The sequence below is a fragment of the Xyrauchen texanus genome, chromosome 24 (assembly GCF_025860055.1).
Source record: "Xyrauchen texanus isolate HMW12.3.18 chromosome 24, RBS_HiC_50CHRs, whole genome shotgun sequence".
Lineage (NCBI taxonomy): Eukaryota > Metazoa > Chordata > Actinopteri > Cypriniformes > Catostomidae > Xyrauchen > Xyrauchen texanus.
Genome location: NC_068299.1, coordinates 16,486,228 through 16,758,275, shown reverse-complemented (window position 1 = coordinate 16,758,275; position 272,048 = coordinate 16,486,228). Strand labels below are relative to the sequence as shown.

The 272,048-nt window shown below is 39.1% G+C and overlaps 12 protein-coding genes and 1 non-coding gene across 30 annotated transcripts; 8 read left to right on the top strand and 5 right to left on the bottom strand.

Annotated features, from left to right (window-relative positions):
• Window positions 1–4,494: 4,494 nt before the first annotated feature.
• On the top strand, window positions 4,495–24,163 carry LOC127617838 (metal transporter CNNM2-like). Its single transcript, XM_052089935.1, has 8 exons — window positions 4,495–6,267; window positions 14,527–14,670; window positions 14,771–14,908; window positions 15,013–15,182; window positions 16,839–16,932; window positions 17,319–17,381; window positions 19,168–19,346; window positions 21,520–24,163. The coding sequence occupies exons 1-8, from the start codon at window positions 4,791–4,793 to the stop codon at window positions 21,730–21,732; spliced, it is 2,478 nt and encodes an 825-aa protein (XP_051945895.1). The 5' UTR covers window positions 4,495–4,790; the 3' UTR covers window positions 21,733–24,163.
• Window positions 24,164–24,776: 613 nt separating this feature from the next.
• On the bottom strand, window positions 24,777–53,586 carry nt5c2a (5'-nucleotidase, cytosolic IIa). 2 transcript variants are annotated; one of them, XM_052090091.1, is made up of 19 exons: window positions 53,556–53,583; window positions 52,144–52,261; window positions 51,094–51,132; window positions 39,514–39,587; window positions 35,508–35,625; window positions 35,318–35,413; window positions 34,893–34,984; window positions 34,719–34,776; window positions 31,177–31,270; window positions 31,006–31,059; window positions 30,777–30,860; window positions 30,572–30,613; window positions 29,939–30,046; window positions 29,730–29,796; window positions 29,471–29,641; window positions 29,279–29,330; window positions 28,914–28,974; window positions 28,385–28,561; window positions 24,777–27,110 (listed from the first exon to the last, which is right to left on the bottom strand). In XM_052090091.1, the coding sequence occupies exons 2-19, from the start codon at window positions 52,242–52,244 to the stop codon at window positions 26,877–26,879; spliced, it is 1,722 nt and encodes a 573-aa protein (XP_051946051.1). In that variant the 5' UTR covers window positions 52,245–52,261; window positions 53,556–53,583; the 3' UTR covers window positions 24,777–26,876. The 2 variants fall into 2 exon arrangements, with proteins under 2 accessions (XP_051946051.1, XP_051946052.1); XM_052090092.1 differs by lacking the exon at window positions 51,094–51,132 and having other exon boundaries at window positions 53,556–53,586.
• A 1,041-nt stretch (window positions 53,587–54,627) lies between these two features.
• Window positions 54,628–58,265, top strand: LOC127618183 (alpha-internexin-like). Its single transcript, XM_052090483.1, has 3 exons — window positions 54,628–55,689; window positions 57,132–57,256; window positions 57,448–58,265. The coding sequence occupies exons 1-3, from the start codon at window positions 54,628–54,630 to the stop codon at window positions 57,689–57,691; spliced, it is 1,431 nt and encodes a 476-aa protein (XP_051946443.1). The 3' UTR covers window positions 57,692–58,265.
• Window positions 58,266–58,648: 383 nt separating this feature from the next.
• On the bottom strand, window positions 58,649–71,575 carry LOC127618184 (polycomb group RING finger protein 6-like). The gene is made up of 10 exons (XM_052090484.1): window positions 71,321–71,575; window positions 71,023–71,122; window positions 70,825–70,921; window positions 70,433–70,488; window positions 70,257–70,316; window positions 69,983–70,094; window positions 69,095–69,122; window positions 68,723–68,821; window positions 65,206–65,292; window positions 58,649–60,113 (listed from the first exon to the last, which is right to left on the bottom strand). The coding sequence occupies exons 1-10, from the start codon at window positions 71,414–71,416 to the stop codon at window positions 60,063–60,065; spliced, it is 786 nt and encodes a 261-aa protein (XP_051946444.1). The 5' UTR covers window positions 71,417–71,575; the 3' UTR covers window positions 58,649–60,062.
• A 1,383-nt stretch (window positions 71,576–72,958) lies between these two features.
• On the top strand, window positions 72,959–78,919 carry LOC127618081 (DNA-directed RNA polymerases I and III subunit RPAC1-like). Of its 2 annotated transcripts, none has more exons than XM_052090321.1 (9): window positions 72,959–73,032; window positions 73,256–73,327; window positions 73,459–73,566; window positions 74,865–74,997; window positions 75,989–76,108; window positions 77,425–77,577; window positions 77,675–77,824; window positions 77,921–78,037; window positions 78,135–78,919. In XM_052090321.1, the coding sequence occupies exons 1-9, from the start codon at window positions 72,961–72,963 to the stop codon at window positions 78,251–78,253; spliced, it is 1,044 nt and encodes a 347-aa protein (XP_051946281.1). In that variant the 5' UTR covers window positions 72,959–72,960; the 3' UTR covers window positions 78,254–78,919. The 2 variants fall into 2 exon arrangements, with proteins under 2 accessions (XP_051946281.1, XP_051946282.1); XM_052090322.1 differs by having other exon boundaries at window positions 72,967–73,032; window positions 73,269–73,327.
• A 4,039-nt stretch (window positions 78,920–82,958) lies between these two features.
• On the top strand, window positions 82,959–115,298 carry LOC127617872 (LIM domain-binding protein 1-A-like). 16 transcript variants are annotated; one of them, XM_052089995.1, is made up of 12 exons: window positions 82,959–82,980; window positions 86,705–86,802; window positions 102,067–102,169; window positions 102,433–102,477; window positions 105,338–105,413; window positions 107,180–107,285; window positions 107,489–107,661; window positions 108,090–108,212; window positions 108,343–108,426; window positions 112,022–112,145; window positions 112,223–112,392; window positions 112,982–115,298. In XM_052089995.1, exons 2-12 carry the CDS (start codon window positions 86,775–86,777, stop codon window positions 113,210–113,212), a joined length of 1,263 nt encoding a protein of 420 aa, XP_051945955.1. In that variant the 5' UTR covers window positions 82,959–82,980; window positions 86,705–86,774; the 3' UTR covers window positions 113,213–115,298. The 16 variants fall into 16 exon arrangements, with proteins under 16 accessions (XP_051945955.1, XP_051945954.1, XP_051945952.1 ...); XM_052089994.1 differs by having other exon boundaries at window positions 82,965–82,980; window positions 86,702–86,802; XM_052089992.1 differs by having other exon boundaries at window positions 82,976–83,111.
• Window positions 115,299–116,494: 1,196 nt separating this feature from the next.
• On the top strand, window positions 116,495–131,012 carry LOC127617412 (prominin-1-A-like). Its single transcript, XM_052089371.1, has 25 exons — window positions 116,495–116,642; window positions 116,885–116,973; window positions 118,956–119,255; window positions 120,245–120,306; window positions 120,857–121,062; window positions 121,358–121,478; window positions 121,733–121,796; window positions 121,913–122,002; window positions 123,060–123,256; window positions 124,250–124,324; window positions 124,982–125,045; window positions 125,267–125,423; window positions 125,568–125,720; window positions 126,700–126,823; window positions 126,978–127,066; window positions 127,378–127,462; window positions 127,582–127,725; window positions 127,857–127,925; window positions 128,013–128,105; window positions 128,197–128,250; window positions 128,493–128,573; window positions 128,712–128,780; window positions 128,873–128,962; window positions 129,105–129,217; window positions 129,367–131,012. The coding sequence occupies exons 3-25, from the start codon at window positions 119,024–119,026 to the stop codon at window positions 129,455–129,457; spliced, it is 2,523 nt and encodes an 840-aa protein (XP_051945331.1). The 5' UTR covers window positions 116,495–116,642; window positions 116,885–116,973; window positions 118,956–119,023; the 3' UTR covers window positions 129,458–131,012.
• A 7,381-nt stretch (window positions 131,013–138,393) lies between these two features.
• LOC127617513 (BLOC-2 complex member HPS6-like) lies at window positions 138,394–140,436 on the bottom strand. Its single transcript, XM_052089479.1, is given in 4 exon segments — window positions 138,394–138,869; window positions 138,872–139,021; window positions 139,066–139,834; window positions 139,836–140,436. Coding segments are annotated over 4 exon segments (1,803 nt in total). The 5' UTR covers window positions 140,244–140,436.
• Window positions 140,437–158,251: 17,815 nt separating this feature from the next.
• LOC127618309 (uncharacterized) lies at window positions 158,252–252,866 on the top strand. The gene is made up of 24 exons (XM_052090691.1): window positions 158,252–158,388; window positions 164,388–164,501; window positions 165,947–166,015; window positions 175,998–176,230; window positions 177,748–177,858; window positions 180,800–187,864; window positions 189,314–189,445; window positions 196,007–196,279; window positions 218,785–218,909; window positions 221,307–222,762; window positions 225,038–225,098; window positions 225,239–225,497; window positions 226,114–226,163; window positions 226,276–226,385; window positions 227,133–227,271; window positions 228,155–228,289; window positions 235,986–236,078; window positions 246,288–246,425; window positions 246,848–246,924; window positions 248,527–248,570; window positions 249,939–250,099; window positions 250,666–250,772; window positions 251,257–251,377; window positions 251,956–252,866. Exons 2-24 carry the CDS (start codon window positions 164,469–164,471, stop codon window positions 252,019–252,021), a joined length of 11,058 nt encoding a protein of 3,685 aa, XP_051946651.1. The 5' UTR covers window positions 158,252–158,388; window positions 164,388–164,468; the 3' UTR covers window positions 252,022–252,866.
• trnad-guc (transfer RNA aspartic acid (anticodon GUC)) lies at window positions 163,766–163,837 on the bottom strand. Its single transcript has one exon. It is a non-coding gene; the product is annotated as a tRNA-Asp (tRNA).
• On the bottom strand, window positions 172,121–231,097 carry LOC127618313 (uncharacterized). The gene is made up of 2 exons (XM_052090696.1): window positions 230,837–231,097; window positions 172,121–172,654 (listed from the first exon to the last, which is right to left on the bottom strand). The coding sequence occupies exons 1-2, from the start codon at window positions 230,957–230,959 to the stop codon at window positions 172,127–172,129; spliced, it is 651 nt and encodes a 216-aa protein (XP_051946656.1). The 5' UTR covers window positions 230,960–231,097; the 3' UTR covers window positions 172,121–172,126.
• On the top strand, window positions 215,324–216,403 carry LOC127618314 (piggyBac transposable element-derived protein 3-like). Its single transcript, XM_052090697.1, has 2 exons — window positions 215,324–215,462; window positions 215,552–216,403. Exon 2 carries the CDS (start codon window positions 215,831–215,833, stop codon window positions 216,290–216,292), a length of 462 nt encoding a protein of 153 aa, XP_051946657.1. The 5' UTR covers window positions 215,324–215,462; window positions 215,552–215,830; the 3' UTR covers window positions 216,293–216,403.
• A 1,777-nt stretch (window positions 252,867–254,643) lies between the features above and the next one.
• On the top strand, window positions 254,644–258,699 carry LOC127618315 (prostate stem cell antigen-like). The gene is made up of 3 exons (XM_052090698.1): window positions 254,644–254,733; window positions 257,910–258,026; window positions 258,343–258,699. The coding sequence occupies exons 1-3, from the start codon at window positions 254,673–254,675 to the stop codon at window positions 258,537–258,539; spliced, it is 375 nt and encodes a 124-aa protein (XP_051946658.1). The 5' UTR covers window positions 254,644–254,672; the 3' UTR covers window positions 258,540–258,699.
• Window positions 258,700–272,048: the final 13,349 nt, after the last annotated feature.

The following is a 272,048-nucleotide window of genomic DNA, read 5'->3' as shown; positions in this document are numbered from 1 at the left end:
TACATTAAGGCAGTAATTGGTTTCTGAGGGTGTGCAGCTCAAAAATGAATTTAGCTGCAGCTGATGCATGATGGTCCTCCCCCAGTAAAACCAGCATCTGATCAGTTTCTGCCAAACTGGAAAAATGTGGCATGAGGTTTGAGAGTTTGTGGAGGTGTCTCTCTCTCAGCTCTGTCAATTCTTCACAGTGAAGGAGAAAGTGTGTCTCTGTCTCGACCTCACCCACGTCACAGTGAGCACAGACTCCTTCTTCCTTTGGAAGCCATGTTTGTCTGTGTCGGCCTTTTTCTATGGCCAGACTGTGATCACTGAATCTGTATTTGGTGAGGATCCATCTCTGTTTTGCCAGATATTCTGCCAGATCATATGTTCTGTTTAGGGCCAAATAACATTCCAGTTTGCATTGGTATTTACTTTAATTTTCCCAATGGTCCAAATATGAATTTTTGCTTTCTTTTATGATTTGGTTTATTCTGATTTGGTTTAGTTCAGCAGTGCTGGTCTGAAACTGTTGTTTGTTAGTTGTTAGTGGGTTTGTGAGTTTCAGAGCCAGCTGACAAAGGGGACTTGTTTTAGGCTTCAGCTCTTGGGTTTTAAGGGCTTCATGTTGCAGTGTGTTAGGGGAACTTGAATTTAGGTGTGTCCAAAATTTGAGGGATCGTTTTTCAATATGTATAATAAGGTGGTATCTGCCTAGTTCGGCCCGGCATGCATTAGTAGGTGTTCTTCTCTGAACTCTTAGAATGGTTCTACAGAATTCTGCATGCAGGGATTCTATGGGGTGTTTGTCCCATCTCGAGTAATCTGCCAGACAGAGTGGACCCCAAACCTCACTTCCATACAGAGCAATAGGCATTATAATACTATCAAAGATCTTACACAAGATTGTTACAGGAATGTCAACTTGGGTAAATTTGCCCTTAATAGCATAGAATGCTCTTCTAGCTTTCTCTTGTAGTGCATTCACTGCCAGACCAAAACCCCCTGAAGCACTAATTTTTAGACCGAGGTAGTCGTAGTGTCGGGTGTGTTCTATTGCAGTTTTCCCCAGAGTGAATATGTATCTGGTGAATATGTATCTGGTGGTGAAAAACTGGCTTTTTTCTGGAAAATCATAATTTTAGTTTTTTTTTTTTCAGATTGACTGTCAGGGCCCAGTTCTGATAGTAGTTCTCCAGCAGGTCCAGGTGCTGCTGTAGCCCTTGTGCAGTAGCTGACAGCAGCACCAGATCATCTGCATAGAGAAGAAATTTAACTTCAGAATGATTTAGAGTAAGACCGGGTGTTGCAGATTGTTCCAGTAGCACTGCTAACTCATTAATGTAAATGTTGAACAGAGATGGACTCAAACTGCAGCCCTGTCTCACTCCTCGCCCTTGAATGAAAAATTCTGTTCTTTTATTGCCATTTAACTGCGCACCTGTTGTCTGAATACATAGATTTGATATTGTCGTACGTTTTACCCCCAATGCCGGTTGTAGAATTTTATAATATAGACCATCATGCCAGATGGAATCGAATGCTTTTTTGAAATCAACAAAGCATGCATAAATCTTGCCTTTGCTTTTTTGATGCAGATTGCTGTGTGTAGAGTGTGAATGTGGTCGGTGGTGTGGTGGTTTGGTAGGAATCCAATCTGACTCTTACTCAAGACATTGTGCTTGGTAAGAAAGGCCTGTATCCGGGCATTCAGGATACAGCAGAAAGTCTTCCCCAGATTGCTGCTCACACAAATGCCTCGGTAGTTATTGGGGTCCATTTGGCTTCGCTCTATAAGGGGTGTATTAAGTCCATACTCCAGGTGTCAGGAAAGTAGCCAGACTGCAGAACCAGATTGGTTCTCTCTCTCTCTCTCTCTCTCTCTCTCTCTCTCTCTCTCTATATATATATATATATGTATGTATCATTGCAGTTTTGACTGTACATTGACAAATAATAATAATAATAATAAAAAAAGGATTCATCCTTCCAAACGAGACACAGCCGGAGCGCTTTGAGTGAGATGGTAACAATGTCCCTTTAGAATGAAATGTATTAGGTACATTTTAGGATAGTTATAATGATAGATTTTAGATTTATGAATAGATTTTACAGGTATACTTTTAGTCTAATACTTTATTTTAATTATATATTAATATAATAATAAATATTATATAGCCTACTCAATATACTATATAGTATACTTCAACTTGTGAATTAACATTACTTGCGTTTGAACATCATATTTACGGACAAATTGGCGTTATTCTTATAATTTTTTTTGGACATTTCCGTTGAAGCAAAGAATTGTGGGTCGTGAGATACACCTCATGCATCCTCCGAATTCCCGTGTAGAAGGCTGCATTCGAAGTGTTCTACTCGCTGTTATGAAACGAGACAGTCTCGATGACGTATGCGGCCGAGAAATGCGACCTCCGGAGGACGCAACCTTCCAAATGAGACTCAGCCCATATCGGTCCATATGTGCTATTTTTAGGGATATTGCTCCCTCTACAGGCAAAAAGTAACCAGACATTACCTGAGAGTAAATAATTGATCTGTGAAGGTGTTTACAGTCTTCCGTGACTACAGAGAGGGACCCCATTACAATAATATATTTTTAATAATTTATTTGTACTACAATATCCTATGCTTTACCACTGAGTAACTTTTGCATACTTAAACACAATAGATTTTAATATCAATGAATCAGAGCTGGAAAGAGCGAAAAAGATTCTTTCCCACTTTGAAACGTCATTGACTGATTGATTTGCTGTAAAGTCTAGTTGTTTCAGGTGAACATATCATATTTTTTTGTGGTGTTTGACTTATAAGTGTTAATCAATGCATATGTGTTACATGTTTAAGTATGAAGTAGAGAAGCACACACGTTTACAAACAAGTTGGAATTGCAGCTTATTCCTGGATTTGAGTTGATAGTTGATCAGTAAATTTATACAGTATAAAATGTAATTTAACTACACAGACTCATTCACATGGCATAAAACAGATAACCCATATAACAATATTTGATTCCCAGAACATTCCCAGAAAGTTTGTTTTAGGTTATGTTTGTTCAAGAAACATTCTGTTTTCAAAACAATTGGGCTCAAACAAAAAGCAGTGGCATAATGTTGATTATCACAAAAAAAAAAAAAAAAAAAAAAAATACAAAATCAGACTTGTCTTTCCTTTTATTAATAAAAAAGCAAACATTATGGTTACAGTGAGGCACTTACAATGGAAGTGAATGGGGCCAATTCTTGGAGGGTTTTAAAGGCAGAAATGATAAGAAAACCTTATAACTTTATAAAATGAGCACTTACATTAATTCATGTTTTATTTGAGCTGTAAAGTTGTTCCAATAGTCATTTTTACAGTCATTTTATGGTTTTAGGGTTTGTTGATATTAAATAGTCATGGCAATAAAGTGGTAAAATTGACTATAACGTTACACAGAAATGGTTAGTAAGTGACTTTATCACACTAAAACCATGTTTACACACATATTGTTTGTCTTGTGGCTATAACCTCCAAATTCAGGAACCTTTCTTCATACTGCAACATTACATCAATAGTCTACAAGCCATGTCTTGTTTTGCTATATTGTTTAGTTAATCGGTCAAATACACAACCAAGCATAATATGTAGGATTTAATAAAACATTTCAGATTTAATTTAGGCATCAATATGTAAGATTTGCTGGATCCCAATTTACCCCGAATCTTCAGCACGTTAATACAATGCATTGGCCCGTAGTTTTACTGGCAATACGTAGTTGGCCGCTATTGACCACACCTACCTTTTAGCTACGCCTCAGTCTATCCATTGATTGGTCTTTAAAAACATAGACATAATAAATACATAGACGCCCTATTGGCCGCTTTGGAACGTTGCTGCGATACGTCAACGCGTCCGCCATTTTGCGGAGGGCAAGACTGCGCTGTAATCAAATGCAAGTAAACGGGTGAGTTGCGGTTTTTCTGGATAAAAACAAAAATAACGTTTACATTTATCAACCGATTTCAGTGGTTCGTACATGGTGTAACGAGTACTTGTCATAAAAGTCGGTTTTAAGAAAATATTTAGATTTTCAGGAAATTTACTTTATAATATGAAATATAAGATAAAACTATACTATAAATCATGTCAACTCATGTCTCAACTTTCACAGCTCGCAAGCAAGTTATTTTAGACTGACTAACTCCGGTGGCCAACTAACGTTACTGTTACTAATTATATAACGACCAAATACAACCAAAAACAAATGTTCAGTCTTACTTGTGAAAAGTAATTCCCCGAGACCTGTTTTCAATAGTGCGGCGGTTTGTACAGCCCCAAGCAGCACATGAGGCAGGCATTTTTCCTCAACTCCCGTTATGAGAGAAATGGGAATGTTGCCCTCCGCAATATGGCGGCCTGTTGACGAACGCTCCAGCGGCCAATAGGGCGTCTATATTATTTATTATGTCTATGTTTAAAAACACCCACTACCGCATTTGAGGGGGTTAGGACCGCCTCTCCACCAACGTTCCGTGCAACATCATTGGATACGCTTTTCAGTAGCCCCGCCCTATTTTGCACACATTACTCGATTGGTCAAAACAAAACGTCAGTCAAAAGGCGTCCGTACAAACAGCAATTGACATAGAGCGTGCTGGTGTGTCATCGCGGTGCAGAGATGCAGCGGTACGCGGTAAGTAATGTTGACGCTTGGTGTCAGAAAGACTGTAGAGAGGATGAAGGCGGACTCTGACTCACTATGACCGTGGCGTTCTACATTCATTCACTACTGTCTGCCCACTGTTAACATGGTAGAGCAATGGACCGCAGTGCCCACTTCTAATATGGCGGCGCTGAACCGGGCTAGAACATTGACCGTTATGTTCTTAATTGTCAGCAGTTGTGTGATCAGTTGCACTAGTGGCACAGATGCACCAGAGGAGACTGTCATTATTGGTCTCAGACTAGAGGACACAGACGAGGTGTCTTTTATGGACGGAGGTTATTTGCGCGTCAGTGAGCGATCTCGTGTCAGGTTAAGAGTCTATGGGCAAAACATTAATAACGAGACGTGGTCCAAACTCGCCTTTACGGAACATGAGCGCTTGAGTGACCGCAGCAGCGCACCTGCGGAGAGCCAGAGCCCCGGAGACGTATCTGCCCTTCATCCCTGTGGCATCCGATCGTCCGATATCATCATTCTTCCCAACGTAGAGGTAAACAGAAAGACATCTGGGGTTATTGAAATAGAAGTGAAACCTCTTCGAAAAACAGAGAAGAGTAAAGCCTATTACCTGTGCATCACAACCGCTGCGCTGGCGGCCTCACCAGGCGCGCAGGACGCATGGTCCGAGAGCACCTGGATTTATCATGACGGTTATGACACCAAAGTGCTGGTGGTGGAGGAGAAAAAGTTTCTACTGCCTTTCTGGCTGCAGGTGATTTTTATTGCCATGCTGTTGTGCTTGTCTGGCATGTTCAGCGGTCTCAATCTGGGACTGATGGCGCTTGATCCCATGGAGCTCCGGATAGTCCAAAACTGTGGGACAGAGAAAGAGAAAAACTACGCAAAGAAGATCGAACCAGTCCGAAGCCAAGGAAACTACCTTCTTTGCTCTTTACTCTTAGGAAATGTTCTGGTCAATACCACCTTGACTATTCTGCTTGACGACATTGCAGGATCAGGGTTGATAGCTGTAGTGGTGTCCACTATTGGGATTGTGATCTTTGGAGAAATTGTGCCACAAGCCATATGCTCCAGGCATGGCCTGGCTGTTGGTGCAAACACTATATTCCTCACGAAATTTTTCATGATCCTCACTTTTCCCGCATCTTTTCCCGTAAGTAAACTTCTGGACCATGTTCTGGGACAGGAAATAGGCACCGTATACAACAGGGAGAAACTGCTGGAGATGCTCAGAGTGACAGATCCATATAATGATTTGGTGAAAGAGGAGTTGAACATCATACAGGGTGCTCTGGAGCTCAGGACTAAAACCGTGGAGGATGTCATGACTCCCCTGCGAGACTGCTTCATGATTGCCGGTGATGCCATCCTGGACTTCAACACCATGTCTGAGATCATGGAGAGTGGCTACACGCGCATTCCGGTGTACGAGGGTGAGAGGTGTCATATTGTGGACCTGCTGTTCGTGAAAGACTTGGCCTTTGTGGATCCAGATGACTGCACTCTGCTGAAAACTATCACAAAGTTTTACAGCCACCCTCTGCATTTTGTCTTCAATGATACAAAGCTGGATGCGATGCTCGAGGAGTTTAAAAAAGGTAAAATCGTAAACAATTACAATGTTTAAGAAAGCCTCTTTGACATTATGTACTAAGTGTTATGCACTTAATGAAAAGATACTCAATGCACAATTTGGGATTCCTCAGGTGCCACACTGGCCAAACCTTCTAGAGATCCTCCAGACTCCCTTTTAATTTATCAGAGAAATTTACTTTTAGTTCCTGATTGAACTTTAAAGAACTTTAAATATCATCAAAGCCTCCTTAAGTAAACCCATCATAACGGAAGTGCTTCAAGCCTCTTGAAATATATATTATGTACCTTGAGCACATAAGTAGGGTATCTGGGGCTCATTTAAATGTTTCCTGGTGGAACTTCAGACCGTTTCTCTGGTGTGGCAGCTGAGGAAACCCAAATGGTACCTTGGAAATCTGTAAAATGTTTACAGTGTGGAGTATTCGCTGTTAAACAGTTCAACTAGCCTATTAGCCTTACATTAGAGAAAAAAGATTGCGAAACACTTCTCTAAAGTACCTGACAACTGCTTTCTGTATGAAATGTCAATGATTAGCTTCAGTAAGTAGTATTGTTGGTTTTAATGTAAGACGAAATGTCACTTTTAAAGATTTTACCTGTTGAATAATGGGATGATCTGTTCTCTTTGATGTGTGGCACAGGCCACTAAATCAGTGGAAACGGTTCAAATGGAGTGCGTTGAACTTAATGTAAAAACTCAGCACTGGCTGTCAGTGATGCAAACCCTTCGCTTGCATTGATTACCAGAGCAGAGTTCATGAAAAGACTGTATCCACTCCTGTCTGACTGTATAGCTGCATATTCAGTAGATCCAGGTTTATTTATAATCCAAGCTTTATTTTATGATATTATGACTTCATATCAAAACATATGGCAGTGAAGCTCTTTTATTACTGCGTTTTCAAATTTATGATTTGGGAATCATTTCAACATGGGCCCTTAAGCCACAGACTTATCAGTCTGGCTGTAATTCTCACTGGCTGCTGCACTATTTAATTAGATCAAGATCTCTCTACTAGTAGCTGTGAATTACTTTTGTTTTTACTCAAACAGCAGTATCAGTTGGTCTGGAATGTTTTGTCATTATGCATTTCAATACAAATACGAATTTCAGTCTTACTTTTGCATGCCATGTACATTTATAGTTTGGCAGCTGCATTAAGTCAAAGCAACTTAAAGGGATAGTTCACCCTAAAATGAAAATTCTCTCATCGTTTAATAACCCTAATGCCATCACAGTTGTGTATGAATTTATTTCTTCTGCAGAACACAAACAAAGATTTTTAGAAGAATATCTCAGCTCATACATTGCAAGTGAATGGAAATCAGACCTTTTGTAGCTTCAAATATCACATAAAGAAAACAGAAGTAATTCATAAGACTCAAGTGTATAAATCCATATCTTCAGAAGCGATTTAATAGGAGTTGGTGAGAAACAGTTCAAAATGTAAGTCCTTTTTATACTCTAAACCTCCACTTTCACGTTTACATCTGAAAGTCACATGTGGTGACTGTCTAGTTTAACTTTCACAAATAAAAGTGGAGATTTAGAGTAAAAAAGGACTTGTATGGTTTTCTGTTTCTTGCCTAGACCTATTATATTGCTTCTGAAGATATGAATTTAAACACTAGAGACTTATGGATTACTTTTATGTTTCCTTTGTGATTTTTTTTGGAGCTACAAAGGTCTAATCACCTTTTACTTACCTTGTATGGACCTACAGAGCTGAGATATTTTTCTAAGAATCTTTGTTTGTGTTCTGCTAAAAAAAGAATGTCAGTTGAACCTTTAACCATACATTAACATGCACAGTATACACTGGAAAAAAGACTAGTAAGATTTACATAATTTTTATTTTTCGCAAGTTTTTGCTAACAGTTTTTCTAAGTAAATTTAATGGTATAAAATTTAGTAAGATCTACTTCATGACATAATATTAATAAAAGTAAGTACATTTAACCTTAACATTTGAGTTAATACAGTAACTTTTACCTCCAAATCTGATATAGATATTTTTTAAATGCTGTAAAATGTAAATACATTTTTGTTAGAACATTTCACATATTGAACTTTCTTTATAAATACTTAAACATTAAACACATGACATATATGGAAGTCTTCCACAGGGAAGTTTAATGCATGTGATGTGATCTGTTAGACAACATCACCTTGCTTTACTGGTGATAGAAACAAGATACTGAGTTGCGCACACAGACCTCAACACTTGGTGCACAAAACACAAAGATGGTAAAAATCAACAGACAATTGTTTTGATCATGAACGGGTAATTTTGAGTAGAAAATTAACTTCAGACTTCAAAAAAACAATAAGTTGCCAAATGTAACAACAAAATCAACAATAAAAATGTTGTAAATAAACTTGCAAACAGTGAAACTATGTAAGCTCATGAATTATTCAGGCCATGTGCATGCTGGGAAACACCAGCTTTGAAAAGTTTAGTAAAATTGACATTTCATTTTCCTGTGAAATTTACTCAAATGAGGTTTTCAACTTTAGGATTGATACATATTTCGAAGCTAGAGCATTTATTTTTACATGTCTGAATGGAGTACAAATGTCAAATTTACTCAACTTCCTCATCACTGCAAAAAGAGCATTTGTTGAAACCAAGCTGTCAAAATGTCTCGTTCTCCACTTCGTCCATATTGTGATGTCACAATGTGGTAGATTTGCATCTGACCGCCTCCACTACACATCAAAGCCTAATTTACCTTATTACATCTGTAGCCTACCCAGTAATGCTGAGCAGTGAGTTGGCAGGGAAAGAGCAGGTCATTCAAGAGAAGAGAGCCAATCAGAACACTAAATGTTTCCTGTCTAGTTCTAAAGGAGAAGCAGCACCAAATCGAGCGTTTTTGACTGTTTTTTTGCAAATAACTTTACAAATATTATACTGGAAGTGAACCTCAATAACATATTAAATTAGTTATGACTCATGACCCTTTGAATATCCCTTTTGAACTTATTCAATGTACAAAGTACTTAATCTTTTCTGCTATATAAACTTAATTTTTACAACAAAAAATACATTTGACTTGTCCCTCATTTAAAAAAAAAAAAATGCAAACATTTTACAATAAGGCACTCACTATGGAAGTGAATGCAGCCAAACCGTAAGCATTAAAATACTCCGTTTCAAAAGTAAAGCCACAAGATGTAAACAATATTTTTGTTAACATGATTTAACAGTGATAAAATCACTTACTAACATTTTCTTTGTAAAGTTATATCAAATTTGCCATGACAATTTAACCTGAACCCTTAAATGACCAATAAAAAATTATGATTTAAACAACTTTTGAGCTCAGATAATACAAAGGAAGCACTTGCTTCTGTTACTGCACATGTAAGTGTTTTTATAAAATTATATCACATTTCTTCCTTCAAACCCTCAAAAAAGTGGCCACATTCACATCCATTGTAAGTGCCACACTGGAATCTCGACTTTTGCTTTTAACGAAAAGGATGGACGATGTGAAATAATGTTTTGTGGTAAACAACATTATACCACAAAGGCTGTTTTATTGAACTTAATTTGTATTGAACCCGGAATATTCCTTTCACATCTACATTTCATAAGCTTCACATGAACCAGGTTACAGGTTCAATCACAGCATCAAATATTATTTTGGCAAATTCAGGCAAATAACTGATATGTTTTGATTTAAAATGGCTGAAAATAGGCTAAATCAGTTTTATTTAAGAACCGCTGTTGATAAGATTTGCTCATTTCATCTCCATTCATTTTCTCCATGAGAAGGTACATTTGTTGAAAGATTCTGTATACGACAGTGTCATTTCCAAACAGGTTGTCACCCTGTTGGGTAGGCAGACCACAGTAGCACCATGGCCCAACATTCCACAAATTGTGGCTCAACAGGAAATGGAGTTAAACAGATTTGGGCAACAATTGAGGTATGTGTTGTACAGTGTCAAGCTTGAGTCCATCAACAAAGCCTGTCTTAGATGCCCCTACATCTCCTCTGTAAAGAACTCCGTATCACCCACATAAGCCTCTCTCTCCCTTTCTTTGTTGTGACACGGCATACCTTTTCAAACCATGTTTACTGAACACAAAAGTAGTGATATGCTGTTATGGTGAAAGCATGCTGTCACCTGATGTGTCAAAGGGCAAGGGACCATTTAGCTGGACTCTTATGGTCTTTCTTTATATATTTGTCATATTATCATTCTAGTTCCCTCTCATCTATCTCTATTTTGCAATTCATTACTTTCATTTCCAGGCCATACCGTTACATTGTTTAATTTTCCATTCTGATGTGCTTCATTGATCCGTTTTGCATTGATGTTTGTTACAGTATGTAAACCGCTTTGATTATGGCTTTTTTTTAGACCTGGCTTCTGTAGTCTTTAAAACGACTCGACAGGATTGAGAGGTATTTGCATTCAAAATGTTGTGGGGTTGGAATGTGTAATCCTGTAAGCAGGGTCAAGAATTCACAGGGTTAATTGATGTTTATGTTGACAAAACAAGGCGCATTTGGCAGACTTAAATGTAAATCATGTTGTAAAGAAGCTGAACCCACCAGTTTCCAGTAAAGGGTCTTTTAAGATTTATGCATTGTTGGTACAGTAACTGAGTGGTAAACTGATATCCAAAAATGTCCTTGGAGTGACAAAGGTCTAGAGCTAAAATATGAAAACATGCTCCAATCTCTCTGCCTTTAACACACACATGCACAAATATACACTTTCTATAAACCGTACCCTGCAATATACAATATCTCCCCACCCTCTATCCACCTTTCAGACTCCTACAGTTTTCATTGATATTTTAACAAGTATTTAAAAAAATGTAGGCAGGTGCACATTTCATTTTACTGTTAAATGGTAACACTTGTATTTGTTTACATTAGTTAATGCAATAGTTAGCATGAACTATAGTGAACAATGCTTCTACTGCATTTAGTTATCTTGGTTAATGTTAATTTCTACATATACAAATACATTGTTTACATTTCAAATTTACACATGTACATTAACATTAATGCAATATGAGCTAACGTGAAGACAAACAAGATTATGAAATGCTGTAAAAAAAATCTATGATCATTGTTGGTTAATAATACCTAATGCATTAACTGATGTATGTTAATGAACAAACCCTTACTGTAAAGTGTTTTTCCTCAACTATAACTCTCTGTACCACACATGACCATAAAGTTATTGTATTATGTGTTTAAACCTACCAGTCTGAACCTAATCATTTATATGGGTAGTTACTTAATGGCATTGCTGTAGTTTTGCTTTTATTGTGTTCATCATGCAAGTTTTCAGTCTGATTCGCAGTTATTCACTTTTTTTAGTTGGACTTTTTTTTGGCCCAATAAGTTTCCTATGTATTGATGCTGTGATTTTTGGACTTTTATATTTTTCAAAAATATTTACTATTATTAAATAGCAGACAAGTTGGTGTGTGTAGTCTGTCAGGAAGCTTTATTGTATTGACATTGACAATGTACATTTCAGTGACTAGAGACCAACATAGCGATGTGTCAAAGCACTGAAATTGAGCAAGCAAATGTTTATAAGATGCATACATTTTATGACACTTTTTTTTTATCATGTGTTTGAAATCACTTTTTATGGGCAATTTTACTGCGTGAGTCATAGGTGTGTCACTGGGAGAAAAGTGAATTTATTGTGATGCGCATAGTAGTAATTTCAATTTCTGGAGTGAAATATTAAAAAGACTGAAATAAGTTTTTGCCTTTGGGACTTACTGTTATTTTACGGTTTAAAAGAGGATCAGATAAAAAAGGACCATTGCCTTGATAAGTGTCTGCAACATTTCTAAGATGTTCCAGTGAGGCATCACAGACATGCCACCCACAGTCCCACTGACTATTTATAGGGAAATTCCATTATGGAAAATATCAATGGAAAAACCTAATTCCATAAATAAGGTGGGAATGTACAAACTGTGTCTGTATGTGTTGTCTAGAAAGCATTAGTTTACTCTGAGTCATCTTGGTTCTGCTCACTTGATCCCAAATGTTTAATGTAGACCGTTCTGGAAAGCATTCCATCAATCCGTCTTTAAGACATTTTTTGGTGGGAAACTCTGAAAGAATTTTTATGATCGACATCCATGTCTCAAGTATAGAAGAGAAGTGAAGAGCCTTCTCAGACACCAGTGGTCATATTTCTTATGTCTTGGCAACTGTGGGAGAGCTATGGGCTATATGTCTCTACGTCAGATGTCTATACTTCAGTTACATCTGATTTAGGGTGAATTCAGTTTGAAAGTGAGCATTACAATGTGACCTACTCACTGTGAAGAGCAGACCACTTAAAGTTAGCTCTCTAAAATGTGCTGGGCTTTACTTTCTTATATATAGCCATTTGGAATCACCATATAAACATTCAATAGTGCCACTTTGTTAATCAGAAAGTTACTTTGATAACTTGGCAGCAAAATTAATACTTACAGTTAAGACTTGTAGGAAACTTCGGAATCTTTAATTAAAATGTATTCAACTTATGTACAGTCTGTACTTGTGCCGTTTTGTAAAAACAAATATGTAAAGGAATATGTTTGTTGATACTGTATATTGCTTGGGTGTACAAGAGCAAATAAGTGGCCGTCTACTTAAACGTATTTTTTGCACCAATTTGTGCTGTTTTTCTTATTGATTTTCTATGTAACATGGGCTAGACAGACATATTTAACTGCTGCGCTGCATCCACTGTTTGTGTATTATGCATGAGAACCGCATTTTTAAGATGCCATTTTAAGTTAAAAGAGCTTGATTTAAACGCATCTTGAGACACCTGCATTCTGTTCCAATCACTGCTCTGCATCTGGCTTTTTTAACGAAGAATAAGAACATGTTCGGAGTGTTCCTAAGGGATTTAAAATCACAGGTAAGATAAATAAATTATGAGAACATCCCATACAGGATAGCATGATTTAAAAAATTGCAAAATTACTTCCATGAATTGATTATTAGGATTACCAATCGCTAAAAGCCTTGTGGAATGGCCCTTTGTGAAGCGATTTAGTTGCTAGCTTTCATTTGGAACAACCCATTGAGTAGCGTCCCCTCGGGCAGTGTTTGGAATTCGCCCTTAGTTTCTTCCTCAGAAAAACTCGAAGGGTGACATAACATTTATGCCTTTTGTATACACTTCAAAATAAGTTCTTGAAATTAGATAGTCTTGTCTTTTTTTTATTTGCTGTTGAAGTCTGGGAGACACTGGGTATTTCTTGGAACAATAGTCCTTCTCTAGGTTCTTCAAATGTAGGACCTACATGTGTATTCTGTTCGGCTGCAGATCAAGTCATTTATTGTCTGTAGTTCATGTGTTGAGGAGTAGCTGCTTATAGATCGGTTGGTAAGAGATGTGGGCTGGCACTGAAAACCATCTCAGATAAGACAATATGCAGAAAGCTGTTAAAGTGTTTTTTTTTTATTTTTTATTTACAAAATCTTATTTTCTCACTGTTTTAGAAGTCAGACTTTGTGGTTTTAAATGGACACAAACCTATGTTTCCTCAGGCAAGTAATTTTGCATACTGAATCAGGCCTGAACATCCCTTGACAAACTACAGGATCAAGTAAGACCAGTCAGTCATTAACTCAGGTTTCACTGCTTCGAGAGAGCTGCCCAGTAGTTTTTCAAAGAAACCTTTACCTCCCTATGTTTCAGCTGGCATTTATGGAAAAGTCTCATGTGGACACCCTACATAGTGGATTGACACACTCATGCTGGTGAGAGCATCGCCCAAGTGGAATGGAAACTTCATTTCGGATCTAATATTAGCTCTGGCTCCGGAAAATTCCTTTTAAATGATCACTAGCTGAGAAACAGGAAAAGAATTTTCTTTAACATTTTGGTTGACAGTGCTGGGTAGGAATTTTTTAAGCAGCTTATCGAGGAGGTCCTGGGAAAACAGATGTGTAACCATGAGAGATTTGCTAAGAAAAAGCGATGGATTGTTGTCTGGCACACTCCAATAGCCTCTTGTTTGAACAGTTTATTTGGTCACAATTGTCAAATACTAACACTCACATAGATCCATTCTGAATGATGATTTTAGTAAGGATGCATGACATATTTCATCCATAAACCAACATAACTGCAATTCTGTGGATATTTGTGGTTTAAGAGAGTTAGAAGGACCACCATGTTAGATTAGATATGATTCTGAAGAGAGATACGTACTAACCTCATAATCGCAGTGTGTATTTTATTTATTTTTTTGCCCTGGTAGGTAAATCCCATTTGGCCATTGTCCAGAGAGTAAATAACGAAGGAGAGGGAGACCCGTTCTATGAAGTTCAGGGCATCGTCACGCTAGAAGATGTCATCGAGGAAATCATCAAATCTGAGATTTTAGATGAGACTGACTTGTACAGTGAGTGTTTATCAATTTAAACACATTTTCCATGTATTTCAATCTCACAATTCAGGTGCAAACATATAACATTTGATTTTTTTCTTCTTCCCAATGAAAGCTGACAATAAGACAAAAAAGAGGATTGTTCACAGGGAGAGGAAACAGGACTTCTCAGCTTTCAAACCCACAGATAATGAGTTGGGGGTGAAAATATCACCGCAGCTTCTCCTGGCCACACTGCGTTTCCTGGCAACGGGTACTGATTGTTCAGCATGCAACTGCATGCATTTTTAATATTTGTATTATTATTAACTGAAACGTATAAAGCATTCTTGAATTATTTTTTTTTCTTCCCTTCAGAGGTGGAGTCCTTCAGTTCAGCTCAGATGTCAGAGAAAATCCTTCTGCGTTTGCTCAAACATCCTAACGTCATCCAGGAGCTCAAGTATGATGACAAAAACAAGAAGATGTCAGAGCACTACCTCTTTCATCGCAACAAGCCTGTGGACTACTTCATCCTCATCTTGCAGGTCAGAGCATCCTCAGCTGTATTTTAATTTTATGAGCTTGATTTCTCAGGGACATACCTAGAAGACAAAATTGCTGAAATGAAATGAACACTTATTTTACACCATATTTAAAATTGCATTTTTTAATATCCGTTGACAAATGCTTATGGTAGATCTAGGAACTGTTAGAAGGTGTATGTACTATAACACCTCTGCTAATTGTCATACAAAAGTTTTTAAATAAAATTTTAATGTAAATATTTAATTAATTGTTTTATTTAGATAACAAAATAATGTTATTTCTTGATGGTGGTCATTTAAATTTTTTTTTTTTTTCGAAATTCAAAAATATGTTGGTAAAATTAACAACAGAAAATATAAATACATATAAATTGGCCTGGATCAGGGGTGCCCACACTTTTTTGTGTGATGATCTAGTTTTAAATGACCAACTCAATAAGATCAACAAACTAAAAAAAACACAGTTTCATTTAAAATAAGAAAATGCTTATTGGGACTACTGCATGTATCCCTACATGGAATTCATCTTCTAATTAATAAAAACAATATAATAATGTTCAATGTTGATATCATTCAGTTTTAAAACTAAACCCAAAACACCTACAGCACAATAGATTACAATAGCCAGGGCATTTACCTTATTCTGATGACTTGCATTGAATGGAATCAGACAGTTTTGCCTAATCCGGACAGTAGCGTCGCAATTTCGCGCTCTGTTCTCAGAAGTCCTTGGAAGGCACCTATGCGCAAACCTAGTTGTCATGGCAACTGAATAAACAAAACCTCGCCTGGTCAATATTTACTCGTCAAGTGCAAGTCAGACAGAAACTAAAAGAAGGAAAGACATTGTATTTATTTTTATTAAAATTTAACTAAAGTACATTTACATTTTGTGCGATCTACCAGCATTACCTTTGCGATCGACTGGTAGATCGCGATCGACGTATTGGGCACCCCTGGCCTGGATGATATCCCAGTCTCCATCTAGTCACATCTCTGTAGGCCTTGAGCTATCAATACAAAGTCATGGACTTCACAGTGAAATCTTGAAGCTTAACATTCAGACAAGAGCAATACAAAAAGCTTTGTTCCAAAACGTAGTGAGCTGCCTAACTAGACAGCATTTTAAAGAATTTGTAGGCACGCTCCTGATGCAAAGGTTGTTCTAAAAGGTAGACAGCAGCTTTATGCTGCCTTCTAAAATGTCTCACTTTGGCCGAATTCTAAGACAGTATCACATGTATCCTTCACGTAGAGGGCAATCTCCGAATGCATTTTGTTAAGCTCTGTGAAACATAGCGAGATTATGGACAATGTGAAAGTTGTCAACTATAAATCTAATTCCATTTAATCAGTACTGGGGAAAAAAAAAAAAAGTAATTCAGTCTAATTTAAAAAAGTATTATTTTACAGAATGTTTGTGTGTGCTATTTGAGTCTGAGTTTTGGAAGACTCATGCACTTTATATGATATTTGTCTGGCCATATACATTTCTGTCCGTGAACTAATTGTATTCCAATTGAGTCACTTTTGCGGTTCCAGTGTTAAGATGCCGACTTAGAATGCTCGCTAGGTTTTGGAACAAAGATTTGGAAGCCAGATAACAATAGTCATTAAACATTACAGTATGAAGCACCTTTACTTTTTGGCCCACAGGGAAAGGTGGAAGTAGAGGCTGGAAAAGAGGGAATGAAGTTTGAAGCTGGTGCCTTCTCCTATTATGGAGTACTGGCCCTGACCTCATCACCAGGTCTGAACAATGGGTTATCTCATTGCACACACACACACAAGCTTAGATGTTGAAAGTCATAGATCTTATAATGAATAAATAAAATATGATCTGCTCTGGTTATGAAAGGAAGTGATCATCTTCCAAAAGCAGTTTTTGTATACTCTCCTTATGTTTTATTTCTTTATTCTTTCCACCAAATTGTGCATGATGTTTGATTCTCTACAGATTTATTATTGGATTTCTTTGGGCATGTAGAATAACTAACCCTTGTAATCAATCATATTATGCAAATGATTACTTTTTTAACTTGATTGAAATTCTATTTAAATCATGTTTTCCTCCCCACAATTTCCTTCTGTCTTGCCCTCCTTCTCTTTTTCTTCTCCCTTCCTCTTGCTCTACAGTTCCACTCTCCTTGTCTCGAACCTTCGTGGTGAGCAGGGCAGAATCACTGGCAGGATCTCCAGGTACCACACTCGTTTCTCCACCCTTTCACACTTTTCTCTGAATCCTTGACACTCTTTTTTTTCTCATTAATCCTTGCATACAGATTCAGTCAAACTGAAGATCTAATTGGTGCACATGACTTTACCAGAAGTGGTTGTGTGCACTCTCTTTATCAGAGTGCAGTGTTTATCATTTTGTCACAGGTCTCAGTTCCAAAGTGTGTTATTCTCTGTCCAAGGTCCTAATCCTCTTCTACAGTAAATGATTTTGCACTGTCTGATAAGAATTGCAGATTGCGTGTGCCAATATGCAAATGACTGATAAAAAAACAAGAATCCACATCAGATGGGGTCTGTTTGCTTGTTTTGCTCTCTGCCACTTTATTTTCAGATTTCCGTAGTGTGTCCATAAGTGCACAGTATCCTTGCATGTTTTATTGAATGCTTATTTTTTTTTAGCTGTTATGAATAGAAAAGAAATGAAGAAAACCATGAAGTCCAAGTAAAAACATATGAATTATATTAATTTACAGCATTTATGTAAAATGTTAGTTTATAAAAATACAATTAAATAGTTAATAATGCATTAACTAATGTTATCTTATACAACATTTGATTTTAAACATTTGTTTGTACAGTATATGTTGAAATTACCATTGACCAATATGAATAAATGCTGTAAAAGTATTGTTCATCTTTACTATGTTGTTAAAGTTAACAAATGGAACTTTAATGTAAAGTGTTACTGTAACATTTTATAATAGTTATATAATAGTACACTTTTCAATTCATGACCCATCATTAGTTATGTATATTCAAATAGTTAAAAATGTCACATTGATTCAGATTTTTTTCTATAAAATATAAAAATACAAAGAAGTAATGTTTGTTAATGATTTATTAAACCATTTCCCAAATACATATGAAAAAATGATTTCATAAAAAAAATAAATAGACATTAGTATTTTTTCTCAAATTTCCATATAAACCAAAAATTGTTATGTAGGTCACATATTTTTTTTTATACTCCAGTCCGCTTATCTAAATTGGAATAAATCCACACGTTAACGTCTGACCTTAGGATTATATACATTCCAGTAAATGACTGTTGCACCGCTTCCCCACAGACACCCTTTGAACTCTTTCTTTATGAAGTAGAGCACTTAATCTTATTTTGATTAAAACCTCTTTACCATGCATTACGTGTAAGTTATTATGCATATGTTTCAATCTTTATTGTTATGTCACTTTCTGACATAGTTTGTGGTGTAAAAAAGGGAGGTTTTTTTACCTGGTAAATTGAGGCATGGAAGCAGGTGTCTGCTTTGAGTTTTGCTTTGAGCATTAGATTTAAATTGTGTCTCTAAAAAGTGGCTAGGGACTGATCATTGCATTGACTAAGTGGAGGTTTGTCCCTTACCATGTTTTGAATATTTGTCTAAATTTTGTTCTGGCAGGGAAGATCTAAGCTTAAAAGTTCTAAGTGCTTTATTATTGACAAATTGGAAAGTTTCTCTCTTATTATTGTTGGCTGATTATTTACTAAATAAGTGCTCTGTGGGTTTGTGGCAGAGAAGTATCTAAGTCATGTTAAACAGCTGCTACATCACACATTTGGATAGTAAATAAATGAAGCTCAAATGATGTGTCTAAATACACAACAATATTCCAGTATGCGTTTCACGAGTATAGAAAGGGTATACAAAATGAATGGAATATAAGAGAAGCATCTTTACAGCTTGTTTGCACCATAGTAGCACCAGCAGATGACCACTGACCAACATGTCACCCTTTATTTGCTATACAGAAAATAAGTCACCTCCACGACCATTCGGTCTCAACCACTCCGACTCCCTGAACAGGACTGACCGGATAGAGGTGGTCACCCCCACACTGGGCAGCAGCAACAACCAGCTCAACTCCTTCTTGCAGGTCTATGTGCCAGACTACTCCGTGAAAGCAGCCTCTGATCTGCTTTACATTAAGGTGTGGACACCACAAATTCTTCACTTCAACTCCTTTAAAAACTGATTCATTTGAAATGTTTAGAGTGGTAATGGTACATCATGCAACCTAGAATGTTTACTGAAGTTTAAGAAAGATTTTGCCTCTGAAGTTACCGTCTGATCAATCGTGTTGTTGTGAATAAAAACTTACCAAAGAAATATTTGTATTATATTTTACATATAGATACAATATATTCATTTAGCTCAGTGGTTCTTAACAAGATTTGCTTCAATATCCAGATTTTACATTGGACATCAAGTGGTGAACCAAGATTTATTTTTCTAAAGTAAACATGCATGGGCCCAACATGGATTGAATAGGAAAACAGACAATTATGTTAATGAAAAAAACGGCAGATGATTTACAAGCTAAAACAAGGAACACGCACTGGCCTTAGTATTAGTATAAGCCACATTACCAAAACTTACCAAAATACCACAGACTTTGATTGGTGTCAGCCACAAAAGTGTCGAAACTCCTCCCTTTTAAAAGAAGAGAAGTAAAGGGTGAATGTACTGTCAGTTGTTTTTTATCACAAAATAAATCCCGACAGGGTGATTTGAGGAGTCTTGTATCAACCTCAAGGGGTTTATTGGCGATAACAACTGACTGATATTATCCAGCTTATTACAAGACTACTGTGACGAGAAGAGGGCATGGCCGGGCCGTGAGAATGCAAGGCAGGCGCTGATCAGCGGGAGAGCGAGATAAAAGGAGGCGGAGACATGAGAGAGAGAGACGCACAAGGCGGCGCTGCATGTGTGTCTGTTTGTGTTATGTTGAGTTTCTTATTAAACTTTGTTTACTGTTCAGCCGGTTCCCGCATCCTCCTTGTCCATCGTTTAACTGTTACAGTGGTGCGGAAACCCAGGAGGGAGGAGGGATGTGCTGATGTGCCACCGGTCTGTTGCTGTCCGCAACAGACCGGTGGCGCCTTGGCCTGAATTGTGCGGGGATGAGGGCATGACCGGTCCCGTGAGGCTGCAGGGGAGAGCGAGATAAAGGGTAGCCAGAGATGCCAGTTTCAGATATAGATGCACACGGCCGTGTTGCATGTGTGTCTGTGTTTGTTTATGTTTGTAACTGTTATAATTACCTACTAAATTAATAAATGGACATGAAAAATGTATTTGAGTACAAATTATTTTATTAACTTACTTTTAGATCTGAGAAGTAGGAAACTCGCAATATTCGGATGACCGGTCTCATGTAAATGTATCCTCTGATGTGCGGTTTTAATTCAGACTGCTAGATGGCGCAATGGATCAGTTAGAATCAAGCATTTCAGAGACCCGCGCAATAAGCCTATTTATTTTGCTGTCTTAACTATGAGAGATAATATTATTAATATAAGTTGAATTATAATTTTTTTTTAATTTAGCATTGTTTTTCCCCGCTGTCTGTGGCTCTTATTAAAATAGACCTGCAACCCATCAGTTGAGAGCCAAATATTATTGGATGATTTTATCCAAGGCAACTGAGAAGGGAGGGGGAGGGGGGTGAGGGGGGTGGGGGTGGTATTACAAACACCATAAATTAATTAGGAGCCAACTATAGTATCAGTGCAGCAAAGTAAAATTTCCAAGTAGACAAGCATAACCTTCAAATATTTACAAGTCTGAGTCTACCTTAATAATTTGGGATTTAAAATCAAATTTAAACCTGGAAATAAAGTTTTAGGATTTAAAATAAAATGTTATGTCATAAAATAAATAAGAAAAATTTCATATTCTGATTTCTAGGTTGCTAATCTAGCAAATTTGTGATCGCGTTAACTCCTTTGTACGAAAGGTTACCGGTATATTTCCTAGCTTTCTTTTGAAGCACACAGGATGCTCTTTGGAACATTCTGAAATCATGCTGGGATAACATGGATCATCAGGTTTTGCACAAACTTATGGAGCCCAGGCCAGCTTGAGTGCATGCGGTTATTAAAGCAAAAGAAAGACATACCAAATACTGACAAATTCAGAAATTGATGTTGATTTTTCTCTTAAATTATTTTGCTGATAATATAATTTGTAATGGGAAAAAAACAACTTTAACAACAAGCAATTTTTTTTCTAGTGGACTTTTGACTTTTAAACCTCATTCTACAGAAACTGCCATTTCCTGCCTTAAAGGTCATTATTTTTTTTCCACTCTCTCTCAGGTGACCCGCCAGCAATATCAGAATGCCCTGATGGCATCCCTTATGGACAAAACGCCTCAGTCCACAGACAGTGAGTTCACCAAAATTGAGTTGACCTTCACTGAACATCAGGATGGACTGTTGGATGAGTCAGCCTCTTTTTTAATCCAACAGCATAGCTCCACCAATGCACACAAAACCAACCACACTGCTCACAATGACGGGGCTATTTAATTACCCTCAGCAGAGAGAAGGATGACAAAAAGAGGGAGAGAGTTTCTGAGGGCGTGCGCACTGCTCTATTAGCCTCTCCCTTTCCACGTAGTGAGCGAAGGCCTTCATGTACACTGGGCAGATTCATTTTGAGTCCTCTCATCGTGGTTCCATTTAAAGGGGATTGGAACGTACGCGTGGACCGTTAAAGTGAAGGACTGCATATCCCACAATGCATGCATGCACTATTGACCTTAACACCTTTTGTAGGCAGTGGTTCGGTCAGGGACCACCGATGTCATTTTGCTCACTAATCTACTGACCGAAGACATCACTCGAGATGGAGACAGCTACAGCACACTTGAAATACACACTCGGTCTCACACACTTTCACTTGGAGGTTTCCGTTTGAAGAGAGACTAATAGCAGCTACAAAGGAGCAAGAATTCAGTCACAAAAACCACCTCTGGGACTCTTGAAGAGGTCGAGAGCCACACCTCACCAGACAACAGAAGATCAAAGATGTAATGGTGCCTTTAGACAATACTGAGTTACTCTTTGTTTTGTCAACTAAGCCGATATAGAGACCCCGAGGGCCAAGATAACATGGAGCTCTCCCAAATCTTCCGTGCTGGACTCCAGAAGCTCAAGCAAATGATAGGAGATATCGGCAACCAGGAAATTTCCAACACCAGTGAACCCTCACAACATGTTCCGTACTTATAAATAACACCAAGCCCAATACACCTTTTCAAGGATAGTCAGAGCCAGAACTTAAGGATACTTCTCAGCCTATCAGAAGACCAGGACTGAGAGGCCTCATGACCAAAGACATTTGACAAGGACAAGTAACCGGCATCATATTGTGATTCACTGAGGACATAATGATATCTAAGGTCTTACAAATTTGGTAAACTCACAGCAACCCTGGACACGACATGCATAACAGTGTTTGTCTGGAATGTGCCAAATAATAACATTTTTGACAATTTCCATGTTAAGAGTTTGTGTCTCAAACGTGAGCAGATATGCTATGTACAAAGAAATCAAATGTGTTTACATATGAGGGCATTTTTCATATATATATATATATATATATATATAAAGAGAGAGAGAGAGAGAGAGAGAGAGAGAGAGAGAATTTTTTTATCCTGATTGTGCTACGGTACAGTGCCACCTATTTTAAGGTGACTAGAGTATAAATGTCTAAAGACTGTTTCCATTTTTATGTACGGCTGACCACTCTTTATTAACAAGATATTTTGATTTTCAATGGTTTAGCTGTAATCACATAACTTTTCAATTTTTATAGAAATTGTTTTTAAAGTCACACTTGAATTTAGAACCTCAAAGAAACTTCTAATGGACAAGCTTTCAGAAGACTTAGTAACTTAAATCATCTTCAAACTCCATAACCTCAAGATTTTGATTGCTCTTATTATCTTTCTTTATAGGAAACAATCTATCCCTGTAGGACTCAAGTGTCTTGTTTTGATTTACCAGTTAAAAAAATATGAAAAGAAGAAGAAAATAATTCACCATTAATGTATTTATTTTGGTTTTATCATGGCAAGATTACATTTATGCTCTTGATACAAAAGGGGAAAGACTCTTGGGCTGATGTTTTGTCTGCCGTATATGTTTGGGTTCATGACTTTAATCAGATCCTCTGGAGATACTTCTGTAAATCCGCTGGATGTCAGGACATTCACGTCTCAAGTTTTAACGTAGCAACCTCTCAGTGCAATAGTGCAACAGCTATGCAGGGACAATCATGACCATAAATAATGTGCTCACAGGTAGGACATGCAGAAAATAAAGTAGCAGAATTTAATAAAAGAGGCTTAGAGGTGATGTAGAGGTGTTTCACCTTAAAATTAAAATTCTGGCATCATTCCTCACTCTCATGTTGTTAAAAACCCATATGGATTTCTGTTCCAAGAACCACTAAAGGAAATGCAAGGAAAAATTCCACTGAAGAAAAAGTCATACAAGTTTGGAATAACATGGGAGTGAGTAAATGACAGAACTTTTTGTTTTTTGGCTGAAGAATCCTCATAACATAACATCATAGAAGAAATGTTTAGTTAAGAAGATTGAGATGTTGGAAGTGAAATATACATTGTGGAATCAACATTCCTATTCTTACATCATGTGTTTTCAACTGCTTATTTCATTATTTTTTACTCCGTAGTAAAGACAATACCCTTCAGTTAAAGCATTTGGTGATGTTCTAAACATTGGACAGCGTTTTGATGTCAGATCACATGCTTAAAAAAAAATGTGGTGCTCTAACATGCGGTTTGAGTCTATCACACTGCTGTTTTTGTTTTTTATCTTGAATGTGTATAGAAATACTGTACAGTCATAAATCAGAGAGTTCAATTGTATGCTTGCATTCTATAAACCAGACAATACTTTATCAGATTTAAATATATATATATATAATATGCAGATGGAAATTGCTATAATAAAACTATGTTTGACAACTTTATGGCTGCCTGTATGTTTGATTATTTGATTTACATTTTTTATGTTTCTGAATGCGTTGTGGACTAGTGGATGATAGTTTTAACAATGGCCAATGCAGATATCGATATCGAAAAGGCATGGTGGCTATCAATTGAAATTTAACATAATGGAATTAAAATGTACACAAAATAGCTAAAAGTACATTCATATTTTTGCATTTGCAAAAAATTATTAAAATACTTAATCCACTGACACATTTTTCCATACAATTTGGAACTGACAAAAGGGGAAACTAACCCATCTGTAAATCAACAAAGCAGGAAGAGTTATCAGCTGATACAAACAATTAAAATAATTGCCAAATATTGGCCTAACAATATATCGGTCCATGAACCTTCTTTATACGTTGTCTTTTAAAAGGCGTTATGAATGACCACCAGGGGGTGCTGCAGAACAGAGGAACTACACTTTTACTTTTATTTTCCCCACTAAATATGAAAACATGCCACACAACTGGGGATAAACTGTGTAACATTGAAAATCTGAAAATGAAAAAATATTAATAAAAGAAAATAACACCCATTTCATAAGAAAGCGTTCAAATTTATTTCTACATTAAAACTACAGTAAGACTGAGTCCTCACATTCTCTGAGATCACAGTTTTCTTTACAGTAAAGTGCAACATAAACCCTAAACACACACACACATGCAGGAAAATGTTGCTAAAACAATTTTCAATAATAATACAACAATAAATCCAACAACAAATTTAGGAAATAATAATAAAAACAGTTCACAGGCCTTGGGCACCATTGTTGTCTACTTGAACAAAATCAAACAACTTTTTCAAACAATACATTTATAACAATAATAAAAGTACAGACAAATAAAAAAAAATCAATGCATTTAACCTTAAGCGAAAGGTTGGTAATTTAAAATTAATTAAAATTTATCAGATATATCACTATCAAATAGTACAGCCAAAACTCAATAATCTTCAACAAAATCTGTGATTGACTAAAATGCTATGGATCCTGATAACTTCAAGAGAAGAGATGGTTATGGATGTCTCACTTATTTCTGTACTCTTTCAGAGATTACATTGGCAGAGATCATCTTTAGGGAACTCAAGCCTTAAAAAATACTGTTCAAATGATCCAAGAGAAATACTGCAGTTTTATATATGGGTTCTCATGGTAATTTCAAAGCAACATGGACCAAGGCAGTATTAAGTCAAGGCCATTCTCTCCTTGACTTAAAACATCTAAAATATTAGTGCTAATTTGAGTACTGTGTCAGAAAAAATTAAAATAAGCCTTAATGTAATAGTCCCCAGATGAAGGTCATGACATACTGTACAGTGTCTAAGCCCATAAAACAGAAGCTTTGGACTGTAACTAACTATACTGTAGGTTCTGCCTAAACACAATAGCTACAAATGTTAATTTAGTTCATTTCTTCCTCTTGGTCCACTGTCACCCACAAAGCTTCGTTTCCATGGCCAGTTGCCAATTAATACAACCAGACCTGCTTAAACACCCTCTCCCTTTTAATTCATTGTCTCCACCCAAATGCTGTGGTTGCACTTACATCAAACAACATTATTTCAAATGTAAATATTCATTTGAAAATACCTCGTAGAACTAACTATATATCAGTGGATATAAAAATGCTAAATCATGAATCTATGCTCTAGATTCAACATCTAATAATAACACAGTGATCATGGAGAGTGCAAAAAGGGCCGGTCAGACCGAACCAATTAAAGCAAACAAAAGCTAGACGCAGTGCAACAAATAGAACACAACACAGGTGTCTCAAGATGCATTCTATTCATTGCGCTGTTTCGAGCTTTTGTTTAACACATCAACACGTCTAACACAAACAAAGCTATTTCAGTGTTGGCTTATTCTTCCAAGCTGTTCTCAGCAGCCATTAAAAAAAGGTGAGGTTGAGTACTATCTACTCTTCAGTTCCAGCTATGCAGCATTGCCAAGTAATTTGAAACCCATGTATAAAATGGCAAGTGGCACGCGTTACATTTTTTAAACGTATATTATGCAAGCTGTTTAAATACTAACAGTTCTGACAAAAAAATGTAATAATAATAATCCTTTCAAGCATGTTACATGGCTCTTTTCCAAAAGTTTGGACACAATCTACAATACTTCATGGAGCATAGTACAAGTAAGCATGCTATTATTTCAAGCTTAACTATATCAGTGACAGACCTTGTTTTACAGTATATGTTCTCTCAAAAATAACGCAAATATTGTAACTGATTGCTAATTTTTTATGCACTTTAAACAGGGATATTTAAATCTCTCTGTTAACCAAAAAAGTGAAATCAATGAATTCTTTTCATTGTTATTACAATTTTTTCCCAACACATTTTTAAGTGAGGCCACAAACAGTTTGGTGAGTGAAGGCTTATGGTGAGATTTCCATAAACCTAATTTCAAAATAAGAAGCTGAAACTACAAAAGGCCCAGTTTTATCTTCATACTCGCAACAAACTCTAAAATATAGAACCTGGTTTGAAATATACAGTGCAAGAAATAAACATACTCTCTTATATCGCGACAAAATACAGTATATGAATGAATGTGAATGCAATGATCATCCTTGTTTAAACCGTAGACACATCCCTAAAGCACCTGAATCCAGTTTAACAGTAATGCCAAAGGTCTGGTTATTCTTCTTCCTCTTCTTCCTCATCGTCATCCTCGTCATGGCAGTGAGTGATCTCCTGTGGCGTCTGAGGGAAGAGATGGGGGGGATTGATCTCACTTACGGAGCGGGTGAGCTGGTGTCTCTTACACTCCTGTTCTCTGAAGTCAATGGAGTGGCGGTTACGTGTTGCCATGGGCGACTCAATGTCATATATGTCCACATGAGTGTGCTCCACTGTGGACTCGTGAGGCATCTAAAAGTAAACCACAGACACAAAAGCAGTTGCTTGAGTTTACTGCATGAAACTAGATCTGCTGCAAGGTTCAATAATGCTGTGGCTGATGATGCAAACCAAAATATGAGATTATTCATAACAAATGAATGCTAAGCTGAGAAAACAGCTGAGTACATTAAGTTATGTTGCACTTGAGTATTAAACAGTAAAAACAAACAGTAACACTAATATTATAAAATGGGTTGGAAGAGCAACATTAGAAGTTGTAAAATAGCCATTATACACCTGGGACCACACGTCAAGGTTTTTTTTAATTTCTTTTTTTAAATAAGTGGTGTTGCACAACTATACACAACTAAACTCTGATTCAAGTTGATCCTAAAATATCCCTGAGCCATAAAAAGATTTTTGTATCCTAGGGGATACAGACATTTAAGAGGCTGGGTCCTTGCCAATACTGAGGGACTAAAATACATGTGACTTTGTGTATAAAGTCTGGTAACATCTCACAATCTTTATCTGAAAGTAAAAAGGCAACATTATTTGAGAAGGCAGCTGCATCGAGGCAAACGCATCTATCTCTTCTGTTCTATCTGTTATTTTTATAATTTCTACAAGCTATAAAATTTTTATTAAAATAAATATTTTAAAATAAATAGCAATTAATACATTTTTAGAGATACCTTTATATGCTTGCCCTTTTTATGGTTAATAATAAGTTCTTTCTCATTTTTGGCTTGTCATTGGATAGGCTCCCGCTCTGTATTTTGGAATTACACTTTTTTGTATGACTAATGTATTCATTATTACTACAACTTGTAATTTTGTTTCATGTTTGTTGAATCAGAGATTATTTAGCAGAGATGGGCCACTTCTATTAAAATGAATGGGAGAAACTGGAACACTCAACTAAGAAGCTCACGGCCAACGGTCAACGGACATAAATATGAAGTCCTGACTTACAGTTAAAAGAGCCAATCACCTTTTAGATACAGATATCACCTGTCAATCAACTTTAGAACGCACATGAGCATTAGCTATGCAAGCCAAGAAAATTGAATTTTTTAGCTAATATGATGTAAAGAAACACAATTATTGATTCCAATATTGTCAGATTTTACTGCTGATTTGAAATATGTTCTTTGATAATAATATTGGCCAACCATTTATGAGATTATGGTTTCTACATTCAAGTAGATAGGAGCTGCACTGGCATGATTGGAAATACAGAAAGTGTTCCAAAGATGTCCGACAGTGGACTGACTTGCTAGAAAGACTTTGGTTGAACTCACCAGCACGTGGGCGGCTCTAAACAGGTAGCTGAAGGGATAGTACAGCAGATTGATGAAGGATGCAGCGTACAGGTCAGCGTAACGCATAACTTGAGATGCAAAAAGAGTCTGACGAGAACCACTGCGGAAGAGACTTCCCATCATCCCATAACACATGTCCATGTCATGTGTCACTTTCTGAGTGGATCAGATAAACAGAAGACAAGAAATTACACTGAACTTGAAGAAAAAAAGGGTCTTTCTTTTCTTCCCTTAGTATCAAGAATCAAGGACAATTTTGGTCCTCTTATTTGATTGGTCAAGGGGTGTGCCAAGAGTGCTGATATTCAGTATAACAACACGGGGATTTTTCACTCTGGATTTCAGACCAGGGTACGCGAGTGGTGCAGAGAGGACATGGAGTTGTGTAATTATGTCCATTTTCATTGGCGGATAAAAAAATAAATTAAAAAAATGACTGGCCACATTTTGTTTGAATGCATTTTACTCAATATTAACACCACTGGCTCGTGTGACATTGCTAATGTACCTTAATCCTCCTCTGAAGAGAACTGATATCGGGTCGCTCATTACTGCTGCTGTCCAAATGCCTATGGATAGAGGCAAGAATATATTAAATATAGGGAGTGAGAGAGAGACAGAGAGTACCAGGAAAAATAGAAGTGTGAGAACAGTGCCGAACGAGTTAAATGTAAGAGAAGCTGTGTGCTGTTGGTCTTTAAATAGAAAGGAACGTTTGCCCATTATCTGCACGTCAAATGGCTGCAGACAGCAGGCAGCTATATGTGCTTCTCTTGGGACCCGAGTGCATGCCTGTGAGTTTGCACACATGCCATTGGATGGAGGTGATCAAAAGCACAAACATCTGAGCCAGAGTTAGTGGATGACACCTACTTGTAGAGCTCTGCCAGGAAAATGTCCAGACTCTGTAGCTCCTCAAACAGCACTGAAAACATAAATTAAAAAAATAATAATAATAATAATAATTTGTGAACTACATGTCCTCATCTGCTTACGTGGCAGATGTCTCTCATGGAATATTACACATTTCATTCAAGTGCGTGTTTGCAGGTAAAAATGACTCACTGCTCTTGTCAGTCCACACATGCAGCTCCTGAGCCAGCTCAGGAATCACCAGAAAAGTTCTCCAGCCCTGACGCTTCTTAGACTTGAGGATGTCTCCAAATATGTGGTCACCAATGTACAAGATTTCCTTCCCCTTTGCTCCCAGTAGGTCACACACTATGTCTGAGGAACCTTAAGGAAAAATATACTCGATCTGACAATGCAGAATAGAATTGTCCTCACTCATTAAATACACAGCATGCATACAGTATTAGCTTACCACCAGAATACACAATGCCATGCTGTAAGGGACCTGTATATGTCCCAATCTTGAGCCTCCCAGTGGTCTACAAGAATAGGAGAACAGACACGTGGCTGAAACTAACAATCCAACATATTGGTAATCAATAGAGAACTCATCTGATTAAAATAAAGACTACATTGCACCTGTTAATGGCATCTGACTCATGAAAGTTTAGGAGAGCTTACCGTGTCCACCTGTCTCAGGACTGTGCCCTCCCCAAAGAACAGAGGCTTCCTGGCATCAACCAAAATGAGGTCAAAGTAGGACTGCCAGGGCCGATGAGGTGTACCTGCCTGTAATAAAGAAATTACAGATTCGGTCTGTTACTTGTCTTGGTGTATACTGTAAAAGGCAAAGCAATTACATCTTATATGGCACTTGAGACACTGTCATGTCCTTTCTTCCAATACTTAGTGATAGCAAACTATTTAATGAAAACACTTGATTAAAACTATGTACCCAACTGTGTTATACACACACATCTTAACTAGTAAATTAATCCTCAGGGTGTTCCACTACACAGAACTGTGTGCCGCTTCAAGGACAATTGAGAGAGACATTATATATGAAATCTGTATTGCCCTTTTTCACTGCGTATAATAGCCAAACAAAAAAACTAAATTCCACTTGTACACTCAAAAATTATTTAGACTATTTTTGTTAATTTATGCATTTTAATTTCCAAACAAAATTCCATATAAATAAATGTATGTTTTATTAAAAAATGTAGTTAAAGATTACTCAATTCTCAATTTTGTTATTAAATTAAAATGCGTCAATCTTATTAACAGGCTAAAAAAATTCTGAAGATTACTTACTTTTGGACCATGTGGAAAATCAAACAAGTATGTCATGATTTTCTGAAAGAGAAAAAGGAGAAGAAATTACGCCAAGAATTCCAGCTTTTCTGGAGGCATCTGTTTTTATTTAAACAAAATTCAACAGATTTTGTGTTTGCTACACACTCTTAACTTTAATTAACATTTAATTAATGTGTGTCAGATGCTTGTGCTAAAGACTCACATCTGTGTACTTGTAGTCACTATTGGTAACAAGGAACACTTTGGAAACTTCATTCATTCGGCTCAAAAGCAATGACAATTTAGCCTAGATGAAAATACAACAAAAGACATACACAGAAAAATGTTATTGTTTTAATAAAATATAAATTGTGAATAAACATAAAATCTGAAATAAGGTAGCACAAAATAGAATGTTTGCAAACAGCTGTGCTATTATTTGGCTGACTCACGTCTTTCACCACATATTTCTCCAAGTTTTCAACTGTCTTCACCTTTAGAGACCCCTGAAATGTCACAAAGAAGTTGTTGTTTTGTTTATTGTAAGACATTTATTTAGAGTTCATGAAGAGTTTTTTTTTTTTTTTTAAAGCAACATCCTGGCAACTAAAAATAGCCTTTACCTTGAAATGGACCCAATCCACGGCATCTCTGACATCCTGAAACATGCTCTTATAGGACATGAAAAGATCGCCATCTTTAAAGCCCATCTCACAACTGCCGAACACAAAATTGAAAAGTGTATAAAATTCAGTCAAGTTAATGGTACCATCACACTCCATTAAATATTACCTTATGTGTTTTTATGTAGATAAACAAAAATGTGGTTCATGTGTCCAAATAGAGTGGTTTCAGAAAGACCCTTTTAAACCTTAAATGCATACGCTGTGTCTTTAGTGACCCGGGACCTCATTCCAAGTCCTTTACCTAATCCATTTTTTGGAGTTATGCCCCCAATTCTTTAGTGTTCCTCAACCTTTCTATTATGAATCATCTAACAATAAAAATAGCTAAAATGGCCAAAAAAATAAAAAATACAAATAATAATAATAATTAAGTACAACACATTAACAGTATGATATGACTTGTCATTTGGGGCTACATCTGAAATTCTTTACTCAGTGCATCTATTTTGACAAAATAAGTGCCTCAGAAAATGCATTTGACAGCCAGTTGAGCCTAGAATGAAACATATTCTATAATTTGTTGCATCACCTCTTTGATATATGAAAAATCAAATAAAACACACACACACACACACACACACACACACAGTATATATATATATACACACACATACATACATACATACACACACATGCGTGCACACACACACACACACACAGTATATATACACTGGCGGCCAAAAGTTTGGAATAATGTACCAATTTTGCTCTTATGGAAAGAAATTGGTACTTTTATTCACCAAAGTGGCATTTAACTGATCATAATGTATAGTCAGGACATTAATAACATGACAAATTACAATTAGACATTTTTTTTTTAAGAACTCTTCAACTACTTCAACGAGTTCTCATCAAAAAATCCTCCACGTGCAGCAATGGCAGCTTTACAGATCCTTGACATTCTCGCTGTTAGTTTGTCCAGATACTCAGGTAACATTTCACCCCACGCTTCCTGTAGCACTTGCCATAGATGTGGCTGTCTTGTCGGGCATTTCTCACACACCTTACAGTTAAGCTGATCCCAAAAAAGCTCAATGGGGTTAAGATCCCACTCTTATCAGACTTATCTGTTGTCTAATGTCTGTGTTTATTTACCTTTTCTTTTTGTTTTACTGTTTCAAAAGTGGCTTTTTCTTTGCAATTCTTCCCATAAGGCCTGCACCCCTGAATCTTCTCTTTACTGTTGTACATGAAACTGGTGTTGAGCAGGTAGAATTTAATGAAGCTGTCAGCTGAAGCCATGTGAGACATCTATTTCTCAAACTAGAGACTCTGATGTACTTATCCTCTTATTTAGTTGTACATCTGGCCTATCACATCTTGTTCTGTCCTTGTTAGAGCCAGTTGTCCTTTGTCTTTGAAGACTGTAGAGTACACCTTTGTATGAAGGATTCAGTTTTTTGGCAATTTCAAGCATTGTATAGCCCTCATTCCTCAAAACAATTATTGACTGATGCCATATTTGACCTAATATTGACCTTAAGACATGCCAGTCTCTTGCATACTGTGGCAACTCAAAAGCAAACACAAAGACAATGTTATGCTTCATTTAATGAACCAAATAGATTTCAACTGTTTGATATAATGGCAAGTGATTTTCTATTACCAATTTAGAATGACTACTCAAGTATAAGATGTGTTGGGGTGATGGCTGCTGAAAATAGGGCCTGTCTAGATTTGATCAAAAATAACTTTTTTAAAATAGTGATGGTGCTGGTTTTTACATCAGTAATGTCCTGACTATACTTTGTGATCGGTTGGATGCCACTTTGGTGAATTAAAGTAACAACTTCTTAAAGATATTCTATTTTATCCTAATTCTTAAAAATGTCACACTATCTGGACATTTTGTAGATCAATTTGAGATAGATATACACTCAGTGACCACTTTCTTACAGGTACACCTCTAGAATAAAGGGTACGACCCGCTTTGCCTCCAGAACAGCCTGAAAACTTTGTGGCATAGATTCAACAAGGTGCTGGAAACATTCCTTAGAGATTCTGCTCCATGCTGACATGAGAGCATCATGCAGTTGCTGCAGATTTGTGAGCTGCACATTCATGTAGCAAATGTCCTGTTCCACCACATCCCAAATGTGCTCTATTGGATTGAAATCTGGTGGCTGTAGAGGCCATTGGAGTACACTGAACTCATTGTCATGTTCCTGGATCCAGTTTGAGATGATGTGTACTTTGTGACATGGCGCATTATCATGCTGGAAGAATCAATTAGAAGATGGGTAGACCGTGGTCATAAAGGGATGCACATGGTCAGCAACAATACTCAGATAGGCTTTGGCATTTAAACAACTCAATTGGTATTAAGGTGCCAAATGTGTGCCAAGAAAACATTCCCCACACTATTACAACACCACCTCCAGCCTGAACCATTGACACAAGGCACGATGAATCCATGGATTGTTGTTTACGCCAAATTCTGACAGTACCATCTGCATGTCGCAGTAGAAATCGAGATTCGCCGGACTAGGCAATGATTTTCCAGTTTTGGTTAGCCTGTGCAGCACTGCAGCCTCAGTTTCCTGTTCTTAGCTGACAGTAGTGGTACCTGGAGGGTCTTCTGCTGCTGTAGCCCATCCGCCTCAATGTTTGACATGTTGCATGTTCAGAAATGCTTTTCAGCACAGCACTGTTGTAACATGTGGTTATTTCGGGTTACTGTCACCTTCTTGTCAGCTTGGACCAGTCTGGCCATTCTCCTCTGACCTCTGTCATTAACAAGCTGTTTTCACCCACAGAACTGCCACTCGCTGGATGTATTTTGTTTTTCGCACCATTCTCTACACACTCTAGACTAGAGTGTGTGTATAAATCCCAGAAGATCAGCAGTTTCTGAGATACTCAAACCAGCCTGTCTGGCACCAACAATCATGCCACAGTCACTTACAGTATATCAGATATCCTACCCATTCTGATGTTTGGTCTGAACAGCAACTGAACCTCTTGACTATGTCTTTGTGATTTTATGCATTGAGTTGCTGCCAGATGATTGGCTGATTAGATATTGGCATCAATGAGGTGTACAGGTGTACCTAATAAAGTGGTCACTGAGTGTAAGGCTGCATCCGAAAATGTAGGCAGGTGACTTGCTGCCTAATCAGTTAATGTCTTAACTGACAGCTGTTTTGAATGAATGGATCACTTGTGCCGGAGGTATGTATTTATGTTTGCCGAAACACCAATGCATTTAAGGATTCAAGGGGTACACATAATTAAAACACCAAATTTATATCTTTTGAAATAAATATGTTCTATGCAAACCTACTCTAACTTTCCTAATCTTCCTCCCCAGTCCAAAAAGACAATATAAACTAAGCTGCCAAAAAATTATCTTTCTGAAATCCATGAATATATTAACACATGACCATATGCATTTACACATTAACGACATCTATTCAGTGTAGGGACACTTGTCTTACAAGGTGAGGTAATAAAATGGGTGTAAAATCAATAAAACGTACCTTGTGTATCTGACACAACTAGTGAAGAAGTCAACCAGGCAGGCAAAGAGGTATGTCTCTGATAAGGTACGAAAACAACAATATTGGATAAGGCACAGACTATATGTAGTGCTGCTAATATTAGTTGAAAAATGCAAAGTTGTATGATTCAGGAGTGAAGTGAAGACTCTTTACCTGGTAGGTTAAACAGTGTGTTGAGGATGTAGAATCGCTCTGTATCTCCACGCTGAATGAACTTGTTTGGGTACAGCTCTCTTATATCTGGACTAGAAATGTAAAAAAAATACACAACACACTATGGCTTTTTTCTCGGTGGAAGTGTAACCAAGACTTTAAGATAATTCACAGAATATTCTTTTAATGTACTAATTTAACTGGTCTCTAAAAAATATATATTTACTGTCAAAGCATTACTCAATTTAAAAAATTCTAAATAGAAGGCTTTTATTATTTGTAGAGGAATAAAAACAGACATATTAAGATAAAGGCAGTCTGTATTGTGGCTCACCTATCACTCACTGTGATAATTAAAATTCAAATAATAAGCACCATGCTTCAGTAACCAAGCCATCTTAAAATTATGAGTGCTGCTGACTCACCCACGCAGGAAGTTAAATCCATGAGCGCACACAAGAATGTTTCCATATGCATCAACTTTCAGCAGGTTTCCATACATTGTATCAAACACCAACCCTCTGCAAGATATAGAAAAAATGTGTTCATCAAATTATGGAATAGAAATACAGGATGCAAGCATTACACATTTTGGAAAAGGATATTTCAGATCACCTTGTGGGGAAAGCAGGATCATAGACAAAGTTTAGAAGCTCTTGTGGGTAACCAATGGAAACCAGTCTTTCCACAGTGAGATCAAAGCCAAGGGATTCATACTCGGGAGACTTATACACTATTAACAAAGAGAGGACACAAAGACAAAACAAATGAATTCAACTACGTGAAATATTACCAAAAAGTGTAATAATGAAACAACAGCGGAAGTGCTGTTCAGGAGAGGCGTAATTTATGCTCCTCCCACAGAGTCCTCTTTAGTTAATGGCTACACTATAGAGGGCATTTGTGGGCTCATCTCATCACAGGGCCCAGAGCAATGTTTCCAGTTGTCCCCCTGACAACACCCCTGATGAAGAGTAACATATAATTGGACTTTGGAATGAATGATATGTGGATTATATAGTAACTGTGTCTTGGTGTCTCTTGGGGTCAAAAGGAGAGCAAAGTGTACCCTTAAGGAACCAGATAAACAAGAGCTGAACTGCTGAATTGTCATCAGAAACTGCCCTTTTTTCAGTAAAGAAATATATTTTATAACTAATCTTACGAAAAAGGTTTTATTCATGAAACTACAACTAAAATCACACAGCACAATGAGGGGTCCTAAATTCTAACTGGATCACAAGACATCAGTCAAGGTTGGAGCTTTGTTGTCAAAGCTATAAACAACCAGTCAAAAGGATGAAAGTCCATGGAGCTGAGACACAACAGGGGTCATGAAATGGAAAGTTACTTAGATTACAATCCTGCTCAATTACCACTGCACCCTTGACAGGGGTACTTTTACTCACTTTGGATCAAAGTGTCCAGTATCAGTTATCATCAGTTAACTATCTTAAAATCCCATACGATTCCTCATATGAACATCATTATCTGTGATTCGCACTTTACCTCTCATCCCAACAGAAACAGGAACACACTGTATTACACGCATTACAAGTAGCAAATATATATATACACATACCATATACATCCCACCTCATTCAATAGTTCTCGTAAAAGCTGTTAACATATACAAAGCCACAGATATATATTTGTATTGCACTGTCAAGAAATGACTATTTTTATAACTGACATCTGAATTAATGTTTGAATTAATGTTTTAGGGGGCTTTCACACTAGCACTTTTGGTGCGCACTCGGGTTCGAATGAAGTCAGAGTTCAGTTCGTTTGGATGATGTGAACGCTGTCTTCCGAACTCTGGTGCGCACCCGCGAACCGTACTCGGGTCCGCTTAAAAAGGTGGTCTGGGGTACGGTTCATGTGAACTCCAGTACGGTTCGCTGCTGATATGAATGCAATCGAACCAAACCGCGGAAGTGAACCGCTATTGATGACGTATAATGTGGTCGTCAGTCTCACACGCGATTTGATAAACATTAGCTCTTTTGTGCGTGTGTGCGTGCGTGTGTATACACTTACCTTGACGAAAAGCGGGATTGACGCACACGCACTGCAAGCAGAGAGATGATTTCTGTTTGCCTTCGCAAAAACTGTCTTCGGCGGACAGCCCGCTGTCTTTTGAACGATTTCAGTATTTTTGCGGCAGACAGACGCAAGTGTGTTTCTGTATCTTGATGTTGAAAACAAAACCAAAGGTTAAAAAAAGAAGAACAAATGTGAACCGAGCAAGTCTATTCATTTTGACGCCTTTTCATTTCGCGGTTATCAAGCAACACGATTACGCACCAGCTGCAGCTTGATGACGCAAGCGTACCGCGGTTCAGATACAAATATATAATGTGAACACAGTCCATCGGGGGCAGGGGGGAGGGGGGAGCAATCGAACTCGGGTTCGGAACAGGCAATCGAACCAAGTGTGAAAGCCCCCTTAATGTATAGTGTCCCCAAAGCGTAACTATGACATAACAAAGATCATATTTCACTAAGTTTGCAAACCAGAAGTGCCCAAATGCTTTTGTCTTACTTTTTAACTGCATATCTACTCATTCAATCATTCAAAACAAAATTCCTTTTGTTTCTTGTAAAGTGTGCTTTCTTATTTTAAAATAAATGTCACATGGTTTGATTATTTGTTATCTAATGCAGTACATTTTTATAACATAATATATATATTTCTGAGTGGTGTAAGTGTTCAAATACTTTTGAGTTATAAACTGCCTGGAACATATGTTGCACGCAGGGAGAGGAGAAGGCTGTCAATGGTGCTAAAGCAGCCAGACAGTTCGGCGAGTCATGGAAACGCACATGCACCACCAGCGCCTGGCGTGACGTGGTACGTGGTGTTTCATAACTGGAGAGGTCTCATGTGTAAAAGACCTAATGATATGACGGCGGATGCTACCACCATAACGCCCAGCATTTTCTTAAAAGAGTTCAAAAGGAATACTTTCCCCAGTTTGAACTGAGACAGACACCGAAGAATGGTCCGGATGCACTCGCTCGTGAGGTGCGCACGCATGCTCATGGAGTCGAGTCAAACTCCCAAAAATCAAATTTGTTGGCTGGGAGAAAGTGTGCTTATTGCCCAGTTGACATTGACACAGTTCAAATGGTAAAGTATCAAGTTTCTGTGCTCACATAGCAGAACCTCTGATCAGACCAGTAATAGCCAATCATCAAGGTAATTCAGAAAGCACATACCGTTCATCTTCAAAGGGGTGAGTGCCAAATACACACATTTTGTGAATGTGCGCAAGGCCAGAGATAATCCAAAGGGAAGGACTTTGAATTGATATGTCATCCCCTCGAGCACCTCAAGAACAGCCTGTGATTCGATATGAAAGTACACGTCCTTTAGCTCTATTGATGCAAATCAGTCTCATGGGCAGATGTGCGATAAAATCTGTTTCGGAGTAACATTTTAATGGCCATTTTGCAAGCACGACGTTCAAGTGTCTCAGATCTAAAGTCCGCAGAACCCCGACGTCTCTCATTGGAACGACTGGTCATGTAAAAGGAATTCCCCAAAGTGTTTAACAGCAACTTTGAGTGAACTGAATTGATAGGGAACTGTATTTAAGAAATGTTAAGACTTTTTAAGTATCCCTGGAAGCCCTGCATTAGTACTAGCATGTTGCACTATTCAGGAAATCTCTTTGGACCTCAAAACAACATCAGAATGAACATTTCCCCCATGAGCAGATGGAATTCTGCTTAAAAGAGAGGAAGGAAGTGTCAACATTGCTAAAAATGAGAGGCTTGACCCCTTGATCAAGGTATACAAGGATCCTAAACTGTCTGACTTATCAATATAATAATGTGGTTCTACAGAAAGGACACATTCAGCTTAAGACTTGTACTTGTATACTAACATTACTACACTATCATTAGCGCAATACTAAGTCTAGAGACAAAAGCCCAAATGGTTGTGGCCCTCAAATGGATAAGCATCTAAGTCTGGCTAGAAGCACTTCTCTTCACTTTAGTTCTGCTGAAACATTCGCAAAGCTAAGCAAGTTTGCTGCACTGAAATTAGAAAGGAGTTACACAATGTATGTATAATGGTCTACCAGACTAAGCAGCTTCATCTGGTGTTGACATGAGGGCAGGCAAAGCCCTATTCATCTGACCATATGAAATTAAAACCCTTTCCAGTAAACACGGCTCTTGTTCATGGATAAAAGCTTATAAACAAGATGTTGACCAATCAAGAGGACCATGCCTCATATCAAGAATGACAGAGCATCCCTCCATCTTACATGTTTTAGAGCCTCCCTATTTAAATAAAGAGCAAGAAGTCAAGCACAAAACCTCATACCTGAGTCAACAGAGGATAGGGTGCTATTTAAAGAGCCATTACACCACTGCACGTATGTGGTTACAATCCTTTAAGAGACTGTTCTTCAAAAACAGATTCATGAGATCATTGTTTATTTGAAGATCCATGCTATGATCAGACCATTTCGCAACACTTTGCACTCCTTAATAGACATTTTTGAACTTACTTCATAGTGTCCATCCAATATACTGTAAATGACAATGCAAAACAGGACACTATGTAGACCCTATGTAGAGTTGAGAGACTGTTACTTATTCTTACCTGCTAGAGTGTAGTCCATATCAAAGCCAAAGCATTTTATCTTCTCCATTGCCAAACTTCTATTGACAAAAACTCTGAGGAGGTAAACAACACAAATCAATAGATGGACAATTTCATGGACATTCAATTTTCTCTTGTGTGCTAACAGTATTAAAGTCAGCAGACTCTATTATTCCATTGGCTTGAACACAACCTGTGAGCTGTTCAGGACAGTGACTCTAAGGAAGTTGATATTAGTGTTGAAAATGAGTTACACTGACATAGTCTGGCCTGTGAAAGCAATAAGTCAGAATTTTGCACATTATACTCCACAAAAAAACATGCATTAAGTTAAATGACATTAACTGCCATCAAGCCAACTGCAGCAAAATATGATATGCAAAATGGAGCAAATGGCAAGGTAACATTCCTTGATTTCTAAATGAATCAAGTTTTTAGAGCAGAAATTAGCTGATGACTGTTAAAGAAAAATAGGGTGACCCACTTTATATTAGGTGGGAATTATATTTAACTACTATGTACTTAACCATTTGATAAAATGTACATGCACTGGCAGCCAAAATTTTGGAATAATATACAGATTTAGCTGTTTCGGAAGGAAATTGGAACTTTAATTCACAAAAGTGGCAGTTAATTGATCACAAAGTATAGTGAGGACATTACTGATGTAAAAAAACAGCTCCATCGCTATTTGAAAAAAGTCATTTTTGATCAAATCGAGACAAGCCCCATTTCCAGCAGCCATCAACCCAACACTAATCATACTAAATTGCTAATCTGGTACAAGAAAATCACTTTCCATTATATAAAACACAGCTGAAAGCTATTTGGTTTGTTAAATGAAGCTTAACTTTGTCTTTGTGTTTGTTTTTGAGTTGCCACAGTATGTAATAGACTGGCATGTCTTAAGGTCAATATTAGGTAAAGAAATGGCAAAAAAGAAACAGCTTTCTCTAGAAACTCATCAAAATTTGTTTCGAGGAATGAAGGCTATACAATGCTTGAAGGACTGTCGTGACGCCATGCGAGGTTCGGATGTGTGAACAGCGAGCTCCGCACACTTTGCTAGTTTTAACACTTTTAATGATACAAACCGGTGAGATTTGATAATCTCTGTTCCATAATTGTTCTAGGTGGACAAAATGTCCTAAGAATTCAAAAACCTCAGGCCGCAAGCCTGGGACTCGATTTGGTCGGGGAAGTGCAGGAAATTCGGCAAGAAATGTTGAACTTGTCTGCAATGCTGACGAAGGGCGTTGCTGACTTGGAGGATCTTGCTGTAATATGTTGATCAATCACTGCCATGGAGATGCAATTCACTGAGGTGGTCACAAGAGTGTGGGATGTCGAGAAAGGGATCGATTATCTGGAGTCATTGGGAGGGAATTATCTGCCAATCCGCTAGCGATCAAGGTGGATTTGGAGTGCTTGGAGAATCGTAACCGGCAGAATAACGTCCAAATTGTCGGAATTCCTGAAGCCGAAGAGGGTTTAGTATATGGTGAAATGGACGGTCTTTTTCCAAATCTTCTTGACATAACAGACCATAAACTGGAAATTGAGCGAACTCTCAGAGTTCTGGCTCGGCAATCCGCTGAGGGAGACAAGTCCCAATAAATTCTGGACAAATTTCTGAGGTCCTCAAATAAAGATCTCATCTTGCGTGAGGAGAGGAGTAAAGGAAGGCTTTTTTGGAAGAGCCACAGCATTTTCTTGAGCCCAGACTTTGCCAAATCAACAAGAGAGAAATGTGATAGATTCAAGGAATGCTCTTATATCAACGGAAGGTCGCTTTTTAACTGATGTTCCCCGACAAACTGAGAATAGCTGCTAAGGATGGCCACAAAACAATTACATGCCCACAGCAAGAGGTCTCCTTCATAAAGTCAATGGAGTAAGTTATTTAGTTGTAGCCGAATGGACCAACTCACTTAACATGACTGTTCGAGGAAATGAGCACCTATTTGTTTCTTTTTGTGCTGGTTCCACCTAGTGGCTGGAGTTTGTTTTGTGGAGTAACACTCCTTCTGGACTTTTTTGTGGATGAATCTACACATTCTTTGTGCTTATGCCTCCTATTGGCGGGAGTTTGTTTTATAGATCAACAGTTGTTGTGTAACTATGTCTCACAAAATTTGTATAGAAACACTGGACATGAGTGATTGTGTCATTAGTTGCACTCATGTAGCAGGCGAATGGGCTAGCTCACTGAACATTTGTTTAACTGTCAGAGGAAACTGAGCGACCCTTTTTTTTTTTTTTTGTGCTGGTTCCGTCTAGCGGCTGGAGTTTATTTTGTGGAATAACACACCTTCAGGACAGTTATGTGGATGAATCTACATGTTCTTTGTGTTTATTCCACCTATTGGCTGGAGTTTGTTTTATAGATCAACAGTTGTTGTGTAACTATGTCTCACAAAATTTGTATAGAAACACCGGACTTGAGCAATCCACCAGCAAAGTTGTCGCTGGGGCTCTCACAGTGTTTGAGTCTAGAGGGATGGACGCCAGTTGGGGCAGTCATGCACATTTTTCTATGTTCTGTTTGTTTGGTTCTGGGGGAAGTTCGGGGTTTGATTGTTGCACTATTGTTGCAACAGATTTTGGAGAGCTCTCGGGGAGGGGCAGTGGAGAGAGAGGTATAGGTATAAATGTGTGTGATTATTATACACGTGCAACAATGTGATCTTTACAATTTTCTTTTTTTTAAACACAATCAATTTTTTTCTCATAAGTCAAAATGTCAAATGTTAATATGAGCTGACTGTCTCTATCCACTTTGAATGTGAATGGGTTGGGGCACCCCATAAAAAGAAGGATGTTTATTTCTCTTCTTAAGCATAAGAAATATGATATACTCTTTCTTCAGGAAACACATCTTTCCCCACAGGAAGCTGAAAAATTTGGGAAGATATGTTTTCTTTAGTGCTGGCTCAAGTAAGAGCAGAGGAGTCATAACATAGATAAGTAAGCATCTACAATACAAATGTCTCAAACAGATTAAAGATAAATTAGGACGAATCATTATTGTTTGGCAAGGCCTTTTTTTGGCTAATATTTATGTACCTAACATTGATGATAAGGGCTTTTTTATAGATCTGGAATTGATGATGCAAGCTGCTGGCACCCCTCATGATATAATATTGGGAGGAGACTTTAATATTTTGATGGACTCAGTCCTTGATCATAGTGAAGCAAAAGTGTGCAAGCCGCCTAGAGCAACACTAACGCTTCACAGGATGTGAAAAAATCTTGGTCTTATAGATATTTGGAAACTTTTGAACCCATCTGGTAGGGACTATAAAAAAATGTTCATCAGTCCATAAGATTTATTCTAGAATAGATAGTCCCTCATTTCATCTGTTGTTCTTTGCTCAATTGGAAACATTTTAGTCTCAGATCATGCCCTGGTGAGTTTAGAGGTGCTGCCACATATGGAAAAAAATAAATCATATAGTTGGTGCTTTAATGTATTCCTTTTGCAAAATCCTGAATTCCAACAAATGTTAAAGGCTGAAATCAATGTTTATATGGAGACCAACTGTTCCTCATTATCCTCTGTGGGCGTGGCTTGGGAGGCACTTAAGGTGGTTCTTACAGTATAACTCATTCACAAAAAAAACCAAAGCACAACAACTTGTGGAGTTAAAAGGAAATATTAAAAGTGCAGAGGCAGAGCTGAAGTGCAAAATGTCATCTGATGACCTCAGAGAATTGACCCGATTGAAATTGAGAAATAACACTATTTTATCACAGAAGGTGGAGTTTTGGCTATTCAGGGCAAGAAAGTCATACTTTGAGTTGGGGGATAAGACAGGAAAACTTCTAGCTAGATATATAAAGCAGTGACCATTTCTACCATTCCCACAGTGAAATCTCTGGTGGTGAAATATTTACCTTGGCCATTGATATTAATAATGCTTTTTAATTCTATCTTGATCTCTATAGTTTCATGTCTTCCGTCTACTGATGAAGATCTTAGAAACTTTGATTTGTTGTATGTTGTTGAAATTCTCTTGATTCGGAGATAACCTTGGAGGAGCTTGACAAGGTCATTAAGGCCTTGTCTACAGACAAGGCTCTGGTCCAGATGGCTTTGACGCTGAATTTTTTTAGATCTTATGCTACAGAATTGGCTCCACTTTTGCTAGAAGTTTATACGGAATTATAAAAAAATGGAAAGCTTCCGCCAACCATGACACAAGCCTGGATCAGTCTGATTCTTAAAAAGGACAAAGATCTAAGCGAGTATAAGAGTTACCGTCCAATTTCCAGCTAGACGTTAAAATATTGTCAAAATTTTGGATAACCAATAAAGTAAGGTTATGACATCTCTTATACATGTAGCTCAGGTGGGGTTTATTTGGGGCCTTAGCTCTTCTGATAACATTAGACGTTTCATCAATATCATGTGGTCAGTGGTGAATTATCAGACTCGGGTCGCTGCCATCTCACTTGACGCCGAAAAGGTTTTTGATATGGTAGAATTGGATTATCTTTTCCAAAATCTTAAAATGATTGGGTTTGGAAATACTTTTATTGGTTGGATTAAGTTACTTTATAGACACCCGGTAGTGGCGGTACAAACAAATGGATTAATATATTTTACTCTAGATAGGGACACCCAGCAGGGTTGCCCTCTTTCCCCATAATTGTTTTGTCTTGTCCTGGAACCATTAGAAGTTGTGATAAGAAAGGAGGATGATTTTCCAGGGGTGGTGGCAGGGGGTGTGGCACATAAGATATTTCTTTATGCAGATTATATTTTATTATTTGTCTCTGACCCTACTAGATTTATGCCTTGCCTCCACAGAATTATTAATTCATTTTCTAAATTCTCAGGATACAGAGTTAATTGGTCTAAATCCAAAGCTTTGGCTCTAACAGCGTACTGCCCGGAAACGTATTTTCAGCCAGGCATCTTCCAGTGGCCCAAAAGGGCATTAAGTATTTGGGTATTTTATTCCCTGCAGATTTGTGTAATTTAGTTCATTTAGACCCTTTAATAAAAAGGTTTTCGAGCAATGTGGGCAGGTGGGCTTCATAACATTTATCTATGATTGGGAAGGTTAAATGTTATTAAAATGAATTGTATTCCAAAATTCAACTACAGTGAGGAAAATAAGTATTTGAACACCCTGCTATTTTGCAAGTTCTCCCACTTAGAAAACATGGAGGGGTCTAAAATTGTCATCGTAGGTGCATGTCCACTGTGAGAGACATAATCTAAAAAAAAAAATCCAGAAATCACAATGTATGATTTTTTAACTATTTATTTGTATGATACAGCTGCAAATAAGTATTTGAACACCTGTCAATCAGCTAGAATTCTGACCCTCAAAGACCTGTTAGTCTGCCTTTAAAATGTCCACCTCCACTCCATTTATTATCCTAAATTAGATGCACCTATTTGAGGTCATTAGGTGCATAAAGACACCTGTCCACCCCATACAATCAGTAAGAATCCAACTACTAACATGACCAAGACCAAAGAGCTGTCCAAAGACACTAGAGACAAAATTGTACACCTCCACAAGGCTGGAAAGGGCTACGGGAAATTGCCAAGCAGCTTGGTGAAAAAAGGTCCACTGTTGGAGCAATCATTAGAAAATGGAAGAAGCTAAACATGACTGTCAATCTCCCTCGGACTGGGGCTCCATGCAAGATCTCACCTCGTGTGGTCTCAATGATCCTAAGAAAGGTGAGAAATCAGCCCAGAACTACAGGGGAGGAGCTGGTCAATGACCTGAAAAGAGCTGGGACCACCGTTTCCAAGGTTACTGTTGGTAATACACTAAGACGTCATGGTTTGAAATCATGCATGGCACGGAAGGTTCCCCTGCTTAAACCAGCACATGTCAAGGCCCGTCTTAAGTTTGCCAATGACCATTTGGATGATCCAGAGGAGTCATGGGAGAAAGTCATGTGGTCAGATGAGACCAAAATAGAACTTTTTGGTCATAATTCCACTAACCGTGTTTGGAGGAAGAAGAATGATGAGTACCATCCCAAGAACACCATCCCTACTGTGAAGCATGGGGGTGGTAGCATCATGCTTTGGGGGTGTTTTTCTGCACATGGGACAGGGCTGACTGCACTGTATTAAGGAGAGGATGACCGGGGCCATGTATTGCGAGATTTTGGGGAACAACCTCCTTCCCTCAGTTAGAGCATTGAAGATGGGTCGAGGCTGGGTCTTCCAACATGACAATGACCCGAAGCACACAGCCAGGATAACCAAGGAGTGGCTCTGTAAGAAGCATATCAAGGTTCTGGCGTGGCCTAGCCAGTCTCCAGACCTATACCCAATAGAGAATCTTTGGAGGGAGCTCAAACTCCGTGTTTCTCAGCGACAGCCCAGAAACCTGACTGATCTAGAGAAGATCTGTGTGGAGGAGTGGGCCAAAATCCCTCCTGCAGTGTGTGCAAACCTGGTGAAAAACTAAAGGAAACGTTTGACCTCTGTAATTGCAAACAAAGGCTACTGTACCAAATATTAACATTGATTTTCTCAGGTGTTCAAATACTTATTTGCAGCTGTATCATACAAATAAATAGTTAAAAAATCATACATTGTGATTTCTGGATTTTTTTTTTAGATTATGTCTCTCACAGTGGACATGCACCTACGATGACAATTTCAGACCCCTCCATGATTTCTAAGTGGGAGAACTTGCAAAATAGCAGGGTGTTCAAATACTTATTTTCCTCACTGTACCTGCTACAGTCTCTCCCTATAAATGTCCCCCTTTCTTATTTCAAGCAATTTGATAGCAAAACAAAGTCCTTCATTTGGAATGGTAAACGTCCCAGATTACATTTCAGTAAATTGCATAAGCCAATTGACAAAGGTGGGCTATGCCTACCACATTTTTTTTTTATTATTATGCATTTGGTCTAACTGGAGAAGTTAAGTTACACCCTGTTATCTCGCATTTGCACTCGGTATGGACAAAAGTGTCCAGAGTGTTTAATTCTGACATTTATTTCAATGTTGCCTTGAGCATATGGCTGAACCCAAAATTATGTATTAATAAGTCCCCTTTCCAGTTTTTGGAGGGCTCTCAGGGAGGGTAGGTGGAGAGAGAGGTATAGGTATAAATGTGTGTGATTATTATACATTTATATTTGTTTGTTTGATTTCTTTTTTGAGTGTATATACTCGTGTGGCCACAGGAATGTTTGTTGAGGGTCAGGGCGGGGTTGGGGATTGGGAGGGGTAATAGTGGGGGTTAATTGTTGATTATATGTATATATGTTTTGCTTTTATTTATTTACTGTATAAATCAATACAAAATGTTTATCTAAAAAAAAATAATAATAATAATAAAAAAAAAATTGGCCAAAAAAAAAGATTTCATACAAAGGTGTACAGTACAGTCTTCAAACACTATGGACAACTGGCTCTAACAAGGACCAAGATGTGGAAGCCCCAGACACAAATAAACAAGAGGATAAGTACATCAGAGTCTCTAGTTTGAGAAATAGATGCCCTCAGCTGTTAGCTTCATTGAATTCTACAGGCTAAACACCAGTTTCATGTACAACAGTAGAGAGAAGACTCAGTCGTACAGGCTTTATGGGGAGAATTGCAAAGAAAAAGCCACTTTTGTTAGAGTGGGCAAAGAAACACAGACATTGGACAACTGATCATTCGAAAAAAGTGTTATGGATCTTAACCCCATTTAGCTTTTGTGGGATCAGCTAGACTGTAAGGTTTTTTTCACTGCCCAACAAGCCAGCAAGTAGCTACAGGAATCATGGGGTGAAATGCCACCTGAGTATCTGGACTGACAGCTAGAATGCCAAGGATCTGTAAAGCTCTCATTGCTGCATTTTTTTGAGAACTCTTTGAAATAGTTTAAGAAGTTCTGAATTTGTTTTTCAAATTTTAATAGTAATTTATCACTTTATTGAAACATTGACCTGACTAAACATTGTGATCATTGGAATACCACTTTGGTGAATAAAAGTACCAATTTCTTTCCATAAGAGCAAAATCTGTACATTATTCCAAACTTTGGGCCAACAGTGTACATGCTGTTGCATTGAAATTACATTGAATGTACTTACATTTAATTACATTTGTAGTTACTCTGTTAACTATACCATAACCAAACCCTTACCCCAGAACCTAACTATAACTCCTAAACCTAACTCCTAAACCTACCCGTACCTCAACCTCAGTAACAGCAAATGTGGGCATTTTGCAGAACAACATGTACTTAAACAGTAAATACATAGTCTTGTATGTATTTAATGTTATTACATAGTAATTAAGGCCACCTAATATATAGTGTGACCAAATATATCAATATCAACCTAAGAAAAATAATAAAACAAATAACGCATGCAAACACTCAGTCTGCTGAACACATCTGACAGTGATAGAACCCATCTTGTAAAACTATGAACACTTTATATATATTTATATGAAATACAAGAAACAATAGCACTATATGAAAAATTATGATCTATCAAATTTGCACTTAGACACAAAGATTTAAATTTGGATACCAAAAATTTGGTAAGATTTTTCATTGTAAGAGAGAGGATTAAAAGATATAAGCAAGCAGAGTTGGCTTTTTTTAAACAAACATTTATAAAGATATTGTAGAAAAGGTATGTAAACTCAGCAAAAAAAGAAATGTCCCTTTTTCTGGTCACTGTATTTTAAAGATAATTTTCTAAAAAAAATCAAAATAACTTTACAGATCTTTATTGTAAAGGGTTTAAACAATGTTTTCCATGCTTGTTCAATGCACCATAAACAATTAATGAACATGCAACTGTAGAACGGTCATTAAGAAACTAACAGCTTACAGACGGTAGACAATTAAGGTCACAGTTATAAAAACTTAGGACACTAAAGGGACCTTTCTATTGACTCTGAGGCATGCCTTAGGCATGCTACATGGAGGCATGAAGACTGCAGATGTGGCCAGTGCAATACATTGCAATGTCCGTACTGTGAGACGCCTAAGACAATGCTACAGGAAGACATGAATTGTGAGACGTATAAGACAATGCTACAGGGAGACAGGAAGGACAGCTGATTGTCCTCACAGGGCAGACCACATGTAACAACACTAGGGCTGGGACAACGAGTCGACGTCGACGCAAAATATGCGCGTCGAATCCAAAACAAAGATGGCGGCGCCGGCGAGTAGTAACACGAGTGGCTCCTCAGACTATCAGAAGTACAAGGCGGCATGCACTCGTTCCTCTAAAGTATGGGAATTCTTTAATTTAAAAGGAAACAATTCCGTGATATGTCGACTTTGCTAAATGGAGATGGCCTTCCATTCTAGCACCACGGCAATGCACCAGCATCTGAAGAGGCGCCACCCGGGAGCAGCTGCAGATGACAGAGCACCGTAAATTTTTTTTTCAACTCCCCACTTTGCACTCGATGTTGGAGTAAGCTATAATACGTTGTCGACACCTAAAGTTTTCGCTTATAGTTATTAATAATGCGCTTATAGCTATGAATGAATGTCGTGAAAAATACATAGAGGACACTGACAACGCGCTGACAGACAGGACCAAGCAGGTAACATTTAATAAAGTCTCAACTTTCAAATTTGGTCATTCAAAGAAAATTAAACCATAAATAGGCCTACTATTTTGTGGCTCTTTAATGTGTCGTGACAGATTGCCTCAGTTAAAGCTGCTCGTGAACCGATCATCTTTTCCTTGGTTAATTTATAGCATCAAATAGGCTAAACATGAATGTAGCCTACATCAGAAGGACTGTTGTTTTATCTGCGGAAAGATGTCAGTACAGTAGCCTACAATCCATTATCCATTCAAATCCACCGACGTTAATCTTCTCTCTCCTGACTACTTTGTCGGACACAAATGGCGTATTATGATTGATTGATCAGATCGCCAGTCAATCAAACTCCCGGCAAATGGTTTTTATTTTTTTACATTTTATACACCCCCACCCCCGATGAAACCGGTATTACCGGTGTTGTCACAAGTCGATTAATCGAATCGAAATGAATTAATTGTTAGATTATTCGATGCATCGAAAAAATAAATCGCTAGATTAATCGTTTAAAAAATAATCGTTTATCCCAGCCCTAAACAACACCTGCACAGGATCGGTACATCTGAATATCACACCTGCGGGACAAGTACAAGATGGCAACAACAACTGTCCAAGTTACACCAGGAACGCACAATCCCTCCATCAGTGCTCAGACTGTCCAAAATAGGTTGAGAGGCTGGACTGAGGGCTTGTAGGCCTATTGTATGGCAGGTCCTTACCAGACATCACCAGCAACAACGTCGCCTATGGGTACAAACCCACCTTCGCTGGACCAGACAGTACTGGCAAAAAGTACTCTTCACTGATAAGTCACAGTTTTGTCTCACCAGGGGTGATGGTCAGACTCACGTTTATCGTTAAAGGAATGAGCATTACAAGAGGCCTGTACTCTGGAGCGGGATCGATTTGGAGGTGGAGGGTCCATCATGGTCTGGAGCAGTGTGTCACAGAATCATCGGACTGAGCTTGTCGTCATTGCAGGCAGTCTCAATGCTGTGCGTTACAGAGAAGACATCCTCCTCCCTCATGTGGTACCCTTCCTGCAGGCTCATCCTGACATGACCTTCCAACATGAAAATACCACCAGCCATACTGTCCGTTCTATTTGTGATTTTCTGCACGACAGGAATGTCAGTGTTCTGACATGGCCAGCAAAGAGTCCGGATCTCAATCCAATTGAGCACGTCTGGGACCTATTGGATTGGAGGATGAGGGCTAAGGCCATTCCTGACAGAAATGTCCAGGAACTTGCAAGAGCCTTTGTGGAAGAGTGGGGTAACATCTCACAGCAAGAACTGGTAAATCTGGTGCAGTTCTTGCACAATCTGAAATGCACTGCAGTACTTAATGCAACTGGTGGCCACACCAGATACTGACTGTTACTTTTGATATTGACTCCCCCTTTGTTCAGGGACACATTATTCCATTTCTGTCACATGTCTGTGAAACTTGTTCAGTTTATGTCTTAGTTGTTGAATCATTTTATGTTCATACAAACATTTGCATATGATAAGTTTGCTGAAAATAAAAGCAGTTGAAGTTGAGAGGACGTTTCTTTTTTGCAGAGTTTATTTGTTATTGTATTTCACAAGGCATAAAAATGTATAACAGTCCATTGTTTTCTAATGGCATAATTAAGAATATTAATTCCTAATATCCTTAGTTCAATTAATGGTAGTACATATTTTACAAACAACGCATTTGTAGTGGAAAATAAAAACTGAATCTGCATTTACTCTGTGGAATAAATTAACTGTTATGCTACAGAGAAATTATGTTAAAGAGCATGAAGAACAAAGATGCAGCTAGAGGAAGGGAGAATGAAGGAGTGATCTCACAGATTCAAATCCCATCACAAGTCTGCCTATGGACACCTACATAAAGTTACTGCACAGTGCAAAAGCATTGATGGTTTTATTCATCTTGTATGTTTAGTGCTGTGATGATTACATGGAAGAAAAACCATCAATTACCAACACAAATGATCAGTCAGCATTGCAGGTCAATAACAAAACTTGGCATACCTCATTGAAGGATGACAGTGGGCCAGTTCCTGTGGTAAGCTTTGTAGTAAAGGAATACATGGACTACATATTACATCAGAACATATTGGCTATTACTTCTACATGAAGAACTGTGCTGGTGCAATTGTAAATGAAAATTCAGTTCCGTTTTCTTGTCATGATTCCATTTGAATCATCTGTGGCTCCTTTTGGCTGTGTTGATGTATGTTGTGAAGAAAACATTGAAATAGAGAATGGATTTATTGTATACTTTGCATGTAACTAAAGAGTGCTCTTATGAAACAATTCTTTGGTATTGCCAAGACAAACACAGCATTTTAGGAACTTGTAAGCATTATGGTGAAAGGCCAAAATGACCAGCATGGAAAATATAAAGTCTGTTTGTTCAATAAGAAAAACAGGCCTTGTTATATTAGAGTCATATTTGAGGCACATTAGAGTCAGAATGTGCATTTAGACTGTTAAGGCAATTCCCTTTTCAATACTTTACTCAATACTTCAAACAATATATCAAAATATGTGAGCATAAAACACTGCATTCTTTTAATTGAACACAAGACAGGCAATACATGATTCTTGCCTACAACACATGCAGAGCAACATCATTTCAACAATGAAGTTGAAAGATCTTGACAGACAAACATGTGCATAAAAACAGGTACATCCACAAAGCGACATGATGGGATGGCAAAAGCAAACATACTCCTTGTCATGCCTGCATCTCTTTAAATAAAGAGGATAATTATAAGCCTGCTGCACAAACAAAATGACTTTTTAATTGAAAATGACTGTTATAGCATAGCAATTCTGTGGACTAGATAATTTAAAATGACAAGAGCATTTCTCCAACAACTGTTATGACTAGAATAATATATATTATTAGGGCTGACTTTACATAAGGTATGGCAAGAGGTGATAGATATGGCTTCTGTGTATAGAATGGAGTAATTAATAATGAAATTGGGGATATTCAGGAGTTTGCTTTCTAGAGAATAGTCTAGCCCAAATAGCACCAACAAAGCTGAAAGCAAGAATTAAATTCATTATTACCTATGATACGCCTCTCTTCTGTACTTCTTCATAGATAAACCATCAATGTTGGCTGGAAGTTCTGCATAATTCTGGAGCCGATCACTCCAAGAAGTCGTCATCTTTAACTGTTATAAGTCTGTCAAGAAAGACATACAGACTTAAAAGGGAAAGTTATTCTATAGCAGTCTCTTTAAATAAGGTTATGGCTCTTTCAATTAATAAAGTCAAGACATTTTTATTTGCATAGTGCGTTTACAATACATGTTGTTTCTAAGCAGCTTAACAGAAAATCAAGCCCTAACTACTTTATAAGCCCTAAATAAAGCCCTAAATAAACAAGCTAAAAGCAACTGGGGGGGGACTACTCCAAAAACCATAACGAAATTCAAGAAGACTGGAGGACACACTGATTCTAGACACAGCAGTGGTTTAGTATCTCAGAGGTTAAAAGTCCACCACATGTTATTGCATAATAGCTCAGCCTGCCCCCTGCAACTACTATGCAAAACCTCAACAATAAAAGAAGCAAGATCAAAAAAGTTTAACTGAATATCAACATGTTTAATACATCAATTATCATTTGAAATAAAAAGAGTGAAAAAAAGGTGCTGTTTCCTAGGTGTCAGGCTGAAAGATAAACAGCAACAAATAGGAAGAGCATACATACTACAAAAAACTAGCTGAAACACAAAGTTTAACAAAGTAAAAACTCTATGACAATTCTACTGTTACCTCTCGAGAGTTACTAAAGAACTAAATCATTCATTAGTGAATAGAAATTAGTGGGCTGCTTATTTTCCTAACTTTCACACTGTAACAGTAAGGGCAGAAGAAACTAGACATTAGATTTTCCTCTTATTTTTTCTTATTATTTCTTCTTCTAATTACCAAAATAAATATTTCCTAGCTAATATTTGTTCAATCTGTAAAAAAATATATTCATAATAATAATACTATATTTGAAAGATTACGTATAAAAATACAATATAAAAATAAAATAAACATTCCTTAAATATTTAAAAATATAGATAATATAGGCATCTCTGTCTGATACAAGAGACAATGAGTGGATCTGCTGCTCATTACATTCATCCAGCTAACGTTATACTGCAAGTAAACTCATTTTAAAAGCATAAAACGTTCAGATAATCAGTCAGACAAACTACATTTTTATTGAGGATATTTATAGGCAAATGTTAGCAGATCTTTCCACTTGCACGAGCAGTTCCGTGATAGGAAAGTTAGCACACCAGCTAACTCGCATTCCTTTAGATTTGATCATCCCGTTAAATAATGCATAAAAGAGGGGACTTTCCTTATAGATGTCGCTATAACGTTCTTATACACAATCCTCTGCAACGACTTAATGGGGCGAGTAAAGTGTATTGAAAAAGGTTTTTATTGCAGCGCAGTGCCAATAGGCTACTTACCTCGCCTCCTGCGACAGCTCTGCGCTATTTATGTTCTGCGCATGCGCACAGAACTCAGAACGCGCTAGAGCCATGATATTACTTTATTCAAAGCAATATTAAAGGCTTAATTGAAAAGCACTTGATAAATTGAATGCGATTGATATTAAATACTTAACTGGTGATAATCTGTGGAAGTGATGTCACATTAAACTTAAATTACATAATGAATCTTAAAATAGGATGCACAAAACAACAAGAATGGATAAACTTTTAGCGTGAAGTTAGAATTCCTTGAATTTTTTTATTGCATTATTGTAATGCTCAGGAAGTGTAACTCATACAGACATGTTAAAAATTAAGCATTAGAAGTGAAATATCACCATCTACTGGTTGTCAGACCATGTTGCAAGTTGTTTAACCAATGCAGTATTTTAGGCTCGTTTAATAGCTACCTTAAGTATTAGTCTGTTTATATCAGTAGATGTGGAACAGCAAAATACCGATGTAAAACAATAAGATTTAAATCAGATTACGAGTTGATGCCAAATTAATCAGATTTTATGTAGGGCCTAATCAAAAATGTTTCTAATTAAATAATTGTCGCTTATTCCATATGGAGAATCTACAATTGTTAAAAAAATCTGGTAAACGTCCTCAGAAAACTAAATAAATACATAAATATATATATATAACTCTTATACGTCTGGGTGTTTTTTGGTTGTTATACGATTAAAATGGCAAGAACAGTGAAGAACATTTCAACCAATATAAAAATCCAAACGAGATCTTATATCAACTCAATGGAATTAACTGTTGAACTTCGGGTCCAATCAGCACTGCGCAAACCCTGGACAGTTCCATCTACAGCTGTTCAAATCACGGGAGAAGATATGCTATGTGTACATTTATAGTTACATCTGTTCAAAAATACAACCAAACCAACATTGGCCTATTACATTTCTGAATAGCTATTAATCTTGATAGTCAACACCAGAGGTATAGGCCTAACATTAATGAACTGATTGGGACAGTCCGCCGGGTATATAAGGAGAAGCACACCCATTTTTATACTTCTTCAGTTGTTACGAAGATGAGCTACGGGTCAGACCAATACATGTCCTCATCCTATAGAAAGATATTCGGGGAATCCCCTCGCCTTGCCAGTTCCTCTTCTAGAATGAGCAATGCCTCTTCACGGAGTTCCATGTCTTCCAGCGGCTTCAGGTCTCTCTCTCTTACCCGTAGCAGCGCATCTCCTGCGGGCTATTACAAGAGATCGGCCCGCTCATCTTCCTTCTCACCGGTCCATTTCGACAGTGTGGATTTCTCACAAACATCTGTGTTAAACAACGAATTTAAAATCATTCGGACCAATGAAAAGGAACAACTGCAGGGTCTGAATGACCGTTTCGCTACGTTCATTGAGAAAGTGCGCAATCTGGAGCAGCAGAATAAAGTGCTGGAGACCGAACTGGTGACTCTGCGCCAGCGGCAGAACGAGCCGTCCAGACTCGCGGATCTCTACCAGCAAGAGATCAGAGATCTGCGCGCCCAGCTGGACGAGGCGAATAGTGAAAGGGCTCATGTTCTCATCGAGCGAGACGGTATCGAGGAAGACCTGCAGAAACTTCGAGGTAATTTTGAGGACGAGATCCGAGCGCGAGAAGAGGCTGAGCAGACTCTCAGAACCTACAAGAAGGACGTGGATGATGCCACGATGGTGCGCGTAGACCTGGAGAGAAGAGTCGAGTCCCTCTTGGACGAAATTAATTTTCTGAGAAAAGTACACGACGAAGAGGTGGCGGAGTTGACGAATATGATCCAGGCTGCCCAGATATCTGTGGAAGTGGAGATGTCTAAGCCTGATCTCACCTCAGCCCTCAAAGAGATCCGTGGGCAATACGAAACGCTTGCATCTAAAAATCTGCAGTCTGCTGAAGAATGGTACAAATCAAAGTTTGCCAGTCTGAATGAACAAGCCACTAAAACCAACGAGGTCATGAGAGCCACAAAAGAAGAGATCAATGATTACAGGAGACAACTACAGTCTAAAACCATCGAAATCGAAACCTTGCGAGGCACAAACGAGTCACTTGAACGGCAGATCCGTGAGATGGAAGATGCACACAATGCCGAGGTCGCAGGTTATCAGGTAGGCCTATTCACATGAGTCATTGACAAAAACTGACAAATGTCCGATTTGATAAAAATTAGAAATCTTTTTCAAATCTAGTTTTAAACACATGTGTCAAGTTCGTAAAAATGTAGGGCCTAATCTTTGTGTCCAGGTTTTATATACTAATATAACTATATATATATATATATATATAGAGAGAGAGAGAGAGAGAGAGAGAGAGAGAGAGAGAGAGAGGGGCCAATAGTATTGTCCACTAAAAATTATTTGGTGTAACCATCAAAAGGTGGCCTATTAAAATACAGTACTTTAAACCGTTTTTATTTATGTCGTATTTTTCTTTAGTGTTTATATTATTTTAGTCTCAAAAATCTTATATTTAGGCCTATATCTAAATATAGGCTAAATTTGATATCTTTGACATTGATTTGGTGGACAAAAGTTTTTATAATATTAATATTTTAAAACAAAATTGTTTACTGATTATTTAAAAAAATCTATTTGAAATAACAGCCTACCAATAAAGTTGCCATAAATAATAATATTTATAGCCCGCTAACATAAATTTTTTCAAGAATTTAACCTTTTAATGAGACTTATTTTATTTTTTAATACTGTCTCTGGACGGTTACACCACTTTTTCATGACATTTTAGACTTAGAAATTCTAATGACTACGAACACATTCATAGTGTAGAGGTGTGTATTGATTTTGCTTGAATTGCTTCATAAATTCATAGATCGGACTAAAAAAAATAACAAATTGTTGTTGTTGTCTTTTCACTTATTGGGCATGGGATTCTCTGTGATTAGTGACCCAGTCACTTTTCAATGTAATTTATAACATTTGAATTGTTGCTCATTGGTTTCCGGACTTGCTCTGTCCATGGTGCTGAACTAATCGCGCGCAGGGTGGCCTAGGTTAATTCCACTAAGAGTCTCTTCATAAAGAGGATTGTGTGAGGGAGGTTTCTACAAGGTCAAGTTCACTTGATAAAGGAATCTTGAAAGATATCCTCAGTTTCTGTTTATGCATTGATATAATAGAAATGCTCTCCAAATGTCGAACATTAACTTTCATATAAAGTGCCCAATTCCCAGTTTGACGGTTTCCCCAGACGTTATATATATCAATTTAAGAGTGAAAAAAGTGGCACTATAAATCAGATTAGCTTCACTGGACCTTGTGCTGAATGTCAAGAGATCATGGTTCACATAAGCTTTATTTCAACATTCAAGACAGTCAACTTTATGTGCAGACATTATGTACTGAGATATTTTAAATGGTGTTATTCTAGTAAGTTGATCATGAAAATTTGAAAAGTGCAACAGATAAACAAATAAGACTACTTGATATAGTGCATTCTTGATATGGCAATTCCTGTCATCTTATGATGGACAAATCACAATATGTTATGCTTAAGCGTGAGTTGATTTAATGTTTTTCATTCCCATTAATAGGAAACAATTGGGCAGCTGGACCTTGAACTTAGGAATACTAAGAGTGAAATGGCTCGTCACCTTAGAGAGTACCAGGACCTTTTGAATGTCAAGATGGCATTAGACATTGAAATTGCAGCATACAGGTAAAGCACCAGTTATTCAGTTTAACTGATTTAACACATTTAGAGAGCTGATGAAATGAAATGTAATTATTTCACAGGAAGACTGTATGTAATACATATGAGTGCGAGTGAATGATGGCAGAATCAGAATTTTCAGGTGAACTATCCCTTTAATATAAGAACTAATCAGTTTTTTGTCAATGTCCTCATAGAAAGCTGCTGGAGGGTGAAGAAACCCACTTCAGTTCTGGGGTGACTTTCTCCAGCACACCCAGCATCAGCTATGGGTATCAGAGTCGCCCCACTTTCACCTCAACCCGCAATCCCAAAAAAGAGAAAGAGGAGGAGGGGCAAACAAAATCTAAAGCAGCAGCCAAGCGGGATGAGAACATTGAGGAGACCACTGCTAAGAAGGCGGCAGAAAAGAGTGATGTTGTTGATGTTAATTCAAAATAAAATATTGAAATGTGACAAATTATGAGGATTAAAGCTATTCTAGTTAACAGTCTTATCACTCTTTAGTGCAACTGCTATTACTACACCATTGCTCGATAACAGTTTAAATGTTTGGCACAGTAAAAACTGCCACTAGGTTTTCAAGGAATTTAGCACTTTTCATATATTGTTACTGTGACACAGTGTTTTAAAATCATATCTACAGTGTGTTGGTTTAACACACCATAACTTAGGCCTCAAATAGCCTGTGTATTTCTTAAATGTTGTAGTTTCAGACATAGTATCTATAAACCTGTTAATGATTTTAGGACCAAATCCATAGACCTTATAATATGGAGGGATGACCAAGATAGAGCCACATTTGATGTTGATTCAGTGATTTTAGATACATCTGTATGTTTATCAGACAGCACTATGGCATATAAGGGACCAAACCACTGCATCTTACATCAACTCTACCACATGTATGCCTTAAACACACCAACAGCAGTAATTAAAATGTTATGTTTGTTTAGTCTGTTTTCATTCATAAATCACTCTTTGCAACATCACTGAACTCTGTCCCAAATCAATAAACATGTAACAAATTTGTGCTTGCTTTGGTCCTTTGCTTCTCTAAATGTCTTAACATCTGTTTCAAGAACTCACATACACTCAAGCAAGAAAATGGTGGTGTTGACTTTGTGATTTGGGTCTTTGTATACAGCTTAATATTGTATTACAGCTATGTAATCATTTAAAGAGCTGGCTTTTGCAGACCTCCTATTTTAAGGCTAACAGATTCTCTCTCTTCACACACAACAGATGGTGCATTTAAAGATATGATTAATTATTCCCTTCAGGCACATGGCATTTGCTCCACATTGGTCTGAAGGACAGACCTTTACTGAAATAATATGGCAGATGCCCTTTTAAGATTCATTGTCCTGATGGAAAATGGTCAGCTCTGGACAGTAAATTCCCTTGACAGTCGCCATAATGGCTTACCTATAGCTAAAATTCCAATGAATAATGTAATGCTAAAATGGAGATGACGACATAGTTCAAGGTTATATCTAGGGATACTTAAATTTGGACACATTCATGATCAAGGTACATATTGTATTCCCAATTTCAGGACATTAAAAAAGCAATTTCACTTAAACCAGAATTTAAAGCTCTTTTGAGCTTTGATCCTACACTGTGATGTTGTTACATCTAAATCAAAAGCACATTAATTCACTGTGGTTTGCAGACAGGTGAAATGTGGTGGAGGCAGTTCCCTTGGAAACCATTTTCTTCAGTCCCTATGGGTTTAGTGAGTAGTCTATCTTTCAACCCCTCTCACCGTTTCACTACACCTCTGTCTCTGCATCATATTTCGTGATAATAGCTTTAACAAGAATCTCCTACAGGTGACTAGAATTGCATATGAGGTGAACAACACATAGGCCAATGTACTAGTTTTAGTGTACATCAGACAATAAGACCGTATGCAGTTCACAAACAGTAAAGTGAGGCACAAATGACTTCTCAAAACGTAAAGGATTACTTTTCACTAAATGAAAAGGACTAAAGGAAAAGAGGTGTCATATTTGCATATCATACATCTGAGGTATGCAATGAGGTCTGTCAGGCCAAGCAGACTTTACTTGTAATGCTGTTTTATAAATGACACATACTTCACTGCAATGTTCCAAGAAACAAAAAATTAGTCTTTTTTTCCTCAAAAAGCCCTGTAACAATCACATAGAATGGCTCAGAAAGCACAAACAAATTACATCAAGGAAAAGACAACAACCAGAAAGACTTTAGCACCTCTGGAACAGTTAAAGGGTTACAATGAACCTCTTTCATTCTTTCACAGGGGTTCACAAAATGGGAAAGTTAAGAGAAACATAACTCATGTCCAGGTCCAACGGTGACACTGTGGACACATCTCTTTGTACAAAGACAATGTTAAGTGTTACCAAATTATTAATATTATTATTTTCACAAATTACAGAGTTTGCTTTTTGTCTGTTAATGACACATGCATTTTACCTCAAACTGACATGTCAAAGTAAAGCAATACAATGCATTTCATATTAAGTCCTCTGAAACCAGGAAAAAAATAAAATAAAAATGATAGCAAAAATGATAGCATCATAAGAGTGTTGTTGAAAATAATTTATCACAGTGCTCATCACAGTTTCTAGGTGCATGTGCTGAATCAATGCTGGCATCTTTTTAAAAACAAAATAAAACATATAATTAGAAGGCAACCAGGATGACAAGGAATCTTTGCTGCATAGGACATCTTTAAGATTAAGTTCAGTTTAGCCCTTGAAATGAAATCACTATGCACTGTAATTCGCTGTTTTCACAGTAGTTTGTCTTCCTGTAACTTTTCTCATTTCGAAACAGGCAGCACCAGTCCAAACTGCAGAACAAGCATGCCATTCTATAAGAGAAGAATATATGTGGGAATCAAAGAATACAAAATATTAATAGCAAAGAAATAACATTTTAATGACTGGTTAACCACAATAGACCTTTTTACATGCAGTCTAGTTTTGGTTTGCACCATTGGGCATTTGTTGGGTATAGAAACTTTCAGGATAGCCTTTATCAATAGTAGCGACCACAGGCTGGAATTATTGTTGCTTTTAATTAATGATTCATCATAAATACTTCATCTAAACAACCCTACCTCAGGTTCAAATGATTTTCCAGGAATGATAAAATAAAGAAAATGGTTTTATGTTAATCGGCTGAATGAAAGCACACATTTATGTGAAAGTGAAAATATCTGATGTGGTTCGCAAGATGGTTCTTAGGTAAAGTATTACGATACACGAAGAAACTCACATTGTTCAAGTTATTCTCAGAGGAATATAGGTAGCGAACCTGAGTCCGAAAATAAAGGTTTTAAAGCTCATTTTAATTTTAACATTGTGTTAAAATGATGGTGCATTTGCAGCATGTTTATTTCCGGTTTGTTTTCGACATTTAATGCAATTGCTGGTTTGTATGTTAAGAGCATTCAACATACAATAAAGAGAGAAGCAACTTGAAATACTATGATTTATTACTAAGGACCAAACATAACAAAGAAAACGTTTCCATATTTGTTACTTTATTTATAACAATTTAAAGTTATAAAACAAACATGAAATAGTAGTCATGACAGCAATGTGAATATTAGGCTATTATTGTTTATTCATTATGAATGTACAAATGTATTTCTTTATAAAATAAATGTAAATTTTGTGGTGTGAAATGGCCCTGCCATGTTTAATGTGAAATGCTGTTTACACTGGTATGAACAAAGTACAGTGGGTACGGAAAGTATTCAGACCCCCTTACATTTTTCACTCTTTGTTATATTGCAGCCATTTGCTAAAATCATTGAAGTTCATTTTTTTCCCTCATTATTGTACACACAGCACCCCATATTGACAGAAAAACATAGAATTGTTGACATTTTTGCACATTTATTAAAAAAGAAAAACTGAAATATCACATGGTCCTAAGTATTCAGACCCTTTGTTCAGTATTTAGTAGAAGCACCCTTTTGATCTAATACAGCCATGAGTCTTTTTGGGAAAGATGCAACAAGTTTTTCACATCTGGATTTGGGTATCCTCTGCCATTCCTCCTTGCAGATCCTCTCCAGTTCTGTCAGGTTGGATGGTAAACGTTGGTGGACAGCCATTTTCAGGTCTCTCCAGAGATGCTCAAATGGGTTTAAGTCAGGGCTCTGGCTGGGCCATTCAAGAACAGTCACAGAGTTGTTGTGAAGCCACTCCTTCGCTATTTTAGCGGTGTGCTTAGGGTCATTGTCTTGTTGGAAGGTGAACCTTCGGCCCAGTCTGAGGTCCAGAGCACTCTGGAGAAGGTTTTCATCCAGGATATCCCTGTACTTGGCCACATTCATCTTTCCCTCGATTGCAACCAGTCGTCCTGTCCCTGCAGCTGAAAAACACCCCCACAGCATGATGCTGCCACCACCATGCTTCACTGTTGAGACTGTATTGGACAGGTGATGAGCAGTGCCTGGTTTTCTCCACACATACCGCTTAGAATTAAGGCCAAAAAGTTCTATCTTGGTCTCATCAGACCAAAGTATCTTATTTATCACCATCTTGGAGTCATTCAGGTGTTTTTTTGTGTCTTGCACTGAGGAGATGCTTCCGTCGGGCCACTCTGCCATAAAGCCCCGACTGGTGGATGGCTGCAGTGATGGTTGACTTACTACAACTTTCTCCCATCTCCTGACTGCATCTCTGGAGCTCAGCCACAGTGATCTTTGGGTTCCTCTTCTCCCCCGATAGCTCAGTTTGGCCAGACGGCCAGCTCTAGGAAGGGTTCTGGTCGTCCCAAACGTCTTCCATTTAAGGATTATGGAGGCTACTGTGCTCTTATGAACCTTAAGGGCAGCAGAATTTTTTTGTAACCTTGGCCAGATCTGTGCCTTGCCACAATTCTGTCTCTGAGCTCTTCAGGCAGTTCCTTTGACCTCATGATTCTCATTTGCTCTGACATGCACTGTGAGCTGTAAGGTCTTATATAGACAGGTGTGTGGCTTTCTTAATCAAGTCCAATCAATATAATCAAACACAGCTGGACTCAATTGAAGGTGAAGAACCATCTCAAGGATGATCAGAAGAAATGGACAGCACCCGAGTTAAATATATGAGTGTCACAGCAAAGGGTCTGAATACTTAGGACCATGTGATATTTCAGTTTTTCTTTTTTAATAAATGTGCAAAAATGTCAACAATTCTGTGTTTTTCTGTCAATATGGGGTGCTGTGTGTACAATAATGAGGAAAAATAATGAACTTAAATGATTTTAGCAAATGGCTGCAATATAACAAGGAGTGAAAAATTTAAGGGGGTCTGAATACTTTCCGTACCCACTGTATTTCTTATGAATCGTTTATTAAAAGCAACAGTAATTCCACCCTGTGGTTGCTACTTATGACAAAGTCTATACCGGAAGATTCTCTACCCGACAAATGCTCAACTAGCCTGCAACTCTGCGAGAAAAAGGTCTATAGATTTACTATTACGAAAGTCTACTGGGGCATTTGAACATTGATTCATGCTGTTAATCATATCTGTGATTCTGACTGATAAACACACACGGAACAAAGAAAGGTATGAAATTGTTATGCCAATTTCCGGTGTCTCAAATACAGTGTTCTGCAAATTGACTGTCCCTCAGTGGGAAAAAGATTACTGCACATCCATAATGAATGTAGTAATAGAAATAGGCTCAAGCTAAATAGTCGGCATGAAATAAAAATAGATTCTATTTATTTTCTTAATGCATGCCACTGGTCTTGATGTGAATGATTCACCCATGCATTTTGTTTTTGTATATATTTTGGACCTGTCACAGAGATTATTCTTCTGCTTTTATTTCATGGATTAATTTATAATTAAAATCCATTCATAAAACATGATTTTAATATTGGTAACTTTATTTATTGGTAAATGTATTACATTTCTTAGCAACTTGCTTTAAGGTAGGGCTACTTTGTCATTGCATATATGCCATCTCTGTTCACTTGGGGGGATTCATCTTACATCAGTGGATCTGTCCATTGGCTTAACATTTTTTTTATAATAGATACTCTATTCAGTACTGGTGATGATTTTGATTAATCTCAGTGACTGGTATTGTTTTAATCTGTTCACCAAAAAGATTTGTTCAGATTAGTTCATCGATTCGTTCATTGACCATTTCTGCAAATTAAGTTTTTGGGACAGTAGATGGTGCCAAATGACCATCTTTTATGCTTTGAACAAGGATAAAGGAGAGTTATTAACAATCTGAAAAAGTTTAATTATCATTTATCATAATTTGCCTTTCTACAATTCTACTAAAGAGAATTCAGCAGTACAGAGTGATAAAGCATCATAATCATATCCCCACAAATGACAACAAAGCAGATCTGTCATACTGTTAACTGCGGAGCATGACTTTTCGAACTATACAAAAAAAGAAAATACTAGCCTAAAAAATTTCAATAATGTCCGTATGCCATTGTAATAATTTAATTTTAGTCATCATTTTTCTGGCCCATTTTCTCGTTGAACGAGATTGATGAATTGAACAAACAACCTTGCGACTTGTCGTTTAGCAGAACCTCGTTAATGATGACTGATTCATGCAAGTGTACCAGTACATTCAGTTCCTTCATGAATGAGACGTCTTATTTAGTTCATACTCAAACGACTGACTTCAGTGAAGAGGTGTATTCGTTCAGCATTCAAAACTATTGATACGCTCTTTAACAGCTTGTACTCGAATGCGATTGGCTCACAATATAGTCAATCTTACAGGCATGAAAAGCCATCAAATCAGTCTTGGGCTTCCAATGGGCCAGTCAAAACGTGTGATATGCATGGTTCCGTGGGCCGGTAAAATCATTTTGGAGGGCCGTATTCGGCCCAAGGGCAGTAGTTTGGGGACCCCTGTTTAACTAGTTTGTTTCTCATTTATCTGGTCCTCATGCATTGGCGTCATAATAAGGAAAGACTGCAATGTGCTGTGTGAGTTTGTGGGCTGATTATGCACTAATGTTGCCAGTTAGACCATCTTTCGGTTTTCAAGTCAGTGGAAATGCGAATTGGTATTGAGATTGAGAGTTTACCTGGTAACCGACTTTGGCATGAGCAGCACAGTGGAAAGGGTTATGTATGTGTGGCTGTAAACTATTTTTTTTAAAGGGACCTTCATTCGTCATGTCCCTACCACATTTCCTGTTTCAGTAGTCAAAACATAAAATAGAACTGTGCTCTTCAAGGTACTAAAACTGTAGAGAAAATGAGTGGAAAACAAGCACAAACCTTTTCAAACATAAGTTTTTAGTGTAAAATTCTATTTTTGGAGACAGCAACACTAATGTAATGATGTGTGAAGAGGGTGAGACAGGAAGCCAGAAGAGTTCACACTTATTATTAGCTTAAATTAGGCTGAGACACTCTGAAACATAAAAGTGCTGTTGCTTTTGACTTGAACAATCCTTGAACGATTCCCATTAGTCTATGTGCCTATTTTGTTTACAATGCATTGTGGCGATTGTTCCAGCTAATTTTTAAGGGCATAATATTCTGGTCAGACAGATCTTTGTTCATTTAAATGGCATGCCACTGTTTTTCCATTAGCTTTACACTTTTAAGACAAGTCAAGATTTCAAATTTTATAATGTGTCTCAAGTTCCCTGCAATCTGTTCCATTTCTGTCAAGCTATTTCTAAATAAAAAAAGTGTCCTGAATGTATGGCACTTATTGTAACCTTCTCTATATCTTACTTCTGGGAGCCTCTCTAAAATATACATTTAACTTAGAAGTTTACAATTTAGTGTTCTTTAGCTTAAAATAGGAGGACATAAACCTTAAGTTAACCTAAAGAAATTGTCTATCAGTGTACTGGGGTATACACACTTTTATGCAAAATGTATGAGTATATTGGAATTCAAGTATAAGATCATCATGTACATGTGGGGATTATATCCAGTAATGTTTTATCAGATACCAACCTGCAATGCATTTTTCCCCATGGTTTTACAAACTTCTCTCAAAGACTGGTATCGCTCAAGGAGATGGTCTCCACATACTACGTCAACCTGCCAAATAAGCAAATGATGAATCATATTGCCCAAAAAAGCAATCCATATATTAACATAATGTTTATGTTCATGTACACTAAATAATATCTTTGCATACCCTCACATTAACAGAAGTTCTGATTAAATCTTTTCAACAAGATCAACTAGCTTTTTCTTTTTCTTTTTTTTTTTAAACATATTTTGAAGTACATAAAAGTGGTGCTTGACACGATTTTGACCACTACATATGGCCTGGTACTCTCCTTTCACTCAAGTATATAGGACCCCCTGGATATTTATATATATATATATATATATATATATATATATATATATATATATATATATATATATATATATATATACACACACATATATCACACACACACACAGTATCTCACAAAAGTGAGTACACCCCTCATGTTTTTGTAAATATTTGATTATAACTTTTCATGTGACAACACTGAAGAAATGACACTTTGCTACAATGTAAAGTAGTGAGAGTACAGCTTGTATAACAGTGTAACTTTGCTGTCCCCTCAAAATAACTCAACACACAGCCATTAATGTCTAAACCACTGGCAACAAAAGTGAGTACACCACTAAGTGAAAATGTCCAAATTGGGCCCAATTAGCCATTTTCCCTCCCCGGTGTCATGTGACTCATTAGTGTTACAAGGTCTCAGGTGTGAAGGGGAGCAGGTGTGTTAAATTAGGTGTCATCACTCTAACACTCTCTCATACTGGTCACTGGAAGTTCAACATGGCACCTCATGGCAAAGAACTCTCTGAGGATCTGAAAAAAAATTATTGTTGCTCTACATAAAGATGGCCTAGGCTATAAGAAGATTGCCAAGACCCTGATACTGAGCTGCAGCACGGTGGCCAAGCCCATACAGCAGTTTAACAAGACAGGCCTCGCCATGGTCGACCAAAGAAGTTGAGTGCACGTGCTCAGCGTCATATCCAGAGGTTGTCTTTTGGAAATAGACATATGAGTGCTGCCAGCATTGCTAGAGGTTGAAGGGGTGGGGGCCTGTCAGTGCTCAGACCATACACCGCCCACTGCATCAAATTGGTCTGCATGGCTGTCGCCCCTGAAGGAAGCCTCTTCTAAAGATGATGCACAAGAAAGCCCACAAACAGTTTGCTGAAGACAAGCAGACTAAGGACATGGATTACTGGAACCATGTCCTGTGGTCTGATGAGACCAAGATAAACTTATTTGGTTCAGATGGTGTCAAGTGTGTGTGGCGGAAACCAGGTGAAGAGTACAAAGACAAGTGTGTCTTGCCTACAGTCAAGCATGGTGGTGGGAGTGTCATGTTCTGGGGCTGCATGAGTGCTGCCGGCACTGGGGAGCTACAGTTCATTGAGGGAACCATGGATGCCAACATGTACTGTGACATAACGAAGCAGAGCATGATCCCCTCCACTCGGAGACTGGGCCGCAGGGCAGTATTCCAAGACGACCACTGCCTTGCTAAAGAAGCTGAGAGTGAAGGTGATGGACTGGCCAAGCATGTCTCCAGACCTAAACCCTATTGAGCATCTGTGGGGCATCCTCAAACGGAAGGTGGAGCAGCACAAGGTCTCTAACATCCACCAGCTCTGTGATGTTGTCATGGAGGATTGGAAGAGGACTCCAGTGGCAACCTGTGAAGCTCTGTTGAACTCCATGACCAAGAGAGTTAAAGCAGTGCTGGAAAATAATGGTGACCACACAAAATATTGACACTGGGCCCAATTTGGACATTTTCACTTAGGGGTGTACTCACTTTTGTTGTCAGCGGTTTAGACATTAATGGCTGTGTGTTGAGTTATCTTGAGGGGACCGCAAATTTACATTGTTATACAAGCTGTAAACTCACTACTTTACATTGTAGCAAAGTGTCATTTCTTCAGTGTTGAAAAGATATAATCAAATATTTAAAAATGTGAGGGGTGTACTCACTTTTGTGAGATACTGTATATATATATATTAGTTATCTAACTTAGGATAGGAGCTTGTTCAAACAAATAGTAATAGTGATTCTCGGCTTGGCATGGGCAAATACCACCAAAAAATAAGAGCTCAAAGTAATGTTGAATCACACTGGGTACCAATGGAGTAAAACTTAAAGAGAGCAATTGCTTGCACTTTTCACAGTGATCCAAAAACATTATATTTAAATGCACTTTAAGCCTTTACATGTACATAAAATGCAGCCTCTAGTCTATTCCCAACATTAGACCATTTTTAGGGTCTAGTATGTAGAGTATGGCACAGCTTACTATCCTGGAGCAAAGGACACAAAACCCTCCTGTATATTTCTCCTTTATCCCTGCAGCTGTCCCTGGCACTATGAGGTGCTCTTTTCTGTGCTAGATCAGTCTTAGCTAATCAAGACTGCGAGACAGGCTGCCAGAAAAATACCTTAAGCCAGTAATCCAGGTACGGCTGTTTAGCCTTACAACATGCAACCTGACTTCACTACCTACTGCTGCATTTGCCCATAATATGCCAACATTCTGTGCTTGACTTCCAAAACCCACTACATTTATGACCCACATCTTGTGTATGCATAGTAAGAACAATTAACAATTCAAATGTATATGCATATACAGTTTTAAAGTAGTTTTATATTTATGTCATGTAATTTTTCTTAATTCACTTGGTAAAAAGTTACTTTTGGGCTCTGCAAATATGTCTATGCCAATAAATCCTTCATCTCAAATAATTATGAACTGTTCTATGTGGATTAGAGACAGACTCATGCGTATTCAATCAAACTGCAGGCAGCTGTCTTAGTCTGAAGTAGTTAAAACTGAATAAAATAAATATGAAAAATTCAGCTGTAGATTTTCTTCTCCAACCAATTCAGTGCTATTCACAAGTGCAGAAAGCTTTCTCTATGCTTGACTGAGCTCCGGTCCATTTCAAGGACACAAATCCTTATCCAGAATTGGGATTAGGAAAAACTAATTAAACAGCAACATGGCTGGATTGTGAAGTGTGACAGGAAGTCACTGAAGTGTTGAAAAAAAAAGGAACATCCTAATAAAATCATTTCTTTCACCATTCTTCACATGATTTTATGCTTGAAACAGCAAATGCAGTCTCTAAAGATTGACCTTATTTTGCTCAAGACATCAAGTGCATCAAACGACTCAGCATCTCTTTCCTCTGTGTGAAGAATTTTGTCTAGTTCATACTACCAGTTCTGTCAATTTGAATTATTGAGCGAATGACACAACAGTGGGGTGTCCATCTGACATATCCTCAGCCACTGTCAGTCTTCTGACAGCGCTGGCCATCTGAGCTAGGATTTATGCTCCTGGTTTAGTAAAAAACCAGAACACCAAGACCTTATCCTTTGTGCTACAGAGTGGTTTATGATTCAAAATGTGGTAGAATTGGGGCACTCAAAGATGGGTGAGAGGAAAATAATCTGTTACTCTGTTGCACCTTGTATCTTGGGCTCAGCTCCATCTTCCTCCTGATAAAAAGCTCCACATGGCGGACAGTAGCTTCCCCTGAGACACGCACATACTTCCTCTCGAGGGGCTTGGGGGTGAAATATAATTTACATTAAAACAAGAACATTCAGCAGGCCTACACCACAATTATTATCTCAATTCTACACAAAAGCAACAAACATGTCACTGTTTATATTTCATCTGCACAATAAGATTGCATTATGCTTATTTTATACATTTACAGTGCATTTATATGCTAGATACATAATACATGGGTTACATGGGTATAGAACAAATAAATGTGCCATTCTTATTCAAATAAAATATTAAAAATAATTTACTGAGAAAATTTGAACATTACCTTATAATTCTCAATGCCTTGTTCAGCTCTGTATATCAAAAAACAAAGAGGTGAAAAACTAACAGAACACATCTTAATAAATAAAAAAAACAATTACATAAATGGGCATTTGCAGTTGTATTTTCAGACAGGTAAATAGCACAGCCTCAGCACTACAGCTTTGTTTGTTAGTTTTTGATGGATTACCTCCATCTAGTGGTGACATACACTACATAAACTTCTTGAAACATAAATCAAAATCGATCCTACTTACTTTCTTGTTTTGTTTCTGGACTAGTGAACTATTCATCAGAACACATTATATCAATTAAAAAAAAATGTTGTCTTCATAATTTAATAATTTTCTCTGCCTCTAAAATAGCTTTTCCTTTCGACAGAGGACATGAATCACTCTCACTTTTTCAACCCCTCCACTCCAACCACCAGGTTCAATTCTGGTATGGAACGTCCACTTTTTACAACCCAATCAATTCCCAAGGGCTAAAATCAAATCCCACCCTACATTTTTCAATTACAATTTGCAACAAAACCCATTTTACTTCCATAGCGTGACATGCTTCAGAGTGAAACGTGATATATATAAAAAAAATATCAATAATTATACAGCAAGACTGATTGATTTCATCTATTGGGAATTGAATGGATTGCAAAAAGTGGCTGTTACATAACAGAATGGACCACTACGCCCAGCTTGCCGTTGTCTGTATATTACAAGTGATTGAAAGGAAATAAGTTGAAAAAATTAGAATGCTAGGTGATGTCAGCTGAAAGGGAAAGTAATTTCAGTGGTGAAGAGATTTCATTTAATTCAAGTTTGTAAATTGAATTTAAGCCCTAGTAACTGAATTATGTCACACTGCATGCAGAGTCGCATGAAACATTACTGACCCCACAAACTCCAACATCAGAGACACGTCTAACTCTGAGGGAATAGTGAAAACAGACTGAGGAAGCGTGTCTTTCCTTTTCGGAGGTGGCTTCACTGGGCCTATGGCTGGCACTGCAATAACAAAGAGAGAATGAACCACCCCATAAACAGATTCAAATCTCCCATTTTCCACAGCACCAATAAATAGACTATATTACAATGTACTATAGGCATACACAATAATAATACATTGAGAAACTTCAGTAAATTGTGATGAACTTCACAAGAACAAACCTGGCTTTGGAACTTCAAGCCCTCTAAGTTTATAAAATTCACATATTCGTGACCTTTCATCTTGAGAGAGAGAGAGAGAGAGAGAAACATTTTCTGTTAAATATTTCTCACAAAAAACAGAATGCTTAAGCCAAAAAAAGTGGAATGGGAAAGATTTCAAAATAAAGTCCACTTACCTTCTTCCAAATATGGAACCATCTTGAAAACAATGTCTTGCAATTGTCTGTCAGGTCTTTAAGAGAGATTAAATTTCAGACTTGGCAACCAAGCTACAACATTATCAGTAATTAAACTCTAAAGAACATAAGAATCCCTTAGGACCCTATGACAAATGCAAGACCACTCAAGGTAGCATTAATTAGACACCAGAGATGGTCCTGAACATAACAGACTGAATCTCTAGTGGCAGCCCTAAACTTGTAAGCAACATTATGTACATTGATTGTATTTTAAAGTGAAATTACAACTATACCTGCTTTTTACAAGGTTTAGCTAATTTGTGGTTTAAATGACGATACAATGCTTGTCTTTCTCACCACTGTAAAAAAGAAAGAAGACAATAAATTACCTTATATTGTACAGTGGCTGTGTCTGGTGCACTACAATAGCGCAGTTTGGACACCTGTTGCTGTAGAAAAAGTGCTTGACTATGCAGCTCTTGCAAACTGTGTGGGTGGGGGGGAGAGAACTAGTCAAACAAAAAGGTGCCATACAAAAAACTGTAGTAAATAAACCAAATCAATCGATACAGTAAAGATGTACTTACAAGTGTGAAGACACTCTGTGATGGTGGATGCTTCAATCAAAAATCCATTGCAGAGAGAACAGCGAATATAGGGATAAAATTCCCTGAGAGGCAGGGAGCGCTTTAAACAAACAGAATTATTTATGGAAAGCTTTTGTGAGTAAAACGTAATCTCGTAAATATATATGGCAATGTAAAGTACATCTAGTTAATATAGACTTTGAGGTCTCTAAATAAAAGGTTAAAAACAAGTTAAATAGTTTAAAACAAAACGATTATTACATAATACTCTCAAATGGATTTTGATTGAGTGTTGTACCTCGTCGCTGTGGTCAGTGTCACAGCTTTCGTCTCCTCCGCTGAGGGAAGCGCTTGTGGAGCCCGCCACTTCAACTCTCTCCAAAGTTCCGTCCATAATATACACGCAAAGCAAATGCAGGAGAACAAGAATGCCTTTCTGGTCTCTTTGAAGAGGTTGTACACTTTCACCCAAGCTGAGTTACGAATAGTTTACGCCAGGTTTAAGTTTCGAAACAGTTCAATCTTCTCCGTGCACCTTCACGGCGTACACGCAATAGATCAGTGACGTAATAAGAGTAGAATAAAAGTCCCCGCGCTCGTGCCTGGAGGGCATTCATTCACTAAAGTACAGGGGTTTCAGTACAGCGACGCACAAGGGGCGTGGCCATGACATAAAACAAATGCGCATTATAGTGCCTTCTTTCCGCGGGCTTTTCATAACAGCGACAGCAAACTGATGGAACAGCCATGGAGAATCTAAGACAAAATAGGGAAATCGGTAAATGTTTTTGTTGATGCACATTTTGAATTAGGAGAACGCCTACACTACCACGTCACATTTTTACGCTGTACTGAAACCCCTGGAAATAAGTGACTGCCCTCGTGGAGCACTTTAATGAGGCTTAAATAAAAAAATAAAGGTCCTTATGAACACAGAAAGGTAAAAATAAACTATAAATTAATTATTCATTTAAAAATTAAATAAGAAAAAATAGAGCAAAATTATTTTAATTCGGACATGTACTGACTTATTTAATTATTATTTAGACAGATCTCCATACTCCAGAGTTCCGATTACACATATTTTCTGTTTGTGAGACCCACAAAGCATCTTTACTTATTGAAGCTTACTTTACACCGTTTTCATTAAGCTTATTAAAGTAGCATATTATGAAAGATTTAAACAATAAATATTATCTTTATACGTAACGATGGTTTCAAGACAACAACAACAACAAAAAACAAGACATTCTTTAAAACACCTAAAGATTTCTTAAATATTATGGAGTATTATTAAAAGAAGCACCTAGTAGGCCTATCTAGGTGCTTTCCTTTGTTTGTGTATATGTTTGAGAAATGCCTGTGTTTCTCTCTCATATGTCTTTTATTTATTTGACCTTAAATCTGCCGTATGTATGACTTCCCCTTATGTAGCATTTGTTTGTTATTTTCCTGTGTTATGATGTGATAAATGCGTTTTCGTCTTTTTGTAGTTGTTTATCACACACACGTTTGGTTTCCATGTTTTATGGGGACTTTCCATAGACATAATGGTTTTTATACTGTACAAACTTTATATTCTATCCCCTAAACCTAACCCTACCCCTAAACCTAACCCTCACAGAAAACTTTCTGCATTTTTACATTTTCAAAAAACATAATTTAGTATGATTTATAAGCTGTTTTCCTCATGGGGACCGACAAAATGTCCCCACAAGGTCAAACATTTCGTGTTTTACTATCCTTTTGGGGACATTTGGTCCCCACAAAGTCATAAATACACGCTCACACATATACACACACACACACACACACACACACACACACACACACACACACACACACACACACACACACACACACACACACACACACACGCGCGTTTTTGAGTTGATGTTTTTGTGCCCCTACCGGCGAAATTGAGGAATAACAGCAAATATGGCGGCGCCTCGAAGCAACGTGGATGAAATTCGTGATAGAGTAATATTGGGTGAATTTGGCGTAAAAAATGTAAGTTATGCTCTTTGCGTGAGAATTACATATTGTTCACTGTCTGTTTATGTAAATTTCTGTGTCATGGTCAATTTAAGCAGCCATTATTCGATACTCTAGTGTTTACACTTCTTTGAAAAGAAACTGGTCATTGCTGTTCATCTGATTTATATATTCATTTATGCATTGCTTCTTAAAAGCGTATTCCTGTCAGCCACATATGTAATTCATACATACACAGGTCCATTCTACAGATTATCCTGGAAATTACCCCGGCTACGATGACACATGGGACTTTGAAAAATTCAAAAAGGTTCATTTTTAATCATCTTAATTAATAATGTATAAAGTTTTTTTTTTAACCTTAATTGGCTTTAATAACTTAAATGCTAATTCATGCGTTTTATAATCAACTGGTGCAACATCTGTATTATTCTGTTCCAGAATTTCAGAATTGATATTGTTCATTCGGATGAGAACACGTTGGAGTTTGATATGATTGGAATAGACGCTGCCATCGCCAATGCTTTTCGCCGTATATTACTTGCCGAGGTACGTTTGAAGCTGTACCTGTTCCATCATCAACTTGACATATGCCCATTAACTTCTATACTACCGGTCAAAAGTTTTGAAACACTTGACTGAATTGTTTCTCATGATCTTAACAATCTTTTGATCTGAAGGCATATGTTTAAATGTTTGAAATTAGTTTTGTAGACAAAAATATAAGTGTGCCACCATATTAATTTATTTAATTATAAAACTAACATTTAATTAAAAAAATTGATGACTTGGACCAAATAATAATAAAAGCAGCCAATAAGTGCCCAACATAGATAGGAACTCCTTCAATGCTGTAAAGAACCCCAGGGTGATACCTCAAGAAGTTGGTTGAGAAAATGTCAAGTATACATGACCGGTAAAGGGTGACTACTTTGAAGATGCTAAAACTTAACACCGTTTTTATTTATTTTGGATTTTGTTTAGTCACAACATAATTCCAATAGTTCCATTTATGTTATTCCATAGTTTAGACGACTTTAATATTCTAAAATGTGTGTGTGTGTGTATATTATTTTTTAATCAAGAAAATTCACTTTAGATCATAATTTCTTTTTTCTAGTAAGACCTTTGGTATTAGGGCAAAAATCATATTCTTGATTGTTGTATTCTTTTCCTGTCAAAATATCTAAAAATCCTTAAAACAAGATCAGTTTGATTTACATTGTTTTAGAAACAACACTGTATAAGATATTTAGGTTTGTCTGTGAATATATTTTTAACATGTCCATTTTGTCTTAGCAGAGATTTCAGAGTTTTTTTTTAGTCAAAAAAAATGTTTACCAGTGCTGAAGAAGTAATCCAAAGTATTTAGAATACATTACTAATCTTGAGTAATCTAATGAAATACACAAATGACATTTTACAGCATGTAATCTGTAGTGGAATGCATTTAAAAAGTAACCCTAGAAATATATACATATATATATATATATATTATACATACATAACATTAAGTTTGTAAAAAATGTTCTTAATTTTGAACATCTATTTGCCTTCACTTGTGCAGCTTAAATGCTCCTGTTATGACAAATTATTGTTTAACAGTATATGTGTTCCTTGCAGTCTGTCAGTTAATACAGGGTCATAAAAACTGAATGCAGAATAAGTTTTAGAATAATTTTTGCATCTTACCCCACAAGACAGCATGACATTTCAGATATACTTGTTTTATAACTTGAGCTGTACTGAAAATATAATGTGATAGTCATTATATTTCTTGACCTGGGAATGCACAATGCTTTTATAAAATCTGAGTTGTTATTTGTCTTCTTCTTTATTTAATTTAGGTCCCAACAATGGCAATTGAAAAAGTGTTCATTTACAACAACACATCCATTATTCAGGATGAGATCCTAGCCCATAGACTTGGTCTTGTGCCCATTAAAGCGGATCCTCGTCTTTTTGAGTACCGGAATGCAGGTGAATATGCTGCAAACACAAATGGCATGTTTTTGCTTCAGAACAAATCAGTTTAAAACTTAAAGGGGTTATGACATGCCTTTTTTATTATTTTAATATGTTCTTTGGTGTTCACTTATAATATTAGTTGAGTTTTTTTGTCTTTTTGAGTTTTTTCTCCCAATTTGGAATACCCAATTCCCACTACTTAATAGGCCCTTGTGGTGGCGCTGTTACTCACCTCAATCCAGGTGGTGGAGGACAAGTCTCAGTTGCCTACACTTCTGAGATAGTCAATCTGTGCATCTTATCACGTGGCTCATTGTGCATGACACCATGGAGACTCCGCATGTGGAGGCTCATGCTATTCTCCATGATCCACGCACAACTTACCACATGCATTTGGACTGTGAGCTGTTTAATTCTTCCTCTCCTCAGTCAGACGTGAACTGCCCTAATTGAGAGTGAGAATCACTAATCGCTCATTCTGACCCTCTGTCAGAAATGCTCTGTTTTGGTGCTGCTGCTTCTTTAAGACTTGACAATAAACCCACTTATGAATGGCTCTCTGTTTTGACTGACCTGCTCTCTCCTTGTCATCTCACTGCTCACCATTACTGGGTGGCCTACAGAGGTGTAATCTTAAAGAAGGCGTTGATGTGTTGTGGAGGTGGTCAGATGCAAATGTCTACCACGTTGTGGAGGAAGTGGAGATCGAGTTGTTTTGGCAGCTTTGTTTCAACAAATGCTCCTTTTGCAGTGATGAGGAAGTTTTGACTTGCAGTATGTACAGTCATGCCAAAAGATCAAGGAAAATTTGAATCCTCATGACATGACTCCTTTAAAGGTGTTCATTTCAGTTAAGTTCAGTTGCCATTACTGAATCAAGTAATTAAATGCTTGTTGATGATTCTTTTTGCATGTTGTCTGCAGTTCCAAAATAGTTGTATTCCTTTGCAGGAACACTGCATTACTGTGTGATATAAAAACTGTTTCTCTTCTTTTAATCAAGAGGATCAGGAAGGCACAGAAATTGACACAATTCAGCTTCAGCTGAAGGTAAAATGCACTAGGAATCCTAGAGCCCCAAAAGACTCTTCAGATCCGAAGGAGTTGTATCTCAATCACATGGGTGAGTAAAGTGCATTTTCTTTATGATTCCATGATGTTTCTCAAATATCTTGGCAAATCCTAACTGTTCTTTCTAAAGCCATAATGCGTCACCTGTCTATCGTTGTTTGAGTGGAAATTGAAAATTTGATTGCACACAGAGCACAGTGGTTGAACAATATGGATTTGTGGGGGATTGATAAAAGTGATATGTTATATAGGCTTATACAATTTAATTATAACAGTTTAAATGTACACCTGTATGCTAGAATTAAGTGTTTAAAATTCTGGAATTAAATTAAACACAGTTACTCTATATTTCCTCATTAACAATTTTGTTTTAAATTTATCCGTAATCTGTCAATGCTAATCACTTTAAAATGGCCAATTACCAGTTGGTTTATCTGTCAAGTCAAGTGGTTTTTATTGTCGTTTCAACCATATACAGTTAGTACAGTACACAGCAAAACGAGACAACGTTCCTCCAGGACCATGGTGCGACATAAAAACAACAAAGGACCAACACAGGACCACATGAGACAACACAATGAAATAAAATACCTATATAAAAAACCTGTATATACCTATATAAAGTGCACGTGCAAACTTGTGCAAAAAGTACGGGACAGTACAACAAATTTCTGACAATGAACAGGACAATAGACAGTGCAGCGCCGACCAGTACTCAGTAGTGCAAAAAGATGACAGTTTCTAAAAATGTAAACATAACATACTATGAGATAATATTCTATGCACATAGCAGTTATTGAGGTAGCAGACAGTTATAAAGTGACAGTAATTAAAGTGCAACTCAGGACACGTGTGTGTCAAACCAGTCTCTGAGTATTGAGGAGTCTGATTGCTTGGGGAAGAAGCTGTTACACAGTCTGGCCGTGAGGGCCCGAATGCTTCGGTACCTCTTGCCAGACGGGAGGAGGGTAAAGAGTTTGTGTGAGGGTGTGTGGGGTCGATCCACAATGCTGGTTGCTTTATGGATACAGTGTTTTTTGTAAATGTCTTTGATGGAGGGAAGAGAGACCCCAATGATCTTCTCAGCTGTCCTCACTATCCTCTGCAGGGCTTTGCGGTCCGAAACGGTGCAAGTCCCAAACCAGGCAGTGATGCAGCTGCTCCGGATGCTCTCAATAGTCCCTCTATAAAGTCAATAGTCCCTCTATTATAAAGTCCTCTATAATAGTCTATGATATCACACAACCATCAGAGTGCTGTTAGACATGCAAAAAAAATTGCTTTGCGAACAAATAATGAAGCATTCTCTGATATCACTGTAGTGTTTACAATATTTATAATGACAAAGAATTTTGTGTTTGCTTTCAGTCTACTCGGGTGACATAAAATGGGTCCCAGTTGGGAACCAGGCTGATGTGTTCGCAGATGCCAAAATTGGTCCTGTGCATGAGGATATTCTACTGGCACAGCTCCGCCCAGGGCAGGAACTTGATATAGTAATGCACTGTGTCAAAGGAATAGGTAACCTATTATAAAAGGCTTTGTTTGTTTAAGAGTTATGTGGTTAACTAGAGAACTGTTTTTAGATTGTTAAAATTTACTTATTTACACCTTACAGGTAAGGATCATGCCAAGTTTTCTCCAGTGGCCACTGCAAGTTACAGACTTCTTCCTGAAATCACATTATTACAGACCATTGAGGGAGAAAAGGCTGAGAGGTTAAAGTGCTGCTTCTCACCTGGAGTTATTGAACTGGAGAATGTCAATGGTAGTGTTCTGTATATTTATATTAATAGCATTGATATTTGGTATTTTTTATAAAGGTTGCTGTTGTATTAAAACTAATAATAATAATTAATTCCAGGAAAGCAAGTGGCGAAGGTTGTCAACGTTCGTTTGGACACATGCAGCAGAGAAGTTCTCCGGCACGATGACTTAAAGAACTTGGTGAAACTTGGCAGAGTGCGGGATCATTTCATATGTATGTTCTCAGCAAATAATATTGCATGATGATGTTGTTGTTGGTGTTGGTTTTTGAATTGCATTGTCCAATTTTCCCCACTGTCTTTTCTCTGCAGTCTCAGTTGAGTCTACGGGAATCCTGCCTTCTGAAGTCTTGGTTAGTGAGGCCATTAATGTGCTAATCGCTAAGTGCCAGAAATTTTTAGCAGCACTTGATTCAACAGAAGTGGACTAGATGGAGTGTAACTGGCCTTATTTTCTTCTGCTTACTATATGGAATGAGTGGGATCCTGTGTTGTTGGCTGCCTAAAATTGTACCTATCTTGCATTCTAAACCTTTAACTAAAAGATTCCTTTTGAAAAGTGTGAATTATACAAATTCCTTCACAACAAGAGTTAAAATGCTAAACAAAAAAATCAAGCATGGAAAAGGCATCTTGTTTATTCATATGCTCATTTCAGGGCCAAAAATGTTTAACAGTCGTTAAGATTTTTTCACGTTTATTTTCTAAACATACAGTAAACTTGTTCCCAAATGGTCCAAGCAGTTTCTTATTTTTGATTTCATCTCATGTCCAGCTGAGAGGACCTTATCAAAAAATTATGTTGTAAATATCCTATTTGACACGAAAAAGTTTTGACATTTTTAAAAGTGACAAACTTGTCTATGAATACATGTCAGTGAATTTTGCTAAAGTTGGATGCTCTGGCAAGCTTCTTTTTACATCTCTCTTACTCTTGTCTTTATTCCTAGTATACACTTGAACAATGAGTTTGTTCACATGCACTTGTGATTTCGATTTCAGTCGGATTAAAGAAATCATTCATCTTATTCAAATGTCTTGTAATTCTTTTTTATTTCTTTTTTTTTCTGCAAAAATCAAACTTACTGACCTAGATAATGTGATTGAAGCTCGGCTGCATCCAGCATGTATACACATTAATTGGACCACAATTAGTCTCGCCATTATGCGTATTCTCCAAAAACAGGTGTGCCGTGTGACGTGTATTTAACCTGGAAGACAAACGCAACACAAACTGAAAAAAACAGCAACAACTACACACAACTGCGTTAGAAACTAGATAAATTTGCCTCCGAAGTGCACTTCGAAGGGAGAGCAATGTTTTGACAGTGTTAAAGCAAAATCATTTTAAACTTCTTCATATTTGTAAGACATCATGATCAAGTTTGGAACCAACAGTGATTGTGAGCAGGCCAACATTAAACATGAATAGTTATTACTATAGTTTTGTCAATGTTTTTTTTTTTTCATCTACACATCGTCCGCCAATAGGAAACCCAGTTTTGTTTTGCCTGCCAATGCTCCTCTCTATCAATGAAATCAAATGCATGGAACTAATGCATTGGAATCTTGGAACTAATGTTGACTCAGGCAATCAATTCAGTCTTCAGAAATGTACTTAGATTAATTAGATGCATACCTCTTGACGCTGTATACACAGTTGTTCAAGTACTAAATAATGCAGTAGAACTGAGAATTAATTTCATTGTGCTAGTGTCCAAGAGTTTGTCATCTTCATGTTTGGTTATATCAGTGAGTGTTCATATACTACTTGTTTGTAAATTATTCTTAAAAAACAAAATTTTGGATGTAGTATCTTCCCTAATTCACATGTAACGGTTATTTGCAATTGGGACATATAAAGTGCACATGCTTGTGTTCCTATCCGCTCCGGTTTATATACAAACATGCTGACTGAGTTACTCAAGATAATGTCTAGCATATGCTGTTGTTGCCAGAGGCAGATGCATCTGATTAATAGCTTTACATTTGCGCTGTTGGACATTGTTTGGCACAATCAGAACTGGAGTCAGCACAATGAAAGCATTACATGAAACATCCTGTTTTTTTCTCAGAACTATACAATCACTAGAGCACCTGAAGAAGTTACATCAGGTCCTCTAGTGAGGTTGTGTTTTGTCTCTATTTTCCGAATTACCCCTGTGGCTGAAGTTGGAACTGCAAGTGCAAGACAGTAGCAAACAAGAATGAAACCGATGAATAGTCACAGTGCATCTGATTATCTGGGTACATTTGAGTAGTAACTACTTAATAATAACATTAACCCAAACCTCACACTAAAATTGTAGACCAAAACTGCATTCTTTCTCTTACATCTTTGCAAATGTGGTATCCTGCTTGCTAGAGATTAGAAGGTCTGTGATGTTAATGGTACAGATGGGGCAATATTTTGTGGGCATGAACATTTGCCATATAGTGGTGCCTGTCTTGAGATTTGCCATATTGGGTCTGAAGTGGTGGGGGTGGAAATGGAACATGAACATTTGCCACATAGTGGTGCCTGTCTGAGATTTGCCATATTGGGTCAAAATTGGTGGTGAAAAAAAAAATGTAACGCCCTGATTTTTTTACCTGATCATGTTGCATAGTTCATGCATATTTGTAAATGAAACTACATCTATGTTTCTTAATTCCGTTTTTGATTTTGTCTGTAGATCTTCCAGGTAGACCTCCAGACATGAATTATCTGCTTTCCAGGTGGATAGGTCACATTGTTATTTTGTCTTATTATTATTATAGGTGGACACAGCATTTGCACTAGATAATTTTGGGCAGCATTCTATCAAACACCCTCCCTCCCATAACACAAATAAAATACACATATAATCACACACAATGTGTACAAGAGGGCTGTTGAAATTAGGCCAGTGTCTTCAGAGACTGCGAGTTGCTGAGGGACATGGCGCAATAAGTGGGTCACCTTCCATTGTATGGCTCTCATCATTAGAACAGCCACTGCTGCGATGAGGAGGTTCTGTTTAAGAATGGAACACATGGACAGAGTCACATGGCATGCAACATTTCTGTCCATCGGCTTTGCTTTTGGCAGGAACCAGACACTACTCAAAGAATAAAAATACTGGGTTAAAAAAAATCTCATATCCTTGTTGGCCAGAGCTACTGTTTATAAAACATACTGTATTTTCTAAACAAGCAAATTACAGTGAAGGGATCGCCTAGGATGAGTTTGACACACTGTATCTCAGCCCACTGGAACACCTGACAGCTAATTAATATGAAGGCTATTATAGTTCTTGTCTGGATGTAAAAAAATTCTGCATCTATTTCACTAAGGAATGATTCTTTCACAGCAGAGACTGCTTAGCCTGAGACGGACCACTTGTATTAAAATGAATGAGAGAAATCGGAACAACCAATGTGGCGGGTGTATTAAAGGAAGTCCCGCCTTATAGGCAAACAAGCCAATCGTCTTTTAGATTCAGACATCAGCTGTTGATTAACTTGAGAATACCTATTCGCATCAGTTGGACAAGACTGAAAAATAGCATTGTTTGTGTGATTTGACCTAAAGAGCACAACCTGATGATACCATTGTTGTCAGATTGTACTGCTGATTTGAAATATGTTATTTGATCATAATCTTGAATAACTGTTTTGGAGATTTCTGTCTTCCCCATTCAAGTAGATAGGAGCTGTACCTTTATGCTGCTTATATCCATAAAAAATAGCTGCCCGTGAGAATTCCCAAGATGGCCGCGGATTGGATTGATTTTGGAAGAAAACATAATGCGCTCACTTTAAAATACAGTTGTGCCACGTGGCTTGTATTTTTATCTTGAAGTGGAATGCAACACAAAGCAGAAAAGAAAAGAAACAACACACTCTTGCATTGGAGAAAAATGTCTTTATAGTGTTAAAGGAAAATAATTTTAAACTTCACATTTGTAAGACATCATGATCAAGTTTGGAACCGACTGTGAACAAGCCAACACTAAACATCAATAATTAAGATCACAGTTTTGTATACATTCGTTTTTTTAGCCTGTAAGAATTCCCAAGATGGCCACCGATTGGACTCACCTTTGGGGGAGGGGGGTGGGGGGGTAAATGGCTTAAGCCAACCTAGATGGTTTGCTGGTCTTACCTGTTTTATGTAGTCACCCAGCCTGGCCAAGCAGATACCTCTCTAAAATAATCAAAACTGTCTATGAGCAGCTACTCATCCATGTTAGAAACACACACACAACTTTGGTCAATAACGTATAATAATGGCAGTGAACATTGAAGGTTTAATGCAAGAAGGTTGCTGCTTTTGCCATTCCGAGAGACTGCTAAAACAAAACTAATGAATCTCATTTGGCAACGCCATATTAAACCCTTGACTTTCTGCCAGTCTGACACTGATCCTTTGCTTTTTTCACATGGAGTCTGCAAGTATTCCTTTCCAAATACTGATTTGTGACCCATTTGACCTCTTCTCAAATAACCTCAAATAATCTTTGCATTAAGCTGTGTCTGTGCTTGTAGCAGGTCACAGGTGACTGGGCTCTTGGGGCCCAGAACCAGTAGAGTTAATTGAATACAAGGCGCCTACGTGCCTGCCTGAGTGGAACTGTGTATTTCCAGTGAGTGAGTGACAGAATAATGCCGTGCCTTGTGTGCCCCGGCGAGCTATCACTGCTCTGCCGTTGCCATGGTGACAGTGCCCTCGCTGGGTACAGCGGGCTGGAGAAGTTGCTCTGGCTCTGCGTCATATTTATTCCAGTGGATCTGTGTGCACTCTCCCGCCTCCTCCTTTTGCGGCTCTCTCTCTCTCTCTCTGTAACACCCCCCTCTCTGTCCATGCTTTTTAGGGCTAATTGACCCAGCTCTAAATCATCAATACACAGAGCTTTGACAGTCACAAACGGCGCAAACCCTGAAGAGGTAAAATATACTGAGGTAATTGTTACTAAACAATGTGGAACAATGTTAACTTGATTACATTAGTTTGTACGTGGTTTGATTGAACTGGAGCAGTTTTACTGTTACAAAGTCTGCTTTTTGAGACTGTATTTTTGACCTATTGTTTTCATGCAGTTAATTGGATTAGCAGTTGATTCTAGATCTTGCTTCTCTGCATTTGTTTCTCGACAGCACGCCAGCAGCAGGAACGTCACTGTGTCTGCGAGTAAAGGTGAGTGTGTGTCAGCACACTCTGGTAAACATCTAGTCCTCAACAATGGTCTCACACTACCGTTTGTCACCCTGATGGAGAGAGTGTGCTGGAGAAACAGAGGAGGGATCCTCTTTGTTTTCAACTGAACTGTGAGTCAGGAATGTGTGAACGTGTGACTGAAAAATGGAGAGCGAGGGACCTGATTGTGCAGTCTGTGGTGGAGAGCGTCTCCCGAGGCTGAGAGCTTCAAAGCCAATCTGTGGCTCTGAAAACAAAAAGCCATTTCCCTCAAAGCCTCAAGAGCATTGCGAAGAAACCTCTCAATGTGAAATTATTCTTCATGGAGTGGCTCTCTTTGTTCTTTGCTCACTGTATTTAGACCGCAGATCTTTGGCTGAGGGAGGTAAATCAAATAAGGTATTCATTAATGGCACACAAAAGTAAATGGTTAGAGAAAGCTGAGGGTTTGTTTTCTGTGTCCAAGCTTGAAAAATGTGTGCATATACTGAATTTGTATATATACTGAATTTATATGTGAATTATAATTTTTTTTACATTATTTGTTGTTATTTTATGCATAAATCTTGAAAATGTTTTGAGATTTTTGCTTAAAAAAAATGCGGTGCGGTAAGAATAATTAACTTAAGGAATGTTCTGGGTTCAATGCAAAGTTAAGCTGAATTGACAGCATTTATGGCACTTACAATGGAAATAGATGGGGCGAGATCATAACCATTAGAATACACACTTTTTCAGAAGTTTAGCCACAAGATGTAAAGATTATAAGTGTTAAATTGATTTTAGTGTGATAAAATCAGGGATTTACTGCCGTTACAGCGTGTACCAGATTACCATCGGTAAGTGGTTTTGTCACAATAAAATAATGTTAACATATATAATATTTACATCTTGTGGCTATACTTTTGAAACAATGAGTATTTAATGTTAATGGACAGGCCCCATTTACTTCCATTGTCAGTACCTGACTGTAACCGCAATTTTTGCTTTTTTAAAGAAACAAGGGGAAAAATGGGAATTATTATTATTAATTTTTTTTAAATCAACATTATGCTACCAACACTGTTGATTGAGCTTATGTAACTTGTATGGAACCAGGAACATTCCTTTAATTTAAGGTATATTAAAGAGATTTTAGTCTTAATATCTTACACTTTTGCTTCTCAAGTAAATGTAACTTGTTTTATGCTAGGTTTTTTTATTTATTTTTTGCCTGGGTGATTTTACATTTGATTGACTGATCTTTTGTGTATGTAAAGGGGAGACGTACATGGCAAATGCTGTTTCTGTGTCAGCATATTTATTTTGAGTGACAGATGACATGTAACAACAAGGATTTGCAGAAACCGGCGCTCTGTTCCGCTAGTCATTCTAGATATGTAGTCTGTGAAATCAAAAGGTTGTTCTTAACCTTAGTTAAGAGTGCTCTCTCTATGCTCTGGAGTTATCAGAAGGCTTGACAGGTGGCGTAATGCACCAGTGGTGTGTATGATTTGGTAGTTAGAAGCACAGTCCACTGGAGGGGAGTGGCTTTGAGAAGGGAGTGCTGAGGAAAGTGAGGGATGCGTCGGATCGATCGCAAGGCTGACACAGAGGGGGTGCCATGTGGACAGGGATCTCTCTATGTCCACTGGGACTAAGAGAAAGCCAATGAGTCTCTGGCTTTGAGCTGGCAAAACAAGAAGTGAGGAAGGGACGAATGTGCACTTAAAGACAAAGTACAATTTGAGATTTCTTTATATTGATAAATACACAATAAATCTATATTCAGGGTGACTTAAGGGTTTCTGTGTCCCATGTATTGCTGTACCACTTTTAAAGGCTGGTTTCTTGAAGAAATTAGACACCCCATAGCACTCTCCTTACTAAGCTGTTTCTCCAATGTCCCAGTTCTCCAGGTAGGCTTTGCATTTTTAATCTAAATTGTCTGTAACCATTAACACCACCATTTTCTTGTCAGTATTAATAAATGGAAGTTATTACACTTTAAAAAAATGTTTTACCATGTACAGTGGAAATACATTGTATTATTAGTATCTTGGAGTGCAATGTAATCCTCATGTTATGTTGGGGTCTATTTTAAAGGAATGTTCTGGGTTCAGTTAAACTCCAGCACAATTTAAAGCTTTTGTTGTTTCATGTTAATTTCAACCCTTGTTTTAAAAAAAAAAATGGTTACAGTAAGGAACGTATTACAGAGAAAGTACAGTATATGGGGTCATGCAAATTTAAATACACATTGTTTCAAAAGTATATTCACAAGACGTAATCCTTATGTGTTAAAATTATTTTAGTGTGGTAAAATTGCTTACGAACCTTATCTGTGTAAAGTCATATCCAACATGACATACCAATTATAAATCTTGTAAGCAAATTTTATTACACTAAAAATCATGTGGGACAGTTTTATCTCACTTAAATCTTTATGTGTACATTATGTGGCTATACTTTTAAAACAGTGTGTATTTTTATGTTTATGAACTGGCCCAATTCACTTCCTTTGTGATTGCCTTACTGTAAATGTATTTATTTATTTAATTGTTTTTATAAACAATACAGTAATACAACATTATTCTACAGATGCTTTCCATTGAGCCTAAATTGTACTTCCATTAATAGTTCGAAAATATACGTAACAGTATCAGACCGATACCTCATGATGTTTCCTTATCTTATGAGAACTGATTCTAAACAAAATTATAACTTTATAATACATCCTCTGTTATCATTTTTACATTACTTATGTTTGGGGTCTCAGAGACCACAGGTATAAAACATGCATTGAAATGCAATTTTACATGCTAAGATGTTCTAACTGATGCACTGATATCACATTTCTGTAAAGCACATGCCTACTTTGTAGTAAAATACAGTGATAAATCCTCCGTAATATCTGCCTACTGGATTAGGCCAGAGGAACTTATTAAAACAATTTGAAGGGAAAACAAGAGGTTCATTTCTAAATGACTATTATCATCTTAACATGTGCATTAGTGGGATACAAAACAAAACAGCAATGTCAATCTCAACAAAACATTAGGGGTAAATGCATATGCTTAATATTCAGTACTACTGCATTTCCATCGATATAAAAGAGAAAAATTAAATGTAGGACAATGGAGAGGTTTCTGAAATGAACAGAACAAGCAGAAAGCAGAAGAATGGCAGTATAAGTAGGAGAAGAGAGATCAGTCATGCAGCAGATAGAGTGCGTGTCTCATTCTGGCAGGGGTGAGCTGTGAGCAGCAGACCCCAGGGAGTGTCAGGAGGGCAAGCTGCACTGTACGTGTGTCTGTGTGTGTTTATGTAGTGTGTCGTAGCTCCACTAGGCGGTAATGACTTTATGCCTCTGGGCTAGCAGCACAAGGCAAAAATAGGCAATACATCTACAGAAGAAAAAAAGAGCAGCATCAGATGACCAGTGTGCCCTAAAATCTGCCTCACAGGTCACTTTAACAATGTTGGCTCTTGCTTCCACCCTCCCTCTGTCTGATCCAATCCTCTGTGTCACACACAGACACACACACACTCTCTCGCTCTCATATTTTCTCCCTCCCACAAGTATTGCAATTTGCATATTAATGAACCTGAGAGCAGAGTCAAACAGGAGAATAATTCCTACTTCCTGCTTTGTGCTGAGCTCTTGTTTCTACATTTTTATTTTGTTTGTGCCCTCCCTCTGCTCACTCCCCACCCCTTTCTGCCTGTTTCTATTTCTCAGTAGAAGCCCATGCGAACAGTGCGTGGACTGAACAACACCATTTCATTACGAGCAGTGCCAAAAATGTGAGAAGATGTCTGTTGGAGGCTGTGCTTGCCCAGGTAAGAGCTCTAATTTCTGCTGCATGGAGAGGTTCAGGCAGGAGTTGCGAAAGAGCATGATGTTTGTGTGGGAATGAGAAGGTTGAGCGCTACCTGGAACATTTCATATCTCTCATGCTCCACTAATCTGGAGCCACTTAGATCATATGTTGCATTGTACACTGTATCCATAGTGTGTTTATTTATTTCATCTGGAAAGGTTTGAAAGCAGAAGAAAGAGGAACCATAGCATTGCTGCATGGATATATTTGTTGAAATGTTTTAGAAGTTCATTTGTTTGTTTAATTTGGTGTGTAATGGCAGCTGTTTGTACAAGATATTTGTATGTGAACTCTTTGAGCGGTAACTTCCTGGACGTTACTGTGACCTGAATAGCCTCTCTGACTGGTTTATATAGTTGTCCCGAGCACTTTCCTTGTCATGTGACTTCTGCCCTTGGTTGCACATCTTAAAATATTTTGCATAGAGAAACAAGTAAAAGCTTTGTTTGAGCAAGACATTATGGTATGGTCTTTAAGCGATATTTTTTACCCAAAAATAAGATTTCTGTCATCATTTAGTCAACCTCATATTGTTCTAAACCGACATGACTTTCTTCTGTGGAATAATTAGTCACTATTCACTTTCATTTTATGTGAAATCAGATGCAATGAAAATAAATAGTGACTTAGATTAACATACTGCCTTACATTTCCTATTGTGTTCCACAAAAGAAAAAAGTCATACAGGTTTGGAACAACAATAGGGTTAGGAAATTATGACACAATTTTCATTTTAGTGTGAACCAGCCCTTTAAGAAAAACTTTGTTTTCCTTCCCATGCCATTTCTGAAAACAATTTTAGGTTTGGATGTTCATTTTTGCCAATGGCAGGGAATAATAAGGTTTGTTTCTGTAAAAACTTCTGCCTAACACTAATTCATGTTTTTTGCAATGTCAACATTTTTTCACATGCTGTGGGCTTTTGAAATCAAATACTATATTGTCAGGCATCCATAGACGTTTTTGGCAGCTGTTCTTAAACATTTCTTCTTACTAATATATGTCAGTGGAGTTGCGCAATCATTCACATGCATAATTCACTCTGTGCATTTGTTTTGTACCAAAAGGCTTTAGTTGTTTTATGAAAAACAATGAGTATTGGGCATCACATTTTCCTTTTTGCAGCAAGGAAAGGTGGGACGAGATATTCAATAAAAACGTGTTAGACCCCTGAAGTGTTTAAACCAAGTGATGCTCTCAAATCAGTGAATGCAATGTTGATCTTTGTGGTGTAGTCAATCAGAACAGGAAATTTCATGAGACTGTAAATTGGCCATATAACTGAAATTATATTAGCCATGTTGTGCAAAATATTTAAACGGATAGGTAACCCAGAAAATGAGAATTCTGTCATCATCACCTCCCTCATGTTGTCCAATCCAAAACCATTTGACTTTCCTTATTACTTGGAACTCAAAAGAAGATGTTCAGAAGAATCTTAGCCTTGTTAGTTACAATTCCCTTTCATTACATCTTTTTTTACATACTTTGAAAGTGAATGGTGACTGAGGCAAACATTATGCCTAACATCTCATTTTGTGTGAACCATAACTTTAATGGGTAAGTTCACCCAAAAATGAAAATTCTCACATCATTTACTCACCCTCATGCCATTCCAGGTGGATATGACTTTCTTTCACACCAAACGCAATCATATAACTTTAAAAACATAAATTTAGCCACTGTAGTTGTATGAATGATGTTTATGCTGATTGTCTGTGATTTTTGAAGCTTCAAAGATCTGATCACCATTCACTTGCAAGTTAAGGACGTACTGAGCTGAGATATGTTTCTATTTTTCTTCAAATGTGTTCTGCTGAAGAGAGAAAGTTATATACAGTACATTTGGGATGCATGAGGTTGAGTAAATGATGAGAATTTTCATTTTTGGGTGAACTATTCCTTTAAGAGTGACAGGGCACAATACAAAGCTGGTTCCTGTTATTTAGCCATTTCTATCCTTTTGGCACAATGTCCAAATTGCTAGCAAAATGAACTGTGGAGAACATGGTTTCTTAAGTCAGAAGTTTAAAATGCTGCCAGACCTGTGGGTACAATAATGAATATCCATAGCTATCTAAGGGTGGTCAAGAATGCACTGAGATGATTAAACCTCACTCCTCTGAAAGCTCTGACATAGCCCATGTTGACTTTGCTGTGGAGACCAATGTGTGCCAGCACCTAAATAGAGAGGTTGAATTTACTGTACACCGCTAGACAAGGCACCCTTGTTTCTGACCCAGTCTTTCCCTCCATCTCTCTCACAAGTTTGTCTCTGAATCACTTAAATACTTTTGTAATAGAGTCCATATGTTCAATTTCCATGAATTTCCATGTAGCCTTTACCAAACTTCATGTATGTTGTGGAAAGATAATCACAATTACAAGGCACATAATGTCTACCCTCTCCCTCATTGAGATGAAGATTAAAAACAGGATTTTATACGAAAAGAATCAAGGCAAGTTTGGACCAGGTTGGGGCTTTTTTTGGTGTCATAAACACAAGGCAAGCAGTTTCTTCAGATTTTTATCTCGGCACAAGAGCCCTCCACGAAAGCCTCTCTGGCAACCCCACCGATAAACAAGCCAAAATTTGGCACATAACATTTGTTTGAAAACATGTCGCAAGGGTGCATTTTTATGAGTGTAGTCATGGAAATTTCCACAGACATGTGTCCTATCTGATTGCTTTCCTTTTTTGTGAAGGGAGGCGGGAAAAAGGGAGTAGAGAAGAAAGAACATGAGAGAGTGAGACTGAAAGCGAGACGGGTCTTTCTTGCTGGGTTCATCTGCTTTTGTGTAGAGTCCCCCTGTGCTGTTTCATAAAAGGCAGAGGAGCTCCATAAAACCTGCTTACGATGTTCACCTCTTTCAGAAACACGACGCAACCTCCCTCCCTATCATTGCTTCCAGCGCACGCCCCTCCCCTTGACATAGGTTCCGTTTGAAGTCTGGTTTGTTTACATTCCTTTGCTCATGTGGGCTGCACGTACAGTGGGCAGCAGCGATCTTCCCTCATGGATTAATGGAAATTGCTGAGCATAGATTACTTGCTTTTAACGGCCTCTTTTATAGCTTTGTTTGAGCAAGATAACAACCCATTCTGAAGCTTTTAAATGTGAGCTATTTACATGATAATAAGTCATGGAAATTTGTGCTGGTGCTAAAAGCTCCATCCACCCACTCCTCACATCCACAGGCACTCAACATCAGCATGTGCTCTGTTGCTTCACGCAGAATGTCTCATGGCCCCTTGATCAGAAGGAAATTTCTTCTAGGAAAGCTAAAATAGCAACCTCAAAGCTAGCCTGTTTCAAGTTGCACAATGGCCACGGGAGCCCAGAGCAAGGGTAGGGTGTGTCAAGTCAAGAGTAGCTGCACAGATTTACCGTTTCTCTGCTGGATTGGCAATGCCTGTGCAGACAAAAGTGTGTTTTGCATGAGTGTGTGTGTGTGCGCGCAACATCCCCCCTCTCCACTCGTTGCTCCGGAGTCTCACAGATCTGTCTCATTACACATAGCTGGAACAAAATGGCTTCCTGTGCACAAAATCAGCTCCCCTCAACTTGTCAGCAACTAGCAGCATTTAGAAGGTAATGTTAGTGCTCATTATGTCACGTGTCGGTGATGGTGAGGAAATATTAGATGAGAGCTGGCATTTGGCAGCTGCACAACTCCGACACAGCATCAACCAATGCCATGTCTAAACTAAAAGGACACGTATGTGATTTTACTACCTGAATGAAAGTTGATTTACTGAGTGAAATTCTGTGATTGATCATGATTAAAGGAGCTTTCAAGTTGAGCTCAATCAACAGCATTTGTGGCATGATGATGATTACTACCAAAATAATTACAACTTGCCCCCCATTTTAAAAAAAGATGCAAAAATCAATGTTACAATAAGGCTAACAATGAAAGTGAATTTGGCCAGTCCATATACGTTGAAATACAAATTTTTTCAAAGGAATTAACACCATATGAAGAAATTGCTATAGAGTGATAAAATTGCTTATTAACCTTAACTGTGTAAAGTTATACTGTAAGCGATTTTATCACGTTAACATGTTTAATGTTTACGTCTCATGGCTCTATCTCATGGCTCTACTCACTATAATAGCTAAACCAGTGTGTATTTTAATGTTTATGGAATATCTCCGTTCCCTTACATTTTAAGTGTCATGCAATTAAGTTATTTTTTGTGGTTATCAACATTATGCTAAAAATGCTGTCAATTCATCTTAACTTGTACTGGGACATTCCTTTAAAGGGTAGTATTTTAATTTGACCCCTATGAATTCAATAGATTAGCAATTGCCAATAAAATAACCTATAATATTTTTTTATTGATCAGAGTTAGCTCTTATCTTAGATAAGGGGACTGTATGGAGTTCTCAATAATGTTTCATTTTAATATCAACTTTGCATCAAAATTCATTTGGAGAAAATATAAATAGTATATCGTTGACATACATTCAAAGTATAGAGCCATAAATCTAATGTGGATAGCATGGCTCAGATAATTTGATCTTGGAAGAATTTGTTGAGACATGTTTGTGTCCAAGAAGGCAGATGGGAATCAGCTGTTTGCTTCCCATTGATTTCCAACTCAGTGCCTCCTGCCCTGAGACCACAATAAACCTCCATGATCTAACCCTGCAGATGCTGTTACCAAGGAAAACAGACTTGAGTCTGATTACAGCAGACCCTACGCTTGCCTGCCCTTGTACCTAAAGTCTGTATTTTATGTAGAGAACACCTAAAGTGTCTGAGCTGATTTATACCCAATGACAGCGAATGTGTTTTTCCTCAGTGTGCTTTACTGCTTATTGATTTTTCTCTGCAGTCTAAATGAGTATTTCTCCTGCTGGTTTTTGTGGTTTGACACTTATATTTGATGGAAAAGGGTGTTGGACAACAAAGTGAACAAACACCACAGTTTAAAATCAGAGTGTAGGAAGACCTTTAAATTGTGTCAGAGTGAGTCATGCCTAAAGCCAGATGTTGGTTGGCCGAAATATAGGAGTAGAGGTCTTCATCCCTCGTCCCAAAAATGCTGTTTATTCAAATATTAGCTTTCTCACAGGACAAATTACTTTAGATTTCTGTATTGAACTATACATTCCCATACAAATGTGAACATTTCCTGCAAATCAGGTTTCAAGATTGATAGATGGTTAGTATCAGATGTATAAACCAAATAAACTGCATGTGTTGATAGAAAGCTTAAAGGAATTTTCTGGGTTATGAGTTAATACAAATTAAGCTCAATAAAGCATTTGTGACATAATGTTGATTAACACAAATAAGTAATTTCGACTCATCCTACATTTATTGACAAAAAAACATACAAAAGAAAATTGCAGTTATAGTGAACGGGGATGGTCCATAAACATTATAATTTATATTGTTTCAAAAGCAAAGCTACAAGATATAAACATCATACGTGTTAAAATAATTTTGTAATAAATCACTTAGTAACCTTATCTGTGTAAAAGTATATCCAATATTGCAACTTTGGCAACATAATGCTGTGTAAACCTGTAAGTATTTTATCATAATAAAATCATGTACTACAGAGATTTATCACAGTAAAATCATGCTAACATATATAGCATTTACTTCTTGTGGCTATACTTTTGAAATTGTGTGTATTTTAATGTTTATTAACTGATCCAATTCAACTTAATCACGATTTTTGATTCTGTAAAGACCTTATGTTGGTTTTTACAATAAAACCTACAAGCACTAACATTTTAAGGTTTAATTTTTGCAGTGTTACCACTTATTAGCTCAAGTTTTTCCTCATTAAAAAAGTTTTACTCCTAAAGTAGAGTGGTAGTGGCGTAGTGGGCTAAAGCACTGAGCTGGTAAGCAGGTTCTCGGTTCAATCCCCACAGCCACCACCATTGTGTCCTTGAGCAAGACACTTAACTCTAGGTTGCTCCGGGGGGGATTGTCCCTGTAATAAATGCACTGTAAGTCGCTTTGGATAAAAGCGGCTGCTAAATGTAAATGCAAAGTAATTAATCTAAATTTTGATACATAATTTTGAAAAATCATGAGCACTCGCATTAAATGAAGGCTCCAATCATATCAGTAACCTTATAAAACTGTTAGGATCACGTGACCAGCCAAATACTAGTACTCGCTTAATCTCTGTAACCACCATGTTATTGAACACTCATATATAGATTAAGTAATAAATAATGGCTGACTGTGAATAGTGAATTTCTGTAATGGCACTGATAAGTGATAACTGTTGAGTTTGAATGATGCTGCTTCCATGGACCTAGGTGTCAGTGTAAGTCCAAGGCAACCATTAAAGGGGACCTTTTATAGAAAATTCACTTTTACATGTTTGAACATAAATGTGTGTTGGCAGTGTGTGTACACAACCATCCTATAATGATACAGATCCACCCAGTCGTTTTTTTTTTATCCCCCTTAATCATGAGCACTGTCTCAGAACAAGCTGTTCACGGATTCTGTACAAAGTGATGTCACCTTGTACAGGCCCTGCCCACGACTGTTGACGGACACGGCCATGTTTGTTTGTGTGTGTTGTTTTGTTATAGCGCATAGCGAATGTTGTAATGGTAGTTGTGTGTGTGTATGTGTGTCTTGCTCATCCATCGTTGTAAAACTGCTGAAAAAACTATACTAAATAAATAAATTGATCAAATAACCATTTGGAAACTTCCTGGTTCATTCTCAAAGTTGTTACTTCTGATGGAGTCTCTCCCTTCTGATGGAGACTCCTGTTCACATACACATATACACAAACATATAGGGCTGAACACCACTATTTTAGCTGTCAGTCATATTGCTTATGATGTCTAGTTATCCGAAGAAGAGATGTCTAAACACCACCCTATTCTGGATACCGGGCGGGAGCACCAGCTCATTTGCATTTAAAGACACGCACACAAAAACAGCTCATTTATTTAACATATAAATTTGCATTTTTGACATGGTATAATCAATTATCTGTTGGGTATTTTGAGCTGAAACTTTACAGACACATTCTGGGGACACCAAAGGTTTAAAGAAAAGTAAAGCTAAATACAGCACAAATGTAAACGCACAGTCCTGATTAGGGTTGCAGCGGAATACCGGTTTCACGGTATACCACGGTTTGAAAATTGACGGTTATCATACAATGTACATTTGCTTATCTACGGTATTGAGAAAAAAAATGCAACCGGACGGAGAATCTCACGTGCGCGTGCGTGGTCATCTCCTTTATTCCTTGTCTGCCTGTCAGACTCATCAACTTGTGACACGCGCGCAGCGGAAAAAACGTCTGAGAGAGGCGAGGGGGTCTCACATGAGTTTGTGTGTGAGTTAAAGCAGTGTTTCTCAACTGGTCTAGTTGGACTGGGTCGCGGACAGCAGGGAAAGAACAATGCCATGGTTCTCTCATTGAAGATATTTCGGCGGCCGCCCAAGTGATAGACTATTTAGGACTGCTGACGCAGATTTAATGATAATCTCGCAAACAGCTAAAGCAGACGTGGGCAACATATAGCCCGTGGCTCATTTATTGTAAAAGCGTTTTTTATTTTTCATTGGATATTTCAATGGGACCTAACGCGTCTCCACAAGCGTTTAACATGCTCAGGGTTGCCAGATAAGAGACACAACACCCCCAGTTTGAGATTTATACTTGCGCAAATTGGAAATATTCTGCCTAATGTTATACTTATTCTGTGCAATCTGGCAACCATGCACGTCTCGCTTTCGCCTTTGATCAAACTTAGCTATCTGTAGTGCAATATTCTGCTCATGGAAAAGTGTTATAGGGCTACTCTGTCCATTCTTGAGGCTGCTTGTGATGTTTGGTGCTACTAATTTAGCAGTTAAACCTTCTTTCAGTGATTAAATTAAATATAAAAGTAGATCTCAGCATCATTGACATGCAAGCAAAGCAAGCCAGAGATGAATATGTAAATGTATTTTTTATTTGTGCAAAGTAAACTCGCCCGCTTTGCGACAAACATTAAAAGTTCTATAAAAAATTTGTTTTATTATTATTATTAAACATGAATAATAAATTAACAGGGAAGTACAGATGGCAAAATACATTTATAATATCCGCCTTTATTCCGTTTTTTAATGCCTGATAGAAAAGTATCTATCTTTGTCGAGTAATACAACACTTTAGGTAATTGCAGAATAGTCTCACTAGTCACAGATACACTTCAGAAAATTGAGTACACAACTATTTCTGGGCTTAAAAGATACAAAAACCAAATCAATGCAGAACATTGTATCTCAAAAGTAATACAATGTGGCCCCCCATGCACTACTTACAGCCCGATGTGGCCCTTTTACCACAATAGTTAAAAATATTAATAATTACGCACCATCACCTTTACAAATTAGTTTCAGGATTTTACATGAGTGAAAGAAACTGTTATATTTTGACAAAAGTTTCATTTGAAATAATCTACAGGAAGAATCTATTAGACCTCATTTTATATCAACAGTGTTAGTTTTAGTTAAAGTTTCAAGATGTGTTTCAGCTAATATTTATTTTTCATAAATACATTATTATTATTATTACTATTATTTAAGACTAGCACACTGACCTAACCATGGTAAGGAGGAGCCTTTCCTTCTATGTAATATGTGTATAAATATGTAATATTAGGTAACAAACGGGATAATAATGGGCTCATGTAAGTAAATATGCTCTTCAATTTTTAAAAGGGGGAGAGACAACTTCCTGTAGATTTTGTTGTTGACATCAACAAACATAATGTCACTTGATGCATGTCCTTGTACTGGAAAACCATGAATAAAAACTTTGCAAAATAAAAGGAATTGCAACCCAGGATACATTAAATACAGGTTACTTTTATACTATGGTGGGTCGCCACTTGATGTCTAATGTAAAATCTGTCCTGAAGCAAAAACAGTTGAGAACCACTGAGTTAAAGTTACAGACAGGAGCAGTCTGGCTGCACTGTTGCACACCTGCAGTATATGTTAACTGTTAATAATCATAGGACATTACTTTAAAAGCTCACACAACTGATGTTATTTTTCATTTAGTAGTTCATTTAACATGTAAACTAACATGCATTAGTTATATAACATGTTATAGTTACATTATATTTTTTATCATGTTTATAATTCTGTTTATTATAATTATGTTAACTTTCTTATTTTTTCTATTTATTTTATTTTAAAAAGGGAGACTTTTTTTTTACACATCAATAAAATAAATGGTTTCAATTATAATAAAGTGTTTGCTCAAAAATAAATAAATAAATAACCCTTCTGTTTTCACTAATAATAGTAATTGTGTAATACCGTATACCATGATACCGTGAAACCGTGATATTTTCTGAGACGGTTATCATACCGTGAAAATCTCATACCGTTGCAACCCTAGTCCTGATATGGTCTATGGTTTGATTAAACAGATTTCATTAAACATGTAAGTGTTGCAAGTAAATCTTGAACATTTCGCTGAGTCGGGACAGACATTAGGTATGAATTTTTCTGCAGTCAGTCCTCCACAGTAGTTTGTATGGCCCTCACATATGTTGTCTGTCGCCAGAGCATTATCGCACTCTACCAGCCGTGTAGCTGCGAGCAGCCTGGGTGAGCAAGAGGCACATTGCTCCTCCTGTGCTTGTGTTTGGGTGAGATGAGGCAGTGGCATAACAAAGAGCCCCTGGAGCACTGGGAGGCAAGCAGAGGCCTCATCAGGGAAAGAGATTTTGTCAGCCACCATGGCTGAGTGGAGGAAGAAGATTTACCCACAAAAGCAATTTGCCTTTTAAACTAGAGGACTTAAAATGACAACAGATTCACTGCTGCAGATAAAGGACATACATAATGCTCCATAAATCTTCTAAAATTGCAACAGCCTCTAGTGGAAGTTTAGCTATAATCGTTTTCTTGTTCAACATTTCTTTTGAGAGTTGTCTTTTGATTGAATAGAGTTGTGTATTAGATCCATAATAAGTCTTCAGTCTCCCAGTAAATATAGTTTTTATCACAACAACCTTGAGCTGAACACGCTCAACATTGGAGATGATAGTGGACTCCCCCCATCCTGAACAGCACTGTGGCAGCTCAGGTTCCTGGGCTCTACCATCTCTCAGGACCTGAAGTGGGACACTCACATAGACTGCATTGTGAAGAAGGCTCAGCAGAGGTTGTACATCCCTCGCCAGCTGAGGAAGTTAAACCTGCCACAGGAGCTGCTGACATAGTTATACTCGGCCACCGTGTCTGTTCTGTGTACATCTATATCTGTCTGGTTTGGTTCAGCCACCAAATCAGACAGAAGGAAACTACAACGGACAGTCAGGACTGCTGAGAGGTTATTGATGCCCCCCTTGTCCACCATCCAAGACCTGTATGTCTCCAGAGTAAGGAAACATGCAGGTAGAATCACTCTGAAACCCACACACCCTGCCCACTTCCTGTTTGAACAATTAAACCACCTCAGGACTCCCCCTTAGTGCAATAATGTAAATACATATATCATGTGCATATGTAAATTCACATATTTAATTAAATTACTGTACATTACCTGGCACATACATTACCACATGTACATATGCCATTCTGCTATATGTACTTTTATTTGTATGTCTATTTATACTCTTACCTTGTTTTATATTCTGTGTCTCACTGTAATATTCTGTGTGCCCTGGTTTCTCCTTTAACCAAAACCATTCCTTGGCATTAAAGCTCATTCTGATTCATTGACACCAGGGGGCAATACTGCTCCAATTTTCGAGAGTGTTTGTAAAGAGGCCTGACCCATCACACGGGTTTACATGTGACCCTCAGCCAGTTGAGAATGCATTATGTGCTGCTGATTTATCTCAGACACAAATTAATATAACCACAGACTCTTGAAAAGAACAATATTTCTACCATGAATTGTTATGCTTTGTCTTTCTCAGGAATAGTATGTCTACATAAAGCTAACAGATCACAGATACCAAACTTAATCGTCTTATTGAATAGATTGAACTATTATTGTGAAATGCAAAGTAAGTTTGAAATTAGCAGTCTTTGAGATGAACCTTTATATTTCAGTCTTTGTTATTTTCCATTACAGTTTTAGAATTTAATTTTGTTTACACTTATACAGGGTGAGTTTAGTTCCGAACCTAATCCACTTGCATGTAATTGTTAAGTGAACTGAAGACTTGGGGTCAATCAGCTCACTAGTTCAGTAGTCAGGGCACTGACTAGGGAGTCTGACATTTCTAGGGCTGTCTCAATCGCAAAATTGTTCCAGCGCACTGAAACGTTTGCTCCCTAATAATTCACAGAATGCATCGTAAAAACCAGGGAGCATCAATGGGCGAATATGATACCTTACAGAAAATGTTGTCATGTCTTCTGAAGTATTTTCTCTTTGAAAGAGATGTAGTTTGTAATGTCTTTCATCCATAATGACCATGAAAGGGAAAAAATCTTTTAAAAATTAGAGTTGTTAGAAGAATTTATGCTTGATGCACTCAGTATTTTTATTTTGTTTGTATCTTGGACACTGTCACCTACCTAGGGTCATGGATGCAACATCATTCAAAATCAAGTTTTCAGTTACCGATGCCATTGTAGAAATTCCCTATTAACAGTCAGCCATGATTAATGTAATCCATAAGTGAAAGTGTCATATAACAGAGATTAAGCGAGTTGTATTCAGCTGGTCATGTGATCTTAACATGGCAGCCCACATGAGGGGACTTTCACCACTAGACTATTACACCACTCATTTTGGGAGAGAAGAGTTCAGAATAAAACAAATGGCTTTATTTATTCCAGCAGATTATTAAAGGCATTTTGTTAACAAATTAATTTATACATACTGTAAATAGTACATTTAAGCAGCATAACATGACATGAGCTAGACTGTTGTTATAAATTAATACAAGCATGGCTGTGAATCAAATCGGTCATGTCTGTGTACTGGTTATCATAGGTGTTAAAACAATATGTATTATTAAAAGAATTATCCAGGTTCCATACAAGTTAAGATCAATCAACAGCATTTGTGGCACAATGCTGATAACCACAAAAATAATTTTGCCCCTCCTTTTCTTTAAGAAAATAAAATTGGTTATCAGGCACTTACAATAGAAGTGAATGGGGCCACTATTGGAGGGTTTTAATGCAGAAATGTGAAGCTTATAATTTTATAAAATAACTTGCATTAATTCTTAAAATTATAATATTTATCAAATTATAATATTATGTTTCAGCAGTAAAGTTGTTCAAATATTCATTTTTAAGGCCTTTTAGGGTTACAGCTTTTTGTCGCAAATGCAACAAAATTGTAAAATTAAATATAACTTAACACAGAAAGGTTGGTAAGCTATTTTACCACTAAATTCATGTTAACATGTAGCCTATAATATTGATGTCAGGTGGCTATACTTTTGAAACTTGTTTTGAATACTTTTGTGTATTTTAACATTTACTGATTTCCTTCCATTACTTCCAATGTAGGTGCCTTACTGTAACCCAAATTGTAACTATTTTTTCTTTCAAGAAAATGGTTGACAAATTAGTTTTTGAGGTAATCAACATTATGCCACAAATACTGTCGACTGAGGTTAACTTAAATTGAACCTGGAATACTCTTTAGAATACGTACACCAGTACTGCTCTTGTGATATTTAGAGATGATATTCCAAAGATGTCTTTAAACAGCCAAGATAATCCTGCTCTGTGCCTGCTCAAGATTCTGTGTGAAGGCACAATCATGCTTAGGCCCTAGTTTGTGCCCTATAGTATCAAAAGGCAGTTCTGATACTGCTTTGTTTCAGTGTAAATGAAATGCAGCCTTTAATTGAATTTTGTTGTTGCCACAGAGCACATATTTCATTATTTATTTTCAGATTTGAAAGTATAGTTTCATATTTTCATTCATTTAATATTTATGTACTCATTATTTTATTTAAAACACTAATCTCATAACACTTTATAATTGTATTGCTTTTTACGTGCATTTATATCTGTTCTGAGCAGCATTAAACAGTCTGTGTCAATTCAGCAAATTGCCACTTCAGATGCCCCTGTTTGTCATCTTTGCAGTGTGAGGATGGCTAAAGTCATGCATCAGCAGGATCTTCAAAACGTGTGTAGATGCTTAAAATACAGCAATATTTCTGCACTCGTCGGTAACGCATGTGTTGTTAAAGGACCAAAGTACGGTTTTTATGTAAAAAAAAAAAAAAACTGTCTGCTCTGTGGTGTCTAACTGTGTGTGGCTTTTCTCAACATTACAGCGTTTACAGAGGGTTTTCGACGTGTAAGATTCTTACTAAGTGCAAGAGGAAGAAGGCAGTTGAGTATGCCTGGGGGAGGGTTTCGTTGGAGGGGAAGGCGAGGGGTTGATTCTCCAGCAGAGCAGAGCAGGGGGAGTGTTGAGGGGGTTGCCCGTAGAGAAAGAAGGGCCTGTGCCATTGTTCATATGCAAGAACAAAGGGTCGCACGGACAATTTTCTTCTTTACCCATTGAGCCAGGTTCGAGTTTTACACAATTTACAACAACCAACCCTCCAACTGAATTTTGTACCTGCATTTTACATAGAGTGATGGTTTTGAAGGGCTAAAGCTGATGATGCAGTTCACCTCGCTTTATTAACAGCGACCGACAGTCCACAGGGATATTACCAGGAGGTCCGAGGAGAGAGCGGAGAATTCCTTCTGCAGGTGCGGCTCACGTGAGGCTCGTGCGCTCGTAGACGCTTGCAGTTCAATAAAAATTTTATAGCAATATTTCGTTCTTAGACGAAAGTTCGAGAAAATGGTATTGAATTGCGTCGCTATGGCGATGATGTTTACTCTGGGATAATCCGCGGGCCTTGCCCGTCTGTTGTTGCGAGTGAAGCCAGGGCTGGCTAAGCTAGGCTATCATGTTTGTCGCTAAAGCAGACAATCAAATATTAAAGCTGGTTCAAAGCTTCTTTGTTAAGATACACAAAAGATGTATACTTCAAATGAAGAGCGGCATGTTTTACTAGTGGCCCTAAGGCGCTGTATTATGAAGTGACTATTATTTTATGTTTGGCTACACCTCGAATGGAGCTTAGCAACAATGTGCACACCACAAACAGTCGGTGGAAGTTTGCAGGTTTACCTGAAATGAAGTGTAAAGGGTACTTTAAATATTAATTTCTGTACATTGACTAGATTCTCCTTATGAATCATTAAGTTTTGAAGCTTCAGTTATGCATTATGACCATGGGTGGGTGAACTTGTTACAAATAATCTTAATATGTATTAAAATGCAGTATTTTATTTTGTAATATCATGAGCTAATAATTACTAATGATCAACATTCGCAGTATACACAATAATAGCCTAATAATTTGTCCAGTGTAACAGTCAGTTAAACAGTTGTAACAATGTTGGGGTATTACACATTTGCCTGAATATTGGTAGTTATATCTTTGCTCATGGAAAACCCCACCCAGTTTAAAATCCCTTTGTTTTGGTATTACTGTCATGGGATGCATGGACTGTATTCTGTCCAGGTGACCCTTTGCATAAAAGCATCAGTGCAGCCTGGTGGTCAGTGTTGGATGTACATATTGCACACATCGAGGCTAATAGTGGTTAGATCACCAACAGGAACAAACTTAAGTTTTACAACTTATCAGCACACGTGTTAATCATTTCTTTAAAAATTTTGTTTTACTTCTCATTTCTATTATTTTTGTGATGGGCTAAAATTACAGAATGAACTGTTAGTCGTCTTAGCTTTTGCACTACACATTACATTGGCCCTGTGGAGTGGGAGGTTTCGAGCACTAATAATGTGCCTACACATATTATAGTCTTGGATAGACAGAACATTGATAGAGTGGTGCATCAGATTAGAAGATGGGTAGATCTGTGTATGTGGCCTTACAGCCTTGTTCCAAAAATTGCAGGAATAAATATAGGTACCCTTTTCTTCAGATGAAAGTACACTGAACCCCAGTAATTGAAAGGCTGCAACAGACAAGAACACAGTGCATCCTTGCCAATCAATGCCAGATTAATGTCTTTTTTTTAAATGGCAGTTGGCCTGAATAGATTAGGATGCTAATGGATGTGTTTGTCAGCCTGTCTGTATATTTGATGAATGGGCTATAATTAATGTAGGCCTATATAAATATATTGTCTGTATGTTGAATGGACTCTTGAGTGTTCTCTCTTTCTCTTATTGTCTTCCTGTCTTTACATATTCTAGGCTGTTCGTCCAAGTCATTCAAGCTGTACTCCCCAAAGGAGCCTCCTAACGGCAGTGCCTTCCCTCCATTTCACCCAGGCGCAATGCTGGATAGAGATGTGGGGTGAGATTTATAACTCATGTTGTTGTTGGTTCACAAAGATTTGGAGTAGTAGTTACTTGATATTTAGCTATCCCCAATCTCGTACACAGTCTGAATCGCATTGAGTTTTAGAGTACCTTGGGCATACATTAAGGTACCTTATTAATGGGCAGCCCAATCTGGACTCACTGTAGATATTTCAAATGAAAGTCAATTGTTTGAGAGTTGTTTTCTCGCCCATGATATATTATTCTTCATAATGCATAAAGCTCCTTGTATTGCAGACCGACACCAATGTATCCCCCATCTTACATGGAACCTGGAATAGGGTGAGTGCAATCTATTGAAAAATTGTGTCCTTATTTGGCAATTCATATTTTTTAGGCTTGATTATATCTTTGTCTATATGGCAGTAGACTATGTTTGCAGGGTCTAAATTCATAGTGAATGTGCTAAATCTGTAAACCTCTGCTTTTTGTCTCTTGCATGAAATAATATATATATTTTTTTTTACATGGTTTTGCAAGTCATAAACCATTATAAGTCTTCAGACTCGGCACTTCTTCTCTAAATACTAATTAAATCATAATATCTGTCCATTTTCTTGAGAAACGTATAAAGAATGAATTAATTGATTTGCACTCAGTGACCACTTGGGTACACTTGTACACCTACATATTCATACAATTATCTAATCGACCAATTGTGTGGCAGCAGTAGGGTTGTGCCGATGGACAATATCATCGTCCATCGTGATGGCTGACCAACATCACGATGTAGAGCCACCATCGTGATGCCACGCCCCCTTTTGCGAGTCTTGCTAGTGTGACTCACTAATCCTAGTCTCTTCTATAGTTAACCTAAAAACTTTGCAGGGATTGCTCTGTAAATTAAATTGAGAATATAACTAATGCATATATGCTATTTTAAATACTGTAGTATATGCCAGAGACGTGACGTGTTAGTCTGTGAAAATACCGTGTCAGGCAGGCTACACAAATATTGATCTTGACATTGTTAGCTTCTTGTCTTTTTTTACATGTCTTACACTGTACATTTAGATTAAAATATTTTATGTTGTAGGCTACAAGAAAATAGCCTTTATTAATTCATTATTAGTAGTTGTAGTGTCTCAGAACATCTTGCTCATTGTCACATAGCTCTTGTATACACTGAAGCGGCAGTTTAAGATAAACCCAGACCAGCGAACGTCAAATAACTTTTGTCTGGTTAATACTTTTAAAGAAACATTTCCTTGGCCATAAATCCATAATGTCAAATCAAATGAAAGAAACAAGGTGAATATGAATAACACACATTTATTAAAACATAGAAGAACAACAAATAAAGAACTAGAAAACGGGAACAACACTCAGACCGAAACTCGGCATTAACATTTCACTTATAATTAGCAGCACAATTAACTTCAGCACAGGCTACAAAATAAATTATGTTATTAAAATATTGTAAAGTGGTCATATGAACTACACAAATGAACGTTTAAAAAATAATATGCAAAATCGAATAGCTCCAGAACGGATGGCTGAAAAATGCGTAAAGAAGTCTAATATCTTTCACCATAGACCATGTTTAAATTTCGATGTTTCTGGCCAGAAATACCAACATATTCACTTTATCTGGTTTTAATAAGCTGCGGATTGGAGTAACTACACTACCCGCTGTGCTGAAGACCCGCTCTGATGGAGTACTGGTAGCACATATGCACAGATATTTCCGTGCTAATCTTGCCATGAACGGAAACCTTTTGTCGCTCGTTTTCACCAAGTCAGCGGGTCCTCTTCCCCATCAATGGCCATTTCCTGCAGGTACATGGTCATTTCTGCCTCCACCTTTTGCTCATCAGTGAGTAAAATAACGAAATTATAGTTTTTAAGTGGAAAATAGTATTTATGTAAAGAGATATATTAAAATAAAAAGTGCACAACTCTTCTTAAGTGAAAGCTAAAAAAAAAAAATGCTTCACGTGTCATGCAACCTACTGATAAAGCGCCGATGAGTCATTAGTTTGGTTAGTAAAATAACGAAATTATAATTTTTCATATAATTTTCGAAAATTATATGCAATTAAAGCCCCCCGCCACCGATGATATCATCGTCCATCGCGATGTTTTATTGTCAACATCGTCAACTGCCAATTTAGGGGACATCGCCCAACCCTAGGCAGCAGTGCAATGCATAAATCATGCAGATACAGATCAGGAGCTTCAGTTAATGGTCACATCAACCATCAGAAAAAAATTATCTTATTGATTTAGAACGTGGTATAATTTTTTGGTGCCAGACAGGCTGGTTTGAGTATTGCTGTGACTGCTGATCTCCCGGGATTTTCTCTAGAGTGGTGCCAAAAACAAACAAAACATCCAGTGAGTGGCAGACAGTTCTGCGGATGGAAATGCCTTGTTGATGAGAGAGGTCAACAGAGAATGGCCAGACTAGTTTGAGCTGACAGAAATGCTACAGTAACTCAGATAACCCCTCTGTACAATTGCAGCGAGCAGAATAGCATCTCAGAATGGACAATCTTGAACCTTGAGGCAAATGGGCTACAACAGCAGAAGACCACGTTGGGTTGTCAGCCAACAACAGAAAGCTAAGGCTGCATTTCCATTCGCCTCAAGGTTTATCATGTTGTGCATTCTGAGATGGTATTCTGCTCGCTTTAATTGTGCAGAGGGGTTATGTGAGTTACCATAGCCTTTCTGTCAGCTCAAACCAGTCTGGCCATTCTCCGTTGACGTCTCTCATCAACAGGGCGGTTCTGTCCGCAGAACTGACACTCACTGGATGTTTGTTGCTTTTAGCACCAATCTGAGTAAACTCTAGAGACTGTTGTGTGTGAAAATTCCAGGATATCAGCAGTTGCAGAAATACTCAAACTTGCCCGTCTGGCACCAAGAATCATGCCACGGTTAAAATCACTGAGATCATATTTTTTCCCCATTCTAATGATCGATGTGAACATTCACGGAAGCTCCAGACCCGTATCTGCATGATTTTATGCAGTGCAATGCTGCCACATGATTTGCTGATTAGAGAATTGTATGAATACGTAGGTTTTACAGGTGTGAGTCAGTGAGAGTACATGTTTGAACACAATTGCGAATGCTCTGTATTACATCATATGATATATTGTTTTTTTTTAATGTGTAAATTCATGTTCTGTTATAGGAGGCACACGCCGTATGGAAATCAAACAGACTACAGAATATTTGAGCTAAACAAAAGGCTACAGAATTGGACAGAGGTTAGGAAATTACTTTCAACAAGATTGTGCCTGTAAATGTACACCCATTTAAAGTTTGCTAGATGAAATCAGTAGTTTATTTACATGCATGCAAATCATTCAGTCAATTTGAATGTACAGTGAGGAAAATAAGTATTTGAACACCCTGCTATTTTGCAAGTTCTCCCACTTGGAAATCATGGAGGGGTCTGAAATTGTCATCGTAGGTGCATGTCCACTGTGAGAGACATAATCTAAAAAAAAAAATCCAGAAATCACAATGTATGATTTTTTAACTATTTATTTGTATGATACAGCTGCAAATAAGTATTTGAACACCTGTCTATCAGCTAGAATTCTGACCCTCAAAGACCTGTTAGTCTGCCTTTAAAATGTCCACCTCCACTCCATTTATTATCCTAAATTAGATGCACCTGTTTGAGGTCGATAGCTGCATAAAGACACCTGTCCACCCCATACAATCAGTAAGAATCCAACTACTAACATGGCCAAGACCAAAGAGCTGTCCAAAGACACTAGAGACAAAATTGTACACCTCCACAAGGCTGGAAAGGGCTACGGGAAATTGCCAAGCAGCTTGGTGAAAAAAGGTCCACTGTTGGAGCAATCATTAGAAAATGGAAGAAGCTAAACATGACTGTCAATCTCCCTCGGACTGGGGCTCCATGCAAGATCTCACCTCGTGGGGTCTCAATGATCCTAAGAAAGGTGAGAAATCAGCCCAGAACTACACGGGAGGAGCTGGTCAATGACCTGAAAAGAGCTGGGACCACCGTTTCCAAGGTGACTGTTGGTAATACACTAAGACGTCATGGTTTGAAATCATGCATGGCACGGAAGGTTCCCCTGCTTAAACCAGGCCCGTCTTAAGTTTGCCAATGACCATTTGGATGATCCAGAGGAGTCATGGGAGAAAGTCATGTGGTCAGATGAGACCAAAATAGAACTTTTTGGTCATAATTCCACTAAATGTGTTTGGAGGAAGAAGAATGATGAGTACCATCCCAAGAACACCATCCCTACTGTGAAGCATGGGGGTGGTAGCATCATGCTTTGGGGGTGTTTTTCTGCACATGGGACAGGGCGACTGCACTGTATTAAGGAGAGGATGACCGGGGACATGTATTGCGAGATTTTGGGGAACAACCTCCTTCCCTCAGTTAGAGCATTGAAGATGGGTCGAGGCTGGGTCTTCCAACATGACAATGACCCGAAGCACACAGCCAGGATAACCAAGGAGTGGCTCTGTAAGAAGCATATCAAGGTTCTGGCGTGGCCTAGCCAGTCTCCAGACCTAAACCCAATAGAGAATCTTTGGAGGGAGCTCAAACTCCGTGTTTCTCAGCGACAGCCCAGAAACCTGACTGATCTAGAGAAGATCTGTGTGGAGGAGTGGGCCAAAATCCCTCCTGTAGTGTGTGCAAACCTGGTGAAAAACTACAGGAAACGTTTGACCTCTGTAATTGCAAACAAAGGCTACTGTACCAAATATTAACATTGATTTTCTCAGGTGTTCAAATACTTATTTGCAGCTGTATCATACAAATAAATAGTTAAAAAATCATACATTGTGATTTCTGGATTTTTTTTTTTAGATTATGTCTCTCACAGTGGACATGCACCTACGATGACAATTTCAGACCCCTCCATGATTTCTAAGTGGGAGAACTTGGAAAATAGCAGGGTGTTCAAATACCTATTTTCCTCACTGTAGCAATTTTAAAAGCTATTATAAAGGTTTTGTGCTGTTTGTGTGCTTTTTTCAGCAGGACTGTGACAATCTATGGTGGGATGCGTTCACCACAGAATTTTTCGAAGACGATGCCATGCTGACTATTACATTCTGTCTGGAAGATGGACCCAAACGATATAGTAATATCCTCTCCTATAAAGTCAATTCAGTAAATGTAAACTGAAGGTTTAGTTTGATGTTGATGCCTGTGTCTTATGAACTAATTACATCCAATGTATTTAAATTTGACTTGAATGATCAAAGAAAGACCTAAACAAATGGAAACATGTTCATTGTCTGTGATTTTCCATGTAACTGAATCAGAAATACTTCCTGTTTTCAGCCATTGGTAGGACATTGATCCCCCGATACTTTAGAAGTATTTTTGAGGGTGGGGCCACTGAACTCTTCTATGTGCTAAAACATCCCAAGGAGTCTTTCCACAATAACTTTGTGTCTCTGGACTGCGACCAGTGCACCATGGTTACACAGAATGGCAAACCCATGTTCACACAGGTATCACCTTCCTCTGCTTTTATGGCTTCTTAGTTTTTAGAACTATAGTTCCATAGTACTGAGCCTCTAATATTCAGCTGACTGTATTCAGGCTTTGTATTTGAACTCTGATGCGAACGCCACAAGATCTATTGGAATGACCATAGTTATGCAATGCACATCATAGTTGCTTGTCAGTAATACATCCTAACTTTTGTGTTATTTATTGGTTAACATTTGCCTTTGTGCTGCCTGTTTATTTCCTTTTCAAATGGAATGTGGTTTCAAAATAGGTAGACACCAACTCTTGTTGTGATCTTAAATGGAAATCAAAGTACTTCCATAAAATAAACTCTACAGTCTATTGTAGACTAAGAACATCTATTAAAGGCCAGCATTTTGAAGAACTGCACTTGTAGTTTTTGAACTGAGACCATTCATATCCTCAGGTGTGTGTGGAGGGCCGGCTATACCTGGAGTTTATGTTTGATGACATGATGCGTATAAAAACGTGGCACTTCAGTATCAGACAGCACAGAGAGGTTGTGCCAAGGAGCATCCTGGCAATGCATGTGAGTTTTGGATATTTATCCTAACGGTTTACAGTGGGATAACAATGATCAGTACAATGTGTGTTATGCACCAAGCAAATCAGATGTATTCTATGATTTAAGTTGATTTATTAAACTCTTCCCCCTACAGTCCCAAGACCCTCAAATGCTTGACCAGCTATCAAAAAACATCACAAGATGTGGCTTATCTAACTCGACGCTGAACTACCTCCGAGTAAGTTCTTTTAACATCAGTATACAGAAAGAAAACAATTAGAAAACAGATCAAATAGGGGTAGGCTGGTATGACAAAAATCTTTTATTAAAGGATTAGTAATTTAATTTTACGGTAACAGTATACTGTATATTGCAAGATTGTTGCTGGAAAGTAAAAGAAAAATGGTTTATATTTTAATGGAAATAAAGTGGGCTACTTAAAATTAAGTTTAAATAAAGTACTTTATCTCTTTTTATTATTTTCTCTACTTGTTTGAAACTTAAATGCAAAACCAAATGCAAATCAGAAGATAGTTGTTCTTAAACAAATAAGTCTGGCATCAGTGCAAAAGCAGCTTTACATCAACACTTCAGTTAAAACAAAAGAATTAACATGGTAAAACTTATAATATTATACATTCGAAAGTTTCGGTTTGATGGATAGAAATTCAAAACTCTGCGTTCGTTTTTACTGGTTTGGGACTCATCCCACTCTCTATTTTTGCTTTAGGTTTTTGTCACTTTGGTTTGTAAATAACGTAAAGCAACCCTCCCCACTTTTAGCACCACATTTGTGTCGACCATGGTGTATATTGTATAGCAAAATAGTTTTTATACATTTTTATACATAAACATGGTATATACCATCATATGCCCAACCCTACAATCTGCTATTGCTGTACTTTCATCTATTCTTATATTGGCAGAATTTTTGGAGGTTTCAATTTCTCGTGACAATTATTACTCAAGTAAAGGCCAATTTATACTTTAATGAACCTATGCCGAGGCAACAGTTAGCTGCGGCGGTTACGGCGTTGCCTATACACTGTATCCTGACATGCACCTCTCCAAAATTGTATCTGCACATCGCACTGAAGCAGACAATCACAATTTTGGTTGGTCTGCTTTGTAACCAGAGACTATCTCCCAGAATGTCTAAAAGAAATCTATGGTAGTGGCACATTTTCTTGAATATTATAATAATAATTTTTTTAATTGAACAAAACACAAAAATTAACAAGATGTATCAGCTTACCGTAATTTCCGGACTATAAGCCGCAACTTTTTTCCCACGCTTTGAACCTCGCGGCTTATACAATGACGCGGCTAATATATGGATTTTTCCCGCTTTCAAATTTTATATATATATTAAAAAAAAATTTTTAAAAAAATTCTGTGACGTGCTCAGTTTTTTGGCGGCGTGAAGCTTTCATTAGACCAATTGAAATTGCCGTACGGGTTAAGGTCAAAACAACTTTTTTTGTTTACTGTTTAGATTAAATCGAGCGCGCTGAAACTTCCCATCATTCTGATTACGGTAGTAATTTTGTCACCCTCACCATGGCAAAGACACGGAGAAATGCATATGATGCAGCTTTCAAGTTGAAGGCGATTGATCTGGCTGTTGCACGGGAGCTTGGTCTTAATGAGTCGATGATAAGATGTTGGAAACAGCAGCGTGAGGAATTGACTCAGTGCAAATAGACAACTAAATCTGAGGCTATTCAACTCCGACACCGAAGGAGATGACTTCAGTGGTTTCAGTGCACAGGACGAGGAAGATAGTGACCAATGACTTTATTGGTAGGCTACTGTTTACTGCAAATGTTTTATTACAAGCCTTGTGTGGCAGCGGGGGCGTGGTCAAGCGCCCGTCCGGGAGAGAAAAGATGTTAGGGCGCTTACACCTGCGCTAAATTATGTCTAACACCGGTGTCTAATTTCAAGTGCCCTGCTTCACGTGTCCTTCTTGGGAAAACTGTCACACGGGCACCAGTGTGACAGTTTTCAGCAGGGCACTTGACGTTCCAGGTAAGGCTTTTAATGGCCACAGCAATGTTTACAATCAATTTTATAAAGTTTCTCAATTCTTCTATGCGCCAACACTAGACTGACGTGTGTCACTCTCTCAGCTCTGTGGCTGCTGCCTTTTTATGACGCTCTCCCCATGCTTACTGAAATTAGACACCGGTGTTAGACATAATTTAGCTCAGGTGTAAGCGCCCTTACCGCTTTTCTCTCCCGGACGGGCGCTTGACCACGCCCCCGCTGCCACACCGTGTTTCGTTAAAGCCTGAGTAAAGTTCCTTTGTTTCAATGTACCGGTAGGCACCTGCGGCTTATAGACAGGTGCGGCTTATTTATGTTCAAAATAATATTTTATTTAAAAATCAGTGGGTGCGGCTTATATTTAGGTGCGCTCAATAGTCCGGAAATTACGGTATACAAAGTAAGAGACCAATGACATATATTTAAGCAATATCACATGAGCAAGAGTGCGATATGGCCCTACATAAGCACTGCTGTGATTCGGCCGTAGGTAATTACAGCAGTGCTGATGTAGGGCAATATAGCACGATTGCGAGTGTGATATTGCTTATATACAACAGTTTAATGAACAAGTAAACAATGAGCGCTGTTCTATGTAAACAATGACTAACGGATTCCCTTTATGTCACCAATTGGCTCATATTACACACAAACATGATCTTTTGCCACCACCTGCTGGCTAACATATGTCATTTCAAAAATAAAATAGGGCTATATATATATATATATATATATATATATATATATATATATATATATATATTTTGAGGGGACAGCAAATTTACATTGTTATACAAGCTGTACTCTCACTACTTTACATTGCAGCAAAGTGTCATTTCTTCAGTGTTGTCACATGAAAAGATATAATCAAATATTTACAAAAATGTGAGGGGTGTACTCACTTTTGTGAGATACTGTACATACACACATATAATATTGAATATTATTTTAAAATCTATGCATACTATCCACTGATCAGTGATCGTGTCACATTGTAGTTGGACTCGTTTTGTTTTTCAGGAACATCTGCGTTTTTTATATTCTGTTTGTGCTTCATGAATTTACAAGCGAAAACATGATGAAAGACATCTGTTTACAGCCTATAAACTTTTTTCCAGGGACCTTTACTCGATATAGGTTAGGTATGTGAGTGACACAATATTTGTTTTATTCTACACAAGAACTTTCCAATCAGTTTGATATTTTGACTGTATTTTTGACAGTTAGGTGTACAGTAAATAATCATATTTGATAAGTTATGAAAACTTCTAATTTGTCTGCAAATAAAAAAATACATCTATTCAGTGTGGGTTATATTTCCTTTATGCATTGAAAAGACCAAATTTTAAGCTTTGAATTAATAATATGTACCTAAATACAGCATAAGTTGAACTTGTTTTTAATGCTACATTAATTTAATAAATACTTTTGAATGCACAAATGATGTAGCTTTTTTTAAATTTATGAAATGTACATTATGTTGGCTCTTGGAGTGGGAGGTTTCACACACTAATAATGTGCCTACGCATGTTAATCTCAGATAGACAGAACATTGATAGAATCCTGGGGGTTTGGGTCATATGTAAACTAGAAGGAAATAATTTAAATGAAATGTGATTATATGTTGCCATCTGCTTGTTGGTGGAGGGGCTTTATCATTAAATAAAAACAATGCTGAACTATAAATAAAAACCACCATGTTGGCCTCGATGCGTAGCCTATGGCATAGGTACAATGCAGAAGTATAAATTGGCCTAAACCCGTTGTTTTTATCTTTTCTACAGCTTTGTGTAATCCTGGAGCCCATGCAGGAGCTGATGTCCAGACATAAGACGTACAGTCTCAGCCCACGAGACTGCCTCAAAACTTGCCTTTTTCAGAAATGGCAGAGGATGGTGGCCCCACCAGGTGAGAAACAGGTCAATTTTTTCAGACTTGAATCAAATATCCACAAATGTCCTATGTGTTCACCTTGTGAGTTTCAGATATGATGTCTTCTGCTCCTTCTCCAGCTGAGCCTGCGAGACAGGCTCCCAACAAACGAAGGAAACGAAAAATGTCTGGTGGCAGCACCATGAGTTCAGGAGGGGGAAACAACAGCAACAGTAAAAAGAAAAGTCCAGCCAGCAGTTTCGCGCTCGCCAGCCAGGTACCTGTAAGCATCTCATTTTGATGTCCATTTTCAGCTGGGTTACGGGTGGAGGGGTGTAAGTGAGGGAGGCTTTTATTGACCTTCTAAAGATTATGAGTAATAATAGGAAGACAGACCCAACCTTGAGACAAGTGGACATGATCCAAAGCTGGGCAGTCCCTGGTCCTTTAGGGCCGCAGGTCTGTGGCTTTTTGATATGTCTGTTAAAGCCTGTTGGGGTAGGGTGTTCTGAGCTCCAGAGACGTGGCCAATACTAGAGACCCGAGGTGGAATGAACCCGTGCGACACTCAAGGATCCGGGATGCCCACCGCTGATCTTTTCACTATGGTAGAGCTGTTTATTGTGGTTCCCCAATGACTGAACTTAGCCTTTTCACATACAGCACTTCTTGAAGGTTTAAGTTCCTGTGGCTGGTGAACTGTGCTGGGCTTCACGATTTGGGTTCAATTGTCTTATAGCGGGCAGAATAGTGGAGGTCTAGTTCTTCAGTGCCTTCTGAAGTTGCGATGTGGTGTTGAAAGTTACTGCGTCCCCCACGGAGCACCCCCGGCTTGCGGGGATAATTTTTGCGCCCCTTCCTGTCCCCTGCAGGATGTGATGGTGGTGGGAGAGCCCACACTGATGGGAGGGGAGTTCGGGGATGAGGATGAGCGGCTGATCACACGGCTGGAGAACACACAGTTTGATGCGGCCAATGGCATCGACGACGAGGACAGTTTCAACAGTTCCCCAGCCCTGGGCACCAACAGCCCCTGGAACAACAAAGCTCCCTCCAGCCAGGAGAGCAAAAATGACAATCCCACCTCACAGTCATCCCAGTAGAAGTATTAGGGGCTAGCAAAGGGCTCATAACTGTCAGAGGACATTTGCACCTTTGTTTAAACCGGCATTCGCATGACAGTTCTTAAGCCGGATTTCTTGTCATAGTTTCTGGCTTGATGAGTCCTCAATTGGCCAACACCTCATCATCCTGCTCTGTCACCATCAGACATGCCGTTTTGTTGATTCTTTTGTTTGAGAGTCATTTTCATACCATCAGTTCTGTGTCTGGCCCATTTGACCTTGTAGAGCCTCGACTCTACAGGCTTAGTGAAGGCAGCCGTGTCGGGTTATTGTTCCAACCTCGGGTCTCTGTCTGTGCGCGCTGTGCTTTTAAAACGCATGGCCGTTTCTGTTGTGCTCACTTGACAGGAAAGAATCACTTTTATCTAACCATTTAGTGATATGACCATTGTGTGCACCTCAGATTCAAACCCAACGCTCTATTTTTAAAAACTAAATTATTTGTTTTGTAGGACCTGGTTGGAACAAAAACCTGTACAGTTCCGGAGCTTGAGGACCGGAGTTGAGAACCACTACGTAAAGTCCTTAAAGTAAAAGTAAATAAAGTGTAAAGCATTGAGGGTCTTGAGTTTGGTCTTGCCCAAAATGGTCATGGAGAACTTGCATGACTATTAAGCCAGACTTAAGAGAATTCTTTTTTTTTTTTTTTTTATATTATTATTATTATAACGATTTCTAAGGAGAAAATAAGCAAGCAAACAAAAACTCTAAATATCCTTTGCACTCTTGTCACTGTATTTTGGATCAATTTTTCTTATAAAATTATGATGAATTTTGTTCTTATTAAAAAACAAATTGATAATCTTTAACTGGAAAATGCTTTCAATTTCAATGAAAAATAAAAAAATTTGTATTGTTATTGGTTAACAACATTATTATAAGTAGATGCAACTTTGCTCTAAGCTTTACACCTAACTGTCTAGCTTTTTATGTTTAAATTGTCATAAAAAAATGAGATTACTGTACATGATCATGGCATGTATGTCTGGGGACCGCATGTATCAGACATTAGCTGTTGCAACTGTATTGGTCTCATTGTTTGCAGATCTAAATCTTACACTGTTAGTACAACGGCTGGTGGCACATTTTGTCCAGACCGTAGCAATGAACATTTTTGTTTTCTACAAGTTTTTTAGATTATTGAGAAGAACCAGCCCAATGGCTTTGTATAAACCCAGTCATTCACAATGATTAGTTTGCTTTAAAAGTCTAGGAAAGCATCCTTTTCTGAGAAATTGTGGTATATACTTAGCATCCCAGGATTTTTTCTCCCCTAATGCTACAGACCAAGGAGCAAGATCCTTTAACAACACATTTATATAAAGATTGTTTTTACATCATTTTATGTATTTGTGATTGTATATTTAAGATTGTAGCCAAGTTCTGTATGAGTGTAATTCTATTTACTCTTCTTTAGGAACCCCGTTCCTTTCACCCCTTGCTAAAGAATCTGTCACATGTCAAAAGTAAAGCTAAACTTCTAATTTCAAAAGTTTTTTAGATGCATTAAAGGTACAACTACCTTTCACCTAAGGTAGATTATAGTTAATGTATAAGGCTTTGCCATTGCATTATATATCAAGACAGAACATGTTACTGTGTATTTAATGTTTCCTTTGTATGTTATTTCATATTCTATGTTATGTTTGCCTAAAATGTTATATCAAATTCAGTGAATCCATAAGAATCCTTATTAAACTTTAGATAATGTAAAAACAATCCTGATTGCTAATTCCTAGAGGCTACCTTCAGGTTACAGTCTATTGGGTTTTAACACCAGAGGGCTACATTTCACTAGCAAATTGTAACATTTTCATCCTGGTTTTTTTGGCAACAACATACAAATCCTAAATTAATTTCTCTCATCGCTGTCTCATAAAATACAGTGCTGTTTTAGTTTCATTTACTAAATCATCCACAAATACAGGTGTGCTCTTTTCTGTCCTTTCGAGCTCATTTGTTAGTGGTTTTATGAATATATATTTGCTTATATTGTCTGCCATTGACAATTGATGTATGGTACCAATAAAACAAGTTTTCACATTTATTATGTGTGGTAAGTGGCTAAAACATGCACAGCAACAGTCAGAATCAGCTTTATTGCCAAGTATGCTTCCGCATACAAGGAATTTGTCTTGGTGACAGGAGCTTCCAGTGCACAAGAATACAAAAAACAATTCAAAAACAGCAGCAAGACTTAGATAATAATAAAAAAAATAATTATACATATATGTACATACACACATACATAGTGCAATGTCAAAACTTTAGGATGAGAAACCTTCTTAAAACTATCCATAATCAGTAGCTTTCATAGGATGTCTAATTAGAAATAAGTGAACGGCTTTAAGTCAGTGATCAAGGGTTGGCACAGCATATTCCAAACAAGCTTGATTCTCTGCAAATAGTTTGGGATGTGAATCACTTTTTTGTTTTGTACTTTACGGTTAATCAGTGTTTGCTTACAAGGTGGTGTATAACCTGCAAGTAAGGATCCTGGATTATGTGGACAGTTAACAGAAACAATAAGGAAACTTTTGAAAAATACGCCTTGTTAAAGAAATTTTCTCATTTGTAAGAATTCAAACAGGAACTTATGAATTAAAAATGTAAAAAAGGTCATCACTGTACATTAAGGTGAACAATATAATTCCATGCTTTGGAGTTTTCAATCCAAATTCTCTTTATTACAGAAAGAAATTGCTGAAAATGTGTCTTTATATTCTCTTACACTGTCATCAGTGTTTCTCAACCTGTTTTGTTTTAAGCACCCTCAGCCACATCAACAAGGCTCATATGCCCCCTTCATTGACACCAAACCAGAAATGTGTTCCTTTTCACTTTTAATATATACTGGATGTATTTATCATTAAAATTATTAAATTCACATATTATAAAGCCATGCAATGCACATTTTAAAATGTAGTCCTTTATTACAATAAATGTTGTAATTTTTGTTTTTACAGGGTAACCAAACAAAATCGTAATTCTTGTGCCTTTTTTTGGGAAGGTTTGTTCCTCTGCCCTTAAGGTTGTTTATTTACTGTCATCAGTAGTTTCAGGTCAAATTTATCTTTGTTCACTCAAGGTAAATTTAACAACAACAAAAAGATCTTTAAAAGAAACAAACAAAAAAGTCACCCTCCTCTCTGTCAACCCACTACCTCTGTTTGTCTTCACTTCCTTTCCAAAATGGACCATTCTTTCTAGTTCTCTATGAACCTCCCTCCCTCTCCCTCCCTCTTTTAGTCTGGGTGTCTCTCACTCTTTGATTGCTTCAGTCAGTGCAGCTTCAGGTTGACACAGGTTTCTCTGAGACAGAAAGGTCAGTCACTGGATCTCGCCACATTCGAACTGGGCAAAGGAGAACAAATAAAAAAAACCCTGGAAGAATTTCTTGTGGCTACAGGTACTGTTCTACAGGGGATTTTTTTGTGTGTGCCCTGAGCAATATGATCTCTCTCTATTTTTATGTAAACAAAAGATCAGTTTATGCTTAAGTCACGTTGATACATTTGATGTCAGCAATTCATATTTGTCTTATGACTGTCATAAAGAGCAGTTGTATAGTTAGTTCTGCTTCTGTTTTTGTTTGAAGTTGTAAAACAAAAGATTTTAAAAGTGTTTTTAAGCTATCCAACTTGCTTGCAGCTTTCAGAGGATGTGGAGTTTTCATTCTGACAGTCTGCTCTTTCCCCAACTTCATTTTTGAGCGAGAAGGATGTGTTTCAGGACATACTGTAAGTTGAGGCTGGGAGATTCTTCTGTTCCGCTTTTATAATTACAACACAATGGTCATATGCGCCTCTGGTGATTTCTGTTCTAATGCAAAACATTTTAGTTTGGGAAACAGTGATTAATTAACCTGCTTGTTCGATTGAGAAAACGTTACTGTCTTTATATTTGGGCCCCAGAGACCCCAAAGATTTATATGTAAAACAAAAGCTAGAAAAATGCAATAAAACAAACCTCAATAGACAACTGGCAGAAGTGAACTGTTATATTGTTTGGACACCAATGAGAACGTTATGTTATAATTAAAATATTTTCATCATGTATATCTAGGGTAATGTAACGAAGTTACAATTTTGTGTAACATTTTACAATAAGATTGTATTCATTAACTTTATGCATTGGGTATAATGAGCTAACTAAGAGCAATCATTTTTACAGCATTTTTTAATCTTGGTTTTGGTTATAAATATAAAAATTTTCTTTGTTAGATCATGCACTGAAAATCGAATATATTGACTGATCTCAATTGATTGAGTACATTTTCCCTCAATTGAATTTGCGTAATTAAGTTCACTTAACTTGGTGTTCATATATTGTAGAATAATCTTTACTATTTTAGTAAAGTTAGCTAGGTGCAAGTAGATCTCAGATTTAGTAAGTAAACTGAATCCTCCACTGAACTGCATATAAACCTGTGCTCTTTCTGCACATGCTTAGGACAAAGTGAACGAGTGTTAACAGGGTTTAACTTGACCAAAAGACACACAGATCACCCTCATTTTGTCATCATATGAAACAATTATTTGCAACAAAACACCATACTGCGAAAGAGCTAAAACCTTAAGAAATTCTTATTGAAATGCCCGATAAATTCCCTTTGATCAAGGAAATAATTCAAGTGCAAGGGATTATGCATGTTCCCCATGTCTTCAATTTTGTTCTCAATCGTTTGAGTTATTAACACTTAAAATCTTAAGCCTAAAGATTTTTAAGATAAATAAGTTCAATGAACAGATATTTGAGTTATGATCCCACATGTTTAATTAAGACATCTTAAAGGTGCACTCAGAAATGTTCTACCCCATTTAAAAAGTTTTACTCTTAAAGAAATGATTTGTAATTTTGAAACATGTGGATAAAATCAAAACCTCTCACATGAGATGAGGACTGTAGTCATTTGAGTAACCTTATAAAAGCTGTTTTATTCTACATGGGGAAGGGGCGCCCTCATTGGAGCTGCCCTTTTTGAATCACACGACCAGCTGAATACTACTCACTTAATCTCAGTAACTGTTTTGTTATTGAACACTTTTACTGTTGGATTAAATTAATTATGGCTGATTGTGAATAGTTAATTTCTATAATGGCATCTGTAACTGAAAACTATTGATTTTGCGTGATGCTGCATCTAGGTGTCCAAGTCCAAGATGGCACAAACAAAAAATTACGGAGTGCACCTTTCATTTTTCAATTAATGACAATATTACAGTTTACTGTGTAATGCAATACCTAATGTTAATGTATACAACTATAAATTAAAAACATGTACACTGTAAATAGTGGTAACTTCCAATTGTTACCTTAAGGAGCTATTTCTACCTGATCTTACACATAAAATTTGTTTTGTTTGTTTACTCGAATGTAGTAAAGTTGATTCAGTAATGTTAAATAATATAGATATTTTTTTTTAAAGCTGAAAAAGTATTGTTCTTTGCAAATGTTTACCAATGGGTTATGTTAGTGTTAGCATATGAAACCTTTGTGTAAAGTGTTACACAATTTTGTTAATAATCAGTTCACATAAAAAGTCATGAAATATTAACCTGTTCAATGTTAAGAATGTTTTTTGAGATGTAAAATAGACCTTGGAGTCTCTCAGACCCCAAACAGAACATGAGAGTCAAACAATATAAACTATAGTTGTTGTTTTGTTTTGTGAATGTCATACATGTATTTTGTGATTGTGACATTCATTATGGTCTCATAGGTGAACTTTAACAGCCACAGGAATAGAGGCATGAGCTGGAAGCCCATTGCCATTGACTAGTAATCAAGATGGGATCTAGAATGAAAGGGCTGGAGTTTGGGGCTGTCATTTGGAGCTGCTTTTTGCTGCTGCTTCCTTTGCCATGTGGAAGTGTGCAGCCCTCATGTCCAGTAGAAACAGTGAGAACAGAGCTACAGATTCCAACTTTAACAGCTTCCCAACTGACCTTCAATAGCGCCTTTATGTCTCCGTTTGTAAATTCTTTCCTGAGCTCTGTCCAACCCAATCCTTTTCCTAAAGGTGAGTTAACCATTAATTTGTTAGTAGATGTAGTCTCGGGCTACACGTTCGACAAAAAAGTATTCAATACGAATGACAAATGCTAGTTGGAAATTATGTTTACATGCAGTGTAGTCTGTCATGAATGGGATTTGTTACATGAGCTCATCTACACATGTTTACATTAGGCTCATTAGTGGAGGGTAATAGGCTAGATTTCTTATCTAAATGGTGTTCATTTAAATGGAATAAAAGCACTTAGTTAATTGTCAGAAGCAAATCCACTGTGCAAATACCATTGAAATGTCCATGAGATTTGAATGGCCTCACCTTGCCTTCCAAAGTCATTTGTTTACCACTAAATATGCTATTGTTGTGCACTTCATAAGTATAATCTAGATGGATTTCAAATGAACAGGCTAACATTTAAGTTAATCATTCTTTCCTGACAAGGAAATAACTTGTAAGATGAGAGAAGCTTATTCATACTGTAGACTTCATCAAGTTTAAAGCCGTTCCCAAAATGTAAGCAATTTCTTTTTGATCTACGTATCGTCATGCCACCCTCCCCACTAGATAGATAGATTTATAGAACAGAGAATCATTTATTTTTCAAAGATCAATGCCTACATGTGTCCACCCAACTTTTCTAATTGCTTTAACAATAGAATGTAATATTACTCCATAGAAACAAGTCAATGCTGTTCCAGTGATGATGTACTTCTATTCATCTGCTGTTCTACTTTGCTTCAGTAAAGTCTTTTATTACAATGCCTTCTAGCCTCACATCAGCAATTATTTAGAACAATTTAAGAGATTAGGCATGAAGAACAAATAACAAATGATATCACTTTATGTTGTACAGAAAAGGGCTTTGGGCATATCATCATTCCTTAACTCAGAGACCCCAAGGGCAAAATCAAAATGCTTGAACACTGTTTACTTTATGTTAGGTAAATGAATATGAAAAAGAAATGCACACGATTGAATGGCTTTTTTGTTCCCTGTAGATCTGGTGGTTAGAATGATACGAGACAAAAGTGTAATCACACAAGGAGACACCGTTAAAGAGGTATGTAATATATTATATTATAGTACCATAGTTGGACTGACGATTAGTTATTTTGGGGAATGATTTTCTTAATCAATTGTAGCAGGCAATGAACAAGAGAGTGGAAACCCCTAAGGAATATAACTTAAATGTGTAACTTTGTTTTTGTGAAAACGTGTTAACATATCACGAATAGCTTCAGGATTATTAAAGAAAGGGGAGTTCTGTTAAATACTCAGAATAATGCTATGTCATGGTGGTAAGAAACTGTATATATACAATATACAGTACGTGTCTGTACTAGGACCAATTGCTCAGGAAATGATTACTATAGGCAGATGATGGCAACACAGGTATAATGTGTTGTGTCAACACTGACTATTTGTCTGTCAAATTCGATGGCTTCTTTGATCACAAACCATCAGTATGGGTACACATTAAAACAAAGCACATGAACATGCATTTATGTGTCATTAAGACTTATCCTTATAACTTAATATGCATTTAATCTAAAATTCAATATGGCGAGTCAGTTCACCCTCTATTAATAACCTCTTTCACTAATGGCCAGGTGTTGCAATATGAGATAGGTTTCTTGGTCTGCGTAGCCATTGGGATCCTCTACATCGTCCTCATGCCTATAACTGGCCTAATCTTTGCCTGCTGCCGTTGCTGTGGTAACTGCGGGGGTCGCATGTACCAGGAACAGAAAGCGAGAATCCATTGCAAGCGGAAAAGCTTTTATTGGTCCACATTTTTCATCACTGCACTAATTATGTAAGCACCAGTTTGACTTGATTCATGCCAAAAGCTTACTGTGCTATTTTAGTATTTTTGATGGCTAACACGTTACTTACAGATTCTAAACTTTTGACAAATACTAATTCTGCTCTGTTGCTGATGACCACCCTTCTGTCTGATCAATAAATAATGATTTGACTGTCAACTGTTTATTATATAATAATAATCTATTTTCATTTATCAGTATGGTATATATTTTAATTATATTAATTGTTATTTGTATTATTAATTACTATATAATTGTATATTATTCACATGAATTACTGTGCAGGGCTGGAAATGTTTGCATGTTCCTTGGCAGTACAAACACTTCAGAGACTGTGATGCACAGCTCCAGTGAAGTCAACAACATATTGGAAAATCTCAAAGGCTATCTTGCCTCTGTTCCTAAGGTATTATATTTTGTATGATAAATTTATGTTACACATCATGTTTTTATATTGTGGACTTCTTGAAACCTTTTGTTCCTATAATAAACTTTGTGCAAGGGCATTTTATCTTAACAACTAAAATGATATTCATATCAAATTGTAAAAAACGTGCTAAATATGACTGAATATTAAATATATGTAAATTACATACTTAAAACTTAAAGTAATTAAAACTTAGTAGTAAAGTAAGACTTAAACTTTCTGTTTCACAACAGCAAGTCCAACAAGTGATGAATGAGAGCTCTAAGACCATGGATGAGGTCAAATATAACTTAAATGGTACGACGCATACCCCTCAAGACCCATTTGTTTTTCTTTTCATACCCTGAATGCTATGAAGCTATGTTTATTTTATACTGATCTCAAACTGAATAAATGTAATTTTTGTCTAATAGAAATTGGGCCTTTGCTTGGCAAATTGATCCAGAATGGTCTTGAAGGTCCCCTGAGCCCAGCACTGAACTCCATAACGGAAATAGCTCAAGGTACATATGTGCAGAGACATTAAAAATTACAGCTGTCCACCCAGCACAACCCCTCTCTTTGATGAGCTTTAATTCCACCAGTAATTATGCTTGTAATCTGCAAAATTAGCAGAGCAATTTTCCTATAGATATTCTCGGTGTGAGGCATAATGTGGCTGCGAATTAGGCTATTACGACTGTTTACAGCTCTTCAATAGAAATTTTAGGAGGGATTGTACCTGCACTAGTGACAGTATATGCATGCATGGCAGTGCCATTGATGAACCCTTTTTAATTATTTGCCCTTCATTTATTTCAAGTCAATTAATTAAATCAGTTGACATACATTTCAGTCTGAACAATTATGGCTGTTATGTATACAATCAAATCAACATCAAATAGAAAAGGTAGCTCTAATTAATGCAGAAGATATTTTAACACTATAAACTGCAGCTCTACACGATACTGTCAAAGTGGATTTTGATATTATTGCTGTTGCAGGTTTTGGAGTTGTTTTACTTCATGTTTCCTTTGCGATCAGTGTTTTCCTAGTTGATTTTAAATTGGTTAACCACTTCATATTACCTAAGAAATCTACAACACACATCTTATCTGAGTGAATACAGAGATATCTGACAGCAACAGGTTGTTATAGTGTCTGCAGAGGTGCTTAATCCATTATTACTATATGGTAACCTGTTATTGTTACCTCAAAGATCTATTTCTATTTGATCTAATCCATACAAATGACTTTTCTTTGTGCAACCTAATTTGTCAGATTGTTTAAATTAGATTAAGTAGCATTTTTTAGATAAAACCAGTCAATTTAGATATCACCACATGACGCAATTTTTTCACACTGCACTCAGTATATCAAATGTTAAATAACAAAAAACCTGTATTCACAGCAAGGCCGTACATTTTTAATACCTGGGGAAATTTTGTCAGATTTGGTGCCCTTTTTGCCTGTAACCTTATTTGGAACCTGACCCTGATGCATGGTTAAACCTGTGTCCCTATTCATTAATCAGTTCTTTTTTTTTTTTATAAATGTTCTTTATGTATGTCTTTTTTACAGTGATAAACAGCACCAGTGTTGGACTGCTGCAGTTTAATAAGACTATGGAGCAGTTGAAACCAAAGGTGGATGAGCTAGCTGTTAATTTATCTGCATTGTCGCAGCGAATTAATACCACTCTACACAAGCCAGATTGTGTAAACTGCACTTCCCTTCAGCCAGAACTGGACAAACTATCTGTGGATGCAAATCTTGATGTAAGCTAAACCAGAACTGTCATCATGGGCACAAACCAGTAAAAAGCTCATATGGGAATTGTGTAATGCCACTCAGTGAGGCATGCCATCCTTATTATTCTGATTCCACTTCAGTCTTCCTGATAGTTTCAGGTTGAACATTAAGAGCAATTTAAGACAAGCATGAGAAGACACAATTGTTGCACAATTATCCTCCCCCTCCTTAAAACTATAGACATGTTGTAGTTGTGGTTACAGGTCTGCTTTTAGAGCACAGTAAGTGCTGCAGCAATATTCCTGCATGAAACATTACAAGTAGGATTATAAAACCTGCACAATATGTACAACAATGTACTGGCTTATATTACATGGTTACTAATTACTACACTCTATTTTTTATTCAAACTTAAGAGGAGCCAGTTGCATAACCTGCTCAGCTGTGGCACACAAAAGCTCAAATGCTCCCATTGATGGGAAGCAGGAACATATAGGAACACAAACAATAAGGAGTATAACATATCAATGTTTGCCAGCTACATCTCTTGGAAACCTAACTCTTACTAAAAAAGGTTTCCATTTAAACAGGTTTTCTGTTGTGGAGAAAAATAAGACTATGTCACTGTCATTGTGTTTGTGTATAACCAGTAGTGCCCTCTGTAGTTAAATGTGGGCCATACTTTAAAAAAAGCGTGATATGTAATCTAACTTTGATGGTTCCCCTGCTGAAAAGACCAGCATATGTTGTGTTCCCCAGTATGATGCTGATCCCCAGAATGGGATGCTGGTTTGCTGGTGTCCAAACGAGACTACTTAACTAGCTCAGCCAGTTCACAAACTAAGTGTTGGCGGGGAACAGCTTAGCTTTGCTGGTCCACCAGCTAAACCAGCATGGAAAACTGATGCTGGTCTTTTCAGCAGGGTATCTTCTTTGACAACTTAAATGCAAGTTGGATACATACACATTTCATGACATTTGAATTTGTTTTTGTTTTGTTTTTTTTGGGGGGGGGGCAGTTTCCTGATCAAAATGACCTGAGGTCTGCTGTGAACAAGGCAGAGAATGCTGACATCATTGGACAGGCAAATAAGGTGCAGGCAATTTTATCCAAAACAGCAAACGGAAACAACTGTTTTTTTTTCTCACAAGGATAACATTTCACATCAGTGCACTTTCTTTATGGGGTATTATTCACCAAAATGAATAAATGAATAAAATACATAAAACTGCTCAGTTTTGCTCTAGAAGTACAATTTTAGGTTTTTGTTCATACATATACTGTCTATAGTGGGATCTACAAGTCTGAGACCACAATGTAAATCTGGGAATTTTTCCACATTAAACCAGGAAGTTAAAATCAAATATAATAAATAATAACATTTAGGATAGTGGAAAAAATAGATACAAAGACATTTTTAAGATCCTCAAGATAACTAAGCAAATGTAAGAACCTTTTTGACATTGACCATGTTAACCATGTTACATCTAGCAATTTAACAAGGATCATCAGTTTTGTGTCAGTGAGTCAATTGCCATTGCCATTAAAGCATACGGCATTTTTCAATTAAACTTTTTACTCAAACGGTAACTTGCAACAACAGTTATGCTAAATTAGATACTAATGCAAAATAGATGAATTTTCACTAATGGTCGGACACTTTTGGACCCCACCATGGTCCAATATTTGAATGTATATATACCATATATAATATACAATTTGGTCAATGTTATACATTTCTGTTTCCCAGGGGAGAGACTTCTTTGACAGCATTCCACAGAATGTGAGAAATGAGACCAGGCAAAGTGTGCAGAGTAAGTATTTGTTGTTGTTGTTTGCATTAATACTACTCAGATATTATACTGTATGTAATGCTTTCTGGCAACAAAACAACCACTGTGTGTTGCATTTCATTTGATATGGCCATCTGAACCCATGAATGTGTGTTATGTATAGGTTAATGTAGGTATACTGTATGTCTTTATAATTTGCTAATCAATCTAGTTGTTAATGTCATATATTTTGCTCTTCAAAGTGGCTCTATTGGAGCTTGAAAAATTACAAATCCAGATCTCAGGCATATCTAAAGATCTTCCTCTTGATGCACTGAAGAATATCTCAGGCCCATTAACTGACGTGCAGACATCTATTTCTAATTATTCTCCACAGTTTGAGCTGTCAAGTAAAATCAGGTAATTTCCTCACAATTTGTAATCCTTAATTTGACATGATTCTAAGAGTTATTGGCAAGTTTGTGTTTGTCCCATCAATATCTCCTATTCAAAGTAAAAATTAAACTTGTTTTTATTATTATTATTATTATTATTATTTAATAGCCAGGCTGTTGGATTGGTTCTGAGCTGTCTGATCTTGTTGGTGGTGGTGTGTAATTTGTTGGGTCTGCTGCTGGGTCCGGTTGGACTACAGCCAAAAGATAACCCCACCGAACGCTCCTGCACATCCAACTGTGGAGGAATATTCTTCATGATGTGAGTACAAACTCCCCTGGACATTTGTGTTTGCATAACAAAAACTGTTTTCAAAATCAAGATTTTAGGTTAAAATGTATATGAGTGTATGAGGAAATGTTTTTGTCTTGGGTTCAGTACCTGCCCACCATTTTAAATTGTTCACCATTTATAATCACCTTCTTGCCTTCGCTAGTTTTTTTAAATTCTTAAATGCATGGGTTTTTTGACAAACATTAGTCCCAGAGACCCAGCATGTATATGTATCACTAATTAATCTACATTACAGTACAAAATGCCCAGATAGTGTCAAAAAAAAAACAAAAAATTCAATTAGAAAAAAGATCTAGATCAGAATTACTTTCACACTGAAATTTCATGAGACACAACTGGCTGTCAAATACATATTGAGCTTCCAATAACACATAAGCCACACATACTGTATGTATTTTCTCAGGGACGTTTTTGAGTGAAAATACAGTAGATGCACAACTTACATAATTTCAGTAGTACACTCAAATGACAATTGCCAAATCATACTGTTCTTGTGCTACACTTGCTATAGTTTACTTCCATGTTGCTTCTTTGTCAAATATTAATTTTAAATGTAAATAAAGTCAATTGCTAAAACATCAGTGCCACCTTAAGTAAGAAATAGCCTGTATAAAACAGTATGTGTAAATGCATATGAAATTCTGATAATTCAGCACTGTCACACAGAAAATCAATGTGATATAGAAGTTATTTGTATGAATATAGTGCCCACTTGTCTTGTAATTAACCAAAAAATATATATTCCGTTGTAGTAAATGTATGTATATATATATTTTAAATATAATATAAAATGGAGTTTCAAATGTCATGTCAGTGGTCATATAAAAAGTATTTCCCAAAGGTAATTGATGTCAACTTCCCTGTTACAATGCTTTCCATTGTGATATACAGTGCAATAAAAAACAGATAATTGTAGCTGCAATTATTTCCTCATTTGTCCATTTAGAGGAGTAGCATTCAGCTTCCTGGTCTCTTGGATCTTTATGATTGTGGTGCTGATACTTTTCATAGTAGGAGGGAATACTTACAGCCTTGTCTGTAAACCATGGGAGAACAATGAACTCATCAAGGTATTTCCAGCAATAATGTCTCATTGTGTCAGTACAGCTTTGTTCTCTTGCCAAGAGATCCGTCTCTCTATCCACATTATGGTGTAACCTTCATGTTGTACATCATTCTAAGTTATATGATTAATAAATAGCTAATATGTGTGTGTTTTATAAGGTTGTTGATACTCCAGGGCTGATCCCAGGGTTTGACCTGGCTAGTACGCTAAATCTGAAGACAAACCTGACAATTGTTAATGTGTACAAGTAAGTCTCACAAGGCAGCATAACTAATGATTGTCATATCTGCATTATTTTTTTAATAATAAATATATTAATAATATTAAAAAAACATCTTTGTGTACAATAGACAGCATAGTATATTAAGTATATTAAAAAGTTGTACATTAAAGAGATACATGAAATAAGACATATACAACAAATACAAGTGTAATAACTTACAAAAGTACAACAAATAATGCCAAAAAACAAAGAAAGACAAAAATAATACAACCAATAATAAGGTGCTGTAAGGCAGTGTAAAATATTGTGTAATTTTGTCAATGTCTTATTTCCAGTGATTGCAAAATGAATAAGCCTTTATGGACCACACTTCATCTGAATGAGCTTATTGACCTAAATAGTATTTTAAATGTTTCACAGGTAAGAAATTACACTTTTAATTTTCTCAATGCTGACCTATCAAGATAATTGCTGAATCTCATATCATGTTTCACTTATCGGACACTAATAAAAGCTCAACCTGCTGATTCCCTCAACAGTACACTGGGCAGATCTATCAGACCTTTGACAAGGCCCAAATCAACATAGCAAATATCACAATCCTCACTCCGGAGATAAAGTCCCAGCTACGCAACTTCTCTGGCAGTGCAAGCACTATGAACTTTAGCAGCATCATGCAGCAGGTAAGCAGTACAGCACAGTACACTAGCAAAAATAAAAACAAAAAAGAAAATGAATGATAATATAAGGGTACACATTTCAGAAGGTATCAATCTTGGTGAAGCTTCTAATATTTTATTCTTTCATTTTTCAGATCACTAATTTTTCAGAGACTAATTTGAATTTAGTTGCTGAAAGTTTGGATGTCTTGGCTTCCAAACAGGCAAGTAATGTTAATAGCTTGTTCTGATGCTTTCCTGTTCTGGAGTGGGAATGTGGAGACTCACATACAAATACTTGTGTCTTTCAGAGCAACCAAAATATCACAGATGAATTGCATGGGGAAGCAAAATATCTACGAGACCTCCAGACTGGGATTACATCTACCATTATGCCCTTGCTGGTGTGTTAATACAACACAAAAAAACAACACTTCACAACTTTGCATCAATTGGTTTGGTTTACTCTGACATTCATTATGTTCTTCTTTGCAGCTGGAGCTGAACTCCACCATAAAGAATCTGAGTGCAATAGCCTCACAAATCAATGTAAGTAAACACTGGAATCATTAGAAGTGCCAAAGATCTGCAAATTTGTATAATCCATAGTATTTAGCATAAATAATGTCAATAGTGACTTGCATAAACAACAATTTGGTAACCAGTGTGTATAGAAGTGGATAAGCAGCAACGTTTTATTTTGATTAAAAAAAACAATTATGTGAAATCTACTCACTTTACAATCACACCTATTTTGCTTATCTCTTTCAATGTCTTCATTCATTTTGTAGGCAACTGTGGAGAACGTTCTCATGAAAGTTGGCTATGCCCAGGACGTCCTGAACTACAACATATCACAAATAGTGAAAAGTGTGAGTTTTTACAAGGGCTATATTTAGCTAAATCAGTCTGGATTATTAGTGTAGAAATGATGTATTACATACAAGAAATCTATGATGACTCATTATAGTCTTATTATAATAACAATAATTGCCCCTCCATTTCTGCAGATGAGCAGGACATTCATAGACTGTCAGTTGGAAATATTTCTGGCATACATTCAGTGGGCAAACCAAACGGTATACATTTAACAATATTTTGACCTAATGTATTTATATTCAAGGTGTCTAATGTTACTGATCTTATATTGTTGTTTTGTATTCTGTGGTAGATTACAGAGAAGGTGGGTCGCTGTGGGGCTGCAGTTGAAACAGTGGAAAGATCAGCAAAGTTGATATGTTCTCACTTTGTGGCGGCTTTGGTAAGAGTTGTTCAATCAGTGATGTGTTTCATAGTGCTGATAGATTTATAAGAGGACAAGATTTCCATATAATATATAATTAACAATGGACTATTGGAATGTTGTCTAACTGCTATGTTTTATGTCTCTTTTCTGTTTTCAGAATTCCTTTTGGTTCAGTTTGGGTTGGTGTATGATATTCCTCATCCCCAGCATAATTTTATCAGTTAAACTGGCAAAATTCTACCGCACGATGAAGTATGCAGATGTTTATGAGTACGTTATCTTATTAGATTATGATTTGGCATGCATCGAGTTAGAGCATTACTTCCTTACTGTAAACTGAACCAGAAGCATGTGGTTAAATTAATAATTCAAATGTTTTTTGTTTGTTTGTTTGTTTTTTTTTATCTCTCTCTTTACAGAAACAACCACATCATGGTGAATCCTTTTCCCAGGGCTCAACTCAACCATCAAACAATGGAAAATGGGAAACCCATGTACTTAAATAATTAAAAAAAATAAATAAACTTGACTTATGCATGGATGAACATTTTCTCAAAACAAATCCACACACACCTAAATTTGAGAGTTTAGAATTCCAGTTATGTCTTTAGTTTTTTGTTATGAGTATTTATCTGTACAGTGCTGCCCTACAAAGGCAAAACACACTGAAGCTGAGAAAATGGCTTCAGTTTTTGGTTTTAATGTAGTTACTGGAATTTTTTTTCTCTGAATCTGAGCATAGTAGTGCCAAAACCGGCATAGTCTAAATCTTGACAAAATGTGTAGTTACTGCATTTTGCCTTTATTTTGCCTTTGCTCTGCACTGTAGACAATGAATGTAGGTAACATAATGCCAGAGAAGCAACATCTAGTGCAGTGGAATGTATCTTGATTTCTTATGTCAAAAAACATTTTAGCATTTAATGTTTATGTTTAATGAAAAATACAAATTGTTACCACTGTATTATTATTATTATGTTTTTTATAAGACATGGGATACTTCATATGCCATTGTCTGAACCGTGGATTTAGGATGGCCCACACTGAACCTCACTGAAATTACTGGCCAGGTTGAACTGCGATGCACCTCACTGATTTCTGCCTGCATCTCCTCAGTCTATTGATGGACTACACTCTTGAAATGGAATGCATAGACTAACAATTGCCAAAAAAAAAGCCTTCATCAGCCAATTAACAAGGACAATTATGTGAACTTCTGCAGTTAATCCAGGATGGACTTCAAAGACATTGGTCATTAATCTTACAGTTCAAACAAAATCTATGTTTAAACACTGACCCTTAACACTTACTTAATTTAATAATTTTAATCCATGACTTTAACGATACATAAGTAATAATGTCATTATATTCATGATGTTAGCCAGAGGGGAACTGGCCCCCACAGTGATTCTGGTTTCTCACAAGGTTATTTTTCTCCATTAATCAACATCTTATGGAGTTTTGAGTTCCTTGCCACAGTCGCTTTCGGCTTGCTCACTGGGGTATTAATACAATTATTATTTAATTACTTATTTTTTACATGATTAACAATCAGATTTTATCTAATTACACAATGATTACTCATCGACATTATAGAATTACAGTTTTATTTTCTGTTAATGCCCTATCTTCTGTAAAGCTGCTTTGAAACAATGTGTGTTGTGAAAGGCACTATACAAATAAAATTTTATTGAATTGAATTTTTTTTTGTATAGTAAGGCAACCATGTGAGTTCAGGTTTTAGAAAGCACTTGATGTGGTCCTGCAGGCAAGGGATTTATTCATGCCATCTTTTTTGTAAGAAATATGTATATTCTGTTAAGGACGTACAACTGACATAGTGAATTTGAATGTATGTTCTCTTTTTTTAAGACAAAACATTTCCATCAGATGACTGTTTTAATGAGGAATTCTTAAACTAACTAGACAGTTAATCACTAACTGTGCTATCACCTCTCTTTGAAGAAGTACAGTCTTGTTAAACATTTCTATCCAGCCTCATGAATTAACCACAACTCTTTGTTTGTAATAAAGGTACTCACATTACCATGCTGAATTTATTTGTTTGGTGTAAACCATTGCTCGCATAGTCTGTCCAGAAGACCCCTCAATAAACCCCTCCCCCCAGCATACCCTCTGTCCTGTCACAGCGGCCTCACGGCAAAACAACTGCCATTACAGCAGTGCTGTAAACTTTGGAGAACTATGCTATTGCAGTGCTTGTGTAGTGGAAGAAGCATTCCACACATATCTTTGATGCTTAGGAGAAAGAAACAGCTATCACAGACAACAGTCTTTATTCACATTCATGAAAATGTTACATATTTTGAAAGTTAATGTATTAGAGTGGGTTTCAAAAAGCATTAGTGCCAGAATTTAAAAAGTGTGCCAGAATATTGCTTGATATTAGGGCTAAAAGTATTTGTATTAGCAAATGCCATGCATTTGGTATTGATATTACAGTATATAAATCTAAACTTAATTAGCTCTTTTTACATGCAATACATGGGAAAATTATTTAATGTGCTCTCTTAGCATTAAACAATTCAAGGCCTTTGAATAATTATTTGAACAGGTTGATCAAGCAGACCACTCTTTCTCAGCAGACAGAATGTAGTACAGGTTTGTCAAACACTTTTTAGTAATGTGGAATAAATTTTTTTTTTTTAAATGATCCCAACATACACAACTTAAGGCATAGTTCACCCAAAAGTAGTTTTTTTTTGTCATCATTTCCTTTACAATCATGTTGTTCCAAACCAGAATGACTTTTATGGGCTGAAATATGTGCCACCAGAAACTGAATTTCAACCATTTATATTTGAATTTGAATGGCTAAACTTGAATAATTGCACTGAAAAACTGAATTTGAATCACATAATTTGAAATTGTATTGTTTAATTAAAATTGAATTTATTCAAAAACTGAATCTGAATTGTATCATTTGAAATTGAATTTATTCGTTTGGAACTGAAGTCCAATAAAATTTGATCCTCACTGAAAATTAAACTCTCTATATATCTTCACATTCACTTCTCACAATTCAGATTCAGTTCTCAAATTCAATTTCAAGTTACTGAGACAGTCATCCGGGTATTTGGAGGATGAAGGAAGAGCAATCGAGCGCAGATCGATAGATAGCGTTCATTGGCGCACAGGACTCCTCTTGGGCCAATCAGCACCAATGTTTTGGAGCACAGTACGTTACCCGCCATGAAACAAAGAAGTGCTTGCCTGACTTGCGTGACCACCACCACCATGGATTCGGCTGGGACAAATACGGTAATGAATTATTTTTTTTTACGATCTAACGATCTTTTGTTTAACTGTTGTTAATGTTATAGCTATTTTGTAGAAACAGGGGAAATTAAATCTTTCTCCGACGTTGCAAACAGTAGCTATAATCCCACGTTTTTATGGTAGCCTACTAGCTCTTGTAACAACATTTTTGCCTGGTGTTTATTATTTCTAAGCGTTTGCCTCTTCCTCCGGTGAAAATGTTGTTGCAAACGTAGCTAGTGTTAGCCGCCGCCAAGTAGACTGGTCATGTCTTCAGTGTGATTTTTTTCCCGATAACTTCTCCTCGTGGTTGTCATTGTCAGAGTAACGTTACTGAGAGGGAGAGAGAGAGAGAGAGTTAAGCGTGTAAGTTATGTGTCGCTGTGTTTGGCAGGTGCTAGCATAATGTAAGGCCATAAACTTCAGGGCAATTACACCATAGCACTAGCCCTATTCATTTGAATTGAATGCATAAGTTAGTTAATTCCGTTTGACTAGAACACAAAAATAGCACATTTACACTTCGAAAGAATGCGATACAGCTTCCTGCACAACAGAGCAGTGCAAGTGGCTGATACCATCACATGTAAAAAAGGTAAGGTGACACTGTATTTTTTGGACACTGTAACTGTAGGCTAAATTATGATGTTAAATTAATGTTTATATTGTGCCCCTTTGGTTACTTAATCAGGCAGATTGCTTGTCTTCATCTAGCCTACGTTTCATCATCTTTTAGGGGATTTTCATTATATTCCATCATACCTAATGTTGGGGATTATTAAATTATTTCTATTCTATATTCTGCCTTAACATGTGTAGCTTGTGACAATGTGGTCAGTCACAATTTCCCTGTTGGACAAAGAGAAGCTAAGACAGCAAAGACCCACATAAACACAGTTTGGCATCTCAATCCTGTGATGATAGCCTTACCTGTTTTGCTCACAGCCATAGGATAAACGCCAGATTTATACTGCATATAGATATGTTATGGTTATGGACCACAGAAATGTGGACTTAATGATCTTCTTTGTGTTAACTTATTTTCAGATTCCTGCTGCTCCAGTAGCTCTGATCGACTTCTCCTCTGCTAAAGCCAAAAAAAAAAGCTTGACCGTTCTATTGATGGCAGGACAACTGAAAACCAGGTTGGGAAATCACTTTCATGCCCAAGAGTGAAGAGAGGGTCAGAAACATATGCTAGTTTTTTGAGACTTTAAGCAAAAACTGTCCAAGGAGTGCAGCACTGATGGCTAGGGAGCCTTACTACAAAGAATTCATCCCCAAATCTAGTATGCTTCCTAAAACTGTTCTTGAATACAGAACACCAGAGACTCTGCAGCTACCCCCCAAAGAGCTTGGAGAGCTATGCCAGGTATTCCAGCTAGAAGAGCTCATCATGTCCCAGGTCCAAGCTGTAGAGAGGGCAACTCGAAGTCAGAGTGCAAGCAGGATTTGGTTTAGGCAAAGAGCTGGACGCATAACTGCTTCCAAGCTGAAACAAGCTATTAAGACCAACCCACAGCAACCATCCAAGAGCTTGATCAAGGCCATATGCTACCCAGAAGCATATAGGTTCACCACAGCCGCTACAAGGTAGTTAGGGTTTGAATTAGGGTAAGGCAGAGGTAAGGCCTCGTGTAAACAGTGTTTATGTCCAGAAAAAGAAACACTGACAACAGAGGGTATAATTTGGATAAAAAAGAAGCTTGTCTATTAAGTAAATGTATCTTACTGGTGGAATATTAAATGAAATGTATAGTAACACATTGCTTTGGTGCACGTTAGTTATTAGTTATAGGGTTATAAGACTATGGTTATGCAGGAGTAGAACTAAGTATAGGGGTTAGGGAAATGGCATTTAAATCACTGAACTGGCTCTACACATCCAATACTAAGTAATCATTTCCTTTTCATGTTCTGCATGTGTACTGTGTACAGTTATGGATGCAAACATGAAGCACAAGCCAGAGGAGTCTATGAGAAGCTGATGGGTCGGGAGCATGCAGGCTTCTCCTGTATGGACAGTGGTCTCTGGCTGAACCCCAAGTGGCCATACATGGGGTCCTCCCCTGATGGGATTGTTGCTTGTGACTGTCACGGAACTGTCATCTGCAAGATTAAGGTAATATTACAGTCTCTGTTGTAGTAAAGTCCCTAAATCTCGAGACTGAGTCGTGTCTCAAGTCCTAAACTGAGCAAAAAGGCAGAAAATATATTTGTTAATCTATTGTTCACGTGTCCTTCTCTCTGTGATTTTAGTGTCCACACTCTCACCAAGATGAAGCCAATCTGCGCTTGTGTGCTGGGGAAAAGGGCTTCTGCCTCATCAATGATGGGGATAATGTCATGCTGGACCGGACTCATGACTACTACTACCAAGTTCAGGGACAGCTTCACATTGTAGACGCTGAGTACTGTGATTTTGTTGTGTGGAACCACAATGACATTTTTGTTGAAAGGATTTTGCCCGATCTTGAACTTTAGGATGATGTTAGGCTTTTTTAGAAACGGTATACTTCCAGAAATACTGGGACAGCAAGTTACAAACTCACATGTGTAATGTAATGAAAGGATCCAGGCACTCTTGAAAGTGGGCTGTGTGATATTGCTGTTATATCAATACGGTTGTATGAGACAAGATTACATTTTGACTATTGTTATGAGTGTGGTCTTTGTGAGTTCTGGCTGTTGTATAATTTAAATGAAAAGATTAAATGCCATTGAGAAGACAGAATTATACATGGTGGTTTATTTACAAGATTAGATTTTTCAACAATTGTTATAATAACAAGAACATGGTGTGCAATAACAGATTAGAATCCATTTCATTACATATAATACATATAGCCAGTATAATTGGACTAGTGGATAAAAGTATTACACTTGTTGAAAACATATTAACAGACTGATATGTGTCGGGGCTCAGGTACTACTACTCCATGTCCTCTTACTTATCATCATCAGAGCCAAGAAGCAGGGATCAGGTATTGGACACTACATGTGTGAGGGCTCAGGTACTGGACTGACTGATTATTATCCCTCTCCCTCCTCCTTACTCCAATGGGACAATAGACTCCGAAAGATTAGACAAGCGCTAGGGCAACCTAAAAAGCCCCAATCAAGTCCATATTAGACTACCGGTAACTTCATAAGCATTACTAAGTAAATGAGCATTTAATGACAACCTAATGCTATATAAACACAGACACAAAAAACACGTTGGCTAGCTAACATACCTCCGACGAAGTGGTCGCTGCAGACACGGGCATTAACAGACTCTGCTCCTCCCGACCGCAGACGTACGTTAAAAATCAACTTTTACGGCGTTGTTCTGTGAGCTTTTTACATTTCTCACCTTTATGAGTGACAATCTTCGGTACTCTATAAAAACCCTTTCCCTTTTCTCGATTAGAACGATTGGAGCAGCCGTAAACTACACAAAACATTGGCATTTTGCCAGACGGCAGATCCTCAGCTATTTCACTTCCTGCCCTCCATCTGAATTGCGCGCTCGCGATGCAGCAGCGTGACGTCACGTGAAACCAACCTATGAACGCTATCTATCGATCTGCGCTCGATTGCTCTTCCTTCATCCTCCAAATACCCGGATGTCTGTCTCAGTAACTTGAAATTGAATTTGAGAACTGAATCTGAATTGTGAGAAGTGAATGTGAAGATATATAGAGAGTTTAATTTTCAGTGAGGATCAAATTTTATTGGACTTCAGTTCCAAACGAATAAATTCAATTTCAAATGATACAATTCAGATTCAGTTTTTGAATAAATTCAATTTTAATTAAACAATACAATTTCAAATTATGTGATTCAAATTCAGTTTTTCAATGCAATTATTCAAGTTTAGCCATTCAAATTCAAATATAAATGGTTCAAATTCAGTTTCTGGTGGCACATATTTCAGCCCATAGACTTTCTTTATTCCACAGACGCCATGTTTTTTTTGTCTCATGACACCGTGTGGAATTTTTTTTAACCCTTTACTGACAGCCCTGACGTATCCTGAACTGAGATCAATTAGTTCATGAAATTAAATGATGCATGGCGTAATGCAAATACAAAACACAATGTCCACGCATGTAAAAGGGACTGTTCACCCAAAAATGAATATTCTCTCATCATTTACTCAACCGCATGCCATCCCAGTTGTGTATGACTTTCTTTCTTCAGCAGAACACAAATTAAGATTTTTATGAGAATATCTAAGCTCTTTAGGTCCATACAATTCAAGTGGGTGGAGATCAGCACTTTAAAGCCCCAAAAAGCACAGACGATCATTGTAAAAGTAATCCATACGACTGCAGTGGTTAAATGAATGTCTTCTAAAGCAGTATGATTGCTTTGGTAGAGAAACAGATCAATAATAGTTTACTATAAGTATGCTATAGAAGTATGTAATTTTTGGAGCTTTAAAGGGGTGATCCATCCACTTGCATTGTATGGACCTACAAAACTGAGATATTCTTCAAAATGTTTTTGCTTGTGTTCATCAGAAGAAAGAAAGTCATACACATCTGGGATGCCATGCAGGTGAGTAAATGATGGGAGAAGTTTTGTTTTGGGGTTAACTATCCCTTTAAATATATTGAGGGAGGGTCTCTCATCACAGGCACAGCATGATAATTAGACAAAGATATTTCTCCATAAAGCATATAGCAACTTGATTGTGAGCTAACATGTAGTGTTAGATAAATACAGACAAATCTACGTGCATTTTAACTGCGTGCATATTAATTAACCACTAGCGATGGTTTAGATTTAAGATAAAAGATTATTTAATATTAGTACTTTAGCATTTCAGTTTGAAGCTGTATTTCACTGCATAATAGAATTTAGTTCAATTCAATTAAAAGCAGTACTGTGTGAATGCTGCTGAATAATACTATGACTGCTATGTTGCTCGGAACTGAACCCAAGATTTTCACCCACTGGTGCACTTGTGTATATGGTTGAGTGACAATAAAGGGATTTGATTTTGAATACAATGGTGATGTTGTACAGGCTTCATATGAAGCTTTGCATTGGAAACATCTGAATTCCCCTCTCTGACCACAAAACCAGAAGTTATTTGTATACTCGATGTCTGTGAGGGAACTTGGAAAAACCTTCATGACAGAAATGACTCGCTTTTGTAAAAGATCTCCTCATTTAAAAGTTGGATTGAAAGTCAAAGACATGCCGATACAAGAGCAATCTTCAGACACATTCATAAGGCATTTAGCATGATTATCATTGAATTACCAAGTCTAAACAGTTTAATGCATCAGCATGCACATTTAGTGATATATTGCTGTACATTTACTCCTCACCTCTTTAATACAAATCTTAGCTGTGATATGTCTTCCACAAATGATTGTCTTAAAATAATTACACCAGCATATGACGTCAAACTGTACTGTAGTGTCAACGAAAAGACAACAAAAACAAAAAAAGTGGTGCTAAGGGCTTATAAATAAATTATCTACAGCATGAAATGAAGATAAGGACAGTTTGCTGCCAATGCTTAGTCATCTCTGACCTTACAATAGAATCAGGGTGACAGCATGCCTACATGTGATGATTCATTAAAAGGACATTTCTGAAGGTTAGAAAAAAGAGAAATAGGAATACTATTAAAAACAGACCAGTTTATAAGCCAAACACATGATGAAATGCGGTAAACCAAACAAACATTAAAACGACATATTACAGTCTATATCAATAGTAATTCAAGCAGTAATTAAGCAGCTGTACATTACAAATAATACTTTACAATTTTAATTGTTATAGGGATAGTTCACCCAAAAATAGAAGTTGTCATTATTTTCTCACCCTCATATTTTTCAAACTCATATGACTTTCTTTTTTTCCATGGAACACAAAAGGAGAATTTAGGCAGTATGTTAGCCTCAGTCACCATTCCCTTCAATGAATCTTTATTTCTTTTTTTTCATTCAATGAAAGTGAATGGTGACTGTGCATACTATTCTGCCAAACATCTTTTGTGCTCCATGGAAGAAAGTCCAAAAGGTTTGTAATCATATGAGAGTAAATAATGACAGTTTTCATTTTTGGGTGAACTTTCCCTTTAATAAAATATTGCCTGATTCAGAAAAGGCCCATTATGCTCTTCAGACCATGCATAGTAAATAATGCTTTATAAGACCAGGAAATCAGTACTGAATAGAAAGCATCTCGCTATAGGAAAGATAGCAATATGATTTGTGAGTGGGAGAATCAAACAGGACAGTTGGTGGAGGAAGAGTGGAGGGTGACTGAAGGATATCTGCATACCTCTGGCTAGGTTTAGTCACCCTTTGGAGAACTTTCCTCAGCAGTGGTTTCAAAAGGCCAATTGTGACCTGGCTGCCATGATCCTCAAATGGTCCAGAGTTCTGCTTGGATAGAGGCAGGTTTGTCAATACTATATTAAGTATGCTAGTGACAGTCATGTCCTCTGGGCACAGGGTCCACAACAGGTCCAAGTTTGGGTCCAGATCCCTATGTTGGGCTACTTTACACAGCAGAGTGCTGAATATCTCTTTATTTAGAAGTGGGCTTTGCAGGCAAACTTCTGCAGCTACTTGGGTGACCCGTTCCCACTGGCCCCGTTTCATGAGAATCTGCAAAGCCTGCATTACTGCTTTAGGCACAATAGCAACTCCACTTGAAGGTGTTGGTTGGCCCCTTTGCATAGAAGCACTGTCAAGGCCTGTTTATAAAGTGGCAAGCTACCAGAACTCTCCTTTATGCCGTAACACAATGAAGAGGTAGAGGACGTGCCTGCCTGCTGTTGTGCCAGCTCTTGTGCCCCCCCCCCCCCCCAGCAAATGCTTCAGTTTAGCATCGTTCTTTTTGCGTAACCACAAATACCCCCATCTCTGACAATATTTGCGGAGAGTGACTGTCCAAAGAGTTCACAAAGAGAAGGCCCTCCCTTTTCAGATTTATTCTTCCCAATTCCAACCCACATTTAGTATCGATTAAGAAAAAAGTCCTGCCTACTGTTAGTGCCAGGGTTTCATTGTATATATTTAGGCTATTTAGTGTCCCACCTGCACTAAGGGAATTGTCAGATAATTTGTATACCTTCTGTAGACTGCTGTCCCTCTTCAAAACACACACCCATCCACTGCTAAGGAGAAGCAGGAGATCTCCAAATCCAGTAGGTGAGAATCCACATATATCTGGAGGATTTATAGAGAAGAGAAAGCCAATGCAGTCTGTAACAAGTCTCTTAAAGTCAGATTCCTTGTTTGAGCTTTTCATAAGAATTGTCCCACTACAGGCACTGTGCACATTAAAAGTATCATGTTCGGGTGACCACGCTAGAAACACTTCGGAAACTTCCATAAGAGAGGCTTCCCGTATGTCTGGCAGCATGTATACCAAATCCCCTGAACTGATGACCATGAATCTAGGATTATTGCGCAATGTAATTTTCACACTGCCCAAACTGACACACCCCTCATTGATTTCTATAGTCTTTTTGCATATGCAGTACCTGAAGTTGCTGCACACATTACTAGAGCTCTCTGACTGGGGTCTTTCTTCACACCATATAATGAACTTTTGACACAAGCACACAGATATCACTTTTGCTCTGGGGCTGTTAACACAGATCCACAGTGTGTAGTAAATTCCAGCCTAATTTGCACTCCAGGAATTTCCAGAATTCCACTTTTTCATTCTCAAAAATCACTCCCAGCACTAAGAGCCGGTCTTCAGAATTGCTTTGGGCAATATAAATCACATCCAATATAGGCACAGTCTGCGTTAACGCTAAATCAGCGTGTTTCTGTGACTGCATGAGATTTGGTCTCAGATATTTGTCATATGTCACGTGACCACTGTTGGGTTGACGCACAATAACATGAATGTGACGTCCATCTGGACTCACGCGAACATCAGACAGGCGGTTTTGAGAGATGTTGGAATACGCCTGTTTTAAAAACTCTTTTAAATCCTTCCCACCCGTGAAATCGCCGAAATCGGTCACTTGTTCAAGCACAAGTCGCGTCATGTTGCCGAAATAAAGGCCGATGTGGAATAGAAATCCCAAGATGCGATTGAAACGCTCAACAATTTCACTTTGGACCAGCGGTCACCCACGACCTTATCAAAACACTTACGACGCTTATCTCACTTATTAACTCCATGGTTGCGAATGCCAACTCTATAGTCTATGAATTATATGAAGTATACTTTAATCTTCCCTGTGCTGTCTCTTTCTCTCACTCCTCTTGGCATCACGAGTTTGTTCATTTCCAGACACGGAATGGTTGTGCGTCAAAACCAAGTAACCGCCTTCCTAGAAAACATTTTTGTTACGACTATGGTACCCTGAAATTATATCTAGGCAGAAGGCTCTGTACATTTTGAAACGGCAGTGCATACGTTTTTAGCTTTTCACTTTGCAGAAGGGAGGAGTTAACTGTGACCTTTCTCTATCGCATAATCTCCATCAGAAAATATTTCTATGAGACGTCCTATAGCTCATTGATTCTTGAGATAAGGGACAAATCATGTCCTGCATACAAAAGTCCTATTTATGTTAAAAATCAAGAACTGTATAATAATAAAAATACTGAAAAAGTTATAAAGGAAATGTGTAGGCTATACTAATGTTATACTTATGTTTATAATATTTTATAATATTTTAGAATGCATGCTCTACACTTGAAGCACATGTACTGTAAATTAACCTGACATTGTGTCAGTTTCAATTTTGATATGGTAAAATACATGAATTATGTGTATAATACAATCAGAATCAGAATGAGCTTTATTACCAAGTGTGCTCACATATGTACATGTGCAAATGGTAATATGTGTGCCAGGTTGGGGTATGTACAGTCATTGAATTAAATATGAGTAAATGTAAATATGTACATGACATATTTATACATTATTGCACTATTGCATTATTGTATTGGAAGCCCAGGAGTGCCATTTAATCCATTTGAATGAAGGAATAAATCAATCTATTAATTTGAAAATATAAATTTGAATAAATAAACCAATTTATAAATGGACAAATAAATATACACATTTAAATGTGTTTATTTAATTCATGTTTTAAAATGTACTTATATTTAGCAATAAAACAGCACATGAATAAGTCATTTTTAAATGCATCTTTTAAATTGTGTTTGAAAAAAACATTTGGCAAATGGTTTTCTTCATTCATTTGCCAATTGTTTTTCTTTATTGTTTGAGTTTAACTTTTCTTTTACCATTTGTCAATCCATACCTGCTGAAGTCCAAGGGTGCCAATTAAATAGGAATGAAGGAATAAAATATCTATTAATTTGAAAAGAAAAACGTAATAATATAAAATATATTTGTAAAAGACACACCCCCTAACCCATGTGCCACTCGAAGAAAATGTATGATGGTCTATCATGGGATGATGGTTTTTAATATAATATTACAATATTTTTCATGCATATAAAAATGTTTGGTTTTGAATTTGATTTCATGGAATCATTTTTATGTACAAATTGTGTAAAAAGAATGAAAAACAAATATACAAACTGTTTTAAAATATAGAGAGAATTCTCTACTCGTTCTCAATATATTTATGTGTTAGAATCTTGCTTTTATGAGTGCAGGGCCTGGCCATTCATCATTTAATCACTTATTGATGTGAACTAGGAAGATATCTCGCTGTTACTTAATCCTCCTCTGCCATCTCCTACTTGCAGACAAGTGTTGTAACATTGGGGAAGTTGTTACTATACAACAATTTTCCATCACAAATTTGGCATTTTATTGGATTATTATTAGTCTGATCCAGAGTAAAATACTGGCAGACTACAGTATAGGTCTGGAAAGCAGCTGTCTGATGTGATGAAGGGATTGTGCAATTGTGTTTTACAGATTTAAACAAAAGGAGCACATTTTTATTGCTGACGATCATCTAGTCATTTTATAATCCTTTTGTGAATTGAATTAGTGCTGTTAAGGTTATGTAAATTAGTTCTGTGGTTATGTAAATTAACATATCAATCCATTTCGCCGACAGGAATCGATTCCATCTTTGTAAACAGGATTCAATTCCATCTTTGGAATCGATTCCAAGCTTTAGAGTTGATTCTCAATTCCCAAAGCCTCGGAATCGATTATTTTTGGAATCGATTCCCAGCCTAAACAAGGCTCTGGCTCGACTCGCGGAAGAAAGCCGATGGCCTTTCCAGAACTTATACTGAAGAAAACGTACATTACAAACAGAACAGCACTACCGTCGAGCCATGGATCATGCTCTTGCGTTGGGGCGGGTCGGGTGCAAGCGTTGCAATCTGTTAACAGTCAAAATGCTTCGCACTCCTCTCGCTTACTTCCAAGAGCCAGCGCCCACTTTTTCATAATGGGGATCTCGCATAGATCTGGCTGAGGAGCGAGAAACGGGTCCATCCCTATCGCTCGCTCTCTCCCGAGATCCAGCTAGTCCTTCTCGTAAGCCTGAAGGAGCACTTCGGTGCCTCTTCTCTACAGTAGAGAAAGGCTACAGAATTCAAGTCCTTTGCATTTCAGTGGTGTGATTCCCACTACCGTGAAACCAGAGCAAGCATATCTACTGTGGAAAGAACTGCAAAATCTCTTGGTCAAAGGGGCCATACATGTTCCCCTTCCAGAGAAAGAGTCAAGTTATTACAGCAGATCAGGGGCGTCGGACTGAGGGGGTAAAGGGTACCGAGTACCCAGGGCCCGAGGCAGGGGGGGCCCCTTAGAAGTCAGTTTTCTATACATACATATTTGGTACGGGGGCCCAGCAAGATGGTTTGTACCCAGGGCTCAAAATTTGGTGCTACGCCCCTGCAGCAGATACTTCCTGGTTCCCAAGAAGGGTGGGGGCTTGCGTCCGATCTTAGATCTTCGAGGCATGAATCGCTCAGCCAGGGAGACGTTTTCAGGCCACATGTGGAAGTGGCACGGTGGTAGATCCTACCTGCTGAGAGGGAGGGCATGGAGAGGAGGGAGAAAGCCGCTGGCAATGCGCCGTAGATCCAGTAGGAAAGCTCTCTTGAGGAAAATGTGGAACAGAGTGGGGCCTGTCACACACACAACTGCTCGGCTCTGAAGAAAAAATCTGACTGAACAGAGGCACATCCTGCCTTTTATACCTGTATGTCCGGGGGCAGGACATGCAAATTCTGTTCGACAATTTGGCATTGGCCTTTTTCATATTCAGAGGTATCTGAGGCTCCCGAAAGAATCCCCTTGTGTCTCCACAATTGACACAACGTCGAGTGAGTGACAGAAGGGGAATCATAATAGATGCACTTTAATACAATTAAAGGAATCTGTATTTTTAATCATTTTGATTTTTTTAATAATAAACATAATATTACAATGACAAACATAATATAGCATGATATAAGCATGAAGTATGGTTATAAATACACAGAGTTATGAGTATTTTCGCCAAACTGGAGGTGTCTGAATAAACATCATGGTAATGGCATACTACCACAATACTCTTATTACTGACATCAAATCAAATCAAAATCAAACCAAATCACTTTATTGTCACAAAACCATATGCACAAGTGCAACAGTGGGTGAAAGTCTTGTGTGCAGTTCCGAGCAACATAGCAGACTTGACAGTGACGATTTTACATATTTCAGAAATATGATAATAATCACATATTTCTTACAGAGATTGCATTGTCAGAGTGTTGGGAATATTCACACATAATTTATACACATAAAAATATGATATGAGAGTTAAAAATATCAAACATTTAAAAAAAGAACAAAGCATCCCGGTTGTTTAAGCCAATCAGCATTAAGCTGTGTCATCAGCAAATCGTTTCCCATTGTGCCTTGACTCATTTCAGTTGGTCAGCACAGACATTCAGACAGGCAGGTGAAACACCATCTGGGCCTGAAGCTTTCCTAGTCTTTTGTTTCCAGAAGTCCCGGCACATATCCCCTCCTCACAGACTATTAGTGCAGGTTGAGTATCAGGAGGGGAGAGGATTGGGGTTCCAGGAGGTGTTGGTGTGTGTGTGTATGAAGTGAAGATAAGAGCGGAGGATGGGTGTGAGTCGGGGCTTTTCAGACCTAATGTAAAACACATTCAGTTTATCAGCCATTTGATGAGTAAGAGGGAGGTGTCTTGTACTTGGTAATGTTTTTTAGGCCTTTCCACACAGATGCAGGATCGTTGGCTGAAAACTGTTTTTCAGCTTTACAGAGTAGCTTCTTTCAGCCACTCTGATTTCCTTAGTCCATGTGTTCCTGGCCTGATTGTACAATATTTTATCCCCACTTTGTTAATATTTTATATTCAATATTTTATACCCCACAATTTTACCCCCATATTCTCACAGAAACTATATAAGAGTATGTGGTCACAGATTTTACAGAGAAAGACCATTTGTGTGTGTGTGTGTGTGTGTGTTTGTGTGTGTTTGTATGGCTTAAATTTGTCCAGTATAATTAATACATGTACAAAATACATCTTTATATTTTCAAATAAGATATCACATCAAATACATTAATTATTACCACACTCTAAAAATATAGGCTATTGTATTGTGAATCCATAACATATTTTTTCGCCACACGCTTGTCACAGAGTCGGAAGTGACATATGTTAAGCAAACACACTTCAACCTTTTATAGCAAGTCAGTCCAGAACTTATTCATGCTAGCGCATCTTTGATTTTTAATGGGAATGACAACGAGGCTGTGAGGGAGAGAATTACCATCTCTTCAATGGGATGTGCTGCAGTTTAAAGTGTTTTTGGATCATTCTGCAGACAAAACATTGATAAAAACATCTGTATACAAAGAACTCAAGACAACATGAGTTGTGGAAAATCAGATGTGATCTAGGAGTTTTATACAGCTTTATAATGTTTGTGCCATTGAAGAGATGGTAAATCTATCCCTCACAGCCTTGTCATTCCCATTAAAAAGTGTTTCCAGTAATGCTGTGCAGCTCCTATCTACTTGAATGGAGAAAGACCGAATCTTGGTCAAGATTTCGATCAAAGAACATATTTGAAATCAGCAATAAAATCTGACAATACTGGTATCATAAGGCTGCTCTGAATGTAGTTCCACTCTGAGATGTCTCTTAGTAGTGCCCACTCCAGTTTTTCTGTGTTCTCCAATGAGCAGCTCCAATTTTGGAGTAATCCACCGATGCTAAAAGTTTTTCACTGCACAAATGAAATTATCTGCTCGCATCTCATCAGCTTCAACCAGGGCATCCAACTGCTTTTACATGTCAGATGGTATAAATGATTCCTCCAGCCTGGCCTGCAAGAAATTTCTCAGGTCATGAATGTGCAAAGCCACTTCTGTGGCTGATATGTGGTCTTGCTCTACTATCTCCAGTGCATGGTTAAAAGTGGATGCTTGCATGAGTGCGAAGCCAATCCAAAGTTTAGTGCAAGGATCGCTGAAAATGTCTCTTAGAAACTTTGGGCATTTTTCTTGAGAAAGAAAGTATGCATGTAAGCCATTGAAAATGTTCTTTCAAGAGCTGGACCAAGAGAGAGGAAACATGTATTGCCATGCTGCAGTAATTTCTGATAGTCCAGCTGCACAAAAACGAGTACGTTGCATATGACAGCTTCAGATTTTGTGTGGGCAGAAGAAAATTTCGTATCATACATTTTCTTGATCAATTTCACAGTGCAGTCATCCAACCGAAAACTATGGCCGTGCACAACAGAATGATAAGCAAAAGGTCCTTCACTTGCTTTTACCTTGTCAGATTCTGAAATTTGCTTCTCAAAAAAAGCCCTATCACTTGATATGGCACACTTTTATCAGAATCCACATTGGGAATGTGATTGTATAGTTTAATCATGTACTTCAAATAACACTGTGTGATTTTATTGGTTTGACAAGCCATATCCTTGGTTACCTTTGATTAGAATACTCACGTGACTGAGAAAGCCGCATAGGTGATGGAGAAATTTTAGGAGAGGGGAAATACGGGACAAAACATGATTTTTTCAGTATGACACTAGAAAAAGTGCTTTAATATGGGACTGCCCTGGGAGAACCAGGACGTCTGGCCACCCTATGTAGAGCTAATGCGCATACGCATTCTAGAGTTGAGTGACAGGTGATGTCTGTATCTAAAAGGTGATTGTTTTTTTTTTTACTGTAAAGCGGGACTTTCTTTCTACATCAATTGACTGGGCGCTCAGAGCTCATTGGTTGAGTGTTCCAATTTCTCCCATTCATTTTAATAGAAGTGGCCCGTCTCTGATAATTAATATCTGACATCTTCGACTCCCGCGAAGTTTCCTCTGTTAATCCAAATGTGGCTAGCAGTGAAATGGGATGCTGCGTTATGTCGAATGGGCCACAACTGAAGATGGCATCAAAATGAGAGTTCACTGGCTTTATTTTCTGATGCCTGATCGCATTTACAGATCAACTGCAGGGAACGGGAAGAACGGAATCAGCAAATATGACTAGCATCAACTAGCACAAAGGATTTTTAATGTCTGTATTTACACTGGTCATTGGCGGTTCTGGCTTACTTGGTGCCCTAGACGAGAGCCAACATGGCTTCTTTGGTTAAGTCTGCTTAATTTGTGTAAAGATATATCAGTGCAAAATATAGTGTAATATTGGGCTGATGATTTCCAAACTTCATTGCTATAGAAATGTACGTTTGTCTTTTATTAATAATCAGACTACTCTGTCTTTCTGTACAGAAAATCAAGCAGCTTTTGGAACACTGGAGATGTATGATGCAAGGAGAATGTCTCGAAGGAGTCAAGAGAAGCAGACGGGACCGTCCAATGGAGTGGGTGGCGGAGCAGGCCCGAGAGGGCTGGGGATATAGGTGATGAAGATGATATTGGTGCCTGACCTTCTGGTATCAGTGAGCAAGATGATGGTCCAGCATTAAGGAGAGAGATCAGGAGCAAGTAAAGGGATCTGATCAGTTCTGTCAAACGTAAGTACAGACTTGGGGACTTCTCAAAGAAAATCTCCATCTTGGTTTGACTTTGTAGTTTTCAGTTTAAACCTAAAGTGTGTAATTAATAAACCACTAGCATCACCAAACAGAATTGCAAAAAAAAAAAATATATTTTCAAATTAAAATAAAAATCTAAATCTAATTTCTTTTCTTTTTAATAACCCTCAGGATGGTCTGGCAAGAATGCACTTGGATAAGGATGGGCTTCCATGTATAGGTAAAATTGTTTTGATAGGGGCGGCTGTGGTAGAGTGGGTCGGCTGCTAATCGGAGGGTTGGTGGTTCGATTCCCAGCCCACATGTCTCCACATGCCAAAGTGTCCTTCAGCAAGACATTGAACGCAGCTCTGCCGCCATTTGTGTGTGTGTGTGTGTGTGTGTGTGTGTGTGTGTGTGTGTGCATAACCAGAGTTTAAAAAAGCACTATATAAGTGCAGACCACTTCATGTACTCCTGGCATCAGAGCCACTAAAGACACAGTGGACAAGTTTTTTTTTGAAGGAAATGTGCAAAACATACAAAAATGTGTGTATGTTTGTGCAAATCATTTTACACCAGACTGCTTTGTGAATGAGTGTCAATATAAAGCAGGATTTTCAAAAAATTTGATTCTTAAGCTTGGATCAGTACCAACTGTTCATGTTTCAGCTTTATATCCTGAAGATGTAAGTATTGCACTTTATATTATGTGAATGTTTGCAAATCACCTTTCCGAATGTGCTTGTAAGCTGATTCCACGGCAAATGCAGCTAAAGCTACCGCTGTCTCTGATTGTATTCACTGAGACCAGATATACATGTATATATTCATACATATATGGCTGAACTCCTTACGCTGTCAATCATATTGGTTCTGATTTGTTGTTGCAGAAGTATCGAAGCAGGAGCTACAAAGGCACAGCCCTCTTCCGGAAAAGGGGCAGGGAGCAGCAGTGCATTTGCATTTAAAGAGACACACACAAAATCAGTGTGTTTTTGATTCTAACCAAAAAGAGGCATTTATAACATGTTATGTATATATATATATATATATATATATATATATATATATATATATATATATATATATATATATATATATATATATATACATCTTGTAAAAATAGGCATAATAGGTCTACTTTAAATATTTGGGAGTGATAGCTCCAGTAGAGGAAGGTGAGATAGAGCCTGGTGGATCTACAATCCATCATCAAGGTGTTGTCTCCATCAGCCAGGCAAGCTGGAGGGTGAGGACATTACAGCTTAATTTACATTTGGGTTGGAATTTGATTTTTTTTTTTTCTAAATGGCATAGGCTGCCACTGAAATTATTTTAAAATGCCAGAGTGATTACAGACATGTTACAAAATGAAAGTTCTTGTCATGTTTAAATAATGTTTATTTACCATAAAATGACTGTTGATTGTGTTAAATGACATATATCCTTGATCTCATCCTTGCAATAAATCATTGATGCCTTCGATATTAAGGAAGCTCTAATCCCTTCTCCAGAAGTTTTGTCACAGGACATCTAAGTGGGGTTGAACTGTAAACAACTGTAAATCAGCAACATTCATATTTTACGTTGGTAACAGCAAACAATTTGTATACAGTTTTTTTTTTATATTTATTTCTTATTCTTAATTCTTTGTGGTCTGAATTTTAAGAAGTGACCATCACAAGTTTTATAATAATCCATTACAGGGGCTCATTATTTTATGAAAACAAGCTTGCTTTGTTATGCAAAGATTTAATGCTAATTTGCAAGTCAAAACAAACTATACCTCCTGTTTATTTTAGAATAGGAAACTAGAATTAGAGACTGGTAGATTCTAGTAAACAGGTTTCATTCTGTTAGAATTTCCCAATCCAAATTATTAGTCTTTGCACTATAGCATGTTGTAAGCTTTACATGTTTAAATCGTGTACATACTGTACACTACTTACTTCCCTGTTTATAAGAACATGTAGGTTAAAGTGAAACACTACCACCTAGTGGTGAAATATTGTATTTGGAATTGAACAGCTACTCCCTGATCAGTGAGTAAACTTCTGAAGATATCAATACATGAAAATGCACAGGATATGCATGAAAATACACATGTCATGACATGCCTTTTTACTATTGTTTGAATATGTTCCTTGAGGTTCACTTATAATAATAGTAAAGTCTTTTTGCATCATTTATTTGTAAAACATGCTAATTTTCCACCCTCATTCTGGCCATCTGTCAGAAACACTTGGATTTGGAGCTGCTTCTGCTTTTAGATTTGACAGTAAATGCCCACTGTTATGATTGGCTGTCTGCTCTTGACTGGCCTGCTCTTTCCATGCCGTCGCGCATAAGAAATCTTATACGCTTGATGTGCGAATAAACTCTCAAAATTAGCATAAAATATAAAGCGCTAGAAGGAGGTGGATTTTCTAGAGTTTTGCATTAGTTCAAATGTGCAGTAAGGTGATGGTAACCGTTTATTCGCAAAACGATGACGTGTTTTAACCATTCATGCATGTGTTATGAGTGTACGATAGCAAAATGTGACTGGCCCAACGAAAGGACAGTTTGGAAGTTGGCACACAATTCTGGGACATAGCCCTTGATATTCTGAAGTGTCTAACCCCTAGCTGGTCTTTAAAGTGGGTCCTCACATTCCGCCAGAACAGTTTTAAACATGGGCGCTCAGGTATACTGGAGGCTGGCGGCAAATGGGCATCGCATACATTTCATCCTTCATTATATCAGATATTACTCTTTTTCTGCAGTCTATCCTGGCTGCATTTAATTACTGTGCAATTGCTCCAAGCAAGGAGATCGTTCAGCTGCTCCATCATGACGAGGCGGTTCCCTGAAGATAATACGCATGACGTGGTAGATGGAAATTAATAGATTAATATATTCTTTAGTCAAATTTTTAGAAATGCACGTAAGAATGCTTAACATTTTGATAGAAACAGCTAATTTGGAAGAAGTAGAAAATGAGTTGTTTTGGCAGCTTGGTTTCAACAAATGCTCTTTTTGCAGTGGGAAGGAAATTTGGAGTTCTGAAACTCTTTTTGTAGACCATTGTGACATGTGACCATTTGGATGTAATCAAAAACGAAGGAAATAAAATGCAATTGGCCTTGGAGCACAATATATAGTTTGGGCACCCATGGTCAAAATTTCTGTTGCTGTGAACAGTTAAGTGAGTAAAAATTGAACTGATCTCCAAAAGGCATAAAGTTAAAGATTAAACATTCTTTTCAACAATTTAAGCAATATTAGTGTATTAGTTTTATTTTGTAAAATTTTAAAGTGAAAAAAGTAAAGGAGCACCATGCAAAAGTTTGGGCACCCCAAGAGATTTGAGCTCTCAGATAACTTTTACCAAGGTCTCAGACCTTAATTAGCTTGTTAGGGCTATGGCTTGTTCACAATCATCATTTGGAAAGGCCAGGTGATGCAAATTTCAAAGCTTTATACATGCTATGACTCCTCAAATCTTGACCCAACAATCAACAGCCATGGATTCCTCTAGTCTAAGGAGCTGACTAGCACTCTGAAAATTAAAATAGTTGATGTCCACAAAGCAGGAGAATGCGAAAAAAAAAGATAGCAAAGCGATTTCAGGTAGCCGTTTCCTCATTTATTAATGTAATTAAGAAATGGCAGTTAACAGGAATGGTGGAGTTCAAGTTGAGGCCTGGAAGACCAAGAAAACTTTCAGAGAGAACTCCAAGGATTGCTAGAAAAGCAAATCAAAACCCCAGTTTGACTGCAAAAGACTTTTAAGGAAGATTCTGGAGACATCGGGCAGACCCTGGAGTAATTGCGCACTGTTCTACTGTGTACCGACACCTGCACAAATATGACCTTCATGGATGAGTCACGAGAAGAAAACATTTCCTGCATCCTCGTCACAAATTTCAGTGTCAGAAGTTTGCAAATGAACATCTAAACAAGCCTGATGCATTTTAGAAACAAGTCCTGTGGTCTGATGAAGTTAAAATATAACTTTTTACTCCAACTGTGGGGTGACGCGATCATGCTTTGGGCTAAACACAAATACCTTATAAAGTAAAAGGCAGATTTTTACAGTTTCAGAAGGCTAATATGATGTTTATGAATTTTTTTTACTCTAAATGTAACGTGTGTTTCTTTTTCTTTTTTTTTTTTTACAGTGCCAGCATGTAAATTACAACCATTTTAAACTGTAAAATGTACAGGTTGTTCTGTATAGTTAACATTTTTACTGTATTTTTTTACATAATTATTCTGGCAAACACAGCTGCCAGGATTTTACATTTGCTCCTCAAATTCCACAATGGACTACCTCAAGAGGCACACGCTGAAGGTTTTGCCAGGGCCCTCACTGTCCCTTGACCTAAACATCATTGAAAATCTGTGGATAGACAGATTCAAGGGCAGTGCAAGCAAGACGGCCCAAGAATCTCACAGAACTAGAAGCCTTTTGCAAGGAAGAATGGGCAAAATTCCTCAAACAAGAATTGAAAGACACTTAGCTGGCTACAAGAAGCTTTTACAAGCTGGCATACTTGCCAGGGGGAGTTATTAAATACTGACCATGCAGGGTGCCCAAACTTTTGCTTCGGGACCTTTTCCTTTTTTGTTATTTTGAAACTGTAAAAGATGGATATAAAAACAGTAAACTTGCTTAAAATATTAAAGAAATGTATCATCTTTAACTTTATGCCTTTTGGAAATCAGGCCATCTAGCTCTCAGCTATTCACAGCAACAGACATTTTGACCAGGGGTGCCCAAATTTATATATATATACAGTATATTAGTTATTGTGTTATCTTTCTGTTCCCACCTCTTTCTGTCAGTGGATCACCAGCTTTCTGATAGTTAGGCAGCAGCTGTATGATTAGCACTGGTGCCCCACAGGGATGTGTGCTCTCCCCACTACTCTTCTCCCTGTACACATATGACTGCACCACCAAGGACCACTCTGTCAATCTCCTGAAGTTTGCAGATGACACCGCTGTCATTGACCTCATCTAGGATGATGATGAGTCTGCATACAGAAGGGAGGTTGAACAGCTGGCTGTCTGGTGCAGTCAAAATATCCTGGAGCTGAACACACTCAAAACAGTGGAGTGATAATGGACTTTAGGAGGAACACCCCAACATGGACCCCGCTCACCATTCTGAACAGCACTGTGGCAGTAGTGGAGTCATTCAGGTTTCTGTGCTCTACCCTCTCACAGGACATGAAGTGGGAGACCCACACTGACTCCATTGTGAAAAAGGCCAAGCATATGTTGTACTTCCTTCACCAGTTGAGGAAGTTCACCCTGCCACAGGCGCTGCTAATACAGTTCTTCTCATTGAGTAGAACATTGAGTCTCTGCTGGTCTTGCTGCTCCCTCTGCACTTCAATAACTATCTTGTTTGGTTCACCTATGAAATCAGACATCAAAAGACTACAAAGAAAAGTTTGGAATGCTGAGCGGATTATTGGTTACCCCCTGCCATCCTTTCAAGAACTGTACAATTCCAGAGTGAGGAAAAGGGCTAAAAAAATCACTCTGGACCCCACTCACTGAGCCATTACCTTTTTGAACTGTTGCCTTCTGGCCAGTGCTACAGAGCACTGAGCACCAGAACAGTCAGGCACAAGAACAGTTTATTCCCTCAGGCTATCCATCTCATGAACTGCTAAAACTGCCCCACTAAGCAATAATTAAAGTTCAAAGTTCAAAAGTTCAAAGTACCTTTATTGTCCCACAAGGGGAAACTGAATTATGTGCAAAACACAGCTTGGTCTATTTATATGCATCCAACATACCCTACCTCTTCTGCCATTATATTCCCTTGGTTCTATATACTGTAACAGATGTGTGTGTGTGTGTGTGTGTGTGTGTGTATGTATATATATATATATATATATATATATATATATACATATATACATACACTACCAGTCAAAAGTTTTGAAACTCTTCACTGAAATGTTTCTCATGATCTTAAAAATCTTTTGATCTGAAGGCTTATTCTTAAATGTTTTAAAATTTAGTTTTGTAAACAAAAATATAATTGTGCCACTATATATTAATTTATTTCATTGTAAAACAAAAATTTTATAATTAAAAAAACTTTTTTGAAATTGATGACTTGGACCAAATAATAAAGAAAAGAAGCCAATAAGTGCCCAACATAGATGGGAACTCCTTCAATACTGTTTAAAAAGCATCCCTGGGTGAAACCTCAAGAAGTTGGTTGAGAAAATGTCAAGAGTACATGACTACTTTGAAGATGCTAAAACATAACACAGTTTTGATTTATTTCGGATTTTGTTTAGTCACAACATAATTCCCATAGTTCCATTTATGTTATTCCATAGTTTTGAAGACTTTACTATTATTCTAAAATGTGAAATGTGTGTGTGTATATATATATGTGTGTGTGTATATATATATATATATATATATATATACACACACACACACACACACTGTATATTGTGTATTTCTATATATACTTAAATGTTCTATTTACTTTTTATTCTATTTTTTTTAAAATTATTATCTGTGTCTTGCTGTATACTCTGCAAGTAGTGTAGTTTGTTTCTACAACCCCAATTCCAAAAAATATGTGGCAGAATGATCAATACTAATAATATATAAAAAAGAAAAGTGATTTGTATATTCGATTTTCCCTGTGCCAACACATTATTTGACATTGTATTTTTAATATATGTATATTTTTTATACACTCATTTCAAATCAGATGACTGCAACACGCTCTAAAAAAAAGTTGAGACAGTCGAGTGTTAACAATTTTGGCACTGAAGACACAAGTTTGTTAAGTTTATCAAGCAGATTGTCCATTCACTATGCAGATCTTCAGCTGCACAATTGTATGGGGCCTTCGTTGCCGTATTTTGCACATTATAATGCGCCACATATTCTCAATTGGAAACAGGCCAGTCTTGCACCACACTCTCTGCTTATGCAGCAATGCACTTGTAATCTGGGCAGTGTGTGGTTTGGCCCCCAAAAATGGCATAATCAAACAAAAATGGTTGCAGATTATAATTGTGGTCTCTTTTGAAAGTTGACTCTTCAGCAAAGGGAGTTTGTCCTTCAGAAATCAGAATTAATTGAAGTTCTAAAGAAAAATGGTTCAAATTATAAGCTCAAAATTATTTGAAAGCAATAAGCTTAAAACGGCTATATCTTATGAGACTTGAAGACTATTGCCTATTGTCAATCATTAGTTAAACTAGGCCATTAATAATTAAGTATGCATATTAAACAATTCTGCATGTATAGGTGTTAATTTTAGCATATTGCCTTCACTTTTTGTAATAGTACATATTTTCTGAAAGCTCATTTTCAATAGTTCTCTAGATTTAAATATAATCATTTATTTGAGGTGCATGCAACAGAAAATCAGAGGACGCATGCCAAAGACAGTGTCTTAGATCAACAGCAAGAATGCTTTCTCCTTTTTTTAAACACCTGTTAATGATTCAGCGGTATATTGATGTCCATGCAGTCCGGGGATTAAAATATTATTAGTAGCATGTTCTTTATTTTGTGAAATATTTTGGTTTCCCCTGCTGTCCCATTTTGGTTGAGAGGTTGCATCTTCTACGCTGCGATTTCATTTGATGTTCAGCACCGCGTCATTCTTCCTGCAGTGGTTGCTCTTTTCTGCATCCCAGCTCTTCCTCATTTTCTCTGTTCTCCCTCCTCTCCCTGCTTGTGTGATGCTTGCTGTAGATAACAGAGGGGCTTTTTACTCATCACTGACCTGAGGGATGGAGAGAAAATGTGTTGACACCTTTTTTGATTTCTTGAACTGTTCTATTTATAATTGCCTTATGTAACAATGCATGAGCATGAATGTCACAAATATACCTTGGGCAGTGCAGTAGATGAGGCTTATTCACACACTCGCACACACATACACATGAGGGTATCCTTGCACTCTTGCACTCACTTGCTCACTCCCTCCCTGGATTGCTCAGCGATGCCATGTCTTTGTAGTGACGATGCAATGCTGGAGAGACTATTTTTGCAAGCCTTGTAGTGCTGCTGTCACCTCTCCACAGGAGGACATGGAATACAGGATGGGAAATTGCATTGGAGTCACACGCAGCCAGGTAACAGCTCCACACCGCATCTCTCAGAGACCGCAGACAGACTGACAAAGCGAGAACATTTCTGTGGAAGGGAAAGATATCGCTGGCTGTGTTGCAGGTTCTCAGTGCAGTCAGAGGAGGGAAATGAGAGAGAGTATTTGTGTTGGACTTGGCTGGCATCAGGGGGATATGAAAGAAAAGGAAAGAAGACTTGTGTATGTTCGGCTGTCTCTTGTTGTACTGGACATTAATGGTTGGAGCTCAGGAGATGAAGAGAGTGAATGGACAGGGGAATGGAAGGAAAAGAAGAGGGGGAGGTGCAAAGAGATGCCTGACAGCATGAGAGAAGGAAAAGGATGCAGGGAGTATACGAGTTGTGATATATGGATGAACAGAAGCCAGTCGAGACTTGGCATAAGCAGAGTGGCAATAAGCAATTTACATCTAGGCTGAGCTGCACATGTACAGTATGAGAGAATTAAATAAAACAGACAAAGAGTGGATTGTTTGCCAATCCCATGACAGAAAGCAATGTCTGTACTTCCACTTAATGTTAACTTAATTATACTTAACCTGAATAAGAAAAGAGCCTTGATTGTTTATAGACAAGTGAGTGTTGCCTTCAACATCCACTGTCTATGTGATTAATCATATTGATGCTGCACTACAGTCATTATATACTGTTTGGCGTGTAGTATAATAATATCAGGGAGTAGAAGAGATTTGTTGCCAATAAATAACTTTGTGCATGTGTTTTCCAGATGCGTTTTGTGTAGTTTGTTGTTGCAAAAGAGAGAATAATTGTTTAGGGAGTATGAGAAATTGTATGTAAGAATGTAACTTAGCAGATATCAGATAATAAAAGACAATTGATAATGTATAAATAATCCATATTTTCTGTGTTAAATTGCTGTGTGGTTGAGTTGAAGATTATATATTTGTTTTTTGTTTTTCTGGATTAACAGTTTGAATATAGCCATTAAATGTAAGGGAGAAGAACACTGTTCTCGTAAATTGTATTCCTGTGCTCTTTTAGCCTTTTGTACTCATTTACACTGTAAAAAACATGTCTCATGTGGTAACATCCAAAATAACTGATTTTGTTAAAGGGCAACAATATTACTCAGTATGACTGGATCAACCTGACTGTATCAACTAACACCAGTGAAAGCACTTTTAATTGTCAGAGCAAGTAGAAAGCTCTTTAAAGGTGCAGTCAGAATTTTGTCCTCATTAAAAAAAGTTTTTACTCTGAAAGATATTAAATGCATTTTTGAAACATGTATAAAATCATGACCACTCACATGAGATGAAGACTCACAGACATATCAGACACATTATAAAAGCTGTTTTATTTTACATGAAGAGGGTCCCCTCATGGGGGCTACCATGTTTAGATCACATGATAAGACGAATGCTACTTGCTTAATTTCAGTAACTATTTTCTTATTGGACACTTTCACCCATGGATTAAATTAATCGTGGCTGACTCTAAATCTGGAATTTTTGCAATGTATCGGTAACTGAAAACATTTGAGTTTGAATGATGCTGCATTCACACCACAAAGTGTCAGTGTAAGTCCACAGCAAAAACAATTACTGAGCGCACGTTTAAGTTAAAGGGATAGTTCACCCAAAAATGGAAATTCTCTCATTACTTACGCATCCTCATTATATCCCAGGTGTGTATGGCTTTCTTTTTTCACCAGAACACATTTGAAGAAAACTAGAAAAATATCTTAGCTCAGTAGGTCCTTAAAATGCAAGTAAATGGTGATCAGATTTTTGAAGCTCCAAAAATCACAGACAGTCAGCATAAATATCATCCATTACGACACCAGCTGTTAAATTAATGTTTTCTAAAGTGACACAATGACTTTTGATGCAAAAAAGATAAATGTTTCTGTACTTTTTTAAACTCTAAATCATGCTTCCGGTCAACAGTGCACGTGAGTCACAGCTGGAAGAGCAGCACTGCCTACAAACGAGAAGGAGGAATGCTGTAAAGAAGCTTTGTTGGTTTTGTTTTAGATTTGTATTTGTATCTGTATTTATACTCACAATGGTGCATTTGTGTGCTTATCCTGGATGTCTCAGCCGAGAGGAGAACCTGAGATTACTTTGGTTTCATGGCAACGCGAATACGTCACACGAGAGACAGCTTGGACTCCACCTTCTCGTGAATCCTAACGGAAGGTGATGGTTTATAGTTTAAAAGTACATAAATATTGATAGTTTTCACACCAAAAGTGATCGTACGGCTTTATAAGACATTAATTTAACTGCTGGAGTCATATCTATGATGTATATGCTGACTGTCTGTGATTTTTGGAGCTTCAAAAGAGAAATATCCATTCACTTGCATTTTAAGGACCTACTGAGATAAGATATTTTTTTCTTCAAATGTGTTCTGGTGAAGAAAGAAAGCCATACACACCTGGGATATCTTGAGAGTGAGTAAATAATGAGAACATTTCCTCATTGTTTCCCAATATTCCTCAGGTTTCCCAAAAAAATCCCTTTAACAATTGCATTTTTTCACTTTTGTCTATGTACTTCTGTCCAACACAAACAGATGTGTATCAATAACAATTATGATGTTGACTGTATGCACCAAAATGTTATACCATGTGTGTTCACACACACACACACACACACACACACACACATATATATATATTTACATGAAATAGACTTTGCAGCTCAAAGAAAAGTGCTGTGCTATTGCTTTGGGGCCCCTGTTGACAGGCTGATGAGTTTATGGGAAAGGTGAGATCCTTTCTGCTTAGCTTCTGGCATTGTGATTGTTGACAAGTGTTACCAAGAGTCATACTGTCCAGCTGACTCTGTCATCTCTAACTCTATCTCATTGCCCCCCCCCCCTCCCCCACCCACGGTCTTCCTGACAAACTACTGCTTAACCTCCCCCTCCCCCACCACCACCACCCACCTCTTGCCTTCCTGCCCCTATCCTGCTCAGAACTCAAATATAGTTTCCCGGAGTGGCAGTCATCTCAAGAACAAATTTCCTTGTTTACTGTGTTGTATCTGTAATGTACACAGACTAAGGCTTTGCGTTAAATGTAGCAGGGTGGGCTTGGATAAATGTGCTGGTTATGCCTCTGAGATGGGTGAGTGTGTTCACTACTTTTGACAGGCAAGTCCCCCCCCATTTTGCGCGTTTTCCTTTGTGAATTTTTGTACAGATGACCTCTAGTTCAAATGAATTGATTTATTGCAGTGTCATGGTTTAAAGTATTATTGTAAAGTAAGTCCACTTTGAGTATCTATATGTTTTGGTGTGTGTTCAAGATTTTGTTTTTGACCAGAAGTTCATAGTGCCAAACCTAACTTTAATGCACATATTAACTCTTTTGCCAAAGTTGAATTATGCAACATCAAAACGCACCAAATTCTGTATTACAAAACTATATTTTATCTGTATCTTTTATCTGTATCTCTCATTGAGAAATCAGTTGTCCAGGAATAGACAGGACATGTTGTTGTTGTTCTGCTTTAGGGGTGATCCTCAGGTCACCCGGTATCCAAATGGCATGCAATGCAAATTATTTCAGCTCTACTAAAGTAAGATACTGATATTTATTTATTAACAGGAGATACGGGTCCACATATATTAGGGTCACATACTCGCACAGTAATATGAGATATTTGTAAAAATAGAGTAATGTGAGATATGTGAGATATACGTAAAAATAGAGTAATGTGAGATATGTGAGATATACTGGTAATTAAGAACCTGTTTCCTGGGTTTTGGTCTAGAAACTTGAAAGACACGTTTCACATGCGCAAAATATACACAAACATATGCAGGGCTGAAATTACACTCCAAAATTACACAGGGACAGCGGTCAAAGCAGTGCTATAATTTTACTACTCTCGTGTTTATCTGATTGACTGGTTGTTTTTCTAAGGAGTGTGGTCAAATAGTTTTTCTTATGAGAAGCCTCCTGAGTCATTATTTGCATGAAATTTTACATAGTACTGTTTGTTTTTAGGGAAAACTGGGAAGACTTAAATAACGAGTGACAGATAGGAACGGGATCTATTTATAACAAGTTTCATATTCAGGTTGGTACTTCCTGCTGAAATGTACAGCAGGCACAGATCATCACCCAGCCAAAGTCACATGGACACACAAACACTTAAAGGGATAGTTCACCCAAAAAGGAAAATTCTCTCGTTATTCACTCACCTTCATGATATCCCAGATGTGTATGACTTTCTTCTGCAGAACCCAAATGAAGATTTTTAGAAGAATATCTTAGTTCTGTGGGTCCATACAATTTAAGTGAATGGTGACCAGAACTTTAAAGGTCCAAAAAAGCCAAAGGCAGCCAGAGGCGGACTGGCCATCAGGAGAAGAGCGGTTGCGAGGCATGGTGCGAGCATGAGGTGAAGGTGCGAGCGCGAGGAGATTGTCTGTAATCCGTTACTGCTACCAGGTCCTTGAATAATGTATAACGTGTGAGTAAGGGCAGCCGGTGGAGTTTCTGGTGCCCCCCTAGGGAGATGGTGCCCTACGCAGACTGCGTAATATGGGTATAGGGAGCGGCGGTACTGGTAGCAGGTGATTGAGTCATATGTGTCCCAATCTTCAGAGGATGAACACCCTTGGCAGTGCCCTAATTCATGTTCACAATATACTGATCCATGACAAAGGGAGCTAATTGAGATGCATCCAGAGGGCAATTACCTTTGTCTGTCGCGACTCCCAAGCAGTGTTGAACAGTAAAGTTGTGTAGTGTAAAAGCTATAGTGTAGTGTTAGCTTGCTGAGGTAAAGGGAATTTTGGTCCGAGTGGTGGGTCCCTTCTGAGTATTTCTCGTTAGCCCATGCGTTTACATTTTCCAAAATGTATACAAAAGTATCAGGCAAGCATATGTGCAATTACAGCCAGTTGTGTCTCTCTGCTGTGATATGCCTTAATATTTCACTTGAATGTTGGTGGACATACACTAGTCTACTTGAGTCATGCCACTTGATTCGGCAAATGATTATAGCTTTACTTGCAATTGGCTCACAGCAGGGGGAGACAGAGTGTTGCTGACTAATCTACAAACATGCACAATCATTCTACTAGCATAATCTGTCCAGTAATGAGATTACTTCACCAGTTTAACCCACTGACACTAACAGGTCAAAGACTCCCACTCAGAGCTAAAACTGTGCCACTGTGCCATGCATGTGCCACTAAAGTGCTGTCTTTTGTGTTTGCAAATCCTTAGGGGTAAAAAACAAACAAACTCCAATCTTATGTCATCTAGTTATCATTCCACAAAAAACGGTTGAAATACTGTTTTTAGGTTCAATACGAAACATTTTCGTTCACTCAAAAATATATATTTATTCACCCTCTTATTATAAAAATCCATATGACTTTCGTCTGTGGAATACGTACGGAGATTTTAAGTCACCGTTTGCTTTCAATGTACGGAAAAGTATTATTAAAATGAATGGTCACAACATGAGAGAATTTTTATTTTGGGTTGAACTATCCCTTTAAGCTCTTGTCCTCTTGACGCACTGCATTTTCATGTGCATACAGTAATCTCACAGCACTAGGTTGGAAGGTGGCTTTTTACTGAAGGGTTAGATAAATGGGATCCTGAGTGCTGAGTTTCTCCACATGAGAGTGTGTTGTAGCTGCGGTTTGTTAGGGGGCAACAGCATAATTGAAGTGTCCACAATAGTGGTGGGAAGTTCGGATCATTTTACTGACTCGGATCTTTGAGTCTCGTTCAGCAAAATGAACGTATCTTTTTTCGAGTCATTTCGTTCATTTCAGCAGAATATAATTAAATGTCATGTTAAATAGCCCAAAACATCAAGTAGTCTACTTACGAAAATGTTGATTCAATTTGAAATAAATAAATAAAAATAAACTATAGGGTAATGCAGCCAAAGCCAATTTATAAGAAACCGAAATGTTAATTTATTAATTGGGTCTTAAGTTTAAGCTATTGCAGTTAGTTCACCTCACCTCCTTTTTCTCCGCCTCTTGTGTCATCGGGTTCGAACTTCAAAACGTTAGAAATACTTAGTTGTCGATGTCGACTCGTCAGTGTCTGTGTGTGGGCCGTGTGGTGTGACACAGCAGCCAATGCACTCACTGACTGCATGCACATGCAGCATACCGGTCCGGATCCGGAAAGATAAATGATTAGTTCAAGTCTCGACTCTCGAGTCTTCGGGTTTGGGTTCGGCCGGGTCCGAGTCTTTCGTTCTTCCTGTCAGTCCCATAGAGACTATGCTGTCAGTACCGGAAAGAGAAATGATTAGTTCGTCTCTTCGGTTCGAGTCGTTCGTTCTTCAAGTCAGACTCACAAACCCATAGCACTATGCAGAGACAGAAATGATTAGTTCATCTTTCGAGTCTGAGTCCTTCGTTCTTTTGTCACGTGACAGCCCTATTAAATACTTAACCTAGTTCATAATTCACATCATTCTTACAAACATGTTGTAGTTAGTTTTTTATTTGATTTTTACTTTTACAGTTACATGTTACGTTTCTGGTCTCAAATTGTATCTTTTTTCATATGTATTTGTGAATTTCTGTCATGAAGATTCTTTTCTATAACATTGAATGTAGTAATGTAGAATGTAGTATTCATGCATTTTTCCATTCACTATGTTTTTTAGTCCATAAAAAATCACCTAAAAAGTCTACGAGTTGTTTTGTGAAAAGTCACAGTATATAACTTAAATATGCAGCTATTTAATAAACCTATGAAACCTACACCTTTGTAACATAGCTTATTACAACACTGTACACACTATATTGACTGGATGTTTATTGTTTGTTTATTTTTTGCCAACAATGCTTTAAAAAAATTGGATAACTATCCAAAAGGAATTAAATAAAAATAAATAAAAAATAAATAAGAATGAAAAGGACACTATAAAGCCACAGAGTAACCATATAACTTAAATCACAATATGCAAAATGCATAGTGCTATGGGTTTGTGAGTCTGACTTGAAGAACGAACGACTCGAAACCGAAGAGATGAACTAATCATTTCTCTTTCCGGTACTGACAGCATAGTCTCTATATACTGACAGGAAGAACGAAAGACTCGGACCCGGCCGAACCCGAAGACTCGCGAAAGATGAACTAATCATTTATGACTTCATGTACCTTATGCGATGTTGCGCGCATGCGCGGTCAACACAAAATGAACGAATCACTCTCTGAGACAACTCGGTAGTCCCGAGTCATATTAAAGATTCGTTCAAAATGAACGAATCGTTCATGAACGACACATCACTAGTCCACAAGCTTTCTGCAGAGTGCTGAATGCAAGTCAGCAGTGTGTGCCACATGCTACAAGATGCTGATTTATGATTATAATGAGCTTGTAGTGTTCTTAAAGGAGGTTCTGCCAGAGGTCTTTTAGACCAATCTAGAGTAGCTTTCTATCATAGGCTAACAACACAAACTCCATAACCTCTCACTAACTTTCACAGAGTGAGCAGTTCAAGCCTGATGTGCAGTGGGCCTGAAAATATTGCTCCCTTAATGTGGCACGTGTAAATATTATTTCACCCCCTGCAGATTTTCCGCTAGCTCCTTTAATTCAGCGTCAACCAAGTTTTTTGAGAACATATTTCCATAATGGGGTTTATGTGGGAGTAAAAAATGTGGAAGTTTGCCGTGCATGTGCTGTGTGTTGTTGCATATAGTAATCATGCTATTAACAGATGCAAATTTAACCAAACATTAAAGATTAGGGGAAACTAAATGTAAAATTTTACAAACCTGTCATTTAAAAATCCAATTCCTCCATCACCTAATATGAATATTGGTTGGGACATGACCTCTATCCATCTAAATGCCTATAGTGGTTACAACCCTTCTAGTGAGTAAGTAAAAATAATAATAATTCAAGTCCTCTTTTAGATAACTGTGTTTATAAATGTGAGCATATCTTTGGAGCCATGGCACTGGAAACGCACATGCTCAAAATGCACAGGAGGTTTGGGACTGGACAATTCTGTGAAATAAAAGTGTAAAAAGAAAGAAAAAAAAAGATTGTAAAATCGGGCATATCACGGAGGCTCCAGTGCTGTTTAGTAATATGCTTTCTTTTGGAATCATACTTCAATATTTGGCATTGAATAATTCTGCTGTCCCAATTACACAATATCAGCAAATGAGGCAACTAAATTCCACTTTCTCAGAATGTAAAAGGGATAATTCACTGCAAAATACAAATTCTGTCATCATTTAATTTAATCAATTGTCACACATTATACATACATTTCTGCATATACATGGTGAAATTATTTATTTTTCACATATCCCAGCTAAGCTGGGGTCAGAGTGCAGGGTCAGCCATGATACGGCGCCGCTGGAGCAGATAGGTTCAAGGGCCTTGCTCAAGGGCCCAACAGTGGTGTCTTGGTGGTGTTGGGGCTTGAACACACGACCTTCTGGTCAGTAACCCAGAGCCTTAACTGCTGAGCCACCACTGCCCAAAAGCATATTCCTCCCCGTCGGGGAATCGAACCCCGGTCTTCCGCGTGACAGGCGGAGATACTGTCCACTATACTAACGAGGAATCATGTATTCATCATTAAGAGTAATGTTGTTTCAATCCTGTATGATTTTCTTTCTTCTGTGGAAGACAAAAGGACTCTCCAATCTTTCCTTGCTCTGATCTGGATTTCTCATTTGAAATACAAAATAATTCTCTGCACTTGTACTCCACTCTAAGGATCCATTATAAACTATTCTTTCCCTCCAGGGGCTGTTTTTTTCTACGAGGGTTTCAATGAAAGGTTGAAAGTTTTGAAGATACTATTAGGTCCATTCAGACCTTTACATGGTAGTTGTTGAATAATAATGCAACAAAATCCTGTGGAACTGTGTTTTTTTTGTTTTTTTTTGTTGCCAGTGAATTACGAAGTTGTTCTTCTACTGGACAGCATGTCTGTACTTTGTTCTGCTTTAAACAGAGCCTCTTAATCTCAACACATGACACATTCTTACACATTTCACTGCTTATTTGCTAAAAACTCAGTGTTTCTCTGGATGTTTGGTGAGAAAACAGCATTTGTATAGCCTTGACGGTGTTCTCTTCGCTATCTGCTTTCACATTGGTCCTTCAGTTTACCAGAGGTGGTCTGTGCTGGACTCCATTGATGGTCTGATGTGAAGGGATCACCTGGCTGCCAGCCCTGCTTTACAAAATGGGGAATGAAAATGGCACTCCAGAGTTGCCGGTAAGAGTGCTTATGTTGGGACCTGCTGCCTGGCTCAGGACTGCAGTATTCAGTCGTAGTGCACTTCTGAAATTCTTTACATGCTTGAACTACTATGCTTGTGTGTCTTTAAATAAGAGTCACTGTTTGGTGCTGTTATAACTTTTTGTGACATCTGTAAGTATTCCCACACCAACTGATATACTGCCTGTGACAATCTGCTCTTGAGATAACAGCCCAGTTAGAGACAGAGAGAGTGCTGTGGTAAAAACCATGCATCACTATTTTCATAGTTTTCACTGTGTTGTCAAACATTCTGACCGAATTTAGCTTTGAGTGAGTGCAGATGGAATGTGCACTAATTTCAGAACATTTGTATAACCTTTTCCTGAAGACTTGATATTAAGATTACATTTAGGCCTAAATTTGCTCAAAACTGAGGTTTGCTCTTTAAAGCTGAAGTGTGTAAATTCTGCACCATTAGCGTCACTAAATAGAATTGAGAAGAAAAAACCCCCAGCTTTACCAAAAAATGCCGTCTGTCGCTGATCAAACAAACAGATAGTCCCAGCCTCAATTCAAGCAATTAGTCGAGGCAATGTTGTTGTGTCGGGCTGGACAGGCTGCTCAAAATTATTTTATAGCACCAAAGAGAAAGTGTTTAGTTTTTGCAGAAATCAACCTACAAATGACTTGCTTATAGTTGTCTCTACATATTAAGCTGGGATAGGAGAAAGTATTTTTACATCAACATTACACACTTCAGCTTTAAAGACCTCAAGAAATTGCTTGATGAGGACAATTATCTGTCCTGTGTTGATGTATTTTCTATTGATACAGGAAGATTGGGTGGGACACACTGAAGGATTCATCACCCCCTTTAAGAAAGAAAAAAAAAAAAAAATAGCAAATAGCCTTTAGCGACTTCGTAGCCATGAACGGAAAAAATTAAAATGCAGTGCAACCGGAGTCATCAATATTTTGGGTCTGTTTTACAAGAATAATGTTAATTTTAAGTGTCTTCTATATCTGCTAAATGTGAATTTGGTCAATGTTGAGGCATAAAGAAGCATATAGAATACCTCAAATCAAACACACATGGACAAAAGCCTCAAAAAAGCCATAAAAGTCTTTAATGGATTCTGAAAGGAACAAGCTGGGAAAAAATATGCATTACATGAAATAGCTTATATTGAAAAAGCAACCCAACTTTATGTAATTTATGGATTATTTTAATAAGATCAATCAATTGGGCTATGTGCTTTTTCATGGATTACTCCAGTCAGCTTGTAGGTTCTCAGAGTGAACTTTAAGTGTTCTTGGTATTCTTTCAACAAAAACATAGTCTGTGTCTGTGGCATGATGTGACTCAAATCAACCATGTAATTCTCCAATGACTATATTGCTTCCGCCACAGTTTTTGTGCATCCACCCTTTTTTGTTGCACCTGTTTGTTTCTGCCATAGGAGGGCGCCCCGGACAATGTTGTGCTGTTCCCTCCAGAAGAAACACAGTCTGACACAATAGTGTATGAGGTACTGGAGAACTGCAGCATGTGTGTGTGTGTGTGTGTGTGTGCGTGTATTTATCACTTTGTGGGACCAAATGTCCCCATAAGGATAGTAAAACCCGAAATGTTTGACTTTGTGTGGACATTTTGTCGGTCCCCATAAGGAAAACAGCTTCTAAATCATACTAAATTATGTTTTTTGAAAATGTAAAAATGCAGAAACTTTTCTGTGAGGTTTAGATTTAGGGGTAGGGTTACGGTTAGGGGATAGAATATAAAGTCTGTACAGCATAAAAACCATTATGTCTATGGAAAGTCCCGATAAAACATGGAAACACTGTGTGTGTGTGTGTGTGTGTGTGTGTGTGTGTGTGTGTGTGTGTGTGTGTGTGTGTGTTTCTCTTCAGTAACTTCTTGTTCAGAAATGGACATGATAATTAGCTGAATAATTAGTGTGAGCAATTGCCATATGGATTTTGAGAGCAGTTGGTTTAATATTTTGCTGCTAAATATTGAGTTTGCACTTTGTGGTAACAAATATCTTTGGGTAATACAATGCTTAGAGTCAGCTAATTGTAAGCCTTAAGGTTTAAAATTGGGGTGGTAGATTATTAAGGGGCCCCCAGTAATTAGGGGCTAGGGGAGACATTTAACAAATATTTTAGTCTGTGTGGATACATTTCTAGCTCACAAAAGCCACAAAAGTGTGTGTATAACATGATCTCCCCTGTGGACTACTTTGAGAGTGACCTTTGGTCCATTTCAAAGTATTCACCTGCAGTGTGTGCACATTAGAGTACAGCCCTCAGTGGCTCAGCAGGAAGTGACTGAACAGAAGCAGACACAAGAGGCAGGTGTTAGCTATAGAGGGAGGGGCCAAAAGGGAATTTTGGGAGGGATCAGACGACAGAAGCGTCACCCTGAAAGATTTAACCTGAGACGGAGGGATCACTACTCAAATTACCCTACTGTGTCCTAGTGTGTCTCAAATAGTGCTACTTCCTAAGCCTTTGTAGTACTGACTCTTTAGAGGAGTGTTCTGTACAGATACACACTTCCAGGGACTAGCACAGTTCTCTTCTGATTGCCATTAGAAGGGCATGGATGCATAGCAGGAGAGGAGGGGAGCTGAGTCAGGAGTCTGGGGAGGAGACTGGAACATAGGGCAGGGCCAGCAGCATGTGTTGCAGCATGTCTGTGTCTTTGCCTGGCTGAACCAAAACATGCTCACAAGTAGTGCTGCAGAGAGAAGCCGCAGCATTCTCTTGCATATGTGAATGTGGTAACATAGAGAAGGTGAGTTTGTGGTTTATTTAGTAATTTATCACAAAATGCTGCTAATGTGACAAAGTTTTTGTAGTTTTATTGCTTTTGTACATTTAATATATGTATTCTATCAAGTTATGCAAGACATATGACCTTTATATGGTTATGCAAGACTGGACACCATTTCGTGTAATTTATGGGAGATGTGTGTATTTCAACTATTTGGAGGTCAGTTTAACATGTGTGTTGGGTTTATAAGATTGCCATGACAACAATGGTAGTTAACAACCTGGATTTACTGTAGTAGAGGACAATGTGGTCTGTTAAAAGGGGAAGGCCAAAAAGACCATATGGGGCTGCTTTTCAGGACCACTTATCCTGCAGGTCAAAGGACAAAGGCAGACAGTGACCCTTTTAAAAAAAAAATGGCAACAGTGATTTGAGGTTACCTTTTCCATTCTCCAAGGCCTTTATGTTCAGAACATAGGCAAGAAACAGGAAGCTGTGGAACTGTGAATCGACCATGAGAAACCGATCATTCATGAGCATATTCTATTTAACTTAAGTATAGGTGTGAGTAAATGTGGTCTTGTAGCATGAACAAAATGTGGCCTATAAATCTCTTTCAAATGATTATGAAAGAAAGGGGTACTTTATATGATTTTATAAGACTTGAAGTATTTGACTTCTGTTCATTGTTTGGAATTTATAATAACATCTTAGGTATTATAGTGCAATCAAGTGTTTTATAAAGGTTTAGTAACATGTTTAGTACAAAGTTAAATTGAAAAAAATAAACAGAATTTGAGAATATCTTAGTATTTAATATTTCTACCTTTTGCCTTAATGACAACATGCACTTGAGCTGGCTAGACTCCTCAAGTTTGTGCAAAACCTGATGATCCATGTTATCCTGCATGATTTAAGAATGCCCCAAAGAACATCTTGTGTGCTTCAATGGAAGCAAAGACATTAGCAAAGACATCTGACCTTTTGTACTAAAGAATTAACATGGTCAATGTAAAAAATTTGATTAATGACCTTGAATGTTGGTAATATAGTGTTCGTTCTTAGTTCATGTTAACTAATGTTATACAAATGGATCCTTATTGTAGTGTTACCATTATTTCTTATTCCTTTTTTTTTACACATCATAAAATTCCTTTGATTAAAATTTTCTAAATCTTACAGATTTCTGTTGATTTCCAGGTTTAAATTAGATTTATAAATCACTAAGTTTCAAAATGATCTCAGACTTTTGGAACACACTATTTATGTCAAATGTATAGCTTGATTTAGACATTAAATATCATACATAAAGGTCTTATTTTCAGGTCTGGGACCATGTGAACATCCTTATATTTATGCCGTAAGTACTAGAATTAGCTAGAAGACACTGGCCTTAAGGATTTATTTGAAAGCATGATGCATCCCAGGTGCCTAGGGAGAGAGAGAGTTAGGGATACAGTAAAACAGTACAGGGATTGTTCACCAGTGTGTACAGTGCATCATAATCTTCAGGAGTGTTGCTTTTTTTCGATGGAAAATGGCAATATTGGAAAAACATTTTATATCCAGTCTAGTCATCTGTCACTACAAAATGTTACTGCTGTTTGACGTCCATTTATTTATTTCAGGTTTGGTGAGAAAATTACAACTGAATAAATAAATGGAATCCGAACCCTTGGGATTGTTTGGATTTGGATGAGGGTGATTCATTCGATACTCTGGCCTGATTCAAATTGAGTGGTGTTTGTGCTCTGCAAAGCCTGGGAGTGTGTATAACAATGCCTGAATACACTAATGTCTTAAACCCTTTGAGAGTGTACATTTAGTGTGAGTGTGGGCTATGATCACAAAACCTTATGCTGAGGCGAAAATCCATATGTGTGTATTGAGTCAAAGATTATATAAACAATGGGTAATGGATGTGGGGCTTCTGTGTAATGCTTCTCTTATGTGACCTGTGTGCTAGAGAACCTGCAACATGATCCTCTTTAACTGTTTAAAGACTTGCCTATGAATCACACTGCCCTTCAATGTGTGTGTTTATGAGTGAAATGAGTTGTGTTTTAGTGGCATAAGAGTTTTTATTACTTTTATCAGAGTATTCCTGCAAATGAGAGTTGGAAAATAGACAAATATATCTGACTGGAGTACTATTGTGATGTCATTTTTGTTTGTAACATCCAATCAATAAAATATTTCATTGACAACATTATTTTTTTAACATCAAGATTTTAGGTTAAATTTTATATGAATGTATTACATATTTTATGTACTGTAGCTGGTCACTATTTGGATTAATTTTCACAATTTTTATTCACCTTATTGCAATTCACTTAAATATGTTTTTAAAGAGGTCATTTACAATGGTACGGAACCCCCGAAGTGACCTGTGCAAAAAAAAAAATCTAAGAGACTTTCGCTTGCGCACGAGATACTATCGCGCGCGCACGAGATAATTTCGCGTACGCACGCGTTACAGTTTCCGGTGTGTGTATAGCTCTTTTCCGATTGCGTCATTGCCATCATTCATTTACTCAAAGATACTGAGAGCATGGATGCGCATGAATTTATAGAGATATATTTTAAACGTGGCCTTCAATACAAAGACATTACTGTCTATGACATTTGTAATACTGTCATGGCTGAGACACGCTTTGATCTTCCAAAGGACACTAATCAAGCAATATACTTGTACTTGCATTTAACACGAGAACTACCGGAATTCTAGAACTACTAGAATGGCCATAGTGGTCATTCTGACCGTTCATACTAGACTGTACCAAATGTCATGTCATATTTACATTCGAAACTTCTACTGAGGTTTTAGAATGAAGCTTCTAATGTCTGTCGTCATATTTTATATTGTCATCACCCTAAAAATGTATTGAATAAAATAGAATAATATGGATCAAATGGAGCGTAAGCTGAACGTAGATAGTCCTACATAATACGATCTTTTTTTGTAATATATAATAGTGCTAGACTATACAAATACATAGGCCTATATATATTATATATTAGCTTCTAGACTGCCCCGGAAGGTGCCTGCCTCGCTTTGTGTACAGCAAGTTTTTTCACTGGAATCAAAATCCACGAATAAATGAATCTGTTATATTAATAATAAACGAATCGGTTACTAACGTAACCTCGGTTCTCTCTAGATGAGGGAACGAGTATTGCAAAGATTCATCTTTTCTGAGATATTGAAGCCAAAAAATTATCCTTAATTTTGTATCCATTGTCAACGCAGTGCGGCAGCTGCAGACCTTGAGCGGGCTAGCTAGCGAGCTCATTGGTTGCTCTGCGGCAACTGCTGCAGCCTATAGACGAGCTTGGGCGAACTCGCATCCAATGAGAGGCGTCCGCGCGCTCACTGCATCAAAGCCCGCCAAAAAGGGCGTGACTAGAGTGCATATAAGCGTAGTTCGTAGGCTGGAACCCTGGTTTTCATTGAATGAAGCGAAAAATCGCTCGCGAGCACGGCCGGTTACGCAATACTCGTTCCCTCATCTAGAGAGAACCGAGGTTACGTTAGTAACCGATTCGTTCTCTTACGAGAGGTTCTCTCGTATTGCGTAAGCTAGCTTACGCTACGGGAACCCTTTGTCAACGCCGTGCGCGCCAAGCATCCACTGCATGAGCCCCAGGGAATTAAGGGGGACCCGGGGGAGCCCTTGTGTGTGGGGAATTAATATTTGGCCGGCAAGAGTGCGGGCCAGTGTGTGTGTAGTACATAAGCACATAGACAGAGCGGCGGTGCCGGTCTGTGTGGACTGTGTCCCATTAATGCAGCTCACCAGGGGAGCTGTAGCGTATTAAACCGCTAGCAGTTTAGCCTGCAGAGTGGGTACTTCCAGATTGTAAAATCTGACAAAGGTGGAGGGGGAAGCCCAGCCCGCTGCCACACATATGTTGTGAATGGAAATCCCGCTGGACCATGCCCACGAGGAGGCCATGCCTCTAGTGGAGTGAGCCTTAATGCCTAGCGGGCATGGTAGGTCTTTTGACGCATACGCGGCAGCAATAGCGTCCACTATCCATCTGGACAGTGTCTGTTTCAAGGCGGCGAGACCTTTGGTGCGCCCTCCGAACGAAACGAAAAGCTGCTCAGAGCTTCTGAAAGATGCGGAGTGCGCAGTATACAATCTCAGTGCTCTGACTGGGCAAAGGAGATTGGCGTCGCGTTCGCTATCAGATGCTGGTAGCGCCGACAAGGAAATGATCTGTGCTCTGAAAGGAGTACCGACCACCTTGGGGACGTAGCCGTGTCTAGGCTTTAAAATGACCTTGGAGTCACTTGGTCCAAACTCAAGACACGCAGCGCTGACAGATAGCGCGTGAAGGTCTCCCACCCGTTTAACTGATGATAGAGCAGTTAGAAAAACGGTTTTAAGTGAGAGGTGTTTCACATCCACGGATTGAAGCGGTTCGAAAGGGGGGGCTTTCATAGCTTCGAGAACTATAGAAAGGTCCCAGATAGGAACCGATGGGGGACGCGGAGGGTTCATCCTTCTAGCTCCCCTGAGGAAGCGGATGACCAGCTCGTTTTTACCCTGTGACTGGCCATGCAGGGGTTCAGCGAACGCCGCGACGGCCGCCACGTACACTTTGAGCGTGGATGGGGATCTGCCCTTATCCAGCAGCTCTTGTAAAAACACGAGCAGCGGCGACACCCCACATGTCCGTGGGTCCAGGTCTCTGTCGGTGCACCATTTTGAAAACACAGACCATTTTGACGCATAGAGTCTTCTCGTGGAGGGGGCTCTAGCGTGTATGATGGTGTTTATTACTCCTTCTGGCAAAGCGACGGGTAATCGTTGATCACCCACGCGTGTAGCGCCCAGCGCTCTGGGTGGGGATGTCAGATCGTTCCGCGAGCTTGCGTGAGGAGATCTGCTCTCACTGGGATGGGCCACGGCGCTGTCAGTGACAGCTGCGTAAGCTCCGGGAACCATGTTTGATTCTCCCAGCGCGGGGCTATGAGGAGCACCGAGTGGCGCGTTTCCCTGATCCTCTGCATTACCTGTGGCAATAGCGAGACGGGAGGGAAGGCGTAAAGCGGGCGGTTGGGCCAGTCCTGGGCCAGCGCGTCCTCGCTTTTCGAGAAAAATATTGGGCAGTGAGAGTTCTCTTCTGACGCAAAGAGGTCTATCTCTGCTCTGCCGAATATGCGCCATAACGTCTGGACTGTTTGAGCGTGCAGGGACCATTCCCTGGGGGAATATTGTCTCTGGACAGTCTGTCTGGGCCGTCGTTCAGGTGGCCTGGCACGTGCGTCGCCCTCAGCGAGCGCAGGTGGCGCTGGGACCAACTCAGTATGCGTTTCGTCAGATGGAAGAGGTTCCTGGATCTGACACCGCCCTGACGGTTTAGATAGGATACCACAGACCTGTTGTCCGAGCGGACCAGGACGTGGTGACCCTGAATGATCGGGAGGAAGCGCACGAGCGCGTACTCGACCGCTATCATTTCCAGACAATTTATGTGAAGGAGCTTTTCCTGAACTGACCATAGGCCAAAAACTGGAGAGCCCTCGCAGACCGCGCCCCAACCCGTGTTGGACGCGTCTGTCGAGATGACTTTTCGGCGAGATACAGCTCCCATCATCACTCCCCGCTGATACCACTCGGCCACTGTCCAGGGCTGCAGAGCTGAAATACAGGTCTGAGTCACTCTGATTGGCTGGCGGCCTGTGGCCCAAGCCCGGCGAGACATGCGGGTGTTTAGCCAATGCTGAAGCGGGCGCATGCGCAGTAAACCCAGTTGAAGTACTGCTGCGGATGAGGCCATGTTAGCGTGCGCGCTGTGAAGATAAGCGAGCCGTCATTGCCACTGAGTCTAGTTCTATTCCAAGGAAGGAAATTGTCTGACTGGGCTGTAGTGAGCTCTTGGTCCAGTTGACTGCAAGGCCCAAACTGTTCAGATGACTGAGGAGAACTGTCCTGTGAGACAGAAGCTCCGTATGTGATTGTGCCAAAATCAGCCAATCGTCCAAATAGTTCAGAATTCGCAAACCCTGACTCCGCAGGGGTGCGAGCGCCAGCGTCCATGCACTTCGTGAAAGTACGGGTGCTAAGGACAGGCCGAACGGAAGGACGGTGTATTGATAAACCTGGCCGTCGAAGGCGAATCTCAAGAATGGCCTGTGATGGGGATTTATCTGAATCTGAAAGTATGCATCTTTCAGATCGAGAGAAATAAACCAGTCCCCCTGGCGCACATGCGCGAGGAGTTTGCTGGTTGTAAGCATTTTGAACAGTGTTTTTGCAAGCGCTTTGTTCAAAACCCTGAGATCTAATATTGGTCTGAGGCCGCCGTCTTTCTTGGGGACAAGAAAATAACGGCTGTACAACCACGACTTGCTCAGGGGAGGCGGCACTCTCACTATGGCCCTTTTGCACAGAAGGTTTGCTATTTCTGAACGAAGCATGCACGCTGCTTCCGTGTTCACAGTAGTTTCGAGCCGCGCTCTGAAGCGAGGAGGATGGCGATCGAACTGTAGCAAATAGCCCTGTTTTATTGTGCTTAACACCCATTCGGATATCCCTGGAATATCTTCCCACGCTTTGAAGCGTAATGTTAGAGGGTGAGTGGCCAAATCGCTCTGATTGCCGCACACAGCACGCTGAACAGAATGTGTGAGCGCGCTTACTGTGCTTATGCTGGACTGCTCGCAGACAGCATGGACAGGCTGTTCTGTGAGTGACTTCCCGATTGAGGTGAATGGGGAAAGAGTCACGTCTGTTAAGTGATACGCAAGCATAGTCACGGGCACGGGACTTACATACAGAGAAGTGTTTGCTGGCCGTGTGACAGAGCGGGCAGAGAATGGGCGCGCGCACGTATTCGTGAGCGCATTTATTGACTCTAACACTCGAGTGGTTCGTAACCGCTTTTGAGTGTGCTCTGATGGGGACACGGAACGTGTAATGCTTGTGTGTAGAGGTGAACACTGGATTGTGGGCACATTTTCTACACATAAGGCTGGTCGTGTGACAGAGCGGCCAGAGAATGGGCGCGCGCACGGATTCGTGGGTGCGTTTATTAACCCTAACACTCGAGCGGTTCGTAACCGCTTTATGTGAGTGTGCCGTGATAGGGCCACGGGATGTGTAATGCTTGTGTGTAGGGGTGAACACTGGATTGTGGGCACATTTTCTACACATAAGACATGTTTGCTCTCTGGTATGGACACGGGATGTGTAATGCTTGTGTGTAGAGGTGAACACTGGGTTGTGGGCACATTTTCTACACATATGGCATGCTTGCTCTTTACCAGATTTATTTGGGTCGCCGTGAAAATGGCGTTTGAGCGCAGGCAAGCGAGCGTTAACACCGGCTTGTTGGCTGCTGAATCTACCACTGTAGTAGCCTGAAGGAAGGGGACTGACAGGGGGCGAAGCTTTGGCGGTGGTCCGGCCGCAGCGGGACTGATCGGATCCTCGACCGGAGGGATGGAAGCGTAGCCCTTCTCAGTGGCGCCGTCCACCGAAGCAAGAGAGGTGGAGACGTGGGATCGGACCCTGGCCGAGAAAGGCGCGTTCCATGATTTGGAAAGCTCGGCGTGGAGTTCCGGCAGGAAGGGAGCGGCCCAAGTAGCGGGTGCTGCGCGGCGGCGGCTTTGTAGAAAGCAGCAGTCAAGTCTGTTGGGTGCCTGCTCAAGGGGCGGTGACCACTATATTATTTATATAAAATTATTCTCTTTGTAAAATAAAAACAAATCAATATAAATATAAAAACATCACCAATTTGTATTTCAATGCATAGTAAAAACCTTAGACATGTATGAAACACATATAGGCCTAACCCAAAATGGCCAAAGCGGTTAATAAAGAATATGAACATTCGCTAAACTGTGGGAAAACTGATTTATAAAGCAATATTTGATTTACTGTGAGCAAAAATATAATGCTGTAAAACTATAATGAAAATAGTATGCTGTAAAATCATTATGAACGAATTCTCCTAAAAGTGGGCTCACTTGAACAAAAAAGGGGGCCCCCTTTTAGGAGAATAATTTAATATAAATAATCAAATTTGTATCTGTAATTAGCTACAATAGCAAGTTCTGTGGTTGTCGATGAACTAATACATTTTCACATTCATTAGAATTAAAATTTCGTGTCCTGGTGTTTATTATTAATATAACAGATTCATTTATTCATGGATTTTGATTCCAGTGGTGGCTGCATAGGATTGTTTCCAATTTCCAATAAATCCAGAGCGTTGTAAAGTCAAAAAGTCAACATGTTTTGAAAAAGGATAGATGTAATATTTCCAAAATTCACAACATGTTTTTATCTAACGAAATATTCCGCCTCAATCCATGTTTGTTGGCGTTTAGACTTTCAAAACCATTTTCACTGTGGTGAAAAACTTGCTGTACACAAAGCGAGGCACGCACCTTCCGGGGCAGTCTAGCAGCTAATATATAATATATACTATAGGCCTATGTATTTATATAGTCTAGCACTATTATATATTACAAAAAAAGATCGTGCACGCAAAGTTTCACGTGCGCACGCGAAAGTCTCTTAGATTTTTTTTTTGCACAGGTCACTTCGGGGGCTCCGTAAACTTGTACAATAAGTGGTAAGTAATTATTTTAAATATGAGCAGCTGGGCTGAGTGATTTACTGATCTCAGTAACATGTGGACATAAACACAGATTAAAAACAGAGCCCAGGCTCTCCGGTCTGCAGTCTCACCACCACCTTCATTGTGTTTCTCAGGCTGCAGTACACACTGACAAGGTGAGCTCAGTGAACGAGAAATCTACCGGTGAAGAGAACGGATTGGTCCATACAGATTCAGCCACAGCGGAACTACAGGTGTCTGCTAACAAAGAAGATAAGGAGGGAAGAAAAGAAGAGGAGGACAAAGAGGAGTTAGAATTTCCTCATTTTCTGCTGCCCAGCATAGACCTCAGCACTGAGCTCAATCTGACCTGGGGAACCTCACTTGGGTAGGCAATCTTCTTTCTTCTCTCTCTGTTTCTTACTCTGTTACTTATGCTTATGCTCATAGAGCAAAATGCACAGGATATCTCCTTGGAAAAGCTGTGCAACGGAGTATGTGCAAAGGGTTGTCTGTCATCAGATAGTTAGTAAAGAACAAGTTTCAACAGATCGTTTGAAAAGTTGTTCATGTCTGATGCAAAATTTTCAAAAAATGTTTTGCATGCACATTTCCAGTAAACAAAGAATCTCTACTTTTTAGAGTTTTGCATTCTAGAGACTGTTCCACAAAAATCTAGAGAGATTAAAGAAGTGATAATAGCTCTGTTCCAACATCAAGCGAGATGATAGGCAGCAGTTAAAGACATCATCAGCACACTTTTGACTTAAAGGAATATTTCATGATTTACTCACCCTAATGCCATTCTAGATGTGTATGACTTTCTTTCTTCTGCAGAACACAAATTAAGATATTAGAAGAATATTTCAGCTCTGTAGGTCTTCTCAATGCAAGTGAATGGGTGCCAACATTTTGATAAATATAAAAGTAATCCATATGACTCCAGTGGTTAAATCCATGTGTTCAGACACAATATGATAGGTGTGGGTGAGAAACAGATACATATTTAAGTAATTTAAATATTTAAATAACACCTGCCCATTAGGTGGTGATACGCAAGAAGAATGTGAATCACCAAAAACAGAAGAAGGAGAAAGTGAAAATTGAGAATTTATAGTAAAAAAAACATTTAAATATTTATCTGTTTCTCACCCACACATATAAAATCGCTGCAGAATATATGGATTTAAATAGTCGTCTGGAGTATTTTTTATATATTTTTATTTTATTATATGAGCTACTATTTAAACTTATTATAGTTCTTTGTCATTCATCTATCTATCTATCTATCTATCTATCTATCTATCTATCTATCTATCTATCTATCTATCTATCTATCTATCTATCTATCTATCTATCTATCTTAAACTTTCAAACCAAGCTTTTTCAAGCTAAACTAAAGATTGTCCACAAACTTTTTAATCTAGTTTAATATGACTTTATGAAGAGGAAATACAAATGACAATAAAAGGCTTGTTCACAGACCTTGACATTATATATTATACATTTGCATTAATGTAAATGCTATGTTTATGTTTAGGGATTATTTTATAACAATTAAATATTCGTATACTGCCAGATTCTTGTAGAAATCAATATCTGCCATCCTATAACTTGAATGGTGAAATTTCTTTAAAAAGATACAAACATGTCCAATCATATATCATTTATGTTAAAGAAGGCAATAGTTTGTATTATATGCATATTTTATATATGATTCTAACAATGCATCACTACAGCCTGATAGTTGTAAAAATAAGTGGACTTAAATATTTGTACTTTGATGAAACCTTGCATCGACTATTAGTCATGTAAATGTTTCCTAATAAACAGCCCCCTGGATGAATGAAACTGTATAATGTGGCCCTTATTGTACTCATGGTATTTATTTGTTTATTTGTATAGCAGTGAGATGAAGAATGAGGCTGTGGCACAGGGTGGCACTGACAACCCTCTGCTGGCAGGCTTACAGTACTACATGGAGGCCAGTCCACCAGTAGTGGGCCTCACAAGGAGGTAATATAGAAATAATGAAAATGGAGACAGGGAGATTCTGGGCCTTGCACACAGCACCAATATCTTATGGCCCATCAAACTAGAAAGAAAATGTTACATTTGGTAAAAATAATTAAATAATAATAATTTACGTTTTAATAGATTTTCAATTAAATTAATTTTGGTGAAATCTCTTTTACTTCATTTTGTGTCCTGGGTTTGATTATTGAAATGTGCTGTTACACTGCCAATATCATTTCCTTAATCAGTATTTTAGTCCTGTTTTCCTGTAAAAAATATTTAAACGTCCTTAAAACAAGATACATTTTCTTCTTGATGCTAAATTGGATAATATATTCAAACTTGTTTTCAGAGAATCTTGAAATATAGCCTTTTTCGGAGTGTCTATTTAGACTAAGTGCAAATAACCCATCTTGATGGCAGAGGCTATTTACACTAGCTCTGCCCACTACTGCTCAGACCAAACTCAAGACAGCCATGACAGATTTATTTGAGTAAACTGCTGATCAAAAGAAAGTGGGCATATTTGAAATGTTCACGCTGGGCCAGAGACATTAAACTGGTTAACGGGTTAGACATTTAGTGGATTAAGAGATTAGATAACTAAGTGACAATTTGCACTCCTATAGTCCTGTGGAATCACATGATTTTACGACAAACTATGATCCCATGCGTAGCTGTAGTAGCTCTGGGTAAAATTACAGTATATGTATGTGTAGTCTCGCTGGAGATCCGGGTTTGAAACCCAACCCTTGACATACTTTTCTACTCATCTACTCTCTACTCATAATATTTCCTATAATACTACTTATAGTAATTCATAAAAGAGATTCCTTGCAGTGGTTGGTTCACAGTGAAGGTTGGGGTGTTGAGAGAAGGATTTGATCTGGATAAAATTAACCATGTTTTTACTGTAGTAATATTGTAGTAACCATGTGTTTGGTGGAAACTATATAGTTTCAACAGTAACATGCTGTTAATAGTAGTTAATAGTAACCATGTTTAATTTTGTTATTACTATGATTTTACTAGAAACATACCATGGCAATACTATTGTTACTGTAGTAAAACCATGGTTAATTTATGTAAGTTAGGGGTAGGGGTTGGTGTAGGGTGTCTGTGGGACTCCAAATAAACACAATAAAAATGCTTCAGTGATGCCACTATACCGTATGTTAGAATTTAAACAGGGGTGTTTTGTTCAACATGTTTCAATATTTTACTGGAAAACAAGACAAAAATACTAGCTTTAAGATTAAGAATATATATATAGATATGTATTTGTATATTTTCCAGTGTATAAATAGCTTGGTCTGTTGAACATCTATGGATTATAGTTGGCTAAGTTGGTTTGCTGTGAACTAAACTAGTGGTGTTTCTGGTTGATTTGTGACTGGGTTGCTGAAATGGCTTTTTTTAACACACTTGCATGATATGGAAGTGAATGGCTTACCACACCAGACAGATATACAGTGCTAAAAAGACATGTTCTTACCACAAAACCTTGTTTAACTGTGGTGTGCATTTGTGGTTGTTGTGTGTTCAGAATGAGTCAGTTTTTTTTCCTTGTGAGAGAGAGAGAGAGCTATCAACATAGTCATCTATTTAAAATTGCATAGCTGACACCGACAGATGAAGTCTTCATTTCATACTTTACATGTTTTAATAGTATTCTTCACATTTGCTTCTCTCAAAAGTATCTGTCTAAGTATGACATAAACTGTGTATGCCTTATCATGGTAGATTAAGCTGCATATTTATGCTCTTCATATTTTTTATTCATATTTATTTACTGTGGGGTTCAAAAGTCTGAGTACACTAATTTAATACAGTTTTGTTTTTCATTACAAATTATATAATTAGCATTAAATTTAAAGAAAATCTGACCTTTAGTCAATTTGCTTATTTTGATTATTTAAACTTTATTTACAGGCAAGAGGACTGTGATTAAGGAAACACTGCTTGACAGCGCAGTTGGGAGTGGCTGCAGTAACCCATGCAGACATGCCAAAAGGCCTAATGTTTTAGCACATGCGCGCACACATAATTGCAGTACCTTACACTGCAGTAACCTACAGCTGTCTCACTTTCTAGTTATGCCAGAGGGTGTAATTAAATGTATTTCTGGCCTCGTTTCAATGGGAGTGGCAGGTTCCTGTCATAATCATTTACTGAAAAAAGACATAGGCTGGATGCTTGGGCCTGTTGTCATCTACTTGATATCATCAAGCTAGCAGATCACATGACCGCTGTGGTCCAATAAGAGATAAGTCCCCTGAGGATTTTCCCTCTCAAGGAGTAAGCTGGCTGTCCTCTCTTAATGCCTCCCTGTTGCTTTAATTTGGATGTGACTCACTGACTGTGTTTCAATACGTGGCACATGAACAAGCTGTAAAAAGCTTGATTTTGTTTTTTTTTCTCAGTATTTTGTAGGTGTTGGGCTGGTGCACTTGTATCATAAGTAGAAGTCTGTTACACTAGGCCCTTAAGGGATGCTAAAAGCATTGGTGTATTAATCATGCTCCAAAACAGCATGCAATTTCTCTGCCAAGTCTGTATGAATACAATGAAGGTTCTTACTTAAAACACTTAAAACACTTTTGTTTTGAGCAGTTTCCAGACTCTTGGTTATAATTTCTCTGGTAATTACACATGATTGCAAGAGAATTATACAACTGAGGAGTAGACAAAATTCAAATGGGGTGAGGAAGTGGTTTGCCCAATGAAAGAGAATGTGTTGCTTTGGTTTTAGAGGTAATGAAGGGTAATAAATAACATTTCTATAAAGGATTTAATTGTACTCATGCATGACCTCTCATATTGTCTCTGGCATGAGGTGGAATGAAGTGTTTGGCTTGCAGTGAGGAATGCACACCTGAATGCTGCTCAGAGCAGATTCACCCTAACGTCTCCAACACTCTTTTTTGGTGACCCTGAATAGCTATGATGGTGACCCCGTTTCTAATGGAAGCTCAAGTGAACCCCAGGCCCAGTTTTCTAGCACCCAGCAAAATGTTCCATCCCTCATGCCTTTGACTGAATTGATGAATTATGAGCTGCAGGAAGATTTGAAGGAATGTGAGGACAAAATTGCTGTACTTGGTATGTCCTCCCATGCAGACACATGGAGTGAAGATGATCTGGAAAAATGTATCTCAGTTACCCTTCCTGAAACTGATGAGGAAAGTGAACAAAACAAGAAGTTTGAAACCGGTTCACCGTTACATAAACTTGAAGATTCTCATGGAGGTTGCCATGGAAATGATGAATCGCTCACAAATGACTCATCAGCAAGTGAAGAGGAGGTGTTCAGCTTCAGAGATTATATACTGGGAAAAAAGCAAAGCAATACAATTGCAGTCAGAGCTGAGGATATTAATAATGATGTTAAAGAAAGCCACAGTGAGGAAGCTAGCCAACTTTCAGAGGAGAAACAGCAAAAAATGTCAGAGTTAGAGGCAAAAATAGACAAAGTTGATAATATACCAGACCAACCAACGGTACATAGTACAGGTATAGAAACAACAACTGAGACTGATGCAGCAACAGACACATTTACCCATGGCCAGTCAATACCAGATAAATGTGCTGTGATATACACCCTAGAGAGCACACAAGAATTCAAAGACACAGACAGAATTTATGTTTCCGCAGATACATCCTTGAAAGAAACTAGAGTAATTCAAGAGGCAAATCCTGTGAACGAAGAACAAATTAGTTCTGCAAAAGATACACAGATTATTCAGAACACAAATGTATTCAAGAAAATAGAGACATATGGTCAGTTAATTAGTGATTCACTACCATCAACACATACTGATAAACATGCTGATGAAACGTTCTTGCACTTAGAACCAAAAATAAGACCATACATACAGACACAAGTGGAGTCAGGGACACAGAGGCAGATTAGTGGACAGATAGAAACAAACACAAAAGTTGGATCATGCCCTGAACATCAAAGACAGGATTTAGGACTCCCAGAACAGCTGATTCATCAGTGTAAACACCCCATCTGCTCCCCAATTCCAGAACCTGAGAATAACCAAGCTAATCTTTCCCTGTCTGGGGGTCCACCCGCCCTAATACAGCACTCTCCACAGGGGTTTGAGCAACACAATGACCAGTATAGGACAGATGGATCCTACAAATCAATATCAGAGATTGAAATCATACACCACAACCACTATTCGATAGTGGAAGACAAACATGAAAAAAATGTGTCCAGTGCATCTGCTGTTGTGATTGATTTTGGCCAAGCTAAAACTGCTCATGGACATGAGCCCGTATGTCCACTGGAGCAAGGGAATAGACTTCCTTCAGGCAGTGAAGCTGACACACACACACCAGTGTGGGAGAATTCACATCAGAAGGTGGAGGAAGAGAGTGCCCTTGAACAAGATTCAGCAGAGTCCACTTCAACCACCTTTTCACAAACAACACCCACAAAGCCAGAAACGATAGAATGCGATGGAGAGAAGAGGAGAGGAAATGCATACCAAAGTGCTGTATTAACAGCACAAGCAGCAGAGAGAGAGTCGTCAGTGATAGTTATGGACCTGCAAGAAACAGATGAATTTCCCTGCATTGGAGGGGCAGAGAGTGAAATTAATGCAGCACAGAGACAAAAAAGCACCTTGATAATTTTCCCAGAGATAATAAACTCACCTGTTCAGAGAGTGGATGAGAAAGAGGAAACGACTGCAGAGAGCCATAGCAACAAAATGCCACATAACACGACGGAGAGTAAAGGGAAGGGAGGGGGTCTCCCTGTCATGCTCTCACTTGCCGGAAACAACGATACATGCTCAGTCAGCACGGAGGACAACACTCTGATCACCACTTCATATCTGGGTGTCCTGGGAACTTGTGATTGGAAAGTGGACAGTTTCCGATCATTAGAGGGACGAAAAGGACACCGTGAGGAGGATTGGAAAGAAAAAGGTGGAGGAGGAGCACAGAAGGCAGCCGATGCTGGCAGGGTGTCACTGACAGAGACTGAGACGTGTCCATCCCACTGCATCACAGCATCACCAGCGGCAAGACAAGACGACAATGACCTCATCCTTCCTGTCATAGCAGACACAGCTGACACAGCCCTGTTTCCTCTGGCCGTCAACAGAATAAGCGACTGCAAATCCATCAGTCCACCCCCTCCTCATTCCCACTTAAACTCTATGGAAACAGCAGCAGCACATAGAGACAATCAGATCCAAAACGCATCAGGAGAGGACTTGCCAGGCAGTGATAGATCACCTCCACCAGTCGCCTCTTCGGAAAGTGAAAATCTTGCAACGCAATCCAGAAATCAACAAGTAGTAAGCTATTCGAAATTTGGAATCACAAACAGTGACACATCCATCAAAATAGAGCCACAACGGCAAAAACAACAAACAAATCCTACAAGTGAAGACCTATGTCAGTCATTTGAGCCAGAGCTGAACATGAGGGATATCGCTGAAAGTTGTATCAAAGTTAAAAGGCTTACATCAACAAAAGACATGGGAAGCTCAACGTTAAAATGCATGATGACTGATTGTGCCTCTCTTCCCCCACTGATGGTGTTTGAGAGTCTACATCACCCAGTAAAAGAGACCAGCTTCAACTTTGAGGGATTTTTAAGCATCTGCAAAACAGCACCTCCTGCTCAGACAGACCCAACCACAGGACAGAGAGCCAGTGACCTGCAAGGAATGGAGGGGTGGAAATCCGACACCAAAAATGAATCTTTCGCCTTTGAGGAAGAAGGAAACAAGGTAAAAATGGGGAAGGAAGAAGAGAAAAAGGAACCAGCAGAAAAGGAATTTAAAGAGCAGAAGGACAGCAGAGAACATATAAATACTCAAGGGCAAGATGAGAATACTGTGAAAAATGTGTATGTAAATATGGCTGGTTTGGAAGAAAGTGGAAAAGTGACAGATGAAACTGCTGACATGAACACAAGCAATCCAGTTACATTTAAATCGCAGTCAGCTGCAGGTGAGAGCGCCAGCATTACTACAAAAATTGTGGGTAATGAAGAAATTACCAAGTTGAGACAAGAAAATAAAGAATCTTTGAATGTTTCTCAGATCCGTATAATTGAAACAAATGAGTATGCATCCACTGGGGAGAATAGTATTATACTTCAAAATGTTTCTCTACAAGAGGATGAAAGTTCCTCTGTGGTTTATGAGGGGTATGATATCACTATGTATAAAGGGGATGAACAGAGATATACAGAAGTGTCACTTACAACAATAGAAAAACTGGATGCAGAGACTGATAAGTCAATGGAATGTGTGTTGGCTGAAATAGGTGATATAGAAAACATGTGTTCAGGTAATTCAGAAAATCAAGAGAATGAGTCAAAGCCAGAAAAATATGGATGTGATGATGAGTCACAGTTAAAAACCATCTCCATCTCTCTAGAAGAGGCTTCAAACACAAACAGCATGTGCACAATTAGCACTATGTGTTTATCTCAACCAGACCAAAAATCAAACAATGAGCAGCCTAATTCAACCTCAGATATGCAAGTTCTGTCAAAAGCAGATAAGTCCTCAAGTGAGCCACCCTGTCCGACTGTTTCACAACTCAGTGATGGAGTGATGAAAAGTGATGCAGTTGATGCTGGGGGCATAACGGTCACCTGTCTTCTTGCTACAGAGACTTCAGTTCCAGCACTAAGCGATACTTCCTTCACCAGTGCACAAAGCACAAACAGTAATGCCAAGGATGTGTCTGTCATTGTACTAAAGGATCCAGGCCCAATGCTGAGTCACTGTGAGTCCATTAATGACTGTGATATTGCTGTAGCAGCAACTGTGGAGCAATGCAGTATTAAGAGTTTTTGTGATTCTGAAACAGAGATTGTAAAGACTATTGCAGAGGAAAAAATGTATCCGCAGAAAGATGCAAATGATTCAACCCACTCTGTTGGTGTCTCTGCACATGAAACTGCATCTGAATCCTTTCCAGAGGGTCTGTTTACATCTGGCAGATCAGAACAGGCAGGTGGTTCTCTCATAGAATCAGAGAATCCAGATGAAAATGCAAATGGAAAAGAAAGTGAGACATCTAAGGATGCTAGAGAATTGGCCATTGTTATAAAAGGGAAGAGAGGGGGGCATTTAAATTCTGAAAATGAAAAAGATTTAAGCAGTGCACCTACAAAGGTTGTAGCAGAGGTCAACACCTCAGGACAAGTCCAAGAGCAAGAAGACCAGTCTCTATTGCTCTCTGCTCATCTCTATGGTGATAAAAATCCCTCTGCTTTTAAATCCAAAAAGACTGAGCCTAAACTGCATGCGACACTACCATCAAATTATCTTTCTGGGCATGTATGTTCAACACCATTAAACAGAGTTTTACAGTCTGTTAAAAACATACACATTTCTTCAGTAAAGCCAGGCTCCTTTGAAACAACCTGTGCTGAGGAGTCACTTGATTGTTACTCCACTTTGACACCACAACAAAGTCACAATGACGTTATCAACTGTGACTCGCTCTTGATGCACTTGGAGGACAATTTCATCACACAGTGTAGGACCCTTCAGACTGAGGAGCCAGTTCATAATGTGCCTGTAGACAACGAGGAAAGGAATCAAGACACGTATGACAATTTTGAGCAGATAAAGAGAGGAGAGCATGGTGCGGAGTTTGCGAAGGAGACTGAGGAACAAAAAGCTAAATCCAGTGCTGAAAATGAACCTGATGATTTAGAGGATGAATTGAATAAGCAAACAAATGGTAAGATGAAAGAAAGGAAGGAACAAGTTGAAAATACATGCAAAGAACAGAAAGACTGCAGAAAAGGAGTAAATATCTCTCAAGAGCACGACGAGACTGCTGCGAAAAAAAACACTGATAAAACGGAAGGACAGAATCAGAAGTCAATTAATTTAGATTTCTGCAAGCTATCAGGAGAAAAAAATGACATTGGAGAGAAAAAAGAATTCAATGAAAAAAATGTAGAGCCAACACCTGTGTCTGATCCTAGTTTAACCTCCAAAGGATTAAATGAAGAGGCTCTGGGTTGTAAAGCGGCACCTAATAAAATGACCATGGATCGGAACCTGTCTGCGGCTGTGAAAACTTTATCTGAGAAAGATCACACACAAGATCAAAGGGACTTGAGTAAAACTCATCTGGTGTTTTCACAGCCCCATGAGCTTCAGTGCCAACAGGAGTTTATGAGTGCCCCAGAAGTAGTATTAAGTGTGGATGTATCTAAGGATAAAAGCAATGGTTTAGCAAATGCTGAGGCCAAAAATTATGCATATGCTGAGGCAAGTAAAAAGCAAGAGTCAAGGACTGTGTGCTGTAGTGCAAAACCTAAAAATTCCTTAAACAACACATCAGACAGTCCCACACTGCAGGGAGGTAAGAACAGAGGTGTTATTGTCGACAATATATGTCCACAGAATGAAGAGCAGAGTGTTCAAACAAGAGATCTAAATTCTACGAAGAGCCCATTTCCTGTTTGCGGTGAAAGTACTTCAAGAGAAAACTCAAACCAAATAGAGCAGGTGGAAAAACAGGAGAATGTGATGTCAGTCAATGCATTGGCTGCTACTGAAAATTCAGCGGTCAACCTGGTTATAGAAGCTTCAGAAACAAAAGAGCCTGCAATCTCAGAATCACAGGAATGTGAGAGTAAACGTTCTGTATGTACCAAATCACAGGTTAGTGCGTATAAGCATGGGAATTTGTGGAACGAAATCCCTGGCACTGAGAAATCCTCAGAACTTCCTGTAAATCACTCAAGTGGGCTCTCTGTGTGTCTTATCATCTCACACCATGAATCTGGACGAAACTCAGAGGAGCAATGTTTTGACTTTATTACCAATGGAGACATCAGAAACACTGAGATCAGACCAGATTCATTGAATGATGTTGCACAGATGTCTATTCCAAGAACTTCTCAGTTTGAGCATGAAACAGAGTCTGCTTCTCAGCTCTCTGATGGGCAGCCCTCCACCACCACCACAAACTCTTCTTTTCCCCCTGTGCTCCAGGAAAATATTCAAGTTGAACTAGAGAGAAGTGTGCAGCAGGCTTATGATGTAGAAAGTTTAGGTTTGTGTAGCCCAGTGGAGCACATCACATCTCTTAATTCTGCTCCCCAGTCTGAGACAGCAGCCTTGTGGTTGGAGCAGCCTAATACGCATTTGTCAGAGCAATTCCCAGATGGTATCCAAACCATGGATGAGCAGGATACACAGTGTTCTGAACAGCTTCTCTTGCAGTTACAATATATAAGCACTTGTTTTAGCACCAAAAACACAACTGGTCCTATGAAACAAGACGTTGTATCAAATGAGAGAAAAATGGTGGAGGGAAATAAAGAAGAGATGAACAAACAAGAGAATAAGTCCATTGAAAATAGTCACATAGAAATTACTGAAGGTGTTGATTCTAAGCCTTTGGAGTTTGTTGTTCAAGAGAGCAGATCCAAAGATAAAGAAAATCAGAGCAAATTGGCAGTTCTCTTGGAGGAGCACTCTTCATCTCTCCCTGATGGACCATCAGTCAGTAACATAGACCAACCAGCAGAAGAAGTTACTGATGGGACACAGACAGAACTAAAACAGGCTGCTGCCATCAATCAACAGTTTAGTCAGCAGACCACTAGGTCTTTTATCCAACCTCTAATTGGAGCCACTAAAGAAATAGTAAAAATGAGCAGTGAGCAAAATAGTGACACAGCAGATAGTTCTATTGAACATTTAAGATCTGTTCTAATAGAAAATGTAATACAGAAAGATGACAATGAAGCCAAAGAGAAAGCTAGCAAGGTTTCAGAAAGTGAAGATGAGTTGCTGGGTTCAGGCTCTGGAACAGCACTGGGATTCCAAGTTAAGGACAGATCAGACATCCAAGGCCCAAGTGTAATCTCTGTACCTGAGAAGTCAGATGTCAACTCTAGTTCTGATTGGCTTGGAGCTCTTAAAGCGACAGCCTCCATGTCTCAGGTCATTCCAGAGCAAAGAAATGATATACCCTGTGGATCTGCAGAAAACAGGTACCGCAGCTTTTTTTTTTTTTTTTTTTAAATGTTGTATTATTTTATTTGTGATGAAATTAAAAGAAAGAGGTTAAAGGGATAGTTCACCCCAAAATTATACCATCCCAGATGTGTATGACTTTCTTTGTTCTGCAGAACACAAATGAAGCCTTTTAGAAATATCTCAGCTCTGTTGGCCCAGACAGCAAGAATGAATTTAGTTGGCCCAAAAAGGAAAAAGCAGCATAAAAGTTATTCATATGAATCCAGTGGTTAAATCATATCTTCTAAATTGATATGATATGTGTGGGTCAGTATTTAATTCATTTTTTTAATTGTAAATCTTCACTTTCACTTCCACATTCTGGTGTGTAAGTTACTTTGACTTTCAAATTCATCCGCCTACTGTCTGAGGCTGCGCAAAAGTGGAGATTAACTGACCCTCACCTATCATATCACTTCTGAATACATGGACCACTGGAGTCATATAGATCACTTCCACTGAATGGACCTACAGAGTTGAGATATTCTTCAAAAATCTTCATTTTGTCATACACATATAGCATGAGGGTGAGTAAATGATGGAGAATTTTCACTTTTAGGTGAACTATCCCTTTAAAGAAATTATATATATATGTATATATATATATATATATATATATATATATATATATATATATATATATATATACAATTGTTGGATTTACATTTTCAGTTGTTGTTATGAAGAGCATACACAACTCATACTTTAGAAGTGAAATAACTTTTTATATAGCATGTGATGAGAATTATCAATGCAGAGATAGTTTATAAAAAAATGATATCATGATTTACTCACTCTTGCATTGTTCCACACACGTAAGACTTTCTTTCGTGTAGCGGAGCATAAAAGGAGATTTTTGGCAGCATGACAGCCTCAGTCACTATTCACTTTCATTGTATGGAGAAAAAAAAGATGCTGTGAAAGTGAATGGTAAGGCTGTCAGTCCCTAAAATTCTGCCCAACATCACCTTTTTTGTTCCACAGAAGACAGTACGTCATTCTGATTTGGAACAACATGAGTGTGAGTAAATTATAACAAAATTGGGTAAACTATCCCTTAAAGAATCAATTGAACATACTGTAGAATGTTGACCCTAATATTGACAAGACTGTAAACAGAGCATGTTATTGTAATAGTACCTTATGGTCACGTGACATTTTGAGTGAAAATGGAGCCAAGTGAAAGTACTACAGCCTATTATCTCCTGAGAGTGACCTCAACAGTGCCATCAACTCATGCCCATTGGTCCAGGAAAGAATTGTTTCATACCCACGTACAAATACACACTGGGCTTCTCATATTTGGGAACCAATACATACAGTTTCATACGTGCAGGCTGTAAGTCACTGATGAATTCGTTGCTTTGAAACAAACAGTGATAAAAATTTATTAATCTACTCTCATTGTTTATTTTCCTCTCTAGACCTTTTGGGACACTCATTTCTCCTAAAGCTGAACTAGAATTCCAAACCCCCACTGATGAGATTTTTCCCCCTGTGACTGAGGAGAGTATTCCACCTGCGACTGAGCAGCCAGAAGAGCCACCAGGCTGCAGGTGAGACCTACAAAAAACTGTACTGTATTTACTTGAAATAACTTCTTATAAATATTGGTTTGCTATAGAGTGCTGCTGTTACCAACCACTTTTCTTGAGCTTCGTAAGTCGTCAAGGGGTAAATGCAGTCTCTTTTCAGAGTTACTTTCTCATTATGTCTGACTATTAGTGAAGATAAGCACCAATTATTAAAATGTACTTGGTATGGCCTGAATTGAACAGGTCACCTGAGGTACCTACAACCTCAGATTAACATATGGTTGATTAAAGGCATTTAGACTACAGCATGCAATAATAGTTCTCTTAGGATCAAGAGAATGACATCATTCATTGAAGTATAGGGTCATGCAGTGCAGTTGGGGGCATCTCTTTTTTTAAATGTCCATGTTAAATGATTGTCTGGATTAAATAATTAGATGTTTTGATAACATGTAACAGATTTTAATATTTACAATATTACCACATGGCTGTTTAGAAACACATTTGAAATTAATTAGCATCAATATGGAGCATCAATTCACTTTCAACTACACTTGAAATGCCTTGGCGTTAGTTTTGCTTAGCCAGACTTTTGTCTTTCAAACAGTGTTTGGTCGTCATAGGGGCTGTTCACACTAAACGTGTTTTTGCATCCACCTGCACTGTTTTTCTATGTAAACATACCCTAGATGTTCATTTAGCTGCATCTGCATTTTTTTACATGCAAGAAAGGCCCTTCACATGTCAGTCAAGAATACTCCTGTTTAAGTGGTAATTAAGTGGGTTTATTCCTATTTAAGTGCAAGGTATGCAAGACATTACTGCAATTTTTTTTCTTAATTAGTAAAAGGGCATAATAAATTAAGTCTTGTTTTAAGAGACATCTGAAAACCTTTGAAATCAGTTTATGTTTTTTACCCCATTGCAAATATTTTTTTTATTTTCTTGTATTACATTCCTCACTAAATTTTGAAATCAGTTTATTTTTTTTACCCCATTGCAAAGAATTTTTTTATTTTCTTGTATTACATTCCTCACTAAATTTATTTTGAATTCTCTGACAAAAAAATAAATATCTTATGCCATTTTGCTTGCAGTTTTTGCTTTGCTGTGTAGCCTTCAATGTCAAGAACTGTCTTTCTTGTTCTCTCTCATTCTCATTTTGTCATAATTCCCCCACTCTCGCTCTTCTGTCTATATCTGCTCAGCTGTAGCAGCCACAACGGATGAAAGAGGAGCACTTGCTGCTTGTCAGTCAAAGCTTTTAGCCTAGCACCTCATTTAGAAAGACATGCTGGAGCCAGAGATAAAGAGAAAGTGAGAGAGAAAGTGACAAGGTGTGTGAATGACAGGAAGAGAGAGGGACAGAAACTTTGACTGTGTGCATTTCACTCATTCTTCTTGCCTCAGAATCTCTAAATGGCTGACCCTTTGTTGATTACCACAGATCTGGACTAAAGGATATCTGTCATTATGTGTGTGTGTGCACACGTGTCTACTTAAGGATGCATATGTGTTTGCTATTTGAGCCAACACCCTCACATGAGGTCATACCAAGAGGCCTGTCAGTCTGGAACAAACTCCATAGTTCAGAGCTGCTCCAGTTGAGAATATTCCTCTGTGTGATTAGATGGATAGAGTGTGAGAGAGAGAAATACAGTGAGAGAGAGAGGTAGGGAGAAATAAAAAGAGAGAGGGAGTGTGAAGTTGCTGCTGCAGGAATTTTGAGTGGCGTGCCTGAAAGAATAGTCACACACTTAGTCGCTCTTCAGTAACTTTCTCTGGCTTAGGACTGGGTACTAATCTTAGGTGAGTTATTTGCTGCTAAAAGTGTTCTTTTTCTTTGACTGATGTGTAAGTTACTGGAGAATACAGTTTTGTGGGTTTGCAGAGAGATGTTAATTACAGATTGTTTGGGGTGATGTATAGATAGTGGGAGGGACAGTAGGAAGACAGGGAGGGAATAAGGAAGCATGATTAAATGTGTTGTAGAGACTCACTCACTCTTTGTTGTTCACATTTACTTGCTTGCTTACCCACAGTTTTGTTTTTACACTGTCAGATAGCTGATGATAATGATTTGCTCTGTGTTGACAGAAGGTTAAATTCTATTTTTTGAAAGAATGAAGTAGACAATACAGGACTGTTTGTTTGAGTGCAGCTAAGATGACTCTGTTCTGAGTAATACATGTTCAACATCTGTCAACACCTTATGTGATTGTAATAAACCACCGTTTATCCAAAATCTGTTATTCATTTGTGCCATTTAATTTAATGACATTTTCTGGCATGGTCAGAGATGCATGATATTTGAACAGTGTGGCTTTAAGAGTTTGAATGTAAGTGAATTACAGTAGCGTACTGCCAAAATGTATAGCGTAAAGGTTATATTTGGATGTTTTAGGCTGGCCACCAAGTTTCCAAATCTGTGAGCTAATATTATCTTCTTAGGACAACTGTGCCGATTTTATTTTGAAGGACTGAGCTGCTTCTGTACCATCTTATAATAGTTCTTAGATTACACTACATTAGTAGTGTAATTGGTGGATACCAGATAACTTGTTTATTTGTATAGCTATTATAAAATCTGCAAATTTAACTTACAATTTCTTGATGCTATAACACCATTACCCGCAACAGCTGCATGACATTACAAGTTATTAAAAGTTATCGTAATTGATTCTAGCTGACTAATTTGTGTTGAATTAGATTTGAGTTAAAGTTCACGTTGACTAGAGCTAATGCTGATTTTGATGGAGCCTACCACAAAATTACAGAATAGGTCACTTGAAACAGGCTTCTCTGTTTCTTAATTTCACAAATTTGATGCTGAAGTAGGCGTGCTGAATGTATTTCCAATTATTCCATGTTATTTAAATAGCTTGTTCCACACTTCAGAGTTTTCAGCTCAGTCTAATTCAAATCGACTTTTTTATGTTTGAAGTGAACTAATGAAATTAATGAATGTGGATGCTTTAACTCCCAGGAGAGACAAAAGGAGAGAGGGGAAGGGGTTGGCTTGGAAACCAAGTGATGCGTGTCAAGAGCTGAGCAACAGTTACTATAGCAACATGTGTTAGCCACCGCAATTATTTTGAGTTAATGGGACAAAATTATTTTTAGAGGAAGCAATGAGAGGGCTTTTAATCAAAACATAAAAATTTTACATTAAAAGACAATACCATAGGCCTTATTGTGATAATTACGATTAAAAAACCTACCATACTGTAATTGTCCAATAATACCATAAATATCACTGTTAGTTTGACTAAAATAAATAAATATCCCCCCACCCCCCTAAAAAATGTTACAAGAAAATTAGGAGTTGTTTCCCATTAAAATAACCAAATTGGAACCATACAATAACATTCTGGTTAGGAGTGTGAAAAGACTGTGATATGGAGACTATGCTAACAGTAGTGAAGCTGTTAGTTTTATGGCTGCTAAAGCACCAGCTCCCCTTGCTACCTTTATTTATTACAGCCTGTTTGCTATTAAAAACCCTGTCTGGACTCATTCCTCTGGAAAGAGCTGGTCCTGGGAGATTCGATTGTGTTTTTTTGACTTAATGTGTGTGACAGTGCATTTATGTGCTCTTTCTATAGCTCTGGTTGCCTACATTAGGAACCTTGTTGTTTACAAAGTTGTAAACACAGTTGTGGTTTGTTTTTATGTCTAAATGCAATCTCTCCATATACGACTAAAGCATAGGAAGCAGAGAAACCTTAATTGTCTATGTATGCAGAGTTCTGATTAGAGGATAATTTTGCTAACTTTCCACAAGTGTTCCTAATAGGATAGCACAGTGCTATGTGCAGTTGTTTAGACTGTGGTGGAGTGAGCTGTATTTTTAGTATGTGACATGAGGCACAGCCCTTGACGGGAGCAGCTGAAGGCCTGTCTGCAGCTCTGCCTGTTGGATTAGGTTTAGTCTGATGTTGCTCAGCTGGGTGTATGCCAGCTTCTTCTGGTCTGTGCTAGTGAAGCAGGGTGCTTTGGAAGGTGTTGTTTATTATAGAATGTGTGCTAAACCTAAAGTTACTGACATTGGCTTTAAATATACAGTGTGTGTATGTATATGTATATGTATATACCCTCACCTAAAGGATTATTAGGAACGCCTGTTCAATTTCTCATTAATGCAATTATCTAATCAACCAATCACATGGCAGTTGCTTCAATGCATTTAGGGGTGTGGTCCTGGTCAAGACAATCTCCTGAACTCCAAACTGAATGTCAGAATGGGAAAGAAAGGTGATTTAAGCAATTTTGAGCGTGGCATGGTTGTTGGTGCCAGACGGGCCGGTCTGAGTATTTCACAATCTGCTCAGTTACTGGGATTTTCACGCACAACCATTTCTAGGGTTTACAAAGAATGGTGTGAAAAGGGAAAAACATCCAATATGCGGCAGTCCTGTGGGCTGAAAATGCCTTGTTGATGCTAGAGGTCAGAGGAGAATGGGCCGACTGATTCAAGCTGATAGAAGAGCAACTTTGCCTGAAATAACCACTCGTTACAACCGAGGTATGCAGCAAAGCATTTGTGAAGCCACAACATGCACAACCTTGAGGCGGATGGGCTACAACAGCAGAAGACCCCACCGGGTACCACTCATCTCCACTACAAATAGGAAAAAGAGGCTACAATTTGCAAGAGCTCACCAAAATTGGACAGTTGAAGACTGGAAAAATGTTGCCTGGTCTGATGAGTCTCGATTTCTGTTGAGACATTCAGATGGTAGAGTCAGAATTTGGCGTAAACAGAATGAGAACATGGATCCATCATGCCTTGTTACCACTGTGCAGGCTGGTGGTGGTGGTGTAATGGTGTGGGGGATGCTTTCTTGGCACACTTTAGGCCCCTTAGTGCCAATTGGGAATCGTTTAAATGCCACGGCCTACCTGAGCATTGTTTCTGACCATGTCCATCACTTTATGGCCACCATGTACCCATCCTCTGATGGCTACTTCCAGCAGGATAATGCACCATGTCACAAAGCTCGAATCATTTCAAATTGGTTTCTTGAACATGACAATGAGTTCACTGTACTAAAATGGCCCCCACAGTCACCAGATCTCAACCCAATAGAGCATCTTTGGGATGTGGTGGAACGGGAGCTTCGTGCCCTGGATGTGCATCCCACAAATCTCCATCAACTGCAAGATGCTATCCTATCAATATGGGCCAACATTTCTAAAGAATGCTTTCAGCACCTTGTTGAATCAATGCCACGTAGAATTAAGGCAGTTCTGAAGGCGAAAGGGGGTCAAACACAGTATTAGTATGGTGTTCCTAATAATCCTTTAGGTGAGTGTATATATACATACACAGAAGTCAGAAGTGATGCTCTGCAAAGCCAATGTCAGTAACTTTAGGTTCAGCACACATTATATATATAATATATATAACATTAAAATTAAGTTTTAGGGAGGGAGGGGTTAGAGATTTATTTTATGTAATTTTAATTGGGGGACAAGATTTTTAGATTTTTTGTAAAGGAATAGTTAAAAAATAAAACATTGTCATAATTCAGTAAAATAAATAATTTTTGGTAAAAATTCTGATGTCTGTTCCATGTTTATGAGCCTTCTTTGTGTTTGACAAAGGTTTGAAACAATATCAGAGTGAGTCAATTATGACAGCATTTTCATTTTTGGGCGAACTATTCCTTTGTCTCGAACTGGGAAGGCAAGGGGCTGAAGTTATCCATGTAAATTTTTCATTGGAATTTTCCACCAAAATTGGTGACAAGATAATGATTTGAATAGCAGTTCCAAAATATGTAATTTATTTCATTAAAATTATAGAAAATGTTTTACAGTGCAGTTGATGCATATTTTAATAGTGCCATTCCTTTGGGCTATAGTCATTTTAGGGTTTGTTGACATTACATCATCATGGCAACAAAGTTGTCAAATTGGCTTTAACTTTATACAAAAAAGGTTAGCAAGTGATTGTATCACACTAAAATAATTTTTACACTCATGTTGTTTTAGTCTTGTGGCTATACTTTAAAATATTGAGTATTTGAAATAATGTACCCCAATCACTTCCATTGTAAGAGCCTCACTGTAACCCAGCTTTTTTATTTATTAAATTTTTTTAAGAAATAAGGAAGGGGGCAAGTAAAATTTTATTTTGTAATCAATGTTATGCCACAAATGCTGTTGATTGAGCTTAACTTGTATTGAACCTGGAATATTCCTTTTGGTCTAGTATGTGTTTCAACACTCTTTCTGGTTACCTCCTCTCTGTTCATTGAGAACCTCAAGTGATACCAGAGATTGACGATAAAAGGACATTGAGGATACTGTCAAAGCAAAACAGCTGAACCTAAAATATATTTAGCCTTTATTAACAGCTTCTTATGGGCTGTTTACACAAAACATGTTTTTGCAACTGTCCACTTTGTTTATCAATTCCTTTTTTTTGTGCAACCATGCACTAGATGGAGATTTTTGAATGTTGTGCTGCATATCTTGCTGAAACCCCACATTTTCTGTGCAAAGTTAAAAAGGCCTTGCCCTTTGTGTGTGTGCATGTATTTGTGTGGTGTTAATGTTTGTATTTGTGTTGTGCAGGTCCCCCCAGACAGAAGCTGCTGAGAGGAGTGTGTCTGTACCCTCTTCCCCATCACCCCGACCACAGCAAGCTATTGCTCCTGCCCTCCCTGCCCACCTGCTCCAGGATACAGTTGAGTTCCCCACCCCGCCACCTACTCCTCCAGAGGGGGCTCCTTCTGAACCTCAAACCCTTCCTTCAGTTCCTTCTCCTTCTGATTTTCCTGAGACTCCACCTGCTGCTCCTCTACCTCATCCAATTCAAGAGCACCAGTATTGTGAACCTTCAGCCAGGTATAATCATTTACCCAGTGTACTTGGTCACTGTGAATTTCAGATTGTGTAAGATTGTGAGGATTGTGAAGATTCTGAGGATGTTGTGAGATGAACTGCCTGTTGGGTCATGACCCAGAAATGGGTCACAGGGCTGCTTTGTTGGGGTTGAGGACAGCAGGGAAAAAACAATGCAAAATGCAGCTAACCATGCAATGTGCATAGATAAGATAGCAAAAAGTCTTATTCTTCACTTTGAAGAAGCTAACCAAATTAGGCAGATGTTAACATGGACAAGTTGCATGACATGCCCTCATCCTCAAAAACCATGAACTAAAATATGCGAGGTAAAATGAAATACAACCCAGACTACGTTAAATACAGGTTTACTTGTTAAAGCCTATTCACACCAAATTCATGACAAATATGTGAGACAAACTGCAGTGCCGACATTGGTGAATCTTACTTCTAAAATGGTTTATGCTTGTGCAAAATGGTCAATTTTGCTATTCAGCCTATTTCAAGTTAATAATTTTGCATTATGCAAGACCATTCCAGTTAACGGTAATTTCAAAATGTAAATAAAAAAATTCATAGTAAAAATGGTTTTAAGGACATTTTGTTTGCTTTTGTTTGATGAAATTTTTTTGTACTATGTTGGGTCGCCACTTGATGTCTAGTGTAAATTTGGGTCCTGAAGCAAAATCATTTGAAAACCACTGTTAGAAAGAGCTCTAATGGTTTAAAACTGTGAAGCCAAGACATTGGTTATGTGCACTCCTGTCTGACTGAATGTAAACTTTGCTGCCTACTGCAGTACATAGTGTGTAAATGCACATTAGACTTGACATATAGCCTTCAATTTACAAGGACTGACTTTGTTTATTATAGCACAAATACAGCCTGTAGGTTTGGATAATGTCTTCCTAATCATTATTTTTTAGGCATACAAATATTTTTACCAAGTTTTCAATCTGCATGGGGATTTAAATGCAGATTTATAGGGCCAAAAAACTGTACTACAGTTCAACCAAATTACCTGCCCACAATTGAGCTGCAACTAACTATTATTTTGATAATCGATTAATCTACACATGATTAGAACAATAATTCTGCGATTATTGAAAAGATTAATCATTAGCGCTTAACTGATTATTCAACTTGTGCCCTGACTTAAAAGGTTGTATTAAACATGCTTACTAACAATAAAGGGGACAATATCATCTTTTAAAAATATCTCAATAACATTCACTGAAATAAAGGGAAAAAATACTTTGTTTAATTCAGTAAAGAAATTCACCGCAAAAAAATCCTATTGTTATCAAGTATGTTTGTCATGTTTTCCATTTAAAATTGTCTAAAAATTATGAGGTGCCCCTAGGGACATTATTCAGAATTACCATGCACATACACATATGAAACTAAATTCATTCACATACTATACTGAAATGCTCACACACACACACAAGTGAAAAGCTCTCACACACCCAACTGAAACGTGCTCACACACACAACTGAAATTATTACGCTCACACACACACAAGTGAAAAGCTCTCACACACACAACTGAAACGCGCTCACACACACAACTGAAATGCTCTCACACACACAACTGAAATTATTACGCTCTCACACACACACAACTGAAACGCTCTCACACACACAACTGAAATGCTCTCACACACACAACTGAAATTATTACGCTCTCACACACACACAACTGAAACGCTCTCACACACACAACTGAAATTATTACGCTCACACACACACAAGTGAAAAGCTCTCACACACGCAACTGAAACGCGCTCACACACGCAACTGAAACGCGCTCACACACGCAACTGAAACGCGCTCACACACACAACTGAAATGCTCTCACACACACAACTGAAATTATTACGCTCTCACACACACACACAAGTGAAACGCTCTCACACACACAACTGAAACGCTCTCACACACGCAACCGAAACGCTCTCACACACGCATCTGAAACGCTCTCACACACACACAACTGAAACGCTCTCACACACGCAACTGAAACGCTCTCACACACACAACTGAAACGCTGTCACACACGCAACTGAAATGCTCTCACACACACAACTGAAACGCTCTCACACACACAACTAAAATTATTACGTTCTCACACACACAACTGAAAAGCATTTCAGTTGAAACGGAAGGTGGTTAAAGTCCCCACTCCAGTCCAGTTGGTGGCAGTAGTGCACCTCTAAGCTGGTTGGCAATAACAATAAAATCGAAGATAAAGAAGAAGTAAAAAAGAAAAAAAGCGCGGGTGCACAAAACAGTTCTTTCGCCAGTTGCCACCTGCTCACCAGTAAAGAAGCCTAACCGAAGTAGCGAACTAAACAACATATTGACCTCAACGGACCATCTGGGCAGCGTCAAGTGAACAGTTGCAGTTACAAAAGGGAGGCTTCCCTTTCATCAGAAAGAAACCGAAGAATCCACTCTAGGAAGTAGGCCTACATGTACTTTTGCAGACTTTGAATCAGCCTACTTCATCTACAATGTATGTTCATCTGATCCTCTTTGTTTGGACCTGCAGTTGACAATGCAACGCTGCTACGCTGGCGGGAAGGGAAGAGCGACGCTAGGTGATCGTCCATCGACGTGTCCACACTTGGAGTTGCAACGGTCGGCTGCTGCCTGATTGTTGTGGCATTTGACAGTGTTCTGACGGTCTCCGCTGAAGCCAATATGGTGTTCAGCAAGCCCGCTGCATCGACTAATGTTCTTTGCTGTTGTTGGGAAGACATTGGTGTAGCGCAATTGGCGGGCGAACTAACGGTCAACAGTCGCTTATGTTGTGGAAGGCGCGGTTTTCTACTATGCTTTCTTTCAACAGCTTCTGGTTATTCGTCTTGAGGTGCACTACTGCCACCAACTGGAGTGGAGTGGGTACTTTAACCACCTTCCGTTTCAACTGAAATGTGCTTCCGTTTCAACTGAAATGCTTGCATACAACATACTGAAATGCTTTCATACAACATACTGAAATGCTTTTCAGTTGTGTGTGTGAGAGTGTAATCATTTTAGTTGTATGTATGAGAGCATTTCACTTGTGTGTGTGAGAGCGCGTTTCAGTTGTGTGTGTGAGTGCGTTTCAGTTGCGTGTGTGAGAGCATTTCAGTTGCGTGTGTGACAGCATTTCAGTTGTGTGTGTGTGAGCATTTCAGTTGTGTGTGTGTGTGAGCATTTCAGTTGTGTGTGTGAGAGCATTTCAGTTGTGTGTGTGTGTGAGCATTTCAGTTGTGTGTGTGAGAGCATTTCAGTTGTGTGTGTGAGAGCATTTCAGTTGTGTGTGTGAGCGTAATATTTTCAGTTGTATGTATGAGAGCGTTTCAGTTGTGTTTGTAAAAGCATTTCACTTGTATGTGTGTGAGCATTTCACTATAGTATGTGAATGAATTTGGTTTCATATGTGTATGTGAGAGGAAAAGTACATGTATGTGCATGGTAATTCTGAATAATGTCCCTAGGGGCACCTCATAAAAAATCCTTAAAACAAGATACATTTACTTGAGAAGCAACATATAAGATATTTAGACTTGCTTTAAGAGAATGTACCTTAAATATAAGTATATTTGTTTCACTTGGTTATACATCTGCGAGTGCAGTAAAGACAAAACATCTATTCAAGATCTGTTCTCTAAAAGCAAGTATAAATATCTTATATGCTGCTTCTCAGGTGAATACATCTTTTTTTAAAGGATTTTTAGATATGTAAAAATAGTTGTATTTTTAATATTATAATCAACATTCTCAGATAACAATTTTTTCTTCTGCAGTATAGCTGCTAAAGAAAATGTACATTATTTTAAAGTAGTTTTAGATATTTATATTGGAAAACAAGCCAAAACAAAAACAAATCAATAACATATTTTTTTTCAATGTATAATAGGGCGAAGACTTCACCTCTCTCACCTTTCTGTTCACTTCAATCCAACTTTAACTCACAAAAAAACTCTCTCTTATTAATAAAGCAACATATTGCCAATTGTCTTCACTATAAGAAATGCACAGTGTCATATATTATGATTCAGTAAGTCATTAGCCTTCACGTTATAATCTAGCTGCATTAAGTGTGCGTGCTCAAGGGAACTTTCAGCGACAGTGTGTGAATCAGAACAATTTCAATCTCTCCCCCTTAGATCGAGACATCTGCGCAACTCATAGAAGACATGCTGACCACACAGAGAAATGTCAGTTTCTGAGTTTGTAGTTATTTACATGACCTGCTTCCTTATTAATTGCACTTTGTTAAAGGTATAACGCATTAAATATAACAGCATTAAAGATGTAATGCCAGGGCGTTTCCTTTAAAGATGCTCCACATCCAAGTTTTGCTTCAGAGGAACTGCAGCTCCAGATCCACTTATTCCACAACGAGAGTGCTTCTGTATTTCTGTATTCTTATTCTGTATTTCCTATTTTTGCATTATAATTCCCTCACACTTTGCGATCTACATCACCTTAAGCTGTTTGGAAGGTTTGGAGTGTGTCTGGACTCTGAGCTGTGTAATACTTCCTCTCATCAATCAGACAGGAACTGCAGTGCTGCTCTCGTGCATCATCATTAGAGTTTAATGTAGGGATGGGCGGATTGATCTTAAAGTATCGATACTTCCGATACTGTATTGTATCAAAATATCGATCCTCACACAAAAATAATGATTCTAAAAAAAACATTTAACTAGAGATATTATCATTTGGTTACCATGAACATGAACAATAATCATAAGCTTGAAAGTGAAATATTAAGTATTAGGACATATTAGGAAAACTTGTGCATGGTGGGAACTATTTCTTGTTCCGCTCATTTTAACATGCATGCTGAAAGACACAAGCAGGCAAGCGCTTGCACTGTCACATGGATTATTCAAACAAGAGAGATCAGTACCTTGTAGAGGTAATGATAGAAAAGAAGAGAAACAGCTTCTGGAGTAAATTCACACTAAAATATCAACATAGGTGACATTTCTTATAATGTCACCTTTAGATATGTCATGTTCTTAATAATAACTATGTGTGGTAATTGTGTGATAATTAACCATGGTTAAACTATAGTTACTGTAGTGAACACATGGTTCATTTTTGTAAGGTAAACAAAACAGAAGTCTTATCATTTTCTGTTTAGACTCACAAATAAATAAAATAATTTCTAGAATTATGACTAAAAATTATATTTTAAATTACCCATTAAATCCCAAGAAATTGCAAAAAATAAAAAATAAAAATAAAAATAAAATAATCAGTTTAATAGAAGTATCAGTATTGGTATCAGTATCAACGATATTGGACTTGAAATTATTGGTATTGGATCGAAAAGAAAATTAGTGATTTCGCCCATACAGTTGAATGTGATCTCATGTTAAGTTAAATGAGATCGAACGTCTATTTGACAACAAAAAGTTTTGTCAACAAATTTTATTGTTGACGTTTTTGATAATGTCAACTAATCATTTCAGCCCTAGTCCACAAACAAGCCTTAATGATATGAGACTTGATTAACAGACATTGATTGACATAGTATGTTTAATTAAAGTGTGTGTGTGTGTGTATACAAATACATGCATATATACATACAGTATACTCTGAAACCGAAATCTTAAATAGTAGGCAGTGTAAAAAGCCAATTGTCGAAACATATGCTTAATGGGATTTGTCCAGCACCATCCAGCCAAATTAAAACTGATGCCCTGGGGTACCATCTTTATGCATCTTGAGATAAAACTACTTCCATTAGGGGAATGAAGTCTTTCCCTCTTCAAACTACTACCAAGGGCATTGCCTCTTATACTGTCTCTCACTGTCTTTCTCTACACACACACACACACACATACAAACTCTCTCTCTCTTTCTTGATAATTGGAGAGGGTAATATATGGGTAGAGCGAAAGATGCTGCTGTAGTGTGCAATACTCTTTACTATATTTTCTGTAGTATTGGACAACAGTATTAGACAATTCAGGTTAGTACATATTGGTATTGGTGCCAGATTCAAGGGGTTATAGTCCTTTAACAGTAACGTGTTTGTGTTCAATCAGTGAAGAAGAAAAAAAAAAGATTTGTATGGCATGTGAAATACAAAACAAATTATTTATAATCCAGAGTAAATATTAATTTTCCCAGATCGAGAAGAAACATCAGAATATTCCCTCGTTACTGCTGTGTTATGTTTGGCACTTCAACAGAGATACTAAAAACCCATATTATTAAACGTAAAAAAAAAAACTGCCTTAGCAATATCTTTTAGTGCTCCACCGCTTAAAAAGTTTATTTTCAATTTCCTGTTTCTAAGCATTTATTGAAGTTGACACACACACACACACACACACACACACACACACACACACACACACACACACACACACACACACACACACACACACACACACACACACACACACACACACACACACACACACAGACACACAGACACGTTGGTCTACCTATCATTATGAGGACTTTCCATAGACATAATGGTTTTTATACTGTACAAACTATAGATTCTATCCCCTAAACCTAACCCTCACAGAAAACTTTCTACATTTTTACATTTTCAATAAAACATAGTTTAATATGTTTTTTTAAGCTATTTAAATTATGGGGACACTAGAAATGTCCTCATAAACCACATTTATAGCATAATACCCTTGTAATTACCAGTTTGTTACCTAAAGAAATTGTCCTTTCTTTAATTTCTACAATTCTACAATTGAAATCTACAATTTCTTCACTCCCATCTGTGTGTGACAGCATTATTGTTGCACTATTATAAATGTCCTGAGTTATGAAAAGTAATGAGTTATTTGATGTCACTCTCAAATGTTTTCCAACTGTCCGATACAGATAGTCATAAAATGGTGACATGCCTTCCTCTTTTACTGTAATTTATATATTGTCTGTCATTTTTTAAGAAAAAGAAGAAGAGTGTGCAATAAAATTAGTTTTTTGTAATCCATATTCAGAAATATCTTAAAGAGATGTGCTATGAAAGTAGAAGCTGCATAGTGCTGCTTATAGATACTATACTGTAGAACTTTGTGTTCTTCCTCTGCTGATCAGGTTACAACACCATTGCATTTTCCAGAAGTAATAAAGCTTATGTCCTTAAACTGCTGAGCTGTGAAAGGGGACTGATAATGGGATCAGTAGGGGTGGGCGAGATTATCAAAATCTATAAATAATATTTTATTTACAGTGTGTGTGTGTGTGTATATACACTTCATTAGGCTCTTAATGATTGAAATCATCTAGCTAGATGATTTTTTAAATATATAAAGGCAAAAACCTCTGTCTCTGGAGATAGCGCGCATGAAAAATATGTGAAAAAAGAGTTGTGCTGCACGTGTCTGATCAGAAGCATATTTAGAATTCGAGATGAATGTCACTGAATTTGCTTGGGCTGGAATTTCGCTTGGGCTGCCACCGAAAAATTGTAAGTGCTTGAAAAACTTTTTTTTTTAATTGTTTCAGTCTCACATTAAGCTGCACTGCCTTCCTCATCCATTTCTCTGACAGAATCTGTACGTCAATAGAATGAGGTGCACATTTCTTGCCACACTGTGGTGATTTTGAGTAACCGAGAGACAAAAATTCTAAATTGTCAAATTTCTACCGGTTTATCTTGTCCACACGTATATATCGCCCACCCCTAGTCTCCAGAATTTGGATGGTTTGCTGGTGGATCAGTGACCTTGATTGGCCTTGAACCTGTCTTTATGCATTAGTGGTTCTATGCTGAGCTCATAGTATGCTTTAATTTTTGGATTTCTTTTTTGAAGATTTAATTTGTACACAGTCAGGTTTATCTCTGAAACTTGAAGGGAAAGTGCACCCAAACATTCTGTCATCATTTTCTCACTCTCATTTAGTAGAATGCTTTTTGTCGTCGCAGTGCTGCTGCATGAGGACAACAATCAGACCAAATAGAGATTTTCCAGTTTGCACTGGGGCTCCCGCAATGCGCCTCTTATCACTGTCAGGCAGACCGGAGAGATTCAGCCACAGTGCACGTTCACCCATGACAGATAGAGCCATAGCACAGTCGAAGGCTTGGACAACCTGGACGGATATTACTATGATTGACCGTGACGATTTCCTTCTATTACATGGGTGAAGGAGAAACCTTCTCTAAATGTTTACCCATATCTTCCATGAGGTCAGCCTGGTAGGCTGAAAGAAGGCGGAAACATTCAGTGCTCAAACAGCGAGAGCCGAGGCTCTGTACGAGCCTTGATAAAGGAAGGTGGTGATGCGGTCCATCTTGTTAGAGAGTTGGGCTTAGGGGGCAAGCAAACCTCCTTGCGATGTCTTTAGGTGTCTGTCTATTGATGGTTCGATGGTGAGTGGGGGTCACCCATACAGAGCATGGCCATATCTTTCACCTCCAAACCCGAGACCGCTTAATGTCAAGCGGGTCTCTCCAGTAGTGCTTCATATGTTTAGCGCACCCAGAAAGGATGGGCAGGAGCTGTATTCTTGGGCTGGCCGGTGGCCCCAACAGTTTTCCGTCATAAACATCCCTCTCCTGATCAGCGGCCTTTTCACAGGCCGCCATTCGATGTTGAGCTAAGCGGCCGCTTGCTCACACACCTCGAGGAAGATGGCATGCGGTAACAACGCAGAACCGCTGACTGGCTGAGCGCGATGGCCTCCTCATTCTTATTAGCACTCCAGCACAGCATCGTCATCATCCCCAGATTCGATAGACTCATACTCAAACAATGAAATAGTGGTGTGGGAAGATTCTTCGAGTAAAGAAGCCTCAGTTTGGTTGGCCCAACTGAGAGGAGGCAAAGTCTGGGGGGCCCCCAGAGTTGCAACTTCGTCGCCATTTCCTCCATCCTAGTCATCATGCTTGAGTTCGCTGCCTTGGGTAGCAGCTACTTTGAGGCTATGGTGCAGGAGTTTTCTTGGCAAGGACATACAATGGCTACAATTTTCAGGGAAGTAGAGAGCCTCATCCACATGTTTGAATCCCATGGACACAGTGCAGAAAGTATGGGAATCTCTTGCTGCAATAAGCGCTTCGCAGGCGACAGGGCACGCTCACAACTGCTGGTTACCTGTGCAAGCTGGTGATAAAGGTTTGGGTTGAGCCATGTTACAGAAAAGTGCTGTTACAGTCTCTTGAGTATCTCTTGAATAATCCACCAAATAACAGATTATCCCAAGATGCAGGGACAATAGCAACAAGGAAATGTGGGCAGCTGTAAAACACACAAAGGCCAGCGAGGATGGGTGGTTTGCAGGCTGAATAAAACAGCAAACTGACCAGAACTCAGTTGGCAGTCACGCCTGGCGAAGGCTGATCCAAGAATGTGTCCTTCTACAGACTGTTGAGTGAGAGCCAAATAGAGCATAGAGTTCGCAAGGAGCGAATGTCTACTGAGGAAAGTAGCTTGTACAGGTACTTTTATGCCCTCCGGTAAGGGCGGGACCTTACAGTGGCATTGTCCTGTCTGTCAAGCCAGACTTGGTGCAATTGGATGCTGAATGAGAACTCTTTTCTACCTCTCACAAGTTGTCTCTCACTCTATTTTTCCATTTCACACATTCTTGCACAATGTAATCATTTGGATTTTTTAGATATTCCAAGCTCAATGGTTTGTTTGTAATTAGTGGTGCTTGCAAAGCAACACTATTGTAATCTCACATACTTATTATTCTATCTCCGTACAAAACTTCGGCACCTAACTCGTCCCGCACCGTTTGGCGTAGACCCACGGATGAGGTGTCAAATCGAACGGCCTATTGAGGACATGTTTTTCTAAGCGATCGGGTGTACGATGTTCGCACAGCGGATGAAAAAGCGGCCAAAAAAGTCCCATTGACTTAACATTGCGGAATGTTCAGAAATTTAAATCCCAACTGACCTTTTCACACACACAGACAAAAAGGTCCTGACAGCCCTGCGTCTCTCCCTCTCTCTCTCCCTCAGAGGATTTATGTTATCAAGCAGCCAATAAGTAATGACCTAAAATCTTCATAGCCACACCCTAAAACGTGCTAAAAATGTGCTAGCATCATGCTAACACATGCTAGCATCGCCTAGCGAAGTGTTAAAACATGCTAAAAAAGTGCTAGCATCATGCTAACACATGCTAGCATCGCCTAGCGAAGTGCTAAAACATGCTAAAAACATGCTAGCATCATGCTAACACATGCTAGCATCGCCTAGCGAAGTGCTAAAACATGCTAAAATCGTGTTAGCATCATTTTAACACATGCTAGCATCACCTAGCGAAGTGTTAAAATATGCTAAAAATGTGCGAACATCATGTTAAAACATGCTAACATCGCCTAGCGAAGTGCTAATACATGCTAAAAACGTGCTAGCATCAAGCTAACACATGCTAGCATCGCCTAGCGAAGTGCTAAAGTATGCTAAAACTGTGTTAGCATCATGCTAACACATGAAACATTCTATGACCATTATTTTAATGCTTAGCAAAAAGTTAGAAAATGCTATTTGATGAGTTTTGCCACGGCAAACACCACTCACATTTTCTTCAGGAAATGTACCTATCTAGTTAGATTTAAGATCTGTCATCTGAGAACCTTGAATATGAAAGGCTGTATAAAAAAAGTTTATTTTTGAAAATTCTGTTCAGTGGTGCTAGTGATACAGAAATTGCACTCTTCAGCTTTCACCCTTTCTGATTGCAGTGGGAGTTCAGCTATCATACATTTACATTTAGTCATTTAGCTGGCACTTTTATCCAGAGCTACTTACAAATGAGGTATATCATGGTATCTTGGTGTTGACCTGAGTAAATAGAAGATTTGAAGATCTATAAGATGCCAGCAGTAATCGTTTATGCTCTGTTAGTTGATTTAATTGGATGTTGTCTGCTGTGATAAAGTTACGAAAAGACACATTGATTTTACATATACCCAGTTGATTTTATCAAAGGCAATTAAGGCTGTAAGAAAAGTGACCTATGGCTGGGTTTCTGGATAACTTTGCAACTTAAGCTTGTATGATCATCTTAATTAGAATTTCTCATTATTTTATGATGGAGTTACTCCTGTTTCTCAAAACAGCATGTAGATCGCTTGTTAGAAACTTGAACATAAGTGCTTTGTTACAGGAGCTGTCCAGTCCAAATTGGTGCTGATCAATTTGGCTAGTAGGAGTTTGTCTTCTCAATATAAAAATAATGTGGCAATACTAAAAAACATGGAAGTTGTTTGTAACCTTGTTGAGGTGCCAAAATGTATTAACTATTACACAATTTAAATAAAGAAATAATGGTAGCTTTAATAAGACATAGATTTAGATGCTTGATTGATGCTCAATCATAGAGATTAATGAAAGTAATGCAAAAAATGCATGAAACGTGAATGCACGCAATGTGAATCATAAGGGGCTCCCACATAGTCTAAAGTTTTATTGCTTTGGGATCCAGTCCCTCTCAAGAACAGAGGAAAGGGGGAGGCTCATGATGATCTCATTGTCATCGCTGGTGTTGTTGTTTAGATGGATGTGTCTAGTAACAAATGTATGGCTCATATTTATTTAAGTTTTAAACTGTATGGTCACATCACTCACATATGTCTTCTTAATCTGTTTTAAAGAACATATCATCTTTCTATTGCCATTACAATTATGCTTATCAAATAAGGCTAATATAATGTTATACTGTATTATGTGTCTTGTCAGTTTAGACCATTGTGTTGCATGTTCGCAGGCTGTGAAGACTGCCTATTAATTTCAATGTGATTTAAAAAAAAACTATTGTATCCTCTGAAATAGTTTACAATGTCTTTCCAAGGATCAAAATATATTAATTATATTTATATAATTCCCATTGCCATTGATAAACTGAAAGATGCCAGAATGATACGTTTAAGTTGCACTTAATGGACTTAAGGTTTAAAGCTCTTGTTAATTTACAAACATTTTTACAAACTACTTAGATAACGTGCTTTTGGGAAATGCGCCTTAGAGATTAAAAACTACTTAAGTGCCACTAACGTTCTACTTAGTGCTTCGGGAAACCCAGCCTAGTTCTAAATTTAAGTGACGCCTATCCACCCAACATTGACCCATACAGGAGTTTCGACTTGTCCCTCAGTTTAAACAAAAAAGCAGAAATCTTGGTTACAGTACGGCACAGTTTTTCTCAAACAATAAACATAATGTTTTTACTTAGTAATTCATGTTTCTTGTAATTCATGTAATTTCACATTTCTACTTTTTAACCTGTCAGAATGCTGGACCCATTAACTTTGAATGTAAGTGCATTAACCATGGAACCATGTTTTTGGGATTAAATTGAGGTTTCCCTAGTGTGAGATGCCACTCATTTTTCCAAGGTTACAGTATATGGTGGGATTTTGGTAAAATAAATAAAAAACGAGAGACACAGAGAGCCTATTAAAGGTGTTACACAAAAAGGCAAGAGTGATTACGTGTCTCCATTTCTGTGTCTCTGTGTGTGAAAGAGAGACCTACTGTATGCCTTTCAGCTTGATGTCGGCTATTGTTTTGTGTTTGTTGTGCTGATCGGCCACAAAAGAGCTCAGATTGACACGGAAAAGATGTTCATCTTTTAAAGCAGTCTGGTCCCTGGGGTGGTACAAAGGCAGAGAGACAGCTTGGGAGAGAGAGAACGTTTTAGGGAGGGAGGGGTTAGAGAGATGACCAGCAGCCAGCCACTTGCTAAATGGCACAGCAATCCAATGAGAAGACGGGCTTGCTAGTGAGCAGCAGCATCGTTTATTCCCTCCCTCCCTTATGCTGCCCTCTTCTTTCACTTGTTTTCACAACGTTCCACATCTCTAGCTGCAAGGCTTAGCTGCTCTGTTGTCATGGATACAGAGAGAGCTTCAGCCTCCCCCTTTCGCAATGTAGAGAGCAAGCGAGTGATAAAGAGTTAGAAAGCGTGCGACAGAGCAAAAGAAAGATCGAGAGCGAGCAGAGATATTTAGGGCTGACTTTGGATAGCCCTTGATGCCTGCTGGTCCACCTCTACTGCAACAAATCAGCTTGTGTCAGCCAGCCAACCTTCATTCCTCTGCCCGGACTCCAGCCCTAGGGCCCTCAGGACAAAAAGACGTGGAGGAACAGGAGGTGCAGGAGGGGGGAGGAGGAGGACAACGGATGCCAGTGGAGATCATATAACAGAGGATGGGAGCAGTGGAGTCCGTTGAGAACGGACAGCCCTCCTGTCCCTCTCAGGAGCGCCCAGAGAGCATGTGAGTAAGAACAGAGGAAAGGGGGAGGCTCTTGATGTTCTCATTGTCATCGCTGGTGTTGTTGTTGTTTAGGTGGATGTGTCTAGTAACAAATGTACGGCTCATCTGGTTTGAGTCTCTGTTGAATACCTCTTATCTAATGCATGTGAGTATCCTCTCAGCGATGCCTGCATAACCATTCAAACCATTCACAAAATCATTAAAATCCTTACAAGTGTTTGAAAGAGATAGAGAATCACCAATCACAAAGGAAGGGGTAGTAAAATTGTGTGTTCTTTGTGATGTCATGATCATGCATGTTGTTTATTTACATTTGCCATGTGTTGGCAGTAGAAATTCACTGGTGTATGTGTATTTTTAAAATTCTGTATAGTCTGTGGATGTGTGTGCATTCCAGTCTGGAGGTCTTGCAGTCTGGATTGGGCAGTAATAACTGTATTTAATAAGGGAGAGATGTGTGTTTTTGTGGGGGATGGAGTGTAATGCGGCAGCAGTGAGAGAGGGAGAAAGAGAGAGAGATGGTGCTGAAATAGAACACTGATATGCAATGCATTGGAGGAAGGAGGGGGGTTATTTATGCTCTAGACACTCAGAAGAGGTTGATTTAGAATGACTCCTAAAATGCACAAATTGTGGTAAGTATAGGTGGAAAAGTGTTTCTATATAAACACTCTCACTGTTAATTAGGCGACAGCAGGTCAAAAGTTATTCTGCTATAATTAGTCTGTGCTTATCGATATTCGAACCACTGCCCCAGTCGCCAAAGTTGGAATTGTTGTTAAACATACAGGTATGGGTACATTTGAGCTCCAGCTTCAGTGAGAAATGCCCTCAGATTGGCACCAAATGTGAGTTATAGAGGAATGTGTATTTTATTAACCATACACACTAATCCAAACCCCAACCCTAAACCTAACCATCAATAGAGACAAAATGTAATCTTAGAAGGAAAATATAATCTCTGAATCATGCTCATAACTGATTAACTACGTTTTGATTCCCACGGGACCAGAACCTGTGTCTCTGAGGCTACATGATTTTAGTATTGCCAAAGGAAAAGGCAAACACAATTGAATTGATGCAAAAATGTCTGATGGGGGATGGCTCTTGTCTTTTAACTTTGTATCAAAAGCATATTGTAATGTATAATGCATTCTACTGTACAGTATTTTATCCTTATCACTTCAGTCACAATGGCCATTTTATTATAGTAATTACCTTTGTGCTAATAATTTGACTATAATTTCTTGCTCTTGTCAACACAGCTGGGGATGATGGAAAAGTTCAAACCTGCATGAGCTCTGAAATGTACAACAAAATGTACAATGTTAGATGGCTCATTCAGCCATGACTAACACTGCTATTAGCATCTCTAAAGTTTGGTTTATGCAATCCCTTTTGAGAATTATTACATAACTGCCCTACACCTGCATAGTTTGCATGGCAGTTTGACCTTCAACTCTTAAACATTTATATCAGGTGCTTTGTAATGTGGTTCAGCTACCAGTTTTCATGTCTACTACAATGCACTCTGTTGGTGGAACTTTCAAACATGAGCTTGAAAGTTATAAATCTTAGATATTTCTTTAATATATGATGCATTTTATGCTTGCAATATTTTTCGGGCATTTCTACAACATAAACATTGTCATGGACTTGTAATGCACCTTCTACTTGATCACATGTGCATAAGCAAAAAACTGTATATTGAACAGTGAGAAATGGAGCTTCTTAATCTCCAATCCTTTATGTGCTTCATGCTTGGCTATCAGTTATACTGAATATCAGCTTCACTTAAACTTGAAGCATGTGCTCAAGTGACCCTGTGCACATTGACATAAAATCTATCAATCTTCAAACCTAAGTTAATCTTTGTTATAATGTATTTATTTGGTTTTCAGTTAGACTTGATTAGATGGTTTGGGATCATGACTTTCTCTTTGTCTCTGGATCTTACATCAGGCTGTCTGGGTCTACTTAAATCCTTTTATTAGTTTAGTAGATTTTAGTAGACATCTTTAGTGCAATTCTCAGCTCATTTTAATAGCCAGGGACTGGGTTAACTTTAACTTCTCATCAGTGGTATATTTACAATGCTCTTATCCAGCTTCTCTCCTCTAAAACAGCTATACTCAACCTTAGCTGGTCCAGGAGGCATTGAAAATTGTATTTGCTTACAAAAGCTACATTAAAAAGTATTCTCTGAGCATGATGTTGGTTTCACAGTGTTGCTTTACACCCCATAATATCAAAGTTTGAATTTTGTGGCTTTTTAGTCCATTAGGTTTGAGATTATGTTTATGTCTGTCATGGTCCTGTCACTCTGTCAGTCTGGGTTTTTGTCTGACAGGACCGTGGCATCATCGTCCCATGTCTGTCTTGTGTTTCGTTGTCCCACTTTGTGTGAGCGCATGGTTTCGGTTGTATTCTCTGCCGTGCACTCTGTCTTATTTCATGTCTGGAGTATGGTGTCTGGGTCCTGACTTCCTTTCTGGTTCGGTGTTGGTCTTGGTCTGTGTCGGGACACTCGTGCTCCATGTCACGCTTATGTCATCTTGGCAGCATGCACTCGCATCAATAGTATGTCTGTCTCTTGCGAACACGGGTGCGTGTCACGCTGCGTGCTAAGGTCACATGCTGTCTTCACGTTGCACTGAGGTTCGGTCACTTTGGTCTGAGATTTTGGGTTTGTGTGTGGCCGAACTCTCACACAAGTGTCTCTCTGTCTTACATCATACCCGCCTCCTTGTTTGCCCATTATTATTTTATTGGTCACCCCTGCCCTGTCATGTTAATCTGTTGATTTCTCTCCCTATTTTAGACTCCTCGTGTTTGCTGTCCAGTGCCAGTTCGTCTTGTTTCCAGTCTTGTGTGTTCATTCTTCCCTTTTGGTTCTGTTTCCCCTATCTGGTTCCTGTTTTGGTCCGATTGGTCCTGTTTTCCTCTGCCCAAGCCTGGATTACCCTTTTTCCCCTTCAGGGTAGTTTATGCTTTTTTTTCTCCCTTATGGGAGATTTATGTTGTTTTTTGTTTTTATAAATCCCCTTTTTTAACTCTGCTTTTGGGTCATACCTCTGCATTCCTTGCCTTTGCTATTGTACTATGTTAAGTTAAATTAATTAATTACAGTATTTGTCTTTCTTCAAAAATGGACCAAGATATTTATAATGGATTTTGCTCTTAGCGGCATAGGCAAATTATTTTCAGGGGAAAAAAAAAGCTCTCAAATGTAACATAAATCAACCCTGTGTCAAATGAGCAACATTGGGTGAGTCAGTTTTGAGATTTCCCGGATGGCTTTGATGATGTATGCATATGACTGGACCCTCTTCTGGAGTCTGGTACTCTCTGCCTGTCTCTCTCAACACTCCTTAAAGCCTCTGAGACCCTGAAGTAAGCTCAGTGCTGCAGCAGAGCCAGTACACATAAAATATTGAGAGAATGCCTGAATTATTTGAAAGTTCTGGTTGTGAAAGCTGGTGAAATGAACAATTGTTTTTTGCTATTGAACTCCAACATTTCAGATATGAAATAGGGGTCCTTATGATAATTAAGGGAATTATTTTCAATATGGATATGCTTTCTCCTATCCGGCTTAATATGCAGCAGCAAGTAATCCATTTATTGTTTGATAACAACCAAAAAGTGTAAATACTGTGCAGTGATCTTATCATTGGTCTTTTTGTTTGAGAATACCGACCAGCCCAAGATGGCAACATTGGCTCAACCATGGCTTGTATGTGTTTGGAGCCAGAATATCTCTTTTGACCAATAGAATGTTCAAGTAATCAAAGTCAATGCCAGTTTATACCCATTATTTTGGCAATTCCATTTGGTGACTCTAGTGGCACAGGACCAGGGCTGGACTGGCAATTTGGCATTTTCCTGGTGGGCCTACACACTTTGGGGTTTAAGCAGTTTAGAGATAACTTGCTGTTACTGTGTAGGTCTTACCACCAAAGAAAGAAGCAATCCATTAATTAAAACCGTTATGACCAGCACCAACATAAAAGGATACACTGATAACACTTGATGCAATATTTTGGTTCTTCTAAGGGTGAGAATCATGGCATGAAAGAAAATTAGGATGGAAGGGAACACGGCTATGTCCATTTCGAGCACTGCCAGTTTCGCTCATCCTCTTTTACTGTTTTCTTTTGTCTCCCTCTCCTGGTCATTCTGTGCCATTACTACAATATTAGGGAAATTATCTTCGTGTCAGCTGGCACAAAATGTGCAAATCACACCATTTATTTATGTATGTATTCATTTAATACAAATTTATAAAGATCAAAATTTTAGAACCACTTTAAGTATTATGCTTTGTAATTATTAATTTTTTTTTTATATATTTTTAATTATTCGCATAATTTGATCTGTTGCTGAATTGCGTCATATCGGTGTAGAGTATTTATTCATTTGCAGATGTGTACATAGTGCAGTTAATTTTAATAGCTAATCACCGATAACACCGTTGTTCTCTCTTTTTGCAAAAAAAATTATATTCTCTGTCAGAGTAATGGCTTTCTATTCTGTTCAGGTTAGCTTTGTTTAAGCAGGATTCTCATTTGTCTCACTCACTGCAGTGTTTGTGGCTGGAACCCAGCAGTGTCTGTGCTGTGCCAGAAAGCCCGGCTGTCTCCTGGCAGACAGATCTACCCAAAAATCAATCACCTTATTGTTATATTTCCCCTCTGCCTTTCACATTAAATCTGAACTAAAAGCAGAAATATGCATTGATCCTGCAGCATATGCAGATATTCTTATTACTCTCTTTTGTGCCAAAGTACCATACCTGCATTTACAATTTGCAAATAATCCTGTCACATTTGCATTAATAAAATATGTTCAGTTAGATTTTCAAAGTAAACGGAGATGTATTCCATAGGGAGTTTCAGAAATAAAAGTCTAATGTGGAACAATCATTCTTCGTTGTTAAAAATCCTTGATGGGAGCATAAGCTTGATGATACAACGTTCCACCTAATTTCCTCAGCAGATCTTTTAGAAAGAACACCGTCCCACCCCCCCACCGAGAAATAAATGGAATGGCATTTTTATTTGCCCTAATATGCTTTGTGCGACACAGAAGGAAATTGGAAATTTCGGCCAAGATTTTATGCAAGCTGCCAGTATGTGCGTTGTCTAGCACATAGGAGCACATGTTACCATGGCAACAGTGTGTTTGCCAGATATGTGAAAATTTCCTCACACAGGGTTGGCTCATCAACTGCTAATTATCTCATCAAATTCAATATGCCATTAACACTTAAAGCTGTCAAATTAGACTCAATGTCTAAAAATGACACTGATTATTATGCTGATTATTATTCTAATTGCAAAGAACACAATTAAAATGAGAAGCAATGTAATCTTCCTACCACACTTAAATGAAAGTATATGTTTTGCTCTAATTTACTGTCTATTTCAAATAACAGCATTAGATACCATTGATATTGGCATTAGATGAGTATTAATCCCTGAAATTCTTATAACCCCATTTTTGTCCATTTGAACCTTCTGTTTTGTTCATTGATTTATACCTCTAAAGATCTGCAATTGCACATCCCAGGGCTCCCCTCTCTGGACATTTGAGATTATTGGATACAGATGTTACTAAATCTTTAATGGGTAGTTCTCACATTTATTGCAGAGTGTATGGAGTGCATGTTTGAGCATTAACATGACATCATGTTATGATAAACATGCATTACTTATCCTCTCGTGTTGTTGTTGAGAGCATTGTGTGGGCTGATTAGGTCAGGAAAGTTAATAAGTACTTCCTTCTAGTCATTCTGCTAATTTTATGTGTTCAATGAAGAGCAAATCACCTATTTTTCTAATATACTCTATGTATTGCTGCATCATATATGTCCTGACAACTAGCTGGTCTAGCTGGTTGGGACTTTTCATTGTCAGCTCAACTTAGCTGCTGAAGCTGATCAACCATAGAAGACTTGATGCCACCAGTACGTATAATGCTATTTTTCTTATTATTTATATTTCAGTAGATCTGGGCTTGATATTGACTCAAAAATGTACTCTCTTTTCTTTGCAGCTGTCTACTCGAGATTGTTGTGCCAGCTCACCCCAGCATCAGTGATGATGATGGCTCTGAGGAGGAAGATGATGATGTGGCAGACCCTGACTTCCTCCCACCCACCCACAACCTGGACACTCCAGGCCCGAGTGATATGGGCCCCTCTGCCAAGAGGAAGTGTGTGGAGCCTGCAGTGGAGGTGCTTGAAGAGCCAGCACCACAAGCAAAGAGGCCAACTAAGAAGGGGAAGCCAGGGACAACAGAATAGGCAGGCCTCCACTCAGGATCACAAAGGAGATGGAGAATAAGGCTGTCCCTCGTGGAACGTATGACTACGTCACCAGTGACGATGGGATCCTGGCCCTCAGGTGGAAGGACAACAGGATCGTCACTCTGCTGTCAACAGACATGGGGGCGGAGCCCATGTCCTCAGTCTACTGGTACTGCAGTGACACCAAGAGGAAGGAACAAGTGAGCTGCCCTGCTGTCGTCAAGAGCTACAATGCCAACATGGGGGGCATTGACAAGCGTGACAAGAGTGACATGCTGGTCCACATCTACTGCACCCCCATGAAATCAAAGAGGTGGTACAAGCGCATGTTTGCTTACTCTGTTGATGTCAGCCTCACGAATGCCTGGGTTTTCTACAGGTGGGACTGCAAGTCTCTTAGCCTTCTGGATGGCCTGTCTTTAAAAAAAATTAGGATCCAGGTGTTCAGGGAAGCCAGCAGCCAGAGGCCAGTCACATCTAATCCCTGAAGGAGCTCAGCATTTCCAGGCAGCCTCAGCACATCTACTGACATCCCCACGCCTGTCCGGGGACACTGCAGCCACACCCCAGATAGTTATGTGCGGTTTGACATGTCCCTGTTCCACGCCCCTGTCTACACTAACCACCAGACCTTCAAGTACTGCAGCAGGAAGAGGAACATCTTGAGATCAAACGTGGTCTGCAAGGTCCACCAGTGCCTCAATGCTTCATCAAGTACCACGAAGCAGTGGCCTAATTCACTAGACTTGACTCAAAAAAAAATCCTAATAATAATTACAAATGTTCCTAAATAATAATTAAAAATGTTCCTAAATAAATATTTTTATGTTTGTAACAAGTTTATATGTGTTTTTATTATATTTTTTTATATACACTTTTTGGGGAAAGACTTACCCTAGACTGGCGAAGAACCATATATGGTAACTTCAATGCTCTTGATTTCCAACCTAAAAATATATATATTTTTAAAAACTCACAAAAGTTTAAAAGTCTTATAATATCCTCCAAGATATTCTGTCTAAACAGGAGGGACTATGTGTGTTCATTGTACTTAGGTCAAGGCATAAATACATTAATAAGAGTTTGATGCAGCAATACCAGATGTATGACTCTAGCACATTCTTTTGAAAATGCATTGATTTTGCTACATGTTTGACTCTCATCCACACATAAACAGTGTTTCCCTCCACCGAACATCAAGACATTTGAATACACTCTCTAGTACTGCATACTTTGGAAAGCGCTGACCTTAAGAAATGGAAAACACACATTTCAAACAAAAGAGATTAGTGTGGATGTTGCCTGAGAGATAGAGAGACAAAGATGGGCAAAAGGAGAAAAGAAACGTTCACAATATAGACAGAATACCTGCTTTTGCTATCTTTGAGTATGTATCCTTATATTACAGCAACCAGAGTGGACAGTCTGCTTCTCACTGTGGGGGAGTGAAAATGTGTCTGAGACTGGAGAGAGAGTTGGAGTGAGAGTGTGTGTGTGTGTGTGTGTGTGGAGGGGGGCAGTGAGTGTGCAAGAGGCAAGGATCTGCAACTAAATCCATTTGGATGAAGCACACCGTCAATGAGAGATAGAGAGATTGGAGAGAGAGCACAGGATATTAATTGGGGATGTATGGAGAGAAGCGGGAAAGAGACATAGTACACAAAGCGATAAAACTGATACAGATACAGGTGTAATCAGCATTAGGAAATCATTACCCGCAGACATGGCAGTGAGTGCATGGCAGGCTCTGTCTCCGCTGCAGTGGGCTCGCTGGGGCTGGGACACTCTGCTGGGTGGGACACCAGGAGAGAATGGGGCAGACCCAGCCCTAAGGCTCCTCAGGTGCCTCAGCTGGACCTCCAGAAATGACTACATGATCCAAGGCAGGCAGAGGTGAGCATGGGGTAACTGCAGGGAGAAGCGCTCATGGACAGGGTGTAATGCGATGACACTGAGTGGGGGGTCTGCACATTTGTCTGTGGCTATGCCTTTGCTGTTGTATTTCGACTGCTGCTGAATGTGTACAAATTCAGCCAACATGTTAGTGTAACGGGAGCAAGCTGGTAGGTAGCTGTGCAGTATGTGATACCTCACTCCACTTGCCTCAAGATGCGCACTAGAGACTGATGCTAGATGCTGTAGCCTTTAGCCTCCTCATTAGCGCACCTGCCTCCCATGCCAGAGACCCTGGTTTGAATCCGCTTGGAGTGGGTCGAGCAGGAGCAGTTACAGTGGTGTTGTGATTCGAATGGGAGTGAGGTTTAGGGGGGTGAGTGTAATGGGAGCCAGCTGATAGGTAGCTGCGTAGTATGTAAAACCTCACTCCCCTGGCTTCAAGAGGAACACTGATGCTAGACGCTGTATCCTTTAGCCTCCTTGTTAGCGCGTACCCACCTCCCATGCCTCCTATGCCGGTTCGAATCCCATTCGGAGCATGTCGAACAGGTTACATTAGCTACCTGATTAAAATACCTGAAAAATATTTTGTTTTTCACAAAAACCCACATTATGTTACATCAAGGATAAAGAAAAGCTACATGAGTATTATCAATATGGGCTTATAATTTTTTTGATTTTAATATAGTGAATGAGAGAGAAACGAGGGGAAATGGAAACCGTGGCTGAGCTGAGAATATGTGTTTGAGCTTCTGCTATTGGTCTCCTAGCTGCAGGCTCAGCGCTTTAATTTCCATCTTATAATTCTCCACCAGGGACTGATAGAAAGGAGCAGATGCTGATTCAGACCTTTGTTTATAAGGTTTGGAAAACCTTAATTTATATTGTTTAATATTGGTGTGATAATTTAGTGTAAATGTGAGCTGTGATGTGCAGTAATACACTGCCTCATAAAATTATATTGCTTGATTTTCCACATGGTACTGCCTGATTGGATGTACATTTTTGTATGAAGACACAAACCATATCCTATGTTTGATATTATTAAATCAACTCTTCTTTCTCTTTAATTTCTCTTTTGTAGGAGCTCAGACTCAGACGGAGCGTTTGAAACCCCTGAGTCTACCACCCCTGTGAAGTCTGCTTCCCCATCAGTGTCCACATTAGAGCCTCCTAGCACCAGCTTAGAGCCGTCTTTAGGACAAACAGGTGAGAGAGGTGCTACGGTTGGACCTGCGTACTATTGCAACCCACTACACAACTGATTTTATAGTGTGAATTCACCCAAATACGGGTGTCCTTTTCTGTCCTTTTTACCCACGTTCCATGTCTTTCCATACCCGGATGACTTTCTTTGATCCGTGAAACGCATTAGAAATATTTAAGAATAATGATGTCATTCTTATAATGACTCAGTCCCTAACATTTTGCCTAACATCTCCCTTTGTGTTCCATGGAAGAAAGAAAATAATTGGGATTTGGAATAACTAGAGGGTGAGTAAATGACAAAATTAAAATTTTAGTGTAAAATATCCCTTTATCTCTGGAACCTAGGAAATGTAATAAAAAAAACACAAATATTAGGTTGCCAGATCAAGATATCTGAATCAGAACTACTGTAAAATATTTGTATGCAAATCTTTGTTGGTTTGAGCTTAGATGCTTCTTTATCCCAGTGTTTCCCAGCCTTTTTTCTGCCAAGGCTCACTTTTTACAACTAAACAATTCTACGGAACACCACTATCCCACATAGGCTAACCATCATCAATATTTTTCCTTTTCAAGAACTTGTCCATGTTTTCTGTCTGTCTTAGTAGTGTGTTTACTTGTAATGTTTGAAATTCGGCTATGCAAAAACAAAAAAAAATCACATACAGTGCTTGCGTTAGACTTTCTCATCATCCGTCATTTTGATGGACAGGGTCGTAAAAATTCTGTCATAATCTATTATTACCCATCATTTAAATTTTCATATTTTAATGATAATAAGACTAATTTATAAAATATAGATTTTATTAATATAGATTTTATTTTAGTTCACATTTTATTTTTTAATCATGAACTTACAGGATGAGCATATAGCAGATTATTTATTTATTTATGAAGAGAACAGATGAACAGCAGAGACACCACAGGTAGCTGATGAATGTTTTTTTTTCCTGCAGTGACAGCGGAGGGTCGACTAAAACACGACATATTAACAACGCAATATTGCAAAAAAACAAATACGATTAAAATATGACAGAAAAAAAAACACTTAAAAAATTAACTGAACAGAACTCAATCGACAACTCAAGCTTTCCTCCTGGTCCGCATTGACTTAAACTGGGTGCTCGCCTGTGCATAATCAAACACATCAAGGGAGACTGATGCTGATGCAATTGTCATTAGATTTTGCATCTTTGCCTCGGACAGACGACTTCTCGTGACAGTTTTAATTTGGTTCTGGAGGCTGAACCCAGCGTCAAGCGCCGCATTGCCCTCCACATGACAAGATTTGCAGGAAGGGTCACAGAGGGGGGGTTTTACGAGTTTGCCGCGTAAAAGAGCTGGAGGTATGCACAATAAACATTGAAAACACATATTTGGAAGAGATAAAAAAAGCTTGCAGTTGCTTTGATAGCAGAAAGTAATAAAATGACTCGTTTATGTTTAGGTCTAAGCGTTTTCTTTGTGTATTTAAATAAGTTAAATAACTGGGGTCTCTGATATTCGTAAACGATAAGGTAATATTTAATTAAAAGAAATTATGAGACATTCAATGTCTCTTCAAAAATTTGGACAGTTTTGAAATATTTCTTGTTGCTAAGTACTCTCAAAGACATTGTTGATGAAGCAAAAACGTGTGTGTGAAAAACACACTGTCACATACATTGTAAAGTAACTTCATAGACTTCAATGTATTCTGCTGTACTGATGCGAGTCATGTGAAAGACCCTTAACGAATGTAAATATCACTCACTTCTGCACATTAATCATTGCTCTTCACAATCACAAAAGTTACTGATTATGGGTTCAAAATGGCACATTCTCCCGAAAGGTGAGGAGTTTGGATCCCTGAAGTTATTTTTTTCTTCATGCATTTATTTATTTTGTGGAATTTGTTAATTTTCCACGGCACACCTGACAATCTTTCACACCGGCACAGTGGTTGGGAAACACTGCTTTATCCTACCATGTTTCTTTTCATGCCTTTTTATTTTAAGTTTTCTTGCTTATTTTGTTTAATTACAGCTCTGTATAAAAAAAATATTCCAAGAAAAAGCAGGAAAAGACACCTTTTTAATTTCCATTGACAGGAGTACTAGCTGTTTGCAGATCTTTCTTATGGAACACTTAATGCATACTCCCTCTAGTGAAGATGTGCTGTATAAGCATTGAATATTTCTCAAAAAAAAAAGAAAAAAGGAAACAATAGTCTCCAGTTGCAGAGCCATACAATGTTTCTGTACACTTTTCTGTAATTTGAATTTCTGTAATTTTGATATAACTAAATAATATCAATATGTCTGTGAGACATGGTAATGCGGGTACCATTTTGTGAACTGTGAACTTCAGAGCAAATTCTGTTTGTTCAAATGTTTAACAATAGTGTCATTTTTACAGTATTTACAGTCTCTTCCACTGTTGACCCCACTGCCAGTGAAGCTAAAGACCCATTACATGTTCAGCCTCCTAGTCGATCTCAATCTACTGTCTTTGATGAGGACCAACCAATTGCTGCCAGCGGCGCCTACAAATTTGACTACTTAACTGCTACCGACCCCTTAACAGAATCAAATTTTGTGTCTGGGCCACCTAGCCGAGAGGGTCATGCTCCTCTTACCCACTCACTAAGCCTACAGTCTGGTGACTTAGAGAGCACAGGAGACAAATCCTCAGGAGGGACGCCTGACAAACCCTTTCACCCACGAACAGAGTCCTTCACCATAGGAACCGAAAGTGCTCCAGGAACCCTCTGCAAAGCAAAGAAGCCCCGTCCAGATTCTTTAAAGAAGGAGCCTCTTTCAAGGCAGAACTCAAATTCTGAGCGTTCCTCACCCAAACCTGCTTCTTCAAGCAGCACATCGGAAGAAAAAAAGAGGGGGAAACCCCATGCTGAAAGTCCCTTTAGAACTCAAGAGGGGGTTGGTACCTCACCCAGCCCTAGTCCTAGCCCTGCTGGTACCTTAAAGAGGAACAGGTTAAAATCTCGAGTGGAGAGTCCTCCATATTTGGCTGAGGAGATCACACCTACTCTTGCCTCAATATCAGCTCAGCTCCAAGCAGAGGTTCCTGATTCAGTACCTGAGACCCCAGTTGTCCCTGACGAGGAATCTCCTATCCCTCCCAGTGCCTCCTACAAATGGAATCCGGACAACTTTGAGAACATTGATCCATTCCGTACAGGAGGCAGCAAAGTTGCTAACTCGCCATTCTTGGACAAGAAAGCTGACTTTACATCACTTTCAGACCCCCTTCAAAGCACTCATGTTGCTGTAGAGGAGCCTTGTGCCCTTTCCCCTACAGAACAACCCCTCAGCCTCGAGGAACAGCCAATTGTAAAGCGACAACCAGTCAGACTGGAGTTTGACTATTCAGAGGACAGTGGAGAGGCGCCACGCAACACCCCTCCACCCAAAAAACTGGGCAAGAAGCCAGGAGCCAAGATGCCCATTAGAAAGCCAAAACTGGGGATTAAGAAGGCCCCTCCACCTCAAACAGAGCAGCTAGACAATGCACCTGTCAGAAAGCTTTCAAATGACAATGATGATATCCCTATCCCCAAGGCATCATATAACTTTGACCCAAGCAAGTGGGATGATCCAAATTTCAATCCATTTTCTTCTAATAGCGGCATCCCCAACTCTCCTCGCCTGTCTGGAGGAACCTATAGCTTTGACCCAAAATCTTTTGATGACCCTGTTGATCCCTTCAAACCATCTAAAAAGATGGGGAATTCGCCTCCAAACGCTGCCTCTTTTGACCTGTCCACCAATGATAATGACAATGATAACATTGTTGATTTGGAGGACCACAACCAGAACAAAACTGCCAAAATTAAGAAGAAGCCTCTTAAATCGTAAGTCTGCCACCATTTTCTCATTAATGTTGGCATAACGTGTGCTGTTAATTTTTTTTACTTTTGTGTACTTTGAACAGTGCTTGTCATGCAAATGTTCTCATGTTTCCTTGTATCTTTCTGGATGTGTGTGGGTGATTGTGTTGATTAGTACAGTATGTGTCAGCCTCTCTGTCATCTGTCTTTCTGTTGATCTCATATATAACAGGAAGTCCAGCAATTTCTCCTCTCTGTATTGGTTCTTGTAAATAGAGAGAGAGAGAGAAAGAGAGAGAAAATATGTCAGCATCAGTAATAACATAAATTATTATAATTTTTTTTTAAGATTTCAGTAGTTCATCTTAGACTGCATTGCTCTTCGTTTAATACAGCTCTCATTTAATATAAACTCCACTGATTTCATATCATTCTTAATCAGTCATTAAACGTACTTTGCTCCTCTTCATTTGATATTCTCTAATAAGTATTACCATTTGATTGTTTCCCACTGAATCCAGACACCTTTATTGACCCTGCTGAAATGACCAGCATACAGTAACTGGTCCCCAACTTTTGTTGTGTTTTGGTTGTTGGTCCCCAGAAAGGGGATGCTGGTGTGTTTGTTTGTTCCCACCAGGTTGCTTAACGAGCCAAACCAGCAAGACTACTTTGGTCAACCAGCTTAATCAAACAGACCATGCTGGTCAAACAACATTACCAGCTCCAAACCAATATAAACCAGCCTGGACGAACATGGAAATCCATGCTCATCTAAGCTGGTCTTTTCAGTAGGGCAGTCTAAGGCATATGTTATATATGTAATATATGGGCATATATTAGAGAGTTTGTTATCATTGTTTTGTGCTCCCTGGGGTTGTGGAAACCAAGGCTAGTTGTTAAAGTGAACATGGCAGGTTTTATCACAGTTTAGTTGTCTGAATTTGTTGCATGCATTCAGATGAATCCATCTAATATAATTTGCTCAGCTGCATAATTTCCTCTTCAGATTTCTCAAAATGCAAGGATGTTCCTTTATCTTGTTCCACACCAGTGCCCCCCGGTCAAAAATAAATGTTCATAACCTTTAAACAGGTGGATTGAAGAAAGGAAATTGGGATACTTTCTGTGTGGAATTTGCATTTTCTCCCTGTGTTTGCGTCGGTTTCCTCTGGGTGCTCCAATTTCCCCCAGAAGTCCAAAAACATGCAGGTTAAGTGACTTGGAGACTCTAAATTGCCCCATATGTGTGTGAGTGAAAGTCCCCCAGCCACTGGGGGTTGTTTCAGGAAGGGCATCCGGTGTAAAAACTTGTGCCAAATTAAAATATATATGCGGACTATCACGAGGCAGACCCTGCACCTATGTGGAACAAACTCTAGGAGAGAGAGAGTGAAAGAAGGATATTATTGAAAGGAGATTGTTTACATTATACTTAAGAAATTGACCAAAGTTCAACAAAGGCAATAGCAGAGAATGGTTATAAAAACATATGTTTTTATAAGCATCAGTTATGTAAGGAATCTTATTTTGTTTGGTCAGTGAGCAATTTGACAGGGGTTTAAGTGATTCATATTAACAATTTGACAGGGGTTTATGTGATTAATATTAACTGTCATTAGGTCAGGACTGAGACTGGAGTATTAAGAACAGGACCTTTTTATTTCCATGTCCTGCTTCAAAACCACAAATATTTACTGGATAATCATCATGCTCTGTTTATGGGAAAAACAGAGTTCCAATTAATCTCTAATATGTGTTGCTCTTTTAATTTCAGGTGGGTAAAGATCACTATATGATTCTAGAAATTATAGCATGAATGTTTCCCTAAATTATGGAATATAAAAAGTTAGAATACGTTTTCATAAAAAACACAAATGGCACAATGTAACATTCAAATATTAAACTAATAGCACTCATCATGATGTATTCTTTGAGTATTCCATTTTATTCTGCACTATTGAAAAATTAACTCACTCATACGATTTAATCCTTAATAGTAAGCTCCACATTTAGTGGTAGAAGTACTTGTCAAATGTTTTCTTAGATATTTAACAGAACAACACAGTAGTTTTGTATTACTCAATTAAAAGAGAAAACAAACTGTTTCTTTCAAAGAAATGTGTAGCATGATCAGAATGGTTGGTGGAGACTAAAAGATTTAAATAGGTATTAGCTGATAAACAGAATGTAGTATGACAAACTCCAATGTCCCAATAAGAGATATGTTTTTTCTATTATTCCAAGTTGATTCTCTTAGCACAGCACTTAACATAACTTGTCTTGTTTTCTTAAACAGTAACACTTTTAGAGTGAAGAAGTCGCCAAAGAGGTCTCCGATTACTGAGCAGTCTGCACAAGTGAGTGCAAACGCAAGCACAAAAGCACACATGCACATATACACATGCAATCACACTCACTATAGCACAGTCACTAATGCAGACATTCATTGTGAGGATGGTCTGTGTCTTCCCTTCGCTGTCATCTCATATCATAACAGTGTTGTCCTGTTTGTTCTCCACTCTTGCCCTCCACCTCACACACACATCATCACCTGCAGGAACACACACCCAATGCCAATCCTGACCCTTCACAGGATCACGCCACAGACGAGGAGAAACTGGCCTCCTCCACCAATCAGAAATGGGCAACTCGACATGACGTGGAGGTGGAGCTGATCTCTGATGTTCAAGACTTTCCCCAGCCATCTGACTTCACAGCTTTTGTCAACGAGAACAGTTTACCCTCACAAAATGATGGTAAGGGTTAATCATAATTCAAGTCATCATATCACTCCGTCATCACTAATCATGTGCAGACTCACACAGAATTTGCAGCCACAAAACTCTGCAGGAAGTTCTGCAAAATTGTTACACTCATCATTCACAAAGTTCTACACATTCACCACCCTTGGAGTGTTCCTATATTAGACATTTTGGCTAATTTTGCCTTCAAAAACAGTGCAAAATATGCACAGATTAAAAAAAAATGTTTTTAGGCAAATTCTGTTTGGGCCTGATGTCTCTGGTGTTAAATTACCTCCTGATTTTAGAATTTATGTAGAGCTCATGGAGTCTGTTTTCTCAAAAGATTTCAAAACAATATGTGATCATTCAACTTTGTTAATGATCCTTCTTTGGCTGCAACCCCAAATTGACCTACAGGGAATCAGTTGGACCCTGGGGCAGCATCTGTTTGAAACTAACTGGGTCAGGAGCAGATAAATTGTAGTGCCACTCTCATGTTGGTCTTGTCAGTCTGTAAACTGATGATCAGTGTACAAAGTATGCTCTTGTCTTCATCAGCCATAGTTATTTATATATATATTTTATTTTTTATTTTATATTTTCACTTTCTCTGATGTCTACTCTGCAGTTACAGAATATGAGATTGAGTACATGGAAAAGATTGGCTCCTCTGCACCTGTAAGTATCTACCTGACCCATAGACAAAAATAATGTGTTTGACAGACACTGAACTAATACTAGATAACAGTCCTTTGTGTTTGTGTGAGCGCATATATGTGTTTGTTTGCAGCCTCTTTCAATGAAGAAGCCCTCACTTTACCTAAAGCTGGACTCTGTGAACGACAGTCCAAAGACGACCTCTAACATGTACGATTCAGAGCCTAACTCCCCTTGCACTGGGTAAACTACACACACACATACATACACAAACATATATTACTTAGTCCTTATGAAATCACTTGACAAGTGTAATTATCAGTCCTGCTGTGTTGTCATATTTCCCATTGAAACATAAGTGGGTAGGAATGGCTTGTCCCCCCCCACCCACTTTTTTTCTTTTTTTTGTCTAGTGCAATCCAGGCTTAAGTTTTCAATACAGCTTTTAATCATGACTTGCTTATGCTATTGCCAGTCAGATTGCAAGTAAGGGGCCAGGGTTTGGTTGGTTGACCATGGCAGATCCATTGACTACCATTCAAAAGTAGCCATGTTTTCTGAGGAAATAAATGTTTTGACAAGCAACATGTAAATCTTAAATATTTTATCATATTAGAGTAGATATTTTAGAGTATGGATTTCTATTTGTCTTTGACTGCTGCCTGGATAGCTCAAATGGCAGGTGGTATTTAGGGGGAGGGGACATACTTATTCAACAGACCATTTTATTATAGACATTTTTTGTAGACACCTTGAATGCTGGATGAGTCATCAATATTTTTAATTTTAACAATAAAGACGGTACATTTCAAAATATATATTTCTGCTAAAAGTTATTTTGTCAACTTTTATGAGTACACTACACTATAAATACCCTTAAAACTAGCAGACATGGATTTAATAAATTTTACACCCATTGGGTCTTTAAAACAATGTATTTTAATTGGTAGTGTTTTTCATGTGATGTATTTTTTGTCTAATTCTTCACAGGAGCTTTGAGGAGATGGAGGCTCAGATCTCACAGGGAAAATCATCTGTTCTGCCATCACGTGGCACTTGTGAGCCCTTGGCCTCAGAAAAAAGCAGAAAGAGGGAGAGTCGAGTGCAGAGCAATGAGAGAGATGGAGTGGTAAGTATAAACCAATCAAACAATGAAATATAGATCAAACCATAGTTGTTAGGAATTCCTTGTCTTGTTTCACTGTTGCCCTCTGTCTGCCATTTTTGTCACCTTTGCATTCCTTAGTTTTCACTTTTGTCCCTTGTGTAGCCCCTTAGTCTCTTTGTTAGCCTTCGTGTTCACTTGTCATTGTTAAAGAACTACACTTCCCAGAATCCACCTGCCATCATCACTGCCATTTTGTTCATTGTTCTCACCTGTGTCTTATTCAGTCATCACTCACTGTGTATTTAAGCCCTGCTTTTTGTTCACTCCTGGTCGTTCGTTGAATGTTTGTGAACGTTGTTATCCCGGTGTGTTTTCCCTGCCTGTATTCTCAGTGTTGTGTTTATTTCCCCATTGAGGGTTTTCCTTTGTGTTTGTTTTGATTTTGTTAAATAAAGTAAGCCTGCGTTTAGATCCAGTCTCCTCGTCTGCCTTCGCTGCCTTCTGTTCATAACAATAGTAAGGAGTGCATTTATTTAATTACCTCAGATAATGTAGAGTTTTAGTCTAGGACAGGTGTAACACATTTGTGAAGATTAAATGATACATTATTATAATTTTTTTATTTAAATTGCAATGCATTTACATTCAAACACATTTTTTTATTTTCAGTCTAAATAGGGAGGCCAGATGAAGATAATGATTCTTATACTTTGCATACAGCTTATTTTACATGGCACAAAATGTCCTGACCAGAATCATCATTGCATAATTTAAATTCAAGGCCTCAAAAAGCCATTGTAGAAGTTTTATCATGCACTAGGATAAGTAAGACCTTGCGTTGCCTCACTGATACCCAGACACCCCCACTCCTTGTGTCCCTCTACTGCTCTCGGTCCCATCACAGTCCCTCATCCAGGGCCCCATGGATCCCTCTGATCTGCCCCTCTTAGACAGGCTGTCTGATTCAACTGCCCTTCTCAGCTACCTGGAGCCTGATCTGGCAGAGACCAACCCCACTGCCTTCGCTCAAAAACTGCAGGTGTGTAGAAAGAAGTCTTCCTGCCAAACTATTTCTTCTCCCCTGGACATTTACTGTGTGTGTGTGTGTGTGTGTGTGTGTGTGTAGTGTGTGTGTGCAGTGTGTGCGTGTCTTTACCCAGCTGTGTTTTACTGTGTTTGTTTGTCCTCCAGTTCTGTGTTTGATGTACCTTGTTTGCCTTGTTTGTTTTTTCTTTCATTTTCTTTGTTCAAAGTTATTTTGTCTTATGCTGGTGTCAGAAGAAGTTTACGCACCATCTCAAAGGACATGCCCATTAACCGCCATCTAATGCTTATTGCATACAAAACGAATCGGTTACTAACGTAACCTCGGTTCTCTCTAGATGAGGGAACGAGTATTGCCTAAGCTAGCTTACGCTACGGGAAAGATTCATCTTTTCTGAGATATTGAAGCCAAAAAATTATCCTTAATTTTGTATTCATTGTCAACGCAGTGCGGCAGCTGCAGACCTTGAGCGGGCTAGCTAGCGAGCTCATTGGTTGCTCTGCGGCAACTGCTGCAGCCTATAGACGAGCTTGGGCGAACTCGCATCCAATGAGAGGCGTCCGCAGCTTACTGCATCAAAGCCCGCCAAAAGGGCGTGACTAGAGTGCATATAAGCGTAGTTTGTAGGCTGGAACCCTGGTTTTCATTGAATGAAGAATCGCTCGTGGCGCGAAGCACGGCCGGTTACGCAATACTCGTTCCTCATCTAGAGAGAACCGAGGTTACATTAGTAACCGATTCGTTCTCTTACGAGAGGTTCTCTCAGATATGTAAGCTAGCTTACGCTCACGGGAACCCTTTGTCAACGCCGTGCGCGCCAAGCATCCACTGCATGAGCCCCAGGGAATTAAGGGGGACCCGGGGGAGCCCTTGTGAGTGGGGAATTAATATTTGGCCGGCAAGAGTGCGGGCCAGTGTGTGTGTAGTACATAAGCACATAGACAGAGCGGCGGTGCCAGGGGAGCTGTTGCGTATTAAACCGCTAGCAGTTTAGCCTGCAGAGCGGGTACTTCCAGATTGTAAAATCTGACAAAGGTGGAGGGGGAAGCCCAGCCCGCTGCCACACATATGTCATGAATGGAAATCCCGCTGGACCATGCCCACGAGGAGGCCATGCCTCTAGTGGAGTGAGCCTTAATGCCTAGCGGGCATGGTAGGTCTTTGACGCCGCGACGCGGCAGCAATAGCGTCCACTATCCATCTGGACAGTGTCTGTTTCGAGGCGGCGAGACCTTTGGTGCGCCCTCCGAACGAAACGAAAATCTGCTCGGAGCTTCTGAAAGATGCGGAGCACGCAGTATACAATCTCAGTGCTCTGACTGGGCAAAGGAGATTGGCGTCGTGTTCGCCATCAGATGCTGGTAGCGCCGACAAGGAAATGATCTGTGCTCTGAAAGGAGTACCGACCACCTTGGGAACGTAGCCGTGTCTAGGCTTTAAAATGACCTTGGAGTCACTTTGTCCAAACTCAAGACACGCAGTGCTGACAGATAGCGCGTGAAGGTCTCCCACCCGTTTAACTGATGATAGGGCAGTTAGAAAAATGGTTTTAAGTGAGAGGTGTTTCACATCCACGGATTGAAGCGGTTCGAAAGGGGGGGCTTTCATAGCTTCGAGAACTATAGAAAGGTCCCAGATAGGAACCGATGGGGGGCGCGGAGGGTTCATCCTTCTAGCTCCCCTGAGGAAGCGGATGACCAGCTCGTTTTACCCTGTGACTGGCCGTGCAGGGGTTCAGCTAACGCGCGACGGCTGCCACGCATACACTTTGAGCGTGGATGGGGATCTGCACTTATCCAGCAGCTCTTGTAAAAACACGAGCAGCGGCGACACCCCACATGTCCGTGGGTCCAGGTCTCTGTCGGTGCACCATTTTGAAAACAGACCATTTGGACGCATAGAGTCTTCTCGTGGAGGGGGCTCTAGCGTGTATGATGGTGTTTATTACTCCTTCTGGCAAAGCGACGGGTAGTCGTTGATCACCCACTCGTGTAGCACCCAGCCGTGGATGGGGATGCCAGATCGTTCCGCGAGCTTGCGAGAGGAGATCTGCTCTCACTGGGATGGGCCACGGCGCTGTCAGTGACAGCTGCGTAAACTCCGGGAACCATGTTTGATTCTCCCAGCGTGGGGCTATGTGGAGCACCGAGTGGCATGTTTCCCTGATCCTCTGCATTACCTGTGGCAATAGCGAGACGGGAGGGAAGGCGTAAAGCGGGCGGTTGGGCCAGTCCTGGGCCAGCTGCCCTCGCTCGAGAAAAATATTGGGCAGTGAGAGTTCTCTTGTGACGCAAAGAGGTCTATCTCTGCTCTGCCGAATATGCCTATAACGCCTGGACTGTTTGAGCGTGCAGGGACCATTCCCCTGGGGAATATTGTCTCTGGACAGTCTGTCTGGGCCGTCGCTCAGGTGGCCTGGCACGCGCGTCGCCCTCAGCGAGCGCAGGTGGCGCTGGGACTAACTCAGTATGCGTTTCGGTCAGATGGAAGAGGTTCCTGGATCTGACACCGCCCTGACGGTTTAGATAGGATACCACAGACCTGTTGTCCGAGCGGACCAGGACGTGGTGACCCTGAATGATCGGGAGGAAGCGCACGAGCGCGTACTCGACCGCTATCATTTCCAGACAATTTATGTGAAGGAGCTTTTCCTGAACTGACCATAGGCCAAAAACCGGAGAGCCCTCGCAGACCGCGCCCCAACCCGTGTTGGACGCGTCTGTCGAGAAGATTTTTCGGCGAGATACAGCATCATCACTCCCCGCTGATACCACTCGGCCACTGTCCAGGGCTGCAGAGCTGAAATACAGGTCTGAGTCACTCTGATTGGCTGGCGGCCTGTGGCCCAAGCCCGGCAAGACGCGCGGGTGTTTAGCCAATGCTGAAGCGGGCGCATGCGCAGTAAACCCAGTTGAAGTACTGCTGCGGCTGAGGCCATGTAGCCTAGCACTCTCTGAAACTTCTTCAGAGGTGTGAGGCTGTTCATCTGAAATGACGCTGCTGGTCGCTGCACACGGCGCGGCTGTGTAGATAAGCGAGCCGTCGTTGCCACTGAGTCTAGTTCTATTCCAAGGAAGGAAATTGTCTGACTGGGCTGTAGTGAGCTCTTGATCCAATTGACTGCAAGGCCCAAACTGTTCAGATGACTGAGGAGAACTGTCCTGTGAGACAGAAGCTCTGTATGTGATTGTGCCAAAATCAGCCAATCGTCCAAATAGTTCAGAATTCGCAAACCCTGACTCCGCAGGGGTGCGAGCGCCAGGCCCATGCACTTCGTGAAAGTACGGGTGCCAAGGACATGCCGAACGGAAGGACGGTGTATTGATAAACCTGGCCGCCGGCTGAATCTCAAGAATGGCCTGTGACGGGATTTATCTGAATCTGAAAGTATGCATCTTTCAGATCGAGAGAAATAAACCAGTCCCCTGGCGCACATGCGCGAGGAGTTTGCTGGTTGTAAGCAATTTGAACTGTCTTTTGCAAGCGCTTTGTTCAAAACCCTGAGATCTAATATTGGTCTGAGGCCGCCGTCTTTCTTGGGGACAAGAAAATAACGGCTGTAAAACCCCGACTCGCTCAGGGAGGCGGCACTCTCTATGGCCCTTTGCACAGAAGGTTTGCTATTTCTGAACGAAGCATGCACGCTGCTTCCGTGTTCACAGTAGTTTCGAGCTGCGCTCTGAAGCGAGGAGGATGGCGATCGAACTGTAGCAAATAGCCCTGTTTTATTGTGCTTAACACCCATTCGGATATCCCTGGAATATATTCCCACGCTTTGAAGCGTAATGTTAGAGGGTGAGTGGCCAAATCGCTCTGATTGCCGCACACAGCAGCTGAACAGAATGTGTGAGTCGCTTACTGTGCTTATGCTGGACTGCTCGCAGACAGCATGGACAGGCTGTTCTGTGAGTGACTTCCGATTGAGGTGAATGGGGAAAGAGTCACGCCTGTTAAGTGATACGCAAGCATAGTCACGGGCACGGGACTTACATACAGAGAAGTGTTTGCTGGCCGTGTGACAGAGCGGGCAGAGAATGGGCGCACGCGACGTATTCGTGAGCGCATTTATTGACTCTAACACTCGAATGGTTCGTAACCGCTTTTGAGTGTGCTCTGATGGGGACACGGAACGTGTAATGCTTGTGTGTAGAGGTGAACACTGGATTGTGGGCACATTTTCTACACATAAGGCTGGTCGTGTGACAGAGCTGCCAGAGAATGGGCGCCGCGACGTATTCGTGGGTGCGTTTATTAACCCTAACACTCGAGCGGTTCGTAACCGCTTTATGTGAGTGTGCCGTGATAGGGCCACGGGATGTGTAATGCTTGTGTGTAGAGGTGAACACTGGGTTGTGGGCACATTTTCTACACATGGCATGCTTGCTCTTTACCAGATTTATTTGGGTCGCCGTGAAAACGGCGTTTGAGCGCAGGCAAGCGGGCGTTAACACCGGCTTGTTGGCTGCTGAATCTACCACTGTAGTAGCCTGAAGGAAGGGGACTGACAGGGGGTGAATCTTTGACTGTGGTCCGGCCGCAGCGGGACTGATCCGTTGTTTTGTCAACAAAGCTAGGAGGACTTCGGTTGTTCAGGTTTCAGCGCAATTCTAGTCAGAGGCCCGCGGGGGGGGGGCGGCGGTCTGCGGCGGCTGTCTGAGCGCGATCGAGGGCGGCTGCCCTGTCGACGCTGAGAAGTCTGGCTTTGTTGAGCTGGGCGCTGTGAAGAGGCTCGTGCAGGAGGCTCACGTGGGCGGCCTGCAGAGGAGCTAGCGCGACGAGGCAGAAAGAGATTCATGGCTTGTGTGGCTTTTTGGACCTCTGAAAATGTCAATGATACCACTCACCGCGGAGCCGAAGAGACCGGATGGAGAGAGCGGTGCGTTGAGGAACGTAGAGCGCTCTGCTTCTCCCATGTCGGCTAGCGTTAGCCACAGATGTCTCTCGGTCACAGTCAGTGCGGCCATGCACTTCCCTATAGCTTGGGCTGCAGCTTTGGTAGCTGGAGGGCGAGGTCCGTAGCACTGCGTATGTCTGCAACCGCCTCTGGATGCCTGCTTTCCTCATCCCACTCCCGCAGAAGGTCCACTTGGAGGATCTGTAGGACGGCCATAGAGTGCAGAGCAGATGCAGCTTGGCTGGCGGCGGAATAGGCGCGGCCAACACAGGCGGAAGTTGTTCTGCAGGCCTTAGACGGGAGCACTGGTTTAGACCGCCATCTCGCGGAGGGCGGGCAAAGGTGTGCTGCTACCGCGATCCTCGACCGGAGGGATGGAAGCGTAGCCCTTCTCAGTGGCGCCGCCCACCGAAGCAAGAGAGGTGGAGACGTGGGATCGGACCCTGGCCGAGAAAGGCGTGCTCCATGATTTGGAAAGCTCGGCGTGGAGTTCCGGCAGGAAGGGAGCGGCCCGGTAGCGGGTGCTGCGCGGCGGCGGCTCTGTAGAAAGCAGCCGTCAAGTCTGTTGGGTGCCTGCTCAAGGGGCGGTGACCACTCGAGCCCGAGGCGGTCGACGGCCTGTGTGAGGAGGCGTGTTAGTTCCCCTTCGACTCGGGCGCGGGTCCTGCTGGATTCCTGGGCCGAGGAGGAGGCGTGTGAGCCTGACCACTCCTCGTCCGAAGCCATGATGGAACAGCCCTTATCCTCCGCTTCTCGTCCGAGATGGCAGCAGAGCAGCCGCCGGCGGCAACTGCGCGTCCCGGGTGGGCGGGGAGGGTGAAGGCGATGCTCGAGGGATGGGCTCCGGCGAGGCAATCGCTTCTACCACTGTTTCCGGCAGACTTTGAGAGCGGCGCTTTTTTCTGTGCGGCTGAACGGAAGGCGGCGCGGCGGCTTCGGTCCTGAGCGCTTCGAGTCGAGCCCGCAGGGTCGACATCGGCAGCTCATCGCAGAGATCGCATCCGCCTTCGGCGAGCTCTGCATGCCCCAGTCCCAGGCAGAGAGCGCAGATGATGTGGCGGTCTCCGGTGCTGAGAGGAGCGCGGCATGAGGCGCAAGTGGAGCGAGGCATCTTAAAAAAGACGCTCAGTACTTTTTGTGAAGTTCTTTAAGAACTAGCTTGCTTTTTTAAAAAGGATACGTCGCCGGATGGCGTAGCTCGCAGGACGGCTGAAGGTGGCGAAGACGGCCGGCTTCTTCGAGCGCTGTCCACGCTTGCTTGATGCCCCTCGAACGGCGACGCGGCTTCCGGTTCAGTGATGCGAAGAGCTTCGCTGAAGAGATGAAAATCAGGGTTCCAGCCTACGAACTAGGCTTATATGCACTCTAGTCACACCCTTTTTGGCGGGCTTTGATGCAGTGAGCGCGCGGACGCCTCTCATTGGATGCGAGTTAGCCCAAGCTCATCTATAGGCTGCAGCAGTTGCCGCAGAGCAACCAATGAGCTCGCTAGCTAGCCCGCTCAAGGTCTGCAGCTGCCGCACTGCGTTGACAATGGATACAAAATTAAGGATAATTTTTTGGCTTCAATATCTCAGAAAAGATGAATCTTTCCCGTAGCGTAAGCTAGCTTACGCAATACGAGAGAACCTCTCGTAAGAGAACTGGAAAGCACTTTCTTGATTTATGAAGCTCTGGTCTAGTCAGGTTGATACAATGAACACTTGAGGAAGAACTAATCACAGAATTTGCCTGCCACTAAGTAGCAGGTAATCTAGATATCCATGAACAGAACATTATCACTGTGAAATAATCAGTACTTATACAGTACATAGTACTTTTGGACAGAGAGAAATTCTGCCAATAGACTTCTGCCTCCTTATTTGCATATTTTCTTTCTACATCAGTCTATTATTATGGTGTTATCTATTTCACACAACTCCAGCTCGAAATTACACATAACAACATTTTAAGGATGTAGACGTAATCTAATAAACAGGAATTAATAATTTGTTCAACTAATACTATGAGTTAAAAATTATTGTTGTTTTAGATGAAACAACTAAAGAGAGGTAATTTGACAGGTTTATCACATAGGGCACATAACATACATTCAAGGGGTAATGTGTAAACCACTGTCTTCCTCTCAGTCTGATAGATCGGGAAATATGAAACTTGCAGCTGCAAAGAGTGCTGTCTCTTCGTAGCTAAGTGGGCAGGTGTTGGCCAGAATAAGCTGCTACATGGACCAGATTTTATGCTGATAATCAAAACTTTTTTTTCCACATACCTTTATTTGCACAGTTCTCATGATACAAATTTTGTCATCTGCACAGTACGCACGGACAGTCCGCTTGAAGCCTAGTTTTTCTAAACATATGGATACTTTGCGTCTTTGCGCATTATTGCCGCATGCGCCATCCCGTTAACTGTGGCTAAAATAGCATATGCATACTATAACTGCTATATGATTCTGTGCGCATTAGTATGGACTTGCCCTTAAAAGAGTATAATTTGAATGGCTTAATGCTCAACTGTGGGCAAGACAGAATGACATGCAGAAAAATCTAAGTATACTCCTAGCTTTAACTGAGAAAAACTAGTAATAAAAATCTTGAGAAGGATGGATGGATCTGTCCTCATTCATAACTTTCATAGTAAAATGTTTATGAGTGTGTGTGTCGTGTATATGTTCGTTTTTCCCCTCAGACTTAGTTTTTGAGTGGGGCCAGTACAACTCTAAACCCTCTTTTCCTCCTTGCCCCCTACCCTCACTCCATGGGTCACTCACCCCCACCCCCCCTCCCCCCGGCCCAGGAGGAGCTGGTGCTCGCAGCCCTGAGGATAGAGGCTCTACAGGTAGCCAAAAACATCTCTCAGAGCCCCTCTTTGTCCACTGTGTCCCCTCAGGTACTGCGCTGAGCCAGCCCACACCTGTTTGTGTGTGTGCGTGTTTGTGTGCGTGCGTAAGCATGTGTGTGTGATATCCCCCTGAAGTGAGCCCCCTGACTGCACCTTTGGTATGAGTGTGAATATCTACCCGTAAACTACCTCACCATACTGTGGACATGACATCTCACCCCTTGATTCTCCCCATGTTACATTTCTAACTTGGCTCCTGCCCCCTGATTGGTGCTATTTTATCCCAATCCTGCACCCTCTTGAGCAAGAGCGGTATGTCTTCTCCCAGGGATTTGTGATAATCCTGCATGTTTGCCTGGACGGGAGATGCCTAGAGACAAAGATTAATGTGAATTGGAACTCTACTTAAATAAAAAATTATATGTTTAGTTCACCCAAAAATGCAAAATCTTTAATCATTTACTCAACCTCAGGTTGCTCGAAACACATCTGACTTTCTTTTTTCCCCTGAAACGCAAAAGGAGATGTTAGGCAGAATTTTAGCCTCATCACCATACAAATATTTATGTACACCATACATAAAAGCAAAAATGCAATGAATGTGAATGGTAACTGAGTTTAACATTCTGCACATCTCTTTCATTCCATGGAAAAAGAAAGTCATATGAGTTTGGAACATATGAGGATGACAGAATTTACATTTTGTTATGTAAATATGTTAATACAGATCTGTAAATATATTGTTCGGGCAAATATTGCTTTTCCTTAGCATTAAGTTGAAAGTGAAAGCTGTAATTTTTGGCATATTTCATTGTCACATTTCTGTTGGTTCCTGATTTCGATTGCTACTAATGTACCCTAACTCATTGGAAAAAAGAAGGCCACTTTTTGGAGGCCACTGGTGTGGTTTAATGTTATGCTTAGCTCTGATCAGATCTGCTTTCAGTCTGACCTTTAGAATCGTCATGTTAGATGACTGATGACCACCTCAATTTCAGTATTTGTACAGGAAATGGAATGAACTGACTAATCGCCTTATCCCGTATTCTCAAATATGAACACAACCCTTCTAACACACCTCATATTTTCTTCCCACTCCATTCTCATGACGTTGTCCTGCATGCTTCACTGTCTTGCTTCATGAAGCCCAGCTCACGCCGTTGGAATCTCAACGGTTCTATCTCAATGGCTAATGTAAGATTGACAGAAAGCAATTCTGCTGTAGTTTAACTAGAACTAGTTCATATATGCTAACTACACTGTTCCTGTACCACCATTGGTCTAAACCACCATAAACCGCATCCCCACTGCCAAAATAGGCGTAGAAACAAGAACATAATATCTTTCTCCAATCCTCTTTGTTTACTGTAAAAATTTGATATACATTTTTAAAAGATGTTATGTTTACTTTTTCATAATCAGTATTTTTTTCTTGTTTTTCAGGAAAAAGTGTCATCCTTTAAACAAGATTAATTTACTTGCAAAGCAAATTTTTGTGAGATAATATTTATTTTAAATGAATATATCTTATTTGTTATACATTTTCCTTATCCCATTGGCAAATAGTTTTTTTTTTCTTGTTATAAGTGTAAACCTCACTCACTTTGTTAGATTTATGCTTAAAAAAAATTTGTTTTAAAGATGTTTACAGAATTTTCCTTGCAAATCATTACAAAAATACTGTTTAAGAAACGTACATATTACAGTATTTCTTTAACTGTAAACTAAAATGTCACAATTGTGCTTCCACTGCGCATTCTGAATTGCTACATTTACTAGGAGCAACAAAATAGACTAAGAACTATGTGTGTTTGAAAGACAGTCACATCCTACACCTTAACAACACATCAAGACACATTTAATAGGATTATCTAAGTTTTATACAAATAACAAACTTTACCCTTCTGTCGCTCTCTCCACGTTGTGGCAGAGAAGCGACACTAGGGGTCTCTCTTGAGCGCCGATATCCACCTCTGATCTATGAAAAAAGGCCAATGAGAGTTGGCAGCCAGTATTTGCATGTCCCGCCCCCGGCCATACGGGTATTTAAGCGGCGCAAAAATGGGAGTTCATTCAGAAAATTTCTTCGGAGCCGATGGTCTGTCTGCAGTTTGCTGCGAGTTTACACATCACTATTACGTTCCTGTTTCCTCTGACGATCTGCATGCTGTTGGATTTGACGGCGCACAACAGCGGCTTTCTCCTACTTTGCACGGCGTGCATTGTTGCCCCTGAGCGCTTTGACAGCACAGACACACACACATACTGTGTATTAAAATAGTTATTTCCCTTAAAAGAGTGAATTTCTCTAAAAGAGCAAAACAGCGGTGTTGAACGTCCTTTTCAGGACGCGTCTTTTTCAAGATGCCCTTCCGCCCCTGTGTTGTTCCTGGATGCGGTAGAGTGCTCTCCGCTTCAGACGGCCACAGGCGCTGTCTCGTGTGTTTGGGCCGCGATCACACCGAGGCGGCGTTTGTGGATGGCTCATGTTCTCACTGCGAGAACATGACCATGACCACGTTGCGGTCGCGGCTTGCTTTCAACAGAGAGCAAGCCACCCCAGCTGCACCCCGCATTGCTCCTTCTTCCCACGGGATTGAGGACGATGCGGTTGGCGCTGGGAGCGATTTGGGGGCGGCAGCGGGTGCAGTTTCGCCGGGTAGCCCCCCGCGAACCTCCCGTTCCCAGACACGCTCGCTGGTCCCCGTCCACACTCGCGGCGATAGCGGCTCGCCTCACGGCCTGGCTGTTTATCCTCCCGAGCCCGAAGCAGATGAGCTCGCCGCTGCATCAGAGAGTGTGATGTCTGATGCCGAGGACTCCCCTGGACTGCCGCCTTCGGGCCAGCAGGCCCAGGCTGAGGCCGACGCTCAGATGTCTGACATGCTTTCCGGCCGCCGTGAGCATGGGGTTGGATTGGAACCCTCCATCCTCCCCACAGCCTTCACGGTTGGATGACTGGTTCCTGGGGGCTGCGCGCCGTTCGCGGCCACGCATCCTCCGGTCCCATTTTTCCCGGAGGTGCATGACGAGCTGACGTCTACGTGGAGAGCCCCGCTCTCCGCTCGTCTAGGTGCCAACCCGCTCCAATCTCACCACCCTCGACGGCGGAGAGCGCCACGGATACGGGGCGATTCCCCAGGTCGATAGGGCAGTTGCGTACCATCTATGCCCCGGTAGCCCTACCTCCTGGCGTGGCCGCCCCGTACTCCCATCCAAGCCCTGTAGGACAACATCCACGCTCAACGCAAAGGCCTACAGTGCGGCTGGATGCGCTGCCTCCGCCCTGCATGCGATGGCCCTCCTGCAAGTCCACCAGGCCAAAGCACTCAGAAAAATGCACGGGTGTGGACCTGATCCTGATGTGCTGCAGGAACTGCGCTCAGCGACCGACCTCGCCCTGAGAGCGACAAAGGCCACAGCGCAGGCACTCGGACAGGCGATGGCCACCCTAGTGGTCCAGGAACACCATCTCTGGCTCAACGTGGTCGAGATGCGTGAGGCCGACAAGAACCGCTTCCTGGACGCACCTGTCTCCCAGATTGGCCTTTTCAGCGACACCGTCGAGGACTTCGCCCAACAGTTCTCCACGGTGAAGAAGCAGACGGAGGCCATATCTCACATCATGCCCCGCCGCACACCTGCCGCTACTGGCCCTGACCCGTCTGCTCACAGAGGGCGTCCCCTTGCGGTGAAGAAACCAGCTCCTGCTCCGCCTCAACCCAGGCCCAGCTCTCAGCCCCAGCGTCGAGCACCCCGCAGGTGGCGCATGCCCCCTGTCTCACGAACCCCCTCTAGGACCCGGAAGGCTCCCAAGCGTTCCTGAGACAGTCGACCCAGAGCCGAAGACGTTAGCTCCGGAGGTGGTAAGACTGCTCTGTCTCCCGGTGGAGGGCCGGGAGGAGAATCCTTTGTTTTTTCATTTGCCACACCCCCTGACGGGGGCTGTGGTACCCACACTCTCAATAAAAGAGCTATTTCCTTTGCCTTTGGGTCACCTGGCCTGCAAATGCCGTTCTCACGGCAATCTGCTTTCAGATTACGACAGTCCCGGTACACCGGACGCGGCGATCCCGCCTTCTGCCTGCCCACGACTGTCCCCTGGCCGGCCGGTTCAGACGAGTCCAGAGGACACCAACATCAGACCTCCTCCTCAGTCACGAACCCGCCCCCTGCAGGGCGCGTGGAGCAAGGTAAGTGCTTTGAGTTTATTCTCAGCACCTCAGCCTCAGGCCGCAACAAAGCCGGCCGACGCTGCATTACCTGTACCGCCCCGCTGCGAGACCCCGCCAGGTATGTCCAAAATACTCGTCCCTTTGGTGCCCCTAGCGCAGAGCTGGGAAGCGTGGTTTTCGCTTCCCAACGCGTCACGCTGGCTGCACCGGACCATTCGACTCGGTTACGCAATTCAGTTTGCCTGGCTCCCGCCCCCCTTCAGGGGCGTCCGCTTTTCCGCAGTACACGCCGAGCATGCCAGTTCCCTGCGCACAGAAATCGCGACCCTCTTAGCCAAGGGCGTGGTAGAGCCCGTCCCTCCAACCGAAATGAGGAAGGGTTTCTACAGCCCTTACTTCATTGTACCCAAGAAAGGCGGTGGCTTACGACCAATCCTGGACCTGCGAGTTTTCAATCGGGCCTTGTTAAAACTCCCGTTCAAAATGCTCACGCAGAGAAATATTCTGGCTGGCGTTCAGCATCTAGATTGGTTCGCAGCGGTAGACCTGAAGGACGCGTACTTCCACGTCTCAATTCTGCCGCGACACCGACCCTTCTTACAGTTCGCGTTCGACGGCCAGGCGTTTCAGTACAAAGTCCTCCCCTTCGGCCTGTCTCTGTCCCCTCGCGTCTTCAAGAAGGTCGCAGAGGCGGCCCTTGCCCCGCTACGAGTAGCCGGCATCCGCATTCTCAACTACCTCGATGACTGGCTCATCCTAGCACACTCTTGAGAGTTACTATGCACACACAGAGACCAGGTGCTCCAGCACCTCAGCCGCTTGGGGCTTCAGGTCAACTGGGAAAAGAGCAAGCTCACTCCGGTTCAGAGCATCTCTTTTCTCGGGTTGGAGTTAGACTCAGTCTCAATGACAGCACGTCTCAGGAGCAAGCGTGCTCAGTCGGTGCTGGACTGCCTCGCTTCCTTCAAGCCAGGCACAGTGGTCCCTCTAAAACTTTTCCAGAGGCTCCTGGGGCATATGGCGTCCTCCACGGCAGTCGCGCCGCTGGGGTTGATGCATATGAGACCACTCCAGCACTGGCTCCAGACTCGAGTCCCGAGACAAGCATGGCACCACGGCACGCATCGGGTAAGGATCACCCCCGCCTGCCTCAAAACACTCCGACCCTGGACAGACCTCTGGTTTTTACAGGCAGGAGTGCCCCTGCAGCAGGTGTCCCGACGCGTTTTGGTCACAACCGACGGCTCCCGGTCCGGGTGGGGTGCCGTGTGCAGCGGGAAAGCTATGGAAGGGGCCCCGCTGGAAAGGGGCCCCGCTGCATTGGCACATCAACTGCCTGGACTCAAGTCGCTGCGTGCCACTCACATCCCCGGCAAGCTCAACGTTGTAGTGGACGCGCTATCACGACAATGCCTGCCCGGCAGGGAGTGGAGGCTTCACCCCCAGTCGGTCCAGCTGATTTGGGAACGGTTTGGCAAGGCCCAGGTAGACCTGTTTGCCTCCCAGGAAACCTCCCACTGCCCGCTCTGGTATGCCCAAACAGAGGCTCCCCTCGGGACAGACGCGCTGGCACACAGCTGGCCCTCGGGGCTGCGCAAGTACGCATTTCCCCCAGTGAGCCTTCTTGCACCGGTGCTGTGCAAGGTCAGGGAGGACGAGGAGCAAGTCACGTTAGTGGCCCCCTACTGGCCCACTCGGACTTGGTTCTCGGAACTCAGACTTCTCGCGACAGCTCCTCCCTGGCAAATTCCCCTGAGAAAGGACCTCCTCTCTCAGGGACAGGGCACGCTCTGGCACCCGTGCCCAGACCTCTGGAACCTCCACGTCTGGTCCCTGGACGGGATGCGGAGAGCTAGCCGGCTTACCGGCGACCGTTGTGAATACAATCAACCAAGCCAGAGCCCCCTCTACCAGGCACCTTTACGCCCTAAAGTGGCGCTCGTTCGCAGATTGGTGTTCTTCCCGAACCGAAGACCCGCAGAGATGCGCGGTCAAGTCAGTGCTCCTGTACCTACAGGAGAGGCTGGACAGGAGGCTGTCCCCGTCCACCCTCAAGGTGTATGTTGCCGCCATTGCCGCCCACCACGATCCTGTAGACGGCAAGTCTTTGGGTAAGCACGACCTGATCCTCAGGTTCCTGAGAGGCGCCCGGAGGTTGAATCCCTCCCGGCCAGGCCTAGTTCCCTCCTGGGATCTCTTGGTAGTCTTGGCAGGACTCCAGAGACCCCCCTTTGAGCCACTTGAATCAATTGGACTCAGGGCCCTCTCTCTTAAGACGGCCCTGCTGATTGCGCTCGCCTCTATCAAGAGGGTCGGGGACCTGCAAGCGTTCTCTGTCAGCGACACTTGCCTGGAGTTCGGTCCGGCGGATACGTCTGTGATCGTAAGGCCGCGACCGGGCTATGTGCCCAAGGTTCCTACCACACCCTTCCGAGATCAGGTAGTGAACCTGCAAGCGCTGCCCCGGGAGGAGGCAGACCCATCCCTTTCATTGCTATGTCCAGTGCGCCCTGCACATTTACCTGGACCGCACACAGAGCACCAGACACTCTGAGCAGCTCTTTGTCTGCTTTGGGGGATGGCAGAAAGGGAATGCCGTCTCCAAACAGAGGCTCGCCCACTGGGTTGTCGACGCCATCACACTGGCTTATCACACCTAGGCCGTGCCCCTACCCTTGCGGGTCCGAGCTCACTCAACAAGGGGTGTTGCGTCCTCGTGGGCACTGGCCAAGGGCACCTCCCTAGCAGACATCTGTAGAGCCGCGGGTTAGGCAACACCCAACACCTTCGCGAGGTTTTACAACCTCCGCATTGAGTCGGTTGCATCTCGTGTTTTCTCAGGTCCGAGCCCGTAGAACTCGGTAACACGTAGACCGACCGGCCGGGTGGATCGCTTGCGCCCAGCACCCTTTTCCTGACTTCAAGGTAGTGCACCTTCTTCCCAGGGTGCCCCACTCCGAGTCGGGACCCTGGTCGATTCCTCCCCAGCCCTCCGGGTCCGCGGTTCAGCGGAGGAACTCGCCGACCCAAGCCACTGCAGGTACCCTGATGGCTATCCTGTACTGGTATAGGTGCTCCACAGGTAAGGCCTCCTGCTCGGACTCCCCCTGTGTGTAATTCCACAGTTCTGTCCCCTTACGAGCGGACCCCCGTGTCTCCCTTAGGCAGTTACAGCTGCCCCGGTCGCCGTGCTGTAGCAACTCCCCCCTTTCGAGGCTGGATATACCAGCGCACCATACTTTCCACACGAGCCCTAAGACGGCCGTGTGACGTGTCTACCACTTTTCCTCCCCAAGAAAAAGGGCAGGTGTGGTCTCCGCAGGGTCTGGGTAAGACCCCCTTCCCTATATGCGTGTAAGGGCCCCGGCCGTGATTGCTCTATGCGAGAAACATAGAGAGAAAAGAGGCCCAGCCAGGCTGGCCCGTTCCCATGTTGGCAAACATCGCCTTGTTCCCCTTCCAGGGTAACTAGAAGGATTCCGATGTTCTTATGGGGCATTGGGGAAGGGTACATGCAGCCAGGTACAGACGATGCGCGGCACTGGATGAAATCCCTGCCTGCCTCTGTATCGGCGGTTCACGTACACGGTTCAGCGCATGGCAAGATTGGAATGGGTCCCCTAGTATCGCTTCTCCGACACAACGTGGAGAGAGCGACAGAAGGGGAACGTTTGGTTACGTATGTAACCTCTGTTCCCCGAGGGAGGGAACGACACGTTGTGTCTTTCCTCCGCCATGTCGCTGAACCGAGCCACTGTTGTGGCCGGACCATTTCCGGCTCCTCAGAAAAATCCTGAATGAACTCCCGTATTTGCGCCGCTTAAATACCCGTATGTCCGGGGGCGGGACATGCAAATACTGGCTGCCAACTCTCATTGGCCTTTTTTCATAGATCAGAGGTGGATATCGGCGCTCGAGAGACCCATAGTGTCGCTTCTCCGACACAACGTGTCGTTCCCTCCCTCGGGGAACGGAGGTTACATACGTAACCAAACGTTTTTTGCATTCATGACAAAATCGTTTATCCATATCGTAGTTAGATTTTGTCTCATTTCTTAAAAATAGTGTGATTATTTTTTGTAGAAGACTGCAGGCAAGTCTGCACAGACAGATATCAAACTCTGTCACAGGACGTCCCATATAACACAGGTCAAGTTTGCACCCCTGATAAAACTTTGGGGCTACATTTCCAAAAAATGTATTTGAGCTATAGCCTTAATGTCTCAAAAGTAATTTTTGGCATACATATACATTTTAAAATGTTATAGTTCTTTTATATTGAAAAAGAGTGACACTGTGTTTTATGGCTGTATTATGGAGTAATGAGTTTTACCGATGAGTATCATGAATTGATGATTTTTTTAAATATAAAATATTCTAAAACATTACTTGTTAAATCTCACCCAAATTAGTTTTGCAGACACATTTCACATGCTTCCTCATCACATTCTCCATGACGCATTCTTTACCTACTATTTTCATTAGTCATAAACCATCATTCATGCCAACATTGTAGTTGTAGAACTGCTCTGAAGAAATCAGGATTACATCACAGGAATTCCTTCAGATCTGCATATTCATTTTTAAAGCATTTTCCCCCATTTGCTTTTTAGAATAGTTCCTCTGTAGTATTCTTCATCCTCTGCTTAAAACTGAATATTTATGCATATATGATTGGTGGTGATGTACTGCAAATGCTGTTCTTTTGGACTGGATCACACATTCAGAGACCAGAGTTGGTGTCAAGGCCAGTCCCCTGTAAGATCAGACCGAGACTGTATTTTCAAGAGCCAGACTGTCCATTTCAAAGAACTGAAACTGAGCAAAGGAAGAATTTTTTTCAGCATTCATTTAAAATGTTATACAGTGAATAAGTACAGTAGCTGTTAAGAGCTACTTAGTTTATTCGTTCAGATTTAAATGGTTTGCAATGGTGAAGATACCACACTGACCTGTGGTTGAGGTAATTAAAAGTTTTAGTGTATGTTGGAAATAGACTGTGAACTTATCTGAGACCATAAGCCAATATTCGGATCCAGAGCAAGTGGTACAAGACTACAACTAATGGATTGCTTATCATTTCAGTAGAGTCAGTTTCTGTATGACTATGTGTACCACTATGACTGTAGTGGTGCCCAAAGATGCAATAAATGGCATTAGCAGTAATGCTTCTTTCAGACCAAACATTGTGATGGGCATTTTGTATTGGTACCCCAACACAAGGCCCCCTACCTCGAACAAGAGCCAAACACAATTAATCTCCTAATCCAGCTCTGTTAGAAAGAATTAATCAGATCTCATCAGCAAGTGTGTGTTTAAGAGCTAAACATGATGATTATTGAAGTACTACAACCCATCACTGGATGTAAAAAGTTCGTCTGGATATGACTGCCATCTGAAAATGCATTTAAAACAATTTGTTTACCAAAAATGTTCAGTTTAATAGTCAGAAAACAGTAGCAGATATTAAATAACATTGACTGAGACTAATGCATTTGTTGTACTGCTGGCAAAGAAAGCAGATATTCATAAATCTTGTATTTTCTTTCTGTTACAGTATATGAATAAAAGTTTTAGTGTTTGTCGTTTTGAGTGTCTGGTTGCATTAACTACCCAGTCAGATTCATTAGACTTTTTAATGTGTTCATTTGTATTTCGGAAAATAACATGGTTGAGGCAAAAAGTATCATCAGTTTTTGTAATGCATTATTAGATCATCAACTTTGCTCATTATTAGATCTCCAATAACTACTGTAACACAAGGAGCAACCTGTACTCCTGCAGTCCTCATCTAACAGCATTTCCTCCCAGACCCAGATCCAATAACAGCCGCAAACCTTTCATGACAAACAGCTTATCACAACCATCTCACATTGAGGATTGTCAGTCATAACAGTACATACTGAAATCTCATCTCTCAATGGCTTGAAGCTCTTGAATACAAACTAAGAGCCTGCTCTCCATGGCATTATGGCTTTGCTGAGTAGAACCTGATGGGCTGCCTCCCTCATGTGTGGAATGAATGAATTTACAGAATGAAACTCACACATTTTTAATGGTTTCTCCACAACTCTCTCCTTAGCAGCAGAAAGAAATGGCCTCACCAGGAGACAGTGGAGTTTTGAAGAGCTCTCTCTATTCTCAAACAGGATACAGTGTAGGGGAAAGCCCTCATCTGCCTCGTGACATGGACCACTCGCTGGGCATCGCCCGAGAAGAGGTATACCACATTTTCAAAATTACATGAAGCCATATTACAGTGAATACACCGCATAGTCATGGTAAAATCCTAGTAATTTAATTTCACATTATATTAAACAAATTAATTATTTATTTAATGTGCCAGAAGAATCTTATTTATTGCATTTTATTTCCTAAATGTTGTGACAAATCTTTCATAATGCTCTGCCACATATTTTCGCATTGAGATAAATCAAAGCAGTAGTATTTGTTCCATTACAAGCTCACCAGTGAAGAATATTGTTTAGAGAGACTTAATCATTTAAGAAAATAAGTAAATAATAAGTACCAATAAGTACACCAAAATACATTATACACAGTGAGTAATGAGTGAAAAGAAAAGTGTAGTGTAGGTCTCAACTGATGCAACAGCACGTGACATGATGCTGGTCTCATTGACAGATTGTTGTCAAAGAGAAAGAAGCCCTGGAATGGAAGAGACAGTACGAGGACAGCAGACGGGAAGTGGAGGAAATGAGGTGTGTGTGTGTGTGCTTTATGATGCATTGAGTGGTGGTGCTCATGCGGTTGATTCAAATTCAAGTCAAGCTTGTGTCATTTCCCAATCCCGTTCTCCTCTCTTCTCCCCATCCTGTTCCGTCCTCTTTATACTGTTCCCATCAACACAAGTTTAAAAAGGGCAAAAGTACGATAAAAATGTATCTCACTTCGTATTTCTGACATAGTTAATGCTCCTTTGCTTATATGCCACACACCTCAGATGCAACAAACCATGCACAGTTCACGGAACAGCTTACACATCAACCTCATTCCACCATCTCAATCTGTTTATCTCTTTACTACTGTTTTTTAAAAGTCCAGCCCAAGCAGAAAGCCAATTAAAGAGGGCCTTAAAGCGTTAGATGTGCCATAGGTGGGGCAGGAGGAGGGAGAGAATAAATGGAATACAAAACTGTAGTTTTGTTGACAACCATTAAGAAAACACAGAATGGCATGTAACTTGCCTGTCACACACCGAAATGCAACGTTATAGTGTGTTATAGAAGTTTTTGCTTCACAATCTGCTGTCAGAGCAAGTAGGCGTTCCATCACTGGCCATTTTCAGCATTGTTGCATGGTTTAAATTGTTTTTGTCAGCTCACTTCACAAATAATAAAAGATGCAGAGCTGTGTAATTGAAAATACAGTTGATAGAAACAGGACATGTTTAATTTTCAAGCTCCTTGACCAGGGGCAGTGTGAGAAATGCAGTCAGGGAGGGTTGGGGATTACGGCCAGCTGGACTGTGCCTTGTTAGTGTGGATAAGAATGGAGCTTAGTTCATTAGCCTGATTGGGCTTAGGATAAGTAAGGCCTAAGAGGCTAAGGAAAGGCATAGCTAATCCATCTGCTTACTGTGCTGGCAACCTGCATTTCTTAAAGCAAGCGCATCTACTAGCCTCTGCCACTGCCAGCCATTAGTGTCCAACTCCAGACCCTCCCACATGACATGACAAAACAAGTTCCCCGATCTTTAAAGTAATCTCCCTTATTAGGGATTTAAGTCATTTTCACATTAGCATGTATCAGCATCAGTGCTATTAGAGCTCTGTTCCAAAACCTAGTGAGCTGCCTCACTGTCTACTGCCTACATAGGCTGCTACCTTATAAGGGAGCATCCTAACTGAAATGGAACCTCTTAAGTGACTGAAATTAGTAAGAAATTGCCAGCAACTATAATGGCAGTGACATTTGATACTTTCAGTTTTGAATTAAATACTGTATATTTTTTATACATAAATCAGTTTAAACTGATTATTTATAATCAGTATTTGTTTCACTTTGTCACCTTCATATTTATATTTTATTTGATCTCTTCACAATGCATTTTTTCCAATTGTCTTCAATTCAAAGACAATTGGAAAATTGAATAAAATTGCCTCAGAATTTGAATAAAACTAGGTTTCATTATAAGACAGCATAATTAATTTACCTACATTTTGGAACAGCCTTCACATTGGGAGTGCAACTTATGAAGCCTTTAAATGCTGTCTTCATAGGCAGCTCAAGATTTGGACCATTGAACATCATAGTAATCGAATTCTAACTTGATTTTGGTCTCTTTTTTTTTTCCTTTCCAGAAGGATAGTTATGGAATTTGAAAAAACCATTGCTGAAATGATTGGTGAGTCTTGATTTTTAATCTTTTGTTGGCAATTTGTTATGTAAACACTGTCAGGCAGTTTGTCTGTATGTTGTCTTCTACAACACAATAATTGAACATGCACAACCCTTCCCTAGTCACGCTACATCTACACACATATGCAATATGTTTTTTTTAAATTTGCAGACAAATCTTTCGTGCCTCTTGACACAAACACTGGTCTGTTATAAGCACAAATCTCAGAAAACTCCGTAAAACGCCTCACCCGCTGACAAGTTTACTTCATTTCTTTGCTTTTAAGTATTTACTATCATGCAAATACTGTAGGTTGTGTTCAGGTCTTGATATTCGGTGTTTGGTTTAACCCTGTTGACATGCTTTTTTCTCTTTCCTGGACATTATCCTTTTTTATGTCTTATATTCTTTATGATTAAAAAAAAATACCATCCTTGTTATTCCACTTCCCAGCTATGTCATTCACTTTATTTATTTTTTTTATCCACACTTTACAAATTTTATTTCCTTGGTTCAGTATATTTAATTAATTTTCTTGGCCAATTGCAAGGCTTTCACCAAGTTTTAAATTTCATTTCTTTACTTGAGACACATCTTTCTTTTAAGACATTCACCCATATTTGTGACACGCTTCTCACATATGTTCCTCCCTGCTGGCTTGACTTAATGCAGTCCCTTCTTTCTGTTTTGCTCCCTCCTTCCCTCATAAATATTTGATAAATCACTCAGGCATGCCTGGTAAGTAACAGTGACTCTTCATTTTCTTTGTTTGTGTTGCATAAAAATATCTGATATTGACAGACAGGAGAGGTGTCCTCCCTTTTAATTGTCTGATATTGTCTGCCAGCCATTTTTACATCATATGTTTTTGCTCTTTTGATAAACCTGTTCTCAGAACATCTTGGTCTCAAACCACATTGAAGAAGCTATACAGACAATAAAGACCAACCGAATTCTCTGCGTATTTCTACTGTATTAAGAAAAAACAACTTCATGTAAAAATCACCTGTAGCCTCATTCTACATTTAAGTTTCTTTAAAAAAGGTCTTCTCATCTAACATCCTGTGTTTCAAGTGGTTATCCCATCGTTTAGTATGTGTGTTGTCTGCATGCATCACAGAGATCCAGGGATGAAATGAGGGCCTGCATTTTCATACTGTATGTCATCATCGCTAATGTAGATGAAGTAATAATGTAGAGTAAATTTTTCTGAAGTACACAGAGGACCATAAAACTAACATTCTCTGCCACCAAATTCTGCTCCTTAGAGCAGATTTGAACATCTCTTTGTGTGTGTGTGTGTGTGTGTGTGTGTGTGTGTGTTACTGGAATATGACCTTATAATGCTTTTGTGTATTTTTGTGTATGTCTCAGAGGGTGAACAGAGGCAGAAGACTCTGTCAGATCACACTATCCAGCAGTTAATTCTGGAGAAGGATCAGGCTTTGGCTGACCTCAACTCTGTGGAGAAATCTCTTGCTGATTTGTTCCGTCGCTACGAGAAGATGAAAGATGTCTTGGAAGGCTTCCGCAAGGTGAGTTACTTACATGTACGCATTTACATTTACATCACTAGTCAAATTTCTGGAAACACTGAATGTATGTTTCTCATGGTTTTCAAAACCTTTTGATCTAAAGGCATATGTTTAAATGCTTGAAAATTATTTTGTAGACAAATATAAATAATAATAAAAACATTTTTTAGATTTGTTTTTCATCAAGTAGCCAGCATACATGGAAACTCATGCAGTACTGTTTAAAAAGCGTCCCAGCTGAATACCTCCTTGATATCTTAACAGTTTTAATGAACATTTACTAATTCCTATACTTCCATTTTTGTTAGTGCATCATTTGATAAATTTATTATAATTGTAAAATGTGAAAATAGCAATAACATTGAACTGGAAATTTAGGTCCAGTAATAATTACTACATTTTACCCCACGTTTTGTGTGTTGTAATGTGAAAACACATTCAAACATTCACATTTAGATTCTTGAATTCTTGGCACTGATATTTTTCTTCCACTAAGGATATTTCCATTGCTATACTGTATGTTATGATATTGGTTAATCACATTGTAAACTTTGTCATTCTTCCAGAATGAGGAAGTGTTGAAGAAATGCGCTCAGGAGTACTTGTCTCGTGTCCGTAAGGAGGAGCAGCGCTACCAGGCACTGAAGATCCACGCTGAGGAGAAACTGGATAAGTAAGTACAGATCTCTCACAATGCGTATGTTTTTTAATCTGCTTTACCTGGTAGGATTTATATTGCCTGGAACAACAAAGGTGACTGCTCAGCCAATTAGGGGTTGACTTACACACTGTGCACTTAGTGGGTGTGCTTGAATGAATGATCTTATACCAATTATGCTTAATAAACTGACAATGTGTAAGGTCATGTAAACACCTTAAACCAACCTTACCCCAATTTTGCTGTGCATGTAAGCACCTTTATTTAATTTGGTGGCTTTTTCAATATGTGCATGTGTTGTGAGTATGCCTGTTTATGTTTTGATGTCAAAACCAGTGAAAAACCCATGATTTTGAATCTAATGTGATTGTCAATTTTTTTTGAATTAGTAGATTTTGATAGTAATCACCATATTGTTGTGCATATATATGCACTCATTGCTCTTGAGTCTATTAAAATATTAAATACTGGCATGTCTTTGACCATGTGGCATCTGCAGGGCAAATGCTGATATTGCTCAGGTGAGAGCCAAAGCCAAGCAGGAGCAGGCAGCGTATCAAGCCAGCCTAAGGAAAGAACAGATGAAGGTGGACTCACTGGAGTGCACGCTGGAACAGAAGGTTTGACCAAATTCACAAATCACAAACTGGTCATCTGCTACATAAATTAGGACTTTCATTATTTAACATTTTTTCATAATTCTCATCATTAAGTTGTTTTTTTTTAAAGAAAATAAGGTCACACTTTATATTAGGTGTCTTTAAATACTTTGTACTAACATTAAAAGACATACAAGTCAATGTATTTATTATGTAACTACTGTACATGTTGTTCTGCAAAAAACTCACAAGATTAATATTTTCTGCTACTGAGGTTGAGGTATGGGTAGGTTTAGGGTAAGGGTTGGGGTTAAAGATAAGGGTTGGGGTAGGTTAAGGGTTAGGGGAAAGGATAACAATGTCACTACAGATGTTATCAAATGCACATACTTAAAATGTAAGTACAGTGCAACAACACGGATGCACATATTAAGTACATTGTATCAAATGCTAAAGTAAATAGTAGTTAAAGACACCTAATCTCCTGAAAAATTTAAATAATAATTGTGTTTGATATAAAAACTCATGTGAAATGCACTAATCTTTCAATTCACATAGAACTGCAGATATTTACATGCTGTTTTCAATTGGTTTCACAGAACAAAGAGATTGAGGAACTGACCAAAATATGTGATGAATTGATTGCCAAGATGGGGAAGAGCTAGCCATCCAGAGACAGGGTTCTATCCATACCACAATGGGACAAACACAGATAGCATGGAACAAGGAATTGGAGTAAAGATTGAGGAGAAAGATTGTGGGATTTGGTGTCTTTCTGGTGGACAGTGAACAAACCAAATGAGCTTTGTGTCTTCAGAAAATAGGACTATTCAGGAATTGGAGAACACAATAGATTCCCTCTGTAATGACTTTACTCTTTATTTTGATTTATTAATGTACTCCAGTTACCTATGTTGAGGGACTTTTGAAAGCAGTCCCCATCATTAGAGAGTTTTTTGACAGTCTGAATAGCTTACGTAGCGAGAGAGAGACAGTATTTGTTTTACTGAGTGTGTGGTTATGAGTGCCGTCGCCATGGCAACCACTGATGGAGCCGGCTGTTAAACTAATTCCTCTGGTACACACTACTTAACTTGAAAACAGAAATAGAGAGAATATATATATATATAAAACAGATCAAGTAATCATTCAGTTGTCACAAAGTGGATTGTTTTAGGCCTTGATGGTTTTGTAAATAATGAAAATGACTTGAATATAGTAAAGGAACAAAGCTTTTAGCAGATTTTGATACTGTTAGATTGATCTGCTTCCTTGTGTATCTTTGTAGATACTTGTTTGTTTTTATTGTCTCCTGGCAAGAGTGATGTGCATTTTTTATTTTTGGATTTTATTTTGATATATAAATGAACCCACTTGTCACTGTCAGTGGTTCAGACTTGAGTTAATTTAATCTGAATGGATTTGTGTCATTCCTGCTATGGCTGATGTTTCACACAGCTGCAAGATCTGCCATTTACACAGTACATGCTTACAGAGTGCAATAAAAGATGGCAATACAACTCTTCTTGTCTTCTGTTCTATATTTCACAAACACAAAGTCAACGTACAACATTCAAAGACTGAAATGACGTAATAATAATGTGATCCTCTCCAATATTACTAGGGCATTAAAAATGTTTTTTGGAGATGTTAATGAACAAAGAATTAATCTTATTGACATGATCCTGTGCCTGAAAAGATTTGCATTTGTAAGATGGCAGATGGGCATTAGGATGCCAGACAGACTATATTAGAGCCTGTGACATGCTGGCCTGGCACAGAACCAAACTGTCTGTGAGTGAGCAAGTTAGATGAAGAAGAATTTAACCTTTTAACTGAACTCTCAAACAACTGGTAGATAGAACATAGTTTGCTGTTACATTAAAAATTAAAACACACTGTCAGGCCCTGATCTGATTTGCTCAAATTTGATTAATCAAATCCATGTGATTATGCAGGAAACCATCATGGGCCTTTTTAATTTGATCACAAAGACAGAAATCAGAAACTAAGAAGCATCTTCACAAAAGTACACAGAACCCAATGCATTTTCAACCGATTTGTTCAGAATTAAAAAAAATATTTTATATATATATTAAAAATGAATCTCAGTCACTATAAGGATATTTTTTTAATAAATTAAAAGTAAAAAGAAACTATAAGAATATATATATATATATATATATATATATATTAGTAATCAGAAATCACAATTCTTTACTTCATGGAAAACATCACATTAATAATTACTTTTATTTTCCAAAACATTGTTTACAGAAGTTTGTTTTTCTACTTAACACATTCAAAATAATGTCTACAGTATATGTCCTCCTTTTCATTGTCACACGCAAGTCGCACACTCAGCTCACTTAAAATGATTTATTAGTGACTTCAAGCTGTCACAGAATCAGACATGCATTTAAACATTATTCATGTTTTATATGTTTTCTTTATAAATAATATTATTTTAGAAATGTGTAATGCATTTAAAAGTAATTAACTTAATTGTATGTCAGTAACTGTTATCTGATTACATGAATTTTAAATTGTTATGTGTCGCCCCACTTTTCGACTAAAATGTAATTAGACAATTTTGTAATCAGATTATACCCAACACGGCATACAATAAGTTATTGATAAAACAAAAATTATGTAAGGGTGGTTGAATTTTTTTTTAAATGAAATAAAGGTTTTGCAGTAAAAGTAATTTAATTGTAATAAGCAAGGCAAAAATATAAGATAAAAGAAGTGTAGTCTCTAAAAAAAGTTTTTATACAGCATAGCACAAAAACCACACTTGGAATCAAATATTTCACACATATGGTTCACTCTATAGTTATTGTGCATCTGAATCCAACATTAATCAAAATAAAAACAAAACTTAATTATTCCACATTTATTTTTAATCCATTTGTTAATTTGATGGAGTAAACTTTGATTTGAAAAACATTTAAATAGATTTTAGTTTTTTTTTTCGTTAAGTCCACTTTTCTGCTGTGTCACAAAGTGACATGCTGGCAAACTAATACTGCACATGGAGGATGCATTAGTTACTGATTTCTAGAATACAATTTGGAGGGAATATGGGACACCTGGCAAACATGCAGCACTTGGGGTGGAGCGCAGTAACATCCCTGACTAGATGATCATTCAGATCTTAAGACTGAACAATGGGCCTAAGAGGACAGGCTGGTAATCTGTGTCTCCTTACTTCTGTTGGGTATTAGCTCTCCAGCAGGGCTTAAGCTAAGGGATTTTAGAAGCAAACAACCAGCTTTTCATTGTGTTAACCTGACAGTTACAGACCTCCGGCGACATGAGAGGTGCCCATGTTTTCCTGCTGATGGGCCTGTCCCTCACCCTCCTCGCTGCTCACAGTGAGTATCACTCTCTTATTTTGTTCTTTTTTTTATGTTTGAGACTTTTCGGGCCAGTTGATATAATCAAATCCTGATTAGCTTTTCAGTCTAGACTTCTCAAACTTGTTGTCTTGTCTCTGTTTCATGTTCTGTGTGTATTCTCCAGTTCATTCCTTATTCTTTATTTCAATTAGTCTCTTCAACACTCTTAAAAATCAAAGGTTCCAAAAGGAGAGTTTCGCAGCGAAGAGAAGCGCAGAGAAGAAAAATGTTTGGTTTCCCAAAGAACCTTCCTGTGAAATGATTATAAAAGAAACATTTATGAAGAACCTTTTTTATAGCCTAAAGAACCCTTTTCTACTACAAAGAACCTTTTGTACAATGTGAAGTTTCCATGGATGTTAAAGGTTCTTCATGGTACCAAACATGCTGATAATGAACCTTTTATTTCTAAGAGTGAAACATTTCAACCACATTTGCTCAGTGGTTTGTGCCTTTTGCCTCAGAATATCTTCTCTGTCTTGAGTAAGGCGATCAAGCACTAACTGTAAGGAATCTGTAAAACCAATCCCTTAAACAGATTCAGGAGTTACAAAAATCTTGCTGCCTGGCTGGTGTCAGAAATCATTGTTATGGGACTACTAGACCAAAAAGGAGATAATCTCTCCCTGTACCACAAATTATTTCCAAAGCCCCTTTCAGATGGCATCCTGTTATCTAAAAACAAAAAAGTGCAGAACTAATTCACAAGTAATTATTGAGAATTAGTTCAATTTGATCAATTTAGTGGAATAAATAATTATTGTTAACAATTATGACTGTCTACCAACATAGTTTAACATTTTAGAGATGATTGGTATTTTTTTTCTCTCTTCGTGTTCGTTATTTTTAGCTGTTTTTTTCCCTAAAAAACACTTCCTGACCCATTCTCAAAAACTTTTGACTTTCTGACAAATCTTAAAATTTTAAATTCAGTTCAGTGTTTGCCCGTAAAAGCTGTAGTGTAAACATTTTTTGAACATCCTGACATTCATAAAGGACAACTTGACTGGTGTTCATTATTTTATTATTTAAGTTGAGTTGTGCAGTAACAAATTCTCTTAAAAGATTATCTTTTTTTTTTTAAGATGGTGTCAATAGATCATAAAATCAAAAAATCATACCGTTATATAATATTTCACATGACCATTAAACAATGAAACACCAACGGCATATTCAAATTACTATGGGGGAATAAAATGCAGTTAAAATGCAAATCAATTACTTTTTTTTTTATATGGTGGGTAAATCATGTGCAGTGTCTTCTTCCTCTTAACTTTTTCATAATTTTTTTTTCTTTCAAAATACAAGTTATAACATTGATGCAATGACATGAAATAAAGGTACAAAAATAAAAACTTTATTGATTAATTACTTATTTTGTTTTGCTTTTTAGCACACTTGATTTGCCTTGCGCAAATGCTTGACCCGAGAAAAAGAAATGAGTAAAAAACAAACACATAAATAATTGTATATGTCTTAAGTGGTGTACCAGGTGAGGGGGACAAGGGTTTTGACTAAATCAAATATACACTTTCTACAAAGTTTTTAAAACAATATAGAGTCAGACCATTTTAAATTATTTAATAAAAAGCTAGGTCATAAAGTAATTCCTTTTAAATGGAGTTTCTTGACTATTTGAAATCTTTTAATGACTAAATAAAGTGAAGGGACATGCTTGTCACCATATTTTTATAATGACCCTCCTAGCTCCACATTCAACGACACATGCCTCTCAGACATTGAATACAGGTATCTTCAGCTACAGTTCACGAAGGTGTCTGCTGAGGCACTGAACCACTTAAACCAAAACTATAGTTGGGCCTAGAATAGAATATCAAATATTACAAATTTTAGATAACAAATTATATAACAGAGCAGTTTACCATGGGGAAATTTTTGTCCGAACAATAAAAAAAGTGTCACTTTCTGCGGCATGCTAATATAAATTTATGACCCTTCTCCCAGTATTCTGTGATACAAATATAATTTTATTATAGTCCAAAACTGCCTTGATATATTTGAAAAATTACTGCTGAGGTCAGATTAGAGATTTGCTTTCTCTTTCTAATATTAAAGTTACTTCCTCAATGATGCAGTGAGATCCAGCAGATCATGCATCACCCAACAATTTTGCAAACATGATTTTTCTTTACCAAAACTGTCTGGATAAATTTCACAAAAGGTACCTGAAATATTCCACCTTGAACTTGAACTTCAATGGATGTTTCTTTAAAAACACACATTTGGGAGATGATGGCAAAGAGGCACATCAAAAAGGCTTAACCACCACATATTCTGGGCATTAACAAGACGGTTGACATGTTTCTCTGCCGTGACTTCTGTTGATCCCTTGTCTCTGGTGAATGATTATGAAAAACATGATTTTTGGGATGAAACGTCATTCTTTTTATTGGGTTCACAAACAAGTGAATAAAAGGGTAGAAGAAATTTGTAGAATAAGGAAAACTAGTAGAATAAGCTCTGGAATGATTTTCATGGGGGCTGCATCAAAATGATCTCAAGTAGCGATATATTTGCTGGCAGCTGTCTTAAAGCTGCTTCATCATGAAGACTGAACCAGAGTGAATATTACGCATCATAGTCTGTATATCTTAATATATTGTTGATATGAGCTATTACCTTTTTGTATTTTTTATTATTATTAGAATCTGGCACTGGAGAGATACAGAATAATGAAATTCACCTCAATTGTTCATACTAGTACAGCAACAACAAAACAATTAAATACAGTGCAGATGTAAAAAATAAATTAGTTATTGAGACATAGAATCATGGTGTTCATGCAGACAATGCAAGTTTGAGTCTGGCTTGTAAAATTTCCTTTCCCCCCCACTGTCTGCTCTCCACTACCTGTATATATAAAGGTGGCAAAAAAGCAAACAATTAGAAGAAAAAAAACAAAGGTTTAAAAAAGAGATACTGTATTAGTCAGTAGGTGTGGAGGTATCTGATGTGGCTATTTTTATTCTACTACAGATAGAGTATATATATATATATATATACTGTATATGTATGTCTGTTGAAGAAATAACCATTGCTGGCTAATACCAGCTTAGAACTTCAGGCTTTTTCTTGAAGAATTGTAGTGTTAAATTGAGTTTTTGATATTCTGCATCTTTGTACTTGTTTAGGTGAGGCACTGAAGTGTTATACCTGCATGGGCTCTACAGATGAAGACTGCAATCGCCAAGGCTCCAAGACCTGTCCGAGCTACTCAGATGCATGTGCCATTGTCCGAGGACATGGCAGTAAGTTCAGTAGTTACACAGTAAATAGTTAATCTTCTAGCATAGATGGGTGAGAATAATAGGGTGAGAATTTTTTTTCTATAGATCTGGGAGATGAGTCACTAAGGAAAAAATCTTCAGAAAAATCATTAATGACTCTAGTGTGTGTGTACATGTATGTGTGTTAAAGGGAAGCACTGTATAAGGTTGGTGTATAGAAAGACAGACTGCTCTGTCTGGCCTCAGCTTAGAAACAGCAGGAGGTCTACAGCTTCCTTGTGAGGATGAAAGCACATTAATATACAATCATGCTGTCATACTGTTCTTGTCTTCTTAGATGGTGTAATGAAGTCATGCTCTTACAAATCCTTCTGCAGCCAGGCCAACAGTCAAGGCTACAGAGCTCCAGGGGTAAAAGTTCATTGCTGCTACTCTGATGACTGCAATGTGGCTGGACACGCCACTAGAATCAGCACAGGCATCAGCTTCCTTCTGGGGCTTCTCTTATGCGTCTGGCATTTGCTGTCAAACTAATGTTGCCCTCGACAAACTGAGCCGGTTATTAAACTTCATTACCACTGTGCAACTTGACAGAACTCTGTATACTGTGTGATTGATGCCATACGTACCGATAAAGTGAATCGTACCATAGTGCAAATGTCAGCAAGTGTACTGTCATGGGATTGTGCATACAACAAACACTCACAAATAAATGCAAGGATAAGTATGGTCATGCAAACACATGTAGGCTAATGGATAAAGCACTGTTAGCTGGTCGTTATAACATACTAAACCCCAACAGGGTAATCAGAACTTGGTCTTGTATAACCCTATGAGGTTTATTTTGGAATAGTGACTGATTGTCTGTACTTTTTCCCTCCTATTACATGGCTTTTATTATGTGAGAAGAAAGAGACCTTAGAGTAATATGAGAGACATGAAACTAGCAATGTAGGAAATGGTTCGCCATGGGACAAATTTAGCAGTCAATATAAAGCAAAGTAGTTGACCACAGAATGCTGGAAATGCTTGGGCCTATAAACATTAAGTATTTGAGAAAGCTGTATAATAAACACAGAAAAGATCACATACTGTACACAGATATTGTGTCATATTTATCTGCATTAAATAAATCTTTGTTATTGTTTCAAACTGGCTAGGACCTCAAAAAAGCCTAAAGCCTTTGATTCCTTAGGCAAAAAACAAACAACAAAAAAAAATCTAAATGAACAGTTTGGGTAAAATGAAGAGAGAGAGAGAGAGAGAGAGAGAGAGAGATATGAATCTTGGAGAGGTTCATCATGCTTTAAATGTGTAATTTAATTTTAATTTAATTTCACTCCATGCATTGAAATGAACATGAAAATAACACGCAATAACACACTCTCTGGCTCTGTTTGCTTTTGTGCTTGCCTGTAAATAAACTGCTTCTTCCCTTATGGTCAAGTGTTTTTTTTTTTTTGCCGTTCAACCATATACAGTTTGTACGGTACACACCGAAACGAGACAACATTCCTCCAGGACCATGGTGTACGGTGGCCGAGAGAGCTCAACGTGCTGCAACCTAAAGAAGATGCATGCAAATAGAAAAAAACGCATGCAAATAGAAAAAAACGCATGCAAATAAAAAACCATCTTCATCAGTTTCACAACACACGTGTGCTCCAAATACTCACAACACAACCAAATACAGAAACGCGCTGCAAAAGCTCACAACACAACCAAATACAGAAACGCGCTGCAAAAGTTCACAACACAACCAAATACAGAAACGCGCTGCAAAAGTTCACAACACAACCAAATACAGAAACGCGCTGCAAAAGCTCTCAACACAACCAAATACAGAAACGCGCTGCAAAAGTTCACAACACAACCAAATACAGAAACGCGCTGCAAAAGTTCACAACACAACCAAATACAGAAAGCAGCTGCAAAAGTTCACAACACAACCAAATACAGAAACGCGCTGCAAAAGCTCTCAACACAACCAAATACAGAAACGCGCTGCAAAAGTTCACAACACAACCAAATACAGAAACGCGCTGCAAAAGTTCACAACACAACCAAATACAGAAACGCGCTGCAAAAGCTCTCAACACAACCAAATACAGAAACGCGCTGCAAGTAACACAGACCACAGCGGAAATGTTTCCGGGGGAACCAAATAAGTGACGAACCAGGCTGGGACGTGCTTATTGCACGTGAGCATCCCTATGCCCTACTCCCTTCGAAGGGCAGACGGCAGAGCTCTTCAAGTGAGACTTTGGAGTGAGCATGGCACTAGTGTGCCATTTATGTAGCCGTTTGGAACGCACTTGATGAAGGGAGCAATGAAAGACAACTTCCAACCTAATTATTTTCACAAACACAGAACCACATGAGACTACACAGACTAAATAACATTTCTACATAAAGTGCACGTGCAAACGTGTGCAAAAAGTACGGGACAGTACAATAAATTACTAAAAGGAACAATAGGCACAGTAAGAGACAGTGTACAGCTCCGACCAGTACACATTTGTAATCGAGTAGTGCAAAAAGATGACACTTTCTAAAATGCTAAATGTAAACATAACATACTATGAAATAGTGTTCTATGGACATAACAGTTATTGAGGTAGCAGCCAGGTATAAAAAAAAGTTGGATGGTGTACAGGTGTGTGTGTGTGTGTGTGTCAGTCCAGTCCCTGAGTTTAGAGGAGTCTGATTGCTTGGGGGAAGAAGCTGTTACACAGTCTGGCCGTGAGGGCCCGAATGCTTTGATACCTCTTGCCAGACGGCAGGAGGGTGAAGAGTTTGTGTGAGGGGTGTGTGGGGTCATCCACAATGCTGGTTGCTTTGCGGATACAGTGTTTTATGTAAATGTCTTTGATGGAGGGAAGAGAGACCCCTATGATCTTCTCAGCTGTTCTCACTGTCCTCTCCAGAAACGGTGCAAGTCCCAAACCAGACAGTGATGCAGCTGCTCAGGATGCTCTCAATAGTCCCTCTATAAACTATTAAACTATGGTGTGTAATGTATGTTTTGAATGGGGTTTGGATTCAGCGATTCTGATCATTTGACCCCTATAAATCAATTATGTTAATATGTTGTATATTTACAGGGGAAATTCAAAAACATGGAATTTGAAAATATACTGGGTTGGACTGGGTTTTCATTGAGGTAGATACATTAAAATGTAACTGATGTGTCTCTGATCCAATCAATCAATCAATCAATCAATTAATCAATCAATCAATCAATCAATCAATCAATCAATCAATCAATCAATCAATCAGATTTTTTTTGTATAGCACTTTTCATACAACATAATTCACATTAAATACCAATACCAATTCCCTACCCATTTATATTTTATAAGGTGAACATCTAATCTGTACTCTTGAGTTGTAAATTTTAAAGGGCTTTTGTTCAGTCATATAAAATTGTATCTTTATATAGAGCATTTATTTTTTTCTTGTTGTTTTACTGAGTGATTAATTTTTTTTTTTTTTTCAAAAAACAAACAAACAAACAAAACAAAAATGATATATAAAAAGATATGTTTTTGCAAAACCCAAATACTTCAAATCCTTACGTGCTTTATATCCGTTAACACTAGGCGTCAGTATAAACTCAAACATCAACAATGATCATCCTGTCAAACAACAGGGACGCTGTCAAAGGAAGACAGTGAGAACGTCACCTGCTACGGGTAGGTTCATCTCACACGTTGTTCAACTCGCTGGAAATTTCACCCTGTTTTGTGCATTACCCAAACTTGTCATTGCTGTCTAAAGATACATTTTCACAGCTAATATAGACTGTCATAGGTGTGGTAATGTTGATACTGTAGGTTGACGGACACGTTGATTGTATGTTACATGTTGGTCGAAACTCTAAATTTTTAGGATTTTAGAGTGGACCGGTGCATGGATTGTTAATGTTAAACTACTTTTTGATTCCTCAAATAATAGTGGCCCTGCTGATTTTCAAAAATGTTCATCTTAACATGCATAAAATAAACTAAAAGTTTGAAAGTTCTCTAGGTAGCATGTAACGTACCATGGTAACTAACCATAGTTTTCATCAAAATGGCATACTACTGTTACCAGGATTATTGTAGTCTTAGTAACTGTAGTAACTATGGTGATTTGGCAATTATGAAGTATGCTAATTTTTGGAAAGTTTTGTGAAAAACTTACCCTGAAAAAGAGGAGATTTCCTGTGACTTTTCAATTTTTATATAGAGAGGGCTGTGATTTAAGCATATTAAATCCTCATTCATCTGAAGAAAACTACTTTGGTTCCTTTGGAGTTTAGAACATTAAAATACTTATGGTCATTAAGTCAAAGCAGAGCATAAGGTTTTTTTTTACAAGCTATAATGTCTACATTTAAATCTCGCCCTTTCTGTCTCCCATCCGCTGTGACAGCAGTTTTCGTTCATTTCTCTCACCTCTTTTGCGCTCCATCAACCTTCTCTCTTCCCCTCCACTGAGGCTTGTAAGACTTTCCTTTGACAGACAGGTGTTATGGTGTGAACGAGCTGCCCCAGAGGGGGATAGAGAATGACCCCAAACTGTGAAGCTCCTGGGCCTTTCCACTGGGTGCTCTGCTTTTCATGTGTCACTCCTCATCAGTTCTCATTAGCTTTATTTTGAGTTTTCCTTCTCATTTTAATCAAGGCCTAGGAATAGTGCTGAAAAAAAAAAAAAAACTAGCCTAAGCTGGTTTGCCGGTCTTAGGTGATTTAAAAGGGTCTGGTTTTCTAGCGTGACCAGCTGAAAAGTGCCCAAAACCCCTATCCAGCCAAAACAAACTGACCATGCTGAGAGACTCACAAAAATCAGCTATTTTGGCAGGATTAAGTTACTTATTTTTTATTTATTTTTTTCATTTGGGAAGGCTGGGATCACAATGTTGCTGTGTCTACTACCTTCAAAAAGCAGAGGTTCCTCCCCTTAAGTCTTAACATTTCTAAAATATGCTACTTCTTGCCATCAGTGGTTTGTGTAAAGGTCATTGCTATGGTGACCATCTAGGATGAAATTGCTCATTTGATCTGCCCCTGTCTAATCCTTGTCTACGGGACACTATTACTGTAAATCCCATCCACCTTATGAAGAGCCTTAAGCCAAATGCCCTTTATTGGTGGATGCAGGAGACCAGACAATGGTTGTTTTGATTCCCTAGAGGCCTAGAAGTTATTAAAAGTATATATTTTGGTGCAATCATAAGTTAAGTGGGATTTGGTCCTGCTTATTGTCTTCTTTCATCATACCAGCTTCTTAAAAGATGATAAATATCTTGATTAGGGGTCATTTCAATAATTTTTTTTACCTTAATATTTAACAAAATATCTATTGTTTTTATCATTTGAAACCTAACAAACTTTTCTTTTTTTATATACAATGTTTTGCTTAAAAAAAGCGTTTGTGCTATATTTCTTTAAAATATATGCAACTTAGTTTGAAGTTTTGCTTTATAATACCATAATCTTCATACATTTTAAGTATGGCTTACGTGTCTTAACACTTTTTGGGACCACTGTATGTACTGAGCAACAGCATAGGAAAAGTGATTCACATTCAAATGTCCCTTAACCAGCAAAGCAAACAGAGCAATGGAACATACTGTAGTGGACCACATCAAATACTCTCTGTGTCTAAACGGGAGGGAACAAAAGCTTGGGGTGGAAAAGAGAGCATGTGAGATGTGAGGGTCCCGACTGGCTGGTCTGGGTTCAGCCTGCCATCACTGGTTCTGAGGTCTCAGGGCCTCAGGTCTTTTTTTTTTTTTAAATAGATCTGTGAAGCAGAATTAAAGTGATCTACCTCCGGACTGAGGACCCAGGGCTTTGTAACCAGGGAAGGGGGAGCGCACACAGGGGAGAGAAAGGGGTTAGTTCAGATACGGGGTTTGGAAAGTTGGGAGTGGGGGAATTGGAAAGTTAGGGATAATCAGTCTGGCTTTGGACCTCAGCCACTTTGAAATGAGACTAAATGGTCTGCTCTATGGAGCTAATACATCCAGGTATAAGGACTGTATAAACGCAACTGAAGAGACAACGATGGTCTTAGTAGTGTGTAACGGAGTTTAAAAATGAGACTGACATTTTTTTTTCTTTTTTTTTTTTTTTTCTTCATAACAGGACACAGAAAAAAAATATATATGAAGAAGGTCTGCAGAGGTATGTAAACAAGACAGATTAAATGTGAAAACTATTTTTATGAATGTGTTTTCATCTAATTTCACACAAGTGTTTCATTGCTAAATCGGTGTGTTTTTATCTAACATGAAATCAATAGATTCCCATGGTTTACTATGGTGAGATGGTAAAATGGAAGTCAAGCCAAACTAATTTTCTCTCATGTTGTTTCACTCTTTATACTGTGATTAATCATTCCTCACAGCAGAGCAGGTTTCTTCAGTCTAGGGTTTTTCGACTGAAGATTTGGAACAGTGCCTCTGAAAGTTCACCCACATCCCAGATGTGTATGACTGTCTTTCTTCAGAAGAACACTGAAGAAGCTCTGTAGGTCCATACTATGCAAATGAATGATGGCCAGAACTCTGAAGGTCCAAATATCACATTAAGGCATCACAAAATATCCCATATCCCATAATCCAAACGACTCCAGTGGTTTAATTAATGTCTTCTAAAGCGATCCAATAGGTTTTGGGTGTGAACAAACCAAAATATAACTCCTTTTTCACTGTCCATTTTGATATTCTTCTAAAAATAATATATTTTTTTTGTGTTCAGAAGAAGAAAGACAGTCATACACATCTTGTATGGCATGAGGGTGAGTAAATAAAGAGAGAATATTTTTTTTTTTCGGTGAACTACAGTGCATCCGGAAAGTATTCACAGCGCTTCAGGATGCACCTGATGGCAAAGGCTGTGAATACTTATGTACATGTAATTGTTTTGTTTTTTATTTTTTTATAAATTTGCAAAGATTTCAAACAAACTTTTTCATGTTGTCATTATGGGGTATTGTTATTGAGAAAATAATTAATTTAATCCATTTTGGAATAAGTCTGTAACATAACAAAATGTGGAAAAAGTGAAGAGCTGTGAATACTTTCCAGATGCACTGTATACCCTTAATTATATGGTTTTACACACGTAATTATTTTTTCAGATTTCTCAATCTCTGCTGTGTTTAGGAGATTTTAAATAAAAGGGCTGATTAAAAGATTTCATTTTCCATGCAGCCTGTGGCCTCTTCATTCAAACTACATTTGAGAGCCGTTATTTTCAAGATTTTTTTTCATACACGTCTATTCATTTGTATCAGTTATATACATACTAAAACAATCCTTGAGAATGATATACTCAAAAAATTAATTCATTAACTTTACTTAATTTAATTGAAGGAAGTTGTACAAGTAATTTAAGTTACTTCTAATTAATTCAGTTTCATTAAAACAACATAATTTAGTTGGAAAAGGTCAAATTAATTTACTTACCATCCAGTCCCTTGCAAAGCATGCTGGGAAATCGAAATCCCCTGTCCAGTTTCATCAAATCTAAAAAAAAAAATGAATGTAGACCTTAATCAAATGGATTAAGTAAAATTATATTTTTTTTACTCATGGCCCTCGGGCCACAATGCATATTAACAATAAATGTTTCCATAAATATTCCACACTATAGTTTTATTTCAGGATTCCCATCCAATGATATATAGTATTAGATTAAATGTATTCTATTTTTAATGGTATAGAAATTCTGTAAATTGCCTGCAAATGAGTAAAACAATTCCACTGTCTACCAGTCAAGTAAATGGCTCAGAATTGTATCCTGAAGAATGCCCTCATGAGCACACGAATACCTTCCAGTAAAAGTGTTTTTTGCAGACTAACTTGCAGGAAAGTTAGAATTAAATGTGGAGGATGCATTCAGCCACTTTCTCATGAACTGGAAAAGACATGTATGAAGGGGAATTGAGTGGAGCCAAGCTCCCAACCAAAACCAACTTGCTTCAGTAACTGCTACGCCCTAGGGCAGGGGCAGACTCAGTCAGCCATGCCATGCAACTGGGATAATTAGTTTTGTAAATAAATATCAATGGATATAATTGAGCATTCTTCCCTAATGAAGATCCTCCATGTTGTCACTGATGAGGTGCTAATTGAAGGGTGGTAGAAGGTGAAGCCATGAAGGGGTGTTGTGTCAGATAGAAGAGCAAAGCTTGCAGAAAACCAAGCCTTCCATCATTGACTGTCAGGTAATATTTTCTCCCAGTGATGTTTCCTTTGCCTTTTTTTTTTGGTAGTTTATTGTGTTTCCTGAGACTCTGTGTTTGCTTTTTCTTTGTTTTGTATTCTGGAGTGGGAGTTTAACAGAGGATGACGGAGAAGTGAGGTCCAAAGTAGATCAAGAAGCAAAAGAGTTTAGGAGAGTGGAAGATAGACAGGAAAGATTGATGCTGTGCAGGTAAAGCCCAGCTCAGGAAGAGTTGAATCAGGGGGAGGGTGGAGCTTAGTTTAGCTGGACCTGTGGTCATGTTGGGGTTTCAGTTAAGAGATGCAGAGGGTTGAGGAGAAAAGGGTAAAGTGAGGGGGGAGATTTCGGTAGAGGGGAGGTCACTTCAAAATCAGTTCAGGGTGATAATAGAGGAGAAAATTGGTTTTGACAAGTTTGTGCAGGTGAAAGTAATGCAGTCCTTTAAAGTGAAATACAGGAATACCATGAAATAAAAAAGGGAACTCCTGGTGCAGTATGTAGCCTGTAGCATAGAGAGAGAAGAGCAAATCACAGACGGAGGCATAACACAGTGGATGCTAGGTGCCATAGTGAAGGAAGCACAGCTGGGCATGTTCTTAACTGTCCAACTGTGACTAGATGACTCATCACTTAATGAACTTTTTGATTGCATATAAGCACAAAGCTTAGAGTAAGATTATTTTTCTTACTGTACACTGTGCTGGATAGGTCAACTTAGACCAGCATTGATTTTCAAGCTTGTCTAGAATGATTTGTGCTGTTTTTTGGAAATTGACATGTTGCACCGAAAGTTCAGATACCCTGAGATTAACTTTATTCTGCCGATTTACTGACAAGTGCCATCTCCCATTAGATATCTTTTCATCAATTCAATTGTGTTTACCTTTTCCTGTGGTGCCACTGAGCAGCCTCAGTGACCTTGTTTCTGGTTCCATGGAAACCAGGAAGTAATCAGATTATTGCATTTTCTCCCTCTAAGATAAAATATTTACTCCAATGACGGTTAGGTTTAAGGTTGGGGGTTAGGGCATATGGTTAATAAAATATGCATTCCTGTTGACTACATTACATCATATATAACTTTTATTATATTTTGGTGACACTCTGTGGATATTTCACCTAGAAACTGGAGTTCATTTGCCCATATGTTCAACAATACATCCATCTTCAGGAAAGTTGGTAAGCACAGACTGATTTCAGCAGAAGAACTTTCAGCCTACTGTCGGTGAATTCACAGTGCTCCAACAGCTAGATCCAGGCTGATCTCAGTGTATCCAAGGTTTTCACCACCAAAACATAAACGTTCATGGTTTCATGGACTTTCATGGGTTACCAATGAAGTGCTGGTAAAGGTAGTTAAGAAGCTTTGTATGGACGCCAGCATCCAAAACACAGCATAATGCTAGTGATCAACTATGCTAGTATTTTCAACAGGGTAGTCTCCTGCTTTAACCTATCAAATTATGCACTTGACTGTTCATTTTCTTCATACCAATATATTTATTTTTATTCTCATGTTTTAAAATGCAATGCCTCTGGAGAAAGAGTGTATTTAAGAACAAACACTGGATTAGCACAGGGGAATGAAAACTACAGGACATAAGGGAGCATTAGACTGCTGGTATTTATTGTACAGTCAGAGCTTTGCCTGAATCAGTCCCAACTGGCTGACTACTGCTGTGAGTGGAGCATAAGGCTCTAAGAAATATTTATAGGGCTTTCAGAAAAGTATTTTGCATGAAAGCACTCGTATCCAAAGCCATTGGTAGGAAGCAGATTCACACTTAGGCTATTTTAAGTAAGCTTATAAGAAGCGCTGGCGATGAGTTTCCCTTCCTATCGGTAAAATGGTGAAGAGACATCAGAGGGTGAAAGGGGCAGATATATGTATTTCTATTTTTTCTAATGCTGGAAAACATCTTATTTGCATCTGGTGCTTCAATTGAGGCAGCAAAAACCAGATGCACACAACTTTAAGTCATGAATAACAATGTCTCACATCCACTTGCCCCTCAACTGTACAAACTTAAATCAATCCCATCTCCCTGTTTAAGGATGTGAGCGGTTACATTTAAACCCTCATTAAAAGTTTTCATGACAGATGTGGTTTCACCCTAGGTTCTGCTCCAGAATGTTTACACTTTGTCTCCTTCCCACTCAGTTCATCCAGTGATGCAGTTGCTTGGTAGATCCTGCAGAGCTGGTAGACAATGACCTTGGCAGACAGTTACGAGATGATATAGTCAGACTCCTGTCATTAGTATGTATCTGTCTATTATACGCTCCTACTCTTGGCTCTTATTCTTGCACCGAAAAGCCTGCCATTCCTCTGGACTCATCTTATGCTTGCATGCCTGTTGAGTGGGCTGACATTAATCTTAATAAGAAACTGCTATTTACGAGGACTCTCCTCACGTAACCCTGATATAATGCAGCTGTTACTCAGATGGTACTTTTGCAGTTTGGATGGGTCTTATCCTCTGTTACAAGAATAACTAGTTCTGTAATTTAAACATTGGTATAGAACGTTTTATAGAATTTAGGCCATACAGTCCTTTTTTATTAATATTTATTTTCTTTTTTTTTAACTATTTTTTTTAATGTTTTTGTTTTGCCTTTTTAGATAGAATAATTGGGAATGGGTTCAGCAGATGATGCATGAACCGCATGGCTAAAAGAGTTACGTCTAGGTTACGTATGTAACCTCCGTTCCCCGATGGAGGGAACGAGACTTTGTTTCAGAAAAGCGACACTAGGGGTCTCTCTTGAGCACCGATATTCACCTCTGAACTATGAAAAAAGGCCAATGAGAGTTGGCACCCAGTATTTGCATGTCCCGCCCCCGGACATACGGGTATTTAAGCGGCGCAAATACGGGAGTTCATTCAGGATTTTTCTGAGGAGCCGGAAATGGTCCGGCCACAACAGTGGCTCGGCTCAGCGACGTGGCAGGGGAGACACAACGTCTCGTTAACTCCATCGGGGAACGGAGGTTACATACGTAACCTAGACGTTCCCCTTCTGTCTCTCTCTCCACGTTGTGTCAGAGAAGCGACACTAGGGGTCCACTTATAAAAGTGCCATGCGCTGAGCCGTGTACGTGAACTGCTGATACAGGAGCGAGCAGGTATTCTTACGTGCAGGACGACCAACTGTATCAGGCTGCACGTACCCTTCCCCAATGCCCCATTTAAGCCATCAGGATTCCTTATCATTACCCTGGAGGGGGGAACAAGGTGCTGGCCGCCAACCTGGGAACGGGCCAAGCCTGGCCGGGCCTCTTTCATCTCTGTTTCTCGCATAGAGCTGCTAAGGCCGGGGCCCTTACACGCATTGAGGGAAGGGGGTCTTAGCCCTTATTCAGGGCGGAGAAGACCCTGCGGAGGCCACGCCTACCCGAGAGGGGAGGCAAGTTTAAGTGGCAAAACCATCAGAGGCCTGACTTAGGGCCTATGTGGAAAAGTTGGTGCGGTGGTGGATCCAGCCTCATAGAGGGGGGAACATACAGCACGGCAACCGAGGCAGCCGTGACTGCCTAAGGGAAACACGGGAGTCCGCTCGCCAGAGGGGACAGAACCGTGGTGTTACACACAGGGGGAGTCCGAAGGAGGTCTTACCTCTGGAGCACCTATACCAGTACAGGGTAGCTTGCGGTACCCGCAGTGGCTTGGGTCGGCGAGTTTCTCCGCTGAACTGTGACCCACGAGGGCTAGGGAGGAATCAACCAGTGTCCCAAACCTGGGATCTCCTGGGAATGAAGGCGCACTGTTTCCCCTGGTTAGGGGGAAGGGCGCTATGTGCAAGCGATTCACCCGGTCAGATCGTGGGCGTGCTACCGAGTTCTACGGGCTCGGTACCTGAGAAACCCTGGGACGATACTGACTCAACTCTGAGATTGTAGAATCTCGCAAAAGTGTTAGGTGTTGCCCAGCCCACTGCTCTACAAATGTCTGCTAGGGCAGTGCCCCTAGCCAGTGCCCATGAGGACGCAACACTCCTGCTGGAGTGGGCTTGGACACACAAGGGGGGGTGTGATAAGCCAGGGAAATGGCGTCGACAACCCAGTGGGCGAGTCTCTGCTTGGAGACAGCGTTCCCTTTCTGCTGTCCCCCAAAGCAGACGAAGAGCTGCTCAGAGCGTCTGGTGCTCTGTGTGCGGTCCAGATAAATACGCAAAGCGCATACTGGACACAACAGTGAAAGGGCTGGGTCTGCCTCCTCCCGGGGCAGCGCTTGCAGGTTCACCACCTGATCCCTGAAGGGTGTGGTAGGAGCCTTGGGCACGTAGCCCGGTCACGGTCTTAGGATCACGAAAGTGTCTGCCGGACCGAACTCCAGGCAAGCGTCGCTAACAGAGAACGCATGCAGGTCCCCGACCCTCTTGATGGAAGCGAGCGCGATCAGCAGGGCGGTCTTGAGAGAGAGGGCCCTGAGTCCAACTGAGTCAAGTGGCTCGAAGGGGGGTCTCTGGAGTCCCGTAAGGATGACCGAGAGATCCCAGGAGGGGAACAGGTTAGGCCGGGAATTAGTTATCCTCTGGGCACCTTTTAGGAACCTGACGATTAAGTCGTGCTTACCAAGAGACTTGCCGTCTACCGTGTCGTGGTGGGCCGCGATAGCGGCGACATACACCTTGAGGGTGGAGGGGGACAGCCTCCTCTCCAGCCTCTCCTGAAGAAACACGAGTACTGACCTAACTGCGCACTTCTGCGGGTCTTCGGCTCGGGAAAGAAGGTCCTTCCTCAGGGGAATTCGCCAGGGAGGGGCTGTCGTGAGGAGCGTGAGGTCCGAAAACCAAGTCCGGGTGGGCCAGTAAGGGGCTACCAGAATGACTTGCTCCTCGTCCTCCCTGACTTTGCATAGCACCTGTGCAAGAAGGCTCACTGGGGAAAATGCGTACTTGCGCAGCCCCGCAGGCCAGCTGTGTGCCAACGCGTCTGCCCCGAGGGGAGCCTCTGTCTGGGCATACCAGAGCGGGCAGTGGGAGGTTTCTTGGGAGGCAAACAGGTCTACCTGAGCCTTGCCGAACCGGTCCCAAATCAGCTGGACCGACTGGGGGTGGATCCTCCACTCTCCGCCAGGCAAGCTTTGTCTTGACAGCGCGTCCGCTATCACATTGAGGTTGCCGGGGATGTGAGTGGCGCGCAGTGACTTGAGTCGACGGGCGAGCTGTGACATGTGGAGGGAGCGTACTCCGCCTTGGCGGTTTATGTAGGCTATGACCGTGGTGCTGTCTGTCATGACTAGGATGTGTTTGTTCCGAATTAACGGGAGAAACTTCTGCAGGGCCAGAAAAACAGCCAGCAGCTCTAGGCAGTTGATGTGCCAGCGCAGCGGGCCTCGGTTCCACCGGCCTGCGGCTGTGCGCTCGTTGCACACGGTGCCCCAACCCAATTTGGAGGCGTCGGTTGTGACCAGAACGTGTCGGGACACCTGCTGCAAGGGTACTCCTGCCCTTAGAAAGCAGAGGTCTGTCCAGGGTTTGAAGGTTTGGCGGCAGGCAGAGGTAACTTTTACCGCCGCGGATGATGCCATATGCCCCAGGAGCTGTTGGAAACGTTTTAGCGGGACCACGGCGCCTGGCTTGAAGGAAGCGAGGCATTTCAGCACTGACTGAGCACGCTCGTTGGAGAGACGTGCTGTCATTGAGACCGAGTCTAACTCCAGACCGAGAAAAGAGATGCTCTGGACCGGGGAGAGCTTGCTCTTTTCCCAGTTGACCTGAAGCCCCAAACGGCTGAGGTGGCTGAGCACCTGGTCTCTGTGTGCGCATAGTAACTCTCGGGAGTGGGCCAGTATGAGCCAGTCGTCGAGGTAATTGAGTA

Excerpts from the sequence above, each read along its gene's own strand:
- LOC127617838 (XM_052089935.1), top strand. The coding sequence starts at position 4,791 with ATGGTAGAGCAATGGACCGCAGTGCCCACTTCTAATATGGCGGCGCTG. Across the intron at positions 15,183-16,838 it reads ACTTCATCCTCATCTTGCAG|GGAAAGGTGGAAGTAGAGGC; the intron begins GTCAGAGCATCC and ends TTTGGCCCACAG. Across the intron at positions 19,347-21,519 it reads CTGATCTGCTTTACATTAAG|GTGACCCGCCAGCAATATCA; the intron begins GTGTGGACACCA and ends ACTCTCTCTCAG.
- nt5c2a (XM_052090091.1), bottom strand. The coding sequence starts at position 52,244 with ATGACGACTTCTTGGAGTGATCGGCTCCAGAATTATGCAGAACTTCCA. Across the intron at positions 34,777-34,892 it reads CACACTGTTTAACCTACCAG|AGACATACCTCTTTGCCTGC; the intron begins GTAAAGAGTCTT and ends GTACCTTATCAG. Across the intron at positions 29,642-29,729 it reads TGGCATTGTGTATTCTGGTG|GTTCCTCAGACATAGTGTGT; the intron begins GTAAGCTAATAC and ends TTTTTCCTTAAG.
- LOC127618183 (XM_052090483.1), top strand. The coding sequence starts at position 54,628 with ATGAGCTACGGGTCAGACCAATACATGTCCTCATCCTATAGAAAGATA. Across the intron at positions 55,690-57,131 it reads CCGAGGTCGCAGGTTATCAG|GAAACAATTGGGCAGCTGGA; the intron begins GTAGGCCTATTC and ends TCCCATTAATAG. Across the intron at positions 57,257-57,447 it reads ATTGAAATTGCAGCATACAG|AAAGCTGCTGGAGGGTGAAG; the intron begins GTAAAGCACCAG and ends ATGTCCTCATAG.
- LOC127618184 (XM_052090484.1), bottom strand. The coding sequence starts at position 71,416 with ATGGACGGAACTTTGGAGAGAGTTGAAGTGGCGGGCTCCACAAGCGCT. Across the intron at positions 70,922-71,022 it reads CACAGAGTGTCTTCACACTT|TTTGCAAGAGCTGCATAGTC; the intron begins GTAAGTACATCT and ends CCACCCACACAG. Across the intron at positions 68,822-69,094 it reads AAGGCATTGAGAATTATAAG|CCCCTCGAGAGGAAGTATGT; the intron begins GTAATGTTCAAA and ends TTCACCCCCAAG.
- LOC127618081 (XM_052090321.1), top strand. The coding sequence starts at position 72,961 with ATGGCGGCGCCTCGAAGCAACGTGGATGAAATTCGTGATAGAGTAATA. Across the intron at positions 76,109-77,424 it reads GTTGTATCTCAATCACATGG|TCTACTCGGGTGACATAAAA; the intron begins GTGAGTAAAGTG and ends GTTTGCTTTCAG. Across the intron at positions 77,578-77,674 it reads GCACTGTGTCAAAGGAATAG|GTAAGGATCATGCCAAGTTT; the intron begins GTAACCTATTAT and ends TACACCTTACAG.
- LOC127617872 (XM_052089995.1), top strand. The coding sequence starts at position 86,775 with ATGTCTGTTGGAGGCTGTGCTTGCCCAG. Across the intron at positions 102,170-102,432 it reads ATGCTGGATAGAGATGTGGG|ACCGACACCAATGTATCCCC; the intron begins GTGAGATTTATA and ends CTTGTATTGCAG. Across the intron at positions 102,478-105,337 it reads TACATGGAACCTGGAATAGG|GAGGCACACGCCGTATGGAA; the intron begins GTGAGTGCAATC and ends GTTCTGTTATAG.
- LOC127617412 (XM_052089371.1), top strand. The coding sequence starts at position 119,024 with ATGGGATCTAGAATGAAAGGGCTGGAGTTTGGGGCTGTCATTTGGAGC. Across the intron at positions 122,003-123,059 it reads CATAACGGAAATAGCTCAAG|TGATAAACAGCACCAGTGTT; the intron begins GTACATATGTGC and ends TCTTTTTTACAG. Across the intron at positions 127,067-127,377 it reads ACAATTGTTAATGTGTACAA|TGATTGCAAAATGAATAAGC; the intron begins GTAAGTCTCACA and ends TCTTATTTCCAG.
- LOC127618309 (XM_052090691.1), top strand. The coding sequence starts at position 164,469 with ATGGGGAATGAAAATGGCACTCCAGAGTTGCCG. Across the intron at positions 177,859-180,799 it reads GTAGTGGGCCTCACAAGGAG|CTATGATGGTGACCCCGTTT; the intron begins GTAATATAGAAA and ends GACCCTGAATAG. Across the intron at positions 251,378-251,955 it reads AGTGCACGCTGGAACAGAAG|AACAAAGAGATTGAGGAACT; the intron begins GTTTGACCAAAT and ends TTGGTTTCACAG.
- LOC127618314 (XM_052090697.1), top strand. The coding sequence starts at position 215,831 with ATGGAGAATAAGGCTGTCCCTCGTGGAACGTATGACTACGTCACCAGT.
- LOC127618313 (XM_052090696.1), bottom strand. The coding sequence starts at position 230,959 with ATGGTCAGTTCAGGAAAAGCTCCTTCACATAAATTGTCTGGAAATGAT. Across the intron at positions 172,655-230,836 it reads CTGGTCCGCTCGGACAACAG|GTCTGTGGTATCCTATCTAA; the intron begins GTCTGTGGTATC and ends CTCGGACAACAG.
- LOC127618315 (XM_052090698.1), top strand. The coding sequence starts at position 254,673 with ATGAGAGGTGCCCATGTTTTCCTGCTGATGGGCCTGTCCCTCACCCTC. Across the intron at positions 254,734-257,909 it reads CACCCTCCTCGCTGCTCACA|GTGAGGCACTGAAGTGTTAT; the intron begins GTGAGTATCACT and ends GTACTTGTTTAG. Across the intron at positions 258,027-258,342 it reads CATTGTCCGAGGACATGGCA|ATGGTGTAATGAAGTCATGC; the intron begins GTAAGTTCAGTA and ends TTGTCTTCTTAG.